We start from the raw sequence: 258,569 nt of genomic DNA, 5'->3' as shown, positions 1-258,569 counted from the left end.
CTCTTAGTCTCTTGCTCCACCTACATCATATGCCCATTTATACTGTGATACTGTTGACCAAAGATAGAATTCCTAGCATTTTTGCCCTGAGTTCCTAACTTCACTTGAATAACACAATTGCTACTACTACAGTTTTCTGACATTTGTTTCTCTTCTTTTACCTAACATTAGTACGCTGCCCCATGACTTTATCACCAAAAGCCACGTCCTCGATCACCCCTTTGTTTGTCATAGGATCACTTAGCTTGCACCCACCTTTCTTATAACCTAGAAAAAATGTATTGTTCGAACACAACACCAAGCTTAGATCCTAGATCACTAGAATAGTGCACCAATGGACATCCACTCACAACCGAGTAGTCTACCACAAAACTTGCCCACAATTCACCTACAACTTTACCATCTAGAGATACCTTTGGCGATCGATCACACGAGAAACACGTCATACTAACTAACTTCACCAAGAAGCATCCTACAAGCCTTGTATATAACTTGCCCCGCTCACCAAACTTCTTGAATGAAACCAGCGTACTCATCCCCAATATTTAAATTGAGAATCTCTCTCCAAGTCTGGTTTTCCACCTCAGCCACTGCATGAAGTACACCAAGACCCTTCATGATAAATCCATGAAATACATATGTCTATCCCTTGATGGTATCATCATCAATCCCCAAACATCTAAATACATGCAGTCACCCATATACGTTAACCGCATATGCCACAAGAAATCCGACTCAGACTCAACAGTTGCAACTCCACCTATAACTGTAACATCCTATAGTGCAAAGATATTTCCTGTTACTTTATCTCCTTTCATCACTATCAAGTTACCCTCACACACTTTCATTTCTCGACATTTAGACTCATAATAATATCCATTATGGTCTAAAAATTCCAAATGAAATACCATTCTTCCTTAGACTCAGTTCATACTTTACATCACATATGGTTCTTACAACACCATCATACATTTTTATTTAGACATTTCCAATAACAAATATTTTGCATGAAATATCATTTTCAATCAAAATATAACCAGTATAAACTAACATGTTGGTATCAAACCATTTTCTAGGATAAAAGCATCCAGTGACTAAGATTCAAGAATCACCCGTGAGGCACTCTGAACCCATTGAAACACATAGCATATCTCTATCACTACATTCTGAGTCTTTCTCCACTACATTTGCAGATTTTGGCGAACCCTTAGACATATATTGACATTCCCATTTTCGCCAAACTAATGCCGGAGAATTCTCATCCATGACGTGATACAACACGTCCTTAGCCAAACAAAGACGAATGATTGCTCCCAATTCATTCCAAGTCGTTGCATCAATGTTATTCAGTCGAATTCTACATAAACCTTCACCATGCCTTGTTACAACACGAGATCCTTAAATTCAAAGGCCATACAACACACTTTGATATCAATTTGTTGTGAAAATAAGATGGCCTCTCCCAACTATGCGCAGCGGAATGAACATTGTATAAAGGATCACACATATATATTTGCAACAAATAAAATGGTGATAAACAGAAATATTCCACAACCATAGCAAGATAAAGAAAGTAAAGACAAGTGCAACGACACTAGGAATTACATGATTCCACAAAGCCTACATCCAAGGGAGCAATCGACAAGAGATTCACTATGAAAATCAAAGTCTCGCAATACAATGATCTTCTCTCCTTCTCTCACCCTTTCTTACTCTCTCATATATAACAACCCCGCGAAGGCTTCCCTCCGAATACCCAACCACTCCAACATTTAAATTGAAAATTTAAATTCTTTTTCGTAGCCCAACGATAACTCGTCGACGAGAACATGGGACACCAAAATGCATCCATATGTTTTTTCCTTTGTTTATAAACTCTCAAAATATAAAAGTCACACCATAAACAACAAGTTTAAAGGAGAATTTCAACTAATAACTTCACATTTAGTATGTAAATTGGAATGGTCGTAATCATATTCATAAAATGTTAAAATTTGATGAAATCTTTAGAGATGAAAAATATTTTTTACTAGCTAAAACTAAAGTATATATAAAAACAATGAGGCAACCATTCACATGATTAGCAACAATGAAACCTATGCTTTAAAATTTAAGAACTTATTAGATTTCTAATTGATTAATTATCACTATTTTTTATATTTTGTTCATGAATGATACTAATTATAATTTTTTTTTTTTTTAAAAGCTTCAATACTAAAAGTTTAACTTTATTTCTATGGGTGTAATCAGTTTATTACGATTCGGTTATGGGTCAAACTGAAAATCGAACCAAACCTTGCGATTTTTAGTATTCCAAAATCGAAACCAAAACTGAACTAAACTTATTATTCCCTGAAGAACCGAACATTCGGCAGCTCGGTTACGGTCTTTTTGGTTTTTAATCAATTTTCTAAATATCTAACAATTACTTTTCACTAGGGTTGTTGAGAATTATTGAGCATTTTGATTTCTAAATATTAAATAGACCGACCATATACTAACATACTAATTAAGTAGTTATATTAATTTATATATATATTTTAAATTTAAATCAGTTTTTTTTTTTTTTGGTTTGGTTATATTTTGGAAACCGAAACAAAAAATTTACATTTTCTAAGACCGAAACTGAAACCGAATACCAAAAAATCGAACTGCTCGTGATTTCAATCCAATTTCGATCCAATTTTTATTTTTATTTTTTTTTATACACCCCTATTTATTTCATAAAGTATAATACCGTTGCATAATCAAAACATTAGTTTTCTTCTCTCACTATCTCACACAAACTCATCATCAATGTACCATTATTAATTCCAACTCCATCAAACCATCATCAAACATGACCTCTCAACGTAGCCCACAAGATAACAAATGGAGATTAATTGGATGATGAAAGAGTTGACAAAAAGTGGTTAGTGAATAGACATCCTATAATATTATAATTGGCCAAAGTGAAAATTTAAAAGGGAAAAAAAAAATCCCATGCTGGCTTTAAAAAGTTGGAGAAAAAATTTTGATTTTTAAGTTCCTATTTAGGACTTGAAATATTGAAGAAACCTTTGTGTGAATTTTCTTAAATTTAGTTTGTCAAATTTACAATAAAAGCATGACAGAATTAAAAGGTCAATCATCCTAAATTTATTGTCGCAAATATTCACTTGCAGCATATCATATCTGAATGAAAGGGCTTGCTTTGCCCGTTAAGAGTAGGTCGCTCGTTTCCTGTCTTTGACAAATTCCTTGCTAAACTAAGTGAGCATTCAAATATCTGTCATATATTCATTCGCGAAGGTAGTCCTAATTTGCTTCTTTTTACGAACTTGATGTTGAAATATCTACAAATCTAGAAATTCATTTCAAACAATTAACCTTCTGGAACTATCCGGCCTGAACAAACCTTTGTACACCTTTGTTACCTTTGGAGGTCATATATAAGATTTTTTTTTTTTTTTTTTTAAATTACTTGTGAGTTCTATTATATAATTCATAGCAAGTGTTATTATTAGAGGACAAGAGGAATGAATATACGGGACTTTCATGCCAAGTCATTTTCACTGACAAAAAAATCCTTTTTTGAAGGGAAAAAATTCTAACCAAAAAAAAAAATCTTAAGTTGAAAATAGAAGCACAAAGCATTTTTATTTGCTAAAGTAATTTTTTCTTGAGAGCTAAAATTTGGCGAGATAGAATTATGTCAAATAGTATTTGACTAGTCTATACATAGTAATTACCTATGATAAATTTGACCTGCTATTTATAAGAGATAACGGGTAAATTTTTTTCTTTTAGGTTTTTTTTTAATACAATATAATGACTTAGCATTGATCATAATATCGAGATTAATCGGCTTTTACCTTTTGTGCATATGATAATTAATGAACCTGTAGTTTAAACCAAATCACTCTCAACGAAACAAATGCATCCTATATGTCATCAAACAAGAATTGATTGATTCTTTTTTCTCATATAAAATTTAAGGTACTGTTTGGTATCATTTTAAAAAATTAAAAAAGTAAAAATTAGAAACGAAAATTAAAAAAATAGACAAGAAACCAACAACCTGTCTGGTTAACATTTATAAAACTAATATAAATTAAAATTTTAAACTAAAAAAAAATGTTCATTTTCATCTTTAAATCTAAAAATATTATAAAAATATGATTAAAACAATAAAATTATAAATAATACACAATTAAAAATTATTATAATAAAAATAAAATTTATTAACTTAATTTTTCTACTTTCAAAATTTACTTAACAATAAAAATTTTATTGGACATGATAATTGAAAAATAGTAAAAGTATTTTGTAATTTTCTTTATCATTATTATTTAAATATTATGTATATATATATATATATATATAAATTATATTTAAATTAATATGATCATTTAATTTTGATTTTAATTTAAAAGTATATAAGTAAATAATTTAACCCAAAAAAAAATACTTTTAGATATTAAAATTTCTGACAATAGGTTACCAAATAATTGAAAACCATAAAAGCTGGTTTTCGGTTTTTCGGCAAACAACTGAAAACCGTCAACAGAAACAAAAAACTAACCATATAAACAAACACGTTTTTATAATATATTTTTCCACTAGGGAGAAATAAAAACATAAAATAGTAAAATACTAAACAAACCTTAAAGATTTTACCTGAGAAAAGACAAAGAAAGAAAAAAGAAGAGGGAACTCTTTTTTCATTGCATTTTCTTTTTATATTAAATACTATTGAAAATGAAAGTTTGTTTTAATATAATTAAAAATATGAAAAATCTAACGATGAGTAAAATCAAAATTTACTTTTTTATTTTTTATTTTCTTTAATAACTAAATATGAAAACACACATTTCTTGTTCCTCAGTGTTTCTCGAGTTCCAAACAGAGCTTTTAACACAAAAATTCTTGAAATTTGAGGGGAAGACAAGAGAGATTGGTGTATTTGGAAGAGAATATTCAAATAGAGATTTGTTTATCTGTAATAATTTCATTAAATGCAAAAAAGGATTGCATGATGAAAAGTGTTAATTTTAGTTTTTAACGATGAAACACAAGCATGTGATATGATGGTACCATCCACTATTCATCTCTATCAACTGCCACTTCAATTGTCATCAACCGACAACCCCTCAATCTCAACGTAGGCCACATGAAAACAAAATACACATTTATTGGCGAAATAAAAACCATGTGAAAATTGGTTAATGGATTATTTTATGAATGTTTGGTAAGTAATAAAACGTAAGATGATACTGAACCAAATGAACAGTGTGATCTTGCACAAGCTCACATGACACGGTTCTGTGGTTCGTTTGAATTAAAGATTTATTTGAGAAAAGAAAAGAAAAATGAGGAAGAAACTCGTTTTTCATATTATTTTTTGGTACGATTAAAAAATATAAAAATTCAAATATTAATAATTTATAAAATTAAAATTTTGTTTATGAATTTGATTTCTTTTTCATTCTCCTTCTCAATTTTTTCGATAATTAAATATGAAAATATGAATTTTTTTATTTTTCTTTTCCTTTCTACAATATTTTTTGAATTCTAAATCGTACCTCAATGAAAGGGGACTCTATATCCTGCAACATTTAATTATTTTTTTCTAAGTAGTAGATCTATCGAGTGTGTGTGTATATATAATTAGGGGTGAGCATAATTCGGGTAAAAAAATCTTACGGTTTTCAGTTCGGTGAATAGGAAATATAAATTCGGTTAATCGATTAACCGATTTAATAATTAATTAAATTTAAAATATAAATTAATATATGTTAAATAATTAAGCTTCACCAAAATTCTGTTTTTAATAATTAGTTTTAAATAATTTTGGTTAAATTCGGTCGGGGGAGGTTCGGTTAATACCCCTTATTCGGTCGATTTGTTAATGGAAATGATTAACCGAAAGTTTTGATTAATTCGATTAATTAACCGAATTTCACCAAACTGACCGTTTGCTCACTATATGGGGATCTCACATAAAGACTACATAACTATTTTGATATGAGCGTTAGAAATCGATTAGGCTAAAGAGTCTATCAAAGTTTTACATTCAACATGTAGTAGAGTGATTTTACCCACATAAAGACAAACAAAGTTCCAACTATACCAATTGATTAAATGCTTTTGTGAAATAAAATAGTGAGCAACGTTTGTTTAATTGCTAAATCCAGATGCTACAATATTTTTTCTATTTGTATGTATAATTGATTGTTCATTTATTTATTCATTTTGAGTTTTTTAATTATGGAAAGACTTTCATTTAATCTTTAGAATTTTTTTTGAAACAAATTGGTTAATGGGCATCCGTGCTCAAGGTTGGCTCTTCCTTTAGGCAGTTGAGGTGCTCGCCTAGAGCCCCAAAAATTTTGGAGCCCCTAATTTTTTTTTTAATATAATAATATATTTTTGAGGCCTCAAATTTTTTTAATTAAATAATGTTAACATTATTTATTATGTTTTCTTCCCATACATTGACTTCCCAACTAACAAATAAATGAAATTATATTTTAAAATGTAAAATACAATTACTATTAAAATTATTATTATTTTTTTTCAAGTCTCATTGACTTCCCAACTAACAACTTTATTATATTTCTAACTATTTATTACTCTCATCTCTCTTTCTTATCTTTCCATCTCTCACACTCTCTCACTCTCATCTCTCGGTCTCTCTATGATTTTTGCTCTGGCTCTTGTATTCATCATCTTCGGGCCTCCGATTCTCTATAATTTTCATCAACCCTAATTTTGATTTCAATGTTTGTGCATTATTTTTCTATTATTTTCACTCTTATTTTTTTTTTTCTATTTTTTCTTAGATTTTGGAAGTTTTGAGATTAAAGCGTTGTATCCGATAAGAATCTGATATCTCTAAAACCTCGCTCGCCGATCGATTTGTAATAATAATAATAATCAGATTATATTGTTTCAATCTATTATTTTTATAGATTTATTAAATTTATTTTTATTTGTTTACATAATTTGTGAATTTATAGTTAGTGTTAATTTTGAAATTTAATTATGTCAACAAAAAAATATGAATCCAAATATGAAAAACGAAGAAAAAAAAATATTAAACAAAATATTAAGAGTCCCTGATTAAATCTCGCCTAGGGCCTCATTTTGTGAAGAATCAACCCTGTCCGTGCTCTAACTATTGTATGAATTTTTATAAGATTGAGTTATTGATTGAAGCATAAATTCCAAAAGAGTAGGAGTGGCAAAACGGGTTGAAACTCGACGAATAATTTGTGTGATCCGTCCGTTTAAACTGGATTTGAATCAATGTAAGCTATCCGTTTATAAATGGGTGAATTCAGACTGACCCGTTTATTAAACGGGTTAAGCGGGTTCGGGTCGGACACGGCAGAGTGACCCGTTTATCTCCATATATATAAACTTTATATTCTTATTCTAACCTGGGCTGAAAGCATTTGTAATGAAACTAACCTAGTAGCCATGCAACACCAGCGCGCAACGCCCTCCTCTCCGTTTCTCAGCCTCACCGCTGCTCTCTCCTCTGCAGGTTCTCTCCTTCTTGGCTCTTGCTCTTGCAGCCCCAGCTTCGCAGTCGACGTGACGTCTCAGACTCGAAGCTCTCCATCTCGCCCATCTCACAACTCTCGCTTGCGCTTATCGTCGCCTTCTATACCAGATCAGATCTGGTCTCGATCTCTCGTCTTCGTCTCACTCAGTCACTCGTCGTCGTCTCATCTCACTCGTCTCCCTCTCCCTCTCACTCTCACTCTCAATCTCCCTCTCAGAGCTCTCACCCTCAGTCTCCCTCTCCCTCTCACTCTCATCTCCCTCTGCCCCTTAATCTCAGGCTCCCTCTCGGCTCTTACTCTCAAAGTCTTAGTTTCGGCTTACTCATCTCTTTGAGACATGCAAATATATATTTTAAACATTTTATGTTTTTTTAATATTTAATAAATAAAATAAGGTATGAGTTTCTTTAAAAAAAAATTAAAAAATTAAAATATATAAATTATTTTTTTAAACGGGTGGTTTTGGGCTTATATATTAGTCATCCATTATGAAACGGGTCAACCAAAATCGAACTCGTTTAATCCCTACTTATTTATAATCCGCCCAAACCCGACCCGTTCACCCTTTTTGCCATCCCTACAAAAGGGCACTTAATTTTCTATCTTATTTAAGAGAAATGCTTATTATTCTTCCAGATCATAAGCTTAGCTAATTCAATTATTTTATTTTTGTTGAAAATTTCACTTGTGAATTTGTCTCACATTGAAAAATATGAGTGGATGATGGGTGTTTATATACATGGTTGGGTTCAAAACCTAATATACTTAAACTTTTGAGTTAAGTTGGTATTCACGCATGTGTATCAAATCCCCCTATTGACCCCTTCGAGGCTAACAAGTGGTATCAGTGCCAAAGGTTCATAACTTTGAGTGAGCGACATCGTAAAAGTCGAGGAAGTCGATACATAAAGCTAATTCTCCCAACGTGCTAACAGTTGGAGGACCACATGTGTGACCAAAGTCAATAAGAATCATCTAGGTTTGGGATGGATTCGAATAAAGTTAAGACGTGAGAGGTAGGATTGATTTGGAGGCACGTAGAATGCAACCTGGGACATGTAAGGCGCTAATGGTAAGACCCACTAGAGCAACTATTGAAAAATTAAGCCTATTTCCACAAGAGAAACGATTTCCATTCAAGTGGAAGCAGTTGAAACTCACAAGTGAGGAGGAGATTCTTAAGAATTTCATTTATTTGTCCCAGATTGAAATTTTTGAGTGGATGACGAGTACTTATATACATGGTTGGGCTCAAGACTCGATAGATTTAAACTTTTGGATTAAATTGGTGTTCACGCATGTGTATCAAGCTTACCCATTGACTCCTCCGAGTCTAATAGTTTTTATATGTTTAGTGACCACAAGCCTCATTGATTAATTGATTACACATAAATCTAGGGGTGGTGAGTCTCACTAACCATTTTTCATTATCTTGATTATATCGTAGAGCCACGATTATGCATTAATTATCGATTTTTATCTTTATATAGACGAAATACTATAACACAATTTTAATTTCGATTCTTTGTCGAATCAAATATGAGAGAAGAATCTTACATTCTGTTTCCAATTCTAGTGAATTTTAATTCCAACTGTATTTCATTTTTTTTATCATCATATAATAATATACATTTTCCCCGGTATCTATTTTGATTCAATGAATCTCAGTTTTAAACCAGGAAAATAGAGCATTCGGCCACGTGTCTACACCTTAAATCTCCAACGGTCGCATTTTCGAATAGCAGTTCTTTTTCCTTCACGACCGTTTTCCCTGCTCTCTCTCTCTCTCTCTCTCTCTCTCTCTCTCTCTCTCTCTCTCTCTCTCATGAAGAGTTGTCTCTGTAAACCAGTCTCCGTCTTCTAGAAAAAGATCAAAACAAGAGAAAGTGAGCCATGATGGGTTGCTTTTTCGCCTGTTTCGGAACTTGTAAGCACCGCCATTGCAGAAAATTAGCAAACATAATCCCCGAAGCAGAGCAGGTATTCTCTGTTTCAAACATTAATCCTTTCAACAAATTTTGTATAACAATCACGGATTTCAAGTTTCCGATTTGAATTTTTTTGAATTTCTTCAAATTTTAATATAATTTTGAATTTCATTGAGTACAAATCTACACAAATTCAAATCCCAAGTCGAAATTCCAAATCTCTCAAACATGAACCAGTGTTTTTGAATTTCACTGTTCTTTTTTATGTTTTAATAGTTCAGGCGTGAGATTTTGTTGCGGGGACATGTTCAAGGCAATGAAGCTCCGCAAGCCACTTCCTCTTCAAATCAAGAAAACATTGAAAAACCCATCAACCCAATTCAAGAATCGAAGTGAGAAACCCTTTCTTAGAAGCTTGATCCTTGTTTTTATTCTTTAGATATTGTTCTGGTTCATCCCATTCGTGGGTTTTCTTTAATTTTTTCACTTTTTCATTTTGGGCTTTTCCTGTTTTAAATTTTCTTGGTTGTGTAGAGAAAAGCTTGAGGAGCGATCGAAGTGCAGTAGCAGAAAGAAAGTTACCTTTGATTTGAATGTGGAGACCTACGAGGAGATTTGCCCTCTACATGTTCTTAAAAATTCCCAAGAAACCAATGCCGAGGAAGAGGCAAGAAAGGGAAAAGAAACATCAAGAGAACCCCAATGCCTTCTCAAAAACACACCATCCTATCCTCCAAATTATAGATATCAGAATTGCTCAAATAGCGACGACGAGTATGAAGGCCTAAATTCTGAAGGAAGCGATTTTTACGATGATGATGATGATGATGAACAAAAGTTGGTTCAAGAAGAAACTTCTGGGTCATTGTTCTCCATATCAATAGAATCTAGAGCACAAGTTTTTCCAACTGAAATGGATGATGTGGAGGTCAATAGTCCTATGCCAAATCGCGGTTCGCAGGAGCGGGAGAAGAAGACAATTATGCTGAACCAAATTGCTAGGAACAGAAGCCAACATGTGCATTCAGCCTTGAACCCAGTTGAAAATTTATCTCAATGGAATGAGTTCAAAGCTGGAGTCACCCCACTATGTAAGAATCAAGCAAAGGATAACATGAATCTAGAGCAAGGTTTCGATACATCCATTTGCCATTCAAAGTTGAATCCTAAGCATTTGGGCAGAGAAGTTGCAGTGGATGCAAGCCTTTCAAGCTGGTTGGTTAAACCAGGAACCACACCTAATGCAAAAACTAGCACCGCTTGGGCTGGAAACTCGCCACCAGCTGAGAGATCAGCAAATTCATCAATTGTCCAAGGAGATAGACCAATTTTGGGAGCACTGACTGTAGAAGAACTTAAACAGGTTTCTCGAGCTTCATCACCGAGAAAATCGCCGAGACGGCATCCTGATGACATGCCAATTATTGGAACTGTTGGGAGCTACTGGAGTCATACTGGACAGGCCTTGGATTCAGACTCAGGCTCTTCTTGCAAGGGACTATCAAATGCATCACCCAGATGCACAGAGGTAGTACTAATATAAAGTGAGATTCTTAAAAGAGTTCATGTTTGGTAGTGTAAATGGTGGATACTGAGGAAGGGTTTTGGACTTGCAGGATACGAAAGTAAAATGGAATTCTACTCCATTTGAGATCAGGTTGGACAGAGCTCTGGACAGAGGAGTTGCTGAGGCTTAGCTATTTGCGGAAGTATAAAAAGGTTTGGGAGAGAAATTTTCCCCTTCTATTTTTGTAGTTTCTTTCACATTTCTGAATCCGAGAAGAATATCAATGTGTTTTTTTCGTGTGATCATGATCCTAGTTTGGCTTCTAGACATTACTGGTAATAATAAAATTTTATTTATTATCCAAAACCTTATTGTTTGAACAAAAATTTGTGAGTGATTATAAATTTGTCACCAAAAGAGTTGCTTTCTAAAAAAGAGTTTATTCACTCCCATCATCAACAATCGTTGATGTTCTAGTGGCTTGTTTGAACAGCGAGAAAATACAAGATGGTTATAACCAATTTACTATTTGATAGTATTCGTTGAAGGAGACGAGAAACTATGAAATTCTAAATTTCCTGCCATTGAAGTTCTAAATTTGTTGCCATTCCTTAATAGTTTGATAGGATTCGTTGAACGAGACGAGAAACTATGAAATTCTAAATTTCCTGCCATTGAAGTTCTAAATGTTTTGCCATTCCTTAATGCTAGCACAATTGGTCAACTAAAATAGATACCTTTTGGCGCTGATTAACAACCTTTAATTTGAGCCTCTTGACATTTGGACACACCTCTTGGCCTTTTTTAAGACCTGCTGCATGTTTCATGGCTCTCTATTTTTTTATTTTTTTTTTTTTAAATTTTAAGAATTATAAAGAAAATAACATATAATTAAATAGTGAACGGTCATTTTAGAATAATTATATATTATTATAAGGATATTTTGAAATAATTATAAGTAGTTATACAAATAATTTTACCATAATTACAAGGGTATTTTGAGAAGTATTTTAAAATAATCATTAGCAATTATAGGAATAAATTTGACATTTTTGAAAAAAAAAACACCATTAGAGAACTTATTTTGAGATAATTATGGATGATTAAAAGAGTATTTTGGAATAATTATTGGTAGTTATAACAATAAATTTGACATTTATGAGAGAAGACACCAAAGGGAGTACACCCTTTATATTATTAGATATTAAAGATAAACAAAATAACATGATTTTATTTTTAATAATTTCCAACAACTGCAACCCACATCTCACCGTTCCCTCTCAATGGCGCCAGGCAAGAGAAGAGAACACTGGAGTGTTTTGTTAAAAAGCCATCAGCAATATTGTATTCAGGGTGGTTCTTCAGGCTACCCTCAAGCCCAACAGAACCACCGGTCTCTTAGTTACCAAATTTTACAGGGGGGAAACTCTTCAACCCTATAACAATGGCTTGAACTGCCAATGCAGTCTCATGAGCAGAGGCACCATGGGCTGTAGTGTGGCAACACCATGAGAAGTCGAATTCTCCTTGAATTCAATCTTCACCTATTACTTACAATCTGCAAGAACACATAAAATCATGCACCAGATGCGGCACTAAAGCAACCTTCTCTCATTAAAAATCCCAGAGTTGATTACATAATTTCAGGAAGGCTGATCTGATCTTTATTACATCAACTACAGAAATATCGATTTCCATATACTTAAACATTAACAAAAGCTTGACCTGCTCTTTCATCCTGAAGTATTTGATTTGAGTACAACAATCAAATAATTATACAGCATTACAGCAATTTCTCAATGTATACAACTGTTGTTTTGGCAGAACTATATCTAATGACAGAGCGGTTCACCATGTGCTTCGAGATGAAGGCAAAAAATAAATAAAAGGTAACATCTAAAGAACTAAAAAGCACTAATTCAAGGATGCAAATGCCCCCACATGATCCTGTTCAGTTTGTGATACCTCTGTCGTCCCCCCAGCTTCTTTGAAGTGCATTTTACTCAACTCTCACAAGCTTCAGAATTGCAAATTACTTTATCCACTACAATCTCTAACAATGCTTTCTATATGTCATGAAAAAGTCTCCTAATCTGGTCGACAGTTGCTGGCATCAGCGTAACTGGGCAGCGCTTATACTGTTGCCATGAGAATATAGAAAAGGCCAGACAAAATTAAGCAAGAATGGTTGTCATTGATACACAGGTAGGGCATAAATACCAAGAAATCAAGAGAAAATTGAAATGCTCAATGCAGAAACATAAAGATGTAAAGGAAATGATTCCCACTAAAGGGTTCAAATATGCAGTGAAATTAACTGCTTCCTTTAAACCTGCACAGACCAGTGCCTCTGCTGATTTTACATTATCCCACAGGATGGCAAAGCATTAACACTTACCCCAAAAAATATAAATAAAAAGCTTGACAAAAAAATACTGCAATCGTAGTAATAAAGATTATATTTTGAGCTTCATGTATTCTTGCATATTCTTTTTGAAGGAATAATGTTTAAAGTGAAAATAAATGTATGAATCAAAGGTTCACCCAACAGATAAAAAAATAGTCTTTTTTTTTTTTTTCATGAGGTGATGGATAAAAAAACACATTTACTGCACATTTGGTACATGGGATTGGAATGAAATCCAACAGAATGAAATTGTATTCATCACTTAAACCATGTTTGGAAGCCTTCATTTGGGACCTTCGATTAGATTTGTGTGGATTTGGATAATATGCAATATGAAATAATGTTGAATTTCATCCAATTCCACTCAAATCAAAATCCAAGACTTGAAATACATGATCCCAAACACAACCTTTTTTTTTTTTTTTTTTTTTTTGGTGTTCACCATCCAAATTTTCATTCTATTCCAAAAAGCATGTGGACCAAACGTAGCATCATTTTTTGAAAAGTGAATACAGAATGATGTAAGAGAACAAAACATACAATATGGGAAAACTATTCCAAGAAGTTACTTTGATCATGAAAAAAACCTTTAGAATAAAAATTTAAAATTAATTTGGAGAATTAACTGTTCCTAATTAAACTCCGCCTGTGATGCACTTAATGTCCTAATTTTTTTTCACACATAGTCAATCCCAAGCCCGGGTAAAGGAGGAGGGTTGCGTTAGGTAGCTGACAGTCAGCGTAAAATTTATCAGATCACTATGATATGAATCCTTACCAAATATCACATAAATTGGCGGAAAAAGATTCATATAGTTGACCCCACCTAGTGGGACTAAGGCTTGGTTTTGTTGTTGTTGTTGTAATTGTTCCAAATTAAATTTTTCGCGTGTACGAGACACTTAGGTTATGTTTGGTTTGTGGAATAGTTATTCCTTGGAATGTGACGGAATACAATGAGAAATTTAGAAATAGAGATGGTAGTTATTCTCATAAACTCCTTATTATTTCATGTAACATATGATAAGAAAGGAACAGGCAACCCCATGGTGAAATTTAGGAATAATTATTCCTTGTTTATAACTAATTGCAACTAACCTATTATATCTAATCTGCTCGTAGAAGGCATACCACAACCAAATGTAGCTTTAATGAAATTGTATATCCAAATGCAGATGAAGTGTGTCTTCTATGATGTGGGATGCCTATAGACCTATTATTACTGCCTATGATACTTGTGCAATTCAGTCAGCGAGCAAAATACACCTACGTATTGAAGTAGAACAAATTAAAATAAAATTGGAAATAAAGCATCAATCGTGTAAAACACTTTTTGAGTGCCTGTGAAGGCAAAAAATCATGGAGCAGGCCCTTCTATTAATTCCCCAACACCCTCCTCCCCCCTACCCCAAAAAAAAAAATAAAACATACCTAAAAAGAAGTGTATTGCCATACATCTATTTTTACAGTTATTAATCAAGTAATAACTGCCCAGAGGCCTCACCTGAGAAACATACTTAAATACGCAAGCATAGCAGAAGACAAACCCAGAAGCTTCAACCACGGATGGATTTGCACGCTTCTGTGAGCACAAAGGGCAAATTGTTCTATCCGGTGGCAGTGGAACACCCTCTTTAGCAACCTGTATGAAAGATGGATTAGAGTTGATAATGTATAATCATTGTCTGTTGCGACGTAGAAACAAACACCTAGCTTTGTTTCAATTTACCCAAAAATCAACTTGAGCTGTTATTTCCCTTTCAAAATAAGAAGAAGAGCCGAAATTGCTAAGTGATATCTGCCAAAGTTTTGCGATAAATTTGTAAAGCAAGGATACAGATACAAGACACAGGTAGGACAAATGAACAAGGAGGCGCGACAAATACATGTAGTTTTTTCCTTATGCTTATTTTTTTTCCATTTAAATTCTCAGCAGATTATATCTTTTACTGTAACTGTAGCATAATTGATGATTACAATTTTAAGTCAGATGCTATTGTGGATCTACTTTGTAATTACCATTATCTAAATGTATTGTATCTAAACCCCATTGACCACCATTATCTTCAATGAATGGTCTGACAGTCAATGTGGGTTGAAGCATATGGTCGCCTGGTTGGTTAAATGCTATTACTAGAAATGGTAATTCACTATTCCTAACAACAGGTCCGACTCTTCAACTAGTAATGAGCATAACAGCCTTATTGTTCTAATGGAAAGAAGAACCAATGATTAGCTTTTCCGGGAAATTTTCAAATGAACAATTGAAACAAAATCTTTCAACTTCTTATTTTACCATGCTCGACTCTTTATATTTCTCTATCTGTAGAATACATTAAATATACAACAATGGCTATAATAGAGTTTCTATTTAATCAAATCAAATAACAGATATCATTATTCTAATATAGGCAAAGGGTGGACAAGGAATGAAAATATTTCTACCAATGAATCAAAGGAAGATGAGATGATTTTTTCTAAGAAATTCCCAACAAAAATACACACTATTCCTTCTTTTCTATTGAATTCGGAAGTATCCAAAAGAAAGAAAAAAAAAAATTGCTCTCCCGGCCATTTCAGGTTAAGAAGGAATGTCATAATTGAGGTTTTGAGTAAGATGACCTTTTTTTTATTTTAAGAATATCAAGTTGGGTTCTTCTCGCACTCGTATAAAATAGAACACGTTGGATAAAATCTTCATGATGTAAAATTTGCTTGATTTAGATCAGGAAAATCATAGTGTCTTATGAAACTATATGCCAAGGCTTTAACAAACACAATCAGAAATCAAATAGAAATAAAATAACAAAAGCCTAGCTAATTAAATGCTATTAGTGAAAATAGTCATTCACTAGTTAATGCCAGAGGTTCAGGGAAAGGATCTCCAAAATATTGATAGCTATCGTTAAACCAAGTCAAATACTTTATGAGGTGGGTGGAGTAATAGAAAATATAGCCACAAAATCTATCTAGTTAGCGACATCCTAAATGTCTGTACGAACTCAATTAATTATTTCAAGATAGGGATGTAGAACAAAAGAAAAGAGGTCTTTGGATGAAAATTATAGGTTTCCTTTTCTAGACAAACAATATTTCCTTTTTTTCAAGTGGTTTCGGAGGATCCAGAAAAACCAAGAAGGGAGAGCTTTCCCCCCCTTACGTACATTAAACTTTTTTAGACATCCGCCAAGCCTAATGAAAATTGCTATAATTTGTTCTTTTAAATTGGTTAAAAAAAAGTAGGTAATTTTCGGGGAGAACCAAAAGGCATTTCAGCTCACAACTTTCGATAACTTGTTCGACCCCCTTCCTAAATTTATCGTTTGTTAATTTCCTTTAAGCAGGCATATCCCATCTCAACCATGGGTGAATTATTGAATGAAAATGGAAGAAATGGAGTTAAAGTTTAACCCCCTGCAGTTCATACCATCCATGCATAGCGTTTTGATCCCAACATGAAGTTTAAGCACAGGTGTGGGCTAATAAAATCAATGGGCAGTCCTAGTCCCATTGAAAATATTGGTGGAAGTGAAGATTGGGTTTTAAATGATACAGCAGTGCATCAAAAATGCAGTCATTGATTCTCTCGAAAAGCCACAATTACTGTAAACAAGCATATTAATGATGAAAGACACGTTTTTGCAGAATAAGGATCGGCTAACTTTGTGCTAGTAGTCATGGTGATATAGAGGACGCAAGCATTATCCAAAATGATTGGGTGTAAAGCATTTGCAGGGAATATCAAGTAAGAACTAAGAGCAATTAGAACACCTTTGAGAAGTATCAATACCATCACATTATGGCACTAAGATTTCCAAGGTTTAGACAAGCCTTAGCCTAGGACCCCACTACTTATCATGCTACAACACATGACTTCGAGAGTCATGATGATATTATTGCAGAACTTCTTCATCTTTTTACTTCTTACTTCAAGCAATTAGCTATAATTTTGTTGTCGATTTCCATTGATTCCTCCTAAATTGCATTGATTTATCCATTGCAATTGGAAAATTCAGTGATTTACCATGTACAAGGATCCCCACTAAGCATCCATGGCTGAATGTTAAAACTCCCAACTCATAATTGGTGAATTTGTAGGCTATATTCCTATTAAATCTTGAATTTCGATGAACTTCTTTTTGCTTTCAATAATTCATTGAAAAATTCATTGAAGAATGAATCAGGGAGAAACCTATGATTGTCCCAGCTACGATAAAAATAAAACACCTCAGACTGTTATAGTTACAGCCACTGTTCACTAGAGCTTCGACCGGCTCCCTTGTCATCAAGTCACCAACTTCTTTGACCTTCTAGCACTGGGCAGCTCTCAGCCCCCATACATGGTCTTACGACTTTGTGAAGACCTATGTTTTGGTAAACAATTGCCTGAGCATGGTCACTGCAACCCCCTTTATAAGAAGGCACCCCTTCTCCTGAAGTTACAAGGCTATTTAGCCAAGTTCATTAGAGAGAGTTTCCTCGTACCCCTTAGTATTCTCTAATTTCCCGAAGCAAGAAGCAAAAATATTCTATCAAAGACATTACTCAGTAATATCATCAAGACTCTCAAAGTCATGTGTTGTAACCATACCAAACCAAATACAACTAGTGGGGTCCTAGGCTAAGCCTTGTCTAAACCTTGGAAATCTTAACGCCATAATGATTTTTAAATCCTCCTAGCCATTATCCTACTAGAATAATTCTTGCTAAGAAGAATGCCCATGTTGTGGCAATTCCACCCAAAAGGTAATGAGATACTCCTACAACACGACCTTGTATAATGCTTGGGGCTCTAGGCTGAGTAGCAAGAGCAACTTTTAATTTGTTATGATCCTAAATGATGGATTCAATAAGTTCTTGTCAATAACCACATTTATTGAATAGAAACATTAAACTAAAATCCCATACAAAATGAGCACCTAGAAACAAGAGGTCATAGGCCATATCCACATTTCTTTTGTTCTTGATCTAAATCAAACAAAACAAAAAAATTATTCTATAATGTTGGCTTTTATTGAAAAAATACCAATTGAAGTAGAGGGTTTCTTCAAACAATAAGGAGTTGGGTCAACTGTCCAATCAATTGATATTGAGCATATTTCCCATCTCTTCTTGAGAAACAAGTGAGCTATTTCTTTGCAAAATTTTGTTCAATTTCATGTTGCCAAGAAGATCAGTTTTTGGGATTCTTCCTTTCTTCAAATGGAAACAAAACGCCCCACAAAAAAAATTATTGCTAATTGCCTGAAGTGAGAAGCAAAAATATTCCGGCACAAACATTCCTCAATAATATCATCATGACTCTTTAAGTCATGTGAAATGGGTTGGGTTAAAAGCACAAAATGGATTTGCACCATCACCATCTTCAAATAAAGCATTTTCTATGCTAGCAGAAACTATGGAACTTAAGTCTCGTCTTCTGTCGAAATGGGAAATGGAATGGCCTTACTTGTTCTACCTAAAGGGAAAGGTCCTTCCCCTTTAAGCCAATTGTGGACAAGGAGGGATTCAAAACCCCACACCGTGGTTCATAGCCACATGCTCTAATCCTCTGAGCTACAGACCCCCACCCCATCTCCACTAGATCTATTCTCGGGAGTACCTCAAAAAAAAATATATATATATATATATATATATATATATATATATATATATATGTATATCAAGTGCCCAAAAGCATTTAGTAAGTGTCTAAATTTTAAAATATAATTTAAAATCAGCAACACTTCTTTGCAGAGGAGATTTCGGATTGAAGATCTTAATTAATTTTAATAGGACTTCTCTAGCTAATGGATTTGGGGATGTATGAAGGAAAAGGAATATCTTTGAAGGAAGTATGTTGAGGCAATGGAGCAAGTTAGCTTTGAGAACATTCTTTTTTGGCATGACAGCTGGTGTTGTGATTTGTCTCTAAAGAGTCGATTCCCCACCTGTTTCTATTGGCTAGATGTAGAGATGCCCCCATTAGGTCCTAGATGGATTTCTCAAGATGTATCTCTCCTAAGAAGAGCATATGATGGAGAGCTAGATGTTCTTGCAAATTTTTTTGACAGATTTTATGAGAAATTTAATGGTGCAAAGGGAGGATGGTGCGAGGTGGAAAGGTTCAAACAGTAATAGAAGCAGTAGCCTAGGAGAGAGGAGTGATTTTCCCTGGAAAGCTATTAGAAAGAAAAATGCCCCACTATAATAGCTTTTATAGCTTGGGAAGCTAGTTGGTAATGGATTCTGATGCTTGAAGAAAACTTGCAAAAGAGGGGTATCATCGTGGTAATAGATGTTATCTCCACAGGACAGGAGTTGAGACTGCATCTCATTAGCTCATTAGTTGAAAATGGACCAAAATTTTTTGGAGTGTCAGTGGATTGCAATGGGTTCTGTTCACAGGGGGGTTTGGAGGAGGCATTCACAAGGACAAAGAGAGGCATGTTATGGAGTTAATTCCTGAGACCATTTTTTTGGTGGTCTAAAGGGAAAGAAATTGTAAGGCTTTTGTAAGGGTAGAAACCTCCACTGCAAAGGACATGGCTTAAAACTTTTGCTTTGTTTTTGCTTTGCATTTTTTCTTTTATTTCAGGGTTTGAAAAGCAACATTTTATCAATGTCTAGGATGCCATCGATTTTATTGGTATTATTTTGCTGCAAGTTCTGCATGTGTATGAGGTTGCACCCCCTTGGTGCCCTTGGTGAAGATTTTTCTTCCCATGGAAAAGAGAAACCTTGGACACATCCAAGCCATGTCTCAGTGTCCATACACAGACCTAGATTAATTGTATGAGTGTGTTACTTAGCAGTAAATAAACAAATCGGAAACTTTTGTGACAAAAAGAAGTTACATCTTCGATTCTCCATTTCTCTTACAGCACACACCACCCATTTTTGCTACCCACAGGAGCAAACACACACAAACACACACACAGAGGGAGAAATCAATTGGACAACAAATTCTTGACTCACCTTCGGGGCTGGAGGAGGAGGAGGTGGGGGGTAAACAGTCGGAGCCGACATTCTTTCCTCAGCAGATTGGTACCACCACTCCATCATCTATCATAAATTCACAAAGACACTATTATTTGAATATATATATATATAACTAAACAGAAGGGGGGATGGGGCAGGAAGAAATCGCATAATAAAATATGAAGAGTCATTACAAATCATGTCCAATTATTAGGATGTTACTATGCTAGTTTCTAATTTCAATCATATTTTCAAACACTATCAACATATTCACAAACTGGTGATCAATAAAATGCTTTTCCTCGAGAGGAAGATAATGATGTATAAATCAAAAAACTTAAAAGATAATGCTGTAGATATCAAAAGAGTAGGGGATATAATCATAAAAATCAAGATGGTCTTAGGTCAAAAGATAATAAATGTCATTAGTGCTTATGCTGCTCAAATTGGCATAGTAAAAAACCTTAAGAGACAAAGGATATTAGGACAAAAAAAATATTCATAGGAGCTTATTTGAATGGATTCACTCAAAAGGATAATAAAGGTTGTGAGAGGATACATAGAGAACATGAATATGGAGATAAAAATTAGTATGGGAATATGATCTTAGATATTGTCATGTCATGTGATTTTATTACAATGAATACTTGGTTTAAGGAGAGAGAACACTTAATAACATTTAAGAGTGGACAAAATAAAAGTTAAATAGATTTTTTCTTAACTAGGAGGGTAGATCGTTTATCATGTAAGGATTGTAAATTATCCTAGGTGAAAACTTAACTGCATAACATAAAGTTTTAGTGTTAGATATATGTATTAAAAAATGGAAGAGAAAGGATAATATAAATTAGTGCAAGAGAACTAGGTGATGGAACCTAAAGGAAAAAATATAATAAAATGTAAAGATAAAATAATCCAAGATGATGATTGGACAATAGAGGACGGTGTAGACACAAACCCTCTTTGTAGTAGGATAGCAAGCTCTATTAAAAAGATCATGAAAGAGGTTGTAGAAGAATCAAGAAGAAGATTCTCAAATAGTAAAGAAAGTTAGTGATGGGATCAAGATGTTCAAAAAACTATTAAGACAAAAAGAATCTAGTATAAAACATCCAAAAAATGTAGAAACATGGAAAAGTTTGAAAAGTATAAAAAAGTGAGAAAAGATGCAAAAAAGGTCGTTAGTGAAGCTAAACATAGATCATATAATAGTTTATATACTAGATTAGATACAAGTGAAGGGGAAAGAGAATATTTAAACTTGCTAGAGCTAAAGAAAGACAGAGCAAGGATTTAGGCAATTTAAAATGCAAAAAAAAGTGAATATGATATTGTCTTGGTTGAGGAAGAAGACATAAAAGAAAGATGATGAAATTACTTTAGTAAGCTGTTAAAGAAAACCAAGTAAAAGGCTTAAACTTAGAATTAACAAATGACGAAAAGGCTAAAAATATAAGATTTATTCATCAAAATTATAGTCAATGAAGTTAACAAAAGGAATTACATGGTTAATTATTTTATTTAACACAATTATAAAAACTAAGAAAATGCTAGACAAATGGAGGAAAAGCATTTTAATACCTATATACAAAAAATAAAGGAAATATTCAAAATTGTAATAATTATCGTGAAATTAAACTTATGAGTCATGCAATGAAATTGTGGAAAGAGTATTTGAACAAAGATTAAGGTTAGAAATGAAGGTCTTAGAAAATCCATTTGGTTTTATGTTTGGCAGATCTACAACAAAAGTTATAAATCATTTAAGAATATTAATGAAAAAGTTTAGGGAAAAGAAAAGGGACTTGCATATGGTTTTTATTAACTAGAGAAAGCCTATGATAGGGTATCGAGGAAAGTTCTATGGTGGATTTTAGGAAAAAGGGTGTATTTAATACGTATACTAATGTCATTAATGATATGTACAATGGAGTAATGACTAGCTTTAGGACTATGAGCAAAGAGGCTAGGGAATTTCCCATAACAATAGGCGTATAACAGGGATCTGCTTTAAGCCACTATCCTTTTGCTCTAGTGATGGATGAACTTACTAGGGAGTCCAAATGAGGTTCCATGGTGTGTGTTTTTGGCAGATGATATTGTCTTGATTGATAAAATTAGGGGTGGAGTAGAATCCAAGTCAAAATTATGGAGAGAAGCAAACTAGAAGTTTTAGGATAAGCAGAAGTAAGAAAGAATATATGAATGTAATTTCAATCATAGTAGGAGGAGTATTGGAGGAAAGGTTAAACCTAATGATCAAGAAGTCAATAAAACTAGAAGATTTCGGTATCTTGGGTCTATAATGCTTAGAGTTAAAGCGGGTTGGATAAAATGGAGAAGTTCTTCAAGTGTTTTCTGTGATCGTAGAATACCCTTAAAATTGAAAGGGAAGTTCTAGACAATTGCAAGACCAGCTATGCTATATGGATCAAAATATTGGGCAACTAATAAAAAACAAACCCAAAAGTAGAAGTTGTCAAGATAAGAATATTTAAGTGGATGAGTGGCATAATGTTAAAAGATAAATTAAGGAATGAACATATACACAATAAGCTAGTCATGGCTTCTATAGAAGATAATGGAGGGATGGATCAAATGGTTTGAGCATCTGCAATGTAAGTCAAATAGTGCGTCAGTGAGGAAGAGTAAACTAGTTATTTTAAGGGGCAGTAAAAAGGGTAAGGGTAGATCAAAAAGAACTTGGAATGAGATATAAGAGTTTAATAGCCCTAAATTTGTTGGAGGAAATTACCCATGATAGTGAAAATTAACAGAAAAGGATTCATGTAGCCAACCCCGCTTAGTGCGATCTAAGGTTTGGTTTGTTGTTGTTGTTGTTGATGATGATGATGATGTTCTAATGCAAAATGCTTTTCTGTTTCTTTTCCTTTCCTTCTCTCCTGTGGACAACCACAGTGCCATAAGGTTCTAAGAAACTGATTGTCGGCTTCAATAATAACCCAATACACACACATGCACACAAAAGTTAACGAGTTGTTTTAAGAGGCAGTAAAAAGGGTAAGGGTAGATCTAAAATAACTTGGAACGAGATATAAGAGTTTAATAGCCCTAAAGTTGTTGGATAAAATTACCCATGATCGTGTAAATTAACGGAAAAGGATTCATGTAGCCAACCCCACTTAGTGCAACCTAAGGTTTGGTTTGTTGTTGTTTTTGTTGTTGATGTTGATGATGATGATGATGATGTTCTAATGCAAAATGCTTTTCTGTTTCTTTTCCTTCCCTTCTCTCCTGTGGACAACCACTGTGTCATAAGGTTCTAAGAAACTGATTGCCAGCTTCAATAATAACCCAATACACACACATGCACACAAAAGTTAATATACCCAGTATGTAACGCTCCCATGCCATACTGGGGTTTGAGCATACTGCATCCAGCCCTGGCACCACATTTGGATGCTGTTTCTTTGACTTGAACCAGGTTTGGCAGAAATGTTCTGAGAGTCATATACATAATCTGTTGTTTTTAGTTTTCTGTTTTTTTTTAGTTACTAGGGAAGGAAGACAAGGGATGAACAAATAGGAAGGAAAGTGTACAGAGAGTATGAAAAATATCAATAAAATTCTTTGAAATTTGTTCCTTGTTGACTGTTGAGGGTTTCCTCTTGTACAGGTAATTCCCACCACTTCTGATTTCTTCTTCGAAGAATTCATATCAATTTATGTATGTACGGATGTGCTTTCTTTCTTTTTCTTTTTTTTTTTTTTTTTTTTTCCAGAAATAGGTCATCAGGGGGCTGCCAACCATGTATAAGAAACGAAAAGAGAAACAAAAAGAGTTGAATGAACTGTGTAAATAGGGTATCCAAGAAGTCAAGAATTGTGTGTGTCCAGCAGTGCTGCCCACTAAACCAACTTGAAATAGTTGTAAACCATCTATCTTTGAGGATTGTGGGAAAAGTAGTTGTTCTATCAAAAGCTCTAGCATTTCTCTCTCCCACGTATCCAAAAAATAGGAGATTAAGAACAAGGTTCTTTCCTTTCTCTGTTAGTAGGCGTGCTTTTCGCCCTTTCCAAGCCCAGATTTTCTTTCCAACGGTTTCAGCAGTGACCCAATGTTGTCCCGTGAGAGCAGTGACAAGATTCCAAAAATTTCTGATCCCAGGGTAGTGGAGCAGCAAGTGGTCTCCAGTTTCAGCATCTTCTTTGCATAAAAGGCATCTAGTAACCAAAGCGAAACCCCTTTTTTGAAGGTATTAAGAGTGAGGATCTTCCCCAAATTTGCTTCCCAAGCAAAAAAAAAACTTTGTTTTGCACAAGAGTTTTCCGAAACTTTCCATGGGAAGATTAAGCCTGATGTCAAGGTTATAGTTTTTCGGCTCTAACACTTGGTTTTGGTATATAATTCTAACTTGGAGGGAAGGTTAGTTAACCTGGATTCGACTATGCGGAAGTAATGGGGATGGTTCCAAAAGTCACCCTGACGTTGTGGTTGGTTTGGAAAGTACTGATGGTGGTGTTCTCAAACCTAATACGTATATCATTAGATCCTTGGTGGTTACTCAAATGTCAACGGGAATACTTCGAATACATGTCTTTTGAGGAACACAAGGTGAGCAGCCCACCTCCCTCAGTATCCTATTCGGTACTAAGTTGTAATATAACGTGTATCAACCATATTTGTAAGATAATGTTCATTGAACATTATGAATTCCATGCTTTACTATTGATTTCCGTCATTTTTTCAAATCAAAATCAAAATTTTCATCAAAATTTCTGTACTTTTGGAGCTTCAAAATTTGAGTTGAAATCGAAATTTAAGACCTTGAATCATGGCAAGGGTGATTTATTTTGGCCTTTGAGATCTCCACATCCATGACACTTGATCTCAGAGGAGTTGTCCAGCTGGTTGTAGAAGGAACTGACTGTGAAATGGTTATTTTTGTTAAGCTTCCATAAAGGCGCATCCAGATTGGTCTAGTGGGGACATTCTGTATAAACAACCATAAAAATCAGCAAAAGCAGTAAGCTCCCAGTCATGGGCATTCTTAAAAAGAGGATGTTGCAAATAGTCCCATTGATGGGGTAGTCCACATACATACTCATCAAAGCATCTTTGCTGCAGACAAGATTGAAAATAGCAGGAAATTGGGAACTACTAGGGGATGAGCCACACTAGCTATCAAGCCAAAAAATATATAGTCCTCATTTCCAACATGAAGTGAATGAGTGTGAGAAAATCCTCCCACCCTTTCCTAATCGACCTCCAAACACTTACCCATAGGACTGCCTAGGCTCTACGGATGCCCGCCTATTGTGATTGAGGTAATACTTTAAGGCAGTAATCTTTATCCATAGCAACTCCCTCTCACCCACGAATCACCAAAACCATTTACCAAAGAGGGCCTTATTGAAAAGCATGAGAGATTTGAGATCCAAGCCACCTCATGGAATTGGTTGCTAAAGAACATCCTATTTAACTATACGGAGTGTCCCTAGTGCTTCCTTACAGAAATATTCTTTAAATGTCTTCTAATCTTTTGGCCGCAGGGCAAGGAATAGGAAAGAGGAACATGAAGTAAATTGGGAGCTTGGAGAGAGTGTTTTGATGAGGGTGAGTCTTCCACCTTTAGAGAGAATTATGTATGTATGTGCTGAAACATTAGCATAACAATGGGATACAAATTATTATGCCATTCATTTTCCACTGATATATAGACAAAATATCGATTTCCATTTAATTATAAATTTTAAATTGTACCACTATCAGCTGATGCATTAATATATTTACATACTAAAAAATTAAAAAAAAAAATTAACATGAAGAAATCTAAGACCAAAATAGTAATACATGCTTTGATTTGTTTTTTTTTTTTTTTTTCATGCTTGCAAGAAAGAACTCTGCCCATTTCTGTGTCAGTGTGTCGCATTATTATCAGTCAAATAGCAATAGATATGGAGACACGAAACAACTATAATTGTTATCTCACTCGAATCTCTTTTTCTCCCTTCTTTCTTCTCAACAAAGTTGAGCACAGCAGATAAAATATAACACCAAGAAATAATGAACAAAAGCAAAAGCAATTCCAGGTCCGCCTAATCATTAAGAAGCTGTTGCATTATGTTTTTCCTAATAATTGCTCGTTTGTAAAAGATGTATCATAAATGGTTAACTGTACTCACTTTGAAGAAGAATACTGCCGCAATTAAACCAGTTTGCGCATAGTCAAGCACTGTATATGCACAGCTGAGCAATGCTCCTTGTAATGCCTGAATGGTGATATATTTCCAAAAAAATTTGGATTCATGTGAGCTTAAATGATTGAAACCAATTCCTATGATAACATGACAAAGACTTTCATTCAGCGAGAGTAAAGAAAGTAAAAGAATGTTAAATAATAAAATAGCACATCTTTAAATAGCCTAATGATGCCATTGAATTTTTTTCTAATGAAGAGCTATGACAAAAGTGTTCACACCAAAAAACCTAAGTTGCTGTGCTTTGTTTTACCTTGTATGATCAAAAGCAAGTTACATTATTATTTTGAGCATGTCAATATGGATTGGATTAGATTGATTCATTTTACTCCAGCATCTTTTTGGTTTTAAGTGTAAACATAAAGTCACCAATTTCTAATGCTTAACTCAAGGCAGTAACAAATTTGTCTCAAATCTCAACTATTAGGAACTAGCTAAGAATGATTCCACTCTATACAGGCCCAGTAACCAACATGTCTTGCTAGATTAATATCTGAGCATGTCTCCCCTCACTAATTCAAACCATGGGCTTTTTCTCAATTCTCACTAATTATTCTGGCTAATGAAGACTTACAATTATTCTGAAGAGTGAAGAATGATAAGAAAAACAGAGAGCATCATCATACACAAAAGCAGTCATAGGGATGGTCATAAGATAGCAGAATTTCAAGCTAAAGGTAATATCATTTTTGGTGAAAAAGATAAAATGACTGATACTTTTTTTTTTTGGGAAAAAATGGTGCCATGTTTTGCTATTTCTATGAAGAATATTTCTGAATCAAGCACTTCTAAGCATAAGGTGGTTGCCTTACGAAGGGAGTAAATGCAATATTTGTAAATAAACATAAGTAATAAGATATGCTAGTAGAAAAAATTGATGTTGCATCTTATAATGAAGAGAAAATATTGGAGAAAATCTGCTTTATCTATTTAATAAAGATTGCTCATGCTCTTTAATTTTCTAGGATGGAGAAAGTGAAAAAAGCAGGTCTATAAAAGAGTTATTAAAGTAGCAGCAGGCACTAATTTAAATCTTCCACTCATATATCTGTTGTTCAATCACATCAATCCTCACAGTCAAAGGCTAAAATTTTAACATATATACGTTGCTTGTTTCCCTGGCAGTTTCATTGTATCAAAAGCAACAAAATAATATATACACACAATTAGGCCACAAATACATTGAAAGATCGCCTTATGCCCAAAAAAAAAAAAAAAAACTTTTAAAGCCCCAATTGGACTAGCCAGTCCAACAGGGTTCAACCAGAAGACCTAGAAACTGGATTTTATGTGAACCGGTATTGGCCTTGCGCACAAGCCTGGACAGGGGTCACTAGCGGGTCAACCCAATCCCTACACAAAAAACATATAATGTTGTACACAAGTTGCTCAAAGCAAGTTTGAGCGAGGGACCTCTTAAACCTTTAAAAGATTTTAACTTACCACTTGATTGCATTTGCTGCTTACACCAAAACAGGTAATGCACCTAGACACCTACCTGGGTACCTACCTAATAATAATAGAGAAACATAAAAAATTGTACAAATTTATATGAATTGCTACTAATAATCATTCTTATTGTAATTAGCTAATAAGTGATTATGACCAACATATTTGTAATTGTTGCTAGTTATTTTGGTGATTTAGCATGTATTACTGCTATTTTAGTAAGCGTGAGTTAGTAAGGGTACTATGGTCACTGTTATGTATTTGACATATATCATAAAGAAGAAGAGACCTATCATCGAGAGCACATCCCCAAATTTACACAATACTTCAACATGGTGTCGAAGCAAGATCTGACCTAAAACCTACGTGCATAGCCACCACCAAATTCAAACCCTAAACCTCATAATCCTAAAACCTACAATTGTAGGAGGATCATCTGAACCGCCAAAGAGCATAGACAAGTCTAGGAGTTGCTGGAAAATATAGCAGTCACTAAAAATATTCATGGACATGGACGCCATTGCCCTCTCAGAATCACAAAATTCCTTCACAAAAACCTGCCAATCTATAAGGTTGTAAAGTTTCATAGCCAAAGGATCCCCAACACGCCCCCACACATCCACTGACTTCTGGCAGCTCCAACCTCACAAGCCAACGCATGAGAGGTTGTTGAGCCCTGTTTTTGCCCTTATTTCTTTCTAAATGCCTTGAATACTTCCATACTCCATAATATCAAGTTGTTGATCATGTCTATTGTTCAAAGATCCGACCTTTTTCAGTTGTTCACTCATGGCACTCTGTTAATAGTTGTTTGATACCATTAGGACTGTGTGTTGGTTTCGTGGGGTTGTGTTAGCTTCTTGGGGTTGTGGCAATATCGCATTGGTTCTTTGTGACTCATTTGTGGTCATTTCAGTTTTTCACCTTGTTTGTGGTTGTTCTAGTTGTCCCAGTTATTTATTGTTATTCTTGTTTGTGAGTGTTCATATGGAGTCCATGAATCCTAAGAGTATATTTCCTTCATCACTGCCGCAGATAACAACCAAGAAGTTAGATGGAAAGAATTATGTGCAATGGTGCAAGGCTGTCGAGATCTATTTGACAGCCTTAAGTAAACCTAAACACTTGATTCAATTTGGTCCAACGATGACAAAGGGTAGAAGCATGAATTCAAGAAGATGCATTAATTGTTTCCCCACTATGGAACTCAATGGAACCCAAAATTGCACTGATGTGCATGCATCTTGTATGCAAGGATATTTAGGGTTATGTCAACTTGTTATATTCCAATAACATTACATGTATGTATGATCTATATTAAGAGTAACTTCTTATATTCCAGTAACATTACATATATGAATGATCTATATTTAGAGTATTTTCAATTATAACAGGGGGATAGGAGTGTCACAAAGTACTTTGCAAAGATGAAATGCATCTATGAGGAGCCTAACATTGTGCAACCCATAACCACCGGTGCCTATGAAATGCGAAAACAGAGGTTACAGATGACAGTTCTTCAGGTCCTAGCAAAACCCAAGTTTAAGGCAGCATGGTACCAGATCCTAGTAGTGTTGAGTTGTCATCTTTTTCTATTGTTTATTCTCGCATCCTTCGTGCTTCCTCCAATACACACTCCTTAGCCCCTGCATATATTGTTTCAACCTCTAGCTATGAGAAGATAACTTTTGTTACACAAGGTGATTCTAGTTTTCCACCAAGCAGTTGTAGAAGCTCTCAAGGTTTTGCGAGTGCACTCCTTGTGGACAAGGAGGTCACACGATCTATAAATGTTGAGATTTTCATGGTAAACCACCATGCATCGCCAATGCAGCCAGTTTTCAGGCTCAAGCAGGGGGTAGCATATCGTATCTATGTTAGAGGAAGGTTATTCCAAGTTCTAGCAATATCAAGCATCCCCGCAAGCTTCTCTTCCTATTGCATCTCTTGCTCAAACAGATAACTTACCGCTTGCGAGTTGCCTGGTATCTCTCACGCTAGTCCTTGGACTATAGATTCAGCCGCTACTAATCATCTAACAGGCATAACTAATTTTTTTTCCACCCTCCAAAACCCATTTTCTGTTATCCTTGCTGATGGATCCATTATTACCATTAAGGGAATAGGGACAATAAATCATACTTCCTCTCTTTTTCTTTTTTTTTTGTATATTCCTAAATTCCCCTTTAAGTCTGTTAGCAAGATTACAAAATCTACAAATTGTTCAGTAACAGTTTTACTCATTCTTTTGTCCTTCAGAATCTGAATATGAGGACAGTAAATGGCGCAGGACATGAAGCTAGTGGAATTTTACCACTTAAAGTTGCTATCTCCCTGTACCGTCAGCATTACTGCTACTACACCACTTCAAATCCATTGTCTACTTGGACATGCTTCAGTAAGGCAGGCAATAAAAAACAATGTCTTAAAAGGAAAAGGCGTAAGGCAAGACGTTTTAACCCTTAAGAGGCTGAGGTGTAAGCCTTAAGATGTTGGGGCATAAACCTTTTGAGAACTTTATTTTTAAATAAAAATATGTAAAAAAAAAATTACATATATTCTAAAAATAAATAAAAAAAATTTTAAATCACAAATATAATGTAAAAATGTATGTGTGTGTGTGTGTGTGTGTGTATAAATTTGCAAACTACTCGTTGGCCATTAAAAAATTGTCAACTTGAATTCATTACATAAATCATGACGAGAAAGCGAAAACATTATAAAGTTCATATTATTTTCAAGATATGACTTTCAGTTATTTTGGGAAGGTTGAGGTTCAAGAGTTTAAGAAATCAAAATTATGACATTCCTTTTATAAACATTGGAGTTAAAATTTTCTAGCTAAATCTAACTTAAGAATCACACACCTAAAATGCATAAAGCCTCAACTAAAAATGCACAGAAGGCATGCCTTTTGGACAAATGCCAAAGGAACGACTCTCTCTTTTCAGTCTATCAGTCAAACAAGACTAAAGACTGCACACTAACATAATATACGGCAAATTTAAAGACCTTCAGGAATAGAAAATGGAAAATTGGCTATGGAGATTCCATCGAGGCCATTGACTACTTTACGAAGTGGGTCGAAGCAGCCTCTTATGCCAATGTGACTTCCTCAGCATGTAATGCATTAGCCTTCTTAGAATTTGGTATTTTGAATTGAGCCTCAAGTCATTTTAAGCATGCCTTGCCTTGAGGTGAGCCTCGATTCAACCATTTAAAACATTGATTAAAAAAAAAAAACATCTCTACTTCGAGTTTTGTGCCTAGTTTCAAGTGTGAGCCTTATCAATTGGGAAAATATCATGATGTTCCATTTGCTTCCTGAGTCAATTAACGAGCAGTAAGCCCCTTCATGTTAGTCCATTGAGATATTTGGGATCCTAGTCAAGTTGTATCAAAGTTGGGTTCGAATATTTTGAAACTTTTGGGAAGGGAATGAAATGTCTCACTCTCCCTCTCACCCTCTCTTTTTTCCCTCACAATATGATGCTCTCTCCCTCTCAAACATGCGTAGATTTGGAGTTTTATGTTCTTGGCTATGTTGAATCGATCAATCCAAATCAAAGGAAAATCTTTCGATCTAAGTTTGGTCAAGGACGAGAAAATCTCTTCTTTGCTCATGGTCAAGAATAATGTGGTGCATAATAGATGGGTTAGGTTTTCTAAAGAGCCAATTTCTTGGTTTGCTAATGGGTTGTCGGTGTTTGGCCAGATGGAAGGAAAGGAGGCATTGAAGTTTTCGCAAGGGTATCATGCAGTATTGGATATCGATTAGGAGGACAAAGGTGGGAAACTTTATGGAGTTAGGGTTGGGATGGAAAGGAAGGAAATTTTTAGTGTTTTTTTATTCTCGACGGTGCAAAGGGTGAGGAGTGGCTAAACTTCGCAAGCAATTTCTGAGAGATTGTGAAGGATTTCAGAAGGCATCTGAAGCTATAGTTGCAGATGACTCGTCACTTCCTCAATCATTGAGTCAAGTGGTTTTGGAAGGTAAAATTGGTGAAGGTGTGGGTCGCAGTAGTTAATCTTGATCTAGAATCAAGGTATGGTGATCAAGAGAGAAGATCAGTGTTGTTAGTGTATTGCAATTGAAGGATCATGGGGTTTTGAAGTCAGGACCCATCATAGACCGACTAGAATTTTTTTGATCAGAATGGCAAGGAAGTTAGGGTTCTGGTAGGAGTGGCGATCTCTCAAATGCAGTTAGGGCTGCATTTGGGGAGGAGACAGTCAAGAGGAATGGTCCGGGGAGGTATTTTTTTTGGTTTTGGACCTAGCCCAATTGGGCCCATTATTTGATCAAGCTCAATTTTCTAGGAAAGTCTAATTTGGGCTTTTATATGGAGTCAAAGGGAGGTTCTCATCCTTTGGGCTTCATGCAAATGGGCCTTGGTGGTAGTCAAGCTTATGTTTTAGGCAATAGTGATCCTAGCACTTCCTTGCTAGAAATAAATCCATTCCCAGTCCCCAGATTTCCAAGCTATGAGTTGAATTGATCAAGTTTCAAAACAAACTTAGAATAGCAGCAAAGAAGATTTGAAGCAAGATTATGGTGTTAAAAATGCAACAAGTTTTGAAAAAGGAATAGAAAGTGATGTGGAAAAGAAAATAAAAAAATTATAAGTTGCTTTGGGGGTGTAGGAAATCTAATGTTTCTTGTCTTAATTATAACAAATTTGAGGGAAACAAGCATCTTGTATGCGTCCTAAGATAAGGAAGGTGTTTGAAGATAAGAGAGAAAAATCGGGTGAGTCAGTAGCAAAGTTATTAAAAAGAGATTGTAAAAGAGAGCTTAATATAGTGGAAGATTCTCATGCTAAGGGGAGTGGGTGTGGTAATGGGGTCAGAAAAGAAAAAGAGGGAAAGAAATAGGGCTTCTCAATTCAGAAAGTGATGATATTAGTGAGCTTGAATATGGTGGGGATGGTTGTTAGATGAAATTCGGGAACAATATGGGTACATTTCAGATTCTTGTGAAGTAATAGGAGATTTAGCTTATGTCCATCCACCCCCACTAGAAGGACTTAACGAAGTTTAGGGATGGAATTTTGCCTACACCCATGGAGGAGGTTCCTAAGAAAGACTTAGAAGCTCAAGATCTTCTAGGTGAAATGGACTTAAAGTTGACTGAATTTAAAGGAAAAAAAGTGTGCATGGATGGTAGCAAAAGTCGTACGTTGAAGGGTCAAAGGGATTTAGCAAATTTAAGAGCTCAGTAAATTATGGGAAGGGTTGAAAAGGGGTTTCCTTGGTTTTTCTAGTGTTATTTTGTGATTTTGTGTTTTTTGTTTTTCTTTTTTCTTTTATCTTTTTCTTTGGGGGTTTTCTTGTTTTGGTGGACTCCCTGTCCCTGCATGTTGTATCTTCCATTCTTTCTATCTAATATTGCTTCTTTTTTAGTCCAAACAAATATTTATTTTCCAACTTTTTTTTATGATTATTCAAGAATGACTTGGCTTTATTTAATAAAATGATCATTCGAAGTTGCTTCATATTTTTTGTGCCTTCTATTCTACAATAAAGAATCAATTTAATTTGCCTATTCAGATACTTAACAAAGATAATGCTAAGAAGTACTTCAATACCCAATTCACTACTCTATATGACTAAGTTTGGTCATCTTGTGCCTATACTTCACAACAAAATGGAGTTATAGAGAGAAAAAATTGACATATCCTTAAAGTCACTTGAATCCCACTTTATCAAATGAAAGTTCATATGTTCATGGTGTTTTGGAGTGATGTCGTACTTGCCTATTTTTTATCAACAAAATACTATCTTTTGTTTATGGTGGCAAAATTCCCAACTCCATTTTCTTCCTAAATGCACCTTTATTCTCTTTACCTCCTCATATACTTGGGACTATGTCCTTTGTTCATCAATCAACCCCCACAATGGATAAGTTGGATCCTCGTGCTATAAAATGTGTTTTATGGGCTACTCGTGTACTCAAAAGGGATATTGTTGTTATAGTCCTACATTGCACCTTTTTTTGTCTTTGCTAATGTTACCTTCTTTATGAATGCCATTCTAGTCTGAGTCCTTGAGCACTTCTAACCTCAATAATTCCCTTTCTCTGCCTAACCTTCCTTATTTTGGCTTATTATCTCTTCCCAATCATCCGCCTACATCTTCATCTAGTTTGATTCCTTCTTGTCACCTTGATCGTCCTAATTTCTAGGTGTATACACAATAGTAGTTCAAGGGAAAAGAGTCCTCTCGAGCTCTTACTCCTACGCCTTTGGTTTCTTGGTTTGATGATCCTATTTGCAAGATGTTGATCTTCCCATTGTTGTTTGGGAAGGTAAATGCACTTGGATAGAACATCCTAGCTCCAATTTTGTTTGCTATGATTCCTTGTCACACTCATATTATTGTTATGTTAATACTCTATTTTTTGTTCCTCTTCCTAAAGTTGTTTCTGAAGCCTCAATCATTCTAGATAAAGGATTGTAATGGTTAAAGAGATGCATGCGTTAAGAGATAATGATACTTGGGAATGGGTACCTCTTCCTCCTAATAAGTTCGTGGTTGGCTGTCACTTGACGCTAGGTGTATACCATGAAATTCAATTATTGTTCCCTGACTCGTTTGAAGGCCTGCCTTCTTATTGTGTATGGTTTGGATATTCAAACACATTCTCCCTATGAATTCGTTCCTTTGTCTCCTTAGCCACCATATGTCACTGACATCAGTTAGATGTGAAGAATGCTTTTGTACATGTGATCTCTAGAAGGAGGTCTACATGGAGCAACCACCTAGGTTTGTAGCTCAAGAGAGTCAAGCCTAGTGTGTTAGCTTAAGAAATCATTGTATGGTCTATAGCAGTCTCCTAGAGCCTGGTTTGGACGATTCAATGCTATAGGTTTCAATTTGGCCTTCAACAGTGTGCAGTAGATCAATTTGTATTTTTATTGTCAATTGGTTGGATTATGCTCGTTGTGTATGCAGATGATATTGTGATTACTAGTAAAAATGATCAAGGTATCCAGCACCTAAAGAATTTTCAACAAACTAAATTTCAAAAAAAAAAAAGATTTACAACCAATGAAATACTTGGGTATAGAAGAATCCAAACCTCATATGGGACTGTTCTTCACAAAGAAAGTATGTTCTTGATCATTTAGATGAGACTGGGCTATTGGGATTCAAACCAATTGAAACACCCATGGATCCTAACAGCAAGTTAGTGCTAGATGTGGGTAATTTATTAGCCAAGATAGTACTTGTTGAAAAGTGAACTATTTCTTAGTTACTCGATCATATATGTATTTCACAACAAGTGTTGTGAGTCAATATCTTTGATTCTCCAAGAATAAGTCGCTTGAATGTTGTAATTTGCATCTTGGGACACCTCAAAGGTGCACTTGGAAGAGATCTTTTATATATAGATAGAGATAACACTTATATTCAGGGATAAACATATGCAAATTGGGCTGGGACACTTGATCCACAACCAAGTATTTTATTTTTGTTGGTGGTAACTTGGTATCCTAGAAGAGTAAACAAATTGTGGCACTCATGTCAAGTACTGAGTTAGAGTATTGGGCTATGGCTCACACTACATGTGAGGCTGTTTGGTTAACAAACATGTTGAAAGAACTTGGTACTCCACATTCTCAGTCTATGGAGTTGATGTGTGATAATCGAGAAGCTATTCATGTTGCCTCCAAGTCCAACCCAGTCTTCCATGAGCAGACAAAACACATTGAACTTGATTGTCACTTTGTTGGGGAGAAACGTGCACAGAAGCTCATTACAACCACTCATGTGGAGTCTGAAATCCAACTTGCTGATTTATTCACAAAAGCCTGGGGGTGCTCCTGTTAAATTACAAGCCAAAAGCATATGATATCTATGCTCCAACTTGAGAGGAGTTTACTGGTTATTTTTGTAATTTAGCATGTGTTATTGCTATGTTAGTAATCATGAGACATTGAATGCACTTGACATATATTATAAATAAAGGGGAGAGATCTATCATTATGATTAGGTCTTCCAATTTACCCAAGACTTCAACAGTTTATCTCAGATGAATATAATATTATCATCGTAATACACACACACATGCACGTGCACACACATAATATATCATAAATTCATAATGACATCGCCTGCTTGACCATGGTTTGACCATCTGGTCCAAGTGCCCCAACGGCCTCACCAAGTTGACTGCACGTGGTTTTAAAAACATAGCAAAAAGTCCTTATTGAGTTACTTCAGGTACCTTATAGTTCGATATACCTCTTTCAAATTCATATTGTTTGACTGCATCCTTAAAATCTACAATGATCAGTGGTATTGATGGCATTTATCAAAAAATCCCAAACAACAGATATGAAATGCCCTCAAGTATTTTGTTTCCTTTCAACTTATAATTTGCTAACTAAGCCATTCACTTGACACAGCATGCCTTTTTGACTTATGTCTGCATGTGTGGAATAAAAAATATATATTACGGGCTTCAACATGTGTCTTAACACAATGTGGACATGTTATCGCCATGAATGCAACACAGATGTAACACAACCACAGAACTTTACAAGTTGATCATTACAGTTTTTTTTTTTCATGTAAAAATGAAGAAATGTTGTATAAAAAAATTTAAAAAAACAAAAAAAAAAAAAAAAAGAGATTCTAAAACTCAAAATATTAAAGCCCCATGCAATTTTGCTTTTTTCAAGAAAACCCTCAGTTAAACTTTGTACAGTTTGCTCATACAAACAGGGTTAAGACTCGGTGCAATACTGCAACATACTTGTAACTTTATTACATACTGATAGCCATATCTAAAATTTGAAAGGATCCAACACCTCAACATGCACTTGTGTCCAAGTCCAGGTGACAGCCAGATGTTAAGACAGTAACTCATTAAATGATATTCTAATAAGGATTATTAATTATCATCATCAATATAAAAAAGAAAAGGTTACATGAACAATGTGAATATTTCCAAACTCTATTTCCAAAAGAAAAACCTAAAAAAAAAATTGTCTGGAGAAATTCATGATTACTAGGTGACGATTGAAACTTCCTAGAAGTAAAACTAATAAATAACACAGGCACAATTATTATGTGGAGCAAGCAAAGGAAATGTTGGTAGCACTTCTAATTGAACTCGAATCTTAAGAGCTGTACACCAGCAGCATTGCGCATACAAGTCTGTATACCTATATAACAGTTGACAACTTAAGTCCAGTGCACGAAGCTTGTGCCAGGTGCCGACGTGCTGTGGCACAATGTGATGGTGTGAAAAAGTGACACATGTTTTTTTAAATAAAATTGTTATTAGATTAACTTTTGTTTGCCTGTTTGCATTTTTTGTTTTGGGGGGGGGGGGGGGGGGGGGGTGGGAATGCCAGGGATGGCAGTGTGGTTTTTTTCCCTTTTTCCCTTTGTTATCTGTTAAAGATTGCACGAAGGGAGGGTGAGGACATGCCTTCTTTTTTATCATTTTCCTTGTAGAACTCTGCAAAAGAATAGTGCTGCCAGCCCATGTGTCGTGTCTCAACTGGTTAAGTGACTCCCCTTTTTGTAACTTTTGATTTTTAGCGTGGGCCACAGGCATGCTCTCTCTGTTTCTCTTTCAGGTTGAGTGCCCCATTTCTCTCTTTTTGGTGTGAACAGCCATTAGTCAAGTATGTGGATGAGTTTATTTGCAAATCGAATGTATTTTCTTTTATTGATATTTCAATTATCTTTTCTATGTATGTCATAATCTCATTGACAGCACAACTACATATCCAATTCCAGACTTTGTCCCCTTCTTTCTGTTTAATTAGTGGGTCAAATGAGTACTTTTAACTCCTCTTTCATCTTCCTCGCTCTTGGATGGTGTCCTTTCTATTACTCCATCGTTTAATCTTAGGATCTTGATTGGATGCTATGAATCATTGTTAATTGGATGTAATGTGATTTGTACATAGAAAAATCTCTTTCAAGTATACAACATAAAATTTTTCTTTGTAATTTAAATCCTTAGTACAAGGTGCTCACATCCTCCCTCCCTCATAGCTTAACTAACTTCATATCATGAGCAAGTTTAGTTTAGCTGACCACTTGGCCTATCAAAACTAAAAACTGCTCAGAATAAAAATTTAAGCATACAGGAATGCATTAGTTATTCTCCCCTCCATTCATGGTTGGATGCTGGAACTTTTGTGGACTCTGGTGATAATTGCTCAATGACATGCGGAGGGTGTTGAGAACCTTTTTTTTTTTTTTGAAAACCAAAAAAAAAATTTATTTAAAGAGATAAGAATGTACATCAGAAGAAGGAACATGAAAAAAAAAAAAAAAGACAGGAGAATAAGAAATCCTCCCTTTACAACAATAACAAAAAGTTACAACAAAAGATCATCATAATCTGAAAGCCAACTCAATGAGGCAGAGCCAACCAGTCCTGCTGCAGGTCTTCCAAAGAAGCATGACAAAAAAAGCCATTAGCCAACACCCACAGAGACGCAAGATAAACCACTCTAATCCAAACCAAATTATTAGCAGTGGCCACCCCATTGAAAATTCTGACGCTCTTGTCCAACCAAATAACAGCCATATAGTGTCCCACAACCCTTTCCCATCCTTCCCTTTTCCAAAACCTCTAAATGTGATAGAGCAAAAAGCCTTCAAGGTGGAGGGACAAGTCCAGTGTTCACCACATATGCCAAATAATTTATTCAAGACTACCCAAGTAAAGGGGCAATGAAGAAACAAGTATGAGCAAGTATCCCAATTCTCAAACCAAGGACACAATTATCAGCCTTATCAGGCCTTCTCTTCTGAAGCACATCATTAGTATTAGTTCTATTAAGAACAGCAGTCCAAACAAAAGCTTTTACTTTTTAGGAAGCTTTAAGAGGGTGGGCCTCGTTTGCTCCTTTGTGATCGGTCATGGGTTCGAGTCCAAGGAAACAGCCTCTCTGCATAAAAGTAGGGGTAAGGCTGCCTACATTGTGACGACCCTCACCCCTACCCTCACAAAACAGGGAGCCTTATGGCCCAAGGATGCCCTTTTTCTTATTTTTGAGGAAGCTTTAGCTTTCCAGATCAAAGAGTACAAATCAAAAGGATCCACATTAGGGTTGCAAGTCAAATAGGAGAAAAACGATTTACAAGAGAAATCCCCAAAGGGATCTTAACTCCAAACCCTTTTATCATTCCCCTAATGAGTATGAAAAAAATCAAGCAAACTGGTTAAAAGAGCCAACTCATCAATCTCTCTATCATTAAAAATTCTCCCAAAATGGAAATTCCAAGAGAGACAATCCCCTTGCAAAAGGAAAAAACCAATAGGGGTATCATGAAGAATAGAGACTCAATAAAGATTGGAAAAAACAATAGCCAACAGCATCTCCCCAATCCAAAGGTCCTCCCATAAACAAATTCACTCCCTATTACCCACCATATACTGGATTTTTGGAAAGAAATAATCATAAATCTGAGATATAAACTTCCAAGGTTTCGCATGAGTAATATTAACCCCAACGTAAACATCGCAACCATTCTGTAGTAGACCTAATTTACTGCAAGCTATCTTATGCCAAAAGAGAATTAGATTCTAAAGGAAGCGCCATTACCATTTTCCCACCGAAGAAATGTTTCTGGGCACCAAATTACCAAAACCCAAAACTCCCACCCTTTTAGACCTACACACAGCCTCCCAACCTACAAGGTGATATCTTTTTTTACTCTCTCCCCAACTCGACCACAGGAATCACTCATTAATTTCTCAAGCCTGCATGCCACTCTCATAGGAATTCTAGAAAGAGAGAGATAATACAATGGAATGGAAAATAGACACAAGTGGAAAAGAGTGACCTGACCCCCTAAGGTTAAGAATGCTCCTTTCCACCCATCCAGTCTCCTAGCCACTCTCTCAAAAAACAGGATCCCAAAAAGAATCAGCATTAGGATTACCACCAAAGGGAACACCTAAATAGATAATCAGCGAAGTCAAAACCGCACAACCCAAAAGCCTAACAGGGTCAACAACTCAACATTAATGCCACGGCCCACCAAACCAGTCTTAGAAAAGTTAATCTTCAAACCTAAAGCTTTCTCAAACACCTGAAGGATATTTAGCAAATTAGAGAAGCAACCCATCTTATCTTTAAGGAAGAAAATAGTATCATCCGCAAGTTGGAGATGTGAAATGATACACTCTTCATACCCTACCTTAATCCCCTCCTCCAGCCCTCTTATCAACTCCTCTCTCAATTATCCATTTATCCTGCTCAAACTATCAACTGAATGGTAAAGAGAAAAGGGAAGAAAGGATCCCCCTGTCTTAGACCCCTGGATGCACGAAACCAAGACCTAGCTTTACCGTTGACTAAGACAGACCAAAGAAGATAAGCACCGTCTAATCCATTTCCTCCAACTCAGACCAAAACCTTTTCTATCCATAACCTTGTCCAAGAAACTCCAGTTTGCCCTATCATACGCTTTTTCAAAATTCAGTTTCAGCACTAGGCCCCTTTTTTCTTTTCTATGGACAGCATATTCAACCATCTCATTAGCAATCAAGGCAGCATCGAGGATCTGTCTATCACCTGTAAAAGCACTCTGGCTAAGAGAGATTGTATTCTCCAAAACAGTATCCCATCTCTTAGATAGCACCTTAGTCAAAATCTTATAGACACTGATGACTATGCTAATTGATCTGAAGTCCTTGACTTTAACTGCACAATATTTTTTGGAAACTAGGGTAATAAAAGTAGAATTTATGCTCCTTCCTACTACCACATTATCAAAAAATTCACAAAAAACTTTGAGACTCTCCCTTCAAAATATCCCAATAAACCTGAAAGGAGCCCTAGTAAAGCCATTGGGCCTAGAGGTCTTCTCTTTATCCAAGTTTTTAATCTGTTCTTCCTCAAAGGGTCTCTCTAGCCAGGTTGCTTTATCAGTTGATATAGGACACCAATCCAGCCCCTCAACCATAACTCTTCCCTCTTCCTCCTCTAAAAGGGATTACTATAAAAATCAGTAATCAGCCCCACATTACGATCCAAATCCCTAATAACCTCTCCTCTATCATCCTCAAGCTCTTTGATAAAATTCTTTCTTCTCCTGCCATTAGCCACCCTATGGAAGAGTCTAGAATTACAATCCCTGCTCGTGACCGACTTCATCCTAGATTTTTACAATTTATATTATTTGGTTTTACAATTAAGCTTCACAACAATTGAAATATCTTACAGGATCATGACATAATTTGTTCAAGCATCAATAAGATTTGAAATTTGGGCCGCTGTGTGTACCAAGGTATTTTTAGGCATTTCATTTATGGTCAACAAACTCAGATGATTGAACATTCTCTGGAATTTTCTTTGAAATAATGCAGTTCAAAGGTACTTATTAGTCATTTAACTACTGTCGAGAGGAACCATGAACACATGTTGCAAATGGAATTTTCTGGAATTTCTTTGCAATATTCTTAATGGTCACTTAACTACTGTCCAGAGGATGCAAAAGCACATGTTGCAAATAGAAGATAAGAAATGATGCCACTGTTCAAGGGCTAAAAGAAAAGAAAGGGCTTCGCAAGAAGGAAAAAAATGCCCCTAGCGGTTTCCTCATTATGAATTAATGTAGTTGGAAATGATGATTTGATACACCAAGGAATTCATGAAGGAAAAAATGGAGGGAAAAAAAAATCATACAGATTATTGTGTACTGTTGTTCTAGATTTGCTAATTTATACATAGAAATGTAGCAACATCAAATTAAAATGTTTCAATATATTTATCATTCATGGATACTCCTAAATTCATAATGTTTCCTATAAAATGATTATGGTACATTTATATATCATATTTCTTCAGGTCCTAAAATAGAATATGTGCAATTTAACGGTTATCTAAAATTTTGTATTCTTGGCCATTTAGCCATGTAGCACGGAATTTCCGCTAGTAATTACAAAGTGGGAGAATGATAACCCTTCGAATTGTAGCGACAATTGACCACTACACTTCATCATGCTTGCTTTAGAGGTCATGTATGACACATAAATTAACCACTAAAATCATTTAGGACAGGCAGCAAAGGGATTGACTGTACTTATTTGTAGAACTTCAAGAATAGTTTTTTTTTTTTTTTTTTTTTTTGTGGGATAACAAAAGAAAGTATGTTAGATAGAAAGAGGAGAAACTAGTTATTATATCAGATTCAATGAAGAGGCAAAAATATTCAATAAAAATATTTAACCTGTACAATTTCCTTCACCAAGTGAAAGAACAGAAACAGAATAGGAGACAGACAACTAATTTACATTGCAACATGCAGAATTAATATATTATGCTTTATAAATTTCATCCTAAATACAGTTGCAGAATTGAATGCTCAACTAAGTTTTTATGTATACAAAAACAGTAAGAATGAAGTTCCAGACAAAGTTACCAACAAATTAATAAAATAAAGAAATACCTTCAACCAGGGAGGGCCATGAAGTCTCTCACGTTCACGGCTTCTTATCTTTGAAATTCTAGAAGAAGTATCCATCTACCTTGACACCACAATGTAGTTTGATTAATGAAACAAACATAAATTGGAATCTAAAAGGAAAGATACTTGTGTTTGTCTAGGAAAGATATAAGAAAATCTAATCAATCTTAGATGCCTTTTTTTGACAAAGCTTTGATATCAACAATATGGATTAAATCTGTTGCACAACCCATTACGTTATATTTAACAATTGGCAAGATTGTACATAATTGATAATCTGAATAATTAAGGACTGTCATTTCCTAAAAATGATGCAACTTAGATTTTTTATCTACGCAGACAATATAAAGCTCTTACATTCTCAAGCTTAAGGAAAGAGAAAGGGGTTTGAAACTGAAGACCTCATCAAACTAGGAAAAGAAAGCAGTAACCAAATGCTAAAGACCCAAGTTCCTAGCATTCCAAAAATGATCAGCAAACATACATAATGAATGAAGATGACTAAAATTTAGTTATATAATGCTTCTTTATGTATGCAAAATAACCATGTTTAGTCCAAAGTAATCAGTTGACAGCAACTGCCATACTCATCGATAAAATAAATGCAATTATAATTAAAACTCCAGCATCATTTCTAAAATTATACCAGCTCTTGCCCCGTAGCTCGACAAACATGAATCCCAAGTACATGTAATCCTAAAGAATAGAATCCCGTAGCATCCAACAGATACAACAGCTGATAAGCAAATGACAACCCTGCATAGCAAATTTCAGCTTAGATTGCAAGAGAATATATCCAAATAGAAAATGCAGAAAGATGGCTATAGGACCTCTGCCCCTGACGTCATGATGATCATTTAACATGACAATTAACACACTTAAAAGGCTGCAATAACCATTAAACCCATAAAAATGGAATTACTTGGCAGCTGGAAGGAAAAGTTGCACAAATGATCATAATTTTTTTATCATATATATGTCTGCAATTTTTTTTAGATTAAAATATATGTATGTCTGCAATACTATTTGGAATGTCAAGCCACTGTTGACGAAAAAGCACACCTCAAAGTGTGGGTCCCCCCTACCCCCGCCCCCCCCCAACTGCTACCCCAAGCTGGAAGGAAAAGTCACACAAGTAATTTGTCATAATTTTATTATATACACGTCCGCAATATTAATTGGGCTATCAAGGGATTGAGGCAGCACATTTTCCCCCTCATGGGGAGACAGAGGCAAGGGACAGGGGCAGGCCGGGTGGGTCAGGGAAACAGTCTGTTAGCCAGATATACATTGTTGGCCATTTTCCAAGAGATGGTTCAATAGTTATTAAATTTTCAATTCAATGTAAGAGCAAGAAAATCAAAAACAATATCTAAAATATGCGTAGTGAATTGCAAAGATGTAATCGAACCACCATTCACTTCAACATTCCATGGTTCCAACAGTAGGTTGCATGCCAAAAATGTTCAAATCATAGAATTTTCTTATTATGACATGGTGAACAAAATATTTAAAATTATAACAAATTTGGTCACATCTACAATATAAGAAGTGATATATTAATAATTTCTCTGGGTGTGCAGTTTTATATAAATGTTACAAACATAATATATATCCATATAAAACATGTGAATTATATATTTATTTAATGCCATGTCCTTGCCATGGGCCCATCTCTTGTCCTACATTTTTAAAATTTACTACAGGCTCATGTCTGTGTTGCATCATAATTGTGTCCCCATGTCATTTCTGTGCTTCACAGATTATTAGTTAAAAAAATAAAAAAATTAAACCTGAACATACCTTCACTCCCAGCATGCAACCATGGGTAGCAAGCACCTATAATTTTCTGAACCCTCTCAGCTAAACTTGTTCTGGCTGATGCTTCTGCATCCAAAGCTCTTGCCCAGACAGTGGAATTCTCTCTTCCATCAAGATAATCGGCTTCATCAAATCTTTCATCCACATCTCCCCATAAACTTGCTTGAAGCCTCGCTTCCCTTTCTTTTTTATAGATCAAATGCATTTTCGACTTAAAATATGGCAAAACAACCTAAATGAAAACATCCAATGCATGAATAATTACCCTTCATCTTGCTACAACATTGAGAATAGAAACAATAACTTATGAAGCTGCTGATAAATGCAATTATGTTGTTTACAGAGTAAATGATCAAGGAGTTCTATTATAAACAGTTTGTTTAGCTTGTACAGATGAAATAAGACTCTAATTTCTGCCATTTATGCAAATGTTCTAGATGGATCAATCCACAGATATATGGATCTATAAGAAGACTCCAGTTTGGAGAAGGGTCAATCGCTTTTCAAATCAAACAGATGGTCATCTTAAGAATACAGTAGGATTGATGTATTACCCAGTCAAACCACTCAACTACAAGCCTTACGTGAAAACTGCTTGCAGGTGGATCCAGCTGCAATCTGATTGCAGAGGGTTCAGTCCTACTTGAATCAATCTAAGCATACATACCCAATTTGTGTTGTTCTCTCTCCAAATTTTACTAAACTCATTCAAGCATGCTCTTTCATACAACTTTGCAAATATTAAGTCAAGGTAAACCCCTTTCAATAGAATTGACCTACATAGACAAGCTAAGTCCTAAACCAGCCAGTTCCCCTTCTCATGCCTACAATGTTGAATTTATTAAAGCCCATACTGTAAACCCAAGCAAATACATTGTCAAACTTGGAATCATTTTCGTTAAATAGAAGCTAATATCCATCCCCTTTCTCCTAAACCCTCTTCCCCCTTGTTATGCCGTGGGGTTTAGTGTGGGACAATAACAGCATGCAATAGTTATAGCTTGCAAAACAAATCAAAATTGGGCCATTTTGAGCACAACTCAAAGAAAAATCTCAATATACACGAAGTCCCATGTGATCCTATTTGGATTCCATTAACACTTGCATCCATCAATATTTAAAAAGTTAAGCACAATATTTAAATATCAATATAACTATTAATGCTGTAAACATGACTGATGCCATTTTACCTTTCATAAAAGAAGTATATTACTCAATCAGATGCGAAATTTCGTTTTTCAATTTTGATTTCTTTGTGTGCATAGATCTTTTTTCCTCATATAAAAGATAAAATTTTCTTTTATAATATATATATACGATAAGGGCAATAACAGCCCCTTCTAAGAAAAATTCTTATAAAAAAATGAAAAAAAAAGTAAAAAAACACAATCAAAATAATAATGCTTGCCAATCACACTCTAGATCAGAAAAATACAATCCTTTAAAGCAACTAACAGCAAATGATAAAAATGAGGCCAGTTAATGAATCCTATCCCATAACAAAGAAGTCAACTTTTTCCACGTAAATACACACACATTTTGTCGTACAATTCCACAATGCAGAGGCATCTTTCTCCCTCCTACCAAACCTTGTAAAGGATATGACCAAACAAATCCTCCACCAACACCAGACAAGCACCTATCCAAATAAACCTAATAACTTACTCCAGATGCTCCAAGGAAAAGCACAATGCAAAAACAGATAACTGTTTCTGAACTATCAAAACATAAAGCACACACAAATGGAGATAATGCTTTTGAATGTCTCCTACTCTGCCAGTGTTAACTCTATTAAGAACAGCCAATCAAATAAAAGCTATAATTTTAAAGGGAACTTTGGCTTTTAATACTTCTATGGAACAGAAACACCAATTGACTCTAATCAGACGAATATAGAAGGATGTACAAGAAATGTTCACTAAAGAATCTGAAACCCACAACTGACTATCCCTCCTATTGGAAGGAGAACAAGCCCACAAAAACAATAGCAACATAGAAGAGAGCTCCTCCACCTCCCTATCATTTAAGAGTTCTATGAAAATGGAAATCCCAAAAAGCCATATAACCCATCAAATATCAAAAAGGAATAAATAACATCATTATGCCCCAAGGACAAGTGATAAAAATCAAGGAAAAAAGATGAACAGGGCAATATTAGCTACCCAAATATATTCCCAAAAGCAAATTCAAGAACCAATTACACAAAACAAATTTCGTAAAAGAAATTAAGAGAGAGGAAATCTCTGAAATACACATCCAAGGGCTTTCAAAAGAACATCTTATTCTACCAACCATTCAAATGCATGCCAAATCTACTTTCATAACCACCATAACCATTTAGCCAAGGCAGTGTTCTTAGACATCAACTTACCAAGACCCAAACCCCCTTCTGACTAGACCTACACAATCTCCCAAGTCCTGACTAACCAAATGATCCCTATTTTACCCTACTCTTTTCTCAATTTACTAGTGCCCAGCTGGAATGCTAAAGAGACACAAGTAATAAAGAGGCACAATAGAAAGGCAAGATTGAAAGAAAGCAATGCTTGGACACCCTCTCCACAACCATCCACCAAGATAAAATAAAGTACATTTCCAACCATCCAACTGCTTGGACATCCTCTCCACAACCAAATCACAAAAACCCACCAACCTATGATTACCGCCCAAAGGAACCACTATGCCAACAGTCACTCCAGAATAAAACACCCAGGTTAGGATCAAATTTTCGTTATATCAACAACTTCACTTTAGCAATACCACTTGGCTTCGTTGTCTGAATTTGTCATACTTTTTTTCTATAGCTTTTTGTGCATGTTAATTCCAAAATTCCCTGAAAATCTGAAACTTGTTGAACATTCACATTTTCCTCAACTAAGGTTCTTTCCTTTTTGTGATATCCCTTTTAAAATGGTAAAATCAGCCCATTATATCAGCCAAAAGAACCATTGTTAAAAAATAAATCCAGATTACAATTGAATGAAGAAATCTGCGTACTCAAAGAAAAAGAAGACAATCTAGTTATGAAATTTATAAAAAGGAGATGAAATTCTGTGCCATCTTTTTGCTGCATGATGCTCATCAATGAGGATTTTCTGGACTGCTGTCCAAGGTAAACTTTTAAATTTTAGGGTGAGCATACCCCAAATTTTGGACAGAGGAGAAAAGATACCAACCAAAGTTAGCCAATATCCCCATGCATTTCCTATAATATGCATTAATAATCATACAGAGGAGATAAACATGCACTTCATCCAGGCATAAACAATTCAGCACGACCATAAAATAAGATGATCGAAAATATGATGCCTGAGTTTCACTGTTGAAGTTGAATTACTAATGTAGCAAATAACATGAAACCATTAAACAGAAATTGAAAACCATAAGTACACATCTTTCTCAGAAATTGGTAGCTCTGGTCTTGGAAGAATTGCCTTATGACTCATGCTTTAAAAGAAAAGAAGAATTCCTTGCAACAAAAAACAGAGCAAATACTCTGATTCTTCAAGGGAAACAGAAGAGGCATCATACTAGCACTTATTTGAAATGAAATCAAATCTCACTCAAAAAAATTAGTAAAATGAAGGAAGAAAATGAACATACCAGAAATACAACTGAGAGAACTTTCTGGTGCTTTTCTAATCCAGAATGATGAATACTATCTCCTGAATGTTGACGATTATTATCCCTCTTCACTCTCATCCTCACAGCTCTCCTTCGCAAGCCATATAAAGACTCAGAGAAAGAAGCATCTGAGGATATGCAAAAAGAAAAATAAAAAACAAAAACAAAAAAGATGAATGAAGTGAACAGCACCAAAATCATAAAGCTTCTAACTCAAAAGATCCAACATATAGGTCTTCAGGGAAAATTGCATAGCATTTAGAGAAACATTCAGATGAGAACCAGAAACCAGATGACATGACTTATGAGGTGCACATTAAACCCAAGGTATCCATATGTGAAGAAATTGAATTCATGTACATTCCATATCTGGGGTGACTTGTGTCTAAGAAATGGACATCTTTTATGTGTTAAAACATGAATAACAAAAAGAGTCAATTGAGTAGCAGAACAATTTATGACTGAAATATTTGACTTTTTATTTATTTATTACTGGAAGCACCATCAACCCTTTCTTTCCAGCTGTGTGAAATATCCTACACTCTAAAGTGGAATCGCATAAGAAAATCAAAATATTAAATTCTAGACAAATTCCAAAAGACATAATCTGTCTAGCATTTGGAAGGATGGAAAGATGAAAAAGATCAACTGCTTGAAATGGATTTCAAATCATAAAAAACGCAAGTTCAAGTCACTTGATATTTTGCTTGTCCCATATAAAAAAATGCAAGTTCAAATTGTTTGATATTTTGCTTTTCCAAAGCTATATCTATGAGCTAAGATAAAGGGTTTAAATAACACAAGGTGCACGAGGACAAAATCAAACAAACAAGAAAAAATAACGGAGAAAGGTCTAGAAAATAAGAATAGGAACGCTTGGTACGTCATTTAACAACTAGCTAGATCCCAATCTACAAACAGCTGCATCCAAGATTTTAAAAAATAGTACCAAACAAAGTTCCTGGTTTTTTAAATTACCGCCAGGAGTAGTGGGATTAAGAATTTTTTTAATGAAGCAATAACTGTCAAGGGTTTAAAAGATGAAAACCTGTAGTTCGTAAGCTATGAGTTTCAAGAACCAGCATCAGCAATGCAAAAAATTCGTCTTCATAGTCCAACACCCTATGCAAGAATGATCTTCTTAATGCCAATACCTAAAAGATCACATTTATCCTTAATTTCAACAACATATAGGAAAAGTAGGCAAGATCAAAACTAGGAGAAAAGTCCAGCATTAGAATAAGTTAACTGTGTGTGTTTTGGCAACAATCAGTTCTACATTTTCTTTTTATTTATACCCCCCAACACACTACATGGAAAAGAACAATAGTAACAATAGAAAAAACAACAAGATTCAGCAACGACATAAGCACTGATCAGAGGTCCAATTAAAATTTAATTAGTTCAATATATTTCACAATGTATTTGAACAACGATGGATCTGTAGAGCAAAGAACTACAAAAAATTATTAAAACTATAACAATATTAAAATATGATCATGTTCTCAAATCCTCTGCCCATACACTAATACCAGAAAAACAAATTAACCCAGTTAAAACAATCAAAAGCACATTTTACTAATGACAAAACAACCAATTTCCGCAGGCTGATAGGCCCTACAAGCACCAAATTATTGTTTTTACCCAGTGATTATGCATTCAATGTGAATAAACATTATTCTATATTTATTCAAATGGGTTCACTTCTTCTTGTTACTTCAATACCGTCAAATATTCACCCTTCTGGGGTCATCAACAATTATGCCAATCAACCAAGATACCATATTCTAGTCAGTGAATAAAGTCCTTTTGCCTAAATTTTGTTTTTCGAAATAAACAGTCTCTTCTACTGTAATAGTGCGCTTCTACTGTAATAATGTGCGTTGGGCAATTAGCACAATGAGGACGTATATTAGTAAGGGTAATACGTTCAGCATGAATCAAGTATTTCAGCACACACTCAACATCAGTGAGCGTACCATAAACAAAAAATTAAGTAGCAAAGCAAGTAATGTCAGCTAAGTTGGCTAGCAAACATACATGCCTAAATATTGGCCAATGCCATGATATTTTGCCCAATGGGCATCAGAATCAGCAGAATTTAGTCATCTTTATAATCCAATATCCAAATCAAGAAGACAATAATGTCTACAGAAAATATCTCAAGTTTTAAACAATAATACAAGATGTTGCAATACATGGCCAAATGTCACAGTTCAAATATTCTATAATTTATGATTTTTCAGAACTCCCTCTGAACTTATATAGAATTTTTGCATGCTGCATGGGAATTCCAATATTACATGAGTTGTTTCAAAGCTACCACCCATCCAAAACTGATAAAATATACGTGAAAATGAATCATCATATAAATGTATTACTAAACAGTTAAGCAAGATTCATCATATAATTAAGAATACATATGTAGTAGTCACAAAGAACTTCATGCAACATCCAAAGATTACTAGTTGGGCTCTCCCTGGGATAGTGAAAAGTGATATGAGACAATAATGATAAGAAGAGGAAGAACAATAGCAACAACTTGCCAAGTTAAGGCAAGTTAAGGCAAACGCAGATTCAACCAACGATTCCAAAATCCTCATTAATTATAGGGTATACCCATGTTTGGTCACATTTTATAATCAAGAATGAACAAAGCTCTTCAACACCGGCATCCCAATTTCCACTTTAAAGATATTTTAAATCCAAGAATACCCTAATTATGAATATGTATTTATTGTTGTTGTTGTTGTTGTTGGGCTCCCCTAAGGTTTAGCAAAAAGACACAGATCTCCCTTGAGGTTTCAAAAATTCCACAAACCTTCCCACAGGTTAAGCAAAGACACCAACCGCCCTTGACATTTGCCTTCTGGGACACTTATTCCACCTAGCCAAGCTTGTCTTTTCGCAAATATAATAGAAGGTCTGCATCTTTTTGTCAAAACTCAAGGGAGGCCCATTGATTTTGAAACCTTAAGTGAGGCTCGCATCTTTTTGCCAAACCTTAGGGAGGTTTATGGAATTTTTGAAACCACAAGGAAGGTCCACATCTTTTCCCCAAATCCCAAGTCAGTGTTTTTTGCCCTATTATTTGTTTTTGATAGTTGTACAGTTGAATTAGCCTTTGAATTTTGTAGTAATTTACAATATTATTTTAGTTATTGTTTTTGAGTTTTGAGTTTTGATATTGTGTTTTCAATGGGTTGGGTAATTTTTTAGTATTTTATGTTATGCATTGAATCCTCTAGTAGAATACTATGTGCAAGCATGTTTTTTTGTGGAAGTATCAATTGTCCAACTAAAGGGTATTATGGGAATAAAAAGTTAATTTATCATAATTCCCAAGAATATACCAAACATGGAATTACCGCACGGCCAAGAATCTTGTCAACAATATGCTTCTATACGAATTTGTGCAAATCCTACATTCCTTGAATCTTGTATCCCAAGAATCATAATGCTGTAGAATATCTTAGATGTCGTGAACCAGATGCCACATAAAAAAAATTTATCAAATTTCAAATCAATTTAAACATGACATATACCAAGCATGTTAAATGTTGTATTCATTTTTTCTTGCTAAAAGGGAAAAAATAAGCCTTGTATTTCATACTATTCACCATTTTAGTGAGTATAAATGCAACTTAGACTAACTAACAATAAAGATAATGAAACTTAGTCAAGAAAACATATTCATGTTTAGTATTCCATAATTCATAGCATAATCACATAAATTCATAGTTCAGGCTGGATAACAACCTAATATATTAGGCTTTTAGATAAAGTGGTGATCTAACATGATTGAGAGCCATGGTTGCATCCTAGGCTCTATTCTTGTTGCTTGCATTTATCATCAATTTCTTAAAATTATCTTATTCCTCCATTATGGGTGTTATTTGCTGCTAGTTTCTCTCACTGCATGCAAACAGGCTGTACGTGCAAAGGATTGTTAAGGCTTCATAAACATTGTCAGCCCTCAGCCTAGCAGCTTAAGTTTTAGCTAAAGTAGAAATCTAAGATGCACAAATAGTTAATCAAAGGATAAGTATGGATCAAAGACTACATAATACCTGCCTTAAACTTTACATTTTGATCTGATTACTTAAGCAGTGGAAGGATGTAGACGTATACCACAAACATAATTTCCTACCAGTACAAGGAAAAGCTTTCAAAATATATCATTGAATTTTCCACATAACTGATTGCCTGCTTATCTGTGACTAATTTAGTTTCACTCTTGATTATTTGGTAGCAAATCTGATGAATATAGTTAGAAATTTCGTTCTCAAGTTTTAAAAACTCAATTTTTCAAAGAATAATAAAAAAAAAGTAGAAAATTTGTTTTAAGCAATTCATAGCTAGTTTAGGGGCATAATGGCCTGTAGCAGATTGCAATAGCCAATAACAGACTGGAATGGCCATGACAATTCTGTTGCAAACAATATGGATATGAATTGGGACACTTCCAAGATATCATCCAGCAATGATATCAAGATGTAATGGCATTATGTAAGAGCTGAAATAAACAAGGGCAAAATTCAACGCACTACAAAATGCTAAAGGTGAGGTGGGAGGAGGAGATTATCACATAACGGACTAGAAATTCAAGGAATTAGGCAAAAGTGGGTATAGAGAATCTTTGAGTGACATGAAGTAGGAACTTCAGTTAGCGCACAGAAAATACAAGGATGTCCGACGAGAATATATACTTCAATCTAATTTACTCAAGGTAGCATTATCAAGAGATGCTCTAGATTTTGTTCTATCAATTGACCAGAGACATAATTCTGTCGTAACAATACATTCAGCACAGTCGTGACCCAATTTCAAAAAACTTCTAAGAGATTCAATACAATTAAATCTCAACCACGAGTTCTTATTACTTTAATTACATGATTGAAGAAACCTCCAGAGCTTTAGCATCAACAACAATGAAGCAAGACGATCTTTGAAGCCTCAAGTCCAAGGGCTATCTCGGAAGAAAGGTGGTGAGAATTTGCAAACATGAGAATAACAGGATTACTTTTGGAAGGGTGAGATAGCACTCTTAAAGGGTGCAAGATCATGGTAAAAGCAGAGATAGAAGAAGAGAAGGAGAAAGAGGTCCGGGAAAAAATAAAAAAGAAAAAAGTGATGCCCATTAAAAATATACAAACTAAAAGAATTCACTAATGCATAGCAGAGCAGAGTCTGCTACAACTGATGCTATACATCATTAGAATCACCACCACCACTGTCACAGAATAGTCAAGGGTGCCGTCAGGTTAGCGTTCCGGAAGAACGTTTCGTGTTCCTAAAGGCAAAATATCACAACATTTTTGCTCTCCTAAAAGCACTTAATTCGCAAGTTGCTGACCAAAAACAGGACCAAACCCACCCACCCCCACCCCCCCACATTTCCAAGATAAAATTTCCCGAAAAAAGGAAAGAAAAAAACGAGAATCTTCGCTGACCCGATTGAAATTCTAATGGGTCTTGAAGCAGGTGAAGAAAATCACATGAACAAAGGAAAGTACAAGTGGCAAGCACTTACGCCGAGGGAGTAAGTGAGAGCCGCTCTGAGACTGGCTGGGAGCTGTTGAGCTGCGGCCATCTCGAAGAAGGTGGGACGTGCCCCTTGCCCTCCCACCTGAAACAACATCTCTCTCTCTCTCTCTCTCTCTTCGAAATCCAAGCGTCTGGAAAAGCTTGATAACTATGGCGGTCTGAGAGACATGAACTGTACGCTTTCGTCTCGGAAATTAGGGGAGGAGAACTCTCATGCCAAATGACTCGTCTGAAGACAGATGGGTCGGACCGGTGCCATGGGCGGTTCTTTTCGTTTGTTTTTATTTTTATTTTTTTTATTTTAGAATAATGATATAATAGACGGAAGTGATTTTAAAAAAATTTTTAAAAATCCTCTCCTCAAATTAAAAAAAAAAAAAACCCAACTTATTTTTGCATTTTGTGAATTGTAGATAGCCCCAACTATCTAAAAGTAAAATATTATTCTAATGGTTGTTCGGCTAAATAAATTTTAAATGACAATTTTATCTTTATGTTTTATCCGGTTAATTTGATCTCCATGATTGTTATTTCTTAATTATATAGATTTTTCTTTTTATAAGTTTCAAAAATGAAAGATTTTATTAAAAAACCAAAATGTATAACAATATTAAAAAGAAAAAAAAAACCCTTTTGAGATTCAACATTCAACTGCAAAAAAGACTAACTTCTTTATTAATTTCCTTTACTACCTAGTGAATATCCTACATGTTACGAAAAATACGAATGTCACCCCATCTTCCACCATTTCATTTTTTCCACCTCAATAAATATCTTGTTATCCATATTGTCCTATAAAAGGGCACCCTACCCCTCACATTTGTATACACACATTGCATACTTGTATACACACTTGCATGTTTAAAGTAAGTTGGATATATAGAAAGAAGATGAGAGATAAACAGAAGAGATATATCTTGTACAAGGTCGGAAATATTTTGTACAAAGGTCGATTCCAAATCATCTTATAATTTCTCCTAAAATAGTGAAGTTTTTTATCTCATCCGCCCGTGTAGTAAGCATAGTTGAACCACGTAAATTTCTGTCTTATCTCTATTTATTTTTCGGCATCTTTTATAACGCGTTATCAACACGAGACTCTAACCAACTAAATTATTTCTTTAATTTTATTTAATTTATTTATTTATTGTAAGTTATACTCCACAAAAATATAATATTCTCCAAAAGAGAATATATCTTTTAAAGTTTAAAGAGTATCAATCTCCAGAAGAGATAGTAAGATAGTCCTCCTAAAGAGGTTATATATATAAATCTTCCGGAGAGATAGTTCTCCTGAAGATGTTATATATTTAAATCTCCCGAAGAGATAGTCCTCCTAAAGAGGCAATATATTTAAATATTTCGTCTACATATTTAATCTCTCGAAGAGATAGACCTCTTAAAGAGACTATATATTTAATCCCTAAAAGAGATGGTAAATATTTACCTCCTGAAGAAGGTATATCTTTAACCTCCCAAAAAGATGTTTAAATCGACCTCTTGAAGAAGTGAAACGTTTATCCTCCATATGAGGTACTATATTTAAACTCTGAAAGAGATGGCAAATTATTACCCAATTTAATATTATAAATTGGAATCATACTCCTAAATAGTACAAATTGAGAAAAATTAAAATAATGTTCCTAAAGAAACATATTTAAGTATCCCATAAAGGTAGAAATAATATTATATTATTATCTCAGTTTTATTTTAGTTTTTACAGTTTGTTTTCTAAATTGCCTTATTAGTGTTAATTTATTCAAGTGTCAAACCTAAACAAAGTTGAATTTGTTCCCTTTGATATCAAAGGCGACAATTATTTATCATAGATTGTTGATGTTGATATCCATCTAAATGCAATGAACTTAGGAAACACTATTTTAGATGGAAATACCGCATCCCTGCAGGATCGCGCAAAAGTTATGATTTTCCTCTGTCATCATTTAGATGAAAAATTAAAGATTGAATACCTCACTATTAAAGACTCACTTATCCTATGGAAAAATTTAAATGATAGATTTGACTACTAAAAAACGGTGATTTTACTAAAAGTTCGATATGAATGGTTGCACCTGAGGTTGCAAGACTTTAAAACAGCCAGCGAATATAAATCAACTCTGCATGAAACTGAATGTTACAGATTCGGAGGAAAAGGTCATTAGTCGCGTACCTGTCGTATGCCTAGACACTTGATAGATCTATACCAAGCCTCTATAAAAGAAAAGGAAAAGAGTAAAAAAGTTGAAACAAATTTTGCTAATAATGTTGTTCCAATATATTTTAATGCTGGACTATCCAACCTTGTTTATCTTGATGTTGCTGATTTCCTTGTAAATCAAGATGAAACTAATTATGTAATATTTTAAGATATATATAGTAAGCAATATTGTATTTTGATTTTAATAAATAAATTATCATATTTATTATTGCTATGATCAATTATAATAATGGGTTTTTAAAATATGTATTGTAGTATGAGTTGTCTTAAAGTTTGATCAATTCTAAGATGTCTTTGGAAGAAATTTGTTTAGCTGACAGTGCTACAACACACACAATTCTTCGAGATAAGAACTATTTCTATTACTTGAATATATCTTCAACAAATGTTGATATAATATCTGGTTCTGCAAATTTAATTGAAAGTTCCAGAAGAGCTAATATAAAGTCACCCAGTGGTACTTTATTACAGATTGATGAAATTTTATATTTCAACAGATCTAGAAGAAATCTGTTAACCTTTAAAGATTTAAGACTCAATAGATATCACACTAAAACTACAAATGAAGGTAGTAAAGAATTCCTTTATATTACTTTTATTATTTCTGGGAAGAAATTTTTTTTATAAAAACTGTCAACTTTATCTTCTGGATTGTATTATACAAAGATTAAAGAAGATGAATCATATAATGTCTTGCACCAAAAGTGCAATGATCTAAAGTTATTTACACTTTGACATGATCGTCTTGGACATCCTGGAGATATAAGATGTTAAGAACAATTGAGAGCTCACATGGTCATCCACTAAAGAACCAGAAGATTTTTTTATCAAATGATTTCATGTGTACAGCTTGCTCTCAAGGGAAATTAATTATCAAACCATCTATTTCAAAAGTAAGTCTTGAATCTCCTAGTTTCTTGCAGAGAATTCATGGTGATATATGCGGACTAACACATCCACCATCTAGACCATTTAGATATTTTATGGTCTTAATTGATGCATCTACTAGATGGTTACATCTTTCTCTACTTTCTACTCGTAATATTGTATTTTCTAGACTTCTTTCTCAACTGATTAGATTACGAGCTCATTTTCCCGATTATCGAATTAAATCAATTCATTTAGATAATGTTGTTGAATTTGCATCCCAAACTTTTGATAATTATTGCATGTCACATGAAATAAATGTTGAACATCTTGTTACTTATACCCATACTGTAGAGACCTGAAGAATTATAGTAATTAAGTAAATAAAAGAAAAGAGAGAGAAAGATTTTTCAAAAGGGTAATGAGCAGGGTCTCGTCAACGAGTGCAGAGTGCTCGTCCACGAACAGGCTTCTTGGGCACGTCGACGTGGATGCATGTCTCGTCGATGAGAATTCACCGAAAGGGTTATTCTCAGGGCCTGAAACTCGTCGACGAGGGTTGGTGCTTGTCTACGAACCTCCTTTTTGGACTTGATGATGAGGCGTCGTGGCTTGTTGACGACGCCACGTGGATAACACTCTATAAATAGGTTCAAATTACATTTCCAATAAGAAAACCTGCATGCAAATACTTTCTCTCTCTAAAAATTCGCCCCTCTGACTTCTCTCTAGGTTTTTGGCTTCTTTCTTTACCGGTTTGACAATTGGAAGCCGCCACACTACTCTTAGGAAGATTCTCTTCAAGTCTGGTGGAGTAGTTCATTGGTTAGGCCAACTTGGGCATCATCCCAAAATCTAGGTAAGTTGTTTATTTTAAACTTTATAAGGTATTTGGAGTTTCTGGAATAAGGAAAATGCTTTAAATAGAATAATACTGAAGTTTTGTTAGGGAAAATGTAATTTCAGGGTGTTAAGCTGGGAACACCATAGGAGTAGGTTTGGTTACTTTTGTAGGCTTTTCAGTAAGCCAGGTAAAGTGATAAATTAAGTCAGCCTTTCTCATGAAATTATTTATTATTATGTAACATTTATTTTCAAGAAAATATGTATGTTGTAGAACTATGTTTGAAAATACTGCTGTTGAATAGGGAAATGATTTCAACATATTTTATAAGAAAATATGATTTCAAAACAAATTATGAGTTTAGAAGGCTACTTACATTTATGTGGTATGAGTATAATATTTCCATGAAAATTATGTTATATTAAAATATTATGATTTTTTCAAAATAAGATGTTATAGCAGTTTTCAGAAAAACCCTAAAAACAGTACAGGAACTATGGTTTTAAGATTATGTTAAATAGTGCAAGAATTTATGTTTATTATGTTATGAATTATGCCTGCGTAAATGCCGTGATTTTTACGTTATGAATTATGTCGGCGTAAATGTCATGATTTTTACGTTATGAATTATGTTGACGTTGACGCCATGATTATGTATGATATGTAAGAAATCATGAAATATATTTATGTCAAATATTACTCTAAAATATGAAACAACTATGTTTTAATATAGAATGTATTATATGTTATCAGAACTCGAATAGCTTAGTTTAGTTTTATGAAGTATGATGTCGTAGCTATATGTTAACGTTTATGTTTATGTTTGCGCCACCACACATCTTATGTAGAGTGTGCGAAATGGCAGTCGATATGGCTTTATGGGAGTGTTATAGTTCCCCTAATAGTCTAGCACAGGTGGAACAGGCCCATCGTACTTACACACCTATGTTTGACTTAGCATGATCGGTCAGCCATTGCTAGGTCTCGCCTGCGGGCCGCACAATCCTGTCATGTGGGGGGTAAGACATAACAATAGCTAACTATCTATCCTAGATAATATTTCAAGTATGGTATAGTCCTATAAGATGATTTTCCTATATAAAAATATAGTATGATAACCTATGTTATGACAAATCATGTATTATTTAGATATGTTACAAACTGTTTTTTACCAGATATGAATTATGTATTATTTATATGTATATCACGGAAAATACTCATGTTGTCACCCACTGATATTAGTTTATCTCACTTACTGAGAAGTGTCTCACCCTAACATTGCAAACATTTCAGGAAATCAAGATAGGCAGGCGGACCGAGCTCCGCAGTAGTAGAGATTAACTGAACTACCCTGTTTGGAGGGTAAGTAGGTGAACTAGGGTCAGCTTATTTTTGGGTTATGATCCTAGGTTGACTTTTTGGTCCTTTTGGGATGTTTGTACTTCTATGATAGAATTAGTAAAACTTTGGTATTGTGACTGGTTGGATGTTATGTATGTAATTTATGTTTTTTGCTGCTTAGGTATCAAAGTATGACAGGTATTTCCTCGGTACCCACAGGTCCGGGTTGATAATGATTAGTCCAGTTTATAAGGAGGTTAACAGGGTTATTATGTATGTTGTTATATAAAAATAAATAAATATGGAAAAATAGGCAGGTCAGTACACACACAAAAAATGGTTTTGAAGAATCTTTTATTAAGAGACTTCAATTCATTGCTAGAAATATGATTATGAGAACCAAATTGCCTTTATCTGTTTGGTGACATGCTATTCTTCATACTGCATGTTTAGTTCATAAAAGGCCAACTACTTACAATAATCTTTCACCCATGCAATTAGTTTCTAGACAACAACCTGATATTTCTTATTTAAGAACTTTTGGTTGTGCGGTATATGTTCCTATTGACCCTCCTCAAAGAACTAAAATGGGTTCTCAACGTAAACTTGGTATCTATGCTTGTTCTGATTCCCCTTCTACTATTAGATATCTTGAACCTTTAATAGGTGATTTGTTTAAAGTAAGGTTTCAATATTGTCATTTTGATGAAACAATATTCGCTACATTAGGGGGAGCAAAATCAGTACCTACAGCACAACATGAAATCACATGGAAGACCATGAGTTTATCTCATTTAGATTCTTGCACAAATCAAAGTGAACTTGAAGTTCAAAAGATTATATATTTGCAAGGAATTTTGAATCAATTACCAGATTCTTTTACCGATACCAAGACCATATTAAAATCTCATATACTTGCTGCAAATATTCCAGTACGTATTGATGTCCCTAAAGGACATAAGTCAGCTAATGAACCTAAACGGCAAGTTAAGCGTGGAAGGCATATTGGTGTAAAAGATAAAACTCTCAGAAGGAAAAAATTGAAATTTGTAAACACTCCAGAAGAGGTTACAGAGGTGGATAATCCATTTGACATTCACAAACCCGTTTCTCTTGAAAATGAAATCCCTATTATTGAACCTCCAGAAGAGGAACCTCCTAAAGAGGAATCTCTTGAAGAGAAAACTCCTAAAAAGACATCCCTTGAAAAGGGACAGGAACCTGGAAATAATAATAAGATCTCAATTCATTACACAGGAGAAATGTGGGATAAAAATAAAGTTGTTGTCAACAATACATTTGCATATGCAGTAGCTACTGACATTACCAAAAGTAATAAGGATCCTGAACCTAAATCTGTTAATGAATGTTGATATAGAACTGATTGACCAAAATGGAAAGAGACTATCACATCAAAATTAAATTCTCTATCAAAAAGAGAAGTTTTGGGACCTGTAGTCTAGACACAAGAAGATGTTAAACCCGTCGAATACAAATGGGTATTTGTGCGCAAGCAAAATGAAAATAATGAAATTATTCGATATAAACAAGGCTTGTGGCACAAGATTTCTTGCAAAAACCCTGAATTGATTATGAAGAGACATATTCTCTCATAATGGATGGAATCACTTTTAGATTCTTAATTAGGTTAGCAGTACCTGAATGACTGAGCATGCGTCATATGGATGTAATAACAACTTAACTATACGGATCGTTGGATAATGAAATTTGTATGAAAATCCCTTAGGGATTTAAATTGCCTGAAGCAAAACCCATAAATTTATATTCAATTAAATTTCAACGTTCTTTATATGGATTAAAGTAATCTAAATGCATGTGGTACAATTGATTATGTGAGTACCTTGTGAAACAAGGTTTCATAAATGATCCAATTTGTCTATGTGTTTTTATTAAAATATCAAAATCCGAATTTGATATAATTGTTGTTTATGTTGATGATTTGATTTAGTTGAGGCTCCTGAAGAGCTCACTAAAACTGCTAATTATTTAATAGCGAAATTTGAGATGAAAGATTTAGGAAAGACAAAATATTGCCTTGGCCTACAGATTGAACATGTAAATGGCGACATTCTTATTCATCAATCTAAATATATCGAAAATGTATTAAGGCAATTCTATATGGACAAAGTTCATCCTTTGAGATCTCCAATGATGGTGCGATCACTTGATGTTAAGAACGATTTATTTCAACCTCATGATGAGGGGGATGAATTAGTTGGTTCTGAAGCACCATATTTAAGTTCTATCAGCTCTTTGATGTATCTGGCTAATTGTATAAGACCCGACATTACATTTGTTGTAAATCTACTAGCAATATATAGCTTTGCTCTTACTCAGGGACATTGGAATGGAATTAAGCACATTCCACGCTATTTGAGTTCATTTGATTTGGGTCTATTCTACTCATTTGATTCCAAATCTCAACTAGTAGCATATGCAGATGTTGGATATCTATCTAATCTTCATAATGCTAAACCTCAAACTAGAATTTCTTTATGGAAAAACTACTATATATTGGAAATTAGTAAAAAAGATAATTATAGCAACATCCTTTAATCATTCCGAAATACCAGCTATCCATGAAGGATTTTCAGCTTTAAAGAGTATGAGAGTTTCAGTTTTGAGAATTGATTTTCAATTGCTTGGTATAATTTAATTTGCAAAACCGTGTATTTATAGAGTGAGTTTCCTTGCCTCCCAAGTTGCTTGGAGTATCCCCCAAGTTTTTATAACATTTAGATTTAAAAAACTAATTTTTAGAATTTTCCCGTTAAAGTTCAAAATTTAAATTTTGATAGGGTCAGTTGGCTGACCAGGCAACTGGGTGGGTGTTTATACAGAGTGAAAAGCAAGGTGTAGTCCCAAGAGGGGGTGTGAATTATATTTTAAAACTTTCTTTTAATTCCCTTCAATAATCCTTAAACTTCTTTTATTTCTTTTTAATAAGTTCTTGTTTTCTTGTTGTTTTACCAAATACACAAGAACTTAATTTCTTTTATACAATCAACAACACAACTATGTAAACATCCAAGTAACCAAATCAATCATCCAAGTAATCATTCGACCAAACCCATCAACCACAATTTGAAAGTAAACAACCAAACCAAGATTTAAAATATACAACACTTTGGTAATATAAGAACTTAAGATGGTTGTTTGTTTATATAAGCCGTATGAATACAAATTTGAACCAAGCCCTATAGTGAATGATAATTTATGTTTGTTGATATGGATTTGCTTCTTCAATATGATTTTCAACAAAACATTCACAATCACACTTCTTCCCAATGTTCAGCTTTTAAATAAACTTTCAGTTTAATAAGTTAAGGATGATCAACCAATGTAGTCCCTTTCGGTTTCCGAAATCAATGCTGATCAAACCAAAACAAATTATCTTCCGGTTTATTTAACAACCAAACACTTAGAATTTAGAGATTTATAAAGCATCCACGCAATTTATATACTTTGCTGAAAATAAAGAGTAGGGAAGAGAGAGTAAGACAGGGACTTTTACGAGGTTCGACTTATACCTAGCCTACGTCCTCGCCTTTGGCAAACCACCAAAGGATTCACTAAACCTATTCCTTTACCGGGTGGAACAAACCTTTACACACTCCTTCAGTAGGCTAGAGTCCGCCTCTCCAAACAATGTACCTTCATTCGGTCACTCCTTAATTAGGCTAGAGCCTGCCTCTCTAAGTAATATCCCCTTGCTTAGCCAACAATCCAAACAATCCTTGGAATCGTTAATTTAAAAAATACAAGTCAAGTTGATATATAGAGAATTTGCTCCTCAAAGAGCTGATTAGTACAACAATTCATAAACTAATATACATCAAAGTAAATTTACGATACGAAATTCAGATTGAAGCTCTAGAAAATTTTCACCGTTTGATTCTTTCTATGAATGAAAGAATTGATAGTTGAAGCACAATATCGTTGAGAAACCAGCAAGACTTTAGTCAACTTCGTGCCAATTTACAGCAAGATGTGAGCAATAGAGAGCTTTTGCAATTTCAGAATACTTGAGAGAGAGTTTGATTGCTGAATTGATTTCTTGGTGTTCTCTTCATTTTCAAATCAATGTAACTTGAGGGTATTTATAGATATAGAAAGGTTTCTAACTTGTTCCCCAAGTTTACTTGGAGTAAGGTCCAAGTTTTATATTAATTTGGGCCTCAAGTAATTTAAATTTCAAAAATATGTCCATTGGGTATTTTGAAATCTGCCATGAGCTAGACAACTGTGTGCTTTCTGGTAGTCGTCTGTCCATGTATTTCAAATACAATTTTCACAAACAGAAAGGTGGCAATCGCCTGTCCTCAGGGTGGTAGTCGTCTATCACTGAACAACCAAGTTTTTAAAACATTCAGAAGGGCGGCAGTCGGTTGGCAAAACACACCTAGTCGTCTTAGTTGACACTGGTAGTTGTCTGTCAAGCTTTTGTCTCTTCTTAAAGATTTTTAATTATGGCAGATGACTGACCAAGGGCAGACAGTCGTTTGTCAACCAATTTTTCTTAGTTTAAAACATTTTTTATCTCTCTCTTCATTTGTTAATATATCTTGGAATATTAACTTGATGAACTTTGAAAAATATGTTCCAAGACTTAAACTAAGGTCTTTAAGTCTCTTTGCCTAATGAGCTTCAAAATGAAAAATCATATTTGAATCATATTTGAAGTATTTACAAAGCTTGTCTTAAATACTCATTTGATTCTTCTTTACTTTGAGTTCTCTTTATTGCTAAGCTTCAATGATCCTGAATTTGATGTGAGCTCTCAATTCTTTATCTCTCTTGATCTTTCATCACTAATTCAGACTTTGAGATTCATTGATCTTTGAGCTTTCATTCTTGAAGCTTTTTCTTTAATGTCAATGCTCTCATGATCTTCAAGTTTTAATCCATGCCTCAAGCTTGATATAATCATCCTTATTTGAAGTACAAGTTTTCATGAATTCTTTAACCTTGATATCCTCATTGAATCCTGAAAATACATTACTTAAATAAAGCATGCTAAGTTCTACTTGTTTGTTAACATCAAAACAGGATATTAAGGAATATTAAGCCTTGTAAGGCCAACACAGAGTCAGCTGGTTGGATAGGCAACTAAGAGCTTTCTGTCTCCAAAAATTAGTTCTATTAACTGGTTAGTCGACTGATTGAACACAGTTCATTCTGGTCATTTGGCTGACCAGACAATTTTTTGAGTTGCTGACAATTTCGACCCCAGTTCAGTATTTTGGTAATAACTTTTTTTATATAACTCTAATTTTGACGTTCTTGGTGTCAAAAGAAAGGTAAGATAAAATCCTACAACTTTAATGTTGAATACTTTTTAAAATAAATAGTTTTTGATAGAGAAAAAGGCATATCAATGCGGATATAGAAAAAATAACAGCATTTGGAAAATCCTCTTTTTGGTGCTTTTCATTCCAAAAATAATTTTAACCATTTTGAAATATGTTTTAACCTTATAAAAATATTTCTCAAGTATTTCAAAAGGTATCTAGGTCCAAGAATGTATCCATATTAAAATCGAATGAAGTACTTACATAAAGACTTCTTAGATTTTTTGACATTCTTAAACACTTAAGTCTTCATACTTTGTCTTGGCCCTTTCTTCGAGTTTTAATATCAACTTCATCCTCTCATATATCATCCATGTCTTTAAGTATTCTTTAAGTTTCATATGATCATGTTCCTTTAGAATATAAGCTTCAATTGATCCTTGTGAGTACTTAACCTTGGTTTCACATATGTGAGATCTGAAACATCATCACTCAACCAAATATGTTAAGTTCCACTTGTTTGTTAGCATCAAAATAGGATGTTAAGCCTTGTAAGGCCAATAATCTCCCTCTTTTTGATGATGACAAACAATGAGCAAAAATATGAGTAAGCCTTAAAAAGACTCCCCCTTTCAATAAGCATCATCTTCAACATATTTGTAAGATCAAGATTACTATCAACACCAATTTTAAGATCATTCAATATCATGCATATCAATACCAAATTCAAGGTCATTCAATGTCATGTACTTCTCCCCTTTGTCAAATACTTCTCTCCCTCTTGAAATATAAGTCATGTTTCAAAATTTCAAAATATTTCAATACCAAACTCAATTTTCAATTTTTGTTCAAAACTTCACCCCCTTTTGACATCAATAAAAAAGAGTAGGATATAATCAAAATAAATCATATTTTTGAGCATATGAATATCAATCATGCATATCAAGTATATGATACCAATTTAGATTTTCATTAATCTAATTCCAATTGAACTTTTGAATTTTTAATACCAAACTCAAATTGAAAATTTATGATACCAATAAAAAAAATAATACATGATACCAAAAAATTAGGGAGAAACAAAATACAAGTGAGTCATAATACTCCCCCTGAATTTAATACATTCAGATTTAATACCAATTATGCTTTCTAAATTTATCGTGCATGTTTCAAACATTTAATGTATATGCTCATGGATATCAAATACCAATATCATATCAATTTCATAATTTACTCATGGATATAATATACTTGTCATGCTCAAATACTAATTTATATATTCATGGATATTAATACACTTTATAGACACCAATGTTAATGTCACATTATGCACAACTCATGAATACTCTATTATTTAGATTCATTTATCCATGTAATCCATCATAAGCATACATGATCAAGAATTTATTAATTCATATCAAAATTCATGTTTCTAAATTATGCTTCATAACTTTATGCTCAAATTTTCAAAATATAGTGAGCCATAAATTATCAATATTTTCATTGTCTTTAAAATTTTCAAGATACCAAATTTAAGATGTACACATGTATCATATTGCATTCATATAAACATGGAGTAAATCATATCATGTGCTTTGTACAATACTTTTGCTTGGATTGTTCTTATGTTGATCAAGTATTTTATTTCAAACTTGTTTAACAGTTTTTCTTTCACTCAGTCGATTGAGCTTCTGTCCAGCTGGCTGACCTATACTTTCTCTTTAAATGTTTTGTTCAGTCAGTCGGCTAATTGTATGGTCAGTCGACTGACAATTCTTCTGCCAAGCTTTCTTCTTTATCAATTAGCTCTATTTGCTTCAATTTTTCTTTTCTTTTGATTTCATTTAAACATCCAAACTTCATGTATCCTAATGCTTTCTATTTTATGCCTTGTATGATTCGTTCATTGATTTGAGGCCAACAATTTTCATAAGTTTCAATTAGATAAGTTTGAATAATTTTATCCTTATTCTCTATTTCAATTTATTCAATATATATGTATGATGTTCCATAAATTTAATATCAATTGAAGTTGAAGAATTTAGTATTTCATTTTTGGTATCCATATTTTCTTGGTTTCAGATGGTTTAACAAGAGATGTTTTTTTAATTCTCCAAACTTGTTTTGTTTTCACACCTTTCCTCTTAAATGGACATTCAAATGTTATATGCCCCTTTTTCTTACATTGATAGCATATGGTGTTAGTGTAGGCATTAGAAGATGTGCTAGCATAACCTTTGGATGCTTTTGAAAAATAACCCCTTTAAAGATTCTTTTTCCTTTTATTTTTAACCCCATTAAATCCAATGCCTTCTTTGTTTAAGGTCATCCTTTGTGAGCCTATTATTTTTTCAAGGTTTTCCTTTCCTTTTGTGAAGTTATAAATAATATTTTTTTTATGTTCAATTTTATTTTTGAGATCATTTATCTCAATCTCTTTCTTATCATCAACCTTCTTTTGTGATTTCTCTAGTTCTTGAGATAATTTTCTGATTTTATCCTCTAATTCAGAAATATATATGTCTTTCTCATATTCCATGGAGGATAGGGATCGAAGATCTTCTATCATCTTTTCATTCTTACTTTCTAATTTCTTGATTTTCAAGTCTTTTTCTTTTTCAACAAGATTTTAAGCTTCTAATTCTTTTATTGTAGCTTCATACTTATTTTCTATTTTCTTGAGTTTTGAATCTTTATCATTTTCAGCAATCTAAATTGATTCTAGCTCTTTCATCATTCCATCATTCTTGTTTTTCAATGATGTGTTTTGTTTAGTTACTTTGATTAGCATCTTATGTACTTTGAATAAATCATTTTGAAGTTCTTCATAAGATGGCATGCTCTCATCATTTGATTCATCACTACTATAACCATTAACCGATTTGGATGAGGAGCTTCCCTCATTGTCCCATGCCATAAAGCAAGTGTAAGCAACCTCTTGGTCACTTAATTCACATTCCGAACTACTTGTACTATCCCAAGTAGAGGCTTTCATTGCTTTTTTCTTTTTCTTTCTAGAATTTTTCTTAAGTAGTGGACATTCTGGTTTTATGTGTCCATCCATTTTGAAATTATAACATGTGGGGATTTTATTCTTTGATTTCTTTCTATTAGTTACTTCTTCATCCGATTCAGGTGTTTTTGAAAGTAGCACCGCTGAGAGAGGCTATGAGATTTGGGAGGAAGGGTAAGTTGAGTCCTAAGTTTATTGGGCCATTCGAGATACTTGAGAGAGTGGGTCTAGTCGCCTACAAGCTAGCTCTACCACTAACTTTATCTAGAATACACGACATATTTCATGTTTCTATGTTAAGAAAATACGTCCCAAATCCCTCTCACGTGATTAGCTACGAGGAGATAGTACTCAGAGATACACTAGCATATGAGGAGACGCTAGCGCAGATTCTAGATACAAAGGAACAGGAATTGCGTACTAAAAGAATTCCATTAGTAAATGTCCCGTGGAGGAATCATGTAGTAGAAGAGGCCTCGTAGGACTTGGAGGGGAAAATACGACAGAAATACCCGCACCATTTTGGTGGGATCAGTAGTAGTTAGGAATAACAAAATTAGATTGAACCAGTAATGTTAAATTCAGTGCATAATAGTTAAGGTAGGAATTGTATGTTAGATTATAAGATAGATAGTGTTTTTGGTTTTAGGAGAGTTTTCTTTTATGTATATGTGTAATCTCCTAGAACCCTAAATGTAACCACAGTATTCCTCCGCCATAAATGAGGGTAAGTAATAAAATAAATAGCCAATTGTTCTTTAGTGGGTGGTATATAATACATATAGCAAATTTTGAGGACAAATTTTATAAGGAGGGGAGAATGTAAAGACCTGAAAATTATAATAATTAAATAATGGAGAAGAAGGAAAAAATTTAAAGGTCAAAATAGGGTTCGTCGACGAATGCCCTAGTTTTGTCGACGAACTCCCTGAAGGGTTTGTGGACGAAGTTCAGTGTTCGTCGATGAAAAGATACTGAGAGAGGGTGTTTCAGACCCATTAGTTCATCGACGAAATCCTTACCTTTGTCGACGGACTCCCTTCTTCGCCTTGTCGATGAAGCCATATGTCTCGTCGATGAAGTCACATGTCAAGACGCCTATAAATACACAAAAATTGGGTTTTCAGTGAAAGAATCATTTTTTTCTCTCATTATTTATCTTTAGAAATGGATCCCCTCTCCTTCTCTCTAGATTTTAGGCTCCATTCTTCCCGGTTCGATGATCAGAAGTTACCACGATGATCCTAAGGAGATTCTCTACAACTTAGATGGAGCAGAATTTCAATTTGAGAAGTTTGGGAACCATTCTAAAATCAGGGTAAGTAGATTGTTTAAGGGTTATTTGGTTTGTAAGTTTTTCTAAACCCGGATTTAGTAATAAAAGTTGTTATACTGGTGTTTGGGATGATTTATGTGGGTGTTGTGAATTCAGGGTTTTGGGACTTATACTGCAGGCTAGTTGGGGGACTTAGAGGGTGTTCCAGGAACCGAGGTAAGATAATGAATAGCTTATAATTCAGGAAATATGAGTATGAAAATTTATTTTGGGGAATTCAGTTATTTGACAAGAATATATATATATGATATTTTCAGGATTATGGACTTATGAACGTCGTGGGCGTGAGTTAGAATCAATATGCGAGTTCAATTAGCCAGGTAAGGGAAATATACTATGCTAGTAAATTCAAAAATTTTATCAGTAAATTATAGTATTTGTTGATTAAGATATAGGGTATAAATTATACAGTTTTATAGATTTCAGAACATAAGTTTTATTAAATGTGTAGCCTGAGTAGGTATTTGTTCAGTACAAATTTTATATATATATATTTTTCCAGAATACTATGATTTACACAGAAATACTTTTTATCAAATTTTATAGAACTTATAAATTACAATGTATATATAGACAGATATTACATAGACAGATATTTTACAAACATATATTATACAGACAGATGTTTTACAGATAGATATTTTATGATATTTATAGAATACCATGATTTCCAGAATTTCAAATCCATAACACTCAAATATTACAGTTTATTCATTCAGATAATACAGATCAGATATACAGTTATTTCAGTTAGATATTCAGTATTTATAGATCATATTTACAGTGTTATGGTTATTTTGGAATCATTATGAAACAGTAAGATAATTATATATTAATATTATATAGTATCAGACCCTGATGAAATATTTCTTTTAGATTAATTATTTCAGTCAGATTTAGTTAGCATAGCATGGTACCGTAGCTATTTCAGATCAGAGTGCAACCACATATCTCAGATTGTGTGTGGATTCCATCAACCGTGCCTTGGAGGGATTGTAGGATCCCCAGTATTCTAGGTAGAGGTGGCTTGTTTGAAGAGGTAGATGCTACTACCGAGCCTTTGGAGGGATTGCAGTATGGATAGACTGAGGATTGATAGAGTATCAGTTGACTTACCCTAGTGGGCCAACTAGAGTTAAGTCCTGCCTACGGGCCACACAACTCTGTCATGACAGGTTAAATCATGACATACAGATTTTCAGGGTAGTTTTCATAGTTATTTATATATGTATAGATTTACAAGACCACATCAGATATATTATAATACTAGCAGTATGATTAAATAGAAAACTCAGATATTACATATGTATTTTAGGCCACATAGGTGTGAGTTATATAGTATTATATTTTATATGATATCTTAGTTCAGTTATTTATCAGTAAATTATTTATATAAACTCAGTTGTCACACACTAGTAATAGCATATTTCGTCTTACTGAACATTGTTTCATCCCAGTAAGACATTTTTTAGGTGATCCAATTAGGCGAGCAGATCAGGCTTGCTGGTAGAGAGGACGTCTACACTACCCTGTCTGTAGGGTAAGTGTTATCAGGGGATTATATTTTGAGTGGTATTCAAGGGTTTTTGGGTAAGTGATGCTGGGATGATGTGATCATGTTTGTATGTTTTGTGAGAATACTGGATTCTAGTATTGTATATATAGATATATGACTTTATGTTTTTCCGCTACATAGGTATGTTATTCTGTGAACAGGAATTTCCTCAGTGCCCACCTAGGGCCTAAGATGTTATAGCAGATAATACAGAGGGATCAGAGTAAAGTAATTTACAGTCTATATTTAAGAAAAAAAATGGTATGAATTTTCAAGTCATTACAAGTGGTTCCTACGGTGCCCCTACGACAAATCCACTTCTGTAAGAATGTTGGTGGCAGAGAATGGAATCTAGGGGTATCTTCTGTTTTTCGATTGACGCTCGTTTGACCAAGGAAATCGAGGAGAGAGGAGGTTGAATGGAGGAGAGAGAAGTAGAGAGAGACGGTGAAAGAGAGAGCGTTGGGTTGCGCAGGAAAGTGGGGGTAATTGGAATTCTCAGGAAGTCTCTACTTATATATATATATATATATATATATATATATATATATATAATAATAATATTATTATTTAATTAATAATATTTATTTATTTATTTAAGTAATTAATTAAATTTAAAATTAATTTTTTTTTTTTGAAATCACTACAATAGAGGGGTAGCTGCCGGAGTTGGCGACTTCGGAGCGTAGGCTAGTATAGGGGATGGACGTGCGATGCAAATCTCGCTGGATGGTCCAGCGAGATTTGCCTGGTAAATACACTAATCTTAATCCTGACGCGTGGCAAATCTTACTACTTTTTCCAGCGAGATTTGTTTGAATCTCGTTGGACCAAGTAGCGAGATTACGTGAGCATCATTCTGGGTATAATTTTTCTGAATAAGGTATTATTTAATATATTATTATAAATTAATAATAAACTGAGAAAAAACTCGAAGGTTGGGCCCTTTAGGCTTTTAAAATAATTAATAAAACATAATCATGTAATATTATATTATATTATATTAAACAAGTGAATCAATCATTTAAATAAAATTTCTCTTAAAAAATTAAAGAAAAAAAAGTTTTTAAAAAATAAAGTAAATAAGTAAATTTTCGGGAGGCCTATGGCCTAATTAAAATTTAAAAAAAATTGTCTTTTTTCCCTAAGGCATTTTAAGATTAAAACTTGTAAAAGTGAATTGACTTTTTAAAATTAAAGTCAATTGAATTTTAATAACATGAAGATAATAAAGTCAAGAAATTGAAATTGAAATTGAAATTGAAATTGAAATGGTAACAATAAAAATAATTTTTAAATAAAAAAGAGAAAATGATTTTAAAATCCAAAAAATACGAAAGTAATTTTAAAATCCAAAAAAGATAACAAAAATAGTTTAAGATCCAAAAAGGGAGAAATTTCAAAAATCCAAAAAATAAAATTGATATTAAAAGTCCAAAAAAAGAGAAGAAGATAAAAAATTATTTTTAATGATTTTAAAGTCCCAAAAATCATAAAATTATGTTAAAATAGTAAAATAATGCAAAAAATATAGAAAAATCCATGAAAATACTTTGACATCCTAAGGCCCCCTTTCTTGCATTTTAAGCTTCTTTTTTTATTTTAATTTCATGCTTTCTTGCTAATTATGCGTGATTGTTTACATGACTTTTCTGATTTCGTACACATGCTTTCATATTTGACTTACTTGTTTACTTTGTTTGTGTTGCATGTTATCTTATATGTTGTTGCTCTTAGGTTCATTTTGTTTGGTTGATTACTATTGTCGCATACTTTGTTGTGTGTCTTGTTTCACATTTTCTTGTGTGTGAGAGTGTGCAACCCTTATGAGGAGAAACTCAATAAACTGAGGTTATGTAGTCTTCAATCGCCTCCTAAGGGGTAGAGAGTCTAGCAAAACCACTTCAAATTCACTTGATGGTGACTCTATTATACTCTGATCCTTGTTCATGCATGACTTATTTGTTTTACACATATATTTGTATGTATGTTTGTATGTGTGTTTTGCACGTATGTTTATGTGAATGTGTTTTTTGCATGCTTGTTTTTGTATATGTTTGCATTTTTACTCATATGCATGTTTGTATCTTACATGTCTCTTTTATCTCTACATATGCTTGTATGCTATCTTGATGTGACTCCATAATGAACTTTCCTCTTATCTAGGGATTATGTTTTCGCATGCCTTTGATAAATTGAAGGTGAGGGGGTTTTTGTCTTATGCAAAGCCTCCTATTATTTAAAGTTTAGGTAAATAAGACATTTAAAAATGAAAAAAATACAATAAAAAATCAGTCCTCTTAGGGCATCATTAGAAGTTGTGTCATGCTTTTAGGGATCCTGAGGTGAGGGTAGTTTTTATGTTTCACAAAGCTATCCAACATTTAAAGGTTTGGTAATTGAATAAAATGGAAGAATCTAAATCTTGGTCAATTGAGTTTCAAAGATAATCTTAGGCAAATTAGGTGTTGTCTATTGGACCGGTGTGTAGGGGTGCTATTGTCTTTCCTTCACATAACTATACTCCCAAATCCTACCTAGAGCATAGACTATTGATTATCGATTTCTTTGGACCCTTCTTTGGACCCAAGTATAACTTATATACTATTAAACTAGTAGTAAATTAAATAGGTGTTCTAACTTAAAGTAAAAAAAAGGTTAGTGGTGACTCCATTGGACAATGTGTTTGACATATTTTTCATTGTTAATTTACCCCCTATGATTTCGAGTTCACCTGGTCGAGGTGATTGGGAGATTCACCCCCTCCTATAGGACGTGGCCCTCCAGAATATTGTGTCACACACATTTACCCTAATAATTGGTTCACAGAATGTATATTCTTAAGAAATAGACTAGGTATAATAGGTTACTACAATTAATTGCACAACAGAAAATTATGTTAATACCAAAAGGCAAATAATAATGTGAAAATTTTTACTAGTCCATAACAAAGAATAAATGAGAAATAACTATTCCCAAACTTCACTATGTCTATTTCTTTCTTATTACATAATGAATGAACTATAAGGAACATACAAGGAATAACTATTATTTACATTCATAATTTTTTATTATACTCCATCTTATTACAAGGAATGACTAATTCGTGAGTCAAACGAAAAATACCATATCTATTGCTCAAAGATATGTTAGCCAAAAGTAAAAAGAAAAATTATAATCTTCTTTGCATCACAATGACTAACCTATAACTTAAACACATTCTTAGGTGATCATTTCAAAATTGATTTGGTTATAGAATGAATCACAATCATGTGTTTGACTCATGATCTAGTTATTTAAATATTAAGAATTTGAAATATCACTCCTCTGATCCTTTGCTCAACTTCAAATAAGTGTTGTAAGGGTATCCGTGGCCTCCTCTCACTTTCATAAACTCTAGCAGATTGGTAATATTGTACAAGAATTCCTTGTTCTTGAACCATAATTTTGGAAAAGTAGTGATACTCCTTAGAAAGTAACATAGCTACTGTTACACCATGACTAAAAAGAAATACATAAGAAAAATATTCATTATAGAAGAAAAGGTGTTAGTTCTATTATCAAATGTTGCGACATAGAGGAATAACACACTTCATAAGTAACAATACAATAATATTGTTGACAATTAGTTATTAGGGACTGAAATACATGATGAAGTTACATATGGTAGTACCAAAATGATGTGCCAGTTAAATAGGACAAATAGACTCCATAACTTTGTGCTTGGGAAAGACATTAATGCCGATTGCTCACTGGCAAATGCAATAACTATTGAGAGTAGCATATTATGGTATTAAGGCAATGTGTTTGTAAGGTGAGATGAGCATGAGTTAGAATAATGTACATAAGAAGAGTACTTTGATAACCATGATTTTTGAGTGAGGGATTGTAGCACTGACTAAGGTGGCATGCTAGGAAATTGTGCCAAATGTGAAGTAGTGTAGTGTGCCTTGAGGAGTACTATGAGTGATCAATCTTTGGTAACTATTATGCTTAAATAAGAGTTTGCATATTGAGTACCAAGACGAAGTACTTAGAAGATGAATTACATGCAAAGAAAATGGGGCATATCTTATAAAATTGTTTCTCATATCTTTCGAGAAAATGCATTAATAAATTTTAGTGATGACACAAGCATGCTTAGAGTGCAACGATACATTACCTTGTCTTAAGTAAATTACCTACGTCAAAGCTCAACCTTCTAAAATGGACTAGGGGAATTGAAGCTTAAGATTGGGATGATAAGAAACATGTGCCAAAGAGAAAGTGCCACTAAATTAGCAAGATATTAGTACTTAAACCAAGTTTAGAACTACAAAAATGGGTGAAAAAAATTAGGTATGCACCTAGTGGAAGTTTTACACGCAGCTTCAAGTTCTTGAAGAAGAGAAAAATTCAATTGCATAAAGAAAAAAAAGACCCGAATGGAAATCCCACCAATATGTTATATATTGTTTGATGACTTCAAAAGCTATTAAAAAAATTGTATCGTATACATATATGTTGGATCCTAGGTAGCACCCCCACGATCTTGCATCTCCAAGCGAAGGTTTCAATCCATAACAAGGAAAGGAAACGTTCAAAGCTACATAAACTAAATAATAAAATAATAGGAAGATGTTGGTGAAAAAAAAGTCACACCAAATGTCTCATGTTAGTGTTGCAGAGATTTGTTCTAAGTTACAAAGTCACATAAATAGAATAATGAAATGAAGTTAAGAAGAAAGTCAAATGCATATATATTTTTGGGTGGGCCCTCGTTTGTTTTGATGTGAGTGCTTCTTTTCTTTGAAGGAAAAGAGGTAATATAAAATTTCTACAAAGTGCTGATGTCCAATAACAATAATAAGTAATTTAGGGTCATATGTGATCACTAAATTTATATCCAATTCATTTAACATATTTTAAAATCAAGATTGAATTTGATGGAGAAAGTGAGAAGGACGCATGGTTTTTCAAACAAATGAAACTAAATATAATTCTTCATATATGTTTTACAATTGGACCATACTATTCCTGCTAAAATCACATGATATTGTCCCCTATTATAGATGGATGAGATGTTTTAATGCACATGCTTGCACCAAAATAAGCTTATAAATGCATTTGATCGCAAATTCAAAAATACAGTAATCCATCATTATATTGTGAAAGCCAAATATGCAAGCATTGTAAGTCATGCTAATTTCCACTAGTATATCATATTAATTGAATTTGTATTAAATTATTTTTTGAAATTATATATTTTGAATGAATTTTTAAAAAAAATTAAAAATAATAAGAATGTTAACTCCAATCTTATCTTTATTTTATGGCCAACTTACACATTTTCCCGTCTTGAATGGGAGCATTTGTAGGCATAAAAAAATTTATCGATGCTTTACTCCCCATTTGATTTGTAAAGAATTTAATCTTAAAAATATTTTAGCTAGTCATTTAGTTGGCCAATTTTTCAAAAAAAAAAAGGTATAGTAGGTCATGTTAAAAAGAACATAGGGGTTATCGAAATATGAGCTTAAGTAATAAAATATAATTATTACTGGTTTTTAGGCTGCTAGGCAAGTATAGTAGTATAGTAATTTTTTTCTTTTGGGTAGATTGTTGGCTCGAAGTGGTTGGCTTACTACCCTTGTTGAGAAAATTCATTCAAAAAGAATAAACTTTAGAGTTGTTAATGTGCAATGGAGACATAATTCTTGGGAGCTACAACACATGTATATCGTCATCCAACATTTGTCCAAAAGAATATTTAAGATTTATTTTGCTCATTCCCAATAACACTAGTAATAGCTTAACGTAGACAGATTCCTTCTCACAGAAATTTACACAACTTGTAGTGGTTATATATTTATTTCTAACCACAAAAAGGCATCACTTTTGGATCGCCATAGGATTTGACTTGGAAACTTCAAGCTCTTCACAATAGTGCAATTTTTTGTATGGCTTGTAGTCAAGTAGCTTCTACTCACTAATGACACTTAATTTGTCAAAATTTGGCTCATTTAATTATCTACTCTATGTTGTATGTGGAGCCTAATTTCTAGAACATAGAGTATTATATGAGCAATATTCTGGGTGTGACTTTTGTAAGAAACTTTGCACAGGGGAATCAAAGGAGGGTGCATTCCCCAACAATGGTCCTGCTAGCCTATAGCGAGAAGGGGTCCAAGAGCAGTGCTCCAAAAACAAAATATTTTCTGTTGAGAGGGATACTTATGTAACTTTGTGTTTGATTAAGGTTGTCCTATATCCTCATATAAAAGTTATTATTCTTGATTTGAGTGAAAAACTGATGAATACAAGGAGAGTGACGGAAAGGGGTTAGGGCATTCTACTTGTGCTTATTGCTGGATAGTAGAATCAGTGACTTAATCTGACATTGAGGAAGTAGGCCAATTGCCAAACCTCGTAAATCTTGTGTTTTGTGCATTACGTTTTTTTATTTCTCATTTTTCTTTCGTTTGTTGGTTTTGTTACGATTTTTTTTTTTTTTTTGTAACAACTTGTATCAGAACTTTAGGTTTAAGTGGGAATGATGTTAGAAGAAGCACACGGGAAGACGGAAAATTTTGATGGGTCAAACTTTGGGTGGTGTAAGTTGCAGATCTTAGATTATTTCTATTAGAAAGATTCATATCTGCCACTGTCAAGAACGAAAGCATATGATATGAAGGAGGATGAATGGAAAATACTCAATCGGAAGGCTCTAGCGCAAATTCTATTGTGTTTGACAAAGAAAGTAGGGTTCGACATCTCCAAAGAGGCTATTGTTGTAGGGATAATGGTGAACTTGGAAAAGTTGTACCAAAAACCCTCTTCCTTTAATTGAGTTTTCCATTTGAAGAAATATTTCCATATGTGAATGTCTAAATCTTGTGATGTTTTAGATCATCTTAGTGATTTTAATAACTTGTGGAGTCAATTGGAATATGTTGCTATTACCTTTGATGATGATTTGCGAGCTTCAATTTTCTTGTGTTTCCTGCTTGATAATTGGAGTAATCTTATTATGACTATCACTAATTCTTCTACTGGATGATTGAAGTTTAAGGATGTAATTAGTGTTGGCATGAATGATGAGATGATGAGGAACTAGTGGAAGCTTAATTAACATTGTTCCATTTGTTGAAAAAGGAAGACAACAATAAAAGGGAATAATTTTTGTCAAAGGAACTTTAATATAAAAGGGAAAATCAAAATCTAAGTGTAAGAAGAAAATCCTTTACTAGGATTGCAAGAAGGAAGAACATGTGAAGAAATATTGTCTTGAACAAAAATAAATAAATAAGAAAGGTGGAGATAAAGCAAATGTTGTTAGCACAAATAAGACATGTGATGACTTGTGTTTATTTGCATCTATAGATATTTAAGTTAGATGTATGGTTTGTGGACTCTAGTGCTTTATCCCATTGTATTGCATAGAAGGAATGTTTTTGTAATTATGTCCAAGGAGATTTTGAGCATGTTGTTGACTTTTTGAGTCCTATTCTGTTTTTGATAATGACAAATCACAGCATCTCATTTATGTGTTAAGTGAATGAACATATTTAAGTTTCAGAGCGCAAATGACCGATACAAAATGTAAGTCATGAAACACTTAAACGAGCACATCATTTAGTGTATTCCATGGATATGTGAAGAGCAAAACTTGAAGACTTGTAATTTTTTCAGTTGTAATATTTTTAGGTTTCAATCGTGAATGCGTATCATCTGATTTATATTGAATCGCATCATTGACCTTAGACTGACCTTAGGCACTCTATATTTCATGAAAAATCATTTTACAAATGTATAAAAATTATTTCAAGTGTAAAAATCATTTTTGGAATGAAAAACTCCAAAACAAGATTTTCAAGATCCCCTTCATGTTTCTTCTGTCTCATTGATGAGCAATTTTCTTAATCAATCAGTTTTCATCTTCTCAATCAATCAGTTCTCATCTTAAAATATATTCAACATGAAAATTGTGAAATTTTCTCTTAACTTTATTTTTATACCAATAACGCCCCATTTGGAGTTTCCTAGAAAATATAATGCCCAAAATACTGAAAGGTGTCTACAGTAGAAAAATTCCCTTCATGTTTCTACTTTCGCATTTATGAGAGATTTTATAAATCAATCACTTCTCATATTAAAAAGTATTCAACGTAAAAGTTTTGGAATTTTTTCTTAGCTTTCTTTTGGTACTAATAACGTTCAATTTGAAGTTGTATAGAAAAATTTATACCTGAAATACTGAAGGGTGTTTGTAGGAAAACACGCCCCAACTGTCGGAAAACGTTTAATTTTCAAAATAAACTATTATTTGAAAGCCCCAACGGTCATATAACAGCTATATTTGGTTTTTGCCTATATATACTAAGCCTAAACACTTGGAGAATGTTGGAGAAACATTTGGGAAGCTTAGTTGAATATTTTTTTCATTCTCATTCATATTTCAAACCCATTTTGAAGATCAAATTTTTATTTCTCCTACTTTCTCTTTGAAAACTCTTTTGGAGAAAATATTTTATGTTATTCAAGTAAGGCTTGAACATATATTCCCACTCATATATATTGCTTGAAAGCCTTCGTGCATTTTCAAAGGTTAGTCTTGAAGAAATCATTTTCTCCTACTTTTATCTTGAAAATCATTTTTGGAGAAAATGTTTTGAGGGTTTCCTGAAAGCTTTGAGCATTGTTTTATACTCACATTTTTATACATCAAAGCTCTTCTTATATTTGATATTTCAAAGGTCATTTGAGAAATTATTTCCATCATAACTCTATTGAGCTTCATATTTAAATTCATTTAAGAGCGCATATAGATATAGTTTTCATTGTACAAATCAGCTTGTGAAGAAGCATTTCATTGTACGCAAAAATTATTTTTCATTCATAATCTTTGTGGTTCGGGATGTGAACCATGGCCAATTGAGGGGATATCACTTGGAGAGGTATCTTCGCCTATAAGGAGTGGGTCGAGCGTGGGGTATCACTTGGAGAGGTGGGTTCGCCTATAAGGAGTGGACCGAGTGAGGGGATATTGCTCGAAGAGGTGGCTCTGCCTATAAGGAGTGTGTAATGTGGTGGCTCTGCTCGGTTTGAAGGAGTGCTATAGTGGAAATCCTTGATGGTTTGCTTAAGGCGAGGACGTAGGCGAGTATAGCCAAACCTTGTAAAAATCTCGGTGTCATTCTCTCTTCCCTTATCTCATTTAATTTTTTGCATGTGTATGATTGTATTTTTATTGTTGTGATTGTTTTACATACATGCTTTCTATTTTGATTGGGATATTATTTGTGAATCGGTCAAATAATTAGCAAACTTTTTTAAAATTCCAATTCACGCCCCCCCCCCCTTTTGGGATTACACCATTCCTCACACATGTCATTGTTGGCAATGGACAAATGGGGGAGAATTGTTCTTATAGAAGGCTAGGCACATTCTAGATTTGAAGAAGAACCTTATATCTTCTAGCAAGCTAGGCTGTGAGGGCTCTAATGTGACTTTTGGCAACAATCAATGGAAGGTGACTAGAGGGGCAATGACTGTGGCAAAGGGTGAGAAGGATGGTACATTACATGCTTTTTGGTACTTATAACAACTTTGTTTCTTTGGTTTTTGCACAAAATGAGAAGGGCACATTATGACATCGTAGAATAGGACATTTAAATGGACGTGGCATGAGCAAGGAATGCACTGCTAGGTATGATAAGTGTTGTTTTTGATTTCTATGAGGACTGCGTCTATGGAAAACAAAAAAGGGTCAGCTTTGGGAAAGATGGAAGGGAAAAGAAGGCGGAAATGTTGGATTTGGTTCACACGGATGTATAAAGAGTTGCCCTTGTTAAGTTTTTTTGGGGAAATTCCTATTTTGTATCCTTCATTGATATTGCAAGTAGGAAAATTTGGATTTTTGACATTAAAGAAAAGTCTGATGTCTTTAATATCTTCAGGAAATTGAGAGCTCTTGCAGAAAATGAACTAGGATTAAAGATAAGTGTCTCAAATATAACAATGGTAGTGAATATTGTGATGGAATAAATTTGAAGAATATTGCTCCAACAATAGGATTAAGATGATTAAGATCGAACCAAGGACATCACAACAGAATGTGTGGTGGAAAGGATGAATAAAACCATCCTAGAGTGTGCTCGGTGTTTAAGGATACACATTGGATTACCTTTACATCTTTAGGCTACAACTATAGATACTGCAGTGTTCTTGATCAATAGAATTCCATCAAGTGCTTTGGATGAAGGGATTCTAGAGGAAGTATGATAAGGTAAAACAATTGATTATTCTTTTCTGAGAATTTTTTTCTTGCATTGCTTATGTTTATATTGATAAGGAGAACATGGAGAAGTTGGACTCTAAATCACAATAGTGTGTGTTCATTGGGTATGGTGATGATAAGTATGGTTATCACCTATGGAATCATGAGCATAACAAAATCACTAGGAGCAAAGATGTAATATTCAATAAAGAATGCATGTATGTGCATAGGTTGTAGGAAAATAAAGCTGACAATGATATCAAGGACTATATGGAACTTAATGAGCTTAAGGATAATACCATACCCTGAAGCAAATCTAGAAGCCTTGGATGAGGGTGATGAAGAAGGTAATCAGGAAGGGGTACTTGCACCTCATTTTTTCCCCCTTAGAAGAAGTACTCAGATAAGGAAACCAATAGAAAAAATATGCCTTCCTCTTAACTATGTACTGTATACTAATGTTGGCGAGCTAGAGTGATTTTAGGAAGTTGTGCAGAATGAATCTAATTTGAAGTGGGAGCAAGCTATGAAGGATGAGATGACCTCTCTTGAGTAGAACCAAACATGGGAGATGGTGAAGAAACGAGATGGAAAGAGAATCTTGCGCAAAAAATGGGTATACAAAGTGAAGCATGTAGTTAAAGGAACAAAGAGGTACAAATCAAGACTTGTGGTGAAAGGTCATTAACAAAAGAAAGGTACTGATTTTAATGAAATATTTGCTTTATTTGTGAAAATGACTTCGATTCGATTAATTTTGAATATTGTGGTTGTTGAAGATTTGCATATAGAGAAAATTAGATGTAAAGATTGCATCCCTTTATGTTGACTTGGAGGAGGAAATTTGTAATGACCCTAAAATATATATATACAATAGAATAATATTTTTAGGAAGCTCATTCCCACTTCCGTTTATACTTTCTTACCAAATAATACGTACAGTAAATAATAAAATAAAATGTATATATATTATATAAGTACTAGTAGGATAATGATAAAAAAAATTAATAATAATAATAATAATAAAAAATATATAATAATATAATAATGGGAGGTCAGCAGAAGCTACCAACCTCTCTAAATCAATTTCAATTTGGCTTCTTTCCCTCCTCCCACCAATTTAAATCCAAAAATTTATTACCCTCGCCTTTTATTAAATGTTCACTAGCTAAATCCCTCTCCACTTGCATGCAACATGCAATCCACGTACCCCACCTTTTGGCCTTCTGCATGCATACATCCCATGTACTCCTCTTGCAAAATTACAAAAATATCCTCCCCCTATTTGCCTATAAACCTTCATTACATTAAAAATTTCCAAGAGTAAGTGAAGGAAAAGTGAGAGAAATAGTTAGTGGTGGAAGGAGAATTTTTATACACTTAAAATTCTTACTCTTCCACTTTTTCCAATCTCATTTTAGAAGATAAAAATTCATCTTTGACCATTTTGGAGGAATAGATCAAGGTAAGTAAGTTAAATTATGTCAGTTTTTTTTATAAATATACCTAAGTTTATTTTTGTTAAAGAAAAATTTTAATCCTCTCGAGTAATTTATAGCATTACGATATTCTATTAAAAATAAATATTTTTAACACATGATTTACATAGTGATGGATTTTTTTTAAGTACACACCTGGTTTCGAACCAAGACTTAATAGGAAAAATCTCACTTATAGTTAAAGTTACAATTTGTTTAGTTTGGTAGGCCAACCAGTTAAGTTCAGTCTTTAAACTGCACAATCCAGTCATGGGGGTAAACATGACTTACAGTTAACAGGCTGAAGGGATATTTTCAAATCAAATAATGTTGGTATTAGAGCAAAGGGACAGCTAATGTCTCCTAATCCCTGATAACTCTTGCTTATGAATGATTTTGACAAAGTAGGACTCTCCGCCCAGGGCCTTACTGGTTTAGGGCAACTAATGTCCTCATTCGTAGTGAATGCTCTGATAGGTGCCTGTTGTTACCACGGGCATAAGCCGTAAAGGGAAAGTTTCAATTGTGGTATCATATTAAAGAAAGATTTTTACAGAACAAGTTTAAGAGAAAGTGTATATATATATATATAAGTATTATAGTTATAGTTTACAGTTAACTGTTATAGCTATATTTTGATGGAAAATAATTTTATGTAGAAATTTATAACTGGTTGTTTTAGTTTTTCAAAAGTAGTTTTGAAGTTATAGTATTTCATGTTAATTGTTATGAAATTATGATATAGTAAAGCTCATCTTAGCTACACATTGATATAATCTTTTTTACTTATTAAGCGTTGTCTCACCTAATTATTATCCCACCTTATAGATAGCTTTGAAGAACATACTAGGAATCAAGCATAGCAAGCACGTGAGCGGAATTAGAGAAAGTAGTTTAGAATAAGCACTAGTATAATATTAGCTGGAGATGTTTTTATATTTTGAAATTTTTAAGAATGTTAAATTTGATGTTAGAGATATTGTTGTAAAACGGTTATTTTGTACTTTAGTATAAAAGTATTTGAGGTTTTATTATTTTCGTTATTTTTATTTATTACGTCACACCTGCGAAAAATTTATAGAAAGTCGCACCCTAGACCCCCATCGGGTTCGGGGCATGATAGAATGGTATGAGAGCCCAGGTTATACGTTCTGTAGATTTTAGTGAATAATTTTTACTAGAGTATATGTATTAACGATGATGAGGGTAGGAATGGGTAGGCTAGAGTATTTTTAGCCTATTATTTTTATTACACTATAACAATATATTTATGATTCTAAAATAAACTTTGGTCATTTATTTCAGTATGGACCCCAAAGATGGCAATGTGAATATTGAAGGAAACGAGAATAATACGAAAACTTCTCCTAGAACAAAAACTAGGTCTAGAAATCCTTATGTGGGAGCGCTTCAAGGAAATTTTCTTTGAACAATATTTTCCCACATCCACTAAAGATGCAAAAGCCAAAGAATTTACAACCTACAAGGAAATATGACTGTCTACCAATATGCGACAACATTTATTAAGTTATCCCGGTTTGCATTATATTTGATTATTGATGAATAAAAGAAAGCTCGAGAGTTTGAGAAGGCTTGAGCCCAAGGATATATGATCGAGTTGTGGTATTCCAAGTTAGGGATTTCTCCGAATTGGTGGACAAAGCAACTGTTGTTGAGAAAAGTTTGTTGGAATTGGTGTATGCCTAAGAGGAGGGTGAATTGGATATTTAAAACTTTCCTAAGTCAATTACAAACCACAATCAGTATTTCCCAACCTAGGGTTTTTCTAAGCATAAACCAATTCACCAGAAATCAAAATGAGCAAAAATGTAAAGCGATTGAAGCAATATCAATATTTCCGAAACATTCACAGTAATTAAAATAACAACATTCAAGTGCATAAATTTAAGTGTGAAAATTAAAGTCGACACTAGAAATGTTATCGGGGTTTGGCCAAACTTGCCTACGTCCCCGCCTCAAGCTCACAAGCAAGAGGATTCCACTATAGCTAGCTTAACGGGTGGAGCGGCACCTAATACAACACCTTACAAGATGGTGCACCTAGTTCTCCTAACCGGGTCTGAACTAGTCCGAGACTTTTCACAGGGCAAGTCTCCCTCTTCCAACCACACATTGGGAATATAACTTATATGAAATTTTTTATACAAACAAATATGCTGCTTACACTAAGCAGATATGTACCACTACGCACAATCAATTAATGCACTCACATATGTTAGGATATTAAGTTCAAGTGAGATTTCGTTAACCAATGTGTTAACTCTCAAAAATATGTGTGTCAATATTTATATGTGAGAGTGAGACCTTTGATTTCAAGATAATGTATTTGCAATGTGAATATTCAAAGCATCTCTAGAACCCTAAGCAAACATCTCAAAAATATTTTTTCAAATATCAAGCACAATTGATATTAGGGTTTAAGCTTGTTAAAAATGATTTTATCAAAACACAAAGCAAGCTTATGAAACTTGCAATAAGGATGCAAGTTCTTAAGCCAATGAAGATTTTTTCCCAATTTAATATTTATAAGTAAAATACAACGGGAAAACTTTAAGCTACTCTCCAAAATCAACAATCAACAAATGCAAGTATGGGAGAGTTAGCTTGCAAAGAGAATGAATGAATACCCACAAAAATAATCTCTCTCAAAGATATGTAATTAAATGAGTATGAGAAAAAGATTTTGCAATATGCTTTGTAAAAAAATGGGAGTAGGAAAGATTTAGCACAATAAATTTTCAGAGAAAAAATTTGCTAATCTATATGTCAATCACTTGCTAATTATGACAAATGAGGTGGTACATATAGAGTTGGGAGAAATTTTGACCTTTAGGGACATATTAGGTATTTTGGAAAATGTTTAATGATGTTTAATTAAAAATAACTCTGTTTTACACGCGGTAAAAATGTCCAACCCGAGAGGTTTCAGTCGACTGTATTTTAAGTTCAGTCGATCCAATTGCCAAGTTTGGTCAATTGAGGCACTTTTGAACTATAGACATAGTCGATTGAATTAAGGGCGATTTCCGAACCCTTTGAGGTTCGGTCGACTATATGTAAGTTCAGTCTGTTGAACATATAGTTCGGTCGACCCGATAAAAAATGAACTAAAGATTTAGTTGGCTAAATGATTGGGTGTCAGACACGAGTCAGTTCGGTTGACTGAGGAAGATATGTTCAAAAAATGTTCGGTCGGCGGAACCCTGGTCAAATTGTTGACCCCTGAGAGGTCTGGTCGACTGAGCTGAATATAGACAGCTGGGTTCGGTCGACCGAAACCCTTTCAAATTTAATTTTAGGTCTAGATTTTTGTTAGAAGTTACCTTTAATACATATGGTATGATTTGTGCAAGTGATGTGTAGGGACCTAGGGTTGATCTATGGCCTAGGCTTTTTAATTAGTCTCAAAAATCCGGTGTCGGTCGACCGAAGGGTGATCCCTAAGGTCATTTTACGGTATTGAGCATAAAAACCTATTATGCATGATATACAGATTATTACAGACCCAAAATATAAAACAAAATGCATTTTACAATAAGAACAAATGTCTTCAATCTTCTTGCTCGTATGTCTTCATGGAATGCACCAAATACATATGATCTTGGAGTTTCTTCTAGCTTCCAAGTCCCTTGATCTTATGAGTGCTGAAATTTAGACATGTTCACATACTTAAACACACTTAAGATATTAGTACTTTATCAGCATCAAAACAGATATCGGACTCAAAAAGTCAACAAAGTCTATAAAAGAGTGCTAAGATGTACGACTAGAGAAAGAGGCCCATGCCTCAAGAATTTTACTCTGGTGGAAATCAAGGCCCTTGGAAAAAGAATAATAATAGTTTGGGCTAGAGGTAAGCAATGGGAAACTAGGCCTATTAAAATAATCACCATACCTTACAGTTTATAGTTTACAGAGTGCAGTAACACTGTTTTACTGAGTGGTTTATTGAGCAGTGGATTTCTCATGAGTGTACACCTGAAACTGTACCACGACTTAAAAGAGAAAATCTCACTTGTAGTTAAAGTTATAGTTTGATTTAGTTGGTAGGCCTGCCAACTAAGTTCAGTATTCGGACCGTACAACCCAGTTATAGGGGTAAACATGACTTACAGTTAACAAACTTAAGAGATGTTGTCAAATCAAATTATGTTGGTATCAGAACAAAGGAACATCTAATGTTTCCTAATCCCCAGGAACTCTTGCTTATGAATGATTGTGGTGAAGTAGGACTCTCCGCCTGGGGGCTTGTTGGTTTAGGGCAGCTAATGTCCCCCACTCGCAGCGAGTGCTCTTCTAAGTGCTCATTTGTAATACCCCAAAAAATCGTACGTATGTAAGTGGATATATATATATATATATATATGCATTTTTAGTTAGACGATGCTTAAATAAACTTCTTAATGATAGAGCATTAAGTATATTTTAGAAAAGAAAAGAGAAGGTTTGGTTTAAGACCAATCCGTCAATGGTTTGGTGGAGCTTGGAGAAACCGTTGACGGTTTTGAGTTATTGAAGGCTGGTAAAGGTAAAACAGTAAAATAAGTGTTTGGTAAAAGGTCAAACCGTCGACGGTTTTTTGTGGAAGCAGTAGCCTATAAATGGAGTTCTAGTAGGAAGCGAGGCTCTCTCTCTCTCTCTCTCTCTCTCCTCAAATTCTCTTTAGATCTTCAACTAAATTGACGATTATACGCTATATCAGGGTTCCAGCTTCCATCATTGTCTTTTTAATCGGGATGGATTCGCGGTTTGGGGATCCTAGACACCACTCCGAGGCTAAGGTAAGGAAACAAGTTATGTCAATTATTTTACGAAATTGTACCAATTAAATTATAGCATGTGATTTCGAGATTACCATATATGAATTTTTGGATAATACAGGGTATGAAATTATGGGTATGGAGACTTATGATTTTACATGGGATATATATATTTAGGAAAAAACCTGAGTTTCGTGCTCTAACTGTTGCAGGCATTATTTTAGGATCCTCGCAAGCGTATCTTTAGTAAGAAGCAGGTAAAGGGAATAGATTATGTTAGATATTTTTAGAAGTTTAATTGATTAAAAATAAAGCATGTGATTATCAAAATATTATATATGACTTTTTGAATTATCAGGCTTATGGAAATAAAAAGTTTGAATTAATTATTATATGTATGTTTTGGGAAAAATCAGTTGTTGAATTTAAGTAGGTCCCCAGAGATGAGTATATGATTATTTTGAGCAGAAGAATATATTTATTCCAGGAAGATTATTATAAATGAATTATCACTCAAATTGTGTGGCATGAGTAAATAAATATGATACAACATGAATAAACTCGTTAGCATATTTTATGGATTTGTACAGTAAAGTATAGTTTTATATGGTATTATGACATGATAGTTTTACCTAGAGATGTGATTTTATACGGAGTTATGAATATATATATATATATATATGTTAGCTTTGGTGCAATCCCAAGAGGGGGGGTGAATTGGATATTTAAAATTTATCGCCTAGGTTAAACCAGATAAACAGTATTACTTAAACTAGGGTTTGTTTATGCAAATGTAAACCTAATCATTCACAATATAACATACATGTGCAGTAAGTAAATTACGGAAACGTAAATGAACATGCACGATATGTTATCGAGGTTCGGCCAACAGTGCCTACGTCCCCGCCTCTAACTCGCAAGTCAGAGGATTCCACTAATAGCTCACTTAAGGGTGGAACGACATTGTTTACAATCAGGTCAAATTAACACAGGGCTGACCTCAACCTTAACCAGGTCAATTAGCGGGCTGAACTCAACCTACACGCCTTAACAGGACGACACACCTAGCTTTCCTAACCGGGTCTAAGCCAATCCGGGACTATTCCAGGGCTAGTCTCCCTCTTCAGGCCCGTGCTTGGATATACAACTAATGTGTATACAAACAGATGGTACAGTGATTGTGCTTTCGTGTAAAGCAGATATGTACCCAGTTACGCATAGTATAATCAATACACTACCAAAAGATAGGATTTGATAAGCTCGATGTAGTCTAAGTATTTACTCTCAAATATTTATGCAAATATAACAATCAATGCGTGAGAGTGTAAATAGTATGATCTTTGTGTCAACATAATATTTCAGTCACAATGCACAAACAAAGATCACAAGCACATTTCAAATATCTCAACAAATAATATTTCTCAATATAAACCACAAGAAATATTCAAGGATGGTTAGCAAAATTATTTATTTGATCTTTGTATTAAGAAGATATTCTCAATAAAAAAAACATAGTAACAAAGATCTTTAGCACACAAGCAAATATCTCAAAATATTTTTCTCAAGATAAATCACAAGAGATATTTGAAAAACGATTTGTGAAATATTTTTCGCAACCAAAACTCAATATGAATTCTTGAGTATCGCAATGAAAATGCAAAACTCAGAAGCCCAAGGAAGTTTTCCTATGGAAGGCTTATTTATAAAGCCCCCTAGGAGAACTTGTAGCTTACTCTCTATGAAATATAGATTATAAATAAAACAACCAAAAGAGAGTTTAAACTAGGTGAGATAAGAACAAGAATACTCTTACAAGAAGGTATTTGCAATATAAATGAGTAAGAGTAGGAGTTTAAAGCTTGAATATGAAATATAGGCTTTTTAAGATTGAGAGGATTTTGGCTAATTATATTTGCTAATCTCTTGCTCATTATTCCAAATGAGGGGATATATATAGACTACCCTTAAAATATGACGGACACATATGGGATTATTAGGAAAGTTTTATTATATTTTAACCAAGTTAACCTCGTTAAAAAATATTAACCATGGTAAAAATTAAGGGGCAACCCGAGAGGTTCGGTCGACCATAATTGTTTCGGTCGACCAGGACTCAAATGGTTTGGTTGACCAGGGGGATTTTGAACTGAAGGCTCGGTCGACCGTAAATATGTGTCAAAGGCAATTTTTTGAGATTCGGTCGACCAGGAGAAAATTGAACTAAATGGTCGGTCGACCGAGATAGGCGATTTTTCAAATTAGCACGGTTCGGTCGACCAGGAGATTTTGAACTAAATGGTTCGGTCGACCAGACCGTTGAGACATCTCTCGAGGACCCTCGGTCGACTAGGTAGTTGGAGTACAAAATTGGCTCGGTCGACCAGATGGTCAAATTGTTTGACCCAGGGAGGTTTCACTCAACTGGGAATTTTGAACTATAACAGTTCGGTCGACCGAACTATGGTCAAACGGTTGACTTGGTCCGGGTTCGGTCGACCAGGCGTATTTGTACTGTGAAGTACGGTCGACCGAAAGTACCCATTTAGAGCATTTTTGTCCCATTTAAGCATGCAAACACTCTATTTAAATGAACATTCATATATATATGCATGAGTGAGTGTCCTAGGGTCATTTCTAGGCCTTTTTCAAAACACCGAAAAAATCCAGTGTCGGTCGACCTTCCCTAACGTCCATCTATGGTCTTGAGCTTATCGATCCTACCATGCAGGTAAGGCATTAATTATTACAGACCATGTTCTCCTAATTACTATTACAGACCCAAATAAATGATTAAATTACAATACAACATAAATAGGGTCTTCAGGTCTTCACTTCATGTGTCGTGTGCGTGCACCATAGGATACGTTCGATCGGTCCTGCACACAAATTCATCAAACCATTAAATACTAGAGTATTTGTCATAATAAAAACAGGGTATGACCCATAGGGTCAACAATATATATATAGAGTTGTGGGTATTGTGAAATCATGAAATATGGTTTAATTCAGAAATTATGATATGATGGTTCAGCCGGCTAAGTGTTGTGATTAGTTATGAATGACGATTATATATAAAAATATGTTGATAAATATAGTTCCCTCCCTATATACGGGTCAACATGAGGTTATCCTCCTCGTATACCGGTCAACATGATGATGAGTTTAGTAGAGTCCCTCCCTGTATATGGATTAGTATGAGATTATTCTCCTTGTATACAGGTCAGCATGAGGATGAGTATAGTAGAGTCCCTCCCTATATATGAGTGGGCGTGAGGTTATCCTCCTCATATATCAGTTAGCATGGGGGTGAGTTTGGTAGAGTCCCTCCTTGTATATGGGTCAGCATGAGGTTATCCTCCTTGTATATAGGTCAGCATGAGGAAGAATATAGTAGAGTCACTCCTTGTATACGGGCTAGCATGAGGTTATCCTCCTCGTATATAGGTCCGCATGAGGATGAGTATAGCATAATCCCTTCCTATATACAGGCCAGCATGAGGTTATCCTCCTTGTATACAGGTCAGCATGAGGATGAGCAGTATATGATGATATGAGGGACTAATCAAGAAAGATTCTATTAGGTATATATATAACAGATGATTTACGTACACAAAGGAATCCATCGCAATAAAGTATGAGTATGGTAGTATTCCCTCCTCGTATACGGACCAGCATGACGTTGTATCCTTCTCGCATACGCGCCAGCATGAGGTTGTATCCTTCTCGCATACGCGCCAGCATGAGGATGAACAGTGTAGAGTATGATGATACAACATATTATTACATAGTCATGATATGACAAATCTATACAGTATTATGTTATGTCAACTAATTATAGAATTATGTTATGATAGTTTTATGCAGCAATATGGTACAATAGTGTTATATAGAGTTATGATTATATATATATATATATATATATATATATGTGTGTGTGTGTGTGTGTGTGTGTGTGTGTGTGACTCTATACTAAGTTATGAGCACATACTAAAATATGATTTTATACTGAGATACAGTTATAAAGGCATGCATGTGGATTTATGAGAATAGAGTATTTAGTGAGCTAAAATACATTTTGAAATGGAAATATGTATTTTCAAATATATATATATATATATATATATATATATATGTGTGAGTACAGTACTAATGATATTTCAATAAACGTGAGAACACTATTAATGATATTACAGTAAAAGTGCATTAATAAATAGTTATATCTTGCTTACATGATAACTCACCTACTACACACTGATAATAATTTATCCCTACTTACCGAGAGGTGTCTCACCCCATGAAAATTATAACATTTTACAGATTCACATGGAGGATAGCTGTAATCAGAGTAGCGCAGCAAAAGCGTGGGTGGGATAGAAGGTCTTACCTAGAATTGTACTATTTTATTATGTCTTAATGTTTATGAGCGGTAGGGATGTACTTTGTGATGTCGTAGATGATATTATTTTATTGGGATGATTTAGTACTCTCGTAATTGATTATTAAGGTCTTCCGTTGTATGAAATATTTAGGTTATTACAGGTGGTATCAGAGAAATTTTAAATATGAACGAGATTTTTTGGGTCGTTACACCATTGTTGCCACGGGCGTAAGTCCTATAAGAAAAGTTTTAATTGTGGTATTAGAGCAAAGAAAGATTTTTACAGAACAAGTATAAGAGAAATTATATATATATATATATATATATGTATATATATATATATTTATTTATTTATTTATATATGAGAACAGAGCCTATAGTTAGAAGGCCTAAGAGATATTTTTACAAAGCAAGTAACAGAGAAAGTATGTATATAATATATATTTTTATACATATATATAAGTATTATAGTTACTGTTTACAGTTAATAGTTACAGTATACAGTTATAAATTTTACAACTATATTTTGATGGAAAATAATTTTATGCAGAAATTTATAAATGGTTGTTTCAGTTTTTCAAAAGCAGTTTTGAAGTTATAATTTTTCATGTTAATTGTTACGAAATTATGATACAGTAAAGCTTATCTTAGCTACACACTGATATAGTTTTTCTTACTTATTGGACATTGTCTCACCTATTTATTATCCCACCTTACGAATAGCTTTGAAGAACGTACTAGGAATCAGGCATAGCAAGCACGTGGGCGGGATTAGAGAAAACAGTTTAGAATAAATACTAGTATAGTATCAACTGGAGATGTTTTTGTATTTTGAAATTTTTATGAATGTTAAATTTGATATTGGAGATATTGTTGTAACACGGTTATTTAGTACTCTAATATAAAAGTATTTGAGGTTTTATTATTTCTGCTGTTTTTATTTGTTACGCCACACCTGCGAAAAATTTATAGAAAGTCGCACCCTAGACCCCCATCGGGTTTGGGGCATGACAAAATTTATATGTGTCAACCTAAAGGTTTTGAAGTCAAGGGTAAGGAGGAAACGATTTGCCATTTGAAGAAGAGCTGGTATGACCTCAAATAAGCTTTTAGGCAGTGGTACTTGAAGTTTGATAGGTCTATGTAGGAATAAAATTCTGCAGATGTCACTTAGATCACTGTATATTTTCAGAAGTTTGATAATGGTGATTACATTATTTTGATTTTGTATGTAGATGATATGCTTATGACAGGTACAATTGTGGAAAAGATCAATGAATTCAAGAAGAAGTTAGCAGGTGTATTCTCTATGAAAGACTTGGGTGAAGCAAAGCAACTTCTTGATATGAAGATAATCATAGACAAAAATCAAAAGAAGTTATGGTTATCTCAGTAAGTGTACATTGAGAGGGTTCTAAACATGTTTAACTAGAATAAATCAAATCCGGTGACAACTCCTATTGTAAGTCATTTCAAGATTTTGAGAAAGTTGTATTCCAGTACAAACAAAGGAGAAAGAGTACATGGATAATGTACCTTATCCATTAGTTACTAGCAGTCTTATGTATGTCATGGTGTGTACACGACCATAAATAAAACATATAGTGAGAGTAGTGAGCAGATTTATGAAGAACCTAAGGAAATAACATTGACAAATAGTAAAATAGATTCTTAGGTACTTGAGAGGAACATCCAAACATTGTTTAAGTTTTGGGGGAGTTAACACTGCAGATGGTTGTTGCCTTATCTACTATAGAAGCTGAATATGTTGCTAATATTGAAGCTAGCAAAGTGATTATTTGGCTCAGAGATTGATGGATGAGTTGGGTTTTGAATGAGTGGAATGTAGGTTATGGAGTGATAGCCATAGTGCAATTCACCATGGAAAGAATTAAGCATTTCATTCAAGAACAAAGCACAATCAATTGAGGTATCATTTCACATGGTCATTGTTGGAGGATGGTAGGTAAATTGGTGTCAGAGAAGATAAGCATCCCACATACATGTCAACGAAGGTGGTTGATAGGCAAAAGTTGAGTTCTTGCTCAACTTTGATTCGGTTAGGTTGATTTATGATGGTTTGAGTTATGGTCAATGTTAGAGGTTGCAGGGCCTTTAGCAGTGGATGTAAATTAATATCCAAGTAGGAGATTGTTTTATGTGGAGCATGATTTTGTAGAATAGGGAGTATTACATGGGTAGTATTCTAGGTACAAATTTTGTCTATGACTTCACATGGATAGTCGAAGGGGGGTGCACCCCCTAGTGGTGGTCTTGCTAGTCGATTAGCAAGCAAGGGTCCAAGAGGCTACCCTCGAAACAAAATATTTTATCTTGAGAGGAATACTTATGTAATTTTGTGTTTTATGAAGGTTTCCCTATATTTTCATATAAAAATATATTATCCCTGTGAAAATTGTTGGATACTAGGAGCGTGAGGGAAAGAGGATGGGCTATTCTACTTGTACTTGTTGCTAAATAATGTAATTGATGACCTATCTTACTTTGAGGACGTAGACAAATTGCCAAACTTCGTAAAATCTTGTATTCTGTGAATTGTGTGTGTGTTTGCTTTTGTTTTGTTTTTTGTTTTTTGTTTTTTTTTTCTATTTCTCATTTTTCGTTCGTTGCTGGTTTTATTGCAATTTTTTATAACACTCTATATGCAACTTGGCCTTGAAATTGATTATCTATGTCCTTTGCAGTTATCCTAAAGCCAATATTTTAGCACCATGGATTTTATTTTGGGAACCTTAGAGCTAAACATCGTGACACTCCTTAGGAGAAAAACATTATCTTTATGTGCTAAACCAAGAAACGATTAAAAGTTCTTGTACTTCACCTACTTAACATATTAGAAACCTTTCTTAACAACTTGAAAGTTGGAAAGAAGCTCTGGAGCTTAATGGATGATCCCATCTTGATTTATTGGGTGTGCCCATAGTAGGACTTGATTAAGATTAACACTAATGGCAGCTCCCTAGAGTGTAGGTGCAAGTGATTTCTTAAGGGATCATTTTGGGAATTGGATTGTGGGATTTACTCCTTATATTAGTCGTGTTACTAATATGTATGCGAAGTTTTAAGAAATCCTTAATGGTATTGAGATAGTTTGGAAAAAATGATTTTGCAATATCATCCTTGAATTGGACTCCAAGAAGCATAATGTGCTATTTAGAGCATATGATAATTCTCACTTTCATTAATCAACTTTATTACATCCAATCAAACCTTCAAAGAGATTGGGTCTAAAAGCTTCAACACATTTTTCGTGAAGACAATTAATGTACATACTTCTTAGTGAGACTAGACACTAATTAAGACTCTTCATTGATTATTTAGAATATTCCTCTTCTAAGCATTCACATTCTTTTACAAGTGGATGCATGTACTATCTTGGTTTTCCAAGAGCTTACTCTTCTTTTCTTCTATTTGTACCAAACCAAAAAGGGAGAATTCTTACCTTTGACCATCTACATGAACACGAGGAAAAATTGGGATTGGATTAATGAGAAAGACTTACTTGTTGAGAGTACTTTACTTCTTCCATTAAAATAGTGCCACGTGAACAATGTGATTCTACACAAGTTTATAGGGTACAATTTTAGTAGAGGTAGCATGACCTTGGAACACCTTATAGCCCATTTAGTTGTAAAAATATTTTCTATTTTCTATCTTTCTTTTACTTTTTCAAAGAATTATGACAATTTTAACTTATTCTTTGTTTCTCAAAGTTCGTATTAAAAAGGTACAAAATAAAGATTTTGTTTAGTTATACAAAGAGATTATTTATTATTTATTTGTAGGTTTCAAAATAATTATAAAAAATACAACTTGTCTTCTAATTTCCAAAAAAAAAAAATATAAGATAATATGTGAAATTATGCAAATTTTGACTTGAATTTAATTTTTTTTTGGTAGATTTAAAGGAAACTCAATACACAAACCATATAAATCAAAGTGCAATATCCAAATTCGATGCTACAATATGCAAAGAAGAATTAATAATCTAGAAACTAATAAAAAGATATGTTCTAAATTTTGAAAATTTAAAAATAAAGTGTCATTTTTATAATTATTTAAATAATTAACAATAGAAAATATTTTCACATCTAAAGCGTCCTAGGTTTTTTTTTTTCATCAACTAGTAGGGATTAAAGGATGAAAGTTCAAACCATTGTCTAGGAGTGACAAAACGGGTTAAAACCTGACGGGTGACTTGTGATTCGCCTGTTCAAATCGACTTTGAGTTTAATACAAAATGACTGATTTATAAATAGGTCAACTCAGACCCGACTCGTTTATTAAACGAGTTAAGCAGGTTCGGGTTGGGTCACCCATCGGATGACCTGTTTATGATCTGTTTAAAAATAAAATAAAGGAGTTTTTTTTTTAAAAAGAAAATATGTCATTTTATATAAATTATTTAAATTTTTTAAAAATAAACAGATTATGATTTTTAAACAAATGACTCGTTTATTAAACGGACAGATTTAGATTTATATAATTATCACTCATTAATGAATGGGTCAATCTGAACTTGTTTAATCTTGACCTGACTTGCCCCAACCCGCTAACCCGCCAACCCATTCTTCTGTTATGGATTGATGTTGGATTAAGGATTTCCAATTTTCCATATGATCACACGCTAAACCGGATTTCCATTGTCAATCCAGGGTCCCCTAGGTTTTAGTGGAAAACATGATGCGCAAGTCAAACAGGGGATTCGCATTTCCCTGGTATCGCATTTCAGCTTAGAGCTGCCAGCCATCAACACTACTTCATACCCAACAAAGCTTAAGGCTGCAGCATTCCTGACTTCTTCCTCTTCTTCTTCTTCTTCTTCTTCTTCGTGTTTGTTTGTCATCTCAGTTCAATTAAGCAGTGCTGAAATGACGGAGATCAAGCTATCATTCTCCGCCAATAACCCTCCTCTATCAGTGATTGCGGCGGCGAAGGTTGCTGCCTTAACTTTGTCAACGGATTCAACTCTCACCTCTGGCTCCCCTCCAACATTCCTCTTCTCCAATGGGTAAGTGTTATACTTCTACGATGCTTTGCAGATTTTTTCCTTTTGCCGTGTCAGTTTTGTTCGAGTTTAATCCATCGCATGTTGTCTTAAAATTTTCTTGTCCGCCTCCTCGCTCATGTACATGATGATGCTGGGGGTGATGGAACTTTTTAAACTTACAAATTAGAGCTGAGAGTTAGTAGAATTGAGCCTATGATGAACCTTTTTTTTTTTTCACTTAATATTGGTTTTTTTTTTTTTCTTTCCATTGGTGTGATTTGTCATGTTCTGATGTTTAACTTGGAAATTAGAGCTGAGAGTTAGTAGAATTGAGCCTATGATGTACCTTTTAATTTCACTCTTCCATTATTTTATTTTAGTGTTCTTTCAGAAGTTTGAAATAATATCCCACTTGGGGAAAAAAAGAAAAAGAAAAAGAAAAATCAGAACAGATGTTCTTGAAGTGTACAGTGAAATTGTTGTCTCTGGTTAATGAACAGGCCTCGGCATGGACTTTCTGAGGAGGGTGAGTTTTGGGATTTTTCTTTGCATACACCTAGGATCCTCTTCTGTTGCTGGTGAAACTAACAGTGCATCGAATATGACTAACTGAGTCAAACCCTAATTCTTCAGGTGTGAAGTTAGCCTGGCATCTGAATTGGAAATATACTTACATGAGGAGTGGATGCAGTGCCGTAGTAAAAATCAACCATTGAAATAACTATCCTCCTAGCTCTTCATTTAATTATTCCATTGGCGGTTGGTACTGCCTCTACGTTTGAGAACAATTATTTATGGTTTTGAATTTGAATTTTGTGGGGATTGTATGAAATTCATAAAATTTTGTATTGTGACTTGTCCAAATTTACCCAAATCCAAATTAAAGGTTCGAACTCCATACTTCTAAACACAGGGCAAGTGTTTTTTTAAGTTTTTAAAAGTGTATTTGAACTTGTATTTGTAGCTTTGACTCACTTGAAAAGAATAGCAGGGCCTCAGGAAAATAAATTTAAAAACACCAATTTATTGTTTTCCAATTTTCTTATGAAAATGTTGAAAAACTGGAAAACAAGGTGGCATTATTGTAATTGTTTAGAAAAAATGGAAGATGATAATTGTTTTCCTCGAATGGATGGGCCCTTAAGTTTTCTATTATGCTGCCAATTCTATTGTCAAATGCTATCTATGTTCACTCTACTGGATCTTCCATTAGACATGTTTTATCAATAATTTTGTTTTTGATGGGTTTTTTGGGAAGTGGAAGATGAAATTTAGTATTGTTCGACAAAAATGCGTCTATAGAGTTTTATTTACGTATTCTAGGTCACAGCTTGAAAGCTTCATGGCCTAGCTGTATGTCCTTAAAAATCCACCTAAAGTTCATAAAACTTCATTGGGTTACAATTAGCACGCATACCGCACTGTACTGATGATGGCTGATGCGTTATTGCTTATGGAATGCTCATACACACACATTTATAGTGACATGCTCATATTTATTGATTACTTGACTAAGAATGGTTTTAGACAGGTTGACCTTGTGTATTGTTAGTATTATTATTGGCTATTTTGCATCTTTATTCATGTGCGGATGATTTTCTATGTATGTAATTTGTAAAATGATCTCTTTTTGATTCAAAGTGAGATTGTTGTTATTAAATCAATTATGGGCAGGTTTTTTCGTGCTGTTTGTTCTATGATTATTATAATTTCATTTAAGCAGTGCATAGAAAGATCTCCAAACTGATTTTTTACCCCAACTTGCCTTCTAGATTGAAATTGCATGGAACAAATGTACTTCTTCGTTATGTTGGTCGGGTAGCAGATTTCTATGGGCAGAATGCTGCTGAATCTGGCCAGGTGCTTTTCTTTGCCTCATATGAATTTTAAGTATTAATTAATTTTTCCCATAATGTTCTTCGTCTCAGCTATTGATAATGTATTACATCCTTTTTTAAAATTGTAGATTGATGAATGGCTAGATTACGTGCCTGTTCTTTCCTCTGGCTCTGAATTCGAGGGTGCATGTAGCTTTGTGGATGGTTATTTGTTGAATCGAACTTTTTTGGTTGGTTATAGTCTGTCCATAGCAGATATAGCAGTTTGGGCAGGCCTTGTGGGTAAGCATGCTAGATCCTTACCATTTTATTGAAGCATATCGACACTAGTCTCCTGGATGTTTTATGTTGTGTTTCTTGGAAAAACTTAAGGTCCAATGTTGATCCTATCACCACTAACAGGGATTATTTAGCTGCTGGAATCCGTGGATAACTGTATATTTTTTTATGCTGGTTGATGGGTCCATGGCAGTTCTCATCTGGGGATTAACACTTTCAAATGTTACATAAAGCAATTTTATTTTTTGACTATTTCTTAGCTGTTGGTCACTTGGTCTATAGGATCGCTTTTAGGCTAGGTTGGCCCCTTGTGGCCGATGAAGAGGAACTTTAAAGAAGGAACTGCTGAAGAGGAGCTGAATTTGTTATAGTATTCTGAAATAAGGAGTAGTAAGAAAGAAAAAAGTTGATCATCAGTGTTGCTGTAAGGATCGTAAAAATATTTAAAATGTCTAAAATGAATATACATTTTTAGGAAATGTAACTAATCCATGGATAATTTTGTAATATTTGAAAAAACTTAAGGGCATCCTAGGAATAGAATAATTTGTTTTTAAAAAAAGCTAGCTTTAGCCTTTAGAAAGCTTCTAATCTGTAACTCTTTGAAGCTTCTTGCAAGAGCTAACAACTAGCTTTTAAAGCTGAAGATGTTGTTTACCAGTTGGTTCAAGAAAGCAGGACCAAACTCACCCTTTACAAAGACGCTCATTAAATGGGGGTCTCTTATCCAGTGATCAATGCCTTCAAATGTTTATAAATCATTTTTGTTGAGCAATCCACTGATCTGTTGTCCTTTGAGCTTTGTAAACTTACATGAAATTCAAAAAATTACACAAATCACCTAGACGTTTAGTCTTGATGGTACTTGTTCGCCCTCCATCCATTAGCCATTAAAACCTAGACGGAATTTGATGACACCAGCTCCTATTTTTTAGAGAAGGCCTATATAACAGTCACTACAATTTATAGTAATATTTGTAAAAAAATCTCTTTTTTGTATGAAGAGTTACGAGGAATGGTGAAGCTCAAAGCTAGAAACCCCAAGAAATATTTGTGTTGTTTTGGTGCTGGAATTATAAGATATGAATTCTTTGTCAAGGCGCCCAAGGGTTGAATATGTGCTTGGCTTTCAAATCTGTGAAAGCTTTGATTGTTTGCAGAGTAATTGCCGAGGGAAGGGATGGCGAAATTGTAACCCTTACTTGTTTTAATAATAAATCAATGGTGAATGATGGAATGTTTTTAAGGATTACTTTGTTTATTGAAGAAAATGATCAATTAGCTAAAACAGCTGGAAACTGTGAACGGAACCCATAGCTGAAATCCAGAGTTCATACTCCACAAAATCTGTAATTAATTTTGTTGGCCTAACAAGGCTTAATCTTGTTTTGATGATAACAAATCAAGGTTACTTAATATGTCTATTTAAGTGTGAGTTTCAGGACTCAAGTGTTTTTGTAAAATCAAGTGAGCATACTTGAAGAACTCAAATGATATGTACACTTAAAGTCGTGAATCATGAAGAATATAAAGCTTCAAGTCTTGTGGGACATGAAGTTCATTGAAGCAGTGCATAAAGTTCACAAGAATCTTGGAAGCTTCACAACATGAAGACTTAGGAACTTAGATAGATTTATGTGTGAAAGTCTCATGTAAGCACTTCAAATTTCAATATTGAATGATTGAAGCTCTTAGGATATATCATGGACTTAGAGATCTGTTTTATACATGAAAAATATTTTCTTAAAGTCCAAATTAAGTTTTCCAAAGTGTGAATTTAAGTTTGGAACCAAAACATTGAAAAACAAGTATTGCTGAAAGGACAGGCGACTGATGATATTTCATCAGGCTACTGAGGTGCTACTGACTTTGAAAATATGCAAACAGAATAGGCACAAGTGACTGACCTATCGGGAATAGTCGATTGACCCCATTCTGACTTTCAGAATGCGCTATCTTTAAAAGAGCACAGGCGACTGACCCTTCGAGTCCAGTCGACTGATGCGTATGTTTAAACGTTTAACAACGCTAATCTTGTTTCCAAAACTTGCATGATTGGTTTCCAAATTGAGAGAAAATTTGAGGGAAAACTTCTTGAAACCCTAGTGCACTATTTAAACTTCATATTCTCGCACATTAGGGCGCAAGAAGAGAGAATGGCACGCTCATATTCTATAAAACTTTTTGGTTATACTTTTCTGAAGAGGCTGCTGTGTTCTTGCTGAAAACTCACGTTACTTTGATTTGATCTTTCAAAACTCACACTCTTAAATCAGATTTCTGGTGATATACTTTCGAGCTTCAACTTCTATATTGATTTTATTTGAAGTATTGTGATTCTAACGTGTACTAATCTGCTCGATAGAGGAGTATTTTTTGTACAAGCCATTGTGCTTTCATTGTATTGTTTTTGACGATTCAGAGACTTTGAATCGTTGGCGTTGGCTAATGAGAGGGTTGTTCTCATTAGAGAGGCGAACTCCACCTTGAACGGAGAGAGCCTTTACTTCACCTGGTAATGAAGCTGGAAAGGAAATCCTCAAAGCGGGTTGCTTGAGGCAAGGACATAGGCTGCGGCCGTACCTTGTAAAAATCCAGTGTTCAACTCTTCTTTCCTTACTCTTTTAATTTTTACAAGATATAACCTGTGTGCATGATTTTATTTTCATTAAGAACTTACTGAATATTGAAACTTGCTGAGTATTGAATCTTGCTGAATATTGAATCTTGCTAAATATTGAAACTTGCTGAATATTGGAAATTAGCTGAATATCGATTTTGGTTGTGATTGAATCTATATTGGTTTTGATTTGGTTGTTGGATTGAAAATTCAGACAAGTATAAAGTTCTGAAGTCTTGTGTGAATAAGCTGAGGTTAAAAGGTTTTCTTAATTAAAGCATATATGCAAAGAATACTTCACTACTGAAATTGTTTTTTGAAAATATCATTGAGTATTGTTGTAAATTGAAATCTGGTAAATTGTTCAGCTGAGTAAATTGAAACTTGATCTTGTAATATAATTGTAGATTTCATATGCATATTCGTGCTCATTTCTAGGACTCCCAATTGGTATAGTACGGTCGCTGCATAGATATATTGTTTGTGCAAATCGTTGAAGTTTAAATAATCAGGGGTTAAAGTAAAAAGGAATTCCGCAAACAAATTTTAAATAACCCAATTCACCCCCCTCGTGGGAATACATCCTAATTTCAAATTTGATTTGAGAATTGAGTAATTGAGGTAAAATTCCTTGGTTCCTTCAGTTATTGGACATACCAAGTCACTTGCTACAGTAACTGAACGTAAGACATATTGGACATTATGAATAAAATGAAACCATGTTACTAAGTTACATAGATCATGGTGCACCATGTTACTAAGTTACATAGATCATGGTGCATTCTGGATTCTTGTATGCATGCAGGATGTGGTATGCCACTTTACTAAGTTGCATAGATCATGGTGCACTCTCGATCCTTGTATGCATGCAGGATGTGGCATGCCACTATGATATGGTCTGTGGTGGATAGGGGTAGAATGAGTTGGTTTTCTCTTTTAAACACTGGTGTGTTCTGCATTACTGATTAGTTTTCCTTATGAAATATTTAAGGTGGCATATGGAGATTTCTCTGAATAAATATAAGAAAACTGCTCACTTTCTCTGTTTTTTTTTTCCCGTCCCATATATAACTATTTTGGGATTCATTTTTTTTAATATCTTCTATTTCTTCTCTTCTATTTTTTCATTAATTCATTTTGCTAATTGAACAATTTTGAGAGATCAGATACCCTCCCCTTTTGTTTAACTGCATTGTGCACCATTGCAATCTTGGACATGAAAAGTACCTTGAATGGGTACTGTGATCCCATGTTGCAGTTCAAGGAGGGATCCCTGTAACTACACAAAAGACCCTATTTCCAATTCAGACTCACATTTCCATAGATTGATAGAGATGCCAAAAAATAAAATTTTTTAAAAATTTGGCGTTTGAGTTAGTCAAAAGCTTAGCCTGTCTAATACTGTCCTTTTCAATTGGCACCATCAGAATAATATCTAATTATCCGCAAACCTACTTGACCTTTTATTGGTGGTTGCTGAATTGATGAGGTGAGATCTTTTGAGGCCCCAAATTCTTGCCTGGAGAAGAATACTCTCTAATGGACAGGCCCTGAAGAATAGACAATAGATGGCAGTTAATTGCGGTTTGATTTGTTGGCTGGAAAAGTGTCTCTGTCTGAAAAACATTCCCAAAGCTCTTCTTTCTTGGTTTATATGTGCTGTATATGAGCTTCTTATTATTTGGCATTTGGTGTTGATGATGGTGGAAGTTTGTGTTGGTTTGGTGCTGTTGTTGTCAGAATCTGGATGTATGATGAATGTTGCAGGTGTATGGTGGCAATTTGAAGAAATCAGATTGAGGACGAATAGATGGGGATGTGTTACCCCCACCGACCTCCCTCCTCTCTCTCTCTCTGCTTGACAAGTTGGTTGCAGTAAAAATTGTGAAATTTGGGTATTTCCTGATGTTATGGGTTTTATTTTGCAATGGAGAAAATGTTCAAAGAAATTCAATTTAACTCTGTGTTTCGACATATATCTCAGAGGGGAGGTTTGTGTAATTTTTGGGACTTGAGGGAAGCTTTTGTCTTCTTGAAAAAGGTCAGGGGAGTTTTTTTTTTTCCTTTCTCCTTTGCTTTTATGACTATATCTTAACCATCACTCTACTGGGTTACTTTTAGCAAAAATCTTCTAATGACATAAAGGGTGTTTGTCAGCTTGACTGATCTAACCCCTTCTCATCTTTTTCTCTTTCTTTTTTTCTACTTTCTTGCCCTAACCCTAATTCTCATATTATCTTGATGATCAAGTTAGTCAAGTTAGATCTTTCAGGTTAATAGCTTGGTATCAGAGCAATAAACCTTTTTAATCCTACTTGATCTGACTTATGTTTAATGCAAAAAAAAAGAGGTTTATAGAGTCAAGTGAAGCTGGGGTGAGCATCAAATGGTCTGGAATGGCTCTGGAACTCTTCTCTAATGTACTCTCTTGCAATTTTGCCTCATCTCTGATCACCTCTGCTCACCTCTGTTAAGTTATGATGAAGTCCTTTGTCTCTCAATTGTGCCTGTGGGCTCTCATTTTGTTGCAACTAAATTTCCTGGACTTTTCGACATTATATCCTGACTTTTCCTTGAATTCAACATATTTTAGCAAATTATATCTCGCTGCTTTCTTACCCAAGCTTCCTATTTCCACCAGCTGAGTTTCTCGTGGGTTTCACCATTCTTTCGAGCATAAAGAGAAGTTATTGACTTTATTAGCTTTGGAGAATGACATGATTTGAATGACTAAGTTTGTGGGTCACTGAAAGTCCTCTATGGTGCTGAGTAATGAAGAATTTCAGTGGGTTTTTATTCAGATTACAGTTTTCTGGCTGGGGCTCTGTGGTTTAGATAAGAGTATTAAGGGTTTACTTTTCAGGGTGAAAGGAGGTTTTCTTCATCTAAAGCTACTTGGGAACAGAGAGGGAGGTCGAGGCAGCTCTGTTTGTTTCCCAGAATGGTTCAAAGCTGCTGGATGGTGGAAGCTTTTCTGTATTTTCTAGGATATTGTTGGTTGAGAAGAGAGAAATTTGAAGGCTGAAAGGATGATCCTTTGTTTCATTGACTTTTGGTCCATAAATCTGCAAAGGATTGAGAAAATTAGGAGTGTTATGGGGCCAAGAAAGCCGAATATTTCCTATGCTGAAGCTCTTCAATCAGATCTGCTGAAAAGCACCATAGTCGCCAGCAAGGGGGTGGCTTGCAACCGTTTGTACCCTATTGCAAAAAATCTGGGAACATCTTCAATCATAGGGTGTAATGGTGGGAAGGGGAGGGGATATTGGGATTGGTTTGGGAATTTCAATTTTAAAAAAGTTGTAAAGTGTAGATCTGGGCATTAGAAGTTAAGAATGGGTCTGAGGTATTGAGCATTAATGGTAAACAGGGGAATGGACCTATTTCTAAGGAAAGATAGAGGTGTAAAAATTGGCTATGGTTAAAAACTTTCATAATGGACTTACTGGGATTGAAGAAAGCCCAATGACTGAACAGAATGGAGCTGATGATTGGTGAGAACCACTCAAATGCAAAAGCAGAACTGCAGGATTACAATAAAGACCCATAAGAAGATCACAGTATGGGAAAGAGGTTCTGCAAAGGGTTATTGATGTTGATACCCAGAGGGATATTTAGGGATTTGAAGAGAATTAAAGTGCAAAACCTAACAATTTATAGATGATCATTGCTGTGCAAAAAGTCATTTATTCTCCACTATTTTCTTTGGATGGTCCTACGAAGAAAATGGATGAACAGTATAAAGAGTTTTTCATTGAAAGAGGTTGAGGATAGCAAGTTGTAAGAGTGTGAGATGAAATGGAGAGCTTGTGAGAGCATGCTAACGATTTATTTTTGGAGAGTTTTTTCCAATTTTAATTTTAATTTTTAATAAAATATTAAATAATAGTTTGGTTGGGAAAATATTTACCATTTTGATGCTGACGTAATCTCGTTGGACGGGGTAGCGAGATTTATCAACTAGCGATTTTTGCATGGCGAATTTCTCTCCTCCTCTGTCTCTGTTTCTTTGGTGCATAGAACCTCCTGTCTCTCCCTATCGTCTCTCTTGATCGGAGCCGCTGATGGGGAAGGATTTAAGGTTGCAGAAGGAGCGGAGCAAGGTTGGGATTTTCCCGGTGAGCCCCTCCCCAAAAAAACTCTCTCTTCCTTCTCCGTTTCTCCAGCATTAAGTGCTTTGAGGTATCGCCGAAGACCCCCGGCGTTCACAAGCGCTCCAGGCTTTCATTTCATGCAAAAACTTGAAATCACCCAAAATGGATATAAGTTGGATGGAAAAATTCTGAATCTTACCAATGGATTTTTAAGATTGGTGAGGAAAACTGAACTTTGCATCAGTTTTTCATGAAGACCCAGAAATTTTCTGGTGAGAAATCAAAACAGAGCCCATACGTATTCATTTTTATTCTCAGAGAATCGCATAACTGAAAAAATCAAATTGGTGCCATCCAAAGATTGAGCCTCTGGGCATGGAGGATAGAAGTTAAGCTTGAAAATAGTGTCTCTGTTTACTTGGCACCATTGCCCTTGGATTTGAATCATTTATTGAGTGCTATTTGGTTGATCACATCTACAGAAAAAAAAAATAATAATAATAATAAAACACATTGATCAGATGGTTCCAACAATTCCATTTCAATCAATATCCCTCAATAATGTAAAAAACCTTTAGGCAAAATATCTAAAACAAGCACCCAAAAATTAGATGAAGATAGATTCAAGCTGACATATTCTGTACATTGTACACCTAAAAAATGGTCATCTCCTAGCTCCTTATGATGCAGAAATGCACGGGGTGGGAGGCGTGGTTTGCATGCAATTGTTTTTTAAGGCAATGTAGATAAATGCGGAGACATCAAAAAATGATGAGCTCTATCTGAGAAAGAGCAGCAATTTCACCAATGTCTCAGACTTGCTTCTTCATTCCCACTTCCACCTCTTGTGGCATTTGCTGATCTCCAAAGATTGAGCCTCTGTTTTTTTTAGTTATGCAATTCTTTGAGAATAAAAATGAATACGTATGGGCTCTGTTTTGATTTCTCACCGGAAAATTTCTGGGTCTTTGTGAAAAACTGATGCAAAGTTCAGTTTTCCTCACCAATCTTAAAAATCCATTGGTAAGATTCAGAGCTTTTTCCATCCAACTTAAAATCCATTTTGGGTGATTTCAGGCGTGCGTGAAACGAAAGCGCAGAGCACTGGTGAAGGCCAGGGGTCTTCGACGAGACCTCGAAGCACTTAATGTCGGAGAAACGGAGAAGGAAGATAGAGTTTTTGGCAAGGGGCTCACTGGGAAAATCCCAACCTTGCTCTGCTCCTTCTGCAACCTTAAATCCTTCCCCCATTGGCGGCTCCGATCAAGAGAGATGATAGGGAGAGGGAGGAGGAGAGAAATTCGCCATGCAAAAATCGCTAGTTGATTTAGTGAGATTTCACCAGATTTTTGTCAAATTTCGCTATCCCATTTAGCGAGATTACGTTAGCATCAAAATGGGAAATATTTTCCCAACCAAACTATTATTTAATATTTTATTAAAAAATGAAATTAAAATTGGAAAAAACTTTATTTTTGGACCAGTTGATGGAAAAACAAGGGACGAACGAAGGCTTATTGGGCTATTGATTAGATAGGCCACAATGTGAGTCGCCATCTAATAATCCTGTGGACTTAAGTGAATGTTTTTTATATGGGCATCATGTGGCAGGGGCTAACATGTCCAGAAGTTCCTTTTAAGAAGCACATGGTTAGTGTTCTCCATTGAAATAGCACAAACAATCAAATAGAAAATTTAGTCAAAGAGGGGGATTTGGCTATTGTTCCCTTGGGTGACTGTCTCCTTGTTTAAATTATTAATGTGTCTGATCTAGTAAAAGAGCAAGGTTTGGTGTTGAATGAGTTTTTCATGAAGGATCAAGAGGGTCACAAGTCCCAAAAAGGTATTACCTGTTCCTTGCTTGTCAAATTCTACTCTTAATTCATTTTCCAAAAGGATACATCTTTTGAGGGAGGAGTTGTGACCATTAATTCACTAGGGGATGGGAGAGACAATCGAGATCCTCAAAAACTCCTTGCAGGTATGGGTATTAAGATGGTGAATCCTTTAGGAGAAGAGATGAAAGTGGTAGTTCCTCCTAATACATATGAGAGGAAGAAGAAGGTGCAAAAAGAATTGAATAAGTTAGTTATTTTAGTTACTTATAAAAAAAAAAAAGTTAGTTATTTTAGTTAATTATGAATGTGGTAAGGAAAGAGTTGAGGGGGAGAAAGTGGTTAAATTATGAAGATCGTTAGTTGGAATGTGTATGAATCCAGGGAATGTGATGAAGAGGGGGCTAATTTTGAATAGGAGTTATCTTGATATTGTTTTTATCCAAGCAACTAGGGAGTGTGGATGGGTGTGTTATTCATAGTATTTGGGAGGGTAGGTATAAGGAGTGGGAGGTTCCCCCCCCCCCCCCCCCCCTTTAGGGTGCAGTTGGGGGAGTTCTTATCTTGTGGGATACTTATTTAGTTGTTGAAATTGATAGTCTTGTGGTCTTTTTATTTTTATTTTTATTACCTTTGCTGAGTTTGTTGCAAGTGAAAAGTAGGGGTCTGTGGTGGGTTTAGTTGGTCTATGGTCCTTCTAGACCTGCTTTTATGTCTTATTTTTTGGGATGAGTGATTGGCTGCATGGTTTTTCCTATCCTAGGTGGTTTTGGGAGATACTTCGATGTGGTGAGATCTCCTAAGGGAAAAAAGGGAGGGATGTTGGATCACCTCAAGTTTGAGAAATTTTGATAGGTTTATTGTGGATTGTGGGTTGAGGGATCTTCTTTTGGGTAATGCTTTACTTTCCCTTTAGCAATATATATATATATATATATATATATATATGGGTAGGGCAGTGGGGTGGGGGAGTAGTTGCTAGTTGTTTAGATAGGTTCTGTTTTCTAGTGATTGGGAGGTCGAGTTTCTTAATCTTTTACAGGGGTCTTGTTAAGGCCAATGTTGGATTATTTTCCTATTTTTTTAGAGTCTAGCAAGATCAAGTGGGGTCCAACTCTCTGCAGATTTAAAAATATGTGGCTCAATCATAACTCCTTTTTGTCTTTGGCTAGGAATGTTTGGAGTGGGAATGTTGAGAAGAGTTTGAAGGGTTTAGGTTTATGAAAAAACTAAAGAGTCTAAATGAAGAGTTAAAAATTTGAAATACCAAACTTTTTTGGGATTTTGGGGCTAAGAAAAACAGCATTTTAGGTGAGCTCACTTTGTTGGATAGAAAGGAAGATGAAAGGGGTCCTCTAGAGTATGATAAGGCCAAGAGGGTAATGCTGATTAATGAGTTTGAGGAGGTAATTTTTTAGGGAATTGAGGAGTTGGACGAAAAATATAAAGTTTAAATGGGTTAGGGAAGGGGATTGTAATTCAAAATTTCTCCATAGATTGGTTACTAGGAAGAAGAGAAAGAATATGATTATGGTATTAGAACTGACGGGAGGTGTAACGCCCCGAACCCTTAAACCCGGGTCCGGTGCGTTATACCTGATAAAATCCCTGATAATCCATAATCCATAATATATGCAGCGGAAATATAACTATAATCTCCATATAACATAATACCAGAGTTTACTAATTCTAACTACCAACCATAATAAATTAATCATCCACTAGGATTCAAATATATACATGTCTCCAAAACATTATCCACTAATACCAGTATGTTTCACAACCATCCATATCTTATAAAACTTAAAACATAAATTATAAAACATAAAATATACATATCAAAATTAACATAAAAATATACCCTTTTTTCTTATATCTTTCAAAAAATGTTATAAAATCTCGAGCTCTCAAAGCTCGATCCTGAGAAATCCTGAAAAAGATGAATTCATATTCGGGTGAGACACATCTCAGTAAGGGAAGAAACAATATATTAAAACAGTGTGTGGCCAACATGAGTTAAATAGATATCATTTTATTTCATTTGCAAATCATCATATAACATTGAAATCGTTTTCTGAACCTAAACAATCACATGCAAATATTTAAGTCACGAGATTACCTGAGGATAGGGGTGATTACCAGCTCATACAAGTAGCACCCTTCTGCTCTGATACATTTAGCAACCCGAAGGTCACGATTTAAGTATACCAGAGCACTCACCTTACTCAGTAAGACCTCAAGTGTTAAACTGATCTCGTACTTATGCGTTCAACAATAGTTTATCGGCAAAGGCCCTAAGGATTGGGAATTCTACCTGCCCATACAAGTAGGTTCTCTCTGCCCTAGTGCGTTATGTAGCTACTGCCACATCTGAAGCTACTAGTGCACTCGCCTTACTCAGCAAACCCTCAGGCGAAAGGTATGCCTCGCCCAATCGTAACATGTTCTACGTACATACATACTTCTATTATCATAATACATTATTCTTTTCTATCATTATACATTCATGCACATTCATTCCTATTCTTCACTTAACTTTGCATTTCGTTTCACTTTAAGTGACTCTTTCCCATTTACATCATTTACCTTTGTCATTTCATTTTATTGTCATTTCATTGTATAACATTTTATTTCATTACTTCGTACTACAGCTGGTCTTTAGCCATCATCAGTTAGTATACGTAGAAACGTGCTAGATCTGCTAACACAGCTCTTTTTAGCTGTCATCAGTTAGTCTACACAGAAGTGTGCTAGATCTGTTAATATGGCTGTCTTTCAGCTGTCTTACATTTACATGGTTGCATTTAACATACATAGGCAACATTGTCCATATCATATTTTATTCTCATTGCTTTACTTACTTAGCCTGCATCTCATACATTTAATATATATTTGCACAGAATCTCATGCCACACAATTTAGCAATAAAATTCATACACTGCCTGTAAAATAAGCCAACTAACATTTAATGTTTATATACTGAAAATACCTTTCATTTCTTATTTAATCATCCTGAAAATAATTCCCACTTTCATCAGTTCATTTTCGCATATATGTCTAATAAACAGCCCATACTCGAAAAAATATAATTTAAACAGTTGGCATTTTACCCATACTGAAACATATACACGTACATATAACACAATTTATTTTTCCATTAAATTCATAAAAATTCTGATTTAATATATATTTTTTCTCTTACCTGGTTTCTTGAACTACGCCAATAGGGACTTCGAAAAATACCTGCGGCGCTCGCCCGGACCCTGAATCAAAAATTCCTAACTCCAATAAATTATTCATGAATAAAATATTATTTAAATATTTCCTAGGGCTATAATTCCTAAATAAATAAATATATCCTTAAATTTAGCCAAATTGCCAAATTTCTCAAATTCCACTCTCGCTTTGGAGTAGGGCTTAGAAAACCTTAATTGAAAAATTACCTACGTCAAAATGACGACAACGACAATTGGGACCCCGTGGTGGTGCCTGATCGTCGATTCAATAGCAGATTTAACCAGAAATTGGGGAAAAATTACCTTTCCCCAGGAGCAGTACCTAAGCCGTTCTCACGACAAATCCGCTCCGGTAGAAATGTCGGTGGTGGAGTTAGGAATCCAACGATACCTTCTGTTTCCCGATCGGTTGAGTATTCGTCGAGAAATGAGAGGAGAGAGAGAGGCGGAGACGGAAAGGCGACGGAGAACAACTGAGTTGTAGAGAGAGATTGAGAGAGAGAGAGACGTCTGAAATCTTGAGGCGTGAACAAGTTTGTAATTGAATTGGATTTCAAATTAAAATCCAATTCATTTAATTCTATCTTTACATTATTTTATATTATATATATATATATAAATATAATACTTTAACTTATAACCTTTATATATATATGTGTGTGTGTGTGTGTGTACATATATAATTTAATATACATATCTTTATTTTAATTTTTTTTTCCACACTATTCATTTTATTTGTTTATTTAATTAATTATTTCAATAATAATTAATTAATCAATAATTAGTCTTAATTTTTTTTTCATTGTTTTTTTTTAATACTATTTCTTTTTACTTGTTTATTTAATACATTAATTTAAAATGTTTAACTAATTAACTGATTAATAATTTTAATTTATTAAAATTTTTTTCGGGTTATTACAGGAGGAGAGGTTGCTTCTGATTCTTCTTTGATATCTGAGGATTGCTGATTTTTTTTAAAATTATTATTTAAAATTGAGGGTGCTTATAGCCCTATGTGTGAAGGGTTGGAGTGGAATCCTATTTGTTGTGATAAGATTAGGTGGTTGGAACAGCCTTTTGATGAAAGAGAGGTTATGTCGGTTGTGCTGGGGTTGGAATGGGATAAGGATCCAGGTCTAAGTGGTTTTAGTATGGCTGTCTTTCAAGACTGTCGGGATGTGGTTAGAGGGGATTTAATGAAGATCTTCAATAAGTTATTTTCTAATGAAGATCTTCAACTTTCATCATTTTGATGCCTATGAAGAATAGGTCTATTAAACTTGTAGATTTTCAATCTATTTGTCTAGTGACTGTGTGCAAAAGATCATTGTAAAGGGTTTTAGCTAATAGGCTGAGTTTTATGATAGGATATACTATTTCAGAGGTTCAATGTGCTTTTGTGTGGGAATAGGTAGATTTGGATGCTATTTTAGTGGCAAATGATGTTTTTGAGGATGTTCATAGAAGGAGAAATAAATTGAGTTGTTTTTAAAGTAGACTTTGAAAAGGCTTTTGATGGAATTTTCTTGATAAAATCATTTTTGAGGAAGGAGTTTGGGGAAAGGTGGCAGACTTGGATGAGGAAGTATTTATCTAATTATTCTTTCTCGGTCATTATCATTGGAGAGACTAAATATTGGTTTAGGGCTTTGAGGGGGGTTAGGCAAGAAGACCCTCTCTCTGCTTTTTCCTTATGCTGGATGTCTTGAGTAGATTGGTTCATAGGGCTCTAGAGTGGGATTGTGAGAGGGACTGGGGTAGGGAGTGGGGAGTTGTGGTTTCCCAAGCTCGGTTTGCTTGTAATACTATTTTCTCCTTGGAATATCATGGGAAGTCTTCTAAATTTGCTGACTATTTTGCAATTGCTTAAGAGGGTCTCTGGGTTAAAAATAAATTCGGGAAAGAGTGGGATAGCTTGTATTAATTTGGGTATTCTAGATCTTTGGAATTGTTCTCTTTAGTTTGTGGTATTCTTTATTGGCCTCTGATTTATTTAGGGTGTGATTCTACGTGGTAATCTTACGTTAGTTGGGTTTTGAATCCTGTGAGGAGAAGGTGTCTAAGAGGTTGGATGGGAGAGGGTGCTTTATTTTCTCTAGGTGGGCATATTGCCCTCATTTAGGATTGCGTTGCTAGTATCCCTCTTTATTTCTTGTCTATTCTTAGAGTTATTGTGAGGGTAGCCAGTAATATTGAGAAAATCGTGAGAGATTTCCCAGAAAGAACTCTTGGTCAGTTGGGTTGTTGTATATAGGTCTGAAAAGGAGGGGGTTTGGGTCTTGGTAAGTTGGAGTCTAAGAACATTGCTTTAATGGGTAAATGGTTGTAACGTTTTCGCTTAGAGAAGCTTTCCCTTTGGCACAAAGTTAGGAAAGTAAATTTGTCTTGCAGGGTGATGGTGGGGATGCTAATTTGGGGTTGAGATGCTTTTGTGTCAGTCTTTGGAAGTGTATTTTGGAGTAATATCCTCTGTATTCCTGATACTAATTTTATTTTGGGCAATGAGTATCGCATTCGGTTTTGGGAAGACATTTTGCTGGGGGTTCCTTGCTTTGCACGTCTTTTCTCATTTATCTAGACTGTTTGCTTTGCACAATGAATCTATTTCTTCATTCTTTATTTAAAGTGGGGAGGGATTCTTTGGGATTTCCTTTTCTGTTGGGCTTTTTATGATGGGGAGATGTTGGAGTTCACCTCCTCATTAATTTTGTAGTCTTTTTTCTGCTAAGGGGGACTTTGTGGATTCTAGTTTCTTTGGGGGTGTACACTTCTAAGTCTTTTTTTGAGCACTTAAACAACAAAAACATGTCCTTCCCACTTCATATTTCTATTTGGAAGGCTAAAGAAGGTCTCTCAAATATTAAGGCTTTTATTTGATTAATTTTTCTTAAATCTTAGTAGGGTTAACAATAACAATCTGTTGTGGAGTAGGATGCCTTTTAAGGCCTTGTCTGTAGATGTTTGTTCTCTTCATTTCGAAAGCTCAAAATCTGTCTTGCACTTGTGTCTTTGTTGCTCACTTTCATGGTGGGCTTGGAATAATGTTTTTGGCTTATTTGGAGAGGGTGCGTCTGGAGTCAGAGGAGGATTTATTGGCTGCATCATTTTCAGGTTTCAGGTGGAGGTAAGATGGTTTGGCATCATGGAGGTGTGTAATTTTTGCTGCTTTGTGGGGGATTTGGTTGGAGCAGAATACTTGAGTTTTTATGGGAAATAGGATGTCTTCAACCATGCTTTGGGATAGGATTTAGTATCTGGCCTCCTTGTGGGTTTTTGCAGCAGGATGTTTAAGAGGAGTCCCCTTTTCAGACTTACAGCATGATTGCAGGGCAGTGCTGTTTTGGTAGTTTTTGTTTTTGGTTCCTTTATCTTCTAAGGAGGAACTCTGCTTGTGATGCACTTCATGTCTTAATTTTTTCACACACAGCCGGTCCCAAGCCAGGGTAAAGGAGGAGGGTTCTGTTAGGTAGCTGACGGCCAATGTAAAATTTGTCAGATCACTATGATATGAATCCTTACTTAATATTTGCTGGGGCGTCCCCTCTGAGCGACGCGTTGTACTTGAACCACTTGGGTGTAGTGAAAAGTGGGTGAGGGTGGGCTAGGTCATCGTTGCCTCGAAGCAACGCACCATGTCAGCGCCCGGGTACAGTGTCATCTGGATGTGAGCAGGTAAAGACGTTAGTTCAGGAAACTAGGATTAGATTAGTAACTTGGAATATAGAGACACTTATGGGTAGAAACATGGAAATTGTGGATAAATGATTAGAAGAAGAATTAATATAATTTGCCTTCAAGAAACTAAATGGGTGGGGGAGAAAGCTAGAGAAATTAATAAATTAGGATTTAAACTTTGGTACATTGGAAAAGAAAAACATAAGAATGAAGTAGACATTATTATAGACAAAAACTTAAAAGACAGCATTGTGGATGTGACTAGAGTAGGGGATAGAATTTTAAAAATCAAGATGGTATCAGGACGAGATAATAAATATCATTAGTGCTTATGCTCCTCAAGTCGGTTTAGCAGAAAATCTTAAGAGACAATTTTGGGAAGATATGGATAGTATTATACAAGGCATACTAGGGGCTGAGAAAATATTTATAGGAGGAAATCTGAATGGACACGTCGGAAGAGATATAAAAATTACGAGAAGATACATAGAGAGTATGAATATAGAGACAAAAATGAGCTTGGGGAGATGATCTTAGACTTCGCTATGTCATATGATTTTAGTATAATGAATACTTGTTTTAAGAAGAGAGAAGAACACTTAATAACCTTAAAAAGTGGACAAAATAGAAGTCAAATAGATTTTTTTTTTTTACTAGGAGGGTAGATCGTTTATCATGCATGGATTGTAAAGTTATTCTAGGTGAAAGCATAATCACACAGGATAGAGTTTTAGTGTTAGATATATGTATTAAAAAATGGAAGAAAAAAGGATAAAATAAACCAATGTAAGAGAACTAGATGGTGGAACCTAAAACGAGAAAATATAATAAAATTTAAAGATAAAATGATCAAAGATGGGGATAGGACTATAGAGGATGGGATAGATACTAATACTTTTTGGAATAAATTAGCTAGCTCTATTAAAAAATAGCAAAAGAGATTTTAGGTGAATCAAGGGGAAGATTCTTGAATAGCAAAGAGAGTTGATGGTGGGATAAAGATGTACAAAAAATCATAAATACAAAAAGAATTTGGTATAAAACGTGGCAAAAATGTAGAAATAGAGATACCTTTGAAAAATATAAGGAGGCAAGAAAAGATGCAAAAAAGGCCGTTAGTGAAGCTAAATATAGATAATTTAATAGTTTGTATGATAGATTAGGTACAAAAGAAGGGGACAAAGATATGTTTAAACTTGCTAAAGTTAGAGAAAGGAAGAGTAAGGACTTAGGAAATGTAAAATGTATAAAAAGTGAGGATGATATTGTCTTGGTTAAGGACGAAGACATTAAAGAAAGATAACGAAATTATTTTAGTAAGTTGTTTAATGAAAACCAAATAGAAGGCTTAAACTTAGAATTGTCAAATGAGGAAAAGACTAAAAATATGAGATTTATTCGCAAAATTAGAGTTAATGAAGTTAAGTTTGCACTAAAAAAAATGAAAAATGGGAAAGTTATGGGACTAGATAATGTCCCAATTGAAGTTTGTAAATGCTTTGGTGATAACGGAATTATATGGTTAACTAATTTATTTAATACAATTATAAAAACTAAGAAAATGCTAGATGAATGAAGGAAAAACACTTTAATACCTATATACATAAGTAAAGGAAATATTCAAAATTGTAATAACTATCATGGAAGTAAACTTATGAATCATACGATGAAACTATGGGAAAGGGTAGTTGAACAAAGATTAAGGTTAGAAACGAAGGTCTCTGAAAATTAATTTGGTTTTATGCTTGGGAGATCTACGACAGAAGCTATTTATCTTTTAAGAAGATTAATGGAAAATTTTAGGGAAAAGAAGAGGGACTTGCATATGATATTTATTGACCTTGAGAAAGCATATGATAGGATATCTAGGGAAGTTCTATGGTTGGTTTTAGAAAAAGGGTGTATGTAGTAGGTATATACCGATGTCATTAAGGATATGTACAATGGAGTAATGACTAGTGTAAGGACTATAGATGGAGAAACTAGAAAATTTCCAATCATCATAGGTGTACATCAAGGATCTTCTTTGAGTCATTATCTTTTTGTTTTAGTGATGGACCAATTTATTAAGAGTATTCAAAAGGAGGTTCTATGGTGTATGTTGTTTGTAGATGATATTGTATTAATTTACGAAACTAAGGATGAAGTAGAGACTGAGTTAGAATTATGGAAAGAAGCTTTGGAATCTAGGCTTTAGGATAAGTAGAGATAAGACATAGTATATGAAATGTAATTTTAGTAATGATAGGAGGAATATTGGAGACAAAGTTAAACTTGATGATGAAGAAATAAATAGCACTTGTAGATTTCGATACCTTGGATCTATTATGCAAGCGGAAGGAGAAATTGAAGATGATGTAATGCATAGAGTTAAAGCAGGTTGGGTAAAATGGAGAAGTGCTTCAAGTGTGATTTGTGATCGTAGAATACCCTTAAAATTGAAGGGGAAGTTTTATAGGACAGCTATAATACCAGCTATGCTATATGGATCGGAATGTTGGGCGAAGAAGAAACATAATATCCAAAAAGTAAAAATTGCCAAGATGAGAATGCTTAGATGGATGAGTGACATAACATTGAAAGATGAATTAATGAATGAACATATTTGTGGTAAGTTAGGTTTAGCTCCTATAGAAGATAAGGGAGGGACGACTCAGATGGTATGGACATTTGCAACGTAGGCCACATAGTGCACTTGGGGGGCAGTAGAAGGGGTAGGAGTAGATCTAAAATAACTTGGGATGAGATAGTGAGTAAGAATTTAATATCCCTAAATCTATCAAAAGAAATGGTCCATGATTGCATAAGTAGCAGAAAAAGATTCATATAACTGACCCCAACTAGTGGGACTAAGGCTTGGTTTTGTTGTTGTTGTTGTTATCTTCTAAGGAGGATTTCTTATGCTTCTTGGCGTACTTGTCCTGTTCAATAAAATCTCTTCTTGTTAGATAAAAGAAAATAAAAATAAAAATAAAGGGTGTCTGTCCTATAAAAACAAGGATGATGCCTTTTCTTTCTTCCTCTTCCAGAACGCAGTGTTGCTGTCCTCTAATGGGCAATCTTTGTCATTGATTTGTGTGTGTGTGTGTGTGTGTGTGTGCGCGTGCTTTTTTTTCTATTGTTATTTGTTGCATTAGTACTTCTGTACAAGTATAATATTATGCTTTTCTCAGGAACTGGACAGAGGTGGGAAAGTTTAAGAAAGTCAAACAAATTTCAGAATTTAGTGCGGTGGTTCAATTCAATATCTGCAGAATATAGTACTGTCTTAGATGAAGTCACAGCAACATATGTTGGGAAAAGAGGTTTGGGAAAGCCAACAGCAGCCAAAGCAAAAGCAAAAGAGCAGCAAGCTGTTAATCATCATTCAAAGAATGAGAATGGTGATACCAATGAAAAGGGTAAAGCAGGTAGTCGACCAGCTGTTGAAATTGATCTCCCAAATGCAGAAGTTGGAAATGTGCGCTTGCGATTTGCACCAGAACCCAGTGGCTATCTTCATATTGGGCACTCAAAAGCAGCTCTATTAAACAAGTACTTTGCTCAGAGGTATAAAGGTCATCTAATTGTGCGTTTTGATGATACTAATCCTGCCAAAGAAAGCAATGAGTTTGTAGAAAATCTTTTGAAAGATATTGAGACTTTGGGTATTGAGTATGAGGCCATTACATATACTTCAGATTATTTCCCAAGATTAATCGAAATGGCTGAAAACTTGATTTGTAAGGGTAAAGCATATGTTGACGATACCCCACGTGAGCAAATGCAGAAAGAAAGGATGGATGGAATTGAGTCAAAATGTAGGAATAATAGTGTAGAGAAGAATGTGGAATTATGGAAGGAAATGATTGCAGGATCTGAAAGGGGTTTGCAGTGCTGCCTCCGTGGGAAGTTGGATATGCAGGACCCAAACAAGTCACTCCGCGATCCAGTTTACTACCGCTGCAATCCTCTCTCTCACCATCGGATTGGGTCTAAGTACAAGTTATATCCAACCTATGATTTTGCTTGTCCTTTTGTTGATGCTGAGGAAGGTATAACACATGCTCTTAGATCTAGCGAGTACCATGACCGCAATGCTCAGTATCATAGGATACAAGAGGATATGGGAGTTAGAAAAGTTCACCTTTATGAATTTAGTCGGTTGAATATGGTGTATACACTTCTTAGCAAACGTAAGCTACTATGGTTTGTTCAGAATGGCAAGGTTGATGGATGGGATGATCCTCGTTTCCCGACTGTCCAAGGAATCGTACGTCGAGGTCTTAAAGTTGAGGCGTTGATACAGTTTATTCTTGAACAGGTATGATAATATAGGCAAGCAGTCCTTACTTTGATATGAATAAATTTCTCAAATTTCTTCACCTTTTGATTGCTTCCATTACAAAAATCTTACTACCAAATCTTCAGTAACAAAATCAACAATTTGGGAAGCATGGTTTTAAATTTTGATTTCAACTACAATTTTGAGACTAAAAATATGGAAATTTCATTTCGTTGTTGATGTTGATTTTTATTTTAAAAAATGATGGAAATTAGTATTAAAGCATGCAATTTTTTTTTTAATGAAACTTGTGAAACTGCTAATAGACATTAAAGCAAGATTTAGAACTAAAATATAATAAATAAAATACACGAATGATTGGTAAATGGTGTATAATGCGTGTAATGCAATAACCTCGTAAAGCATATTCCATTAATATAAATGAAATTCGTAAATCAGCTAAATATTACTTTTAGCAAATAAAGATAGTTTATATATAAATTGATTCAAATGTTGTAGCTAATATTGAGTTCAATTTTTGCATAAATTTCAAAGGTCTGAATTTTCATTCATATCCTTCTGGCTATCATTTTTATTTTTAAAAAAATAAGTTTATTTAGATGAAAATTTAGATGTCTTTTTGAATCTCAAATTTTAATTTCAAAGAATTTTGTTCCATTGGCAAAATTCTGACAAATTTCATTGAAATATTTTAAAGATTTTGAGTGATTCATAGAATTTTTTTATGGATATTTAGAAAGATGGACATTGAGTGCCATTTCAATATCAAGGGTACTGGAAAGCGAAAATTTGGACGGAGACTTTAACCATTTTGTTGAAATACATGACTTGGACATTTAGATTTTTCAGACTATGTAGAACTGTGCAGTGCTTCCTACATACTTCCTACACCTGATGAAAATATATGACCTTAAATTTACGCCAAAATATTGTACTATATGCTTTCTTATATTAACTATTGTTTTTATGAATTATTTGTTTTCAGGGTGCATCTAAAAATTTAAATCTCATGGAATGGGACAAACTTTGGACCATTAACAAGAAGATTATTGATCCTGTTTGCCCCAGACATACAGCTGTTATTGCAGAACACCGTGTACTGTTGACCCTAACTGATGGCCCTGAGAAACCATTTGTTCGCATCATACCAAGGCATAAAAAATATGAAGGTGCTGGTCTGAAGTCTACAACATACACCAAACAGATATGGATAGATTATGTTGATGCAGAGTCCATCTCAGTGGATGAGGAAATAACCTTAATGGATTGGGGGAATGCCATAGTTAAAGAAATTTTGAACGACCAGGATGGAAAAATTACACACTTAACAGGAGTTTTGCATCTTGAAGGATCTGTGAAGACAACAAAATTGAAGCTTACTTGGCTGCCTGACATTAGTGAACTAGTCAATCTGTCATTGATGGAGTTCGACTACCTGATCACAAAAAAGAAGGTAAATGCTAGTTCATTGATAACATAAACATATAAAATCTTGTTTTACAGCACAAATGCTGTTCTTTAATGGTTTGAACTCACTTATTTCTGGATTGGTGTTGTCAAATTCATGCTTAGTCTTCCAACGGATTTTTCAGATGTTTGCAGAGCTGTTTCATGACCAAATATTTGGCTTCTGTTGGCAATCATTTCCTTCTGAATAGGAATACCTGCCAAGTTAATTATTTCCTATTATCTGTTTGATACAAATGCATGTGTTGCCCTCCATTGTGAACAGCAGCACCTGACACATAAAATTCCTTTGTAGAAATGATAATGTGCATTTATGCATGTATTTTTGTATGTTATTCCAGTGTGTGTTCAGTTGAAAGTAATAGATTTGTTTTTGATTGTCAAATCAAAACTTTTAAGGAGAGTATGAAAATATAATCTATAATTAAGCATCAATGTGATGTCCATTATATGGTAAGGAGGAGGAATTTATAAATTTCTTGAGAGGTTATGTGACAAAACAGGCATTGTGTACAAATTATTATTTACACATTCTGTTTATGAAGCAAGTTTGGTTTTTATGATGGTGGTGCTTACGAGTGTTTGTGCTTGCAGCTGGATGAGGGCGAGGAATTCCTGGATGTGCTTAACCCATGTACTAAAAGGGAGACTGCAGCCCTGGGGGATGCCAACATGCGGAATTTAAAGTGTGGGGAGATATTGCAGCTGGAGAGGAAGGGCTATTTTAGGTGTGATGTTCCTTATGTTAGATCGTCAAAGCCTATGGTTCTGTTTGCAATCCCAGACGGCAGGCAGCAAACTGGGTTGAAGTAAGGCCTTTAGGTAATAAGGATTTTTCTCCTCTGTGGACTAACAAGACTTTGGGAACCATTTTTAAATCTTGTTTGTTATACCTCCAGCTCTATCAATTGAATGGTGGATTCTCTTCTCTTTTCTTGTTCCTGCCTCAGGTCATGGCATGCATCTGTTCATTTTTTTTTCCTATATTGATGTCCAAAGCAGATTTGTGGGCATTTGAAAAGAGGGATTGTAGAGGTATGAGTTAGTGAGACGTATTACTCAAAAATGCATTCCCCTCTTTGTTGTTTTTGTTTCTTGTGCTTGTTCCTGTTTTCTTTCCCCTTCCAATTAGCTTGTCTGATGGTTGTGAGTTGGAATTTAACAGAAATTTGCTCGGTACTTTGTGCTGTGTTGTGGGGACTTTGATTAGAAAATATTGTTAGATTTTGTAAAGAGGTTGCCATTGGGGCTTCTTTCAGATGGAGTGCAGCATTTAGCTTCTCTTTTTTTTTTTGGATTACGCACCGAGTATCCACGTGTCCATTTTACGGTCCACGTGACTAATCCTGTGCCCCTTGAAGTTGACCTCATAACTCCAAAAGGAGGGTAAATTCAGGAGTCAGGGGCGGAAATGAACCTAGGAGGGTTTGAACACCTGATCTCGTGAGAGGCACTCCCGTAGTCCGTACTATCACCTGAACCACACCCGCAGGGTGTTTCAAGGGATGTTGTTTCGAGATGTTTTCTGTTTTTTATGAGCTAGGACTTCCTTTGCAACATAATTTCTTCTAATCTTACAAATATGCATTTTTTTAAGTATAGTTCCTTGATAAAAAGTTTTTTAAAGGGGCAATAGTCGTGTACTTTCTTGGGAGCGTGAGAAAGGTTAATACTTTTTAACCAAAATAAGAGCAGATATGTTTTAGAGGCAATAGTGGTTAAAAAAATTTAGATTATGTTTAATAGTTTTTTAGGACTATAATAAAACAATGTTATTCAAAACTAGAATTTATCAATGCTTTTATAGAAGGTGGAGGATAAACATCAAAAAGCCTTTTTGTCAAAATAACTTTATCTATTAGTGCAAATATCTGGTGCCATTGAAAATTGAAATTCTAGAATACAATATCCCCTAATGCATTATAATTTGTGTTTTAAACAAAAAATTCTTAAATACTAGAAAAAAATATTTTTAGAAGAAATTAGTCCTGGTCTTCTCACTAAGTTATGTGCAAAGATTTGAATGTATTTCCCGACCTCATAAAGTTACGTGCAAAGATTTGAATGTATATATTTTTTTCAACAAACTAAGAATATTTCAAAGGAAAAACATCTCATATAGTATAGGAAAACAATGTTTTCAATGAGGCAATTAGTTGATGCTCTTCTAAAAGGTCAATAATGAGTCAAAATAGGTCCATCTATTGTGGTGGAATCAAATGTCGCCACTAAAAATTCAAATTGAACTATTGTAACTTGTATTTGTTAGACTCAAATTCTTCCTTGTGTACTAGGAAATAACATTTATAAAATGCAAGCAATTGTGGCCTTTCACAAAGGTTGCATGCAAAAGTTAATGTCCTTATCAACAAAAAACAAGTGCATTTTTTTTTATAAAAAAAATAGTAGTACATCTCTCTTAGATAATGTATTTTTTAAAAGGTAAAAGTGTTTTCAAATCACAATATTGTCAAAAAAATAATAGAAGGAAAAATAACTAGTAATAAAATTAATATTAAATAAAAACACAAATGCTTAACGGAAGTTGAACAGTGAAAAAATTATTGTCCTTAAAATTGATTTCACGTCTGTTGAGAAAATATCTCGGTGCATATAGTCACTGTGCACACGACCTCAAGGATTACTCGATAGGTTTTGTTTTGTGTGTACTCACAAACACTAGAACTGTAGGAGATGTAGTGTCATTTACTTACCCAATAGTATCAAAAGAGAAGAGAACGAGAAAAAATAAAATAATGTCACATCTAGTTTAATTTGGAATATGCCTTTTATAGGCTAAATTAAAAAAAATAGGGTAAAAGACACTCACCTCCCCTGAGATTTGGAAAAAAAAGACAAGTATCTCTTCCGAGGTTTTAAAAATTCTATTGACCTCGCTAGAGGTTTAAAAAATATCACAGATCTCCCTTGAAGTTTGACAAAATGACACAAACCTCCTCTCAAAAGACTTTTCTTTTAGCAAAATATAAAGGTGGGCAGGGGTTTGTAACTTTTTGGCAAACCCTAAGGGAGTCCCTGGAATTCTTGAAATCTTAGGGGAGGTCTTTAAGATTTTTGAAACCTCAGGAGAGGTCCCTGTCTTTTTGCCAAACCTCAAATGAGGTAAGTGTCTTTTGCCCTAAAAAATAACTTGTAGAGTAATAAACATGAAACCGTAAAATAATAGTTAATATTCTAAAAACTTACAAAACAAAAATATTAAATTTAATGTATACTTAATCAAAAATAAAGCTGATGGGTGTTATATAATATTTATTAAATAAATATATATATTTTTAATTTGAAACATCTGAACATTAATACTAACAGTCTCTCACTTGGTCTAAATTAAAAAACCAAAGAAAGATAAAAGCAATGTTGGGTAAGCACGAGATATAAAACGTTGGGTGACAATATGTTTCAATTAGAATTGCACTTAGAGATGATATGTTATGAGTTAAAAGAATTTGGCAAATATTAAATTCTTGAACTAAATTATTTTAGTGTAACACTATAAGCACATCGCTTACACAACATCTCTAGGGACAAAACTCCTACGAGTTGGTATGAATAGGCCATGCACGATACCAAAATTTTCATGAGTGCTCTAGAAAGTTTTAACCCAATAAACTTTCATAGGAAGCAACTCCACTTCCACACTTACATAAGTAAATCCATCAAGAGTGTAACCACAACTAAACACACTATTTAACGAAGGATATGAATTGATTAAGAGATAAACTCAATTTCACATTTGTTACAATTGCAATATTCCAACACCATAGAACAAGCAATATGCATACAAAACAACTCAATGAATTGTTGTTACCCACCGAACATAATTTATGGGATCTCCAATCATATAGATTGGATTGCCATCATTAGTAATTCATGATAAAAGGACAACAGGTACATCCCTTAGATTTTTTTTTTTCATTAGCTTTCGAACTAGTCTTTTAGATAGGGAGTACATTAATCAACAACTATATTTCAATTTTCATATATCTCCACATTTTTGTTGTCACTCTCCAGTAATATCCAATTTGACTATTCAACTATTTATTTTGTCCATAGATATACTAATGGATGTCAATATTTGACTATATGTCAATTATTCACTTCCATAATGTACCATAAACTTACACATCTATGTGATTGTTTCTCACTGATTTCCTTGTACTATTTGTGACTCATGAAATTAGGTGACACCATCACTACGCTACTGCTCCTATGAAAAGATTGTGCTTCATTTGTACCTATCTTGCTTTATTTTAAAGAGACCTATTTCACATGGAATATCAAAAATCACTTTTAAAAACCTTGCAATTAGAGATAATAAATTTATGAGCCTTATGAAAATCACGTAATTTTATAATTGGAAAAATTAAATAGCGTATTTTTTTTATATTCATAGTGAAACAGAATAACGAAATAAAATGTTATCTACTAGAACAAAGAAAAAAATAATAGTGTCATATCATTTATACACATATGCATATACCATTTAAATAAACAACAACAATAATAGGAAACAAACAAAAAACTTCTAAATTGTTCAAACTACAATTTTTATACTTGAAGAGACTAGAAAAGCCTAGAATGATAGGAGTTTTGTCTCGATTTGTGTGTTTAAAGTCAAAATTACTACCAAATCTTTTCTTATCTTTTTAGATTATGAATTACCTGGTGTAGTTAGATTTGGCAGAAAGAGTTAAAAAAAAAACCCCATAATGACAGTGATTTTGCCTTTATATACATGCTTGAGGTCAAAATCACTATTAGACCTCTTTTTACCATATTTTACTGCCTTGAATCATTTAGTGCAGTTAAATTTGGTAGAAAGAGACTAGAAAAGACCAAAATGATAGCATTTTTGTCTTTATTTGCGTGTTCAAAGTCAAAATCACTGTTGGACCCCACCTAAGCATTTAGGATCATTCAGGACTACCTGGGAGAGTGAAAAATAGCGAAAATAAATAAAAAAGGGGAAAACAAAAAAAAAATACAAAGGTAGAAAAGGTAGAAGACTCGTCAAACTTCGCCCTAGGCATATGGTCAAAATGTGCTTCGTGTGCTTGGTGAATTGACACTTGGACAAAATTTGGTGCCAATAGCTTCATTATGAGAGAACATGAAGAAAATCTACGAAACATGTTTGATATGTTAAAGGAGAAAAAAATTTATGTGAAGAAAGAAAAGGGCTCTGCTTAGAGGATTATCAAATTTCTAGTTTATGCAATCAAATGATTTGGCATCCAAATGGGTATGGAGAAGGTGGGAGCTACTCAAGATTGGAAGATCCTAAGAACAATCAAGGAACTGCATTCTTTTTTTAAACTCACCAATTACTATGGCAAGTTCATGGAGAGGAACTTGGGGGAACTGCCTTGTTAACTAAATTGCTAAAGGATGGTCATATGTAGAATTGGACAAAGGAGTACCAGGGGGTCTTTGAAAACTTGAATGAAGCCCCGTTATGTGATCCAATGCTTGCTATTATGAACATCATGAAGCCTTTCAAAGTATAAATAAATGCATCATCTTGTCGTATATGAGAGTCATAAGCTTAAAGAAGAAAAATGAAAGTAGATAACTCAAGAGAAGGAGATGCTAATAGTGATTCATTGCCCACACATATATATATATATATATATATATATATATATATATATATATATTTGCATAATTGACTAGGGTCTAAACTCACACTAAAAACAAATAGCTTGGTTATAATTCATTTCTTTACATAGCCTAGGTTATCCCCTAAGCGAGCCCATTGGCAAGAATTCTTGGTAGAGTTTAATTTTTTTTCAAGCACAAGGTAGGGTGAATGAATTGATTTGCAAATGCTTTGAGCAAGAAGGCTGAGCTTGAGGTCTTACAATCAGTAGCACACTTGATGGTAAGTAAGATTACTATAGCGATGTAGGAGCACATTGAAGAGAACCTTGTCAAGGATCTAGTTGCCAAAACCTTATGAAGTTGGTGGAATAGGGCCCCAAGAACCATTGCTGATTATAGATTGATTTTTGTTCATAAATGGTAATTGATTCTTTGTGCTTTGATTTGGTGACTTGACTAAGACACTATTGTGAGAGTGTGCCTTCCTAACTTTGGTTTTGTAATTTGTAGTTGCTAAACTTACCCTTAGTAACCTTTCTACCCCCATTTAATCTTTGAGATCATCCCAATGGCCATTCACCTAGGAATTTGCTTAAATGGCCTTAAAAATGTTTAATGGGCAATCAGTGTGCTACTAATCTCATATTTAGGTTGGGCATTTCTTTAGTCTCCCAACTGAAGCAATCTTTGAATTCTCTAACAACTTGTACCAATTATTGTTCATCATAGGGATTGAGGTGTGCACAAATATACATGGCCTGGCTTCCAACTTGTTCCATAAAGTTGATTTCCTTGAATTGATATATGCAACCTAGGGTATTGCTTCTTTAGCCTCACTATTCGAAGTCTTTTCCTTTGATCAACTTCTTCTATAATGTAATCCTTGCACTCTATGTATTTTCTTTTGTTTGTTGTTCTTTTAGTTAGGATTCAACATTGGGCTAAGCTTCTCTAAGTGACTGAGTACACCACTGGTTCTTCCTATACATTGGCCATTATCCATATTTTTGGGTCGACACCTTCTTCATATAAATGGGCGTCTAAAGTGTTAGTTCCTATGTGAAAGGCATCCATTTGCAACAACTATCTCAATATTGTTGTTTGGCCTCCAAAGGATCAAGAATTGGTACAACAAGGAATGCATGCACATGTTGGAACATATCCAATCTTGTCTAAAAGCACTTTATAACTAGATTTATAGTCAATTACAAAAAAATGGATTTTTTTTAGCGCTCCTTATGATCACATCTATATAAGCAAGGCACATATTTTTTGTCCCTCTTTCCATAAAATTGGCTAGGATCATGTTTGTGGGAAGAAGGTCCGATGTCTTCTTGCCCAACTTTAGGATCCAAAATATGATGATTTAACTATGGCTTTATTGTCAATTATGACTTGATGCATCTGATGCCCTTCAAAATAGGCAACAATATATAGTTGTTTGAAATGTTGGGTTATTGTCTCAACCATTTTATGTAAAGTAACTGTGGTCGATTCTATCTCATTGATCGTTTACATTCTTTATCCAACCCTATCATCCTTCAAGTGTTTTTCTCAATTTCCACTATGCCACTATCCAAGAATGCCTTCTGCTTAGGCATCTCTCCAAACATAGTTGGGAGCATAGATACCATATTGATACTAATAGGGGGCAAAGTTCCAAAATGCACATAGATCGACACACTATCAGTCGTGCTATCCCCTGATTTTTTTTGGTTCCACTTTATTGGGTTGGCTTGTTCCTCAGTCTTCATTTGTTGTCATAGGCCACATTTAGGGTTGACTTGGGTGTCTACTCTATTTGATTGGGGAATGAATTTCTTAACTTTGTGGCAGCCTTGTGTTGCCTTTGCTATCTTTCTTGTCCAATTTTCCCACTTATGCTTTGTACCAACCTCTCAACTTGCCTTTTCCTCTAGATCCTTCATAGTTAAGTTGTTGTAAGTCATGATTTAGTGATCCTTCTTTCCATTGGCCGACTAAGGCCTAACCAATTGAATACTATTCTTCGAGGGGACTTATTGGTTAGTGGAAGTGTCACTCCAAATATTTTAATCTTTTTAGGCAGAACATCTTAGGAATCGTGGGTTGTGTGGTCAAAATCCTCATGGATATCCTTCCTCAGTTATCTATGTGTTGCCTTACTATTCTTTCATGCTTAGCCCTTTTGGGGGGTTGAGGGTTCCTTTCTTTACTTCACCTAACTAGGCTTCCCTTAGGTTGACGTTGGCATGTTTTTGACTGGTATTTGTCTCGTCTATTAGGGCCCACTTGCTTTTAGATACCTCATATCACTCTTTTCCATATGGCTCTAGCTTAGGAAAATTACCTTAGAAACATTCCTTGACATTTTCAAAAAAAAAAAGGGTCTTCATCTACCTTCATCTCCCCATATTCTTCTTCTTAGGAAACTTGATATGATTCCTAAACACCATGCAATTTAAGGCTATGTGATTCTAGGACTTGTGCCACTTACAATATATTTTTTTTTAATCCCAAATCTTATCTCTTTATAGGATGTTATGGTCATCGACTGATTTTATTTGCATATCTTTTAGCAAATGGTCAAAAATTCCTTTTGCCTTGGTGATATCAAAAGTTTAGGGTTGTCTCATGTTTAGAGGAGAGGTCCTCATCTTCCTATTTCTAAAATAGCTCTTTAGAGGTTTGGTGTAATGATCTGAGAAATTTTAATGATAAAATAATTAGGAAAAATAATAGATGAAAAAGATAAATAAGGAATAAAAGGAAAAGGGGAAATAGAAGAAAGGGAAAAGAAATTGTAAAAGGATAATAAGCAGGTGCTCGTCAACGATTAGGATCTTCTTGTCGACAAGTGATGTTGTGTGCCTTGTCGCTAAGTAAGTATGTCCCGTCGATGAGGATTAACCGAGAGGGTTTGGGCAATTTTGAAATTCGTCGACAAGCTCACGACCTTGTCGACGAGTGTTCTTCAGTGGTTCTTTGACGAGTCCACATGACAACAACTTCTATAAATTGAACCAGGGTTGCTTCCACGCGAAGGAAATCAAATTTCCTTTGATTTTCTCTCTCTAGGTCATCTTCTCTCACTTCTCTCTAGATTTTCGGCTCGGATTCAGCCCGAATCGATGATCGGAAGTCGCTACAGTGTTCTAGGGAGGATTCTCTACACATTTAGCAGATTAGTTTCCTAAACTGGGCATTTCGGGAAACGCTTCTCAGTTGAGGTAAGGGTCTGGATTCTCAGTTTTGGGTTTTTAAAAGGTTATTTAAGGTTTATAAGTTGAGAAAATGTAAAAATAATAGTTTATTTGGAGTTTATTTAATTAAATTAGGGTTTTTGAACCAGGGTCTGGGTGAGCATCACAGGCATCGGTTGGGATACTTAATGGTGTAGTTCAAGGATTCAGGTAAAGGGAAAATTAAATATATTAAATCAGGTTTTATGAATTAAATGGAAATGGATTATGATATATAGATGTATATATGTTTTCATGTGGGTATAAATTCCAATCATGTAAATTATGTTTTCTGAGCTTAGGACTGCTTATTTAGCTACGTATATGTGAAAATGAACTGATGAAAGTGGAATATATTTTCAGGATAATTATGTAAGAAATGAAAGATGTTTTCAGTATATAAACATTAAACGTTGGTTGGCTTATTTTATAGGTAATGTATGAATTTTTCTGCTAAAATTGTGAGGCATGAACAGATGGTAATGCAGTGTAAATGTATGTTATACGTATGAGATGCAGGTTATGTAAGTAATGCATTGTTAATGAGATGATATAAGGACCATGTTGCTTGTGTTTGATAATGCAACCATGTATGCAATGACAGCTAAAAGGAGCTATAGACTAATTGATGACAGCTAAAAGGAGCTGTGTTAGTAGATTCTAGCGCATATCTATGTGGACTAATTGATGTACAGCTAAAAGGAGCTGTAGTACGAATGAATGAAATGGAACTGTGAATGAAATGGATGTGAAATATGAAATGTGAACAATGTAAAATGTTAAAGGTTACGTAAAGTGAAATGTTATGAAATGCTAAAATTATGAACATGAACAGTTATGGATGTTTGAATAACAACAGACAGAATAATGTATTATGGTATTATCAGGTATTTGTTGTAACGACCTGCTTAATTTGCTATATAGTTAATCACATTAACCATCCTGATACCAATAATTTGTCATATAATAAAAAATCACCCTGAACCCGTGGGTAGCGGGGATTCACCTGTCATACATAGCGGAAACCTAAGCAGCAGTAAAAATAAATTACATTACAATCTCCAAACTATAAAGTGCATAATACCAGAGTTATCTACAATCCACCATAATACTGTATATATCCATCCTCTAAACATCAAAAGATACATCAAGGATCTTTCAGCAAAAACCTACTGATCCTAACTCAAAAACTTATCCTCCTAGTGGGGTAGTACAAACTGTCTTAACGGCGGCCTAGGCCCGCCGATCTTTCTGGTCCCTGAAATAGTTTAAGCTGGGGTAAGACACCTTTCAGTAAGGGAAATAAATTAAATACAGTTGTGTGACAACATGAATATTTAATGCTATAATAGATATACAGTACATGTCACATACTTGAAAACACTGTTATTAGTATAACTGAGTAAACATATAATTTCATAATTCTATTAAATCATACTATTCATAAATCATCTGATATAGCTAGTAATTCTGAAATTTTACCCAGGATGAATAGCTAGCTGATGTCATGTATTACCCCCCATGACGGGTTGTGCAGCCCGAAGGCGGGACCCGACAATGGCTGACCGACCACTGTCAAGTCAAAAATATTTGTAAGTACGATGGACCCACCACACCCTAGTTCAGACTGCTAGGTGGACGTCTATAACTCTACACTGAAAGCCACATCGACTATCCATCTCCCACCTCCTCTACTAGTATGGGCAGTTAGCACAAGTCTGAACTGAATTGAATAGCTACGGTACCGTGCTCCTGTATTTGATCTAAACTATCATCCGGATTCTGATAACATATAATACATGATAATATACTATTTAATGTAAATAAATTGATAGCATGTTCTGATTTCTGTAATAACGTAAATAAATGCGGCCTTGCGCCGATTACATTCATATCTGCGGCCTTGCACTGAAAACATTCATAATTATGACCTTGCGCCGAAAACATACATAATCCACGGCCTTGTGCCGAAAATAACTTACATACTGATCTGAATAAATGTATTATTTATCATGTATTCTAAAATCATAATGTACTGTAGTATACTGTTATTCTTGAAATAACTGCAAATATGCTTCTCCTGTAAACTTGATTTAACATAATACAATTTGAGTAAAATAATATTCATGCCACACAATGCTCAATAAAACCATAACTTCCATTCTAAAATCATATTTCTTGTATAACAACAGTATTTTCCCAAATATGCATTTTTACCAACATACTTATATATATAATACATGCTTCCTGAAAGTTAATTTGCTAATAAGTAATAATGATTTTTATGAAAAATAACTACTTTAGTTTACTCCCTTACTTGACTTCTAGAAAAGCCCCCTATCAAGTTTAGTCTTACGCCCGCATGGTTCCCCGTTCAACACCCTGAAAATCACGTCTCCCAAAACCAAACTTCAGTATTTCTCCGTGTACTACATTTCTTATAACTATGGGAAAACCAAATATTGAATAAAAAAATCTTACCTTGAATTTGGGATGAAATCCAAGGCAGCCCCACCAACAATCCACTCCAACAGACTTGAAGAGAACTTTACTAGGAGTGTCGTGGTGACCTCGGATCATCGAATTAGCAAGAATCCGACCCGAAAATTTAGAGAGAAAGAGGAAGGGACAAATAGGGGAGAGAGAGAGAGAGAGAGAGAGAGAGAGAGAGAGAGAGAGAGAGAGAGAGAGAGAGAGAGAGAGAGAGAGAGAGAGGAGGGTTTGTGTGTGGAAATTTGGCTGAAAAATCAAATTTAGGTTATTTATACACTGACCTTCGTCGACGAGACACGTCACTTTGTCGACAAGGTCAAGAAGGAAGTTTGTCGACAAATGCTTACTTCTCGTCAACGAAATTCAGAACTGAAATATAGCCTCTCGGTATCTTCTCGTTGACGAGACACGTCCTCATCGACGATCCCCTCATGTGTGCTCGTCAACGAACTCCCTGTGTTCATCGATGAGAACCTGTTTGAATTCCTTTTGTAATTCCTTCTTTCTTTTCCTTCTCTTATTATTAAATTACGATAATTATTCGAGTCTCTACATTTATGCTAGTAGAACATGTTACGTTAAGGTGGGGCAAACTCTTCACCTGAGGGCTTACTGAGAAAGGCGAGACACTAGTAGTATCAAATGTAACAGTAGGCTACATAACGGACTAGGGTAGAGGGAAACTACTTGTATGAATGAGTAGATTTCCTTATTCTTGGGGGCTTCGTTAGTAAACCTTTGTATGAACTATGTGAGTATGAGATTAATCTGTCACTTGAGGACTTACTGAGTAAGGTGAGTGCTTTAGTATGCTTCAGCTGTGACCTTCAAGTTGCCTAATATATCAGAGCAGAGGGGTGCTACTTGTATGAGCAGGTAATCACCCCTATCCTTGGATAGTCTCGTGGGTAAATACTTTGCATGTGTATGATTAGGTTCAGAAAATGATTTCAGAATATATGTTATTGGTTTTACAAATGATATTAAATGTTAATTATAATCTCATGTTGACCACACGCTGTTTTTAATATATATTTTTTCTTTCCCTTATTGAAATGTGTCTCACCTGATTACGGATTTATTCTTTTCAGGACCATTGCATAAACGAACTTAGAGAAGCTTGAAGTTGATAGCATTTTTGGGGTTATAGATAGAGGAAAGGGTATAACATTTTGATGATAACTTGGGATGTATATAAGTTATATTTTATGTTTTAAGTCTTTTGGATTTTTATGAATGGTTGTGAAACATACTAATGTTGTGAATGCTGAAATGATTTGAAGACATGTGTATATATGGAAATGCAGGTGATAAATGGTTATTATGGAATTCAGATAGAATTCATAAACTCTGCTATTTATTTTTATGATTGAGGATCATAGTTATGTTTTCCATTGCGTATGTATGATTTAATTATGAATTATTAGGATTTAATTAGGTATAACGTGTAATGACCCAGGAATTTAAATAATTAGAAAATATGATAAATGAAATGGATTAATGGATAATGAAGGAAAAAGGAAAGAAATTAGAAGGAAAAGGAGGCCTTGTCGACGAATGTCCTATATTCGTCGACGAGTATCCTTCTAATTTCGTCGACGAAGAAATCCCTAGAGAGAATTTTGGAAACCCTGAATTTCGTCGACGAAGGTATCTTATCGTTGACAAAGTCTCTATAGTGCCTCGTCAACGAAGTCCTGCCTATAAGTAGGTTGTTCTTCATTTTCAACGTGAAATCTTGCGAACTCTCTCTCTAAAACGAAGCTCCAACCTTCTCTCTTCAATTTCAGGCCAATTTTGACCTGGTTTGACGATCCAAAACCACCAGGAGGTTCGTGGGATCATTCTCTTCAAGGCTATAGGAGCTGATCGTTGGGTTGTGAGGTTTGGGAAACATCCCAAAATCAGGGTAAGTTAGTTATTTTGAGATTTTCTTAATGAATGTTGTTATTTGGAGCCTAAGAAGTAGTAAATAAGTATTTTCCTTAAGATTTAAGTTAATTGAAATTTATTTTAATTAAGGTAGGATTTTTGGATTTAGGTTCCAGGTGAACACCATGTGGGTATCAGTTCAAGGATCCTACAGGCGTAGTTGAAAGTCAGGTAAGGGGGAAATTTATATATTAAATCAGGTTTTTCATGAATTAAAATAGATTATGTGTTATTTATGTATATATGTTTATATGTGGGTTTAAAATGCCAGCCATGAAATTTATGTTTTTTGAGCCTAGGATTGTTCACATAGTTATGTATATGTGAAAGTAAACGAAAGAAAGTGAAAAGGAATTTTCTAAGGAAGTAAGTAAGGAATGAAATGTATTTTCAATATATAAATGTTAAATGTTGGTTGGATTTTTTTTTTTTTAGGAATGTATATGAATTTTACTGTTAAATTGTGTGACATGAGATTTGGTCCAAATATATGTTAAATGTATGAGATGCAGGCTAAGCAAGTAAAGTGTTAAGAATAAAATATGATATGGACAATGTTACTTGTGTATGTTAAATGCAACCATGTCATTGTAAGATAGTTGAAAGACAGCCATGTTAGCAGATTCTAGCACATTTCTATGTAGACTAACTGTAGCAGATTTTAGTGCATTTCTATATGGAAACTAACTGATGATAGCTAAATACCAGCTGTAGTACGAAGTAATGAAATGAAATGTTATGCAATGAAATGACAATGGAATGACAATGAAATGAAATGAAATGTGAAACGTGAACGATACAAATGGGAAATAGTCACTTACAGTGAAACGAAATGCAAAGTTAAGTTATGAACATGAATGAATGTGTATGAATGTATAATGATAGAAAATAATGGTGTATTATGATATTAGAAGTATGTATGTATGTAGAACATGTTATGATTGGGTAAGGCGAACTCTTCGCCTAAGGGTTTGCTGAGAAAGGCGAGTGCACTAGTAGCTTCAGATGTGGCAGTAGCTGCATAACGTACTAGGGCAGAGGGAACTTATTTGTATGGGTAGGTAGATTTCCCTATCTTTAGGGACTTTTTCGGTAAACTATTGCTGAATGTGTGAGTACGAGATTAATCTACCACTTGAGGGCTTACTGAGTAAGGTGAGTGCTCTGGTATGCTTTAGTTGTGACCTTAGGGTTACCTAAGTATTAGAGCAGAGGGGTGCTACTTGTATAGGCGGGTAATCACCCCTATCCTTGGGTAATCTCGTGAGTTAAATATTTGCATTGATTGTTTAGGTTTAGAAAACGATTTCAATGTTATGTAATGATTTGCAAATGTATTAAAATGATATCTATATACCTCATGTTAGCCACACGCTGTTTTAATATGTATGTTTCTTGCCTTACTGAAGTGTGTCTCACCCGAATATGAATGTTTCTTTTTCAGGATATCCTCGAGGTCGAGGGTTTTAGCATTTTTGAGGATTGTAAAAGAGAAAGGGTATATATATTGATACTATTTTGGAGATGTAAATATTTATGTTTTATGTTTTATATCGTTATGTTTTAAGTTAGTTATGAAAAAAATGTTTGTGGACATACTGGAATGTTTTGGAGATATATGTATCTATAGAAAATGCAGGTGATGGATGAATATTATGGATTCTAGATAGAAAATAGAAAACTCTGGTATATTACGGTTTTATGGTATTATGTTATATGGAGATTATATTTATGTTTTTCGTTGCGTATGTATGGAATTATGGAATGTCAGGATTTTATTAGGTGTACGCATCGAACCTGGGTTTAAGGGTTCGGGGCATTACATAACGCACTAGACCAAGTTTAAGAGTTCGAGGCGTTACATTTGGTCCAAGCCAAAGCAGGGAATTAATAGCCTCGACTAGGTTCGAAGCCAACCATATTTACTTCATCCTCTAAACTCTCCTTTTGGGGTTAATTTCTTCTATCCACATGGAGGAGATTTTGGTAGTATGTCCCTTTGGATGAAGCTTGGTTTCGATTTGTCATAGCCAAAAGCATCATTTGGCTGAGATTAGAAAGTTCATTAGCATGGGAACACATATTCATGTTCATATTTAAACCATTAAAGATTATAATTACCCATCTATTTCATAAATTTATGTGTAGCATATATTTCTCACTTGCTTGAACATCACGATGAATTGGTTTATTGTCTCTTTTGGAAGTTGTCTATCCTAGCTAGATCAACCAATATTACTTCAGGCTTAACCATAAAGAAGTGCTCATGGCACAAATCCTCCATCTCTCCCCTTAATTCCATAGATTCTTGAAGGCATATTCATATACCAAGTAAATGCTGACTCGATGAGTAAGGTTGGGAACATGCTTAAACTTTAAGTTATATTCTAATCCAATTTTTACACACTGTACCACAAAATGAGCAAAGTGTTCAGTTGTGGGTTTTCTTTCTTCTCCCAAAAAAAAGATAAAAATCTAGGACCTTATACCCTCTTGGAAAGGCATATACGTAGTTGATGTCCTTAAAGTATGATTTTCTAGGGTGCTTTGCCTATTTGCTACATCTTCCTATGGAGATATGGGTTTGCCCCAATTACATGGGTTAAGGCATGAACCTGGCAACCCACCCTGTATTGGCCACTGAAATAGCCAAAGAAAACATCATCCCTCCTTTATAGGGGAGGAATGCAACCACTAAATGCTAAGTCTTCTAGGTTTAATTCCTATTGCACTTTGCTCTTGAAGCTTAGCCTACTATATCCTTTACCCATCTTTTATGGGAATAAGACTCTTAAGCAGGACGTTTGTGGTTGTTAGCTTGCCATGAGTGCAAGTTTAGGAACTTCCTTTGCCCTTTGCATCATAAAAACTTGCCCAAATCTAAGTCTAGGGCAAGGTCAAGGTTTCTCAGTGAGGGATTTGATGCTGTTCTTTAAGAATCCCCTAAACATATCGTCCATCTAAGCCTTCATCTTAGCCTTGAAGTCCTCCAAAATTGGCTTCACAATTGTAATGACCTGTTGTGAGGTGTGTACTACTAGTCCTATTTGGACACTTATTATTTGATAGCTACCAATTTTGTGTTACTTAACATGGTAGGTGTTGGTAGAATAGAGGTCATGAGATGTTTTATGCTTAAATATTCACTAGAAAAATTCTGCTTGCATGTGCTTTAAATTAAAGTTTCTTCTTCAGCAAGCAACCCCCAGTGCTTTTTTGACAACAACCTAAAGGGGATATATATTTATTATATACATATATATCTATTTACATAAATTTTTATTATTTGGCAAGAAATTCTTTCAAATAAAAAAAATCATTATCTCTTGCCTTATTATTATTATTATATACATATATTTTTAAATTACATAATTAGTTCGGTAACTTCACATGTAAATGCATGCGAACTTGTTAGACTGTGTTTGTACTCAAACCAACTATTTGCTATCATATGTCGTGTGCGTTAAACTCAAATCTTTCACAGGTCTTATGATATGTTTCAATTGCAATGATTTGTGTATATTTATGGTTTAGCCTTGTTTTCATGTCATTTAAATTATTTAAATGTCCGGTTGTACTGTTTGTGTGCTTAATTGCTATGTTTCATACTTTATGAGGTTATCTTTGTCATTCATTTTGCATTGTATGATTATTCTATCTCTTGGATGATTGAAAGTTATACTTCTGTTTATTATATTTTCTATCCATTCTGAACTGTTTGAGTTGATTATTGTGGATAATTGTAAATTTGAACTCAATCAGGTCATTTCTATACAAATTATTTTTTTTTGGGAAATGCTCTATTTTCAAACGGTATGTTGCCGAATTTTCCAAAAATCCTCCCAATTCATATCTTGTATTTAAATGATTCATACTCAATGCCTTGCCTATATGCTTCATATTTACCTTGGCCCTTTTTACTATTGCTAAAAAGGGGGAGAAGAGGTAAAATTGGGTACTTGGGATAAATGTTTGAACTTTTAAATCTTTACATTTCCCTTGTGCATAGTTTCAGGGGGAGCCTTTCTTGGCTGTACCCACTTTTGCATAAGATATTTGTCATCATAAAAAAGGGGGAGATTGTTGACCTTATGGGTCATATCCCGTTTTGATCATGACAAATACATTAGTATTTAATGTTTGCCCTGAGTTTGTGTGCAGGATCAATTGGCAATATCATATGGTGCACATAGACTTGAACGGAAATGACGACCTAAAGTGTTTAACACTTATATTTTATATTCATTCATTCAGGGTCTGTAATATTAATTATCTATCGCTCTGTAATGATTAATGCATGTCATGCATGGTAGGACTATAAGCTCAAAACCATAGATTGATCTTAGGGACCACCCTTCGATCGACCGACACCGGATTTTTGGGACTAAGTAAAAAGTCCTTAGATAAACCTTAGGTTCCTACACACTTAGTGCACAGGACCCCACTACACTCACATGTCATCAGGGGTAAATTTAAATTAAAGAATGGAACTTAGGCTTAAAATCATAAGGGTTTCGGGCGACCGAACCAAGCAATTCAAATTGCCTCAGTCGACCGAATTGTTGACTGGTCAAAAAGTTGACCTGACTTCGAGTGACCGAACTCAAATGACTGTAGCATCTTCGGTCGACCAAACTCATACCCTTACTTTTTCCAACAACTCAGACGCTCGAACATCATGTTCAAAATACCCCCGGGCGACTGAATGTGCAAGTTCGGCAGATCGAATTTGAGACCAAGCGACTGAACCTCGGATAGATTGAAAAATCACCTTGATCAGTAGACCAAACCCTTTATTAGGCACCTGAACTTCAAAAATCACTTTTTCTCATCTGTCCGTTCAGGCGACTGAACCTATAGCTCGGTCGACCGAAACTCTCAAGTTGTCAAAAAATTTACCATGGTTAATTGGGGTTAAATAAGGTTAATTTTTTAAAACTTAATTGAAACAATTTTAATAATTCCCTTGGTGTTCCCAACGATCATAATTTTCGGTCTGCCTATATATATATATATATATCATTTGCTCAGATTAGTAAGGGATTAACATTTTGATTAGCAACAAAATCCTCTAAAATTTTTCAAAACCTATTCTTTCATACAAAGCCTATACACTCACATATTACTATTCTTTTGAGAAATCAAGTCTTGTGAGAATATCCTTGAGTGATTATTCATTGTTCGTTGATGCTAAAAACTCTCATTGCATTTATTGTTTGCTTGATTTTGAGATAAAGAGTTAAGCATAGTTTCCCCCCCAGATTTAATTTAATAAATCTTTTGTGTGGGAAAACTTAAAGATTGTGGGTCTTGGTATTCAAATTGCAAGACACTTTAGCTTGTGTTTTTGTTTGAGCAAAAATTGTTTTCACAAGTTTACTTTTGAATATCTCTTTGTGCTTGAATATTGAGAAAATATTTTTGAGATATTTTGATTACACTTGGTGAAAATCTTTGAAACCCTAAACTGTGATTGAGATATACATCTTACGTAGTTTCAAAGATTGGCTTGTTGATACACTCATTGCACTTGTTGAATATAAACATTACTTTGAGTGTTGATTGCTCACATATAGCACCGAGCTTATATTTATTACATGATTGGTGTGCATTGATTGATACTGGTGCAAATCTGCTTTTTCGAGAAGTATATAACTTGTACACATCATGTATTGTGATTTGGTTGTATTCCAAGCGTTGCTTGAGGGGGCATTGATCTAACCCAAAAGGATCAGTTGTTAAGGCCTTCTCCGCCCCACAAGGAGAGTGTGTAAAGGTTGAGGTTAGCCCTGTGAATTTGACCTGGTTGTAACCGGTGCCGCTCTAGCCGTTAAGTGAGCAATAGTGGTAATCCTCGGGCTTGCAAGTTGAAAAGGGGACGTAGGCAGTATTGGCCGAACCCCGATAACATATCGTGTATCTACTTTATAATTTTGCAATTTATTTACTTCACATGTATGTTATTTTCATTAAATTATGAATGTTGCGCATGATTTAATTTCTGCATATCATTATCTATGCAATTGGTATATGATTAGAAAGACCCTAGGTTGTGTATTACTTATATCTGGTTAAACTTAGGAAGAAGTTTATAAAATTCCAATTCACCCCCCTCTTAGGAACACACCAAAGTCAACAGACTCCAATCATTGTAGAACCAACAGCTCTGATACCACTTGTTGACGTTCGTTCAACTTGAACATGCACAGAAGAAGCACACAATCAAACATGAAACAACCAATAATCACTCGATGATGATATATACTCAAGAAGCAATCAAACAATAATAAGAAGAATAAAAAAACACAACTAGAACACACAAGATTTATGTGGTTCGACAATAACCTACATCCAAGGGAGCATCAACCTTGGTTTTCACTATGAACAATGTCAAAACTACAATCTTTGGATTACAATATTGTTTAAGTATGAACCCAATGCGCACAGAAGTGTTTTAGTATATCTAAACTACATTTGTGTCAATCCTCGAAGGAAATCCCTTTGTTTCAGCCCAACCTACAAGTCCCCAATTTGAAATCATGTAATCTCCGCTGACAGTTACTGTCAACCGTTTGGTGCTAAGAAAAAGACCTTCTGCGTACTGCCCAAATCGTTGACGGTTAGGGCCCAATTCGTCGACAGATTATCCTCAGACTTGTAGACTCCTCTCATGCAATTGTCCCTCGCTACATGTAGCTCTCTCCGGTACATGTGATCTGCTCTGAATATGAGCTACATCCCCAATGAAAATAAAATAATAAATTATAAAGAATATTTTATGAAAACACAAAGAGTAATTCAAAATTTTAATTAAGGTGTGTGTTAATGATTATTATTTTTTGACTTATAATGAACTAATATGTATGATTCCAATCAACATCTTTTTCGTATTATATATGTAAATGATGTAATATTATTTTTGCAAGAAAATATTATTGCATGTAATATTAGGCGTATATATACTTATTACTCGTCGGCCTAGTCGAACCTAGTGGCTTCATCGAGTCAGTCACCAATCTGGGTTTTAAAACCATGATCCATAATGCCACCGAAACATCAACATTATTTCGGCAAGAAAAGTAGAAAAGAATGTGAAATGAGATTGGATCTTAGGTGGATCGAAAACATGACATGTCATCTATGATCATATTATATATTGAAAAAAATTTTGACCATAAATGGAAAACAATGGGTAATTATATTACCATATACCATCATTTCCTCTTTAATTACGTCTTTTTCACCTCTTGCAACTTGAAGCTTGAACCTCCAAAAATGAAAAATTAAAAATAAAGTGACAAACGCTTTCACACCTTTCTAGCTAATTCCTCTCTAGTTGCCATATACTATTATAGTAGTTGCTCAGTAGTTTTGTCATAAAAAAGTCTGGTGTAGTACTAAACGAGTGAGTTGTAATTAAATCCAGTTTGCAATGGTAAGAACCAATAATTAGAAAGTTAAATAATATATTTTTTTTCAGCGTTTGTATTATCAAAAAATATGGTGGCAATGAATCATGACTCTGAACCTTAAATGAGATCCACTGAATTTCATTTTGCAAGGGCTAAAGGTTGGTGCCATTCACTTGGACGGAATGCAAGCACAAGACAATGGGAAAAGTAAATGAACATGATGAAGCAAAGTTGAAGTCAATGCTTTGGAATAAAAATAAAAGATTTGTTGCTGTTTGCTGTTTCTGGAGTGGAGCAGCAGATGTTAGGGGCAGTGTCGAAATTCCAAACTTTTCACTGGGCAGTGAAGTTACAATTTTCTCATTTCAAACTTTGAAGTTATTTTCATGGGTTAGTTTTTATGCGTGGAAGTCAACTTGGGGGATAGTTTGAGAAGTTTCTTGCTTGCTTTTTTTTTTTTTGGTAAAAAGGGGCGGCACCTCAACTTTACTAAAAAACCCCTCACTTATGGCGAAGGAAAACTGTGGTTACAATTTTGAGATTTGGAACAATAAAAGTAAAATTCCAAGATCCTAAAACTAACTTAACCAACATAAACCAAACCAAAAAACCAAACACTAGCAACCAAAAAACTAAGAAACTAAACCACTAAAAGTGTAATAACACAAAACATCATGAGCGCAATGAAAGAAAACCCAACAAGTCCTATCGAATCATTCCCCAGGCTTGCTTGCTTGCTTGCCAAGCCAGTCAAATCCTATTATGATTCCTAAGAGTGAGTCTATAGATGGATCGTAGTCCTTTGATTTTTGATAGAAGAATGAATAAGAATTTCCTACCATATTGTTATCTTGGTCATGTCCATTTCATGGTTTTTATGAGTGGACTTCTCACGAATTAGGCATATTTTTTAAAGGAAAAAAGGACAAAAGACATCGACTTCTCTTGATGTTTGTAAAAAGGCATAAACTTCAACTAAAGTTTCAAAAATTTCACGAATTTTTTAATCGAGACCTCTTTAAAATTTTGAAAATTTAACAAACTTCCATTAATATGTAATTTCTAAGACACTTGCACTATCTACCTATACTTACCTTGTTGTCAAATATAAAAGGAGGTCTATGCCTTCACCAAACTAGAGGTAGCAAAATTCTTAAAACGCAAGGTCCACATCTTTACGCAAAATTCTGAAGAAAAGTTCGTCAAAATATTTTAAAACACTATAAAAGATATCTCCTGAGCAAATCTCAAAGGAGGTTTCTCTTGTTCTAAATAAAATACAAGGCACATGAGATGGATGTTGAGGGGACAAGTGCACGCATATTGAAAAGCATGGTGTCATTTTCCAAAGATTGGAACCTAGTTAGCCTAATTTTCAATTGGTAAGTTTGTACAAGTCCATAATACTTGATGAGGCCTAAAACCCATACAACGACCGGATCAGATTGGTAACTTGATCCATTGGCCATAACATCTGTGGCTTAAAAAGACTTTCTTTCTCAATTTAAAATAACAATTGTATTATTATTACTACTACAGTACTACTACCATTACCACCACCTTTTTCATTGTAGAGAAGATGGATTGTGCTAGAAATATTTTTGAAACTAAAAAAACCAGACTAAAAATAACTGTAAAATGTGGAATGCCCTTTCTATAACTAAGAAATGGACCAAACCAGAAAACTGAGCCCCATTCATCTGACATGTAAACAACGTTGGATCAAACAAACATACACTTGAACGACGGATCAAAACAGTCGCTGATTATGAGTACAAAAAGAAAGGGCTGTTTGCTCATTACAATATATGTGGATATCTGTGTTCAACCACCACCCCAAGAACAACGATTATGACCAGAATAACTTCAAAGCTTCAACCACAATCCCCAAATATCTCTCAACTCCTTTGCGTATATTTCTTTTAATGGTAAATAGAAGACTGCTATATACCACAGCATGACAAAAATGGACCAAAGATTGTCCAAAATAGTGTCTATTATCGTAATGTCATGCGACAACAACAGTTTTGGTATAACTTCCCATCCCAATCAGTTGTTGGTCATCTAATCTTTGTAGAGGTTGACACTGTACCTGCACCAGAAAATAGACAGTTAAGTGGCTCTACAGGACTCTAACATGTAACCATCCAATTCAAATACAGGGAGTTTTCAGAAGTAGTAGACCTTGATTCAACATTAGGGGGCCCTCCATAAATGTGCTCACCAGTTAATAAGAATTTTGGCAATATGAAAACAATGGAAAGATGATTTTTCTATTTCAGGATGCTCTTTTTTCAGCAAACAATTGGACAACTGTTTAACAAAATATATTCACTCAGAAAACTAATGTTTCAATTAGAATAATTTGCAGTCTCATCCACAAGTGCGTTAAAATTAGGTATTTGACTGTCAAGTTTGATGTATTCAAAATTAAACCATGATGCTTGTCCATATTGAAGTTTTTCCATGTCAATTTGTTCGTATATTATAAATAGGAACAGAATGTGTTAGAATTTTTGTAGATTTAAATAGAAAATTTTATAAAACTCAAACTACATGAATGTAGGACATTTTGAGAGCATTGTGTAAAAGGGTTTTATGGTAAGTGATCACCATATTTGGTATTGGGTCCAGTGCACGAAGTTATGGGAATTAATGATGTGTGGGCCTTGTCTTGCACAACGAGCCTGCAATAGGTAGGGGTTTTTTATGCTTGTGTTTGAGCAACAATGAGAGGTCTGGCTCTTACCCTAATTTTAATGTGGTTTCCCATTAAGTCGCACATTTTGGGCAAAGGGAAGAGACTAGTAAACTCTCTGTAGACAAACTCAGGAATGCTATGAACCACAACTGTGATAACCATACCATTTAGGCCACAGTAAATTTGAAATACTTTGATAAATTAGCATGACTTGCTTTGTTTTGCAATAAACTCTGTAGAAAATCAGGAGGAAATACAGGAAATTCAGAGGGAGATTTAAACTAAGTTGAAGAAGCTAAAAATCAAGGTAGGTGTTCTTAATTTTCATTTATTCACCTATGGCTTTTGGGTATTTAAAGGAAACAAAGGTAGAAACTTGCAAGGTTGAATCAAAATAAGGAAGATTTAAGCTTGCTATCTCTAGTTAGATGATATGGCTACATAATGCATATATGTTTTCATTGGTTATCATATCTTGTTTAGTTGGGAAATTTTCATGTGATAGATATTCATCTTGTAAGGATGATGGTTTTACTTGCTATGCCAAAGCTTGTGTATGCATATGTTGAAAATAGATGGCACCATGCGTTGTTGTGGCTGTGAAATTGTGGAATTTGAGCAAGTAGGGATTGTGTCTCCCTTGGGTGAAAGGCTCTAAACCTCCGAAGAATATTTCCGCGTTAAGAGATGGTTGGCCAAGCTGGAATTTGACACTTGTTTGAGATAAACTATGCACTTAATTTGGACAGCAATGCTAGTGGGGAAAAAAATGTGTAAATGCATGCTATTGGGATGTTTTGCAATGGTAACTTTAGATGAACAGATTGCTTTGAATAAAGAGTGTGTTCATGCATATTGCTTTCAATAAGAATGTATTCATGCACCTTATGATTATGCATACATGTAAGAAATCAAATGCTAAATATCAGAATTCTTATTTGAATAAGGGGAATTAAGAATGTCTACTGAACTTGCGGATACTCACCTATTCCTTAATAATTTTAGGTTTAAACTGAAGGAAGGCTCAACTTGTTAAGTTATCCAAGACACTACCATTTTGACATGCATTATAGGTTGGCAGGAAGACATTAAGGAAACTAAGCATATGTTTGATTTTAGTTGCTTATGAAATATATATATATATATATTTCACTTCTAATTGGCTTTTAACTTGTTTCCAAATGACAATTTGTAAAACAAATTCTTGTCTAGGCCTAGTGACTCCATGGGATTTTAGATGGAGTAATGGCCGGTCACACGCCAAAAACAAGGACTTGACATCAACCATGGAGTTCATGATGCAAGATGCACATCTTGTTGTTTTCCATTAGCTGTATTCATGTTCATATACGAGTGATTAATTTAGGAAAAATTTGTTGTTATTGTCCAAAAATATTTATCAATTAGTGCCAGAGTCAGAACTCAATCTTCATGGTTGTGTACATGAGTTCGGATTTATTCTTTGATTTCTACATGATTCCTTGCATTTAAAATTTTGTTTTCTTGATGCAAGATTTTGTTTCTTGGCTTCAAAGTTTTATTTTCTTGATGTAAGAATTTGTTCCTTCAATTCAAGATTTTGTTTTCTTGATCCAACATTTTGTTTCTGGCTTCAAGATTTTATTTTCTTGATGGGCGGGTTTTGTTTCTGGATTTCAAGATTTTTCTTTCTTGATATAAAATTTTGTTTCTTGGTTCAAATATTTTGTTTTGTTTTATCTATATTAAATCATGACAAACAAAGGAAGGAGGTTTCCCATTAAAAAAAAAACCTTTGCCATGCATTTCGTTAAATTTATTTTAGGCTTTGAAATTGAATAAAAAAACAACTCAAATTCATGAAGCAACTTTAGAAAAATTGAAGAGAGTGGACACAACCCGAATGACTGAAATCTTGATACTAGGTAACTGGTCAAGAAAGTCACCCTAGAGACTGCTCATGCACAGCCACCTGCAAAATGGGCATGTGGGCCCACTCATGGAACTTGTTAGACAACCACTTTACTTAAAAGCTTGAATTATTAGATTGTGGGCCAACAATGTATATCAAGATTTAAGAACCCCGCACAAGCAGCCCGATAGCACATACAATAAATGTGAACAACAATACTAGAACCCATATCGTCTTGGTAACCAGCTCTGGTACCATGTTAGACAATCACTTTAACTAAAAGCTTAAGCTGATAGGTTGTGGTTCAACAACGTATATCAAGCTCTTACAGACCCTCTAAAAATTTTAATTTACCTGTGATTTTATAATTTTTCCTAATTCCTGGACCCACTGTTAGTTTTTTAAACTTAACATAACAAATTTTTTCCATTAAAATTCAAAACTTCAAGTACACATTTTTATATCTTAATATAAGATATTGAGGACCAAATTTGTGAGGGTTTGTCAACTCAGGAGAAAGCATCCACATTGAGTGCTCTCAGAGTTGATGATGTTTGAGCACTGAACAAAATTAAATTGATTTGTGAATGTTTGCCTAACATGTATGTGGGATTTGCATGAATGTATACTACCCTTGCATGTGCTTGTGACCTATGACACATTATGGCACAGCTACAATTCACAATTTGAAAATTACATATGGATATTTAAAATTAAGTGTCTTTTTAATTAAAAATGTAGAATTTTGAAAGTCATTTTAAGTGACCAAGATTATTTGAAAATTAATGGGCATAATTGATTGTGTCCTAATCTATTATGGGACCAACAGTGTTCATTATGATGGACTGTTTTAATAACATTATAAATTTTTTGCCATGAAAAATTATTTCTAGATTACAATTTGCATAAGAAATTCCACAATAGATGGTCATATCCTCACGGTATGTCATTGACTGAAAAATTTTTAGTGAATAAAGAAAGTGAATTGAGTATTATACATTCAGGGATTCAGGAACCCTATTGGGTTCGAATTTCAAGTTGCATGATATTTAATTATTTTGCTTTGTCATAAGATGAAGGGAACCTTAGACGCAACGGTAAGGTTGTTGTCGTGTGACTTAGAGGTCGCGAGTTTGAGGCATAGAAACAGCCTCTTGCAAAAATGCAAGGTAAGGCTGCATACTATAGACCCATTCATAGTGGTCAAAAGCGCGTTTGAGGTGCGCCTAGGCGTGAGGCGCAGGGGGCGACGAGGTCAGAGCCTCATCACTGGTGAGGCGAGGCGACCTTTAAGAGGCGCAGGAGGGTGCACTGAGGCGCATTGATGCGCTAGGTGCTGTGATTCGCACCTTGAAAATTTTTGAAGCTATTAGCCTATTAATTCTTTAGCCAGCCCTAGCCCTCGTTCGACTCAAACCAATAGGATTCATCTGCAACTCTTCGGGCCAGTATGAAACCAGTCGGAACCCTTCTTCTTCGACCCTTCGAAGTAGCACGACACCAGCAGGAGCCCTTCACGAGTTCGTCTTTGAGCCTTTGAACCGGAAGGAGCCCTTCGTGAGCTAGTCTTCAAGCTTTCTTCTACTTCAATTCTTCTTCAGTTCTGCTGCCTCCTGCCGTCTGTTTCTTCTTATAATATTAAGTTGCATTAAGCCTCTAAGCTAATATTATATAATGTGTAATTAATTATGTAGTTTAATGCAAGTTTATATTTTATAATTAATATATAACATTCTTTTTACTGAATTTTGCTGCTGTTTTGTAATTTGTTTGGAAATGCAGTATACAAACTATACATTTTTATGAAATATATTAATATATAACATTTTTTTACTGAATTTAGCTGCTGTTTTATTATAATTTTTCTTTTGATATTGAAGATGCTTTTGGGCCTTTAGCCTGGCAATTTTATTTCATTTCAAATTTGAAGCTTGAAAACTTGCATGCCTAATTACTTATGTTGAACTATGTTTCACTTGGAACTTGGTACTTGGTTGTCATAATTACTATTGAATATTTTGGAGTTTTAAATTCTAATATTACTATTGATGTGTTTTTATATCAATTACCCACCAAATAGGCATTCCACGCAATTCTAATAATTGTGTGCCTTACCTTCATGAGGCGTGCGCCTTCGTATCGCGCCTTGGCTCCAAGTACCCTCTGCGCCTTGGTGTGCCTTGCGCTTTTGACTACTATGAACCCATTATGGTTCTGCCCCTTCCCCGGACCTTTATACACGGTAGCTTTGTGCACTGAGCTACCCTTTATAAGATGAATTTGGTTTGGGCATTGTAGTTCAAGGACCTTAGAGGGGATTATAATGACTTAGAAATTTTTATTTTGTACTCCAAAATTGATATGACCATGAGGTAATTAGTTTATCATTGTAGTTCAAAACCCTTAAATCAGCTAGGATACTTTGTAGTGATAATGCTAAGGATTATTTCAGTTTTCAATTCATTACCTACATGACCAACTCTAGTAATGATCTATCAGTCATCTTGTGCCCACACTCCACAACAAAATGGAGTTTCTAAGCAAAAAAAATTGTATCAAAATGAATGTCCGCAAAGTTTTTTTTTTTTTTTGATTAATGTCGTGTTCGTTGCTTGATCTCTCATCAATAAAATGCCATCCTCACCTTGGTGGTAGAATCCCATATTCAATTATCTTCCGTAAGGCTCTTTTGTTTTCACTTCCTCATATATTCGATTGTTCGTCCTTCATCCATCAATTAAGTCTAGGAACAAATAAGTTGGATACTCATGCTATCAAATGTATCTTTTTCGGCTACTCCTGTACTCAAAAGGGATATTGATGTTATAGCACCTACTTTACATCGATTCTTGTCTTTTGCTGATGTCACTTTTTTTAGTCTACATCATATTGTTATAACTCCTTGAGTTCTATTGACCTTGATGAGTCCCTTCCTCTGCCTAGCCTTCTAGGTCCTAACCTATGATCTTCACCTAGTCCTCCTACATCTTCATCAGTACAAGTCCTTCTCATTGCTTAGGTTGTCTTAATTTGCAAGTGCACACACAACAACTCAAGAGAGGAGAGCCACCTCCAACTTGCACTTTTATGCTTCTAGTTTCCTCATAAGATGATCTTAGCCCCCCATTTGGTTTGCGGAATTAGGCCCGGAATGGAATCAAATTTTAGGAACGGAATTGCATTCTTGAGTTTGGTTTGCAAAATCAAGGGAAAAATCGTACTTCGGCTGGAATACGATTCTTGCAAATGGAAGAATCATGATTCTAGTCCATATGGGTTGGAATTGATTTTCATTCCATGAAATCAAACTCATTTTATAATTAAAAATATTCTAAAAACAACACAACAAATACTAATATTACTAATTATTATTACAATTATAATAAAAATAACAACTAATAATAATTGCAATAACAATAATATCTATTATAAAAATAGTAATGAAGAAAAATATTAATAACAAAAAAGGCCAAAATAGTAATTATTATTATTTCAAGGACAATACATTATAAAATAATGAAAAATAAAAACTAATAGTATTTACAAAAAAAAATTATTTATTATTGTAAAATAATAATAACAACAAGAACAATAGTAATAAAAAGGGCAAAAACTATAATAATTATTATTTTAAAGATAATAATTATTGTAAAAATAATAAAGAATGGTAATAACAATAGTAAAAAAATTAATAACTACACTAATAATAATCTTAATTTTACGAAAAAAAAAATAACAATCAAACAAAAGCAACAACAAATAATAATAATACTAACGCTAATTATTATTATAAAAACAATATAATTACAATAACAATAATAACATCAAATATAATGTTTATTACTATTAAAATAATAATAATAAGAACAATAATAATAAGAATGCGAAAATAATAATAATAATCATATTTTTGCACTAGTAATAATCACTATTATAAAAATAATAAAAAATAATAATCAAACAGAAACAACAATAAATAATAATATTAATTATTATTATTATAAAAACAATAACAAATAATAATAATTACAAGAACAATAATAGCAATAAATAATATTGATACTTATATTTTTACACTAGTAATAATCACTATTATGAAAATAATAAAAAAATAATAATCAAATAGAAACAACAACAAATAATAATAATATTAATTGATATTATTATTATAAAAACAATACCAAATAATAATAATTACAATTACAATGCTAACAACAAATAATGATATTTATTTCTATCAAAATAATAATAAAAACAAAAACAATAATAATAAATGAAAAACAATACTAACTATTTTAAGGACAATAATTATTCTAAAAATAGTAAAAAAAAAAATAGTAACAACTAATAATTACAATGGAAGTAATATTTATTGCTATAAAAAAATTAATAACAAAAAGAAAAATAATAATAGAAAGGAAAAATATTATTAATATTATTATTTTAAGCAAAATAATTAGTATAAAAAAAATAATAATAATAATAATAATATCAACAATAAAAAAATAATATTAACACTAGGTTGTTGGGATCCAAACTTGTTGATACACCTATTGATTTGAATAGTAAGTTAGTGCCCAACATAAGTGATTAGTTGCTTGATTCGGGATAGTACCAGAAAACTGTTGGAAAGTTGAATTATCTCAAAACCACTCAATCGAATATTTGTTTCACAACAAATGTTGATAGTCAACTTCTTGATTCTCCAAAAACAAGTCATTGGCATATAGTAATTCTCGTCTTGAGATATCTTAAAGGTGCACCCAGGAGAGGTTTAATATATCTAGATTAAGGTGACACTTATATTTATGGATATGCGTCAGATTGGGTTGGGCAACCTTTTGATAGAAGATCTATAACCGGGCACTCTATCTTTCTTGATGGTAATTTGGTTTCTTAGGGTTGAGTGCTAAGCTAGAGCATGAAGCCACAACTCACACTAAGCGTGAATTTGTTTGGCTGAAGAGCATGTTGGAAGAATAGAGTTTTCCATATGCTAGGTCTATAGAGTTGATGTGTGATAATCAAGTTGCTATTTGTATTGCCTCCAATTTAGTCTTCCATGAGCAGACAAAACACATTGAAGTTGATTGACCATTTTGTTTATGAGAAACTTGTATAGAAGCTCATTATAACCACTCATATGAAGTCTAATTCGTAGCTTGCTGATTTATTCACAAAAACCTTAAGAGGGTGCTCATGTTAAATTCATTTGTAACAAGCTAGCAGCATATGATTTATATACATGCCCCAGTTTGAGGGGGAGTGTCATGTGCTAGTTCTATGTTGGTAAACGTGAGTTAGTAAGGGTATTATGGTCACTGGTATTTAATTGACATATATTATCAATAGAGGGAGAGACATACTGTTGTGATTAAGTCTTCCATTTTTACCCAATTATTCAACAAGTGTGAATGTGACAAAAACACTTTATTCTAGGGGGTACATGTGGGGGGCAACCTACCTAAACCAGTGTCGTGTTGGGCACTAAGTGAGCACCTTGAAGAGTGCTTGGGTTAGGCTCTTAATATCCTCAAGTGTTGGCTTGGACTTTTGTGTGGACTTGACTATTAAGGGGTGTTGATCCTTTGTATTTTTAACTTGAATAGTGCATGGTGCCACTTTCCTTGGTTTCAGCTCATGGGTGGTCAGTGGCAGACACTTTTACATGAGGATCGTGCTATAGGGATGAGAGTTACCCTCTCAATTCTTGTGAAATGCAAGTTTAACACAATTACAATCTCAGTTGGGGATAGGGTCGTCGAGCTTCAAGACTTGACCATTGAGAAGTGGCCTTTTTTAGGGATGAGAAATAGTATGGTCGGATAGGACTTGTAAATCTTATTTCTAGCAGTGTTTACAGGTCATACTGGGCCTAAAATTCTAATCAATCTGATCTTTGTCGGTTTGTCAATGTTAATGGTGACACTAGTACTTAATTTTTTTGTACTTTTCATGTGAGTACTTATTTTTCAAGATGTTCCAATTGGGAGCTGGTCATTTAGCATCATTAGTTTGTATTAGAGTTATGTTAGTAAGTGTGAGTTAGTAAGGGTGTTATGGTCACTGGTATTGTACTTGACATATATTATAAATAGAGGACATATACTATAAATAGAGATAGAGACCTATCAATGAGGGAAGGTCTATCATTTTTCCCAATTGTTCAACATGGTATTAGAGAAAAGATCCAATCTAAACTCTACCACCACCACCACCAAACCAAACCCGAGAACTAGCCATCCTATGCAAATCAGTCTCCATAGGAGGATCAACCACACTCCTACAGCCTAGAAACAAGTCCAACGACTACTGAAAAACTTAGTCATAGCCAGAAAATTCCCTAGTTGTCGCTGCCCCTCTTAGAACCTTCAAAAACCTTCCATATTTCACAAAACCAACCATATAACCAACAAAAAAACCCTCTGATCTGTAGATCTGCAAAACCCCATCGTTGGAAACATCCTCACGCACCCCTACATGCTGTCCGATTGCCAACAGTGCCGACCCACGTGCCCCATGTGAGAAATTTCAGCCACCTTGTTCTGCATTTTATTTTTGCAAGATGTCTTGATTACTTCAATAGACCATAATATCAAACTTTTGGGTATGCTTTTTGTTAAAAAATCCAACCTCTTTTTGACTATGCACTCGTGGCAATGTGGTGTTGTTGTTTGGAATTAGCCAAGTTCATTGGTGAGTCTCTTGGAGTAGCGGCAGCATTTATGCATTGATTTTATAGGGCTGTGGCAGTGCTATGTTCAGTTTTTGGTGACTCTTTTGTGGTTGAATGAGTGGTTGACTCATTTGTGTTTGTTTTGGTTGGTCTAGAAGTTCACTTGTGGTTGTTTAACTTCTTGTTGACTCGTTCATGGTTGAATTAGTGGTTGACTCATTTGTGTTTGTTTTGGTTGGCCAGAAAGTTCACTTGTGGTTGTTTTAGTTGGTCCAAAAGTTTATTTTTGAATCCCAAAAGAACTTTGCTCTCTATGTATTTCTGATTTGCTATAGTATTGAGGTTATGCATGCGTTGGGATGGCATTCTCAAATCCCAAAAGTGTGCTTCACTGGTTAGGCACTTGTTCATGTGAATAGTGTATATAAGTATCACCGAAGAAGAGCATTCAAGGTTCCTGCAATATCAAGCATCCCAACAAGTATCTCATCACATTGCATCTTATGCTTTGGATGGGTAATTCTACAATATGTATGCCATCTCGTATCTCTCCCACTAGTCCTTGGATTATTGACTATGTTGCTATTGACCATGTGACGTGTAACCAACTTCTTTTCCGCGCTGAAATATCCTAAAAATCTACATGAAGTTATCCTCCTTGATGGGTTCACAACTACAGTTAAGGGGTAGGAACAGTAAATCCTACTCCCTCCATCTCTCTTTCTTCTATCTTGTACATTTCCAAGTTTCCTTTCAATCTCATGTCAATTAGCAAGCTTACAATGACATTAAATTGTTTCATAACCTTCTTTTTTGATTTTATGGTTTTTTCGAAATTTGGAAACAACGAAGACAATTGGCACAGGACGTAAGGCTTGTGGACTTTACTACTTCAAGTTGCTCTCTTCTCCTATTGCTTGCAAAACATTGCTACAATACTTCAAATCCATTGTTGCTTTCGTCATTCATCCTTGGACAAATTGAAATAGCTAGTTCCTACCTTGAGTTGTGTCTAGTCTTGAGTGTGAATCTTGTTAGTTAGGAAAACATAGTCGTGTCCCCTTTGCTTCCTAGGTCAACAAATGGGCAATAGTCCTTTTATGTTCATCCATTCTTATGTTTGGGTTCCTATTCATGTGACATCAAAATTAGGGTTTTGGTACTTTATTACTTTTGTCAACAACTACTATAGGATAACTTGGTTGTATTTAATGAAAGATGGTTTTGAGTTGTTTAATATCTTTTGTGCCTTCTATTTTCAAATAAAGACTCAATTTGATATGCCAATCAAGATACTTCGTAGTGATAATGCTAAGGACTGAGTACTTTAATACCCAATTCAATACCTGTATGACTAATTCTAGTATAATCCATCAGCCATCTTGTGCCTACACTCCATAACAAAATGGAGTTGTAGAATAGAAAAAAGACATATTCTTGAAGGACTAAGGAGCACCTTAGTACCCAATTTAATGAAAGATCGCTTAAAGTGATGTCCTGCTCATTATCACTACGAATAGAAAAAAGACATATTCTTGAGTCTACACCATATGATTCCTTGAGCTTTGTTGACCTTAATGTGTCCCTTCCTCTGCCTTGCCTTCTAGAACCTAACCTAATATTTGTGCCCAATCCTCTTACATGTTTATCCAATTTGAGTCCTCCTCATCACTTGGATCATCCCAATTCCCAGGTATACACACATGACTCAAGGGAGGATAGCCTTGTCTAGCTTCCACTTCTACGCCTTTAGTTCCCTCGTCACATGTTCCTATTTCCTAAGATGTTGATCCTCCCATTGCTGGTCGAAAATGTAAAGGTAGTTGTACCCAACATCGAATCTATATTTTGTTTGTTATGATTTCTTATCACCCGTATATTACTGTTTTGTTAGTACTTTGTCGTTTGTTGCTCTTCCAAAATCTATTTCTGAAGCCTTATCTCATTCTAGTTGGAGGAATGCAATGATTGAAGAGATTATAGGCTAGTGATACTAGGGAGATGGTACCTCTACCTCCTAACAAGTACGTAGTTGGTTGTTGCTAGGTGTATATTGTGAAGGACAATCCATATGGTTCTGTGGCTTGACTAAAGGCCCACCTTATTGCTAAAGGATATACTCAATTATATGGTTTGGATTATTCAGACACATTCTCTCCACTCACTAAACTTACATCAGTGCGTTTGTTCATCTCCTTAGCCACTACTTGTCATTTACATCTACACTAGTTAGATGTGAAGAATGCTTTCCTACATGATGATCTTTAGGAGAAGGTCTATTGGCCTAACAAGGTTTAATCTCGTTTTGATGATAACAAATCAAGGTTACTTAACATGCCTATGCAAGTTTGAGTTTCAGGACTTAAGTGATCTTAAGATTTCAAGTGGATATGCTTGAAGATTTTGAATGGATAATCACACTTTAGGCCATGAGACATGATAAACATGAAAGTTCAGTTCATGTGAGACATGAAGCTCATTTGAAGCAGTGCACAAAGCTTAGAAGACATTGGAAGCCTCACAACATGAAGACTTAAGCACTTAGATAGAATAGTCAAATGGAAGTCTCATGTAGGTACTTCAAAGCTAAATATTGATTGATTGAAGCTCCTAGGATATGTAATTGGACTTAGATACCTAATTTTATTCATGGAAAATGGTTTCTCAAAGTCCAAATTAAGTTTTTCAATATATGAATTAAGTTTGGAACCAAAAATATTAAGAAACAAGTTTTGCTGAAAGGACAGGCAACTGATGTTAAGTCATTAGGCAACTTTGGTGCTTCTGTGTTTGAAAATATACAAATAGAATAGGCACAGGCGACTGACCTATCAGGCACAGTCGACTGACCCCATTCTGACTTTCAGAATGCACTAATTTTAAAAGAGCATAGGCGACTGACCCCTCGAAGACAGGTGACTGATACTTATGTTTAAACGTTTAACCGCGCTGATTTTGTTTCCAAATCTTGCTTGATTGGTTTCCAAATTGAGAGAAAATTCAAAGGAAAGTTTTTGAAACCCTAGTGCACTATTTAAACGTATTATTCTCGCATATTAGGGTAAGAAGGTACATGAACAACACGCAAAACTCTGAAAATTCTTTTGGTTACTCTTCTGAAAAGCTATTGTGTTCTTGCTGAGTTCTCTTAGAACACTGATCTAATCTTCCGAATCTCACACATTTGAATCAATTTTGGCGATATACTTTCGAGCTTCAACTTTCATATTGTTTATTTGAAGTATTATTTTTGGATCTAACGTTTACTAATATGCTCATTTGAGGAGCTTTTCATTGTACAAGCAATTCTTTGCTGTTTGTTGTATTGTTTGACGGTTTAGGTATTGAATTGTTGCCTAGCGAGAGGGGATTCTCGTTAGAGAGGCGAACTCCACCTTTGGGGGAGAAAGGTTGTAACTTTACCTGATAACGAAGTTGGTAAAGGAAATCCTCACAGCGGGTTGCTTGGGGCAAGGACGTAAGCTGCGGCCGAACCTTGTAAAAACAACGGTGTTCAGCTTCTTCTTCCTTGCTCCCTTTACTTTCTGCAAGATATAACCCATGTGCTTGAATATATTTACTTTATCATCTTGCTGAATATTGAATAGTGTTGAATATCGAATCATATTGAATATTGAATCTTGTTGAATGTTAAATACTTGTGAATATTAAATAATTTCATCATGAACTTGCTGAATATAAAAAATCAGCTGAATATCCATTCTTGTTGAACATCATATCGTGCTGAAATTCTGAACTTGGTAAATATTGAGTCTTGCTGAATATTGGTTGGCTGTGATTGAACTTGTATCTGCTATATGGTTGAGTTGTTGGATTAAAATTTCAGATAAACATATAACTCTGAATCTGCAAGTAATAAATCTGAGGAGAAACAAATTGTAAATTGATTTTCAGATTAAGGCATAAGAGCTGAAGCTAAACAAGTGATTTACAAAATCTGTTTTGGAAGAAAAAATATTTCTTGATGAAAATTAGTTCTTAATCTCTATCACATCATTGAGACATATATTGAATCACTAAATTTATTCTTGAATACATTATTGTTCATAGTTGGAAATCATATTCCAAACAAAGGGCTTATCTGATTGTATTAATTTTTATTTCACTTTATGAATTGAGATTGTGCATTGATATTCATATTCATACCTAGGACTTCTTACTTGTATAGCTTGTATAGCTAAATAGAAATCATGGTTGAATTGGAAGATAATATAGTTAAGGGTTGAAGTATTTAAAATTCCGCAAATCAATTTTTAAATAACCCAATTCACCCCCCCTCTTGGGAATACATCCTAATTTCAAGGTCTGTATGGAGCGACCAACTGGGTTTGTTCCCTAGAGGAAGTCAGGCTTATCATGTTGGCCCAAGAAATGATTATATGGTTTAAAACAATCTCCAAAATTATGGTTTTGTCGATGCAGTGCTTTCGTACTTGAATTTGGCCTCCAACTATTGTATATGTGGATGATATTCTGATTTTGGAGATGATAATCAAGGCATCTAGGATCTAAGGCTAGTGATATGGGCCCATTGAAGAACTTCTTGAGTATAGAAGTATCGAGATCTTGTATGGGAACAGTCTTATCACAAAGAAAGTACGTTCTTGATCTTTTAGATGAGATCGGGCTGGTGGGATCCAAACTTGTTGATACACCCATGGATCCCAATAGTTGGTTAGTACCAAATATGGGTGATTTGTTGCCTAACCTAGGGAGATATTAGGGACTTGAATAATCCCACAGACACTCACACCAGATACATCTTTTGCATCAAGTGTTGTGAGTCAGCTTCCTAATTCTTTGAGAACAAGTTACTGGAATGTTGTTGTTCGTATTTTGAGATATCTCGAAGGTGCACTAGGGAGAGGTCTCTTACATCAAGATCGGGGTCACACTTATGTTTAAGGATATATAGATGTAGATTGGGATAGGTTGCCTTCCAACTTAAGATCCACAATTGGGTACTGTATCTTTGTTTGTGGTACATTGGTTTTTTGCAAGAGTAAGAAACAAACTATGGTGGCTAGGTCGGTTATCCAGGAATATTTAGCCTTGCAAGGTGGTCCTTGCTGATTCACATAGGATTCCACGTGCCTTATGCTACTCAATTGTTGAGTCAGTGTAAAGGGTTATAGCTCATACAGCATGTGAACTTGTTTAATCGAAGAACATATTGGAAGAACTGGGTTTGATGTGCAGTGATTAAGCTGTTATACATATTGCCTCCAACCTAATTTTCCATGAGTGGACAAAGCACATTGAAGTTGATTGCAACTTTGCTCGAGAGAAACTTGTAAGGAAGATCATTATAGCCACTTATGTGAAGTCTAATTTTCAGCTTGCTAATTTGTTCATTAAGCCCTAGGAAGGTACTCGTGCGAAATTCATTAATTACAAGCTTGGAGTATATGATATATATGCTTCAGCTTGAGGGGGTGTTAATGGTTATCTGGTCATTTAGCATTATTAGTTTGTGTTAGAATTATGTTAGTAAGAATTAGAGTAAGGGTATTATGGTCATTTGTATTGTATTTGGCATATAGTATAAATAGAGGGAGAGACCTAACATTGAGAGAAGGATTTCCGTTTTACCTAATTATTCAACAAGAAAAAAAAAAAAACAATACTAAGATGAACTATTATGGATTCAGTTTGGGTCAATTTGATTATTAGGTGGGTTGGGTTAAGTTGGTAGTTTAGCTCATTTAAAAGTAAAGCAGAAAAGCAAAAAAACACGAAGGAAAATGTGCAAGTGTTTTTTGCCAAACATAATAACATATGTTACATTGAAAACACTACTTATGCAACAATCAATCAAGTTAAATATATTAAATTGGTAGATTCTTATTAAAAAAAACAACTATATCAATGAAACAATACAATATAATATAATAAGTACTTTATAATTTTTATTTTTGCATTGATAACACAATATAAAGTACTAAAGGTAGTCAAAGAGTTATTATGTCTATTGTCTTACACGCATAATATCAACCATATAAAATCATAAAATGCAAAAAATATGTCCATTATCTTCCAAAAGGACCAAAACAGCATTACTATAAACATTTCTACAATACGAATAGAACAAAAAATATAAAAATTAAAACACTACAAAATGTGTCAATGCCTAATCCATCTTATGCATTCCTTCATAGATCCAAAATAATTGTAGGTCCTTATTGATATATTTTTTGAAATGATGGTGTCTGAGGTCCTTTGGACACTCGACTAATCCACCGGGATAATGGGTCGCCCCTCTACCCTTCTCCACTAAATACCAAGATATTATCTCAATCGAAAGTTGTAGCCCTCAAGACTTGAACCCTGGTCATTTAACCAGGAAAGCCTTGATTTTACCACCTAAGCACCCTTGGGGGATATTATTATATGCATTAAACGTGGGTCAAGTCGAGCTGGGTAGGTTAGATACTAAAAACCTGCATACTGACACATACAATTTGGCCATGCAAAATGGAAAATTGCCAACTAATCCATAAACCATTTGAAACTAATTTTTTGGGTCAGTTCTGGTCGGGTTGTCTAGTTGTTGAACACCCCTACTTGTCACCACACTACTGTGAATCATAGGTAGATTGAGGCAATGATGATTCCATGTGGCCAGGGAATTCTACCGCCCCATGTCACTAAGCTTTTTTCGGGGATTTGAGGGAGAATAAAAATGGCTAGGGTTTCTCTCAAGGGATAGTGCAATGAAGATTGGTGGAGTGGGCTTGGATGTTTGATAACTGTTCTGGACCTGGGCTGTACATGGAAGGAGAGGAGGCTTGTGTACTTCACAAATAGGCCAGGAAATGAACAGTCCCAAGACCAGATTGCAGTAGTTTCCAATGGGCCAGTATCTATAAAGGAAGGAAGACCTGTCACCTTGGTTATTCCTAGTTGGGTTGATTAAGTGAAAAACCTCAAAATCCTATTGTTTCTGTAGCAAGGATTTTTGTTTGAGAAGAAGGAAGGAAAATGAAAAATATATTCAATTTTCATTATTTTTTCCTCTTTATAACAAATATTATTAAAAATAAGAATTTATTCCAGTATAACTAAAAATTTAAAAATATAATGGTAATGACGCGTAAAATCAAAATTTTGTTCACTAAATCTAGTATATATTTATTTTATTTATAAACAAACACAAAAAAGTAAATTTTTCCATGTTTTCCTTTAATTTCCTCAATCATATTAAGTTCCCAATAGGGCCAAGAGTCCAAAGGCTTCTACTATAGGATCATGGCTCAAACCAGCCCTTAGAAAAGGATTGGGGGTTTATATATGGGGTTGACCTAGCAAAATGGATAAAAATCTGTTAATTTGATCTGATCCTCTTAAACTGACTCATAACTGATCCTCGCATTTAATGAGTTGAATATGGTTTAAACTTTTTTATCCGCCTCTAAATGAGTCAGTTGGTGGGTTTAGGATTTTATCCGATGGATATTCGCCTATCCACTAACAACTAATGTCTAAATTAATTGATAATCCCATATGCCCACACTTATTAAGCATCAATTCAATTAGCACAAATTCTATTGGCCAAGGCCTATTCCCACACTCCCAACTCTTGTACTACTATTGTATGCACCTCTGGGTCTACCCCATCCCCACATTCAAAATCAAGCTCAAATACTCAATTTTCTCGTGATCAAAACAAAAGCCCCTAACTTCATGATCTGAAAAGTTAAAAAATTATTATTTTTTGACTAGTTAAATGTTTTAACAATTTCCAAATTATAAATTTAAAAATAACTTCAATTATTATGCCACAAAATAAATTGTTTATTAGATGACAAAAAAAATTCTATTAGGGATGGGAATGAAAAATTATTTGCCATTCGTCATGGATTATCCGATCTGAACTGCCATATAGTAACTTAATTGAGTCGGATATGGTTTGTAATACCCTCACTTGGTAATCCAACTAATCTGGATTATCTGACTCGTTCGGCTTTGCCAAGTCTAATGTGGGGGTTCTAGTAGTAAGGTGACTCAAAAGACATATAATTGCTACATTCCTGATCTGAGGGGTCAATACAAGGAGCACTATAGCTTTCACTATGGTTCTAATGATGGGAAGGCGTTCTCTGCAGATATGAAAGGAGGTAATCATATGGTGTGATAATTCTTCGTTTAATGCATCATTGAGAGTGATTCCTGTGGAAGAACTCAAGTGGAGCGGAAGCTTCAGCCTGTTGGAGATCAGTGTGAGAAGAAAAGTAGCAGTGGCTTACGTAGGTAAGAAAGGCTCTCTTGTTAGTAGTCAAGTGTATTCAACCCAGCAGGAGAATGAATTCTTAAAAAGAGGTTTTGCCAGGAATTTTTTGTTGAAATGTGTCAGAAATGTTCTGAGTCAGAATTATAGAAGGGTGAAGGGGAAATTCTTGTTCAGAAGAAAAAAGAAAAGGGGTGATATTTCAGACACTGATGGTGAGTATGACAGTGAGTTTTTCCTGTTCTAGTGGCTTATTGTTGGATGTACTCCATGGACAATTTGGTTTTGATTCTGATTCTTCTGATGTTCTTGGGGGTTTTCTTATGTGCTTAATCTTGGAAGGTTGGAAAACGTATCTATTTTTTGGAAGGGGGTAGGGGTGAAGACACGGACATGAGCAGTCATTTAGGGACATAATTCTACCTCCCTTTGTGGAGGAGGTCAGTGTGAAGAATATAGAAGCTCAAAAGTTATTGGATAAGATGGATTTATGCTTGGCTGATCTTGAGGGAATGAAGTTCATTTAGATGGTGCTAAAACAAAAGTGAAGAAAGGACAGCATGAACTGGCAATTTACAAAGCTCTGCCAATTATGATGGGAATGGGTTGAAGAGGGTTTTCCTATTCAGACTAGATAGATTTTGTGTTGTTTGCTTCTGCTTTCTTGCTGAGGATCTCTTGTCCTCTCCTAGGTTGTATTGTTGTAATTTATTACTTTTCTGTTTTATAATATAGTTCTTCTGCTATTAAAATAAAATAAAATCAAATATCTCATATATGCATTGCATCAGTAAGACAGCACAGCCAAAGGTATTTCCAACAATTCCAGCATCATCATCTATATGCTCGACAATAGAAGACAAAATATACTGACCTCTGCGCTTCTTGTCTCGGCAAAATGGGCTTCCACAACGACACATAAATGCCTTAATAGGGTGGGTATGGTCATCAAAATCAATACCATAGTCCTACAATTGAATTCGTGCAGATTAAAACTAGTAGCTTAAAAATGGCAAGATTTAAGGTAAATTAACTGAAAAGAAAGATTGGGTCCCCTACGACACAAAGATGCGGGTATATAGTTCAATACCAATGTAAAAGAATCTAGAGAAAGTTTCAGTGCACAAAGAAACCGCCTGTTTTATGTACATTTTTTCAGTCAAGTGAATAAAAGGAGACTCTTCTGGCCCCCTTCTTATGATTGTTATAACTTTTTTGTCTATCAGTGACAGCAAAACTCTACTGCAGCAAAGTAACAACAGTAGGATCTAGGGCTAATGAATAAAACCCTTGGCCAATTATGATAGGACATAATATATGGTCTGTTTCCTGGTTCTGGGAGTGATATGTGCCACTAGGAATAGCATACAGCCCAGCCTGCCCACCAAACCAGACACTTTTTAATTAAAGTGACATCCTAGCACCTGTGCTGGAGTAGTACAATACAGCAGGGAATGGAACATGGAGTTAAAATGGCCAGTTATTAGAGAAGCGTACCAAATGGATGGATTATATACTCTGTTAATCCTACATCAGACTAGGAAATGTAATTTTTGGCCAAACCAACTAACTTTTTTAAAAACAGTGCCAGAACAGATTTCATGCTAATCAAAGATAATAGTTTAATATGTAATAGAGAATATAGAGTAAAATGATGCAAAGAAACTTCTGCCAATGAAATGTTTAGGAATGCTCAGACATACTGAATTGTGCCACAAATTAATGTTCAATGAACTGGCCTTTAGTGACCTTTTGTAATAGATTTCTTCTAGATGTTTGTTCAAATGAATGTTAGCTGGTAACACCTTTACTATATAGTTATCTAGTCATGCAAGTACCATATGTAAGGTTCCAAATATTTATCTTGCGAATAGAAAGAAATACAATCACATCCACATGCAGGTGTTTATGAGCAATCTTGAAGAAAACATTGTATAGGTGTCAGGAGGGGGTGGTTTGAAATAGAAAAAGAAACTTCTTTATGAGGAAAAGAAATTATTAGGAAAGGGAGGAAAGAAATACAATCAAGAGAAGGCAGCTAGTCTCCCAAAGAAAAATAATGAAAAACCTAAACAAAGGAAATAATAACTAAACCCAAAAACCTGCCAAAACTGAATTAAAAAACCCCCCTTTTTTTATAAACAAAGAACTTACAAGAGAGACAAAAAGAGCAAGAAAAAATAAAAAAAATAGGCAGGATAATATATCCTCCTAAAACAAAAGAAAAAATAAATAAATGAGAACTTCAGAAAACAAAGAATATATCCAGTCCCGCTGTAGATGAGTATATCTGCCTGGGGATGAATTGTTAAGAAGAAACAATTCATCAAAACCCACAGTGACGCAGGGAACACCACTCTAGCAAGTTAAGAGGGGTATCCAAGTTCTTAGAAATAAATTCTGGCATTTCTCTCCAACTAAATGCACTGAAAGATAGCCATAACTGAACATTGCAACAAAGTCCTTTTCCCTTTCCAAACCCCCCCAACTTCATAGAGCAGAACGCCTCCAATGAGAAAGGACACACCCAAATCTCTCCAAAAAAATATCGAACAGCATGTTCAAAAGGGTCCAAGAGAAATGATAATGTAAGAACAAGTGTGACCAAGCTTCTCCACCCTTGAAACAATGGATGCACCCATCAGGTGATAGTGACTTGTTAGGTCTATGTTTCTGATGCAAGTCATTGGTATTTATATTTTCCAAGATCATTGCCCACAAGATGGCCTTAACCTTAGAAGGAACTTTAGCTTTCTAGATGGAGGAGTAAGGGGCATAAAGAATAGCATTAAGAACATGAATCAAAAGAGAAAAGAAAGAATTACAAGAAAAATCCCTAGAAGAATCTTAAACGTCAAGCTGTTCTGTCCATGGTTTTAAATCGCGGTAGCGGGTAGCGTAACGTAACGGTAACGGGTGTAACGGGAAGCAAGGGTAGCAGGTGTTACATAACGGGAAGCAGGTGTAATGGCCGTGAATTTTTTTGAAGCACGCACAACCTTGTGCATATTAGCGTACTTGCATGTTTTAAGCTTTTGGCCATTCTTAGAAAGGATTTTAGTGTATTTTGGACCCTTTAGTTCGAGTAACTAAGTTATTTGGTAAGGGCAACAAGTTTACATTTGTTTTAAACCATCATTGATAGAAAATTACGTGTGTGTGCGTATTTATACTTCTCATTGTTCTTATCTGTGATAAATTCTTATGTGTGCTAAATGAATTAATAAAATAAAATACATTATACACTCCATTAATCTATTAGACACATAAGACATACGAATAATATAAATATAAAATAGTTAGAAAAGAAAAAAGGTTGAAGTTGAAAAATAAAGAACATAAATATCACATTACTAATATTATTAAAAAAAAAATTCCTAACAAGTTAGTATTTTGAAATTGTTAATTAATGCATCTATTGTGAGTATTTAAAGAAAAAGTAAATTTTGTATCATTGTCATCCTCATTATAATTTTTTCCCCCTCTTGCCACTTGGTATATTGAGAATGATATATGAAAGAGAGAGAAAAAGTGAGAAGAAAAAGTAAAAAATAAAATATTTTTTTGGTGTAACAGTCCTGTAGCGGTTACGTAACGGCCGTAGCGGCCTTTACGTAACGGTCACGGTCTGTAACGGCCGCTACGGCCATGATTTTTCTTCCCACCGATTTCGCGGTGTGTAACGGTATCGGTAACCCAAAAAACCTTTACGTAACGGCGTTACGTAACGGTCGCGGCCTTTATTTAAAACCATGGTTTTGTCATTCCCACCTAGACTTGAAAAGAGTAAAGCACATTAATCAAAGGGGAAAGCTTGCCTGTTTTTCTCTCACTAAGGTTCCTCAACAAAAGAAAATCCCAAGAATGCCTACTCTCATGCAGGGGGAGAAAAGCAGGAGCAGGCCAATAATTAAAAGAAAATAAACGATAGAGACAATGATACACTATAGCCAAAGGAGTCTCCCTGATCCAACTGTCCACTCAAAAGCATACTCTATCCCCACTACTGACACTGTAGCTAACAAGAGGAAAAATGAATAAGGAATATGGGACACAACAATAGCCAAAGGACTGAAAGGAGTCTCCCTAATCCAATGATCCACCCAAAAGCATATTCTATCCCCACTACCAACAATGTAGCAACAAGAGGAAAAATGAATAAGGAATCTAGGACACAAATTTCCAGAGACTCAAATATGAAAATATAACTATGGATAAAATCAGCTTGAATTTCCTTGATAAGATTTTTGCGAGAAAGGGGTTTGGAGAAAGATGGTGTTGATGAATAAGAGGATGCTTGCATAATGTGCTCTACTTAGTTTAATGAACAGTGAGCTTAAAATATTGGCTTAAGGCTGTGAGAAGGATTAGGCACGATGACTCTCTCCCCATTTTTGCTTGTTTTAGTGGCTGACAATTTGAGTAGTTTGGTGGATAGGGATGTGGGTAAAGGTTTAGAGAAAGGGTTGGATGGGAAGGAAGGGGTGATAGTTACACACCCTTCAGTTTGCTTATAATACTTTCTTTTTAGAGGACCATAGACCCTCCTTTTTGAATGTTTTGGGTTTTTTCCATATCTTCAAGAAGGTTTATGGACTTGAGATCAATATGGCGGTATTGCGATTATTAGTGTGCCTGACGAGAGTGCTAAGGAGTGGTTGTTGACATAGTGTTTTGGATTGGCATTGGCCTATTTAGGGTTTCCTTTGGGATGTAACCCTATCTCTAATAGCTTTTGGGATGCTAATGTGGAAAGGGTTTCTAAACGTTTAGACAATTGGAAGGGTGCTCTTTTTCTTGAGGTGGTAGAACTATTCTCTTACAAGCTTGTCTTTCTAATATTCTTGTATAGTTTCTCTTTATTTTTAAGATTCCTGTGGGAATTGCTAGCAAGATTGAGAAAATAATGAGGGATTTCTTGAGGTCGGGGTAGGGGCTTTAGGGATCATTTGGTAAGTTGAGAAGTGGTGTGAAGGCCTAAATGGGAGGGTGGTTTGGGTCTTGGAAATTGGGAAGAACACAACTCTCTTGGCTAAATGGCTTTGGCGGTTTCCACTAGAGAATTCTTCCCTATGGCATAGAGTTGTAAAGGGTAAGTTCGGATTAGACGAGAATGGGTGGGGTACTAATTTGGGTTTTAGATGTTCTTTGGAGACTCCGTGGAAACCTACTTCTCAGATTTATCCCCATTTCATTCCCCATAAAAAATTTGTGTTGTGTAGGGGTTGTAATATCCAATTTTGAAAAGATATTTGGTTGGGGAATGCAGTTTTGTCCACCTTTTTTCCTCGTGTATTTCACCTGAGCTTAGGGCAAGATGACTGCATTTCTTGTTTTGTTTTATGTTTGTGGGATTTTCACTATTGATGGTTGTTGAATGATAATAAGTTGGTAGAGTTATCTTCTTTGCTAGTCTTGTTGAATAAGTGTCAGTTTTCCTTGAAAGAGGATTGTCATTCTTGGTCTTTGGATCCTTTGAGGGTCCATTCTTGAAAATTTTTCTGTGAATTTATGACTAGATCCAATTCTTCTTTCCCACTATATAAATCCATGTAAAAGGCCAATGTGCCCTAAAAAATCAAGGATTGGTTGGTTGGGCTTGATAGAATTAACACAAATAACTTGTCGCAGATCAGGAGACTCTTTGAACACTCTATCTCCAAATGTTTGTATACTTTGCTATAACTGTTCAGAATCTGCATCGCATCTTTTTTATACATTGTGATTATGCTTGGAGTGAATGAAATAAGTTATTTGGTTTGTAAGATGAATGTTGGGCGAGTTCAGAGACCATGGAGGAGTTTTTGGTAGTTTCTTTTGTTGGTTTTGATAGCAAAAGGGAAAGGACAACGCTCTGGAAATGTGCTTTCTTTGAGATATTTTGGGGGTATGTGGATGGAGCATCATAAGCATCTTTTTTCAGGGAAGTAGTCATTTTATTTGCTAGTTTGGGATAAAATACATTATTTGGCTTCTCTTTGGTGTGTGGGTCATGGGAATTTTAAGGGGACAAGCTTTTTGGATATTCTGCATGACTGGTGGTATTTGCTTGATTGTTAGATTGCACTGGTTTTATTTATTATTTTAAATTTTTTATTTTTCTCAGTTTTTGGTTGGATTTCTCTAGCCTTTTCTAAGGAGATATCTTATTCTCTTGGTTGTAAATTATTTTTCTATAGATAAAATTCTTCTTTTGCCATTAAAAAAAAAAAAAACTTGCTCTGCAATGTTTAGACAGTTATCAGATTTGAATCCAAATTTTCCCACTCTCTCGTGCAACCTCAACCTCTGATATTCGATTTATGTTCTACATCACCCTTTCTACTAATCTCCTCAAAACATCTACAAGAAGACAAACAAAAAAGGAGCATCGTGTCCATGAATTCATATTTTGCATTAGAGAACTTGTTAGAAAAATATAGATTCACATGTTTTGATCCCAAAATACTACATGCTAGTGCTTTAAATGATTTTTAGTAAATTTTAATCAAATTAAACAAAACACATCCTACAAGTATAGGGTATTTTCTTGGTTGTTTTGGTTTCTATTGGCAACAAGAAGCATGCATTTTCTACTTTTCACTACTTTATTGACTATAAGTGAATTTTAAACTAAGAAATCATAAATTTAAAGAAATATAAAATATAGGAGACCATTTTTGTACTTATTTAGTCTTTAATAGATTTTTTGTCATCTAACAAATAAAATATAGAATAGTTCATATGTCAAACAATAAGAAAAATGCATATCCCCAAATTACGTGTAAGAAAAACAAAAAATAAAATAAAATGAAGTTTAAAGAATTTAGATTATGACATACATGATTTAATGAGAGGAAAATTTGGTTTTATTTGAATGCTAGATATTAAAAAGATATACTAAATGTCAAGGAAAATAAACTCAAAAATAATTTTTTCCTATAAAAAAATTTCTAACTAAAATAAACCAACTAAAATTTGAGTTTTTTAAATTCAAAATGCAAAAAAAAAAAAGGACTGAAAAACCTATTTTAGTCATTCACATTGACTGTTCATAATGGACATTCTTAGAGGACCTCGAAGATATCACCCCATACTAATCTCGAAAGCCACCGATACTATGACATAATGGCTGTTACACAACGATTTTTAAAACAATGACTCTCAACCTCCTAACACCAAACACAACCTCTCCACTAAACCATAGGACTAATATAATCCACATGGGTTACAAAACTGATAGGTTGAAAATCAGCAACCTTAGTAGACTGCAGACCTACTAAAGTAAAACTCACTAAAAAATTTCCCCAAAGTTTCCCACACCACATCCCAACAATCTTGATAAAAATCTTGTGAAACCAAAGTCTTATCTATCTCCATCCCAAACTTAATAGCCATAAACCTCCATTCTGCTCAAAGTCTTTCCAACCACTTCATCTGATCACTATATGGAATTATTCCACCTCAAACCCTCAAACATAAACCATCCTACTTAATAAACATATTTGAGAAGAAGGCACTGTCCCCCTCCCACTCCCCCACCCCACAAGTTCCAATTCCCTAAGCGAGTTTCTCCTCATTTTGTCACTTGCCATCCAATGAAAACAATTTGAATTACAATCACCCCTCCTAACCCATTTAAACTTAGTTTTCTCCCTGCAACTCCTTACTTCCCTTAAAATCATCATTTTTCAAAGAAACCTGCTTAGCCACTTTACACTCTAAAATTCCTTTTCATCCTATGAATCAATACTTCCTAAAATTCAGAAAATGTTCACCCTATTATCTCTAAAAACTTCAATATTCCACTTCTTCAATAACTCTTTAAGATGCTTTAGCTTTTTCATGAAACCTCAAACCATTCTAATCCTTCTTATGCTCCTCACTTCAAATCTTACTAAACAAAGGAAAGTGGCCCCCTATTCCTTTTCAAACTAAAAAGGAATAGGGGGTCACTTTACTTTAATAGACTCTTAACAAAATTGGAAAATGATCTCCAGCCAATCTAAGCAGCACACTTTTATAGATTGGGAAATTCATACTCCCACTCAAAAACCTTTCCAGACAAATTGCAACCACTCTCTCCACCTTCAAACCAAGAGGATAAAACATTAACCATGATGATATCCCTTGGTCCGCACTCTCTAAGAAACATTTCAAAATACAGCATGCTTGAAGTAAACTTACTCCCCTTTGTTATCTGCATTGGAGCACATTAAAAATCATTGCCAACAATCCACTTTGGAAAGGAAAAACTATGCAGCACTACTAATTCCTCTAAAAAATAAGACCTAGTTAGACCATACATCGAACAAGACCATGAGCATTGCACTTCCAACAAAAATGAGAGAGAAAAAACTACAAGACTATCAATTCAACAAAAAGAACAAAAAGTTTCACAAAATAAACCCCCGCCCCCCCCCCAAACAGGACACCTGCACCCCCACACCCTATGTGACACAAGTGACTCCTCGCACTACCCTCCCAAATACCCCTAAAGCCACCCCTTTTCAGAACCTCAAGCTTTTTAAACAATATGAAAATAATTCTTTTCTTCACAACTTTACCAAAACCTTCTCTTAAGATCCCCCAAACTACTCTACATTCAATAATCCTCACAATTTAATTACTTTATTCCTTTAAACCACCTCCCCCAATCAACAAAGGTTGCTAATTTTTCACTAATTTATTCAACTATTTGTAAATGCTCTGGGCATTTTCCTCTAAATGGTCTTAGGCAAGAAAACCACCTTCAACTCTTGTCCTAGATGATTCACTAACTTCACCTGTAGGAGTTTTTTTGGGTCTTAATCGTCTATACCACCTCCTAACACGCTAAGAGCCAGAACTATTCCTTCGTTAGTTTCCCTCCCTTACACACAAAGCAATATTAGTATATTTAAGCAGATCAGGAATGGAAAGAATAACTTTTTTATGAAATCCAATTACCTTGATTCTTCAATAGAGGCTCTTTCACGTTACTACTTGCCACTTTACTAAGAATACGAACATCCAAATCGTAATTGGGAGAACAATCACAATAGGGAACTACTACCAAAGAGCCTTCCTCGATTAAACTGTCTACTTGGCCTTTACTAATCCTCAAACTATGAATACCACCTAGTGCATCTTCAGACAACCTCCTACTAGAGCATCCCCTATTGTCTATTGCCCAAAAAAGATCATTTTCCTTAATCCACGAGGGGCAGGTTGTGATTGAGATGGTGACTGAGACAAAAAGGGAAAAAAAAAACCTTTTACCCCTTGTGAGTTATCTTTTAGATTAGTAAAGGGATCTGACACATCTAACATGTTATATAAAACAAGTTTCATCTTGTTTCATAACAGGTCTTTCTAACCTTTTATACCCTAATGCTTTAAGAAATTTTTTTCTTCATAGTGCGCATCTTCTTCCATAACAGGCCCTACATCCCCTAGTTGTATTTTCTAGAGCAGAATATAATGGCATGTGGATACCTTTTTTTGGCCACTAAAGAGTTTGATCCATTTGACCCACTCTATACACTATGCTCAAAATCTTTAGTCTCATCCTACCCTTACCAAATATGGGTGTCAAGAATAATTGATGGACAACACATGCTAGTAGAGGACTCTATGAGGAGGGGTTCAGAAATTTATCAGTGGGATGATTTTTTTGACTGTGAGATTTCAAGTGGGGAATGGGGCCAACATTTACTTTTGGCATGATGTTTGGAGTGACAACAAGAATCTTAATGTCAATAAAAGGTCATAAATTATGCCTTGTTAATATCTATTAATCTAGGCTGTATATACTTTCATAAATAGGAGAAGAGATTTAGCTTATCATGTATAGCTTCCTAAAATCACTCTATGTAAATTAGCTGGCTTACCATATATAGCTTCCTAAGATCACTCTATGTAATTAACATGTACCGATTGAAGTTTCCTTGTATAACTGACAATCTTGCCTACATAATGAAAGACCTTCTCAAAGGAGAGGACAATTCGAACCATTCTGTTATGGTATCAGAGCCATTCTCTAAGAAATCTTGGTCCTAGTTTTCTCAGTCATAGCCTCAGTACTTATGGAGAAGTTAGATAATTTTTGTGTCAGATTCACTGGCAAAAATTATGCCGCTTGGGAGTTTCAATTGGAGACCTTTCTCAAGGGTAAAGAGCTGTGGGGACATAGATGGCAGCAGAAAAGGGGGATCTACTGCGGAAATGTCTAAGGCTGACAAGGCAGCTTAGGATGCCAAAGACAGTCAAATCATGTCCTGGATTCTTGGTTCTATGGAGCCACATTTGGTTCTTGCATCCTTATAGGTCTGCAAAGGCTATGTGGAATTATCTCAAGCAAGTCTATAACCAAGACAACAATGCTAGGCACTTCCAGCTCAAGTTGGCCATTGCTAAGTGCTAACTATACTCAAGGGGATCTATCAGTTCAAGACTACTACTCTGGTTTTCTGATTTTATGGAATGATTATTCCGACCATGTTAGAGCCACGGTCTCTGCAGAAGGATTGGAGGCACAATTGGCGACAGGACAACACGTACACAAAACCAGCCAAAGAAACAGGCCTAACTTTGAATCTATTCGTGCCTCTCTAGTAAATAGAAATCATGTTCTGATTTTGGAGGTCTGTTTTGGAGAACTCTTGCGTGAGGAACAATGCCTCAATACTCAGAATATTATGGAGCAGTCTCATGTTGCTTTTAATACTGTCTCAGTTGCCTATGTTGCTCATGGCAAGGGGAAGGGTCATGACATGAGCACCACACAGTCCTATAGTTGCAAGAAATATGGCCATATTGCCCCTAACTGTCCTCAGAAATTTTGTAATTACTGCAAGCAGTCAGGGCATTAAGGACTGTACTATTTGTCCTTCACACTCCAACAAGGTCTATCATGCTGTTGTTACTGGTGACTTACAGTCAGCTATGCCTGCTGCTACTGCTGCAACTTCTACTGTTGCTTTACAGCCTCCAGCACCTTTTCTAACTCGAGAAACGGTGCAAGAAATGATTGTGAGTGCATTTTCAGCATTGGGTCTTCAAGGTACTGGTTCTTCATCTCCCTCTTGGATCTTAGACTCGGGTGCTTCTAATAATATGACTAATTCTATCCATGGTTTAAGTAATGTCAGAGAATATTGTGGCTCTTCATATATTCAAACAGCCAATGGTAGTGCTCTACCCATTGCGGCAGTTGGCGATGTATCTTCTTCCTTTAAGGATGTTCTTGTATCACCTAATCTCTCTGTGAATTTAGTTTTTGTTGGCCAGCTTGTGGATCAAAATTATGATGTACATTTTACTCATTGTGGTTGTGTTGTGCAGGATCAGATGTCAGGGCAGTTGATAGCGAAGGGGCCTAAGCATGGATGTCTCTTTTCCCTACAACTACCTGTTCCACAAAGCTTACCTTTTTTCTCTGTACTGTCTTTACTTTGTAATAAGTCTAGAGTGTCAAATGAAGTCTGGCACAAGCCCCTTGGTCATCCTAATTCTAGTGTTCTATATTATTTGTTGAAATCTGGTCTATTGAATAATAAAGAGCATTCTTCTTCCACTATGTTTCCTGATTGTGCAACTTGTAAACTTGGAAAAAGTAAGACTTTACCCTTCCTTCTAAAGGAAGTAGAGCCACCTGCAGTTTTGAGATCATTCATAGGGATATCTGGGGCATTAGTCCTATTATTTCTCATGCCCAATACAAATATTTTGTGACATTTATCGATGACTACAGCAGATATACATGGGTGTATTTCTTGTGGCGTAAATCAGAAGTTTTTCATATGTTCAAACTGTTCTTAGCTCTTATTGACACTCAATTTTCAGCTTCTGTTAAAATTCTTCGGTCCGACTCGGGTGGGGAATATATGTCTCATGAGTTCCAATCTTTCCGGTAATCTAAAGGTATTATCTCTCAACGCTCCTGTACATATACTCCACAAAAAAATGGAGTAGCTGAACGAAAGAATCATTCACAATCCTAACTAAGCAAATCTTCACATTTTTGGGTGTGTATGCTTTGTGCATCTTCCCCCACCGGACAGAAACAAGCTTTCTGCCCAATCCATCCGTTGTGCCTTCTTGGGATATAGTGTCACACAAAAGGGTTATTTATGCTATGATCCAAACTATAATCGGGTGCGTTCGAGGAATGTGCTCTTTTTTGAAAATCAATGGTTCTTTTCTATGTCTTCCTCACCGGGGTCTTCCATTGCTTTCTTGCCTTCTTTTGATGACACTTTTAGTGCTCCTAGTACTCATGTTGAAAGGTTCCAGCCAGGCATGGTATACCAGCAGAGACCTCCAGTGCTGGCCCCTTCTGCTCCTATCTTGCCATCTGCTCCTTTGCGCCGCGCCTCTAGAGTATCACGGGTACTGATTCGGTTCTGATCTCCCAATTAAAGCAGTATTTAGAGGACTCTTTTCACATGAAGGATCTGGGATCTCTTACATTTTTTCTTGGTCTAGAAATTACTGCTGGTTCACATGGTATTTTTCTGTCACAGCACAAGTATGTCGAGGATTTGGTGGCTGCTGCTGGTATCCAGGACTCTACCCCTCATGATACTCCCAATGAACTGAATTTCAAGCTGCGCAAGAAGAGGGTGACTTGTTATCAGACCTTGAAGCCTATCGTACGCTGGTTGGAAGCTTGATCTATCTGACAATTACTAGACTTGATATTTCCTATGCAGTCCAACAGGTTAGTCAGTTCATGGCTTCTCCTCGGCACATTCATATGGCTGCAGTTCGACGAATCATTCGCTATGTCCATGGCACAGCTTTGAGGGGACTTTTCTATCCTTCTGGTTCTTCACTTGATCTTGTAGCATATGGTGATGCTGATAATGCCGGGTGTAGTGACACTCGACGTTCTACTACAGGTTGGGGTATGTTTCTTGGTCCGGCTCTTATTTCTTGGAAAAGCAAGAAACAGGACCGTGTCTCTAAGTCCTCTACTGAGTCCGAATATAGGGCTAGGTCCCAAGCTTGCGCTGAGATATATTGGCTCCGAGGGCTATTGGCTGAACTTGGCTTCTCCCCAGGTGGTCCTACTTCTCTTCATGCGAATAATACTAGTGCCATTAACATTTCAGCCAATCCCATCTCTCTTCCTCATGTGTCTAGCAATCTTCAAGTGGCAGATATTTTCACCAAGGCTCTCACACGGCAACGGCATAATTTTCTTACAAACAAATTGATGCTTATGGATAACCCGCATCAATTTGAAAGGGGGATGTCAATAGAAGGCCATCAATTATGCCTTGTTAATAGCTATTAATCTAGGTTGTATATACTTTCATAAATAGGAGAGGAGATTTAGCTTACCATGTATAGGTTCTTAAAATCACCCTATGTAAATTAGCTAGCATATCATATATAGCTTCCTAACTCTATGTAAATTAGCTGACTTACCATATCTAGCTTCCTAAGATCACTCTGTGTAATTAACATGTACAAATTTAAGTTTCCTTACATAAATGGCAGTCTTGCCTATATAATGAAATACCTTCTCAAAAGAGAGGACAATTTGAACCATTCTGTTACTTAGAGCTACCTTTCCTTTCATATATAGTTTGGCTTGTGACAAAGATGCCCAATTAGTCATCATCTACAAATCTCAGATCATGGGATTTCTTGGAATATTCCTTTTACTCAAAATATGAAAAACTGAGAAATTCATGCACTCTCCAACTCTTATGGTAATCTCTATAATTTTCGGTACCAAAACATCCCCAACAAAACCAATATGGGCTTTGGACAAAAAATGTATATTCATTATTAGCATAGTAGTTAGAGGCGCGAGGCGAAGGCGCACGCCTCATGAAGGTGAGGCGCACAATTATTAAAATGGTGTAAAATGTCTATTTGGGGTTATTGATATATGAACATATGAATATCTAGTAATATTAGAATTTAAAATGCCAAAAAATTCAATTACAAAATTGAAAATTTAGCCCAAAAGCATCAACAATTCAACATAGTTCAACATCAAAAGAAAAGAGTACAAATCAAAAAATAGTAGCTAAATTTCAATAAAAAAATAAATATTATGTATTAATTATAATTTATAAACTCACATTAATTAAACTAAATATTACAAATTAAAAAATAGTAGCTAAATTTCAGTAAAAAGAATAAATATTATGTATTAGTTATAATTTATAAACTTGCATTAATTAAACTAAATATTTAATTAGTAATTACATATAAAGAAGAAGAGGAAAAAGAGTAGCCAAATTTCAATAAAAAGAATAAAAATTATGTATTAGTTATAATTTATAAACTTACATTAATTAAACTAAATTTTACAAATTTAAAAACAGTAGGTAAATTTCAGTAAAAAAAATAAATATTATGTATTATTTATAATTTATAAGCTTAGATTAATTAAAGAAAATATTTAATTTATAAGCTTACATATAAAGAAGAAGAAAAAGAGAAGCAGCAGGCAGCAGTCAGCAGCACGCCGCACGCAACAAGCAGGCAGCAGGAAGAAGAAGAAGAAGAGAAGCAGAAGGCAGCAGGCAGAAGAAGAAGAAGAAGAAGAACTCACGAGGGCTCCTGCTGGTTGGAAACGAAGTCGCGAAGGGTCGTGCTTCTTCAAATGTGTCGAAGACGAACTCACGATCCTGGTTCGAAGCTCGAAGACGAAGTAGTGAAGGCTTCCGGCTGGTTCGAAGGCTCACAGACGAGCTCACGTTGCTGGTTCGAAGGATCGCGAAGGCTCCTGCTGGTTCAAATGTGCAAAATGAACTCACGAAGGGCTTTGAAGGGCCGAGAGGGGCTAGGGCTATGTTCGTTCAAGTCGAATGAGGGCTACGGGTCTGGCTGTGGCTATTTCTCTACTTTAAATGACTAAAAATTCACAAGGCGCGACTCACTGCGCCTGTCGCCCCAGTGCGCCTCATCTCACTTAGCGTCGCCTCGCCTCACCTGGTTTGAGGCGCAAGCCTCTTCGCTTCACTGCGCCTTGCGCCCTGAGGCGCGCTTTTAACTACTATGATTATTAGATCTTTCTTTAAGAAGCTCTCTCTAATGAGAATAATTCGCAACAACTCCCCTCGGATTCATAAGCTTTTCAAAGGCTGCTTTATTGTTTGTGAGTCAACACACGGAAAAATTTTAACCTTTGACAATCTACAGAAAAAGAGGATAACAATAACCAATAGATGTTTTCTTTCTACAACTAATGCAAAATCAGTAAATCACATCCTTATCCACCGCCCATGGGCTAAAAATCTGTGGAACATGGCTCTGCCGTTGATTGGATATGATAGGTTACTACAAATTCCGCGGGAGGGGAGATTTGGGCTTGCAAAGGCACTAGGGCCACCGAGGAGAATCAAAAAGCTTTGAATCTCATTCCACTCGCCATATTTTGATGTGCTTCAAAAACAAAAGAAATAAGAAAGCCTTCAAAGATTCAATTACTTTGCTTCTAATTTGCCAAGAGCAATGGATTTTGATGTATTCAGGTCGCATAGTGACCAAATTGGGAATGATCATAATGTAATTCTTGATGTTTGTGACACTATACAGAGTGGGTGACTTTTTGTACCACGGGGTGGCATCCCCTTGATGCACAACTAACAAAAATTTTTTTTTATTGATTCAAAAATTTCTTTTTCTAGACACAAAAACCTACCCATATATTTCCTAATAACGTCAGGTGGATGAAACCACCTCCTTGTCTAATCCATATGGTCCTAACCAAAATGGAGCCATAAGCCACAAAAATTCTTCAGTGTTCAACACCAACATGACACATTGCTTCCTATGAATATAGAAATCCAATTTATCAAAGTTGAAAAACCTTTTATTTGCCTTAAAAGAACAATGATGTGCCATGGTTAATTGACCTTTTTTTTCCTTTTTGATATTAGGAAATCTTTCTTGGGATTTCTATTTTTGCAGGTCTCGTTAATGATAGGGAGGTAAAGCATCTCTCTTGTTTAATGTTGTTATTGGAGGAATATCGTTTTCCAATAGGGGGATTGCTTATCTTGGGTTTTAAATTTCTTCAAGGATTTATTCTCTTAAATTGTTCTTTGAGTATTTCATTCATGCTAACATGTCCTTTTCACTTCCTTGTATTATATGGAAGGCTAAAGTCCCCTCTAGGATCAACGCTTTTATTTGGTTGGTCATTCTTAATAGAGCTAAGAAGAAAAATGTGTTATACAGTAGGATGCCCTTCAAGTCTTAAATTTGGATGCTTGTCCTTTATGTTTTGACATTTCAAAATCCATCATTATTTTTTATTATTCGTTCCCTTTAAGGTATTGAATAAGTTGTTTGATTTGTGCAGAGAGGCATGGGTATGTATGGAATCACATGAGAAGTTCGATATTTCCTTTTTAGGTTTTGGAAGGAGCAAAGATTGATTATGCTTGAGAACACATGGAATGTCATGAGCTAAGCTTGTTCAAGGCAATATGCTTTCCCGTGACTGCTTGCCTTGTGAGCTTGGGATGGGATACCATCATGTAAATAGTAGTATAGGACCTATAGGTTTTATTCACCAAGTATGTTTATTCCCTAGTGCGAAGGGGAAGTATGACTCAGTATTTCGATGATTCCTAGAGCTAGAGCTAGAATAGCATATAGAACTCTTTAGGGGTGAGTGAGTGTTCATTAGTCATTGTAAAACTCACTAGCATTTTGTAAAAGTGTTTGGCCTACTTGCCTCCCTCGCAAAACACAAGTTGCCTATGAAAGTGTTGTTAATGAATCACATTGCTTCAATGTCTATTGTGTGATTAACATTTGCTTACATGAATTTCTTATTGCTTCTGCTTACATTGTATTTGACTGTTGCGCGTGTTTTCTTGTGGTAATCCACGATATACTTTGGCTAAACAGTTCAACAAGAGTTCTTTAGCTAGTGCCCCACAGCCCTTCACAAGGTGTGAAGTGTTTGGCCCATGACACATGGGCATGTATGGAATCACAAGAGAAGTTGTTGGATATTTCCTCAAGGACATGGAATTTTTGTAGTTTTGTGGATATTTGATTGGAACAAAATGCATATGTTCTTAAGGAAGAAGATGACATGTCTTTGGTCCAGGATAGAATTCATTATTTGGCTTCACTACGGTTTTTCACCATTGGAGAAGCAGTTGGATATTTCCTTTTTATGTTTTGAAAGGAACAAAGATGGATCATCGTTTTGAAGACATCCAATACATCACATAAATTAAGTTGTTCTCTGGGGGTGGGGGGTTGGAGGGGAACCGTCAATTGCTTATAAAGTCTAATAGCAACAATAATTTAGTTATTTCTGGAAGATGCTTTGTAAGATGTGTGGCATTTATTATTTGATGCTTTCTTCTACTTCATACCTAATAGGGCTCATAGTATCATGGTTCACATTCGACCTTAATGCTACATCAAAAATTCCATTATGAAGCAATATGCCCGTGCCATAGGTCCATTCTCCATCCTTATAAAAGTTAGACCTAATGCGTATTTCCTTGATTCGCCTAATAATATAAAAATTTATCCAAATTTCAATGTGGATGACTTCAACATCTTAAATAGGCACCTTTGAGCCCCATGCTCTGTCTTCTAGCACTACTCTGTTTTCTACAACTGTTCAAGCTTTGTAGTTCCTTAAACTCCTCGCAATTTTCAGCTATTATTGACAATTAAGGTTATCTTGGCTATGACTTTGGGGATTCTCCCTAAGGTAGACATTTGGTTCAATAATTATAGGTTGTCCTCACTTCAAAAAATGCTACATAGGATGATGCACATGAGAGTGTTCTGCGTTGTACCGTTGTTAGTCATATTTGAGTTACACACACTAGAGTTTAGTTCCTTTAAGTTAGGGGAATGATAGAAGACCACCATAAGCATCTAGGCCACCAATTTGGCTAACATATTTTAGGTATAGAATTTATTTAAAGGAAAACAAATTTATTAAAAAGATAAAGGAATGTTTTTGTCAAAAAATAAGAATTATATTAATAAAGGAAAGCACAAGGTAGAAGAATAAGAAACCTCCTAATAAATCAAACGCAGAACAGCTAAAGAGTCATGCAGGAAATGCATTTCCCCTGAAACAGGCTGCAACAACCCATAAAGACACCAAATATTGAATCTCGTCCCAAAACAAAAACCAAGAAGTCTTCTACACTTAAAATGTGAGTGCTTCTTACCATACAAATACACCACAACACAGCATACAACCCACATCTCCAATAAGGCTGATTTGTCTTCGCTCTTACCAAAACCCAAAAATGAAATGGCCAATATATCCTGACTATGGAACAACCCAATTTTCCCCAATAAAACAATAAAGCTTGTTCCATATCCTCCAAGAGAGAGAACAATGCAAAAACAAATGAGAGGAAGATTAAGGATTATCGAAGCAATGGATGCACACGTTTGGAGTAATGGCTTAAAAGGCATCCTACTCTGCAATAGATTGTTACCATTAACAATGCATTAGTTTTAAAGAGAACTTTGGCCTTCCAAATAATATGACAGGGCAAAAAAGACATGGAATCCAGATCAAAAATTGGGCAAAAGATTCACTAAAAAAAAAGGACGATAAGCCCTCTATATCTTTATCATTCAAAGACCTACAAAAATGAAATCCCACAAAAAATAAATAAAAAATAAAAAATCTTCCTATTAGAAAGAAAATAAAAAGAAAAAAAGAGGAAGAAACAGCCACATTATGTAATGAAGAAGGACGTTACAAAAAGACAAAAAGTTCTGAATCCCTCATAAAAACAAATGCAAAGTCCATTACCTGCCATAAATTTGGTATCAGGACTAAACATGAGTAAAGTTATTATACATATCTCTAAGGACTCCAAAAAGACCTAAAATCCATATTAGTATCCCACCCATTTTCATGTAAAGACAAATTTACCTTAAATTACTTTATGTCAAGGTGAATTATCCTCTAAAGGAAAACTCCATAAGCCATTTATTCATCACCAATTTCCCTAGGCCCAACTCCAATCCCTTTTTTTACCTACGCACCACCTCCCAGCCAATCAAATGCCTGTCCTCTCCTCAACCGATGACAAATAATTTTTGATGATTCTCTCAGTGGTCTTGGCAACCCCAAAAATGTGCAAAAAAAATAAAGTAAAAAAATAAAGAGATATATTACAAAGACAGGACTGAATAATAACGATATGATTACTTAAATAAAAAAGGGTACCCTTCTGCCCATCCAGATGCTTGGCCACCTTCTCTAACACAGGTGCCCAAAAACTCACCAACCAAGATTACCAATTTACCACCCAAAGGAACCCCTAAGAAAGTCAACGGCCAATCTAGGGTAGCACACCCAACTAAAGAAGCCAAAACACCAAATATCTCGCAAAACTCAAACTAATATCCACTATCCCAATCTTCCCGAAAAATTACTTTAACCTTGTAACACTCAAAAAAATTGTAAAACAGAGGGCACATTTATAAAATGCTGCTTATGATCCTTCTAAGAAAAAAATGTCATCCTTTCACTTTAAACCTCAATTCCTCCCATCAACCCTTACCTTCTGTTAAAACACTCCAAGTAAACTGCAAGAACAAACAAAAAGAGGGACAATTGATCTCCTTACCTAACACAGCTCAAAGCCCTAAACCACAATTTAGCTATTCATTAATAATTATATAAAATAAGGCGTTAGACAATCAGCCCCTCATCCAAGTCCTCCACCTATACGACCCTACATAAACTCTTCTTGACTCAATCATAAGCCTTTTCAAAATCCAATTAAACAAAAAAAAAATTAAGGTGTAAAATTAGGAAAGTAAGATGAATCTATAGAGTTTTTTTATTGTGTATTTCTCAGTTATGTAGGGATTTATTCATCATTATGTGTTTTAATAAATAGTATATTTGTTATGTGTAGGGATTTATTCATCGTTATGTGTTTTAATAAATAGTATATTTGTTATGTGTATACTGGAGTTGGTTTTACAATTTGAAATTGAAATACTGGATTTAGAATTCCCCTCTCCTATGTTTTAATGAACAATAATATATTTGGTATTCGTCATTTTAGGCACTATTATGACTCCGAAAGCTAACAAACTTAAAAAACAGAGAATTTGACCCCTTAAGCCACTAGAGATTTTGGAGGGATTAAGCAAAAAATGAATGAAGCACCATATGCTTAGGCATCTAAATTTTAGTACAAGCCTTTGAGGTTTCATGTAATGCCATTGGGACAGCTGTAGGCAGAGTCTTGAATTAGGAGAGACACACTATTGCATTTTCTCTCGAAGGCTAAAAAAATACGCAGACTTTTATGTTCTGGTGAGATTCCTTGAATGTTATCTTTCACCCCAGGAATTAGTACTCTTCAAACCACATTTCTTTGCAACAGTGAGTGCCTGCTTGATATTATTTCTGCTTTCAGTTTTCGTTTCCTGTGCCTGTTTGGTATTTTTTCTGTTTTCAGTCTTCATTTCCTTATAGTGGAGAAACAAATTATGACAACTCATTTGCTTATGTTCCTAATTTTACATTTTTATTGTTGGTTTTCAATTGTTTTGGAAGGAACTTAAAGGCTATTTGGTATCATTGTCAAAAATTATGAAAACTAAAACCAGAATCTAAAACATTAAACCAGAACTAAAAACTATAACCTGAACATGAGAACTGAAATATAGTATAAATAATTTTTAGATGTCTTCTACTACTTTTAAATTGTTTTCAAAATTTTATGAATATTTATATTTTAAATATATATTCACTTCATATGATCATTATATTTTAATTTAATTAAAAATTAATATAAATGAATGATTTGATCTATACAATAGTTAATTAAGCGAAAATTTATTATTAATTATTATTAATTTGTAATTTTATAATTAAACATAATTAATGCATATAAATAGAATTAATGAATCATTCAATATGTAATTCTTGAAACTCCCACATACAATCTGATTTTTTTTCTAAATAAAATATAATAAAAATATTCTAGGAACAAGTTGTGAAAACAACTAAAAATCATAGAATTTGGTTTTTAACTTTTTTGGAAGTCAGAGAAAAACCGACAATAAAAATTTGAAATTGGCAAACATAAACAATAGCACTTTCATACTTTTGTTTCCTTACTATGCATAAATGAAAATAGAAAACAACACAGAAATGATACCAAACAGACACTAAAAAACAGGTTTTAAAGATTTCAAGGCAACATGTTGCTAGAATACTTTAATATGCAAAATTAAATTTTGTGAATTGAACTTATACATAATTTTTAATTAAACTTAGGATAAATGACAATGTGAAATTTAAATATAATTAAAATAAAATACCCATAAATTTTCTAAAATTTGAAAAAGAAAAGTCATTGAAAATTTTTTTTTTACCATTTTTCAAATTTCATGTACAACAAGATTGTTCTTGCAATAAATTAGTAAATTGATTTATTTTTTTTAATATAAATTAATGCTTTGATCTTTTAATAACATTATTACACTTATACATGAACAAGATTGTTAAATAAAGAAGTAAATATAAAAATTAAAATTAGTAATAGTGGCATTCCTTCTTGGCAGAGGAGGGTGGGGGTATTCCCTTCCTCCCTCCCCCTCCTGCTGGGGGACTTTAGCATCCTGCTGCAATTGTGGAGAGAGAGACGCAACTCTGGATCAAAAAATGTTTAACATCGTGGTTTATTTTTTATGAATTACAATAGGCCAATTTGTTGGGATTCAGATAGCTAATCTATATATATGTGTGTGTTTGTGTGTATGTGTGTGTGTGTGTGTGTGTATATATATATATATATATATGATTCAATATAATTCAAGAAACAACTACATTCAAGCACTCATTGGCTTAGCAACTATGATGATACCCCTAGCAAAAATTGACACAGACACAAGCTGTTATTAAACATCCTAAAATGAGACTTATTTAGCGCATTGAACAACTATTCGAGACACTTACCCATGTTAGCTCTTCCAAAGCATCTACATCTCTGTTTGTGAAAAAGGCAAGCTGCATATAAGGAACATAAGTAGCACTTTAGATGGGCTTATTCCTATGGCAATTCCCACATGTTTCACCATACCCTCACCTCCCAAAAAAAAACAAATAAAATAAAATAAAAATCATTATAAAATTCATGTGCAAATGGAGTAGAGAAATTCCATACATGATAGTAATGGTGATCAGGGGTCTCAACTGCAACAGGAACCTCTATCAAGTTTGCATCAAAGCATCTAGAATGATAAAAATCAGGCAATATTGATAAAGAATGGAATAAAGGAAAGGAAATTTAAAAAAAAAAAGAAAAAAGCAAAACACAGTGAAAACCCATTGAATACATTTTGTAACAAGAGCTTGGATGCGCAAGTCATGAATAATAAATACAAAACTAAAGCAATTTCTTGGACTACTACAATACAAAATTTCTTCAGTCCATAGGGATCATGGTTTCATGGCACAAAAATTCATCAATTGGACAATTTTTCATCAATCAACAAAATCAACATCTTAAGCAAGGAGCTCCTCATTGCTCCAAAATTAACAGATAGTTGTTTCATTTCATACAAAATGAGTTACTTCCTAATTTCTTATAGAAGAGTTTTCCTTAAACATTTTTTTGAGAAAGGAAAAAAATTGTTGATTCAATAGAACATCAATATATTATAATAATAAACATATGGAAAATAGATCATGATATCATGTTAAATGATGAAAAAAAAAATGCAAAACTACTAAGCCAATTTATGCAATTTACAAGTGATTTTTGGAAAAGAAATCTTAAGGTATACTAAGACGGTATCGATTCCGTTTGCTAGTTTGCTTCATCTAATGGGATACCAACCTTGTATGGTGCAAACCATTATGAAGAAAGGAGACGATGAGAAGTTTCTTTCTACCATGCAACTCAAGAAAGGATTGAGATGGGGTGAACGGACATCTTGCCATGTTGGTGGTAGATGAAGACAAAGGCCAAGAATGGGTGTTTACTATCATCCAAGCTATGTTGGATGAGTATAAAGCTGTGAAGCAAGACAAATTACATCACAAATTGCCTCCACGACAGGTTGGGGAGCATGGGATCGAGTCGTTATGAGGAGTGAAGCTGCCTGCTAAAGGATCATATTAGATCACGCCTCCAGAATTAGCTAAGTTCAGAAAACAGATTGATGAGTTATTGGAAACAAGGTCTACACTTCTTTCCAAAGCACCATTTGGAGCACCAATGTTGTTTCAGAAGAAACATGATGGGGCGTGCGGATATGTGTGGACTACCATACACGCAACAAGGTGGTGATGCGCAACAAGTATCTGATTCCGCTGATTACTAAACTGTTTGATCAGCTAAGTCATGCAAAGTACTTCTCCAAAGTTGACTTATGTTTAAGCTACTATCAAGTGAGAATAGAAGATGGGGATGCATAGCCACTAAATAGTAAAATGCAGTAACATAATTGCATTTTACCATTTTTTTGGGAGCAAATAGTTGTTCTTGGTCATCAGATCCTCTAAGGGCGTATTAATGCAACTTTGGTGAGTTATTCACCAGCTCATTCTTCTTTTGTCCTTGTAATATGATTTGGAAGGCCAAAGTCCCCCCAAAAATCAAGGCTTTTATCTGGTTGCTGGTGCTTAATAGAGTCAACACCAATAACTTGTAGCAAAGGTAGAGAACAATGAAGGCTCTTTCCACATATGTTTGCGCTCTTTGACATGACAACTAAGAAACAGCATCCATTTCGTTTCTGCACTATGATTTTGCCTGGAAAATGTGGAATAAGTTATTTGTATTAATGGAGAGAGTTGGGTTTGTCCAGAGACAGTGGAGGACTTTTTTAAAAGTATCCTTTGTGGGTTTTGGAAGGAAAAGTGAACAGGCAGCACTATGAGAATGTGCTTATATTGCAGTGTTGTCAGGTTTATGGTTGGAAAATAATGCGAGTAATTTTTAGGCGAAAAAGTTGAAATTTTTGCTGGTTTGGGAGAAGATTCATTGCTTGTATTTGCTTTTGAGTGTTGGCTATGGACATTTCGAAGGAGTGAGCTTCTCAAATATTTAATGTAATCGGCGTTATTTGCTGGCTTGATTTTGTGTGCTGTGTGCTTTTTGTTTGTTTCTTTTTTTTTGTTGTTCTGTCTATCTGTATTTGCTAACTGGTTTGCTCTAGATTTTTTATAAGGAGATGTCTTATTCTCCTTTTTGTATATTCCTTCTTTTAATGTTCTTCTTTTCTATCAAGAAGAAAAAAACCATGTATCCTATTATTTAGCCTTAAATCCCTTAAATTTTGGTTGATTTCTCATATCATTGAGATAGTCTTGCATCTATTTGACTTGTTTGAATTGATTATGTTTCTACGACAGCCATTTGCCTGTGACTAAATATTTTGAGCAGTTTTCATGGCTCTAGCATTCATTATTTTTTGCTCAGCCGCTGTTTGATAAATCTCGTATGCTTAAATGAATAACAAATCAAGTTTGACTCATATAACCTAATCCACAGCACTGGGCTTGTATTTTGCAAAAGAAAAAAAGAAGGGACATATATTGCAACCCAAAGGCTGCATTAGAGATTCTAAAGACTGCATTATGGATACCTTCCATAAGCATCCATCATCATGCCAACAAATCAATTTGTTCATGAGAAAAAGAATCAGAACTTTTAAGCATTAAACATGTAATAATGGAAAAAAAAATTATTGACCTACTAAATTCAAAACACAAAAGCAAAGTAACAAATCAACTGACATGCATGCAAATAAATTCCCATGCATACACATGTTTTAGTAAAATTACCTATGATTTACAAACCTAGCAACATTTCCATATAAGGTTGCATCCAGGCAAAGTGCCTCTTCATCCTTCAAAAATTCTTCTGAACCCCAATCTGCATCAAGCAGCACCGGGTATGTATGTCTCTCATCATTTCTTTCCTTATTCCGCTCATCCAACTCCATGTTGGTTAAAATCTCACCAACATACTCACAAACAAATGTACCTCTAGGCAATACCTCCAATGTTCGAACACCCCAACCTTTTCCTTCCTCTGTCAAGAATACCTGAAACATAAGTAGGCATTGAATAGATGCAATAAAGAACTAACAGTTACTAACTTCAAATTTTCCAATAAAACTCTGACATGAGTAGTATCAAAGGATATACTAAAAAGAGCTCGACTTTAATATGTCAAAACTCATTTGATAACTGATAGTAACAGGACAATACTTCAGTGCAAATTTTTTTAAATCGTCTCGTTGCTTGGAGATTGTGGAATCTCCAGTTTGCCATTGCAGGGCAAAGCTGGACATGCGCATGTTCATCGGAATTGCTTTTTCATGAAGTTTTGGTGTTTGGGAGCCTGGGAGAATGGAAGGATACTAAAATTTTGTGGCATGGTGCTACACTTGCTACTATTTAATGAGTTTGATTGGAATGGAATGCAAGGATTTTAAGGGATGAGTATCTTTCCCTTCATTTGTCGTGGGAAAAGGTAATGCTCGCTGCCTCTCTTAGCAGTTAACACTTTGGCCATAGGAGTTTTTTGTAGAATTGCCTTAAATTGTATTCTCCAATTCTCCATGACTGGAAAACTTAGGACTCCTTCCCTGGGATCTGCAAAGTAATAAAAATATTTTCATTTATCAATTCCACATACGCACTTGATGTCTTAATTCTTTCCACATACAAAGCCAGTCCCAAGCCTAGTAAAGGAGGAGGATTGCGTCAAGTAGCTGACAACGAGCATAAAACTTGTCGAATTTCTAGAAAGTGAATCCTTACCAACTATTCACTGGGGCATCCCTTACGAGCAATGTTTTACACTTCACTACCCAGGTGTAGCAAAAAACTGGCCTAGGTTGTCACCCCAATGTGATGCAACATGTCAATACTCAAGTAGAATGTTTAATATGCAAGGGTTCCCATATTACAGGTAAAGAATCTAGATTGAAGAACTAGTGTTAGATTAGTGACTTGGAACATAGGGACACTTAACTTACTAAAAGCATGGAGGTATTGACCGGCAATTATTTAAAGAAAAATTAACTAAATTTGTCTTCAAGAAACTATGTAGGCATACGAAGAAGCTAGAAATTGAAATATCAACATTTAAACTTTGGTCCACCCAAGACCCTAAGTATAAATGCTAAACCTTAAAAACCCTAAACTCTAAACCCTAAACCCTAAACCCTAAACCCTAAAATCTTGTGGAACAAACATATTAAGAATGTGGTAGGAGTTATTGTAGACAAAGACCTACATGACAGTGTTGTATATGTTAAAAGAGTAGGAAATAGAATCTTAAAATATAGTCTTTGGGCAAGAGAATATAAATGTTTTAAGTGCTTGTGCTCCTCAAATAGGCTTAGTGGAAAACCTAAAAAGCAATGTTGGGAAGATATAAATAATATTATAAGGGATATCAGGAATATCCATAAGTGAGACAATATTTACAGGAGCAGTTTCAATGGTCACATTCAAAAGGGCAATAAAAGCTATAAGAGGACACAGGGTTGATATGATATGCAGACAAAAATAAGTCCAGTCATATGATTCCAAATTTCACTATGTCATACGATCTTATAACAATGAATAGGATTAGTACACATGATATGTTTCAGATTAGAAGGCCTTATATGTCTGTCAACCCATACATGTGCATTATATGCCATGAGATGAGACCAATGAAAAAAATGCCTCACCTTTTCTTGCATCATTAAGGTGGCATCACGCCTCTGGAATGCTCTCTTCTCTTGCATAGGTGAAACTTGGGTAAGACCTCAGAATGTGGGGGACTTCTGGCTAGTGAAACATGAAGGCTTTGGCTCTAGAAGAAAAGGAGGTTCTTTATGGAGCAGAGCAGTTTCTGCTACCTCATGGTCCCTTTGGATCAAGAGGAACAAGATAATATTTAAAGGTTGAAAATCTTGCCCTATTTTATCATGGGATGGAGTGGTATTTTTGGCTTCATCATGGGCCAATTCTTCGGGGGACTTTTTGGGTTTTATCACTGTTAGATATTCAAAAGGATTGGATGCCAGCTCCCATGTAACTTTTCTGGTTGTAGTCTTTTGGAATATTGAGGAAATTTTGTCCTCTTACATTGTACAGTTTTTGGTTCTTAATACAATTTTCTCTTATCCAAAAAAATGAATATATGCATCAAGAAGAGAGAACGCTTAATAGCCTTCAAGGGTAGACAAAATAAAAATCAAAATTGAATTTTCTTAGCTAGGAAAGTGAAGTTATTCCCAGTCAAATTTTAACTATGCAACATTGAGTATTAGAGTTAGACATATGCCTACATAATGGAAGAGAAAAGTTAACATAGATCAGTGAAAGAGAACTAAGTGGTCGAACCTAAAGTGAGAAATATAATAAATTTAAAGATGAAATGATAAAATATGATGACTAAATAATAGAACATAACGTAGACACAAACACTCCTTACAAGAGGATAAAAGTTCTATAAAAGAGATAGTAAAAGAGGTTTTAGGTGAATTTAAAAAAAGATGCTTGACAAGTAAACAGATTTTTTCTTTTTGGCTAGGCGACTAGTAAAGAGAATTGGTGGTGAGACTAATTGTCCAAAAAATTCGCTAAGATAAAAGAATGTGTTTAAGACATGCCAAAAATAAAGAAACATGGAAACTTTTTATAAGCATAAAGAGGCAAGAAAGATGCAAAATAATTTAGTTAGTGAAGCTAAACATAGAGCATATAATATTTTATATGCAATACTAGATAACAAAGGAGGAAAAGACATTTAAACTTACTAGAGCTAGAGAAAGAAAGAGTGAAGAGTTAAGCAATATCAAACGTATAAAAAATGAGGGTGATAGTGTTTTAGTAAAAGAAGAAACATAGCAAACGTATTTTAATAACTATATAATGAAACCAAAGTAAAAGGTTTAAACTTAGAATTGACAAATACGGAAAAAGCTCGATATTTGAAATTTATCCATGAAATGGGAGTCAATGTTGTTAAGTTTGCATCAAAGAAAATGAGAAATGGAAAAATTTATAAGACTAAATGGCATCCCAATTATGGTTAACTAATTTATCAAATATAATTATAAGAATTAAGAAAATGCCAAACAAATGGAGGAAAAGCACTCCGATACATACAAAAGTAAAAGAGATATTCAAAATCGTAATAACTATCATGGAACTAAACTTATGAGTCATCATGAAAATTTGGGAAACGATATTTGAACAAAATTAAGTTTAGAAATGAGGTTTCAAAAAATTAGTCAGGTTTCATGCCTAAAAATCAAAAGCTATATATCTATTAAGAAGATTTATGGAAGGGTAAAGGAAAAGAAAAGTGACTTGCATATGATTTTTTTTGACCTAGACAAAACCTATGATTTCTAGATTAAAAGAGTCTTTAGTAGGCATGTAGATGTCATTTTTAAGGATAGAAACAAGGGTTTTAGAAAATTAGTTAGGTTTTATGCCTGCAAGATCAGAAGCAACATTTCTTTTTGAAGTTCCCATTGCCCACATACCATAAAGAAGCCATAAAATGAATCTTTTCCACACCAAAAAAGATGATAACTTCTCCCCTGAAAATACACACAAGATATGTTCCTTCCGCAAACCCAAAAACACGGCAAATAAAGCACAATTCCATAATGCAGTTCCTTCTTTCTTCCAATCAAAGCCATTAAGTATATTGCCAAAAACTCCTCCACTGTCCTTGGATAAACCAACTTTATTCAAAATAATTGAATAGCCTGTTCCAAACCTTCCATACAAAACCGCAATGCATGAAAAATGTGGAACAAATTCTAAACAATCAAAACAAAGCACGCACATATATAGAGAGTCTTTAAAGATCTCCTAATCTGCAGCAGGTCATTCGCATTTATCCTATTAAGCACAACCAACTAAAGAAACTCTTTGATTTTAGGGGGATTTTGACCTTCCAAATAACTTTGTAGAGTGGAAAGGAGAAATTGGTGTCAACCAAGAACTCACAAAAATATTACAAGAATATAACCCCTCAAGGATCCAACAACCATGAGATCGACTATCATCTTCCGAAGATAGCCTATATTTATTCAACATGACCAACAAAGAAGATAACTCAACTATTTCCCTATCATCCAAGGATCACCTGAAGTGGAAATCCCAATAACATAAAAGACCGTCCGGATCTACACTAAAAGAAGAAATAGGATGAGGGATCATTCTGCCCTCAGCTCAAGTGATACAAGCGAGGAAAAGAGGTGGACAAAACAACATTCCTTAACCAAAGGTATTTCCAAAAGCAGGATACTACAGCCCTTACCCAAAAAAAATTTAGTAAGGGGAATAAAGAGAGGGTAAATCTAGGAAATAGTTTTCCACCGACTTTCCAAAGAACATCTAGAACCCAAATTAGTATCGCACTCATTCCCATAAAGTCCAAACTTGCTTTTGATAACTTTATACCACAAAAAAGATCCTTTAGCGAGAACTGGCAAGGCCATTAAGCCAAAAGAGTCGTGTTCTTAGACACCAAATTTCCAAAGGCACAAGCCACCCTCCCTCTTAGTCCTATAGCCACCACCTCCAATCTCACCAAATGATCCCTAAAACCCCTTACCCATAACCAGTGAAAACCTCTCATAATTCTCTCAACCTTACTAACAACTCCTGCTGAAATTTTGAAAATAGAAACAAATTACGATGAGATACTAGAAAGACAAGTCTGAATTAGAGTAATCCTACCTCCCACAGAAAATGAACTATCTTCCACCCATCTAAATGCTTAGACACTCCCTCTACCACCGGATCCCAAAAACTAACTAGTCTAGGATTAACCCCCAAAGGAACCACTAGATAGGGCAATGACCATCCCAACTCAGTGCACCCTACTTCCAAGCTAATTTCCTAACACTCTCTACAAGCACGTTAATAGCTGCAATACCACTCTTCCTCATATTAATCTTAAGCCCCAACACCCTTTCAAAAATTTGGAGGAGCCCTTATATATATATATATATATACATATTAAAAAAAAACCTCTATGATCCTCTAGGGAAAAGATAGTATCATCCGCAAACTATAGGTGTGACACCACTATGTCCTCCCTACCCACTCCTAGAACTTTAGCTAATCCTCTATCCACCGCCCTTTCAACCAACCTACTTAATACATCAACCACTAAAACAAACAAAAACAAGGAAAGGGTTAAAAGTGGAATTAGCACTATTGCTTGAAATCTCATTCTAGAAAACTTCATTAAAAGCCTTCAGCAAGTCATCCTTAACCACCGCCACAATATTGAAAGAAGGATCATTTTGGTAAAGTAGAATCATTCCCAAGATTTGGGGACTCATCCTCCCATGAGATTAGAAGCTATATATATATACTGATAAGATTGATGGAAAGGGTTAAAGAAAACAAAAGTGACTTGCACATTTTCTTTATTGACGTAGACAAACTTATGATTTCTAGATAAAATTTTAAAAAAAGAAAGAAGATGGAGACTATTTTAAATAAAATATATTTCATTTTTCAATTTTTTTCAGTTTGTTTTTACTCATAGAACCAGAACTGAAAACAGATTTTAAAAAATATTAAAAAACTGAAATTGAAAACCATAACTGAAAAACCAAACCAAAATGAGAAATGGTTCGATTTCAGTCCAGTATTTCAATTTTTCTGTAATTCTTGGGCACCTCTATGTGTACATCAAAAGTCTGCTTTGAATCCTAATTTTTTGCATTAATGATGAATAAATTTACTAGTAATATGCAAACTGTGGTTCCATGGTATAATTTGTCTGCAGATGATATTGTTATGATTGAAGAAACTAGAAATAAAGTAGAATTTAAGATAGAATAAGGAGAGAAACTTTAGAATATAAACGTTTTAAAATAAAAAGAAGACAATATATTTGACATGTAATTTTAGAGATGTTAAGAGGAACAATTGAGAAAAGATCAGAACTGATAGTCAAGAAATTAATAGCACTAGTATATTTTGGATAACTTGGATCTGTTATGCAAGCTGAAAGAGAAATTTAAGATGTAATACATAGAGTTAAAGGACGTAGGGTGGGAGGTGCTTTGTGCATGTTGTGATCATAGAATACCCCTAGAAGTTAAAATGGAAGCTCTATCCGGCGGCCATAAGACCAGCTAGGCTATATGGATCCACATGTTAGGAAACTAAGAAACAACATATCCAAAAAAATAGAAGTTGCCAAAATGAAATGCTAAGGCAGGTGAATGGTATATCTCTAAAAAATAAATTAAGTGATGTAAGCATAGAAATTTTAGAAGTAAAGGAGGGGTGGCTAAGATGGTTTGAGTACATGCAATATAAGCCAAATAATGCACAAGTAGGCAAGTTAATGTTGTGGCAGTAAGAGGGGGAGGGGTAGACCGAGAATAACTTGGACTGCAATAATGAATAAGGATTTGGCAAGTGGATGTTGCCATAGATTGTGCAAATGGCAGAAAATGATTGATGCAGCAACCCTGCCTTGTGGAACTTAAGGATTGGTTAATGTTGTTGTGTATATTTTCATTTATCAAAAAATATATATATTTTTTTTATTACTTGATTTTGGTTACTTTCCAGTTGCATAGTAATATTTCCATATAATTCATTTCTCACAGAACTTCTTGTCCATTGCTTACTGTGCTTTTCCTTCTTCTCTTAATAGATTTTTCATTTTAATTCCAAAAATAAAATTTCAGATAAAATGGCTTCAACAGCTATTTGCTTAATAATTTTCAATGGCTCTTCAAAATGTCTTCTAAGGAGAAGAAAATACACCCCAAAAGAGAAGTGAAGTTTTCCAGACTAAGTCAGATCAAGTGATTTTAAAACAAAACAAAAAAAAAAAAGGCTTCCTGTCCTTAATTTTTGCAACTTCTTTATCAACCTTCACCATACTGATTACTAACCAACAATAAGCAGGAATAACATAAGATTTTTGAAAGGAAGCTCAGCAGAGAGAACTAATTAGAAGCCTTTCTTAAAGTTGCTTCCAAAACTTGGAACCAAAAGAACAGAGTAAATAAATAAATAAACATATAATGGGCAAGTTGCTCATCAGAGGTAATTTCAAGGAGATTCTGACCTGCAAACTGCAGGTAATACCTCTCTGTACTACTCGATTTCCACACCGCATATTGCAGCCACATTTTCTCCAGCATTCTTTTATGAATTTCCTAACCAAATGACCCTTGCATGGTTCAGGCATCTGTTCGTTGTAAGACCTCTCCAGTGGGCAGTCTTGACAATAAACAATATGATGCTTTTGTGGTTTCCGTTTCATAGAAATACAATTTCTTAAAAATTCTTCTCTTAGCAGGCCTTGTGAAGTATAGGCAAACTCTCCCCCAGTTTCACGAGCACATGCACAAGGTATTGATGATGAAAGACAATCTGCTGAACAACTTGGGCAGCAGTCCTCATCCGCAATCCGAGACAGCGAGAAATGTAAATATGCATTTTGATAGACAGTATTTTGGTGTATGTAAACGAACTTGGGCAGTTTCTTACAGCCAATTTCATCTACCAATGAAATCTTCACCTTCTCTGAGCCTTTTGCTATGTCATTGATCTTACGATAGGGCTTCTTTTCTTTAGGAGAGAATGTCTGGCGCTGACGAACAACCAAATTACGTGAACTTGAAGATCCATGACAGCTTACTTCCTTATTGTCTGAATCCTTTTTAAAATTACCAATATTCACAGCATCGCGTAGCCTTATGATGTGATGATGACCACCACGACCATCCATGTTCACTTTGGCCGAAGACTTAATTATTGCAGACCTGTCATTAGAATTGGTACCCAATTCCAGGTAATATTCACACAAATCTTTCAATAACTTCACCACAGAAAACTGGGGCCCAACAATTTTGTATGTTCTGAGATACTTATCCTCTACAAATTTTAAGACTGCGTCTAACTTCGGAATGTGGAAATTAGATTGCCCAATGACAGAGTGACAGTTGAGAGAAATTTTCACTTCCCCCAAGGGCGAGGAAGCAATATCAAAATTACTCTCACAGCTTGTACCACAATTGTGTGCAGAACCATCATCCTTGTTGTCCATATATTGGGATAACTGGGATTTGAAAGAACTATATCCTGTTGAAGAACCCTCCAGTGAGCTTGGAAGAGCTGAAAAACAAAGGTAGCATGTCAAAAGTGACTAGTTTATACTCGTAATTATGGTTAGAGACTTAAATTTAGGTCACAAGAGCCAAAATTAACCATTAGCTACTGTTTGCATCTTGCACTGGGACTAAAGCATTTGACAGTTAGGCTGCCAAACAATCACCAAGCACATGTCACTGAAAAAAAAAAATGCTTTTTGTACACTGAAACATGTTATTGACTTTTATCTTTTTTTCTTTTTTTGGTAAATGCAGGAGGCAACCACCTATGGCATCATATAGCTGGGTGATTAAAAACTGCCAATTGCATCAATATAGAAACGGGGTGCAGCCAAATGCCTTAAAATGTCCAGCACTCAAGATCCAAATTTTTTCCTACATCCCGTCGCCTTCCTAGAGAAGGGGAATAAAAGTAGAAAAAAGATTCACACTGAATAAAATACATGGTAATAGTTTCCGAGGATATGTCATACATTTTTTTTAGAGGAATCAGAATCATGTATTCTAATTCACTGGTAATTCTATCACACAGACTATATTTCGTATTTAGAAATATACAAGTACCTGAATGGACCATTGAAGTTGGCACAGTGAAAGTTGGCAATTCAGTAACGAATTGCTCAGTTTCTAGTTTAATGAAAGTTTCATTGTGTTTTTTACGAGGTGGCCCTTCCGTCTGCATATTGACAGAAGCACGTTCATTCATTGACTGTTTAAACTGCACTCCACTTGGTGGCCTATCAGAAGTTGATTTTCTATCTCTAGGAACCAAATGAGAAGATACATGAGCCTTTCCCCTATCAGAAGTTGATTTTTTATCTCTAGGAACCAAATGAGAAGATACAGGAGCCTTTCCCCTATCGTTTGACTGTGCATGAGGCCGACAATAGCTAGATTCAGTTCTTCTATCTCCTGAATTCTGTAGAGATGACTCCATTACTTCTTGTCTGCAGGAAATTAAGGGTATCTCACCCTCTTCTAGGACAACCATTGAACCTGAATATTCCATTGTAGAAGAAACCTGGTCTTCCTGCTGTTCCAAATGCAGTCTTTTATGGGGCGGTTCAGGCCCTCTATCCTCCTTGACATCTTCCACTTCCTATTTATTTAGGGATAAAGAGCAACACCCACGTTTAGCACAAAAACATAAGTAATATTAAAGGCATGAACTGTAAATATGAGAAAGAAAATAAATAAATAAAATAGTTTATTGAATCAGCAGACATAAAAAATAAACCTTAGATTCCTCGTACTCAAAAATGGCATCTGCAAGAGTCCGATAATTATCCTCCTCAATAAGTTCCCAATTTTTATCATACAATTTCAAAAGATTCTTCAGGACAGGTTTCACAACTTCGTCTTTAATGCCTAAAGCTCTCATTGCACTAAATGCTTTGCAAACTTTTGGATTGTATGACATCCTTGATCAACGAATTTGCTTGAGAAATCAATATCTTGCTAGGCAGCTATGTTTTTCTTTATTTTTCTTTAGTTTTTTACTTCATGCCCCACACATCAAAATCGTACCTACATTCGTGAAGCTTGTCAGCTACTAAGAGTTGAAATTAGTCAGTGATTACCGAAATGACAATGAGATCTCTTCATCCAAAATGATAGAAGACAATCAACAATTTATAATGTAATTATATCAGGAAAAAGAAAAAACATCACCCTCAGCTCCAGGAAACCAGCCCCAGTGCAGAACAGGTGGCAGTGTAAAATAAATCAAAACCAAACAGACTCCATTCAAATGCAGTCCAAAATGCATTCCAATGATCTTTTTATTTTCAATCAATGTCCAGCATACAGCCTCCGCAGCTACTCTAAGTAAATTGTTTTTCAATAGAATAACCAGCAACAAAAACAATCAACTCAGGCTTCTACCCAAGCAAAGTCCTTGAGACACCAACATATTGCAGAAAATGGAATGATAGCAAAAGAAGAAAGGATAGGAAAGAAAGATTCTGTCAGCTTGAAGGTTCTTTCTTTTTCATGTTAACTGTAAGGTTTAGAATATTAAAATGCAACTGGCAACTGCTTTGTCTAACAGTGTGGGGGATAACTCAGGGAAACGCAGCCAAGTATTCCTTTGCTGCATCTGTTCCAATAAGAATTCGCATACAAATTCCACAAAACACAATAAATAAATAAAAACACTATCAGCAAATATGAATCCTTATGGAAGTTTTGATTGTAAACCAGTGACGTCAAAAGCCCAAGGTGCTCTTACTGCGCCAATACCTCCTATTGCCAACAGCACCAGTCACAAGCTTGCTAACTAAAATCATCATCAAGTAAAGAGCCTCAATAAATGACAACACCATCAAAAGGGATAATATTTTAAATATAAGCTCCATAATTAAAAAATGATTCATTGAAAATCCTAAGATGCCTCAACGTTCAATAAATGAAAAAAAAATATCCAAAGATGCAGCAGGCAGAAAATCCTAAGATGCATAAAATTTCAATGGATCAGAACTCCTCAACACCATCACCATCATCATCATCATAGATAATGGTCTTCCATCATCCACATCACAACAGAAACACTATGCCCTAAGTGCAACTTCAAATTTTTTGATTTTTGCTTGTTGTTTTGTGAATTGCCAACTTTTTCTTCTTTTTTTTTTGGGAGACGACATAATACGCATCTTTGAAATGGATATGATAGGGACAATACTACAAAATTGTATAATATAAGAACATAATTGTGATGCCCAGATCCACTGCCACAATATTGTATGCTTTGGAGCAAACTCCTCGCGGTTTTAAAATGCATCATGACAGGTGAAGGTCCCAAACCCACATATATAGTCGAGCCCTTTCTCCTCCCCAAGCAAAGTGGGACTCCTCCCCACCCCAAGAACTTCAGCTATGGCTGTCTCTTGCTCCCACAGAATACAGGATAGCTGGCAACACCCTCCATACAGGGACACGCTGTCCCCAGGATGTGTCATCACACATCCGGTTGGGATCCAGCTCTGATACCATACTATAACGCCTGGACCAAGTGCCACAATATTGTCCACTTGCGGGAGAACCCCTCACAATTTTAAGATGCATTGTATGGGTGGAGTTCCCAAACCCACATACATATATGTCCAAGATTCCAAGGTCCTTCTCCCCAAGAGATGTAGGACTCCTCCCCACCAGAAGAACCTCAGTTCTGGGCTGTCTCCTACACCCACAGGGCACAGGATAGTGCATATTGTGCTAACCATACCCTTTAAACCATGGTAAATTTAAAGTACTTTCATAAATATGCATGGTTGTTGCATTTCTTTCGTATTGAATAAGCTGATACTATCCATGTTTGTCTTAATTAAGTTATCTTAATTCATATCAGAAATTTCATTCAAATTTATTTATGGTAGGAGGGGGGTTTAGATGAAAGGAGATTATGGAAAGCCATGTCAAAAAAACATACTAACATAGGATATTGGGGAAGATATAGAAAAGAAAAAGACAGAGGAGCATGGGGAACCCAGGAGGGGACACCTAGTAAACAGGTGGCAACACTGCAGGGCCCTTGTTGCCAGCTTCTATTGTTCTGCCATGTTTCCAGCCTAGAAGGAGATACTTAGCAGATAGCTGGAAGCAAATAGCTGCTCTCTTAACTCGTTTCCAGCTATGCAGAGCAGAAAAAAGTAACAACACGTCACACGATAAAAATTTTTCTGTAAAAACCCTAATTCGAGAGAGAGGAAGGAAGAGAGAAAACTCCACAATAAAAATCAGGGAATTCAGGGGAAAATCAGGAGAAAATATAGAAAAATCAGAGGAACCCTAAAACAAATTGGAGAATCTGATAATCAAGGTAGGTGCTCTTAATTTTCATTTATTCATTTAAAGGATTTGGGGTAAAAATAGAATTTCTTTAAGGAAAAAAGGGTAGAAACTTGAATGAAATTGAATCCTAACAAAGAAAGATTTAAGCTTGTTACTTCTAATTACTAGATATGGCTGCATATATGTTGTCCTGGATTATTACAGCTGCATATTTTGTTTTAGTTGGGAAATTTTCATGTGATGATACTGGTCTTGCAAGGATGATAATTTTACCTGCTATGGCTTAGCTCGTGTGTGCATAAATTGATTTGTATAATGTGAAATAGTTGGCACTATATGTTGTTTGTGGCTGTGATATTATGAAATATGAGCAAGTAGGGATGCCGTCTCCCTTTGGTGAAAGGCCTCACACCTCCAGACGGTATTTCTACATCAAGTGGTGGTTGGCCAAGCTAGAAATTTGGCACTTTCTTGAGATGAAATTTACAATTGTTCGAGACAACACTACTATGTTGAAGACATGTGTACTATTTGATTGTCTTGTGATGGTAATTCTAGATGAAGAAATTGCTTAGAATAAGGAGTGTGTTCATGAAAACTACGATTATTAAAAAAAAGTGGCGTGGAAGCTCGATGCACAAAGCTCCTGCTTATGAGGGGACCCAGGAAGGGGTAGACCATGATGGGTATAGAGTATGTAGCCTTAACTTGCATTTTTGCAAACCATGACCTCTATGTTACACAGTGATAACTTTACCATTGTGCCTAAGCTCCCCTTCTAAAAAAACTCAAAAGAAGACTGCAATTAAAATCCAATTTAACAAGGCTCTAGACAGGCATTGCAATTGCATCGAAGTTATGGAACTTTTAAGTTCTTCCAATATATGGAACAACTTAGGAATGTCTACTGAACAATATGATTATACATAAATATAAAGAAACTACATCTTAAAACAGTGAAATCCTTGTATAAATGAAGAGGAGTAAGGAATGTCTACCGAGCTCATGGTTGCTCATCCTACTTCAACAAAAATTTTAGGTATAATTGGACAAAGAATGCCCCACTTGCTAAGATTTCCAAAGATATTATCACATTTTGACATGTATCTGAGGTTGGCAAGAAGATAAAAACCCTATGTTTTGTTGGTAAACAAATTTAACCTAGGAAGTGTGCAAAATGTTATAAATGAAATAAAGTCCAATGCTCGACAAAGAAAGTAAAACCGCATTATGAAATATATACATATATCTTGTGTTTTAATGAATAATCTTTCAAATGAGGGTTTTGCAAAGCAAATTCTTCCCTAGGCCTGGTGCCTCCATCAGATTTTGGATGGAGTCATGGTCAGTCATGTGTTGAAAATAGGGACGTGACAATAATTAAAGCAAGCGCTCAAGAAGCTAGCACTTAAACCAAGTGTGTGCCTAGGCAGAACGCCAGCACCTAAATATTTTACATAAAAAGTTAACTAGTGTAGAGATCAATCAAATCGTAATCAAGTTTAGATTATCACCAACAATCCACAAATTTCTCTCCAACCAAGTGCATCATAATATTGCATGTAAAGCACAGTACCCTAAGGTCTTATAACCCTTCCTCTGACCCCAAAATCTTGAGAGAAACAACTCCTCCATAAACATTAAGCACCCCCAAGAAACCTCATCAATAATAAAAGAAAGATTCCACAACCTCCAAATATAAGGGCAAATATAGAAAAAAGATGAGCAATAATCTCACAACTCTGCTTGCATAGAATACACATATTAGATGATATCAAAAAACACACCAAAAGTTTAAGCTTATATTTGTAACTAAGCCCCAAGAATAGTTTTAAGATGATGTCAAAGAACAAATTCACATAAAACCTTAAGCTTGTAAAATATAAGGTGATACCCCAAGAATAGCTTTAATATCTTCATGAGACTCTCATATTTGAAAGTCCATTAGGCTTGAAGAGTGGATAAAGCAGAGTCACTGCCTTGTGTCATAATTTTATTTTTTTATTTTTTATTTTGATAGAAAACAAAACTTTTTTGAATTAGAAAGGAGAAACATACACAATAAAGATGAACAAGAAATCCTCACTCAAGAAAACAGCGAAAAGCAAAAACAACATCAACTTAATAATGCCACCCAGTTTCAGTTGAAATCTTGTAAACAGCATCATTTAAAACATTTTGCGCTATAACAAAAGAGAAGTTGAATAGCTCACCCTGTCCCCAAAAAGCCCCACTAACTAACCTCTTTGCAAAATAACTGCTAGCACTGCTTTACAACCAATTGCCGACAACATAGCACAAAGAGCACACCTCCACAACCTTTTTACATCCTTACCTCTCCCAAACTGATAAAAAGAAATAGTCAAAAGCTCCTTTACCAACTATCAGTTTTTTGGTCTGAATATCCCTTCCATAGGGTTTGCTTTCATTATATAGAAAATATTTACATAGTGGGTGCCATATTTTCGGGAAGATTTCCAGCATATAAATGCTGCCAGAATTTCAGGCACATGTTCAGAGGCAGCATGCTGCCCGATTTGCAGCATTATTTACAGCTGCTTTATAAACTAAACTAAGCTATTTACATCATAGAATACAAGTCATTAAACATGTTTTCCCACACTCCCCCCAAGCTGGTGAATAGGTATTTTCCATTCCCAGCTTGGATACAATACTCTGAAACAATGAACTACTTAACCCCTTGGTAAGTACATCAGCAAGTTGGCCATGTGTAGACACATAAGGCGGACAGATCAATCTGCTCTCCAACTTTTCTTTGATGAAGTGTCTATCAATTTCAATGTGCTTTGTTCGATCATGCTGTACCGAATTATGAGCTATGTTGATTGCAGACTTATTATCACAATAGAGTCTCATCAGACCATCCCACTTAATCTTCATGTCTTCTAAGATAATCTTCAACCAAAACAGTTCACATACACCCTGAGCCATTGCTGGGAATTCTACCTCCGCACTAAACCGAGCCACCACATTTTGTTTCTTACTCCTCCACGTCACAAGATTTCCACCAAGAAAGGTGCAATATCCAGAGGTCGACCTCCTGTCCACAATCAACCTAGCATAATCGGCATCCATGTATGCCTCAAGAACTAAGCTTCCATTCCTTTTAAACAAAATACCTTTTCCTGGTGTCCCTTTGAGGTAATGTAACACTCGGCGAGCTTCCTGCAAATGGACTTCCTTCAAGCCATGCATAAATTGACTAATCGAACTCACTGCATAAGCTATATCCGGTCATGTGTGAGATAGATAAATGAGTCTTCCTACCAGACGTTGGTACATTTCTCTATCTACTGCAGCATCCTCCTCAGCCTTTCCAAGTCTAAGGTTAGGATCTATTGGAGTACTTGCTGGTTTGCACGCCGTCTTGCCGGTTTCCTTGAGGAGATCCGTAACATTCTTCTGATGAGATATAAAAATGCCCTATCTAGAGTGAGCCACCTCGATCCCAAGAAAATATTTCAGCCTCCCTAATGCCTTAATCTCAAACTCCTTAGCCAAACACTGACTCAAAATCTGTCGCTCCTTATCATCATCCCCTGTCTCTATTATATCATCGACATATACCAAGAGGGCTGTGACTGCCCTTTAAGGTGAGTGTTTAAAGAACAACGTATGATCCCCTTGGCTCTTTTTATATCCCATGATCATCGTAACTCTTGCAAACCTTCCAAACCATGCTCGTGGCGATTGTTTACAACTGTACAAGGCTTTCTTCAGCTTGCACACAGTATGAGCAGCCAAATTATTCCCATAATTTGGCGGTACTTCCATATAAATTTCTTCTGCTAGCTCTACATGCAAAAATGCATTCTTGGCATAAAACTGCTGCAAGTCCCAACCATAATTAGATGCTAGAGCAAACAAGATTCTAACAGTGTTCATTTTCGCAACTGGAGCAAAAGTCTCTAGGTAGTCAATTCAATAGGATTGGGTATAGCCCTTGGCCACTAACCTTGGCTTGTATCTCTCTATTGATCCATCTGCTCTATACTTCACAGTGTAAACCCATTTACACCCCACGAGTTTCCTTCTTGCCGGCAGTTTCACCAACTCCTAGGTTTTGTTTTTTCTCCAACACCCCCATCTCCACATTCATAGCTTGTTTCCATTTCTCATTGGATAAAGCCTCGAATAAGGTGGTAGGGATGACAATGGTGTTTAAGCTAAAAAGGAAGGATCTATGGGATGGTGAAAAATTTTTGGAGGACAAGAAATGTGAGAGGATATAAAGGTTGTTTTGTGCACTTTCTAATTCCTTTTCTAACAGCAATGGGAAGATCTTGGTCATTAACCTGAGGTTCAGTTTCAGCTTGCAATGAAGGGTTAGATATTGTTACCTCATTATCAGGATTCGAGTTGGAGTCTTGGACTTGCACAGATTTAGGGATAGCCACCTTCCTCCTTGAAAACACTTTGCCAAGTCTCACATTCTCAAGAGCAAAATCAGCTTGGGGAATTTCGGGGCACCGGTTTGGACATATGATTTGGCACAGGCTCAGTCACAGACTTAGACACAAGATTTGGCACAGGGGAACAAAAAACTGGTTTAGATATGGGAAGTGACAGCAGATCAAGTAAAATATCCCTATCCTCCCTATCCTTATCATCCATTGTTGAACCCTCCCCCTGAAGATAAGGAGTGGTGAAATAGGATTATTCTTGGTAACATCCGCCCAGACAGAGAACTTTTTAGATGGAGGATGATAACATTTATACCCCTTCTGAGTCGAAGAAAAACCCACAAAGACACATTTTAAGGCCCTTGGATCTAGCTCTACCCTACTTTGACTATGAATATGAACAAATGACACGCACCTGAATATCCTAGGGACAAGATTATTGGTAGTGTGTAGGTGAGGATAAGATGAGTGGCTATAAGAACTGCTTCCCTCCAAAAGCATTTAGGCACATTTTATTAGAACATAAAAGCTCAGGTGGACTCAAGAAGGTGACCATTTTTCCTTTCTGCTACACCGTTTTGTTGTGGGGTATTGACACAAGATGACTCGTGTATTCCTTCCTTCTAAAAGTATGGAGTAAGGACTTGATTGAAATAATCCCTAGCATTATCCAATCTAAACCTTTGATATCGACCCCAAATTATATTTAACCATAGAACAAAAATTTGGGAGACAGTACTAGCATCGGATTTATGTTTGAGCAGGAAAAGCCAAGTAACACGAGTACAATCATCAATGAATGACACAAACCATCGTGCCCAAAAAACATTAGGAATATTATAAGGACCCCAAATATCACTGTGAATGAGTTAGAAAGGAATAGAACTTCTTTTATCACTAACTGGAAAATAAACCTGTTCATGTTTAGCAAGTTCACAAACTTCACAATGAAAATTCTCAACATTTAAACCTTTAAATAAAGAAGGAAACAGAATTTTAATGACTCTAAATGACGGATGTCCAAGTCAGTGATTGTGAAGCTATACTTTCTCTTCATTGGATGAAAAATGCTCAAAAACAAAAGAGTGAGAAAATTTGCCCTTGGTAATGTTTGACTGACTCGGTGCTTCAAGGTAGTAGAGTCCATCCCGTTCCCTAGCATGTCCGATTATCATCCCCAAATCCTCATCTTGAAATACACAATAACTATGATGAAAAACCACATTGCAACGTATATCTTAAGTGAGTTTTTGAATAGAGACAAGGTTTGTGGATAATCTAGGAACATGGAGAACATTTTTTAAAATAAGTGATGGGCCTATTTTGACATCTACTCCTGCTGCAGTGGTCAAGGAACCATTGGCTGTGGCTATTTTCCTACTGCTTGGGCATGGCAAATAGGAGGAAAAACCATTTGGTGAGTGGGTCATATGGTCAGTAACTCCCGAGTCCATAACCCAGGAGTTGGCAAAGGTTTCACCCGAGACACTTAATCCAATAGGTGTAGGAAACTCACTTGAATATGCCGATGACCAAGTACTTGAAGATTTGTCAAGATTGCCAATAATAGATCTCACCCTCTCGACCTCTTCTTGGTTGAGATAGTCTTTTCCATTCAGCTTATATGCTGCCTAGATATTTTGCAATTCCCCGGGTTGTTGGGATCAAACAATCTCCTCCAATTGTGCTGTAGCGGTCTTCTTTGCAACCTCCAACATTCTTCACTAACAATGATCTCTTGGTAATTAAGGCCAAGCACTTGAAACGGAAAAGAAATTTCAGCAATGAAGGCTGAACAGAAAAGTAACTGAAACCACCAGCAATGAAGGCTGGCAATGGTAAAGATAAGAACGATAACTGTTCTTGAAAATTTCAGCAATGAAGACTGAACAAAACCACCAGCAATGAAGGCTGGCAATGGTAGAAATAAGAACTGAAACTGCTTATAAGAAATTTCAGCAATGAAGACTGAACAGAAAAAGTGCAAAAATACTCTATTTTTTGAACTAAAAAACAAGGTAAAGCAGCAAAGAAGCAGCAGTACGTTCTGATACCATGTCAGTTTTTTGGTCTGAATATCCCTTCCATAGGTTTGCTTTCATTATATAGAAGAAATTTACATAGTGGGTGCCATATTTTCAGGCAGATTTCCAGCACCTAAATGTTGCCAGAATTTCAGAAACATGCTGCCAGAATTTCAGGCACATGTTCAATGCCAGCATGCTGCCTGATTTGCAGCATTATTTACAGCTGATTTATAAACTAAACTAAGCTATTCATATCATAGAATACAAGTCATTAAACATGTTTTCCCACACTAACTTTGAAAAGACCCACAATTTACCAAGAATTCCTAAAAGAGTATTCTAGAGATCCCAGGCAAAAGAAAAATGTCGGAACAAATAAAACACATATTCGGAACTATTCCCACAAATGCGACATATAAGGAGAAAAGGCTTTAGAAGGCCTCATAGCTGTAGCTGATTGTTGGTGTCAATTAAGTACCACCTGCCAAACACCTTTATCATAGAAGGAACTTTAGCCTCCCATTATCCCATATATCTTGATAGCAAGAGAAAACCACATCAACATAATAAGGCGTCAAATGAGAAAAGAAAGATTTACATGAGTAGTACTCAACATCAAGCTATGAATGGATCCTTTTAGATCTACAAGCTAGCTAGCCCTGGTGTAATAGGCCAAATATTTCACACCTTGTGAAGGATTGTGCAACACTAGCTAAAGCACTCATGCTTAGCTGGCCCTAACATTATAGGCCGAAAAAAACACCTTGTGAAGGGTTGTGCAGCACTAGCTAAAGCACTCTTGCTTAACTAGTTAGCCAAATATTACCACGGTTTACCACAAGAAGACATTCACAATAGTAAAAAGAAAAGTAAAGGGAAGCAGTAAGCAATTCATGAAAGCAAATGGCAAGGAAGAAATAAACATTGAAGCAGCTTAATTCATAACAACACCTCTGCAAGCAACATGTGCTTAGTGAGGGAGGGAAGTAGTCTGAACACATTTAAAAAATGATAGAGAGTTTTACAAGATTGATGAATACTCACCCTCCTCTAAACAGATTTACATGCTATTTCAGCTCAGGCATAAAGAAACATCAAATTTTCCGAGGAGTCATACTCCCATTTTACACTAAATCTTACACCTACTCGAAGCATAAAACTTATACTACTATTTACATGATGTGAACCATCCCATGCACTCAAGGCAAGTGGTCATAGGCAAGCATAATGCCCTGAACAAGCTTGGCCCAAGACCTTCTCCCCCACTTATGTGGTCGACATCTTCGTAGACTTTGACGCTAGGTACTTTTCAACTTTATCTATGAACGGTTGCACGTCTTATGCTAAAATTCAACTATTTTCTTCCTCTCCAGGGCCTTTCCACTCCACTTAAAACCCATGCCGCATCTTCCTTAATGATGTGAACTCTCTATTTGCAAGGATGGCTTAAATGTCTCTTCTATCAAGTTGCACTATCTTCGGTGGTGCTCTAGTTAATCCAATTCTACTTAAATCTTCAACGCCGGCATTAAATGGCTTGAGGCAACTAATATGAAACATAGAATGCACTTTCATCCAAGTGAGAAGATCAACCTTGTAAAGGCCTTCTAGCCTTTAGCCAACATGGGGACTAGTCCTTCATATTTGCAAAGTAGTCTCCTATCTCAACCACAGAGTCAGTTTAGTGACATGATATATTCAGGATGGAGCTTAACAAGCTCCAACTCACCCAAGTTGGAGTACAATGGTTTTCTCCCCTAATTTGCTCACTTTTTCATCTTCTTGGAAACTTTCTTCAAGTAGGCTCAATCAATATCTACATTGTCTCCATATTTTGGTAAAGATGTAGACTTTTGGACTCTTTTTATAGTTCATCCACTATGTGAGGTAACAACGGCTGCTGGCTTATAACAAGCTTAAAAACACTCTTGTTGCTTGTTGAGATTTTTTTGGCATTGAAACAAAATTAAGGCACATTGAGTAGTTGCACCCAATTCTTCTAATTGGCAATGATGAAATGGTGCAAGTACTCCTTTAATAGCTCGTTGAATCTCTTTGTCTATCCATCCGCCGGTGGGTGGTAACTCGAAGGAATGGCTATGAATCAAGGATTCTAAAAAGTTCTCCCCAAAAGTTGCATGTGAATCTTGAGTCTCGGTCACTGCTAGTGTCTTTCAAAGCAACCTAATGCTTCACAATTTGTTTAAAAAACAACTGTGATGCTCCCTTTATAGAAAAATACTCGACCACATCATAACGCATGTGTGTGCAATAATACAGTAGAGAATGAGAATGAATCAATTGTATATTCAATTGTGTATTCTTTACATACCCAAGTCCCTATTTAACATGTACATAGAGAATAAAATATGGAAAAACAGAAGAGGACACAACTTGCAGTTGAGATGTGTGTAGTTTAGCTTCGGTGGGGGGTCTCAATTTATAGCCTCTGGCTTGTGGCAAGATCTCATGGTAGGTGGGGGTGGCTCACCTACCATGGTAGGTGGCTATCATTCATCAACCGTGGTCGTCATTCAAACTTTTGGCTGTCATTCACCAACCGTGGCTGTCGTTCACACTACTGGCCGTCATTCCACACTCCCCCTCAAGTTGGATCATAGATATTGACCATATCCAACTTGTATGGGAAATCATCAAAACTTTGTCGAGGTAGTCCTTTGGTGAAGATGTCAGTTGTTTGTTCTTTGGTAGGAACGTAAGTCATGCAAATGGTTCCTTCTTCAACCTTTTCCTTGATAAAGTGTCTGTCCACTTCTACATGTTTGGTGCTGTCATGCTGGACTGGATTGAGAGAGATGTTAGTGGCTGCTTTTTTATCACAGTAGAGTTTGATAGGGAACTTTACCGTGACATGCAACTCCTCCAAGAGTTTCCATAACCATAGTCCTTCACATATCCCTTGCGCCACTACTCTAAACTCTACTTCAGCACTACTTCTGGCCACAATGTTCTGTTTTTCGCTTCTCTAAGTCACCAAGTTTCGTCACCAAGTTTCCCCATACAAAGGTGCAGTACCCGGAAGTGGACATTCTATCTTCTGCTGATCCTACCCAATTAGCATCTGTGAAGACTTCTATTTCTTTGCTTTCACATTTTTTGAAAAATAGTCCTTTGCTCGAAGATCCCTTAAGATATCTAAGAATCATATGCACTGCTTCTAGGTGACTTTCCCTTGGTGAATGCATGTGTTGACTCACCACACTTACTGCAAATGCAACGTCGGGTCTAGTGTGTGATAAGTAAATTAGTTTGCCAACTAATCTCTGATACCTTTCTTGTTCAACAGGTTTTTCGATGTCTTCTCTTCTTTTTCCTACTTCAATGGGGTTATCGCTTGGTTTGCACCCAACCAAGCATGTCAGTTTCAGTTAGGTGGTCTAGGACATACTTCTTGTAAGAAACATTGATTCCCTTCTTTGATCTAGCAACTTCCATCCCCAAAAAATACCACATTTGTCCCAAATCTTCTACCTCAAACTCACTGGCCAAGACTTTCTTCAACCTGTCCATCTCTGCTATGTTGTCTCCAGTTAGGATGATGTGATCAACATATACAATCAGAATAGTATTCTTCCCATATTTAGACTGCCGGAAGAACATAGTATGGTCTGATTGTCCTTGCCGATATCCTTGGCTCCTAATCACCTTTGTAAATCTATCGAACCAGGCTTTTAGAGACTGTTTGAGTCCATACAGGGACTTTTTGAGTTTGCATACTCTGTTTTCTTCACCCTTTTTACAGGTGGTATCGTCATGAAGACTTCTTCTTTTAGTTCACCATTCAGAAAATCACTCTTGATGTCAAGTTGCTGGAGTGGTCAATCCAGGTTGGCTGCCAAGGCTAGGAGAACTAAGACGGTATTCAGTTTTGCCACAGGTGCAAAAGTCTCTATGTAGTCAATGCCATAGGTTTGAGTAAACCCTTTTGCAAAAAGGCGGGCTTTGTACCGTTCCACTGTCCCATCAGCTTTGTATTTCACAGTGAACACCCATTTGCAGCGCACTAGTTTCTTCCCTTTTGAAAGATTCATCACATCCCACGTTCCATTTTTTTCCAAGGCCCGCATTTCCTCCATAACTGCCTCTCTCCATTCAGGGATCTCAAGGGCTTCCTGAATATTCTTTGGAAGTTTTATCCTATCAAGATTAAAGGTAAAGTATGACACCCTATAGACAAAGTATTGTAAGACATGAATTTGGAAATGGGATGGACAGTACATGACCAAGTTTGTATTCTAAGAGCAATAGGTAAATTAAGATCAGCCTGTGCAGGTTTATCAAAGGAGGACTCAAGATTACTTGAGACATTACCTGATCAGGAGTGGATGAAGACTCATGGTTGCTTGAATCTATCATCGGATCCGACTATTTTGGTGCCTCAGGTATGAGATTCTCTGTGTACTTTAATTTTGGCTTTCTTGAGTAGACAAGTATCTCCTTGTTATATTGTTTTCCAGCATCTCCCCCTGAATTCAAGTTTTCTTCTGTATTTGGTAGATTAGAAGCACTTTTCAAGACAGGGTCAATGTTTGGGACAAGTTCAGTGTTGACACGCTCAGGTTCAGTAATAAAGGTATTGAAGTCCAAAACTTGAGCTTCTTTACTACTCAAAGTCTCCTTCTGAAGCGAGGGCTTTTGGAAGTAAGGAGTAGTTTCAAAGAAAGTAACATCAAGACTAACAAATACCCTTTTTGTTTCAGGATCATAACATTTGTACCCTTTTTGGGTAGAAGAATAGCCAAGAAAGACACACTTGAGGGCGCATGGATCCAGTTTATGTTGATGATGTATATGGACAAAAGCAATACAACCAAACACTTTGAGAGAGAGATTTGAGCTGAGATGAGAGTTTGGAAAAAATGCTTGGAATTTTTGAAGAGGTGAGGCAAAAGAGAGAACTCGACTAGGCATTTTACTAATGAGATATGTAACTGTGAGAATGGCATCACCCCAAAACATTTTTGGCATATTGGTAGTAAACAGCAATGCACGAGCTACTTCAAGGATATGTCTGTTTTTTCGTTCGGCAACCCCATTTTGTTGGGGATATCGACACAGGAACTTTGATGAATTATTCCATGTTCTTGGAGATAATTTCCCAGAATACGATTAAAATATTCTGTGCCATTATCTATACGCATAATTTGATTTTGTGAAATTGTGTTTGAATCATGGAATGAAAATTGATAAACACATAACGCACTAATTTTGTCTTTCAACAAGTATACCCAACATATACAAGTGGGTCATCAATAAAAGTAACAAACCATTTTGTGTGGGTACGATTGAGAGTGCTAGACGGGCCCCATACATCACTGTGAATCATAGTAAATGGTAAGGTTGGTTTGTATTTGGACTTTGGGAAAGAATTACGTTGGTGTTTTGCAATTTTACAAATCTCACACTGAAAATCAAATGATGTTTTATTCGAACAAATGGAAATAACTGTCTCAAATACTGGAAATTGGGATGACCAATTCTAAAATGTCATAACAAAATATCACTATCCTTAGGAACAAATGCAGAATCACAGATAGCAATTTGACGTTGTTCACTCACATTAGCCTCCTTAAAGTAGTAAAGTCCCTCACACTCCTTAGCACTTCCAATGGTCTTCCCCCATGATAAGTCTTGAAAAACACAATGAGAGGAAAGAAATTAGCAGAACAATTGGAATTCTTAGTTAACTGGCTAATGGATAGTATGTTGCAGGATAAATTAGGAACATGAAGAACGGACTCCAGTGTGATGGAGTCAAAGAGTCAGATATTCCCTTTGCCTGCAACAGACGAGGGTGATCCATTTGCAATTTTAACTTTTAAATTTCCAGCACAGGGTGAATATGATGAGAAAAGATGATAAGCATCGGTCATGTGGTCAGAGGCGCCAGAATTAATAATCCAAGGAGTTTTGGATCTAGAGGATATACTCAAGGCTTGCAAAAAATTACCTCTTTGGGCTAGAGAACTTGAAGAAATATTTGTGGAAGACTGACCCGAAGTCTGAAAGGTAGAGAACATCTTGTAGAGTTGTTCCAACTGCTCAGAGTTAAATGCACCGCTTGAATTGGAACTATTACTGCTTTTCTCCCCTTGAGGTCTCTCGGCTTGATTATCAATCGTGGCTTGATTATCAATCTGGGATGCCACTGCATCGGTAGGAGGTGGTCACCAAGTCTCACCAGTAAGAAAGCCGAGCTTTCCCTGACCGTCAATAACGAGCTTCATTGACTATGCCCATTCTCTGTAATTCTTACCATTGAATTTTTCAACAGTAAGATGGAGTGGAGAATTCTCAAATACCCCAGCTGAGCCCATGGAGGAAGTTATCTCTGACTCTCCGACTGCCTGGACTCATGGCTGTCTCCTTTTTGGGCAGCTATGGATTGCTTGGGGTTTTAGAGTAACTCGAGCTCTAATACTGTTGGATTTTAGACCATGTTCGATTTTAGCGTCTACATTTTTTGGTCTGAAATGTCTTACCCTTCCATAGGGTTTGCTATCATTATATAGAAGAAGTTTACATAGTTGGTGCCATATTTTCAGGCATATATTCAGCACCTAAATGCTGCCAGAAATTCTGGAACATGCTGCCAGAATTTCAGGCACATGTTCAGTGCCAGCATGCTGCCTGATTTGCAGCATTATTTACAGCTACACTATAAATATAAAATAAACATAATAGAATACAAATTATTAACCATATTTTCCCACACTCCCCCCCAAGCTGGCGAATGGGTATTTTCCATTCCCAGCCTAGATAAAATACTCTGAAACTACTTAACCCCTGCTACATCTTTCATGAACAATGATCTCTTGGCGATTAAGGCTGATCACTTGAAACTACCAGCAATGAAGGCTGGTAAGAAATGCTCTAAGAAATTCAGCAATGAAGGCTGATCACGAACAAAGATCTCATGGAAATTAAGGCCGATCACTCGAAACCACCAGCAATGAAGGCTGGTAAGAAATAAATTTCAGTAATGAAGGCTGAACACGAACAATGATCTCATGGCAGATAAGGCCAATCACTCACAACCACCAGCAATGAAGGGTGGCAACCACCAGCGATGAAGGCTGGTAAGAAATAAATTTCAGCAATGAAGGCTGAACAGAACAATGCAAAAAATACTCTGTTTTTGAACTAAAAACCAGAGTGAAAAAGCAAAGAAGCAGCAGCAAGCTCTGATACCATGTTGGATTTTAGACCATGTTAGATTTTAGGGTCTACATTCTTTGGTCTGAAATGTCTTACCCTTCCATAGGGTTTGCTATCATTATATAGAAGAAGTTTACATAGTTGGTGCCATATTTTCAGGCAAATTTTCAGCACCTAAATGCTGCCAGAATTTCAGGCACATGTTCAGTGCCAGCATGCTGCCTGATTTGCAGCATTATTTACAGCTACACTACAAATATAAAATAAACATAATATAATGCAAATTATTAACAATGTTTTCCCACAGATACCATGTAGAGAATGAGAATGAATCAATTGTATATTCACTTGTGTATTCTTTACATACTCGGGTCCCTATTTAACATGTGCGCAGAGAATAAAATATGGAAAAACAGAAGACACAACTTGCAGTTGAGATGCGTGTAGTTAAGCTTCGGTGGGGGGTCTCAATTTATCGCCTCTAGCATGTGGCAAGATCTCATGGTAGATGGCGGTGGCTCACCCACCATGGTAGGTGGCCGTCATTCACCAACTGTGGTCGTCATTCACACTGCTGGCCATCATTCACCAACCGTGGCCGTTGTTCACACTACTGGCTGTTATTCCACAAATACTGCTGCTTCAGTAATGTCAAAGTGCGATGTCATCTTGGATAACTTGCCTATATGGTGTCATGACACTCTATCAACAATGTCTTCCTCAAATCTCTTGCTTAAGCCACAAAAAGTCGTTACAATGTGTCATTAGCAATCCATTTTTAACTAGAACTAACACGCTTTTCCCTCTTTCGCCAACTTCATGAGGTTTTGGGAAACTAGATCTTTGGCAAAGTTCTCCCTAATGCACTCCCGCATTGTCACGGTAACCTTACTTAATGTCAAGTGCGTTACCATCCATAAGGCCGCAAGCTTAGCCTTCCTACTTGGCATCTGTGACTTGGTTCATCCGCCCCACCTTGAGCTCAAATAGGAAATAAAACTCTGCCACAAATTCTTGCCAGCAAGCCTACTTGAGCAACAATTTGGTTGTGTAAATAAGTGACTAACAACTAAGTTATCTATTTTAACCACAAACTTTGACCCAAGTAGGTAATGCCGCCACACACAAATGCAATTTATTACCGCTAGCATCTCTTTCTCATGATTTGTCTACTTCCGCCCTACTTCATTAAGCTTTCGGGTCTTGTACGCAACAAGATGCCTATACCATAACAAGACTCCCCCGAGGGCATAGTCTGATGCATCTGTCTGTACCTCTAAGGGTTTCATGATGTCTAGAAGTGCAAATACCGGATCTTTCCTCCTAACATCCTTCAAGTTGTAAAAGGCTCCCTAACACTTTTGTGTCCAATTCCACCTATGACCATTTTGCATCAGTTCTATCAAAGAAGCAGCTCTCCTTGAGTACCAAACTTTCTGTAATAGTTGGCAAGTCCAAGAAAGGAACATAACTCCTTCACTGCCATTGGGATCTTCCAATCTTGACTAGCTCTAACCTTCTCCAAATCCATTCGAATATGACCGTGCTCGATCACATCCCAAGGAATTTGATGCTCTGCTAAGCAAAAGAACACTTCTCTCCCTTCACATAAAGATTGTTCTCCTTCAGTCTTTCGAAACCCTTCCATAGATGCTCCTTATGTTCCTCCTAAGTGGAATTATAGACAACAATGCTCATCTAGGTATACCACGACGAACTTATCAAGGTACTCATGAAATACCTAGTTCATCAAGGTGTAAAATGCCACTGGAGCACTCCGAATGGCATCATAAAGAATTATTAGCCGTATACAATCTCACATTGGTTGTCATAGGTACATCCACGTCTATTATCCACACTTGATAATAGCTTGATCACAAGTTAAGTACTTTGCATGACTTAGCTAAACAAACAAGTCATCAATTAGTGGAATAGGATACTTGTCCCGCATAATCAACTTGTTGAGCATACAGTAGCACACACACATCTGCATGTTCCCATCATGTTTTCTCTAAAACAACACCAATGCTCTGGATAATGCTTTGGGAGGACATATATAGTGCGCTTCCAATAACTTATCAAGTTGTTTCCTTAACTCTACCAACTCTGGAGAAGCCATCTGATATGACCCTTTAGCAAGGGGCTTCACTCCTAGTAACAACTCAATCTTATGCTCCACACCCCATTGCAGAGGCAAGTTGTTAGGTAGTTTGTCTTGCATCACAAATTTATACTCATCCAACATAGGTTGGATGATAGTAGGCACCTGCTCTTCGCCTACGTCTTCATCTACCACCAGTGTGACAAGATATGTTTGTTCACCCTCAATCCTTTTGAGTTTCATGGCAGAAAAAAACTTCTTATCATCTCCTTTCTTCACAACGGCTTGCACCATGCAAGGATGGTCTCATTGGAAAAAGGGAAAACGACATTAGCACCGCCTTAGTCTCCCTCAAGAATTCCATTCTTAGAATCACTTGGAAATCATCCAACGATATAGTTGTCACATTCGCATATCCCGCACACTGTCCAAGCTTTACAATCACTTGATTGGCCACTCCAAGAGTAGGCTGAGCTGCAAAGTTAACTACTTCCCTGCAACCTGAATCCTTCTCTATGGTCAAATTGAGTCTCTACACTTCTGCCTGTGAAACAAAATTATGGATAGCTTCGATATCAACCATAGCACGGGTGCTCTTCCCATTAATCTATAGATCCACAAACATTAAGCCTTTAGCCTAGTTAACTTTTATCTCTTTTGTCTCTCTCTCCAATGCGTTGACTAACCACATTGCACCCATCCTTAGGGTTTCCTCATCCTCATCATCTTGCAGCACCCCCTCTGCAATGGAAGCTTGTAAGGCATGGAGGGATGATTTTTCAGGGCAATCAGCAACTCTCCAAGGAACTCAACATAAGAAGCATGTCATCTTACCCTTAGCATTAAGTGTATCAATGATCGATACGACGAAGCTTGCTTTGAAGTTGATGCCTCGGTGTCAACTCCCCCACCTTTGGTTTGCCCTTCTTGAAAGAATTTTTGCAGTTTCCACCCTCGCCACTCTCTTTGGACATTGTGGAACTCTCTCCAACATAGTTAGTCAAGTGTTCAACAGTAGCCTATGCAGTGGGCAAATCTTGAACTCTTTGTCAATAAAGTTCTATCTTTGCCCATGGTTTCAACCCCTCAAGAAAATAAAATAACTTGCCTTTCTCAAACGTGTCTCGAATATCCAACATCAAAGCAAAAAACAGTTTCAAATACTCCCTAATTGAACCATTATGCTTAAGATCTCTCAATTTACTCGAGCATTGTACCCAAAATTCTCAAGAATGAATTGGACCTTGAGCTCTCTCTTCATGTCTGCCCATCAATCAACAATACAATGTTCATTCTTAATTTCATCATGCTTGGTATGCCACCACATCTTAGTGTCACCAAACAAGTATGCTGTTATCATGGATACTTTCACCTATTATGAATCGGCCCTCATTGCACAAAAGTATTGTTCTATATCAAATAAAAAGTTTTCCAACTCCTTAGCATCACAAGAACCCCCATATGTTCTAAGTTTTGGCCCCTTCGTTCCTCTATACTCCATAGTATTAGAGTTTCCCATAGCAAGAACCATCAAGTTCACCTTTGCAGTCAAATCCGCCATCTAGCGTGTAAAGTTTCTAGCATCACATGTCCTCCAACATCTCCATCATGGAACTTTATTGATGTTTTAGTGATCCCTCCAAAGCATCAACGTATTTAGCAAGTTTGACTATTTCCATGGCAAATATTATTGGTTATATCAACTTGTGCCTCTAGTGCTTCAATTCTCTCCGTATTGGTTGGCATGGTCTCTTACAAATGCTTAACACAATCCTACAACGAAAGCAACAAAATATATGTAGCAAGTAACCAAGCTATGATACCAACTGCCACGGGCCATATATTTCACACCTTGTGAAGGGTTGTGCAGCACTGGCTAAGACAATCTTGCTTAACCACTTAGCCAAAGATTACCGTGGTTTACCATAAGAACACATTCACTGCAATTAAACGAAAAGTAAGCAAAAGCAATAAACAATTCATAAAAGCAAAAGGCGAGAAAACGGTAAACATTGAAGCAACATAATTCATTTTTTCATAGCAAAATAAATTCATTAGATAGAATAAGAATGTACAACCAAGAGAAGAGACATCTTCTTAACAAAGTCCAAGAACCACAAAAAAAAATAGAAAAACCAAAAAGTGTAAAAAAAAAACAATCCAAAAAAATCAGCACAACCTAAGAAGTCAACATAGAATGTGAATCCCATTGAATATCTAAAAAGCATATCCCCTTGAAATTACCATAACCCATGCACCATAGAGAAGACAAAATGAATCTTCTCCCGCACCAAAAAAAACCTTGTTTCTTCCCAAAAAATATGTGAGATTCATTCCTTCCAAAAACCCCAAAACATTGCAAATAAAGCACTAATCCATAGCACTTTTCCTTCCTTCTTCCTACCAAACCCAACGTAAGATATTGCAAAAAAATTCCTCCACTGTCCCTGGACGAACCCAACTTTCTCCTAAATAATTAAATAACTTGTTCCAAACCTTCCATGCAAAATTACAATGCAAGAAAAGATGTGGAGCAGATTATGAGCAATTAAAACAAAGCACGCATATATCTGAAGAGAGGACCTTTAAAGGCCTCCTAATTTGCAACAAGTTATTAGTATTTATTCTATTAAGCAAACCCAACTAAATAAATGCTTTGATTTTTTTTTGGGGGGGTGTTGGCCTTCCAAATAATTCTATAGAGAGGGAAGGAAAAGTCAATGCTAACCAAGAATTCACAAAAAAGATTTGAAAGAATAGACCCTTGAGGGATCCAACAGCCGAGCTCAGCTATCATCTTCCAAGGATACTGAACAATTATTCAACAAGACCAACAATGAAAATAACTCATTTGTTTCCTTTTCGTTCAAGGATATACTAAAATGGAAATTCCAAGAAGGTAAAGGAACATTTAGATCAACAAGGAAAAAGGAAATGGAACCATTTTGTCCTAAGCTTAATCAAAATAGGCAAGGAAAACAAATGAGCAAGACAATATTCCCCAACCAAAGGTCTTTCCAAAAACGAATATTACACCCCTTACTTGACACAAATTTAGTGTAGGGAATAAAAAGAGAGTAAATCTGAGAAATAGCTTTCCACAGACTTTCTAAAGAACATCCAAAACCCATATTGGTATCCACCCATTTTTTTCAAGTCCAAACTTGTTTTTAATAATACGCCACAAAGAAGAATCCTCTAAAAGGAACTACCAAAGCCATTTGGCCAAGGAAGCCATTTTTTTAAACATAAAATTTCCAAAACCCTAACTGCCCTCCTATTTAGACCTACAAACTACCTCCTAACTCACCAAATGATCTCTAAAGCCCCTATACATAATCACAAAAAATCTCTTATAATCCTCTTGATCTTACTAGCAACACTCACTAGAATTTAAAAATAGAAAGAAAACAAAACGAGACACTAGAAAGACAAGCCTAGATTAGAGTAACCCTACCTCCTAGGGAAAAAAAAACTCCCTTCCACCCAACCAAATGCTTGAACACTCTCTCAACTATCGGGTCTCAAAAGCTAACTAACCTAGAACTACCCCCAAAGGAACCCTAGATAGGACAACAGCCACTCCAATTCAATGCACCTTATCTCCAAAGATAACTCTCTAACACCCTCTACTTGCACATTAATTGCCACGCTACCACTCTTCCCCAAACTAATCTTAAGTACTAAAATCCTTTCAACAACATAATTCATTAACACCACCTCCGTAAGCAAGGTGCGCTTAGCTAGGGAGGCAAGTAGGTTAAACATGTTTAACAAATGCTAGCAAGTACCACAAGACTGATGAACACTCACCCTCCCAAAAGAGCTTTATATACTATTTTAACTCTGGCCCTAAGAAACATCAAATTGTCTAAGGAGTCATATTCCCACTTTTACACTACAACTTACATCTATCCAAAGAGTAAAACCTATACTAATATTTATATGACGGTCACTATCACGGGGTCTAAGCTCACAACACACAAACTTGACACTATGTGGCACCAAGTGACACACTTGGTTAAGCCAATGCCACACACACACAATCTTTAGTTAAATCCTACGAGTGTATAGCAATTCAAATAAACATTCACAAGGCAACAAGCATCACAAGAGCAACATCTCCCAATACACTCTAACATGTGTAGGAAACATACAACCCATCCCCCTATGCCCTATACAACCCAAATGTTAAATTAATACACAGTCAACACCCCCAATTGCCTAGTAGCTACAATTGACAACCCCAACTGCCTAAGTTGTGTTGGTTGTAACCAAAAATTTCCAGGAAGGCTTAAACAAATAGCACTTACAAGTAAATAGCTAAAAACATGCCCAGATGTCCACCCACGAATTTACCCACTAACCAAGCTTGTCTACTAGCCATCCAAGGGTAAACTACCAAATAATTGCCCTGTATAGTCAACATGTCAACACTAAAAGCAATTGACATTGACATTGTATACTCCCCACGAGTCAACACTTATGTGTAGCAGGGTTTCTCCTTAACCATGACTTGTCTACGTCCCAACAGCAGCAAATGTCACTGAGGCACTTGATGTAACCTAGTTAACCATCCGTGATCTGACCATGTTAACTAAAACCAACCACCGTAAGCAACCTTGTAAGGGAGTATGGCCCCAACCATGTCCATCCCTGACCACGTCAAGTAGGCAACTTCACTACTATGTGCTCCCCCTACAGTTACATAGTTTAACCAACCAACAATTATTGAGACAACCCATGATGGGCCATCTCAAGCTGCTGCCTTGGAACATGGTTTGCCTACTCTATGTGCCTTGGCAATGATAAGCTACTCAAGGGTCTAAAAGTTACCCATTCCATGCACACAAGGCAAGCAGTCACAAGCAAGCATAATGCCCTAAACAAGCTTAGCTTGTCACAACCGGCCATCCACATAAGCATATACTTGAGTATTCAACTGGGCCCCAAAAATATGTGTGAGGAATCATTCTAAATCTTATCTATTGAAGCCCGAAACTTCACCGAGCCGACTAACTCTACTCCACATTTATTGAACAAAGAAAAAGACTATAGGATCAAATTCACTTTTCGTGGAGACAAAATCCAAAGCTCAAACTCTACCATCACTTCTACTGGAGATTTGGCAACCCTCTAATCCCTCTCAAGAATAAGAAAAGTGGAAATCACATCATTGTAACTAGAAGAAGATGCAAACGAGCCAAGGGACAAGACAAAGAATTCACCCCACCCATACATCATCCTAAAACCAAAAATGAAGTCTCCAACTTCCAATGGCTCTCTCAAGAATCTCTCATGCCAAATTAGCATCCACCAATTATCTTGTATAAGATAGTTATAAGAATTTACTTCTTATTTACTTTATGCCAAAGGGAATTTTCCTCCAAAGGAAACCATCATAACCATTTTGCCAAAAAGGAAGTGTTTTTTAACTCAAAATTAGCAAGACCCAACCCTCCTTTCTTAAACATACACACTCCTTCTCACTTAACCAAATGATCCCTTCTCTCACCTACAGCTAACCAAAGATAATCCCTTATAACCGTCGTAATCAAAGGCGCACCTAGGCACAAGGTGTACTGAGGCAATGAGGCTTGCACCTTGTAGGGGTTGAGGTGATCTGACCATTTTTTCTTCTCTTTTAATCTCAGGCATCTGTTTTCTCTCTTTTTTTTCTTTTTCTTTTTTTTTTTTTTTTGCTGTTTTATGGAATTTCTGCCATTTTTCCCAACATATATACTCAGCTGCTCTCAAATTCTTTCTTCTTCTTCTTGTGGCCTGCTGTGCTGCTCACAGTCAATCCTGCATACCCCCCTTTTTTTAATTGTTTTACCTTCACTGTCTTTTTTTTTTCTTTTGGAGTTTCTGTTTCCTTTCCTGAAATTTCTGCTCTGCCACTCCTTAGTCTTCTCCTTCTTCTTCTTCTTCTTCAGAATTGTGCAGCTCTTTGCCATCTCTTTGATGTTTTTTTTCCTTTTTTTTTTTTTTTTGCAGTTTTATTTGGAAACTGAGCTGTTTTTTTTTCCCCTGGAAGCATTTTTTTCTCAGCATTACACCTTCTGCAATCTGGAACTTCTGGCATCCAGACAGAGCTGCACTGCTGCTGCTTTCGCTCTTTTTTTTTTTTTTTAATTTCTGTGCTGCTTATTTCTGCTACTATTTTGTGGAACTTACAGCATGAACATCACATATTATTGAAAATTTGTGTTATAGTATTCATTTTTATTTTTATAACCTAGTATTGAGTATTTTGATATTTTAAAATTCAAACGTTAGTACTTCATGTGTTTACAATCAAGAACCCATTATGTAGGGTATTTTACAAACAATTTTAATAAATGTGCACCTCACGCCTTGCATCTTTGACTACTATGCTCATAACCCTCTCAAGCTTTTAAGCTAACCCTCTTGGAATCCTGGAAAGAGATGAGAAAAATACAGAGGAATGGGAAAATTGCTAAGCTGTATTGGGTATAATTCTACCACCTAAAGAGAACAAAGTTCCTTTTCAACCATCCAAACACTGCTACCTTGGTCACCACCGGATCCCAAGAAACTAGTGACAAGAATAGAACTCCTAAATATGTCAAAGGCCACTCTAAAAATACCACACCATAATAGGGATTTAGCTCCAAACGCTCTCACGATTAAGGTCAATCGGCCTCTCTAAAAAAATAATGGTTTCATTAGCAAACTGCAAATGAGACATTACAACCTCCTCCTTACCCACCTTAAGACCTCTAACATCCAACCCTATAGTTTGAAAAATGGGAATGGAGAGAAGTTCGAGCTCAAGACCTTTTGATTATAGACACACTAATACCATGTTAAAGAGAAAATTAATTCACCCAAAGCTTCATAAGCTTGTGTGACGTTCCTGGATCCAACTCCGGTGAGGTATTGTCTACTTTGGTCCACTGGCCTCACGGGTTTGCCCTATAAAAGGTGTTTCACTTAGTTGGAGCCAAACCCTCCTTATAAGCCCAAAATCTCCCTAATCCACATTTGATGTGGGACCGTGACAAGCTCTCCCATCCAATCTCTCATATCATTGTCAGGGTAATTTTCTTCGTACACATCCAATGTGCAGCCGTGACAGGCTCTCCCGTTCGATTTATGACGTTCTCATCAGCGTGATCTTCCTAGTACACATCTAATTTGAGATTGTGACAGACTCTCTTATCTGATCTCTAACATCCTCGTCAAAGTGGCTTCATCTCTATATAGAATCCACTCATATGATAGTACACGAGGACAGATCCACTCACATGACAATACCCCCAAGGTGGCTCTGATACCAAATGTAATGGTGTTGGGCTCAACTCCGGTGAAGTATTGTCTACTTTGGTCCACTATTCTCATGAGTTTGTCCTATAAAAGGAAAATCTCACTTAGTTGGAGCCCAAACCATTCTTATAAGCCCAAAATCTCACTAGTACATGTAAGACCGTGACAGCCTGTTAGGTGAGGATAGAGACTTAATTTACTAGGCATCCTCCTCTACAAACAACCATCGCTATTTATCAGATTGAGAATCATGCATCAAACAAAAGCCATAACCTTGAAAGGAACTAGCCTTAAGTTGATCCACTACTGTTAATTGCTCGATCCAAACATTGCTCACTTTAGTATGTGGCCCGAATTTAGAAGACTGCAGAAATCAAGTGGGTAAAAACATCCAATGGACTAGCTTTCTAGCAAGCACATATATACGCAAACCTACATCCATAGCTAAATATACATTACACATGCCGAAAAACATAGCTAGATACAAGGTCATTGTGTCACTGTCATTCATCTCAAGAGCAAAGTGTTTAACAGATGAACGAAAAAAAAAAAACACACGCACGCTACGAAAGGTAAACCGAGTTCAAGAGGGTCTCGGAAGCTAGCTTACCAGTACAACAAATGCGTTGAGGCCTCTGCTACGAATTATACGGAAGAAGCTAAAAGCAGAGCACAATGCAAGGGACAGCTGGAGGCGGTTTGTAGGGAATGTTGATTGGGAAGCAAGGAAAAACGAATCTCGCGTTGCGGAAGATTTTTCTGCCAACAAGCGAGCGCGAGAAAATAACGAAGCGGAGGAAGGCGCAGAGACTGGTACGACGATTGGTGCGGAAAACTGACACGGTGCAGGGATTTGCAGGATACACTGAGAGAGCGACCGCGCGCGGTGCAGAGAGAGAGCACGCAGAGCGAGGCCTGTTTAATTGAGGTGCAAAGTAGAAGAGTACGAAATGGGAGGGGCAGGTATTAGGCGCGGCGGCAGCATGTTAAGTTGGACTACAATGCAGTCGTGGCAGCAAACAATTGGTTTAACGATGAAATTGTGCTTTGACTTCTGCTGATTTGTAGCTGAGCGATTGTACAGGGAGTCACCAGCTGTGGGGTTGAGTGCATAGGATCAGTACTCCATCGGAATGAAGCGGGGAACCGGGAAGATGCCAAAAGTGAAAAGAGAACGGAATCAACCTCGCAGATCGTTTGGGGAATGTGAGATCAACTCGATTTTGCTTCCAAAAGATGAAGTTAAAATTTTGAAATTTTCTTTTTTATTTTTTACTGTAATGGTTTTTTTTTTTTAATTGTATTTTTTTATATTATTTTATTCATATTTTGGTTTTAATTTTCATTCCACAATTTATTTTAATTTTCATTCCTTCTCTATTTAAACTCATAAATTCATTTACCTTATGATCACAATGCGTCTTCTTTTTTAAAGCTTTAAATATTTATACCGCGATAAAATAATTATTTTATTTTATTTCTTAAAATAAACATATCACAAATTAAACATGATCTTAATAAATTTAAAAATTAAAATTATGTAAAAAAAATTATGGACAGTTATTATAGACAGCTATCACAAAAGTAGCTTTTTAGGAGATTCTTAAAATTTAAAAATAATTTAAATTGCAGTAGAGAACTTTCTATAAAGGGTAATCACTAAAAAAGTTAATAGTTTTTTAGGGACATCAATCTTTTTTATTAGGCCCTAATTAATAGCAATTAACATTGCATCTTTCTAGTAAAATTTTGTTAAAAAATAGTATAAAAATTACTGCAAATATTTATTTCTATAAACAGTGAAATTATGATGTCGTCATTGTTTTTGAAATTAAACTTTTAAGAAAAAAGTAATAACGAAAGGAACTGAGTGAAATTATGGTAAAAATTGTTTGACTCCTGTAAAACAAGAGCTATTAGATAGAAAAATCAAATTCTAATATTTGGTATAAATGTTGTAAAGTGTTTGGAAATATTTTAAATAATTAAAATGAATATTATTTTTTAAAAATGTAAGTAATGCATTGGTAGTTGTATAATATTTTAAGAAATAATGATCATAATGGAATATAATAATTAATTTGTTGAGAAAGAAAAAACATAGCTTTTGTTGGTATGTGTGTATGCAATGCTCACCTACCACAAGTTGATAGGCACACTTACCGACATTACGGTATGACCTATATAATGTAAATGGCAGGCCACGATTGGTAAATGACGGTCACCTATGTGAACCGCGGCCACGGTTGGTGAATGACAGCCACTAGTGTGAACGGCGACCACGGTTAGTGAAGGATGGCCATCTACCATGGTAGGTGAGTCGTCCATGTGATCTTGCCACAAGTCAATTGGTGAATGACGGCCACCTATGTGAACGACGGCCACGGTTGGTGAATGACAGCCACTAGTGTGAACGGCGGCCACGGTTAGTGAAGGACGGCCATCTACCATGGTAGGTGAGTCGTCCATGTGATCTTGCCACAAGTCAAAGGCTATAAATATGAACCCCCCCCCCCCCTTCCATCGAAACTAAGTATACAACCTCAACTACGAGATGTGTCATCTTCTATTATGTACTTGTTTCATCTACTGAGCGCATGGTTGGATAGGTTGTTGTAAATTTGATTGTTGGAATAAAACTTTGTGTTGTCTCTTCAACTGTTTCTTCTAAGCAAATCTTTGTGTTATTTACAGCTTTTAGCTCTTAAAAGTTTCGAGGATGAGTTTGTCCACCATTTTTCCCTCTACTTCTCATTTTTAAAAGTAAAGTTTGATATAATACGTTTGGTTAATAGCTTTTTAAAATTTTGAAAGGATAACTTTTCACTTTTTTGATAAGCTTTATAAAATCTTTTAATGCTTAATTTGGCCCTCCTTTTACTTTTTATCGAAAACTTAAAAAAAAAAAAACTAATGAAAAGGAATTGATTGAGATTTCCAGTAAAAGTGTTTGGCTCCTCTTAAAAAAAAAAAAAGAGTTGTTAGAAAAAAAAAATTTGTTTTGAGTGTTTGGTAAAGAAGTTATAAGGTACCTAAAACTACTTAAAATGACTAAAATAGATATATATATAATTTTTTTTTGAATTCATAATTAATGCATTGATAGTTTTGCAACATTTTGATGAAACTATAAACAGTAATTGCAATGATCCTAAAAATATATATACATGAGTTGAGTAAGATAAGATAATATGATATATAATATTAGGAAGCTCATTCCTGCTTCCATTTACACTTTCTTCCTAAATAATATGTACATTAAATAATAAAATAATATGTATATATGTTATATAAGTAGGAGCAAGATAATAATATAAATTAAAAAAATAAATATATAATAATAAAATAATAATATATGTGTATATAATAATATAAGAGTTCGCTTCTTCCTCTTAATAATATATAAGAGTTCAAATTTTGAACTCTTCTTCCTCTTAATTAATTATGGAGAGTTCAAATTCAATTTTTCTTCCTCCTCCTGAATTAAAATATTGCCCCTGACCTTTTCTTCTCTCGTAAGTTTTCCTCTTTCTTAACCTTGAAGTATTCTCCTTATAAAATTACAATAATACCCCTCCTCTTTTCTTCTCTTGTAAGTTTCTCTCTTTCTTAACTATTAAGTAATCTCTTTACAAAATTACAATTTTACCCCTCCCCAATCATCTATAAATAAAGGAGTTCTCGATTCATTTTTCATAGAAAATTTCAAATGAGTAGTTGAAGGAAAAGTGAGAGAAGAATTTTGTTGGGAAAGGAGAATTTTTATCTACTTCAAAATTCTCACTCTTCCACTATTTCCAATCTCATTTCTAAATATAGAAGTTCATTGTCAACCGGTTAGAGGATGAGTTCAGGGTAAATGGGTTAGATTATGTCAATCTTTTATTTAATATTATTGATTTAAATTAAAGTATGGGGATTTGATTATACTCGTTTTTATTCCAATATACTTGATTTAAATTAAAGTATGTGAATTTGATTATATCAATTTTTATTAAATATACCTAAGTTAAATTAAAGTACGTGGATTTGATCATATCCGTTGTTTTATTTAAATATATATGAGTTAAATTAAAGTACGTGAATTTGATCATACCCGTTTTTTATTTAAATATATCTGAGTATATTTTGTTAAAAAATATTATAAATTTTCTCAGGTAATTTATAGCATAATAAATAATTATTACCACGCAAATCGTGTGACGTTAGCTTATTTTATTACATAAATGAGCAAGTATGAGATTTTTATGATATTATATTTATTACATATTTTATAATGAATAATAATGAGATTTTATTACATGTTTTATAATGAAAAATGATGAAATTTTTGAAATACTATTTTATTACATAAATTATAATGGTATGTTTTAAAAACTCTGATTACTCGGCGATCACGATACTCAGTACTGTAACTTATAATTACAAATGATTATGAGTGCACCCACACTGTTTACAGAGTGATTTTATAGAGTAGTAGATTTCTCCCGAATGCACACCTAGGTCGAACCAGAACTTAATAGGGAAAATAGCACTTAATGATGATATTTAATTTAGTTTGGTCGGTTAGCCAGTTAAAGTCCAGTCTTCATACCACACAACCCAATCATGGGGATAAACATGATTTACAATTAATAAGTCAAAAAGAGTTTTTTTTATACATATATACTTATGTGAACACAGCCGTTTAATAGGCTTAAATGATGATTTATGGGAAAAGTATAAAGGAAAGTATGTATGTGTGTGTGTGTGTGTGTTTTACAGTTGTTCAAATGCGGTTTTCAACAGTTATGATATAAATATTAATTATTAAATGAATTTTGATACTGTAAATCTCATCTTAACTACACACTGATAATAATATTTTCCACTTAGCATCATCTCACCCCAATTATTTTTCCACCTTACAGATAGCTTTAAGGAGCATACTAGAGTCAGGCATAGCAAGCGTGTAGGCGAGATTAGAGAAAATAATTTAGAATAAATACTAGCATAGTATTAGTTGGAGATGTTTATATATTTTGAAATTTTCAAGGATGCCAATTTTGATATTGGAGATACCGTTGTGATGAAGTTATGTAGTACTCTAGTATAAATGTATTTGAGGTTTTATTTACTTCTGCTGTAAAATATTTATAAAAGGTAGTACCCTAAACCCCTGATTCCTTTTCCCAAAAAATCAAGGGGACATTGATTAGCTGAGGAGTGGGGCCGTCTACCGATCCATTGGGAAGTGAGAAAAAGGTGGAATTGAGCCCTATTAAGTTACGTAAAGGTGGGGGGGGGGGGGCAATCAAGGAATAGATAGGAATGACTCACCCTACCCTTCCTTCTCCAGTTACTGCCTATAACGAGTTAGTTATCGGGTCATAAGCATGCGATAGGTTTAGTTTTCTAGCCTATCCTGCAAACAGCCTATTGGACAAGGCAAGGAAGAATGAGAGAGGGAATTTTCCAATTTTTGGGTTCGGGGCATTTCAGTAATAAAATAAAATGATTTATAGGGGAAAAACTAGTTTTTAGTTTTTAAAATCTTCAAATCCAAAGTAGCTTTTAAAATGTACTCCCAAAAAAGGTAAAATTTTATTTTAAAAGTTGGAAATATTTTTTATCAAATGCGCTATGCCTAATATTTATTTTTAAAAATGAGAAGTTGAAAGAGAAAAAGGGGGGCAAGGTGGGGGGAAGGTTACGCAAAAAAGCTAAAAGTGAACTTTTTTCTTCTCAAATTATTATATTCTATTATTATTATTAGATTTTTTTTTTCAAATATAGCAATATTCAATGCATTAATCACATTTTTTTGAAAATACACATCTATTTTAATCATTTAAATACTTTTAAGCAGTGTTTTAAAAGGTGAAGGCGTAAAGCGAGGCATTTTACCCTTCACGAGGCGAGGTGTAAGTCTGAAGGCGTTGAGGCTTAAGCATTTTTGGGATTATATTTTTTAAAATAATTAATAAATAAAAGCAATTTATATATAATAAAAAAAATATGAAAAATTTAAAATAATAAAGAAAAATATAAAAAATATAATTTTTAAATATCATATAGGCCAATTTTAAGTTTTAAGTAACAAAGAAAAAGTCAAAATAAAAATGTCTCAAGATTCTAATTTCTAAAAGCTAGTTGCAGCCAATAGTGGCATAGAGAATGAGAGGGTCGCGGAGAGAGGTGAGAGACTGTAGAGGGTCATTGTAGAGAGACGGCCACTTCGAAGGGTTCGTTGAAGGGAAAAAATACGTCAAAAGGAGTCGTCGGAGGCAGATCAAAGTTGGAAGGGAACGTTGACTTGTCAAAGTGAGAGCAGAAGTGTTGTGAAATAACGCCTCTTCAAACAATGCACAGCAAAATAATAATATTGTGTAAAGGATCAAACATACACTTGCAACAATCTAAATGATGAATACAGAATAATTCCACAACCATAGAAACATAAAGAAAGCAATAATAAAGGCAATGACACCAGGAATTACGTGGTTCGGCAAAGCCTACATCCACGGGAGCAATCGGTAAGAGTTTCACTATGAAGATCAAAGATACACAATACAATTTATTACAATGATCTTCTCTCCTTCCCTTACCCTCTCTCTTACTAAAATATACTCAGAATGGTATATTTAATAACCCATCGGAGGCTTCCCTCCAAATACCCAACCGTCCCATCGTTCCAATTCAAAATTTAATTTTTTTCTTGCAGCCCAGATGCACTCGTCAACGAGAACAAAGTACTCATCGACGAGATAAAGAAGACCACTTATCGACTAGCGAGTCCACTTGTTGACTCTAATTTCCTGTTCTCGGTATCTCAGAACTTCTGCAAATCCCAGGCTCTCGGTATCTACTCGTCGACGAGCACAAGGGACTCGTCGACGAGTATCTACTCAGCAACACCAGTAAATCCATATGTTTTTCCTCTTCCTTTGTTTATGAGCCCCAACAAGTATAAGAGTCACACACACAAATACAACAATCTCTACCTTGGCGATTATACGCCCCTTAGGAAAACCTAAAAAACATATCTGACTACTCCACCTTGAACTTGGAACGCTCGGTTGGGACAGTCTCCTTTCTAACACTTAGAGACATGCACCAAGTCCAAGTAACGCCGCTTGAACTTGCCGATGGCAATTTCAACTTCTACCATCAACCCCGATACAGTCGTAGATGTAACACCTGAAGACTTCACCCTAGGCTTCCAATAAGACCTTCCCCCAACAATACACACAAACACTGCTGCAAGTCTTCTATCACCAAAGCATCCTGCATAGTTTTCAACAAATCTCACAATTGATGATCCACTATGTTGCCTACTGAAACACCTCATTGCACAATCACGAGAGATCTTTGACATATCTCGGACATCACAGCCTATCCTTGAGTATCGAGCGATAGACATTCCATATTGATTCTCCACAAAACCCCCTTGAGACGGCAAACGAAATCTCCCTGCAGTTCCGTCCACAAAGTCATCCTAAGATAACACCAACCTCCCTGTAGCCCTGTCTACAAAACCACCCTAAGATAACATTAATCTCCTTGCAGTTTTTTCCATGCAAATCAGCAAACCAAGACCCTTCTTGGTCGTACCCAACACATTCATGTCAAAAACTTTCAATAGAGTTCCCAACTGATTATCCACAATTAAAGCATTTCCAGCAAATAACATGTTATTCACACACAACAGATACATCACTTCACTACAACCTATCACCCTCTTCCACACTGGAAATCTCACCAACTCACACGCCTAGTACATATACAATACCTCCATTTTCTTTGCCATAAAATTTATCCTTTTATTTTTTCCCTTGTCATGCATTACAACATGAAAAATAGTAGAAACCTTACTACTAGTAATAATGAATACATAAAACACCAGAATACTAAATTTATACCTAAGTGGTGGTTTGATAGTATACATTGACTCACCGTGATTCTGCTGGTCTCCCAAACTAAAACTTCATACAATATGACCAATGTAATTTCTGCCCAAAGTTTGTAGCTCCACACGCTCATTCACACTGTGATACTGTTGAACCGAGATAGAACTCCCCGCATTTCTGCCCTGAGTCTCTAACTCTACCTAAATAACATGATTGTTACTGCTACAGTTTTCTGGCATTTGTTTCACTTCATTTACTTGAGTACACTATCTCATGACTTTAACAACAAAAGTCATGTCCTCGATCACCTCTTTGTTTGCCACAGGATCACCTAGCTTATACCCACATTTCTTATATCCCAGAAAAGTGCATTGTCCGAACATCACACCAAGCCTAGATCCTCCATAACTAGAATAGTGCACCAGTGGACATCCACTCATAACTAAGTAGTCTATCGCAAAACCAACCCACAATTCACCTACAACTTTCCCATCTAACGATACCTTTGGCGATCAATTACACAAGAAACGTGTCATACTCACTGACTTCACCAAGAAGTACCCTGCAAGCCCTGCATATGATCTGCCCTGCTCACAACACTCCTTGAACAAAATCAGCGTACTTAGCCCCAATGTTTGACTTGAGAATCTTTCTCCCGGTCTGATTATCCACCTCAGCCACTGCATGAAGTACACCAATACCCTTCGTGATAAGCACACGAAATACATATGTTTATCCCTTGATGCTATCATCATTGGTTCCCAAACATCTAAAAACATGTAGTCACTCATATGCTCTAACCACAAATGTCATGGAATATCTGACTTGGATTCAATAGTTGCAACTCCACCTACAACTGTAACATCCTATAGTGCATAGATATTTCCCGCTACTTTATCTCCTTTCATCAATATCGAGTCACCTTCACATACTTTCATTTCTCCACTTTTAGATTTGTAACAATAACCATTAAAGTCTAAAGTACCCAATGAAATAACATTCTTCCTTAGACCTGGTTCATGCTTTACATCACATATGGTTTTTACAATACCATCATACATTGATTTTGACATTTCCAAAAACAAATATTTTGCATAAAGTATCATTTTCCATCAAAATACAATCAGTATAAACTGACTTGTAGGTGTCAAACCATTTTCTAGGATTAAAAAATCCAATATCTAAGATCCAAGAATTACCTGTAAGGCACTCCGAACCCGATGAAACACATAGCATATCTCCATCACTACATTTTAAATCTTCCTTCACTACACTTACAGATTTTGACGAACCCTTAGACATATATCGACATTCCCGTTTTCGCCAAACTAATGTCGGAGTATTCTTATCCATGATGTGATACAACATGTCATTAGCCAAACAAAGACAAACGATTGCTCCCAATTCATTCCAAGTCATTACATCTATGCTATCTGGTTGAATTTTGTATAAAACTTTCATCATACCTTGTTGCACCAAGAATTCCTTCAATGCAGAGGTCATTACAACTTCGCTCTGATTCCAATTGTTGTGAAATAATGCCTTTTCGAACAATGCACAATGGAATAACAATTTTGTGTAAAGGATCAAACATACACTTGCAACAATCTAAAGAATGAATACTGAATAATTCCACAACCATAGAAACATAAAGAAAGCAATAATAAAGGCAATGACACCAGGAATTACGTGGTTCGGCAAAGTCTACATCCACGAGAGCAATCGGTAAGAGTTTTACTATGAAGATCAAAGATACACAATACAATTGATTACAATGATCTTCTCTCCTTCTCTTACCCTCTCTCTTACTAAAATATACTCAGAATGGTATATTTAATAACTCATCGGAGGCTTCCCTCCAAACACTCAACTGTCCCAACATTCCAATTCAAAATTTAAATTCTTTCTCGCAGCCCAAATGCACTTGTCGACGAAAACAGGATACTCATCGACGAGATAAAGAAGACCACTCGTTGACTAGCGAGTCCACTCCTCGACGAGTCTTCGAGTTTCTGATTTCCTGTTCTCGATATCTTAGAACTTCTGCAATTCTAGGGCTCTCGGTATCTCCTCGTCAACGAGCACAGGGGACTCGTCGACGAGTCTTTGCTGAGCAACACCAGTGAATCCATATGCGTTTCTTCTTCCTTTGTTTATGAGCTCCAACAAGTATAAGAGTTATACACACAAATACAACAATTTCCACCTTGGCGATTATACACCCTTTAGGAGAACCTAAAAAACATATCTAACTACTCCACCTTGAACTTGGAACACTCAGTTGGGACAGTCGCATTTCTAACACTTGGAGACATGCACGAAGTCCAAGCAATGCCGCTTGAACTTGCCGATGGCAATTTCAACTTCTACCATCAACCCCGATACAGTTGTAGATGTAACACCTGAAGACTTCACCCTAGGCTTCCAATTGTCGTGAAATAACGTCTTTTTAAACAATGCACAATGGAATAACAATATTGTGTAAATGATCAAACATACACTTGCAACAATCTAAATGATGAAACAGAATAATTCCACAACCATAGCAATATAAAGAAAGCAATAATAAATGCAATGACACCAAGAATTACATGGTTCGGCAAAACCTACATCCACGAGAGCAATTGGTAAGAGTTTCACTATGAAGATCAAAGATACATAATACAATTGATTACAATGATCTTCTCTCCTTCTCTTACCCTCTCTCTTACTAAAATATACTTAAAATAGTATATTTAATAACTCATCAGAGGCTTCCCTCCAAATACTCAACCGTCTCAACGTTCCAGTTCAAAATTTAAATTCTTTCCCGCAGCCCAAATGCACTCGTCAACGAGAACAAAGCGCTCGTTGACGAGAGAAAGAAGACCACTCGTCGACTAGTAAGTCCATTCGTTGACGAGTCTTCGGGTTTCTGATTTCCTATTCTCGGTATCTCAGAACTTCTACAATTCTCGGGCTCTCAATATCTACTCGTCGACGAGCACAGGGAACTCATCAATGAGTCTCTGCTAAGTAGCACCAGTGAATCCATATGTTTTTCTTCTTCCTTTGTTTATGAGCCCCAACGAGTATAAGAGTCACACACACAAATACAACAAGAAGCTTCATCGAGGCTTCGAAGAGAGAGCAAAGGTTTCGTCGAGGCTTGTTGAGGTTTCGAAGAGAGAGTAGAGGCTTCGTCGAGGTTTGAAGAGAGAGCAGATGCTTCGTCAAGGGAGCAAAGGAGAAGAGGCTTTGCAGGAAAAAGAAGGAGGACAGGCTTTCAGTGCGTTATGGATTCTAGCCTTTTAAATGTGTTTTAAAACAGTAATCCCAAAAGGTGTACGCCTTGAATCTGAGGCATAAAAAGACAAGTGTTTTGCTTGAGGCGTACACCTTCACGCCTAATGCGTACACCTTTGTGGACTTACGCATTTTCACTAACGCCTTGGTGCATTTTAGACCAAAAACACCTCAAGGCACGCCTCAATTACGCCTTTCAAATCACTGCTTTTGAGTATCTTACAATTTTTTTACCGATAATTTAAAGAGAACTTTTTCTTTCTAGCAACTCTTATTTCACGAGAGGGTGCTAGGCTAAATTTGACCTCTTACTACTTTTGAGAAAAAACTTTTAAAAAGAAATTGATAGAAAAGAGCTTATTGAGAATATTGTAAAAAATAATTTGGTCCATTATTTAAAAAAAAAAAAAAAGAAAAAAAAATAAAGGAATTATTAGAAATAAAAAAAATCAAATTTTAGTATTTGGTAAAAAAGTTGTAAGGTGTCCGAAATATATTTAGAATGACTAAAATAGATATATTTTTTAGGAAATGAAATTAATACATAAATAATTTTGTAATATTTGAAACAAAAACTGAAGATAATAATAAAATAGAATAATTTATCAGCAAAAAAGTTATCTTTTAACTTTTTTAAAACTTTAAATCCATATCTTAAAAAACTAAAGATCGTCTTTTATGAACTTGAAAAAAAAATGTTATTTTTAAAGGAGAAGTTGGGAAGAAAAAAAGGGTCAATCTCAATTAGATCATTTTTATCAATCTCTTTCTAAGAGGCCCTTTTAAAAAAGTCACAAAGTAGGCAAACTAAGCCCAAACCCATAGCTTTAGGAGCTTCTCAAAAAACTTAGAAAGTTTAAATTTTTTTACCAAATGGGATATTCAAAAAGTTGAACCCAAACAGGGAAGGCTAAAGCACACATTATTTAGAAAGAATAATTAAGAATATTTCTAAAAATGTCTTAAGGATGATGTAAAGCATCACACTAAGATCCAAGCAAATATTTTAATATTTGTTTTTAATATAAGTAATCAAAGTTGGGATTTTATTTATTTTAATTTTTTTTTATTACATAAGAACTTCAACCACCAACAAGCCCTTCGGACCCCCTGGTGCGACACTAAACTTGCAGATCAGCGTCCTCCCCCGAGGTCTCACTAATCAGGTAAAGTCCGGAATGCGAACACAACTTCCGTGTATCAGTTAGATGTTCGGTCAATCCGACACCCGGGACACATCTTCATTACCATCCACGGTTCCCACTGACTCACAAAAAACTCTCACCATCCACGATCTCCGCTGGCTCACAGAACGAACTCTCACCATCCACGGTCCCTGCTGACTCACAAAGTAAATTCTCACCATACACAGATACCGCTGGCTCCGTGAGTGTATCTACCTGAAATTGAACCCCCGATACTCATTACGTACTGATGTCTTTCCGCCGCGCCACGCCCGTGGGGGTAAGTTAGGATTTCATTTGATGTATGTGTGTGTGTGTGTGTGTGAGAGAGAGAGAGAGAGAGAGAGAGAGAGAGAGAGAGAGAGAGGAGGGTCTTGATTAGGGCTACCAATGTTATTAAATTTAGACTATTTCAGAATTTGAATTTTTTAAATTACATAATAAATAAAATGATTAGTATTTGGAAAATTCTCCTTACATTTGCAGTTATATTTTTGTAACAATTAATTACAATTAAATTAAAAATTTACTAATCACTAATAAACAATAGTAAAATCTTTTAAATTTTTAAACCACAAATAATGACTAGGACAATGATTGAATCAATGAATTTTATAGCTGCTAACAAAAATTGAATTAATTAACCTATCTATTTTTCTATATATCTATAGAATTTTTTGCCAATTGATATAAAAGAGGCTACAAGAAACTCTATTTCTTTATTCTTTTTTATCAACATTTTAATCTTAAAAATAAAAATATATTTATGACAACATCACTGCTAGTTATGATTATATTTCTTTGGATAAAAATTGATCAACATAACTTACCAATTAACATTTTATGCATTAAGTAATGAGAAGAGTTTGCCTGAAATTTATTTTTCTTTTTTGATTCCTATAAAATTGCAACACAATCATTAAGAAGAAGGCGAACAATATAATTTGTCAATTAATTAAATACTAGGAAAACCCATGCTATGCAGGAGAAAGACTTCAAAAGGATAGAATAAAATAAGACAAAAAATAAAGTTCAATTATGCAGTTTAAGTTAGGGATGGCAAAACAAACAAAAACCAATGAGTAAATTGTAACCCGACCTTTTAAATCGGGTTTGGATCACTGTAAGCTGATCCGTTTTATAAACTATGAACACAGACCCGACCCGTTTATTAAAGTTCCGGTCAGATCACCCGAATATATATATATATATATATATATATATATACACATATATATTTTATATTTTATATTTTTATTTGCTGAAAGCATTTGAAAAATTGAAACTAACCTGGCAGCCGTGCCCGGGCAGCACCAGCGCCGCCCTCCTCTCCGTCCCTCGCCGGCTCGCCGCTGCTCTCTCCTGTGCAGCCTGCAGGTCCTCTCGCGGTCTCGTCTCTCGGCTCTTGCTCTTGCACTCCGGCAGTCCCAGCCTCGCAGTCGGCGTGACGTCGCCGTCGCAGCTCTCCATCTCGCCCATCTCGCAGCTCCCGCTTGCTTCGTCGTCGCCGTCTGTATCAGATCTGCTGATCAGATCTGGTCTCGATCTCTCCTCTCCGTCTCCCTCTCACCCTCAGTCTCTCTCTCCCTCCCAGTCTGTCTCCCTCTCAATCTCAGCCTCCCTCTCGGCTCTCGCTGTCAGAATGCAAATATCTTCTCCTTCTTTTTTACATGTTATGTTTTTTTTAAGATTTAAAAATAAAATAAGGAATGATTTAAAAAAAATTAAGTAAAAATTTAAATAAATAAATTATATTTTTTAAAGAATAAACTTATTATGACCCGTTTAATAAGCGGGTGGTTTAAGTTTGCATAGTAACGACCCGTTAATAAATAGATTAATCCATATCTGAACCTGTTTAACCCCGATCTATTTATGACCCGTCTTAACTCAGCCCGTGAACCCGTTTTATCATCCTAATTTAAGTCATGTTACCAAGTACATGTTATAAAAATTTTAGTACAAAATTTTGTGGAGTTTATTTAATAATTTAGTACCAAAGTCAAAATATCCCTATATTGTAATCAAGTAAAATAATGTTGACAATGGAATAGTAAATTTTAAAGGAAATACTAAAACTCACAATACTATGTAAAAATCTTTAAATTATTTAATTTTTAGGTTTTTTTTTTTTATCCTTTTGATTTTGTTTCTTACTATCTAAACAAAGTATGACAAAATAAGTAATTAACTATAAGGGATAAGAAAATATTCGAGTTAAATTTAACAATTTTCTACTATGCTTCTCTAGTAAAATTATCCTATAGAACCACTTTATAATTTTGTGCGTTATTCTTTACATCGGAAACATAAGTAATCTTTATAGTTGAATTAATATTTTTCATAATCTCTGATAATAATTGCATTAATAATTTTTCAGTAATCATGAAAAAAAATTTAACTAAATTATTTTACAGCCTAAAATTGTAATTTAATTTTTTTAGTTTATATTATTAATGAATGAATAAAGTATTTATATAATTGTTGCTAATAATGAATTAAATTATGAGACGATAAATCAAATGATTAATATTTTCAACCCAAAAATAAAATTATTTATATTTTGAAACCTCTACACAAATTAATAATTTAATTTTATAACCGCTAATAATAATTAAATTGATATATCTATAACAAATAATACTAATTGAATTAATAATTTTTGTAACTACTAATAATTATTGAACTATTTATGAATAATAAATATAATAATTAACAAATCAAAATCATGCCAAAACTTAACTTAATATTTTGTAACAAATAACATTTTTTTTTATTTTTTGATAAAGGTTGAGGTGTCTAGGGTTTTTTTTTTGTTTTGTTTTTAAAGTACAAGGGTTAGATTCTTCTTATCAATGTGATTCTGAAATATTTTGGTTTCTAGAGCCATCTTGCATTTAACATAATGATTTTTCTAATAAATCAGGAAAAAGATGTAGAAATAAAAGGTTAAAAACATTATAAAAAAAATATTATAGATATTGTATCTAATTTTTTGTAGCTGATTTTTTTTTTTTTTTTTTTTATATTTTGGTGAATGAAAAGCTTAAACTATGGATAAATTTTTGCACCATAAGTGGTGCATATTAACCAAACGTTAAGTAGTGGAGGTCAACACTCACTTGTCACATACCATAATAATTGAATAGACGTATATAATTACATGAAATTAGCAACAACGAAAAAAAAAAAACATTACCTAAGTTCCCATTTCACATTTACATATGAAATAAAGAGGAATTTAAACCCAAAAAATTAAATAAACTATTTATAACAACAAAAGAACTTTAGTAGCTTAATAGGTTTCATGGTCAATATTAGGAGCACTATGACCCTCATGCAAACATGATTTATCAAGCACAAGAGGTTACAACCTAACCCAATAATTTATGGAATTCACACAAAATAGTCATCGATGAAAAAGTAAATCAATAAACCCCCAAAAAAAGGTTTCTCAAATCATAAGCTAATGAAAAACCTAAAATTATTAATGTTGGATATGTGGCTCATATTTGAGTGGAACATATGTGCGGAGGAAGCATAGTGATGCAAAGAACTAGGAATGAGGCTGTATGAAGAAAACCGTTGACAGTTGTGTTGCTGGTTTACTTTCGGTGGTTAACTGTCGACGATTTCAGTCATCTGCAAGATTCAGCTCTCGGTATTTTTCCGTCATCGGTTTGCCTAAAATCATCGACGGTTTTGTTCGGCGCAAATTACAGATTTTGAATCGGGATATCGGTAGATTGGGAAATTTCGTAGGATTTTCCTCCGGGGATTGTTACAAGAGTATTTTAGATGTAGTCTAAGTCTTCTGTACGCATAGGGTTAGTATATAAACTATATTTGTAACTATTGTTTGATGAGATAGTGAAAATCAGCCACTTGCTCCCATGGACATAGGCAATTTTCCAAACCACGTAATTTCTTGTTTTTTTGATTTTATTGCTTTCCATTATTCTCATTGTGGTTGATTTTTAATTTCCATATATTCATCGTTGAGTGCTTGCATTACTTGTTCTAGATTGTTTTGAGTTGCGAGGTTTTTGCTGCGCATTTGTATCAACAATTGGTATCAAAGCTATTGGTTGCAATGACTAGGATTTCTTCTGCAAAGTTCGAGGTTGTTAAGTTTGATGTAACAAGAAATTTTAGACTTTGACAAAGGAGGGTTAAGGACGTGTTGGTGCAGTAAGGTATGGTGAAGGCATTATACAAAAAGAAGTCGGAAGGCATAGACGACACGAGTTGGAAGTGAAGGTTGTGTCTACTATTAGACTTTGTTTGGCCGATGACGTGATGTATCACGTCGTGGATGAGAAATCACTAGTAGCAATTTGGCTAAAACTGGAGAGCTGATATATGTCAAAGTCTTGTCAAAGTCTTTATCGAACAAGTTGTATCTTAAGCAAAGACTTTACAAGCTTAAGATGGTAGAGGGTTCAAACTTTAATTGTAACGACCTACTTAACTCATCACATAATAAACATAAATAATAATAACATCAACCCGAACCCGTGGGTAGCGGGGATAGCCTGACATAAACAACAAAAACCTAAGCAGCAGTAAAAATAATTTACATCCATCAAACCATTAATTACATAATACCAGAGTCTACTATATTCCCAAAATACAGTATTTGAATACAATCTCCAAAACATCAAAATAGATCTAGAATCTTACAACAAAAATCTCCTGATCCTAGATCAAAGCTTACCCTTCTAGCAGGGAAGCTCAACTCACTCAACGGCGGCCACAACCTGCCAGTCTCTCAGGGTCTCTTGAAAAATTAATTAGGTTCTGAGGTGAGATACTTCTCAATAAGGGAAAATAAACTAAATACAGCTGTGTGATAACATGAATATATAATGTAAACATTTGTCATAACATACTGAATCATCATATACTTTCATATTTTTTTTCTAGTAACTCATATCATTCACAAATTGTTTATTATATCTGATAATACTGAAAACATACCCAGGATGAATAGCTAGCTGATGTCATGTATTACCCTCTATGACGGGTTGTGCAACCTGAAGGCGGGACCCGACAATGGCTGGTCCACCACTGATGAGTCAAAATTGTCTGTAAGTACGATGGGCCGCCACACCCTGGTCCAGACTGCTAGGTGGACGTCCACACTCTACTGAAAGCCACATCAACTATCCATCTCCCACCCCCTCATGAGGTGGTTAACACTAATCTGATCATAGATATCTGATCTATAAGCTAAGGTACCGTGCTCCTGAACTGAACTAAACTAATACCCGGGTTCTGATAACATATAATACATGATATTATAGCATTTTTCATCATTTCATAAATACGGCCTCGTGCCGAAAATCATTCCATATATACGGCCTTGCACCGAACATTTTATAAATACGGCCTCGCGCTGAACATTTCATATATACATGGCCTCGCGCCGAAATCATTTTAGGTATATACATTCTAAAAATAAATCAATTATCATGTATTTGTCAAAGTCATCATAACATAATGTATCTTTTCATAATACCTAAAAACATGTTTTACTCGTAAAATCTTCCATATCATAATACTTTTCATGAAAATAACATTCATGCCACACAAAGTTGGGTAAATCATACATTTCATTCTAAAATTATAATTTCCGTACAACAGCAGTATTTTCCCAAATATGCATTTATTCCATAATATTCAAATATCGTACATATTTTTCAGAAAATCAATTTACTCATAAATAATAGTAATTTGCGTGAAAAATAACTGCTTTAGTTTATTCCCTTACCTGGCTACTAAGAAAACCCCTACAATATCCTGGTCTAACACCCGTCGGATTTCCTACTCAATACCCTGAAAATGAAAACTCTCAGTACTAAACTTCAGTATTTTCACGTGTATATCATTTCCTATAACTACTGTAAGACCAAATTTGGCTTAAAAATCCTTACCTCAACTCGAGGATGATTTTCAACGGAGTTCCACAAACGATCTGCTCCGGAAGATATGTAGAGAACTTCTCCAGGAGCGTCGTGGTGGCTTCAAATTGTCAAACCGGTGGAAATTCGGCCCGAAATTGAAGGGAGAAGAGGAAAGAACCGAAGGGAGATAAAAAGAGTGAGAGATTTCTTAATTAAGAAGTTTAAATGCGAGTTTTTGATATTTATAGGACTGGATTCGTTGACGAGACACGTCATCTCGTCAACGAGTCCTGTAGAAAGTTCGTCGACGAACCTGCACCTTCGTCAACGAATTTCAGATTTTCCCAAAACCCTCTCTCGGTATCTTCTCGTCGACGAATCCCCTGTGTTCATCGATGAGGCTCTGATAATTTCCCTCAGTTATTCCTTCCAAAGTGCAATGTCGTCGACGAAGTCGACTGCCTCCTTCTGTTTCTGTTTCCATTTCCCTTCCTATTTATTATTTAAATCCCATTATTATTCGAGTTGTCACATTAATTAGCACATCAATGTATTCAATCAAATCATCAAAGATCTGAAATGGGTTGATGTGAAGTTCGAGGATGAAGACAAGGCATTGATGCTGCTGAATTCCTTACCTACGTCTCCTACATACGAGAATTTGGTTACGACTTTGACATGGGGGAAAGAAATCCTGGAGTTGAAGGATATCACTAGTGCATTGTTAGGGTTCTATCAGAGGAAGAGAGCCAATAATGAGAGTTCACAAGGTGAAAGGCTCGTGGCGAAGGGCAATCAGGATTGTGAGAGAGGTAAGTCCTTGAGCGGGTTGAGTAATAATAAACTCAATTATAGTCTAGGAAGAAGAAGGACATTCAATGTTTTAAGTGCGAAAAAAATTGGGCACAAAAAATCGGAGTATCTGAAGTGGAAGAAGGGGAATGTAGAAACTCAAGAGGGTTCATCAAAATCTGAGAATGTAGTGAAATAATGAGACTCATGGAGCAGTGATTGTGATATACTTTTTGTTTCATTGGGTTCAGAACGCCTCATGGATTCTTGAATCCTAGAATCGGTATGTTCTTTTCATATGACACCCAACAAAGCCTGGTTCACCACTTACAGATTAGTGAGTTCTGGTTCCATTCTAATGGGAAACGATGTGGCCTGCAAAGTTGTCGGAATGGGGGATATCAGATTCAAGATGTATGATGGTGTGGTAAGGACATTATGTGATGTAAGGCATCTACCTGATCTATGGAAGAATGTGATTTCATTGGACACTTTAGATTGTAAGGGGTATAGTTACTGTTAGCCTTGGGGGCTACATAATCATAATTAATGTGTTTTGATGATATTAACCTATTTGTGGTTCCTAGTATTTCCTATCTTTGTAAAACATGTTAAGTACAAGAACAAGTTGTTGACTCTATGAGTCCTTCCCTTTTTGATTATGACAAATCCAATAGTTCTTACCTATGCACTAAGCTCTTTGAACAGGATCATTTGTTGCATGCACTAAGGGTAGGAACGCAAGGAAGTCATAAGGAATGCAAAGATCTCATCAACTTTGGCATGTGAAGAGCAAAAAGGCCAAAGAACCATAGAGAAATGAAGACCATTTATTTACTATCTAATTTATTTTGGATCTGTAATTTTATATGGTGTGTAATAATTAATGCATTACATGCATGATAAGACAGATAAGCTCAATGACCATAGATTGACTTTAGGTCCCTAAACATCACATGAAAAGTCTTCTATAACTCAAAAGTTATACCTATGTGAATAGGGGTGACTTCTAGTAAAAAATCAGGACATAAAATTAACTTTGAAAGGGCTCCGGTCGACCGAACCAGTACAATTATACTATTCTGGGTCGACCGAACCATTGTTACCTGAAAAAGCTTAGCTTTGGTTGACCAAACCTGTGGCAGTATAAATGCCATGGTTGACCGAACGGTAAAGAAGTCAACATTTTGGCTTCGCACAGTCGACCGTTCTGAAATGAACGTGTCCTCTACGGTCGACCGAATCACCACATGTCTAACACTCCAACTATTCGGCTGACTAAATGTGTAGTTCATTTTGGCCACGGTAAATCGAACTTGATGAGTAGCCAACTGTCCTTTATTTTGGTCGACCAAACCCACGAAGGGGTTCAAAATCGCCTTGAGACGGTCGAGCATATTGTTAGCTCCAAATCGCCACGGTCGACCAAACTGGCAATATGGTTGACCGAACCTCTCGGGTTGCCAAACTTTTCACCACAGTAAAACGTGGTTAAACTGAATTATTTTTAATTAAACCTTTTTAAACATTTTCAAAAATACCCATTAAGTCCTAAACGATTATATATTTTGGAGTGTCTATATATACTCTCTCATTTGGTTTGATTAGCACTTATTAGCAAACATCATTAACAAAATATTCTCTGAAATTTCAAATACCTATTTCTTTCATACAACCTTCAAAAACCCACTCTTACTCATTCCTATTGCAAGATATCTTTTGTGAGAGTTTCTAGAAATTATTCATATAAGCTTACACTCTCTTTTTCTCTGATTGATATTGATTTTTTATTGAGAGTAAGTTTGAGTTTTCCCTTATAATTTTATTCATAAGTCTTATTTGGGAAAACTCTTTAGGGCTTGTGAGTCTTGCATTATTGTCGCAAAACTTGAGAGCTTGTATTGTGTTTGTTTGTGAAAAAAATTTTAGACAAACTAAAATCCAAATATCTCTTGTGGTTGGTTTTTTAGAAAAACATTTTTAAAATATTTGCTTGTGTGCTTAAGATCTTTGATACTACACTTTGTGATTGATATTGTTATCTTGATTCAAAGATCCCAACACATACACTCTTATACTCTGATTTCTATATTTGCATTATCTTGAGAGTAGTCATTTAATCTTCATTGAGCTTATAAATCCTATCATATTGAAGTGCATTGATTGTACTAGTACATATCAGCTTTTTGGAAAAGCACATTTATTGTACACAAAAATTTATATTTGATTATCTGTTGTATTCCAGGCGTGGCTTGAGGGGGTGTTGATCTAGCCCATAAGGATCGGTTATAAAGGTTGAGGTCAGCCCTGGTAATTTGATCTGGTGTTGTATTCGGTGTTAGTGAAGTGAGCTTTAGTGGAATCCTAGTGTAGATACCCGAATAATTATAATAATTAAATAATAAAGGAAAGGAGAGAGAAGGAAATTGAACTTGAGATTTAAACAGGGTCTCGTTGACGAACACAGCACGTTCATTGACGAAGAGGCCTATTGGGATCGTCGACAGGGACACGTGTCTCGTCGACGAGAAGATACCTAGAGGTTATTTTAAAGCTCTGAATTTCATCGACGAGGAATAGCCATTCGTCGACAAATTTCCTTCATTGCCTCGTCAACCAAGTGACGTGGCTCGTCAACGAGTGCAGGTGTATAAATAGCCTAAACTCAAATTTTTCTGTAGAATTACGCGCAAAAACCCTCTTCTCTCTCTCTCTCTCTCTCTCTCTCTCTCTCTCTCTCTCTCTCTCTCTCTCTCTCTCTCTCTCTCTCTCTCCTATTCATCCCTTCCCCCTTCTCTCTAAGATTTTGGGCCGGATTCTTACCGGTTCGACGATCCGAGGCCACCACGACACTCCTGAGAAAGTTCTTTTCAAGTCTGCTAGAGTGGATCGTTGGTGGGGTTAACTTGGATTTCATCACGAATTCAAGGTAAGACTTTTTATTCAATATTTGGCTTTCTTACAGTTGTAAGAAATGTAGTACTGGAAGAAATACTGAAGTTTTATTCAGGGAGATATTGTTTTCAGGGTATTGAACGAGAGAACCTTGCGGGTGTAGGACTAGACACTGTAGGGGCTTTTCAGTAGTCAAGTAAGGGAGTAAACTAAAGCAGTAATTTTTCATGAAAATTATTATTATTAGTAGCAGATTTATGTTCAAAAAGCATGTATTATATATGAGTATTATTGAGAAAAATGTATATGTGGGAAAATACTGCTGTTATACAAGAATGTATTTTTTTAGTATGAAATATAAGGAAATATGATTTCAGAACAGAATGTATGATTTCATTTAGCATTGTGTGGCATGAATATTATTTTACACATATTGTATTATGTTAAGTTAATTTTACAGATAAAACATGTTTCAGTGATTTTCAGAAATAACAGGATAATGCAGTACATTATGATTTCAGAATACATGATAAATAATACATTTACTCAGATCAGTATGTATGATATATTCGGTGCAAGGCTGTGATTGATAGCCGGCGCAAGGTTGCAGTTATGCATGTTTTCGGCACAAGACCGTAGTTATGAATATAATCGGCGCAAGGCCCTAATTATTTATGTTATTACAGAATTCAGAAAATGCTATCAATCTATTTACGTTAAACAGTATATTATCATGTATTATATGTTATCAGAACCCGGATGATAGTTCATATCAGTTATCAGGAGCACAGTATCGTAGCTATACAGTTCAATTCAGTTCAGACTTGTGCTAACCACCCCTACTAGTAGAGGGGGTGGGAGATGGATAGTCGATGTGGTTTTCAGTGTAGAGTTGTAAACGTCCACCTGAAAATCTGGACCAGGGTGTGGCGGGCCCATCGTACTTACAGACATTTTTGACTCGACAATGGTTGGCCAGCCATTGTCGGGTCTCACCTTCGGGCTGCACAACCCGTCATGGGGGGTAATACATGATATCAGCTATCTATACATCCTGGGTAAAATTTCAGAATTACTAGTTATATCAGATGATTTTATGAATAGTTAGATACAATATGATTTAGTAGATTTATGAAATTAAATGCTTACATAGTTATGATATTATCAATATTTTCAAGCATATAATATATACTGTATATTTACTATTGCACCTAAATATTCATGTTGTCATACAACTGTATTTAGTTTATTTCCCTTGCTGAGAGGTGTCTCACCCTGGCTTAAACCATTTCAGGGAACCCAGAAAGACCGGCGGACCGAGGCTGCTGTTGAGGCAGTGTTTACCACCCCACTAGGAGGGTGAGTCATTTGAACTAGGGTCAGTAGGTTTTTGATATTAGATCCTAGATATATCTTTTGATGATTTTGGGAATTTTATATATACAGTGTTATGATGGAATGTAGGTAACTCTGGTATAATGTATTTTATGGTTTGGTAAATGAAATTTATATTTACTGCTACTTAAGTTTCTAGTGTATATGATAGGTGTGTACCCGTTACCCATGGGTTCGAGTTGAATTATTATGGTTTAAATTAATGATAATTAATATGGTTGATTATATAGTAAATTAAGCAGGTCATTACAATTTGGTATCAGAGCCTAGGATGTTAGGTTCTGTAGATTCTAGAATGCAGCAGTAATAATACCAGAGTATAGGATAAGAGAATTTGAGGTTTGGTTTGTAGTCTAGATGCAGGACTTCCGTGATGGTTTGTGTGTTTTTCCTAGGATGACGATTTCAGGAAAGTAATGATAAACTATTGTCGGGTTGGGTATCTAGGTTGCATGATTGAACCTTGAATTAAGATCGGGGGTGATGGATTAGTTAAGGATATAATATACTAGTTATATGATATGTTATGGTAGTAGGGTCTTAAGTTAAGTTTATTGTCTTTTCAGGATGGACCCTGGAGGTAGTAGCGCCCATGGAAGTCGTAATGAGGGTGTTGGGCCCTCAGGTGCTGCAGGTGATGATTCAGATGCAGTACTGCATAGCGTGGCACATCAAATGATGGTTGAAATTGCAGGGAACTCTAGACAGTAAGGTGGTCCATTTGTAGGTCACGGAAATTCAATTGAGAAGTTCATTAAGATGAATCCTCTAGCTTTCTCAGGAGGAACTGATCATGTAGTCGTTGAAAACTGGGTGCAAAAAATTGAAAAAGTATTTGCAGTGTTGCAGTGTACTGAGGAGCAGAGGGTGCTGTTCGCTACGTATAAACTAATTGGAGAGGTCGAAAGATGGTGGACGGTAGTGAAACTTCTAGAGCAGCAAAGGACAGTGCCTATAGAGATGACATGAGAGCGATTTAAGGAGATATTTTTTTATAGGTATTTTCCAACCTCATCCAGGGAAGCTAAGATAGAGGAGTTCCTGAATTTGAAGCAGAGACAGCAGACAGTACAGCAGTGTGCGACGAGGTTCATTGAGTTATCTCGCTTCGCCCCGTACATTATTCTAGATGAGACGAAGAAGGTACGACGTTTTGAAAGAGGTATAAGGAGAGAATTGTATAAGTAAGTGTCGATACTGAAATTGCAAGATTTTCTGAGCTGGTGGACAGGGCAACTATGAAGGAAGTTGGAGAGTGGTTGGAGGCTAAGGAGTAGAGACAGAAGAAGAAATCCACGCCTTCTGGTTCCCAACAGGGGTCTAGTAGGGGTTTGTGGAAGAGAGGTGGCTACTATAGGAATCAGAGGCAGGAGACAGGGAATTGTGGTTTTCAGGGTATGCAGTCTTTTCCAGCTTGCCCAACTTGAGGGAAGAAACACTCGGGTGAGTGTCGTGTTGGGCGAGGTATCTGCTACCAGTGTGGGGAGCTAGGGCATATGATAAGAGACTGTCAGGCTCAAATTGGAGCTGCTCCCGCTCCTAGTCTTGCTCGAGGAGGCTGTCAGGCGCCACATGGAGGTCAGCAAAGGAATATGACTACAGTCAGAGTTTTTGCTTTGATGTCGAGTGATGCTGAGATAGCCGGCGATGTGGTGACAGGTATGGTTAGCATGCTTTCCTTTAAAGTTATTGTCTTATTTGATTCATAAGCCACACACTCCTTCGAATCTATGGGATGTATTAAATTGTGTGGGGGCAGAAACACAGTTATTAGACACTAAGTTGCTAGTAACTACACCAACCGGGTTTGTAGTGAGGTGTAGTAAGGTGCTCTGAGGCTGTCCAATTGATATTCAGGAGAAAATTTTGTCTGCTGATTTGATAGTGCTGGACATGTACGGGTTTGATGTCAAATTCGGCATGAATTGACTAGCAGCTAACTTTGCCAGTATAGATTGTCATTCAAGAGATTTCAGACCTCTAGGAAGACCAGAATTTAGGTTTATAGGGTCTCGAATGCAATCCCCATCTCAGTTAGTTTCAGTTATTCAGGCGAGGAGACAACTCACATAGACGCAACAATCGCACTCACACCACTTGTAGCCAATACAGGTCATATAGGTGTCAAACCTTTTGTATCATTGCCTCAGAGACTGCTTCAGCACGTACGGTGATTTCTTCAATTTGTAGACTAAGTGTTCCTGTCTAGATTGGCTAAACCCTTCTGGTTGTGTCATGTAAATCAGTTCCTACAAATCACCATTGATGAAAGCCATCTTTATGTCCATCTGCTCCATAAGCATATCATGTTGCACCACTAGTCCCAACACTAACTAGATGAAAGTGTGCTTGACCACAGAGGAGAAGATTTTATCATAATCTACTCTCTTTCTATGCAAGTATCCCATTACTACCAAAAAAGCTTTGTACTTCTCTCTTTTGCTTCCTTTTTCCGGTATACCCACTTGCATCCAATCGCCTGCTTCCCAGCTGGAAGCTTCACCAAGTCTTATACATATTATTTTACGCATATTGTATTATGTTAAGTCAATTGTACAGATAAAGCATGTTTCACTGATTTTCAGAAATAACACGATAATGCAGTACTGAAATTAGGAATAGCTTCCCAAGAGGGGGGGTGAATTGGATTCTAAAATTTTCTTTTAATTCCTTTTTAAGTTATCTTAAACTTCTTTTATTTCTTTTAACCAATTCTTCACTTGTTTGTTTAATTCTTTAATCAATTAAGAACTTAGTTCTTTTATCCAATCAATAACATAATTAAACAACCAATCAATTAAACGCAATCAAACATTCAATCTTCAACCACACTTTGAAAGTAGAAACAATCAAACAATTAATCACAATTTCCAAACCAATACACCCAATTTGATTGCCAAATATAAATTCACTTCAGCACAATAAGATTGATGTAAAATTCAAGATTTAGCACTTTTGGAATACAAATACTATCCAATCAATCTCAAGCTCTATACCATTCAATCACAATATATCTTTTGTTGTCAGCCCTGTATATGAATTTGTAAGCCCTATAGTTGAATTATAATTTATACTTTGCTGATATAGATTTGCTTCTTCAATATGCTTTTCAACAACACATTCACACTCTTCTCAATATTCAGAACTCAACTAAACTCTCAGTTAATTTATCCTTGGGCTGTTAACCAAGTAACGTACTCCCGTATGGTTTCCGCAAGATATGGTATAACCAACGTACTCCCTTTCGGTTTCCGCAACCCAAATCAAAATTAAACTTTAAGTTTACTTGATTTCTATACTACGTAGTAAATATGATTATCAAATAAACCATCCACGCAATTTCAATGTGCTGAAAATAAATAGTAAGGAAAGAGAGAGTGAGACGGGGATTTTTACGAGGTTCGGCTTATACCTAGCCTACATCCTCACCTTTGGCAAACCACCAAAGGATTCACTAGTTCAGTTCCGTTGACGGGTGGAACAATACCGATTACAACACTCCTTGGTTAAGGCTAGAGCCCGCCTTCTCCAAACGATATCCCCTCGTTCGGTTACTCCTTACATAGGCTAGAGCCCGCCTCTCTAAGCAATATCCCCTTGCTTAGCCAACGATCCAAACAAACCTTGGAATCATCAATCTACAAGATACAAATCAAATATTTGTGTACAAGAACTTGCTCACACAAAGAGCTGATTAGTACAACAATTTAGAAACTAATATACTTCAAAACAAATAACAATATGGAATTTAACTTGAAGCTCAATGAAGTATATCACCGATTAATTTTTTCAATGATTGAAAGATTGAGAATTTGTAGCACAAGATTGGTGAGTAAAATCAACAAGAACTCAGTAACCTTCGTGCAAGTTGAGAGCAAGAGAGAGCCTTGAGAATTTAAGAACAATTTGAGAGAGTTGCTGAATTTTAATTCTTGGCTATATGATTCAATGATCTTTGAAGATTATTTATAGACTTTAAAAAGTAAGTAACTTGGTCCCCAAGTGTGTTGAAATATCCCCCAAGTTTCCATAAATTTTGAGCCACAAACAACCACATTTAAAAGTTTGACCGTTATGAGAAAAATCAAAACAGCCGCATGGCAGTCGCCTGCCTAATCCTCCAATCGCCTGCCATGAAATTATTTAAAGAAATAGCAGAGGCAGTAGCCTGGCAGTCGCCTGCTAGAACTAAGGTAGTCGCCTGTCATGTCCACTCAGGCACCTGACATGTTCAGGCAGTCACCTGGCATGCACACATGCTGCTGTCACCTTCGAGTACCCTTCTATTTTTCAGTCATAACTTTTTATTTATAACTCCAAATTTGATGCTCTTAGCTTCAAATGAAAGCTAAGAGAAAATCCTAAAACTTTCTTGTTGAATATTTTTTGAAATAAAAAATTTTGATAGAGAAAAATACACCTAAATGCAGATGTAGAAAAATTATCAGTATTTTGAAAATCCTCTTTTTGATGCTTTTCATTCCAAAAATGATTCTAACCCTTTTGAAATAATTTTTGACCTTATAAAAATATTTTGCATGTATGTTCAAAGGTATCTAGGTCCAAGACATTAACTTAAGAGTTTCATGTATCCATATTGAAATTATTTGAAGTACTTACATGAAATTTCCTAGACTCTTTCAAATTTTCAATCATTGAATTCCTTGAGGTCTTTATGCTTGCTTCATCTTTCTTTGAGCTTTCATAAAGTTCTCTTTAATACTCATGCTCTCATGATCTTCAAGCTTTATCTTTAAATCCATTTTTGAATCCATGCTTCAAGCTTGATATAAATAATCCTTCTTGGAAATATAAGCTTTCATGAATTTTTTAACCTTGCATTCATCATTGAGTCCTGAAAATATATCACTTAAACAAAGCATGTTAAGTTGTACTTGTTTGTTAGCATCAAAATAAGATGTTAAGCCTTGTAAGGTCAACAATCTCCCCCTTTTGGATGATGACAAACAAGAAGCAAAAATTGGAGTGAGTCTTAAAAAGACTCCCCCTTTCAATAAGCGTCTTCTTAACAATATTTGCAAGATCAATATCAATTTCAAAACCTCTTTTACAATCATGTTTATCACTATCAAATACTTCTCCTTTTGATATATATTATTTTCATGCTCAGTTTTTGCAATTTGCAATACTATGCTCAATTTTTGCTTTAAAACTTCTCCCCTTTTTGACATCCATCAAAAAGAAAAAAAATGATTTAGTTCAAGTAAAATCACATTTTGAGCATATCATTAAACATACATATCAAACATATGTACACACTCAATTTGTTATTTTTCAATATAGCATGTGTAGTGTGTTGTAACAACCATATCTTACTTAACAACTTTTTCCTTCTTTGACATTACTCAAGATATCAATAGTTGATTTTATGATACTGATTTAAAATTGAATTCATGATATCTATGCATGATACCGATTGAGAATTGATACTAATTGAAAATTTAATTCATGATACCAATTGAAAATTCTCTATAAGCAATATGACATAACACTCCCCCTGAATTCAATACATTCAGTTTTGTTATCAATTATGCTTTTATCATCTTATGTATCAAAACATTGATCCACATCATGTATCAAATATCAATATCATGTCATATCATCAATGTTATAGCATGCTCATAGATATAATCATACTTTTCATGCTAAAAAAAATTGATCTTTTAGATTTTGATACCAAGTGAGCTTTTTAAAATTGTGAATACCAATTGAAATTTTTTAAATGTGATACCAAAAATATTCATGGATACCAAAGACTTTATAGATACCAAAGTCATTTTCACATTATACACAGCTCATAGATACCAATATAACCATTATATCTCTTATAGTTCATGGATATCAATATAAAAGCAGTAATTCTATCCATGTAATTCATCAATAGCATACATGATCAAGAATTAATCTCATATTAGAATTCATGCTTATGCTCAATAATCTCATGCTCAAATTTTCAATATAGTGAGCCATAAATTTTAAATATAAGTCAAGCATATCATGTAGCATATCATATAGGCATTCATTCTCAAACTTATCTTAAACTCATCTTTAAGTTTTTCTAGTTTAACTAGTTTGTTTGTTGATCATAAATTAAGTTACTTTCTCAATTTTTAAAGGGAATGACTTAATCCGTGGAGTTTTTCACTTATGAACTAGTCTTTCATCTTGGTACCATACTTTTTTGGGTCCGGTTGGTTTAACAAGGGATGATTCCTTAATTCTCCAAACTTGTTTAATTTTCACACCTTTTCTCTTAAAAGGACATTCAAACTTTATATGCCCCTTTTTCTTACATTGATAGCATATGGTGTTGGTGTATGCATTAAAGGATGTGCTTGAATTATCTTTGGAGGCTTTTGAGAAATAACCCATGTAAAGATTCTTTTTATTTTTATTTTCAATTCCATTAAAACCAATACCTTCTTTGTTTAATGACATTCTTTGTGAGCCTATCATCTTATCAAGATTTTCTTTTCCTTTAGTAAAGTTATAAATGATCTTATCTTTATCTTTGATTTGACTCTTGAGATTATTTAACTCTATCTTTTTCTTATTATCAACTTTCTTTAATGATTTCTCTAGCTCTAGAGATAATTTTCTTATTCTATCCTCTAATCCAAAAATATACATATCTTTCTCATATACCATAGAGGATAGGGATTGAAAGTCTTCTATCATTTGTTCATTCTTGCTTTCTAGTTTCTTGATTTTCAAGTTATTTTCTTTTTCAGCAAGAGTTTTGGATTCTATTTCTTTCATTGCTGATTCATACTTATGTTCTAATTGCTTGAGTTTTAAGTCTTTATCTTTTTCAGCATTTTTTAGGAATTCTAACTCTTTCATTAAACTTTCATTATTATTTTTCAATGAGGTGTTTTGTTTATTTGCTTTCATCAGCATCTTATGTACTTTGAATAGATCATTTTGAAGTTCATCATAAGATGACATACCCTCATCACTTGATTCATCACTACAAGAATTATTTGAAGATTTAGTTGAAGAGCTTTCTTCGTTATCTCATACCATAAAGCACGTGTAAGCAACCTCTTGGTCACTTATTGAACTATCCTAAGTAGTGGCTTTCATGACTTTCTTGTTTTTCTTTTTAGACTCTTTCTTTAATAGTTGACATTTTAGTTTTAAATGTCCAGCTTTATTGCAATTGTAGCATTTAGGAGTTTTATTCTTTGATTTCTTGCTAACTTCTTCTTTTGATTCATCTGATTCAGATTTTTGATTTTTTCTTTTGAATTTGTTTCTTCTTCTTAGTATTCTTGCTAACTTTTTAGATATGAAGGCTACTTCATCTTCATCCATTTCTTCTTCAGTACTTGAGTTGTCTTTTAAGGCTTTGAAGGCTATTAAATCTTGGGTTTTGGATTTTCCATTCTTTTCATTTATAGTCATTTCATATGTAAGTAGAGAACCTATAAGCTCATCTAAGGATGCGTTTTTTAGATTTCTTCCTTCAGTTATGGCAATGGCTTTTGGTTCCCATTTTGGTGGCAGCCCTCTAAGAATTTTTCTTATCATCTCATGAATAGTGTAAGTTTTTCCTAAGGCATTTAGGAAATTAATTATGTGAGTGAACCTAGTAAACATATTTGTAATTGATTCATTTGGGTTCATCTTAAAGGCTTCATACTCGCTTGTGAGCATATTAACCCTATTATCCCTAACATCCGTTGTTCCTTCATAAGTAACTTCTAGCTTATCTCATATTTCCTTAGCTGATTTACAAGCCATTACTCGATTAAATTCATTAGCATCCAAGGCACAATATAAAGCATTTATAGCACCTAAATTTGTTTGGAGCATTTTATAATCTTGATCGGTCATATCTTTCTTCTCTTTTGGGATTTGTTTTCCATATACTATCTTAGTGGGAATTTGATCTCCATCTATAACAACTTCCCATACTTTCCAATTCATCATTTAGAGATAGATTTGCATTCTCTTTTTCCAAAACGTGTAGTTCAAACCACAAAAGAAAGGAGGCCTAGTTAAAGATTATCCTTCTCCAAAAGGAGCTACCCCTAATTGAGTCATTTAGATCTTTTTATAGCTACCAATTAAGATTTGCTATAACCCCTCTCTGATACCAATTGAAATTAGGAATAACTTCCCAAAACGGGGGGTGAATTGGATTCTAAAATTTTCTTTTAATTTCTTTTTAAGTTACCTTAAACTTCTTTTATTTCTTTTAACCAATTCTTCACTTGTTTGTTTAATTCTTTAATCAATTAAGAACTTAGTTCTTTTATCCAATCAATAACACAATTAAACAACCAATCAATTAAACGCAATCAAACATTCAATCTTCAACCACACTTTGAAAGTAGAAACAATCAAACAATTAATCACAATTTCCAAACCAATACACCCAATTTGATTGCCCAATATAAATTCACTTCAGCACAATAAGATTGATGTAAAATTCAAGATTTAGCACTTTTGGAATACAAATACTATCCAATCAATCTCAAGCTCTATACCATTCAATCACAATATATCTTTTGTTGTCAGCCCTGTATATGAATTTGTAAACCCTATAGTTGAATTATAATTTATACTTTGCTGATATAAATTTGCTTCTTCAATATGCTTTTCAACAACACATTCACACTCTTCTCAATATTCAGAACTCAACTAAACTCTCAGTTAATTTATCCTTGGGCAGTTAACCAAGTAACGTACTCCCGTATGGTTTCCGCAAGATATGGTGTAACCAACGTACTCCCTTTCGGTTTCCGCAACCCAAATCAAAATTAAACTTTAAGTTTACTTGATTTCTATACTACGTAGTATATATGATTATCAAATAAACCATCCACGCAATTTCAATGTGCTGAAAATAAATAGTAGGGAAAGAGAGAGTGAGACGGGGATTTTTACGAGGTTCGGCTTATACCTAGCCTACATCCTCACCTTTGGCAAACCACCAAAGGATTCACTAGTTCAGTTCCGTTGACGGGTGGAACAATACCGATTACAACACTCCTTGGTTAAGGCTAGAGTCCGCCTTCTCCAAACGATATCCCCTCGTTCGGTTACTCCTTACATAGGCTAGAGCCCGCCTCTCTAAGCAATATCCCCTTGCTTAGCCAACGATCCAAACAAACCTTGGAATCATCAATCTACAAGATACAAATCAAATATTTATGTACAAGAAATTGCTCACACAAAGAGCTTATTAGTACAACAATTTAGAAACTAATATACTTCAAAACAAATAACAATATGGAATTTAACTTGAAGCTCAATGAAGTATATCACCGATTAATTTTTTCAATGATTGAAAGATTGAGAATTTGTAGCACAAGATTGGTGAGTAAAATCAACAAGAAATCAGTAAGCTTTGTGTAAGTTGAGAGCAAGAGAGAGCCTTGAGAATTTGAAAGCAATTTGAGAGAGTTGCTGAATTTTAATTCTTGGCTATATGATTCAATGATCTTTGAAGATTATTTATAGACTTATAAAGTAAGTAACTTGGTCCCCAAGTGTGTTGAAATATCCCCCAAGTTTCCATAAATTTTGAGCCACAAACAACCACATTTAAAAATTTGACCGTTATGAGAAAAATCAAAACAGCCGCGTGGCAATCACCTGCCCAATCCGCCAGTCGCCTGCCATGAAATTATTTAAAGAAATAGCAGGGGCAGTAGCCTGCCAGAACTAAGGCAGTCGTAAGGCAGTTGCCTGTCAGGTCCACTCAGGCGCCAGGCATGTTCAGGCAGTCATCTGGCATGAACACATGCTGCTGTCAGCTTCGAGCACCCTTCTGTTTTTCGGTCATAAATTTTTCTTTATAACTCGAAATTTGATGATCTTGGTGTAAAATGAAAGCTAAGAGAAAATCCTACAACTTTCTTGTTGAACATTTTTTAAAATAAAAAATTTTGATAGAGAAAAATACACCTCAATGCAGATGTAGAAAAATTATCAGCATTTTGAAAATCCTCTTTTTGATGTTTTTCATTCCAAAAATGATTCTAACCTTTTTGAAATAATTTTTGACCCTATAAAAATATTTTCCAAGTATGTTCAAAGGTATCTAGGTCCAAGACATTAACCTAAGAGCTTCATGTATCCATATTGAAATTATTTGAAGTACTTACATGAAATTTCCTAGACTCTTTCAAATTTTCAATCATTGAATTCCTTGAGGTCTTTATGCTTGCTTCATCTTTCTTTGAGCTTTCATAAAGTTCTCTTTAATACTCATGCTCTCATGATCTTCAAGCTTTATCTTTAAATCCATTTTTGAATCCATGCTTCAAGCTTGATATAAATAATCCTTCTTTGAAATATAAGCTTTCATGAATTCTTTAACCTTGCATTTATCATTGTGTCGTGAAAATACATCACTTAAATAAAGTATGTTAAGTTGTACTTGTTTGTTAGCATCAAAATAAGATGTTAGCCTTGTAAGGCCAAGAAGTACATTATGATTTCAAAATACATGATAAATAATACATTTACTCAGATAAGTATGTATGATATATTCGGCGCAAGATCGTGATTGATAACCGGTGCAAGGCCACAGTTATGCATGTTTTCAGCGCAAGACCGCAATTATGAATGTAATTAGCACAAGGCCGTAATTGTTTATGTTTTTACATAATTCAGAAAATGCTATCAATCTATTTACATTTATTATGTATTATATTTTAACAAAACCCGAATGATAGGTCAGATCAGTTATCAAGAGCACAGTACTGTAGCTATACATTTCAGTTCAATTCAGACTTGCGCTAACCGCCTCTACTAGTAGAGGGGGTGGGAGATGGATAGTCGATGTGATTTTCAGTGTAGAGTTGTAGACGTCCACCTGACAATCCGGACCAAGGTGTGGTGGACCCATCATACTTACAGACATTTTTGACTCGGCAATGGTCGGCCAGCCATTGTCGGGTCTCGCCTTCGAGCTGCACAACCCGTTATGGGGGTTAATACATGACATCAGTTAGCTATACATCCTGGGTAAATTTCAGAATTACTAGTTATATCAGATGATTTTATGAACAGTTAGATACAACATGATTTAGTAGATTTATGAAATTAAATGCTTACACAGTTATGATATTATCAATGTTTTCAAGTGTGCAATATGTACTGTATATTTACCATAGCACCTAAATATTCATGTTGTCACACAACTGTATTTAGTTTATTTCCCTTATTGAGAGGTGTCTCACCCCCGCTTAAACCATTTCAGGGAACTCAGAAAAACTGGCAAAACGAGGCCGCCGTTGAGGCAATGTTTACCACCCCGTTAGGAGGGTGAATCTTTTGAACTAGGGTCAGTAGGTTTTTGATATTAGATCCTAGATATATTTTTTGATGATTTTGGCGATTGTATATATATACAGTATTATGATGGAATGTAGATAACTCTCGTATAATGTATTTTATGGTTGGGAAAATGAAATTTATATTTACTACTACTTAGGTTTCTACTGTGTATAACAGGTGTGTCCCCATTACCCACGGGTTTGGTTGACTTTATTATGGTTTAAATTAATGATAATTAATATGGTTGATTATGTAGTAAATTAAGCAGGTCGTTACACCTAGGGCTTGTGAGCTAGAGGCGGGGATGTAGGCACATTTGCTGAACCTCGATAACATATCTGGTGTCACCTTTATTTTATCTGCTTTACTGCTTTGTGCTTGGCTGTTTAATTTATTTTAAGCAAATTAATTGCAGTTGCATCTATTGGTTAATTACATATATACTTTAGATCGACCATAGGTTTGTGAAATACTGTTGTTGGTTAATTGACCTAGGCAGAAAAATTTTTAATATTCAATTCACCTCCCCTCTTGGGATAACAGTAAAGTCAACAATTGGTATCAGAGTCTAATTGCTTAAACTTAATCGTTTTTTTTGCAAAAAGATCAAAATGACTCATAGTACTGTAACCCCTTTTCCTAAGGGACCCTCGTCCACATGTCCTCCTGTTTTCAGTGGTGTAAACTACACTTTCTGGAAATAAAGGATGCACATTTACCTTCAAAATATTGATTGGAAGGTGTGGAGAGTTTTCTCTAAAGGAAATTACGTTCCCATGAAAATTGAAGATGAGGTTAGAGTACCTAAGATTGAGGATGAATACATTGATGATGATATGAAAGCTATAAGTATAAATGCAATTGCAATGAATAATTTATATTGTGGACTTGATGCAAATGAATTCAACAGGGTTATGGCATGCTCTATTGCCAAGGAAATATGGGATAAATTAGAGGTTACTTATGAGGGCACTAGAGATGTTAAGGATAGTATAATTGACATGTTGACCAGTGAATATAAAGCATTTAGGATGAACGCTAGTGAATCCATACAGTGGATGTACACTCGTTTCACTCATATCATTAACTCATTACATGCATTAGGCAAGACATATCCCACATATGAAATGATTAGGAAAATTCTTAGGGGATTGCCATCTGTTTGGGAAGCAATGGCTACTGCTATAGCTGAGGGTAGAGACTTAAAGGCAATGTCCCTAGATGAACTAATAAGGTCTCTCATCACATATGAGTTGGCTATTAATGAGATATTAAATGAGTGAAATAAAATAAAGAAAGTGATTGCTTTGAAAACATCTACTAACATATCTAGTGAATGTAGTGAACTAGAATCAGGAGATGACATGGCTATGCTTACTAGGAAATTTAGTAGGTTCTTTAGAAAGAATAGTAGACCATATCGAAGGTTTCGCGAGTCAGTATCTAAAAAGGGAGAATCAAGCAAAAGAAAAAAAAATCAAATGCTCCCACATGCTACAACTGTAACAAAGTCGGGCATATCAATCCAGACTGCCCATTGCTGAAAAAGGAATCAAAGAAAAAGAAAAAAGCAATGAAAGTCGGTACATCGTGGGATAAACAAAATAGCAGTGATTCAGATACGGACTCTAGTGACTCTGAGGTTGCTAACTTGTGCCTGATGGCACACAGTGATGAGATATTATCATCTTGCTCTTTATCTTCTTATTATTCTAATGATGATTATGATTCTGATAGCATACTTACATATAAAGAACTGCAACAGGAATATATTCGCATTTGCAAATCGCTTGAAAAATTGACAAAGAAAAATATTGATTTAGAAAATAAATGCAAAAATTGGTCAAAGCTTTTTGAAATGGGAAAATATGTTCACTCTACTTGGCAAGAAGAAAATAATTTGAAAATGGCTGAACTTGAAAGAAAATTGGAGGATAGCTCCAAAATTATCTACAAATTTACAGAGGGCCAAAATAATTTTGAAAAACTTCTTGGGGCCCAAAGAAATTCGCTTGGTAAAAAAGGTCTCGACTTTAATGGAATTGAAAATGTAAGACGAAATGATCTTTATTTGAGACATTTTACTTGTAAATCAAATGCACACATCCCACTTAAAGAATCATTCAGGCAAATGACATGTTATAAATGCAAACATATAGGTCATATTCAACTTGGCTAACCATTTATAAATAGAAATGTGAAAATTAAGAGAGTATGGAGAGTCAAAGGTGAATCAAGCACTAACCTCTTTGGACCCAACAAAATTTGGGGACCAGTATCAGTTACTTAAATGTTTTTGCTGGTGTGTTTGAGGTTGTCCTTATCCAAGGACAAGTGGTACATGGACAGTGGTTGTTCACGACATATAACTAGCGATAAGGCCAAGTTCGCGTCCATCGTGCCAAAGGAAGGTGGGTTTGTGACCTTCGGAGACAACGTAAAGGGCAGAATCATCGGAGTAGGTAAGGTCGGTAAGGAACCTTCCCTATTTATTGATAATATCTTATTAGTTGATGGTTTAAAACATAACCTACTGAGTATAAGTCAATTGTGTGACAAAGGTTATAAAGTGTCCTTTGACAATGACAAATGCATTGTAAAAAATAAATCTGATAACAAAATTCTTTTTACTGCTGATCGTCACGAGAATGTTTACACCACTAGTTTTGATAACTTAGCTTCACAACATGTAACATGTTTTTCTGTTATAAATGAAGCAAGTTGGTTGTGGCATAAGCGTCTAGGGCATGCTAGCATTGATCTTCTGTCAAAACTTGTGAAAAATGACTTAGTTAAAGGTTTACCAAAAATACCTTTTGTGAAAAATAAAATTTGTGATGCATGTCAAATGGGTAAGAAAATGAGGTCAAGTTTTAATAAAAAGAAAATCATATCCACTACTAGACCACTTGAAATGTTGCACTTAGATTTATTTGGTCCTAATCAAACTCAGAGTCTTGGAGGAAAATTATATGCATTTGTGATTGTAGATGACCATTCTAGGTTCACATGAGTACTATTTCTGACACATAAAGATGAATCATGTGAACAATTTACTAGACTTTGTAGAAGAATCTAAAATGAAAAGGGCTACAAAATAACATACATTAGAAGTGATAAGGGAACTTAATTAAAAAATGATGGCATAGAGAACTACTATGACTTAGAGGGTATATCTCATAATTTCTCTACACCTAGGACCCCACAACAAAATGATGTTGTTGAAAGAAAGAATAGGTCCTTGCAAGAAATGGGTAGAACAATTCTTAATGAACACAAATTACCCAAATATTTCTGGGCCGAAGCAATGAGCATTGCTTGTTATGTAATGAACAAAGTATTAATTAGGCCCTCTCTAAATAAAACTCCCTATGAATTATGGAACGACCATAGACCAAACAACTTTTATTTTCATGTCTTTGATTGTAAATGCTTTGTACTTAGTGATAATGAGCACCTAGGAAAGTTTGACTCAAAATCTGATAAAAGAGTTTTTCTAGGTTATTCACTTAATGGCAAGGCTTACAGAGTATTTAATAAAAGAACATTAACTGTTATTGAATCCATCCATGTTGTATTTGATGAGTCTAATCTTTTTTCCAAAAGAGATGATAAAGATGACATTGAAATTAGAAAAGGATTAGAGAAGCTCTCGATTGAAAATAATATAGATAAGAATTCAGAGATTAATGACAAATCCATTGAAAATAATAAATGCCCAAAGATTAATCAAATGCTCTCTTCAAAATGATTTTAAAACAAGGAGTTTAAAAGAGTATAAGTAGTATGCTTTGAAAAGATTGGAAGAATTTAAGCAATAAAAGGAGTATGAGTATAAAAAATTTCAGAGAATTTTTCTTAATGATTTTTGCTAATCTTCTGCTAATTAAGACAAATGAATGGGTATATATAGATTTTGTAAAAATTATAACCGTTGGGGACATGAAGATCATTTTGGAAAAAAGATTAATAGAGTTTAATTAATTTTAACCTTAGTTAACCACGGTAAAAATCTAACCAACCCAAGAGGTTCGGTCAACCATATTACTAAGTTTGGTTGACCATGTCAATTTTGAACTACAAATTTGGTCGTCTGTCTTAGGGCGATTTTGAATCCTTCGTAGGTTCGGTCAACCATGGCTAAGGTTTGGTTGACCGCTTATATGGTTCGATCGATCGTGGTCAGTTTGAACTATACAAATGGTTGGCCGAATAGTTGGGGGTCAGATACGTTCCGATTCGGTCGACCAAGGACAATACGTTCATTTTAGAACAGTCGACTGTGAGAAGTCAACTTGTTGACTTCTGATCGGTTCGGTCGACCAAGGCTTTTACACTGCTAGGGATTCGGTCAACCGAGACTTAGTCAACTTTTGACTTTTCAGCCATCAAGGTGTTTGGTCGACTATGTAGTAACTCGAAGAATAATAGTATTTTAATAATGAGAGAGAGAGAAAATAGATACAGAAATAGAAGGAGGCCGTAGACTACGTCGACAAAGGTCTTCAAAATTTTGTCGACGAACACAGGGTTTCGTCGACGAGAAAGTACCAAGAGGGAGTTTGGGATAGCCTGAATTTCGTCGACGAACATAGGATTTCGTCGACGAATTTAATGAAGAACTCGTCGA

General features: G+C 35.1%; 4 protein-coding genes across 13 annotated transcripts; 2 read left to right on the top strand and 2 right to left on the bottom strand.

The window, feature by feature from the left end:
- The first annotated feature begins 9,358 nt into the window (after positions 1-9,358).
- Positions 9,359-11,354, top strand: LOC131153542 (uncharacterized). The gene is made up of 4 exons (XM_058105908.1): positions 9,359-9,534; positions 9,783-9,873; positions 10,016-11,009; positions 11,098-11,354. Exons 1-4 carry the CDS (start codon positions 9,447-9,449, stop codon positions 11,176-11,178), a joined length of 1,254 nt encoding a protein of 417 aa, XP_057961891.1. The 5' UTR covers positions 9,359-9,446; the 3' UTR covers positions 11,179-11,354.
- A 1,225-nt stretch (positions 11,355-12,579) lies between these two features.
- On the bottom strand, positions 12,580-53,734 carry LOC131153541 (peroxisome biogenesis protein 12). 3 transcript variants are annotated; one of them, XM_058105906.1, is made up of 10 exons: positions 53,453-53,734; positions 48,968-49,073; positions 47,899-48,047; positions 44,278-44,527; positions 43,121-43,230; positions 42,457-42,531; positions 26,503-26,589; positions 20,353-20,439; positions 14,900-15,037; positions 12,580-13,126 (listed from the first exon to the last, which is right to left on the bottom strand). In XM_058105906.1, exons 1-10 carry the CDS (start codon positions 53,558-53,560, stop codon positions 13,055-13,057), a joined length of 1,182 nt encoding a protein of 393 aa, XP_057961889.1. In that variant the 5' UTR covers positions 53,561-53,734; the 3' UTR covers positions 12,580-13,054. The 3 variants fall into 3 exon arrangements, with proteins under 3 accessions (XP_057961889.1, XP_057961890.1, XP_057961887.1); XM_058105907.1 differs by lacking the exon at positions 26,503-26,589 and having other exon boundaries at positions 53,453-53,714; XM_058105904.1 differs by lacking the exon at positions 12,580-13,126 and having other exon boundaries at positions 14,668-15,037; positions 53,453-53,726.
- Positions 53,735-95,383: 41,649 nt separating this feature from the next.
- Positions 95,384-120,276, top strand: LOC131153540 (glutamate--tRNA ligase, cytoplasmic). Its single transcript, XM_058105903.1, has 6 exons — positions 95,384-95,879; positions 97,631-97,718; positions 97,825-97,978; positions 116,609-117,738; positions 118,706-119,173; positions 119,782-120,276. The coding sequence occupies exons 1-6, from the start codon at positions 95,740-95,742 to the stop codon at positions 119,998-120,000; spliced, it is 2,199 nt and encodes a 732-aa protein (XP_057961886.1). The 5' UTR covers positions 95,384-95,739; the 3' UTR covers positions 120,001-120,276.
- Positions 120,277-141,615: 21,339 nt separating this feature from the next.
- LOC131153538 (probable inactive histone-lysine N-methyltransferase SUVR2) lies at positions 141,616-233,307 on the bottom strand. 8 transcript variants are annotated; one of them, XM_058105899.1, is made up of 10 exons: positions 232,926-233,285; positions 193,032-193,566; positions 191,420-192,471; positions 184,337-184,397; positions 184,135-184,225; positions 181,508-181,574; positions 181,300-181,350; positions 160,258-160,351; positions 154,559-154,680; positions 141,616-141,959 (listed from the first exon to the last, which is right to left on the bottom strand). In XM_058105899.1, the coding sequence occupies exons 1-10, from the start codon at positions 233,112-233,114 to the stop codon at positions 141,876-141,878; spliced, it is 2,346 nt and encodes a 781-aa protein (XP_057961882.1). In that variant the 5' UTR covers positions 233,115-233,285; the 3' UTR covers positions 141,616-141,875. The 8 variants fall into 8 exon arrangements, with proteins under 8 accessions (XP_057961882.1, XP_057961880.1, XP_057961879.1 ...); XM_058105897.1 differs by adding an exon at positions 193,705-193,994 and having other exon boundaries at positions 184,135-184,397; positions 232,926-233,057; XM_058105896.1 differs by lacking the exon at positions 232,926-233,285 and adding exons at positions 193,705-193,994; positions 219,888-220,202 and having other exon boundaries at positions 184,135-184,397.
- Positions 233,308-258,569: the final 25,262 nt, after the last annotated feature.

The sequence above is a fragment of the Malania oleifera genome, chromosome 4, assembly GCF_029873635.1.
Source record: "Malania oleifera isolate guangnan ecotype guangnan chromosome 4, ASM2987363v1, whole genome shotgun sequence".
In the NCBI taxonomy this organism is placed as follows: Eukaryota; Viridiplantae; Streptophyta; class Magnoliopsida; order Santalales; family Ximeniaceae; genus Malania; species Malania oleifera.
This window is presented reverse-complemented; position numbering and strand designations above follow the sequence as displayed.

Coding starts and splice junctions, on each gene's coding strand:
- LOC131153541 (XM_058105904.1), bottom strand. CDS start 53,560: ATGTTGTTTCAGGTGGGAGGGCAAGGGGCACGTCCCACCTTCTTCGAG. Junction 48,048..48,967: donor TCATAGCTTACGAACTACAG/GTTTTCATCTTT, acceptor GCATATCCTCAG/ATGCTTCTTTCTCTGAGTCT. Junction 43,231..44,277: donor GTTGCATGCTGGGAGTGAAG/GTATGTTCAGGT, acceptor TTTGCTATGCAG/GGTTGTCATTTGCTTATCAG.
- LOC131153540 (XM_058105903.1), top strand. CDS start 95,740: ATGACGGAGATCAAGCTATCATTCTCCGCCAATAACCCTCCTCTATCA. Junction 97,979..116,608: donor AGTTTGGGCAGGCCTTGTGG/GTAAGCATGCTA, acceptor TGCTTTTCTCAG/GAACTGGACAGAGGTGGGAA. Junction 119,174..119,781: donor ACCTGATCACAAAAAAGAAG/GTAAATGCTAGT, acceptor TTGTGCTTGCAG/CTGGATGAGGGCGAGGAATT.
- LOC131153538 (XM_058105895.1), bottom strand. CDS start 233,114: ATGGGCGAGATGGAGAGCTGCGACGGCGACGTCACGCCGACTGCGAGG. Junction 193,567..232,925: donor TGCCCGGGCACGGCTGCCAG/GTTAGTTTCAAT, acceptor CTAAATAAATAG/GAAGTGGAAGATGTCAAGGA. Junction 181,351..181,507: donor CTGATCACCATTACTATCAT/GTATGGAATTTC, acceptor CCTTATATGCAG/CTTGCCTTTTTCACAAACAG.
- LOC131153542 (XM_058105908.1), top strand. CDS start 9,447: ATGATGGGTTGCTTTTTCGCCTGTTTCGGAACTTGTAAGCACCGCCAT. Junction 9,874..10,015: donor AACCCAATTCAAGAATCGAA/GTGAGAAACCCT, acceptor TTGGTTGTGTAG/AGAAAAGCTTGAGGAGCGAT. Junction 11,010..11,097: donor CATCACCCAGATGCACAGAG/GTAGTACTAATA, acceptor TTGGACTTGCAG/GATACGAAAGTAAAATGGAA.